Source organism: Cydia amplana, chromosome 12 (genome assembly GCF_948474715.1).
Source record: "Cydia amplana chromosome 12, ilCydAmpl1.1, whole genome shotgun sequence".
NCBI classification, from domain to species: domain Eukaryota; kingdom Metazoa; phylum Arthropoda; class Insecta; order Lepidoptera; family Tortricidae; genus Cydia; species Cydia amplana.
The window spans coordinates 15,952,766-16,155,109 of NC_086080.1; the positions used below are offsets into that span (position 1 = coordinate 15,952,766).

The 202,344-nt window shown below is 37.2% G+C and overlaps 3 protein-coding genes across 3 annotated transcripts; 2 read left to right on the plus strand and 1 right to left on the minus strand.

Moving 5' to 3' along the window:
* Positions 1 to 7,616: 7,616 nt before the first annotated feature.
* On the plus strand, positions 7,617 to 181,282 carry LOC134653164 (mucin-2). Its single transcript, XM_063508513.1, has 25 exons — positions 7,617 to 7,868; positions 100,647 to 100,701; positions 101,774 to 101,959; positions 102,848 to 102,999; positions 106,229 to 106,461; positions 117,413 to 117,542; positions 120,065 to 120,250; positions 122,220 to 122,445; positions 122,916 to 123,021; positions 123,375 to 123,491; positions 124,390 to 124,496; positions 124,961 to 125,083; positions 125,545 to 125,744; positions 127,056 to 127,149; positions 127,539 to 127,668; positions 127,850 to 127,966; positions 128,240 to 128,455; positions 128,731 to 128,880; positions 128,962 to 129,325; positions 158,855 to 159,140; positions 178,115 to 178,342; positions 178,665 to 178,919; positions 179,104 to 179,652; positions 180,089 to 180,382; positions 181,089 to 181,282. Exons 1-25 carry the CDS (start codon positions 7,824 to 7,826, stop codon positions 181,280 to 181,282), a joined length of 4,743 nt encoding a protein of 1,580 aa, XP_063364583.1. The 5' UTR covers positions 7,617 to 7,823.
* LOC134653129 (uncharacterized) lies at positions 91,136 to 94,989 on the plus strand. Its single transcript, XM_063508436.1, has 2 exons — positions 91,136 to 92,070; positions 94,881 to 94,989. Exons 1-2 carry the CDS (start codon positions 91,245 to 91,247, stop codon positions 94,892 to 94,894), a joined length of 840 nt encoding a protein of 279 aa, XP_063364506.1. The 5' UTR covers positions 91,136 to 91,244; the 3' UTR covers positions 94,895 to 94,989.
* Positions 181,283 to 183,458: 2,176 nt separating the features above from the next.
* LOC134653130 (probable RNA 3'-terminal phosphate cyclase-like protein) lies at positions 183,459 to 187,648 on the minus strand. The gene is made up of 6 exons (XM_063508437.1): positions 187,257 to 187,648; positions 186,738 to 186,923; positions 186,034 to 186,203; positions 185,563 to 185,697; positions 184,918 to 185,088; positions 183,459 to 183,656 (listed from the first exon to the last, which is right to left on the minus strand). The coding sequence occupies exons 1-6, from the start codon at positions 187,546 to 187,548 to the stop codon at positions 183,465 to 183,467; spliced, it is 1,146 nt and encodes a 381-aa protein (XP_063364507.1). The 5' UTR covers positions 187,549 to 187,648; the 3' UTR covers positions 183,459 to 183,464.
* Positions 187,649 to 202,344: the final 14,696 nt, after the last annotated feature.

Sequence of the window (202,344 nt, forward strand, 5' to 3'; positions counted from 1 at the left end):
CGGTGAGTGGCGACACCGCGGACCCCTATTCCAGAGGGCCCTGTCTAGGGTTGCCAGATCGAAAGGCGCTATTATCGGGAAACAATATGATTTTTTCGGGATTTTGGGACTTAAGTCGGGAAAAAAAATATTAGAGATGCCACGATTGCCACGATGCCATGATTCGGCAACTATTCGGTATTCGGCCTATTCGGACACTTTGCCCAATATTCGGTATTCGACCGAATGTTGCCTACTATTCGGCGGAATACCGAATATCTGTTGCATCTACCTAAAAAGAAAAATTACAAAAAAATAACCAAAAACTAGGTATACAGGGTGGATTTTCTTTTTGGGTCAGTGAGGGCAGCTACCAGATCCCGTGCTGCTACGAGAAAACGGTCTTAGAAGACCTTCCCTCGATTTCAAATTAATGAAGATTGGCTTTTATAGATTTTGAAAAAAACATACAGGGTGCGAGAAAAAGGTCATTTTTGACAAACTTTTTTTTTGATGCCAATCGATCCCAATCCTATTCAGGATCAAAAGCTTGTATGGAACCAAAAAAAAATTTCCGGCTAGAAAAGCCACAAATCGAGGAAAACTTTTCCCATACAATTTGTATGAAAACGAAAACTTTTATTTTTCACATGCTATTTTTGTATGCCAATCGATTCCATTCCTATCCAGTATCAATAGTTTCCTAGGAGTCAACTTTCGATAATGTACTAAAAAGCCACAAATTAATAAAAACTTTTGCATACATTTACTATGGAGAAAACGTGAAATTTTATTCACAATTTTCTATCTCGCCCATCAGTCTTACAGCAATGTCTTCATACAGTATTATGATCCTTAAATGTAACAGGACTGATTGGGCAGATAGAAAAATGTGAATTAAATTTCACGTTTTCTCCATAGTAAATGTATGCAAAAGTTTTTATTAATTTGTGGCTTTTTAGTACATTATCGAAAGTTGACCCCTAGGAAACTATTGATACTGGATACGAATGGAATCGATTGGCATACAAAAATAGCATATGAAAAATAAAAGTTTTCATTTTCATACAAATTGTATGGGAAAAGTTTTCCTCGATTTGTGGCTTTTCTAGCCGGAAATTTTTTTTTGCTTCCATACAAGCTTTTGATTCTGAATAGGAATGGGATCGATTGGCATAAAAAAAAAAGTTTGTCAAAAATGACCTTTTTCTCGCAACCTGTATGTTTTTTTCAAAATCTGTAAAAGCCAATCTTCATTAATTTGAAATCGAGGGAAGGTCTTCTAAGACCATTTTCTCGTAGCAGCACGGGATCTGGTAGCTGCCCTCACTGACCCAAAAAGAAAATCCACCCTGTATTTAATATTTAAAATGTGTTCTTGGAAAGTAGTTAAATACGAAGGCACGTTTTTGAGCATTTATTGATTACAAAATATTTTATTTTTATCATGGGTCTGATTTGATTGACTAATATACATTCATTAATTCTATTCAACATAAAAATATATCTTAGCAAACGTAGTGCTTTGATCGCGAACAGTTTGCATAATAATTGTGACTCAAAATGTTCGCATGTCATGCCGAATATTCGGTATTCGGCCGAGGGAGGGGCCGAATATTCGGTATTCGGCCAAATTCACTATTCGGGGCATCTCTAAAAAAAATACATTCAAATTAAAGTAATTGTATTAAAAACAACGATATTTTACATTATTGGCACTACGTCAGCTCGCTCGCTCGACGACAGTTCGGAACTTGAAATTATTGTTTTATAACGTGAAGCTGTTTTTCGGGACAGTTTACACTTTGTCGGGAATCGGGAACACCTGCTAAAAATCGGGAGAATCCCGCCAAATCCCGACCATCTGGCAACCCTAGCCCTGTCATCTGGCCCTCGCCTTTGTGCTTGCCTTAATTGGCCGGCCAGAGTGGAGTCGCAAGAGCGGGACCTATGCTCCAAGTTTGAAGTGTAAAATGTCATAACGCCGGCGGCCCGCTGAACGGATTACCGGGATCTGGCTACCGCAGACTCACCTCTCGACAACCTCTCAGCCGCTCCAAAGTGTTGCCCTGTTGTCGCACTGTTGTCGCAGGGCCCACTCAATGAGTTGGCGAGTCACCACCTGTCATTTACAATTTTGAGACTGATTGTCACGGCAGGTGTCCGCTAGTCTCTCCCATAGCCCATTATCCAGTCCATCCAACATTCACATCTATAGCCCATGACCTTAGTTCCCATCGCAGCACAAAAGTGCTGCACTGCAATAGTCTTTGCACCGGGCGGGGACCATCTTCGGATGTATCACATTGTGCGTTCGGGGATGGTATCCGCCACGTGTATCCCTTGCTTTTAGATTAAAGTGTCTTAAAGGGCCTCTGCGCTGTTGGCTTCGGCCCCACGTACGCCTCCCAAAGGTCCGGGAACCCATGGTTCCGAGAAATGGACAAGACATACAAATAATAATAATATTTTTCTTTATTCAGACAATATACAGTCCACATTTGTTACTCAGCTACTTATAACTAGGCTATAGCTGGTCAACCAAATCTTGTCAAAAGGCGCGAAATTCAAATTTTCTATGGGACGATATCCCTTAGCGCCTACATTTTTCAAATTTGCGGCCTTTTTCTACTGTCAAGATCTGGTTGACCAAGTATATTTACAAAGGTCAACCCGCAATAATTCAAAAATGCCGCCTTATTCTACTGAGAAAGTGGGTTTGTCAGAGTATTATTAAATAACTAATTTTGTTATTTGCCTCGCTTTTAAGCGAGTGTATAATCGTTGAAAATACGAGGAAAACAGTGTATTATTAGAATTATCTGACAAACACCATATTATATTTTGTGTTTCACTCTGCATTATGGTGCATGCAGGGTGCATGTGATTGACCATTCGTTAACGCCTTTTATTCATCAGACTGATGTAGAGAAAATACTTTCATTCACTCGGTATGCCACTCAGGAGCGTTATTGTTAGCACGGAGACTGCTGAGTCACCAGTGTAGGCGTAGCGTAACCTTAGGCTTTGCACACCAAGTGAATTATTAATAAAATAAGAATAAAATTGAACCTAAAATTAAAACTTTAGCTATTCACCTTATTTAGCCTTTTGTATGGGGAACAGAATTTTACAATTCCAACCATCCATAAACGAATAGTCAGAGACAACTTAGGTCGCAGGCGGCTAGTAAGAGCCAGGTGTAGATGGTGCAAGTGTCCATGGATACAGTGATTGCTTACCATCAGGCCGTAGGGTTGTTTGCGTACGTGGTATTAAAAAAAGGTCATACGTCTTAGAATGCCAAGTTTATGATCATCTGACCTGCTAGCATGAGTTGCGTTCTCGCGCGCGACTTCATACATCTAGCGCGACTTCAAATATGGACTCGCGCGCGAGAACGCCACTCATGCTAGACCGCCTGGTAGGTATGCGACACTGCGGCATCGGCACAAGGCACAAGCATTTTTGTACTGAATATGCTTGTGCCGCACACTGGTGGAATCCCGCCTTTAGACCACCTACACCTCCAGGCATTTGGCATTAAGGGTGACCAACTGAAGTAGAGATGACACAAATGAAGATATGTTACTTACTTATTATGTAGGTACCTATAGTTGTAGGTACTCAACCTAGGTACCTACTTATTTAATTTAACACATGGATTTTCCTTTAGGTGCACTCATTGAAGTATCGGCTCCAATCTAGCGAGAGCTTTACAGAACATATCAGCAGATCCGTGAGGAGGGTATGGACGAGGCTAATGCGAAATTCCCGCCGAGTCAACGACACAGCCATGAACGTACACGTTGTGCATGACTCAATGAGAATAGTGAGCATTGTGTAGCTAAATAACTTTTGGATGAAAATCCCTACCTACCTACAACTTAAAGCCTGACCAGTAATATATGATCATTGTCAAGAGGGCGCTGTTATTCTCATGTATAGGGTGACAGTTCAGTATAGTACGAAAAAAATAGTTCCAGTGAAATTCCGCAACATGGCGCGTGATCATATATTCTTGGTCAGGCTTTACCTACCAGTGGAACAGCGTCTCTTCTTACACAATATATTCAGGATATAAACAAATATTCATATTCGACCTTTTTGAATTTCCGCTACTGTATTATGACGTGAATTATTAATGTCACATTTTTCCATAGAAATAAAATGAAGCGTCAGCGATGACATTAATGTCTGTGCATTTTTCACATTTAAGCAGTGTCACTCGTAGTATTCTAATGCATTGTTCTAATAAGCGCGAGCGCGAAAATGACAAGTCTGTGGTTCTAATGATTAATGGCCAAGGTCCACTTCTGATCGTCGAGCCACAACCGTAAGTAGGTAAGTAGGTAGTATTTTGAAGACATATTCCCAGTCGTATATATGATTTAAAATCGTAATTATAACGACGAAAGATGGTGACTCACCTTCAATCACTAAAATCATAATATGATTTTAGTAGGTACCTAAACTTTGCAATAACCATCAGTTTCTTTAGGTATACCCTGAAGGCGACATACTTACAGGCGCACGGCCAACCTAATACTTAGTGGACATGGTCTAATAAAACATGGTCTTCTCTTCCGAATGTCACTTGCCGACGTCACAATAACATTGCCACTTTATTTCAACATAACATGTTACATGGGTACATTATATCTATGGTTAATAAGTTAAAATATTTCTTTATAATTTTATAATTTTCATTTATATGTATTTTATCTTAAATTTTACAATAACACGTCATTTTTAATTATTCGTTAGCAATATCTTCCGATTCACGAAAGAAATTTCAGACGTTCGGGTAATTCTGTTTACACTACTGGCAACACAGGATAGCGCTGTCACATTTGACAATCCGCCATGTTGTCCCTGACCGTCATCCTTATCGAACGCGTGTTAATTGTTATTTCCTTCTCGCTCAGTGTCAGCAGTCGCAGTGTTTTCCAAACTTTTCACGTCGTAAGCTTGGTAATTAATGTTTTGTTACGAAAATGGTTGGCTGTTCTATTCGGAACTGTAAGAGTAGGAGTGAAAAGGGCAATATAAAGTCCGTCAACCAAATCTTGTCAGTAGTAAAAGGCGGCAAATTTGAAAAATCGCGGGTTAGCAACACTGTGTTCGAATAATTCCAAAATGCGTGTCATCTGTGTTTTATCTGTGGAATGTGTATCGTGAACGACAGCCGTCACCTTATTTGTTTTCATTTGGTTTTCATTCTGAATCGTTTCTGTTTCAAGAGATATTTCTGCTGTCACCATTAAATACCAATACATTAAATAAGAATAAGCAAAGCTAAGGGGCCTACAATGTACAATCATGCTCGTTGATGGTAAACATTACTAAAAATTGAGGTTATGACAAGTACATACTGGAAGAACTCTTTCGAACTTTTAAGATTATGTTCAGTTTTATTGTTTTAGGGTTAAAAGGCATAAATAAAATTAAAACGTATGCCTAAATCTATCCAACAAGACCATAAATTGTGTCCTGGAAACCGTCCATAGGCCCACATGTCTAATATTTTCAGCAATCAGTTGTGACTATTTACAAAGATGCAATAGAATACTACAGAGTATTATGCTTGGTTGAAGTGACCCGGTAACATTGGTAACTTCATTATATTTTTTCAATTAATGACCTGAATTATAGTGTAAGCTAAAGTGACCCTTATCTTATTTACCTTTAAATTAAATAAACACCCAAATATCAGTTGTTTTATTTTTAATATGTAATCCTATTGTACAATATATACCAATCAAAAAAATTACACAGGTATGTCATATTCATCCAGAAGAGTACACTAATTTACATTAACAAGTGGCATATTATATTGTAAATAACAAATATATGCACTATCTAATTATCTGCATTTTGATATGATTTTATTTTAGTAAACATAGAAGACATAGATAGGGAACAAAGAGAATATAAGCACTACCATAGAGAGTTGTTTTTGATATCTTCAAATTTGTTCATCATTTTGATTAACATTGTTTTAACATCGCTTTTAAATTGTCCGTCCATGTTTCAAATTTTTTCAATAAACCGCGAGTGACAATTTGAATTGACGTACGCAGGGCGCGCTCAGCGGAAAAAAAAAATCTTTTGGTTCGATGTACATTGCTGCTATTCTTAGCGCAATACTGCTCTTTGAGTGTTGCCCTACTTTAGTTTGCTTTACATTGCTACTGACAAGATTTGGTTGACGGACTATAGATTTGTTTTATTTTACTATGTTTCTACATGAATAACTTAAAATTAATGCCGTTAAAATAATTTTCACCGTTGGTTAAAATTCTCCCACATTTTAAAGTTTGAGAACCTGTAAACAGCATGATGACGTAGGCAAGTGACAGTTAGGTCATTCGCGAATCTCGGAAGAGAGTACCAGGCGGAGTATATTATTATACCATGCTTAGTGGACATACTATAAGTAGCTCTAGGATGCTGGTAGCTTTATAGTTTACATTATAGTTTTTTTTTTACGTAAGACAAGAAACAAATGTTCAAATGTACCATTACTGTGATGATTGTGATGCTAAATAAAGTTTTTCTATGTCTATGTCTAAACAAGAAATCTTTATTTTTTGTCAAACCTACATTCCAACCGTTTCTTTTATTCATAGTCGTGGTCAGGTTGTCAACCCAATCTCACTTCAATATAAACCACATATGCGATTGTCTAGAAAGAGCTAGGCGCGGCTGCGAACTGCATTCCTGTGCTGTTCATGAAACGTTTTCCCCGACTGTTGGTTAGACCCTAGAATAACTTCAACCCGAGATTACTTACGCGCTGGCCACGACATTGCGCGACTGGCTTATTAGGCTAAGGCGATAACCATAGGTTGGAGCGAGACACAGCGATGGGACCTTTCGTTCCCATCTATGGTTTTCGCCTTAGCCGAAGCCGTGGCCAGGCCGTTAGACAATTCAACCTAGCCTAGCTAAGATGACACTAATTTGCGATTTTTGCGCTACAACAATGAAACGAGATCTGTCTCTCTATTCAGAGTGATAGAGAGACAGATAGCGTTTCGTTGTCGTAGAGCTGACTGTCATCTTGGCTATCCCCCAGAGGACAGACTTATATTGGTCGACTTGCGGCGAAGTGAACGAAATCCCCGCAGTTTTTGCCGGTCACGCGTCAATCTAGAACACATCGAAGGCTAACTGACATGGATTGGCCGAGAGAAGGGCCACGTGGTCTCGTATGCTTGTCTAATAATAAGTAGACTAATATAAACTTCAATTAAAAGTTCTGTTAAAAGTTTTATATTAGTTTTCTGAATTGGGATTAGGTAAGTTAAGTAAATAGGTAATACACATTATCATTTGCAATAAATCATGGGGAAAAACAATACATATATAGAAAAACAAAAAGGTGTGAAATTTAAAGCAGCGGGCGACCGCCTATTGTCGTTACGCCACCGCGAAGTGAAGACAGTGAAGACGCTCCCAAAAATTGCAACAAAAAATAATTTGGCGGAAATCGAATCTGACGAGGATTACATCGCCTCGTTACGTAAAACTTTATGCTTAATTACAAGTCGCATACAACGTAAGGTCGTAGAAAGTGAATCGGCTCGTGTGAACCGTCAAAAAAACTACCATCTTGCCAGTCTGTGGCGCGCCGTACGCGCGAGTCGACGCTCCCGCCAAATTTGAATATCGAACGAACGCGACTTGACTTTTTAATTTTTACTTTTTATTTGGATGCGCGTTTATCGGCCAGTGTCGTGTGTGTCGATTCGTATTTAGTGTTGTGAATGATGTGATAGAAACATTTGTGCCAGAAATATAAACGAGAAACTTTATACAGGATTTGTGAGTTTCACGTTATGGGAAATTTTGACAGGAGTAAAACCGGCACGATTTTCAAAATGGTAAGTGTTTATCCTACTTATATCATATCATAATTATAATTTGTATATAAAACTTTGTAAACAAGTTTTACAATTACCTACTACTAAATGACCTCTACGGATTCCTTTTACTTTGCATTGACGCCAAGTATTTACTGAAAAACGCGTAATAGTTATTTACGATAAAAGTGCGGAAAAGGGGAAATTCGAAACGAGTGGCGATATATTGAAAATTTGAAACACGACCGAACGGAGTGCTTTAAATCGACACGAGTTGCGAATTCCCTATTCGCACGTGTATCGTATAACGTTTTACAGTACATATGCCCCTTTAAATATTTGACATAGCAACGAAAAACGCTTATTTACGCACTAGTGCGGGAAAGTAGCACCATATGTAGGTGCTGTAAAATAACTTTAAGTGCATTCACACAGCGCACCCGGTAAACATTCCGAATGTGTTCCAATTACATTTTTGCACGAAAGAAACATTCATGTCAGTTACCTACAACAACAAATTAATTATTAACATGTATTAATTACATTTACTTAATTAAACTAAAAATAATGATAATTAGGTTTATCACTGATTACAACACCAATTACATTTACTTAGAAATAAAATCTCTAATTACCTATCTAGGTCTAACATTACTTCACGAAATGTCCTAAAACGTGTGTTATACCAATACTCAAATGGTTGTATGGCGTACCTAATGTTAATAGTTTCATACTATAAATTAGAATAACTTCCGTAGGTATAAATTAATGACATAATAGTCCCTATTGGCCACATTAATTAATTCTTAATTAATAGGTTCCGAGTTTTACGAAGAAAGCTGTTGAGTAACGAACTGGTTGTGACGAAGAACCTGCATTTTCACCAAATTCGATTTGCGAAGATTTCTCCGCTCATTTATGGAAAAAATATTATTTGCATATTTTTACTATCGTTATGTGTGTACATTACCTAAGGATACTTTTTAAATATTAGGAGTATTTACCTACCACTGTGTAGGAATCTTAATTGAAAGCCGAACAAGAATTGTTTAGCATAATTAAGTAATAATTAACTTCGTGAAGTAAGTAAGTAAACCAGTTACCTACTATAATTGTTGCGCAATGATGATGATGACTAAATGATGTACTAATCAAGTTTAATTTTTTAATTTAATTATATATGTAATTATGTATAGCTGATCAAGCAAATCTTGTCAGTAAAAAAAGGCGCGAAATTCAAATTTTCTATGAGACGATATCCCTTCGCGCCTACATTTTTAAAATTTGCCGCCTTTTTCTACTGACAAGATCTGCTTGACCAGCTTTATGTAATTTTAGGGTTCCGTACCTCAAAAGGAAAAAACCGAACCCTTATAGGATCACTCGTGTGTCTGTCCGTCCGACCATTCCCTCCCCTAGCTTTATCTCCGAAACTAATGGGTATAACATTTTGAAAAAAATACACAAAATAGTTCTTTACCTATAGATGACAGGAAAACCTATTAGAAATGTACAGTCAAGCGTGAGTTAATTACTTAGTTTTTGATCCGACCCCTACGGGTTTTTTAAAGACATTTCATTCACGTTCCATATAAAAAAATACATTATTAAAAATTAGGTAGGTACCTAATCTACGAAACCCTTGGAACGCGAGTCCGACTTGAACTTGACCGGTTTATTATATTTTTTTGATTAACAGTATTTTTTTTACAAAACTCACTGGCAGTTATTTGTTATAGGTCCTTTATTAACAAGCTTTTATTAGGTCGACCTGTATGTAACTATGTAATGGAATCTAAGGTAACTAATTTAACCATCTTCCAAGGATCGCAGCGTCATGAAAATTGGCAGCTGTATGTACTAGTTCTGATGGCAATACAATAATATGGTACTGTCGAACTGATCTGATGATGGAGACAGGAGGTGGCCATAGGAACTCTGTGATGAAACAACGCAACCTAATTGTGTTAGGGGTTTTTAGAATTGTCTCGATGAGTAATAGTTGTCTGTCGTAGTAAAAGTACAGTCAGCGATAAAAGCTTGTACCAAAAACTAAATTTATACCAAAAACTTATTTTCTGATAGCTGAGGTTGTCGTTATAAATCACCACTGACAAATAATGTAGCCGTGAAAGAGATTCAGAATAAACTAATAATCACTTAACTACGGGTAGGTCAACAAGTAATATTTATGTTCCTGTAACTCAGGAAGAGCCACGTTTCTATAATTTTAATAGTATTATTACAAAATTTCAACCCTGAAAACATGGCTTACAGGTACACGTACATGTAAAATTAATCACTGCTATTTTTTTCCATACTCATACACTGTAGGTACAGTCGCCATCAGATATATCGGAGCGACTAAGATGTTCACAATATCTGAACAAGCACTCTAACGCCTTACAATAGAGGCGTGCTCAGATATTTGTGAGCACCTTGGACGCTTCGATATATCTGATGGCGACTGTACAAGTAATTCAAGTAACTACATACCTATGTGAATAGTAGATAGATAGAATACTCTTTATTGGTACATACAAAAGAAAAAAACAATTGATTAAATGTAGAGGCAGACCACAGGCAGCCTTATCGCTAAAGAGCGATCTCTACTTGGAGCTATAGTACTTGGTGGTAGCGCAGTAAAGCGGGTTTTCCACCGCGAACGAGTAATGAGCGAGAGATGGCTAAGCGGAGCGGACTTCGTTGTTAAAAAATAGGTTTGCGTTTCCACCAACAAAGAGTTTAGTTGTTTGATTCCCACCGCAAAAGAGAAATGAAAAAGAGGAATGAGCGGAGAGGGCTGAACGGAAAATGAGAAATAGAAAATGAATAGTCGATTTCCACAGAGAGCGAGTTCAGTTGAAGTTTTGAACTGGTTGCGTGTGGTCGTGTTTGAACATGATGTCGAGCTATACGGAATCAAGTGATAGCGATTATTTTAATAATACTGGTAGAATAGCTTTCCAAGATTCTTGTGTTTGAAATTAATACATCTGATTGAAAAGACTACTCTTTTATTTCTTCCGAATTCAAAGCTTCAACTATAGATTTCCATGCAGCTTTCTTTATATCTATGTTTCGGTATTCTTTACTTGCTATGTCCCATAAACATGGGTATTGTCGAACAGCTTCAATAAATCGCTCCATTGCCAAAAAACACGACTCGTCAGTCAATCACAGCAATATGAAAGCGCGCTCGGTGCCGGCGGCGGCGGGCAGGGAGGGGCGGAGACAGCAACGAGTCCTTTTCAAACTAGTCGGCCGGACCTTGACGCAGCGGGCTCATTTTAACTAGTTGACTCGCTCCGCTCACCTCTTTCCCTGTGGAAACGCGCCTATGTAATTTACCATTGCGAGTTGACCGGACTCCGTAATGACACCGCTCCGCTCTCACGAGCTGAGCGAGCTCATTTCAACTCTTTTTGCTCATTTTGTCATTTCCGCTCGACTATTTGTTGGTGGAAACACAAGTACGTAGTTTAGTCTTGCGAGTTAAACTAAGTCCTTAATGAGACCGCTCCGCTCGTCCTTGGCCGCAGCCCGCCTCTTCGCATTCCGATGTGCATTTGTTTTGCTCCCGAGCCTACTGTCCATTGTTTTGGTCAACTTTACTGCGGTATGGGTATCGCCGCTATACTTACTCAACCTCGTATCTGCAACACTCATTTGATGACAAAAACACCCGTATTCCGAATGAAAGAAAAGCGACATTTCCATCAAATGATTGTTGCAGATATGAGGTTGAGTAAGTATAGCGACGTAATGCATCTTGGCACGTAAAAAAGTGATAACTTTATGTTCCAGAACCAAGTTAAGTGCATGGTATAATAATATACTCCGCCTGGTACTCTCTTCCGAGATTCGCGAATGACCTAACTGTCACTTGCCTACGTCATCATGCTGTTTACAGGTTCTCAAACTTTAAAATGTGGGAGAATTTTAACCAACGGTGAAAATTATTTTAACGGCATTAATTTTAAGTTATTCATGTAGAAACATAGTAAAATAAAACAAATCTATACTGCCCTTTTCACTCCTACTCTTACAGTTCCGAATAGAACAGCCAACCATTTTCGTAACAAAACATTAATTACCAAGCTTACGACGTGAAAAGTTTGGAAAACACTGCGACTGCTGACACTGAGCGAGAAGGAAATAACAATTAACACGCGTTCGACAAGGATGACGGTCAGGGACAACATGGCGGATTGTCAAATTTGACAGCGCTATCCTGTGTTGCCAGTAGTGTAAACAGAATTACCCGAACGTCTGAAATTTCTTTCGTGAATCGGAAGATATTGCTAACGAATAATTAAAAATGACGTGTTATTGTAAAATTTAAGATAAAATACATATAAATGAAAATTATAAAATTATAAAGAAATATTTTAACTTATTAACCATAGATATAATGTACCCATGTAACATGTTATGTTGAAATAAAGTGGCAATGTTATTGTGACGTAGGCAAGTGACACTCTGGGAAGAGAAGACCATGTTTTATTAGACCATGGTTAAGTGGCGGTTAACATAAAATTGTAGTAAGATTTTAAGTTAATAAGAAAAACAAGGTAGAAGCTCTTATATAACTCATATATCTGGTGAATTTATACATAATTAAAATCATAAAAGATTTATAAGCTTAAGAGCGACACAGAATCCAGCAACATAGAAACTAGTTTGATGTATCTTGAACTTAAAGCTTTGGTTGAACTCAAAACAAAAACGGCCGTTTTAACTTTGGATTTGGACGCATAGATTGACGAATCCAGCAACATAGAAACTAGTTTGATGTATTCAAAAGGTACTTTAATACAGATACAGTACGTAGCGGCCCCCTTTTTAGGGTTCCGTACCCAAAGGGTAAAAACGGGACCCTATTACTAAGACTCCGCTGTCCGTCCGTCCGTCCGTCTGTCACCAGGCTGTATCTCACGAATTGTGCTAGCTAGACAGTTGAAATTTTCACAGATGATGTATTTCTGTTGCCGCTATAACAACAAATACTAAAAACAGAATAAAATAAAGATTTAAGTGGGGCTCCCATACAACAAACGTGATTTTTGACCGAAGTTAAGCAACGTCGTCGGGCGGGGCCAGTACTTGGATGGGTGACCGTTTTTTAACTTGTTTTGCTCTATTTTTTGTTGATGGTGCGGAACCCTCCGTGCGCGAGTCCGACTCGCACTTGGCCGGTTTTTTTTTATATCTTCCGTCAAATAATCACGATTATTTAGCAGTGGCGCTAGTGTGCACGTTGATGGGCTCTTAATCTTAGTGAATAGTTATTTGTACAACAAGTGATCAAAGTTTGATATTTCTTCGAGTGCTTATTTTGAGTCCCGTGCAAGCGAAAGATTCTATAATAGATTCACGAGCGTAGCGAGTGAATCTAATTTAGAATCTTGAGCGTAGTAAGGGACTCAAAAGCGCACGAGATGTAAATAACTTTGATCTCGTGTAGTACACTACATTTTTCACCTCAGCGCAGTGAGAACATACCTATTAGACAACTTGAAAAATGTAATCCTTCTTCATCACTTAATACCTGCACTCATGTTTTCTTAAGATATACAAACAATTAAGTTTAATTACCGCAATGGAACACAAAAACAAAACGTAATAATAAATTCCATTAAAATAATATAGAAATAACAAACATTAACTGACACTTCAATCGACAACTTTTTTTTGTAAAAAAAAATCTTTGTAAGATACGGTCCGAATTGCGGATACAACTATGGTAGAAATTCTTAAAAGTAAAATAATTAATTTTGCGTGATGATCTGTGTATTTTTTGAGTTCGTTATTTTAATTATACAATAAAATAACTAAAATATAGTATTTTATCAGTTTTTATAAAATCTTAAACATTATTTTTATTTATTAATTATTAAGAATGTATACTCGTACGTAGTTTGGAACGATGCGGTCTGAAGTGTTTCGGGGGTCTATTATAAACCGTGAATATACTGTTGAATGTCGTTTTAACTTTTTTTTGTCTGTTTCTTTTTGCTAACAGTGTGAAAGGGACAGAGATAATAGAACCCAAGTATTTCGAACTTTTATTAGACCCCGCATGTTGAAATGACATTTGACTATAAAGGTCACTTGAATGTCATTTTGTCTCACTCAGTGAGCAAAATCGCATTTTGCTCACAGTTTTTAAGAATCAAAGTACCCTTGTTCGAGCTGCTGAGGTGAAAATAAAATTACATATATTTTTCAATAACTTTCATTGCTTACTTAGAATCAAGTTGTCGTACAATTTTGCTAGTGTTTCCATGTGAAACAATTGTATTCAAAGTTTACTAATAACTCGTTAATCATCACATAACATGCAATTGTTTTTTTTAATCTACGACTTTTACATGGCCGCTTAAGTTTCTAAGCCCAGAACAAAGGCATACCTATTTCATTTAAGAGCTAATGGGATTAGACTTGTTTAGTTAAAGTGAAAAAAGTGAGAGTTTCATTATACTTATTATCTGTTTTTGCCACGTGCTTAACCGTCCATATAACAAGATCCCTGGTTTTATATAAGCTAGTAAGCGTATATAGCTCACGGTATAATGGTCTTGTAATTTTTCATACAAAAGACTTCAACGCGTGGCTCAATCAAAAACTATTCAGAGTTGAATTGGCTATTGTATGAAACTATAACTGACTAATGATACTCGTACGAGTACAATACAACAGGTTGTTATAGCAAGTAATAGGTAATATTAAACGGTATATATTTTCATATATACATTTTGAGCAGTAAATAGAGTTGTTACCTAGCAAGTTAATGAAGAAGTTAGCGGATTAGGTGATTTAGGTGTAACCGGAAATTTGTGCAACGTTCTAATTCACTTATTATTCGTAATAGATTTAGATATTTATTCTCATAATATAAACACACATTAAATTACATTATAAACATACTTTACATTATTTACATTATAAATTATGCTAAACTAATCTACATGAATTTATATTATGATCGTCATTAACATTACCATGATATTATTTATTAGATACAAATTAAAAATGTCTTAAAAATAATCAATCTTTTGTCAACAATTTTATCCATTCATGTCAAAACAAAATGCGGGAATACCTAAGTACGAGTATCTCTTAATGGTCGTCATGTTCTAAATACAATAAATACTAGGTATACATTACGTTGAATATCAATAAATGAGAACATGTCAAATTTACACGATTCAATTTACAATTTCAAATGTCAAAGTCATATACTCATTTACTGAATAAAGTATAGAGATTATAAAATAAAGAGATTATTAATAAAAGTACCCTTAGTTGACGTTCAAATATTTCGTCAGATGTGAATATTTCTTTATTTTTGTTTTGATTGAACAATTTAATACGTGGTTTGTTTTTTTTTGTCGTGTGGTTCTATCACTTATGTCTGCCTGAATTAAAAAGAATAATTAATTTTGCTAAATATTGTGGAAAATGTTTTGTACAAGAAAAAAAATCAGTTGTGTTGCTCGAAATGTCGCATTTTCAAGTGAAATTACACCTATGTGTGGTGACCTAGCGCACTTCGTGAACGCTTCATAATGCGGTGTCGTGCAGACAAAAAACATCGCAAGCGCATAGTCGTAATAACGTTTCATAACTGCGCTCGATTCTGCTTTTAGCAATATCTGCTATACTCAACGTCGTATCTGCAACACTCATTTGATGACAAAAACACCCGTATTCCGAATGAAAGAAAAGCGACATTTCTATCAAATGATTGTTTCATATATGAGGAGTAAGTATAGCGACGAAATGCCGTATTGGCTTTTTGCTGTACCAATAATAGTAGCAGGTTGACTATAGAATTGTATAGGTATTTTATTTTTTGCGATAAGTTCTTATGATTAGATGTTTTTAGATTTAAGGAAAAGTAATCTCCAAAGAATTAATTTCCCCTGAGATTAACTCTTATGTATAGGTACAGAGTGTTATTAACTAAATAACAACATTTAAATAAATTTAAGGTGTATATCAATCCGTGTTTATTATTCTCATTGGTTTCTAATAAATAAAATAGCAGAAAAATACCCCAGTCTTAAAAAAAAAGGTGATTGGAAAGTAACATAACTACTATATTTTCGTTAAATTTCTATTGATCTAATACCTTTAACCGAGCAATTCTTATTTATTTATTTATTTATTTATATATATATTTCGGGGATCTCGGAAACGGCTCTAACGATTTCGATGAAATTTTCTATATGGGGGTTTTCGGGGGCGAAAAATCGAGCTAGCTAGGTCTTATCTCTGGGAAAACGCGCATTTTCGAGTCCTTATATGTTTTCCGAGCGAAGCTCGGTCACCCAGATATTATATTATTATTATACATATATCAACGCTATGTTAGGTACTCTTGATACAGCATAATTTTCAAATTGCAAATTTATTTGTATGATATTTATTTCCGATGTTTTGATGCAAATTCGTGATATACCTGTTGAAAATTCTGATTATATTACATATTGTCATAATACGATAGTTTTAAATTTTTAACCACTTCCGATCTTTTACGTTGAACTGCTTATAATGTGGTCACTATGGACAGCCGTAACAATAATGAGTAGGTACCTACTTAATGGTGCGAGGTCCGGAAATAATCCGGTTGGAAAATGTCAAGGCCGAGAGGACCTTTCGGTGCCTGTACTATAATCATCTCGTCAATCTTCGTGCCTAAAGGCTGTATGATGACGATGACTGGATAATTAGACCATGTGGTATATTTGGTTGACTATGATGAGTTATGTCATTTTTACTGAAAAGCATTTTTCTCTCATGTTAAATTCTTGTACAATCGCCATCAGATATATCGGAGCGGCCAAGGTTTTCACAATATCTGAACAAGCACTCTTAACGCCTTGACAATAGAGGCGTGCTCAGATATTTGTGAGCACCTTGGCCGCTCCGATATTTCTGATGGCGACTGTACCGTTGATAAATGCCAGAGTGTATTTGGATCTATTTTAATAAGTTGTTTAATGGTCAAACAGGGATTAACTGCTTATTGTAACTGTTACGTATTTAAACGACATTTTAAACTCGATTACTCTAGAATAATCGTGAATATTTCAGTAATTGCTGTTTTGTTCTGAAATCACTTCTTCGCCAGTTTCATCTCGCTTCCCTTTTGACAGCACAATTCAAGTATTTCCAAATATAAGTAATTTCCAGTAATATCAAAACAAATACAAAGTTAACTTAAGACTAAGAATCCTAAATATATCTAAAATTAAATAAGCAATATAAAAAAGCCGGCCAAGTGCGAGTCGGACTCGCGCACGGAGGGTTCCGCACCATCAACAAAAAATAGAGCAAAACAAGCAAAAAAACGGTCACCCATGCAAGTACTGACCCCGCCCGACGTTGCTTAACTTCGGTCAAAAATCACGTTTGTTGTATGGGAGCCCCACTTAAATCTTTATTTTATTCTGTTTTTATAGTATTTGTTGTTATAGCGGCAACAGAAATACATAATCTGTGAAAATTTCAACTGTCTAGCTATCACGGTTCGTGAGATATAGCCTGGTGACAGACGAACGGACGGACGGACGGACAGCGGAGTCTTAGTAATAGGGTCCCGTTTTTACCCTTTGGGTACGGAACCCTAAAAAGTACTCAAAGAGGCTCGGGACCGCGCAACGCCCGGTGCAAAGGTGCCCAATACAAAGAGGTTCTTTAGCCAATAATTATTCAATCTTGTAAGATCGGCCTCGAGGGCGCGGCAATGTCGACGGGTTACTCACGACGTGGAATGTCACCAGTTGAATTCAACACTGACTACATTATGACTTCGACACAGACAACCCAACCTCCAGACTGAGCATAGTAGCGCTACCCCCTCTGCCACAAATATACGGTAGTTTTATTCCATTTTCGAGTCAAAGTGTCTTTGTGTGACGTCCGTGTTTTTGAACGGACCAATCACGGCACGGGACTCGCTCACCTCGTCCCCCGCACCCCAGTATTTTTGGCAGCATCGGTTCCATGAAATAATTGCCCTCCGTCTAGAGGATTCCAAGTCTATGGACTTCGACGTTGTCGCTATATGGAGATAGTCATCTATTATCCTCAATGTCAGTAAAGTTGTCAAAATAAAAACCCAGGATAAAACAAGCAATAGTTTGAAGTCACTTATGAAGGTTAAAGGAGGAAATTCTAGAAAATAATAGATTTTTTTATACAGTGTTATCTGATTCGGTCAACTGAACGTTAACGTTAACGTTATTGCACAAAGACAAGAACGTATAAATAGTAGACTTAATGCCAAATAGCATCAGGCATTTTTATATTATAGTAACATGTTTTTATTTAGGTATGTTATCGTCTTGTGACAAAAGTTAGTTATTATTCGTTTTTATCGATATGAGATTCACCAAAATTAGTAGGTAAATTAAATGGACTTTTCATGAGCTGTCCCATATAAACGATATTTGAGCGATTTTTATTTCGTATATTCCTACATTATTTCAACCATTCAAATGATTATTTTAATGAGCATTTTACACATCCAATGAGACAGAAAAAAAATCCTATACCTGCAAATCTTCTGAAAATTACCGTTTTTACAACGGTAGAAAATTTCATGGAATGCTCCTAAATTGTTCGATTACTTACTAAACAATACCACATAGTTTCACGTTTCGATTAAATAGATATTAAGCTAACATAAAATAGATCAAGTATGAAGTAATTGCTCCTTGAACATAGTTTAAAGAGCACATAGATCACGAAGTGGCCGCATTACGGTTCCACGAACATTCCGGCTTGACCTGGCCCCTATTTCACCAAACTGACAGGTACGACAATTGTCAAAAATATTACAGACCTTTGTTTCACCACGCCGACATTTGTCAGTGACATATATCGAGTGACAATTGTCAAGTGACAGGTGACAGATGACAATTTCGTGAATTGTTTTGTATAGAACTTCATATAAACATGACAGGTAGTTTGGTACAATTGTCCATCTTAAATTTAATGACAATTATTTTGTGAAACAAGGGTAATGTTTACTAGTCGACATATTTGTCAATTCTTCACAAGAGATCGTTAATTGCTTTCGATGTGCCGTGTTGTCATCACTAACATGATATAGATTGAGATCCCATCTGTGTCCCGACCCCATCTAATGCAGCGTATACCTACATTATTTGTTGACAAGGCGTCAAAGCATTATTTGTGACGTTCCACGGGAAAAGGTACCTTATGGCATTTGGCGCTTACGTCGCATAGCACCGCAATTGTATTGGAGCGGCGTTAATAATAGCGTAGGCGCCAACCGCCACAAGGTACCTTTACCCGTGGGACGTCACATTTTTTTGTTTGTTTTAAGTAATTTTTTCTGCAAATGCAAAGTTAGTGACGTCAAAGTAGGAATCTATTCGTACTTTATATATTCCCTTGTATAAGAATATCACCACTATTGTTTTCGCGGAGATTCATTTTCTAACTAACCAAAACCCTAACTTTACTGTTAGTGCCCAACTTCGCCCAAGTAAATTATTAAAAAACAATACCTACCTAAACATACCTAATTCCGCTACTGGTCCCCAACTTCGCATTATAATTTTATTTAATTATGAAAACTATACTGAGACTTATTCCAAATCCTAAATGTTGAATTACTAAACGCTTTCATAGGCAACAATTACAATTTATAATGGAATTATGATTTAATGCTAGTTAAGAAGAATTTAAAAGCAATTTAAAGCGATTTTTATTTGTACCCTAAAGGCGAATTTAGGGTACACAGATTTGCTAACGTTTATTTTCAATTAACTGCAACAATGATAACGGGGTTTGCTAACAACGAAAACACTACAATTGTCACCCAAGCCTGACACAGCTCCGATCTCATGTCAAGAATTATCGACAAATTGACAAATATGTCGACTTATAAAAACTACTCTTGTTTCACCAAATCATTGTCATTAAATGAAAGATGGACAATTGTAACTAAATGCCTGTCATGTTTATAAGCACTTCTATACAAAAACAGTTTACGAAGTTGTCACTTGTCACCTGTCACTTGACAATTGTCACTCGACATATGTCACTGACAAATGTCGGCGTGGTGAAATAGGGCACTGATGATGTCATCGATATAGATCCGTTCAAAATTAAAAAGGTACGGTTGAAGCTGTGACGCACACGCTATGCTTTTATAAATTTCTCAAGGACAAAATATCAGCTGTCAGATAAAAAAAGAACAACTTTTCTTAATTATAAGTACAGAAAACAATCTAATACCTTTAAACGAGCAATTCTTGTTTATTTATTTATTTATTTATATATATATATTTCGGGGATCTCGGAAACGGCTCTAACGATTTCGATGAAATTTGCTATACGGGGGTTTTTGGGGGCGAAAAATCGATCTAGCTAGGTCTTATCTCTGGGAAAACGCGCATTTACGAGCTTTTATATGTTTTCCGAGCGAAGCTCGGTCAACCAGATATTAAAATAAAAACAGCAACTCCAGTAGAGGTCCACAACATCACTACGGTCCTGTGAGTTACCCTTACGTTTGATTGTAAACGTGCAAGCAACTTTTTTCAAAATTTACATAAAATAAATAACTAAACTGATGCTAACTAAATTAACAGCGACTAACACCGTTTGTTTCTAGTTAAAAAAATATCGTTATCTTAAGGCTTAGAGTGAGAAGCTGACAGTCACCTGTACCAATAATCTCGCTATGCGGATACAAACGCACCTGCTTACGCGCCGGCGCGCGACGCTTTTCTTATATCACCAGCAATCGCCAATTCAGATGTTTGAACATGTCCACTGGGTCTTAAAGCAAATAGCGATATCCGTCAATCAGCATATCTTTGATTTTTAGCCCTAGTGTTAATATTAGAGAAAGTATGTTCAAATTTAAGGCCGGAACTTGAGACTGCGACGCATCGCAAGACGTGTGTGTTTACATTTTGCTGTTTGTCAAATATTTTACGTATTTGGCTGAACACTATTCACAAAAAATACTACTTTAAACATCTAAATAGACTAAAATATCACAATCTTCATAGAATATATAGAATATATAGAATATATATATATATATATATATATATGTGTAAGTGTATAATTAGAATATTGTTTAGAATACTTAACTTGATTTGTGTTTCATATTTCTTCTCTTTGTCTACAATCCTGCACTAAGTATAGGTTTTCTGTTTGACCCATTTGTTGACTGGTAGAGAATGCCTTAAGGCATTAAGTCCGCCATTTGTACAAATTTTATCGTGCAATAAAGTTTAAATAAATAAATAAATAAATCTTCGAATTAAAACTTAATCTGCTTCTATTCATAAACATCTCTAAAGTCTCCTTAATACTTAGCCTTCCTTTGTAGACCAAATATTGCCTGAATAGTGAGTAAATCTAGATGTGTATCAAGGAATGCGGCGTCACCCGCTCTCTCCTTGTACGGCGCGCGCGCATACTCGTAGTCAGCGGGAGTGAGCGCCGTTTGAACTTTATAAATCTGTCTTTGATTTGACGTTACTTACATTACAGGGCTTCTCGGCCGGTAATTTATTGGTGCGACTAAAAACAAATAATCATTTAAGAAAAATTCAAAAGTTTTTATTAGGTAAATTGCCTATCTTGCTGCCTAAATTATATTAGAAAAAAAAAAATGCTGCCATATCGTGAAATTACGTTCATGTAATTTAACTTAAAAAATCATTTTATGCTCTCCGGGAATGTTATTTTGACTCATTTGTTCTGCTTTATAAACAGAGCTCTATTTTGTAGTAAAAGTACTGAAATAATAGATTTTTGTTTAAGATATTAAATTATGCCACATTAAATGCTTTTCACGCGGAATGTAAATGTATCCAACAAATTTTTCGATTAAGATTTTTTGACAAGATACCTAAATTTTCACTTCTAGTGACATAAATACCTACTGTTATTACCACACAATAGGCACTAAGTAAAGAAAATTCTGACTCAAGAGACGCCCCAGGCCGGGAAGTAAAGCTTCAGGCATTATATAAAAACATGCGCCGTCAAATACTTGGCTTTCTAACAAACTCGTTTAGTTATTCAAACAGGCTGTGGACATGGTTTTTACTTGCTAATATTTCATAATATGCATATGAAATACTTAACTTGCAATGTATATTTAAGGTTAAGTTTTTAAGCAAGTTATTATTTGATGAAGTATTTCAAAACCATTTAAATACCCACCTATGTAATTATGTTTACTTACGTCAGTATAATCGTTTCATTTTAGAACTTAGTAGCTATTTTAAAAAAGTGGGTGGGAATTTGTGACTAAAGTCACTAAAGTAATAAAGACATTTACTAGGAAAGAAAAATTTCACGTATACATAGAAATGTATTTAATATCTAAAGTTGTTTAGAAAACACCAAATGATGATCACGTTCTCAAAAACACTAATTATTACTAGTATTTGTTCTGTGGTATGGGTGTGTGTGGCTTTAAGATCCACTGATAAATGGAATCTCATGGTTTTAGCTATTTCCGCATATCAGAACCTTGGGACGACGAAATCTGATGACATTAATCCGAAGTCCATTGTCATACTTAATAACACATATATCTAAACCTAACTCAGGGACCCATTATATCAATCGTATAAACAGAGAACAGAAAAATCCGATGATTACGCCACAAGGTCCCCCATTCGTTCCCAGTGGGTAGGAAATCTATTGTTGCATTGGAAGGCTGGCCCATGGTCGCTATTCTAATTGTAGTTTACTAGTGATATATCTGAGAGTAATTCACACAATAGAGCATATGTATAGAAACTTCTAAAATACAACCTTAACTAGACAATTATTATGTCTTAAGATAACACTGCTGCTCTTTGCTTGTGAGTATTTTCAGCAACAACTATGTGGCTTAAAAATTACCAACATGAATGATGTATGAGTTTATCCAAATTAATTGGAGTTCTCTGGTGGAATTTTGAAAACTAGAATATTTAAGGCTCAACTAAACTTGACATTTACCGCCAATATTAGGTTTTTAATAAATCATTCTTTCTACTTATATATTCCTAAAGTGTTATTCAATAGAACTTGCTAACTATGTAAACAAACCGCCATACTAAAATTGACACTGAATGTCAAATTACTAGTAACTTTTATTTACATAGTTAGCAAGTTATATTGAATGACACTTTATTTGGAAAGTTATTCCGGGTTAGCAAATACTTTTAACGCGTTGTTGATAATATACTATTGATGCCGATGTACCTACCTATTTCGTATATTTTTGTTTGTTCTATTTACTCTTAATAATTCATATTTAAATATTTGGAATTGTTAGCCTTTATTTTATTTCAACTTGTCCAAACACAAACCTGTGTGAAAACATAAATATATATTGTGCGCGAGATCTTATCCGTAGTTAAACTTTAATAACTGCATACAATTCTATATCTTATCAAAAATCGTCACATCTACATAGATTCCCACAATCAAAACGGCTTAACTGTATAGCCTTCTCCACTAAGTTAGTCAGTTTTTAAAGTTCACTTTGACCATTCACAAGCTTCCTTTAGGCGCTAAGCTGTTTAAGATACCAAGTCCAACTTAATTACCCATTGTGGCTGTTCTCATCTCCTTCTCCGGATATCCTGCTCTAGCCGACATCAAGGCGGTAATTCGTCTATTGTTTTCGTGGAAGGAAGTAACTTCCTGAAAAAACATCGTAAAGTACATGTGTGTTTTTTAGGAAAAAATTGCAGGTTAGCAATTGTTCGCTTACTTGTTGCATCATGCGAAGGTTGAGATACTTATAACGAATATTAATAGTATGTAATTGCGAGAAATCTGTTTGCTTTGAAAAAAAAACAAATGTTTTAAATACTAGTTTTGTTTTGTTTGTTTTATTGTTTTATTAGGGGACATCTTACACAGATCAACCTAGCCCCAAACTAAGCAAAGCTTGTACTATGGGTACTAGGCGACGATATACATACTTATATAGATAAATACATACTTATATACATAGAAAACATCCATGACTCCGGAACAAATATTAGTGTTTATCACACAAATAAATGCCCTTACCGGGATTCGAACCCAGGACCATCGGCTTAGCAGGCAGGGTCACTACCCACTAGGCCAGACCGGTCAGTTGTTATTGAATTGAATCCACTTATGTACCTATTATTATTGTTATAAAATTGATATTGCGTGCGAAGCTAATTTATCATGAATGGTTTACCTTACATATAAATAGCGCTGAAGTTTAGTATGATAGTTTGACGTCACATTTTGTACCAAAAATTTTAACATGGACCTATAGCCACACGCCACACCCGGTAACAACCTTGTTTCTACATTGATTTTATGATCCCGATCACATTTGGCGTTGCTACGTATAGGTTTGTAAGTTTACACACATAGTTTGCAAAACCTTACACTGACTGTTAATGAGCTTACAATTTACATAGGTACTTACCGCATAGAATCACCATTCTTGACACTTGGCATGAAAACTTACCGTGTCCAGAGTGGTCAGACTAAAGTTTATATCACTCTTGATACTCATACCTTATGAGAATCATTCCGCGGTTCGTTCTCATTTCCATTTAAAGCCAAACAACCCAAACCACATTAACCAAAGCCAACTCAAAGCTATGCCAATCGGAAACCGCTGACTACGCTACTGTCACACGTAAACCTTATTTACAAATACATAAAGTTCACAATTGTTCAGCGTATTTGTACCATCGTCCACAGAATTACCTGATAATTTGTATACCTTATTGAAAAGCATTAAGGTCCATCTATGATCGGTAAAAAGTGTTGGTGTATAAGAGTATGTGGGGCGCTCAAACACGTTGCGAATGTAATGTTGACTTGTCTTAAGTAATGAGTGGCGCAATACGCAATACTGTACGCGTTTCTTTCGCTGGGATTGTTTGTTCTGTGAACTATGGCTACCGGAACTTTAGGTTTCATTTTAAACAAAATATCTGGGTGACATCTGGATGACTGGGTGAAAATGCGCGTTTTTACAGAGATAAGACCTATTTAGCAAATTTCATCGAAATCGTTAGAGCCGTTTCCGAGATCCCCAATAGATATAAACATATAAATAAATATACAAGAATTGCTCGTTTATAGGTATTAGATTAGATAAAAGGTAAAGAGACAATATAACAAATTTTAAGAAAGGTAATTTCTGTCTTTTAATGGCAAAAGTTTAATAAAGACTCAAATGTCCAAACCATGTAAATTAAATTAAAAGAAAATGAGATTAGCTGTGAAAAGGTAAATAGTGTTTTTTCTACTCCAGCACTTAAATGTGTCAATTAAATGACTGACAGTGATATCTAAAGCAATGTCATTTGAATGCTTTGTCTATAGGCTCATAAGATGACTGCTAGCAGTCATCTTATGAGTATAATACAACTGCTTTATTTTTTTTAAAGATACAAGTTCCGATCATCTTGATTGAAAGAGGTATGTTTTCATTTACAATAATAACTCTTTTTTTTTAAATAATAACTCTTTTTTTTTTTAATAATAACTAAATTTTTTTTAAATAATAACTCTTTTTTTTTAATAATAACTCTTTTTTTTAATAATAACTCTTTTTTTTAATAATAGCTTTTTTTTTTTTTTTTTTTTTTGTTTTTTTTTTTTTTTTTGTTTTTTTTTTGCTGCGGCTGTCATAGAAAAAGTAATGTATGCAACAGCTCATAATTGGTTCTTAAAATTCTCGGGTCTTTTTTTACAAAACTCGACTACGTCTCGTTTTGTAACTTCGACCCTTGAATTTTAAGAACCCTTATTATATCACTGTTGCATAAACTACTATTATAGGCTGTTTCATCATTTATTAACAAACGTAAAATTATATACACAGTGAGCTTTTGAAAAACCAGTAAATGTGATGACTTTTTCAAGTTAAAAGTGTATTCAAACTAGTAAGTTTTTTTGTGAAAACACTAAAAGCAAACTAAGAACTCACGAACTGTTACAAACTTACAAATGTTACAATCAGTGAAAAAAATAACAATACAATACAGGTTATACAGGTATATAGGTCAAAAATCATTGATGGCTTACCTGCATTGACTTTAGCAACTAGAGCACGATAGACAGTAGGGCAACCACAAGCCAGTTTCCAACCGCGGTCTTACTACAGAATTACCTACTCGCCCTTTACCACTACCACCAGTTTGACACTGACATAAACGCCATCGAGAACGTAATTTACTTTCTATGCATCTCGCTCGTACTCGCATATTAGGGCAAGCGAGATGTATAGAAAGTAAATTACGTTCTCGAAAGCGTTTATGTCAGTTTTGACACTGTCAATGACTCATGGTACGGGCTCTTATGACGAATGCTCACGAAACACTTCGTGATAGTGAAACCAGTAGAAGTCTGAGCTGTGACAAATAAACTAGTGGCTCTGTGAGCTGTAGACCTCACAAGCTTAAATTAAAACTGAAAATATGTATACGTTTTGAAATATTTCCAGAATGGAAATAATCACAACTCAGGAGTCCGCTTCATATTTAAAAAAATTGTTACGGTTTTGATCTTGTTTTGATACGACAATGACAATCGGCTTGATACGCATAGCATGCACGACCTTCATTTCATTTCGCATGCACCAATCAGCGTAGGTAGGTACTGTTACGATAACAACTTTTATCAAAAATGCTTTTTTTGACAAGAAATTTTATTTAGTTGTAACACGAAAATAGAGCTCAAGTTGTATTAGCGCAAAACAACTACTTGAGTACGAAGCCTCGTAAATATAGCAGGGTTCTTAAAGCGAACTTAATGTGAGAAGATTGCAAGCTATCCATTGCATTGAAGTTGCAAAACGTGACGGACAGTGCTACGAGTAGCTGCTGCCTGCTGCACTATAATCGAACATTGTTCTATTGTACTTACGTACGTACTTACTATTCGACGTGGCTACTTATTTAACTATCTGAAGTCATATTTAGTTACCTATTGTACAGACTAAAGTTATTGTACAGTTTAAAAGCCCTTCAAATAAGTAACATAACCAACTTTAACCGCCCAGGCGGCCTAGCCAAGGTGACAATGGCTATCGTTTCGCCATCGAATCGCTTTGTGTCTCTCTATCACTCTTCTATATTAGTGTGACAGTGACCGTTGCGTTTCGTTCGCTACGAAGCGTTAGCGATTGGCGTAGTATTAAGTAGTGCTCCGTCGTCCAATTCTAATTAAATATAGTAAATATCTCAGGCACTTCGCAGGCACTCGTGCGAAGCTGAAAGTAACCTGTTAAGGCATTTCAATCATCTGTTTACTTGTTATTAATTTCCGTGATAGTGAATTGGTTTACTCCTATCACCCTAATACCATAACGGCATATGTTACTCTGATTTTCATACGTATACATTACTTTTTGAGTTAGTACAATGGTCTTGTTACGTGCTACCGGGCCAACTGAGGCCCAACTCTAAAAAAGGCTTATGTTACTTTAACTTGTAAGAGTAGTTATGACTTCTCGAGTTTGAATGGTGGTAGTAGTACGTACTCATTTGCATCACTCCAAGGCTGGTAGAGAACGCCCGGCCAGAGTGTACACATGGTTTGACGCAGTAACTCAACTTTGGTTTTATTTCCCAGTTATAAATATAGTTCGATTACCCAATCTATCTGATTTTGTACTGGAGTCTGTGCGGAAAGAGAATAGTCATAGAATGTTTTTGATTGGCTCCCTTATTATATTCAACGTCTCTCTTCTTTTCCCCACAAACTTCAGAACTGGTGATTGATATTATTTTGAACATTTGGATTTCATTTCAATAAATCATATTTTGAACATTTGGATTTCAGTTCAATAAATAATTTACATATTATATTACTTTTGTCAAAATTAAATAATTCTACTGTCCTGAATATTGTTTAATTAATTAATTTAATTTTATTGTTGCAGGTTACGTTACTATTCTATTACGATCATATTTTAAAGTAGATATGAGGAAACCAGTTTTATCAAATTAATAACAGTATGATTGATAAATCACTTAAAAAGTAATTTTTGATCCTCTGCTCAGATCGTGAAAATTTAAATTAAATATTCAATAGAGTTAGACCAGGAAAAGTCTACAACGATTTTAATAGCACACGCTGTGCAAGTGTTATTTTAAACGTCACACTTCTATAAAATTATGACGTATAATAGTATTTTATGCAACCGTTGTTTAAAAGGGGTCAAAAAAGGCGAGTGGCGTGAGTAACAATTTGAGGCGAAGCCGAAAATTGTTAATAAAGACGCCACGAGTATTTTTTGACTCAGTTAAACAACGTTGCATACAATACTTTTTCTACGACCAAGCACATACTTTGAAAAAAAAAATTGTAAATTTAACAAATATTTTTCATTCAACAAAAATAATACTTTAAACAAGTGGAATCATATAGGACAGCTAAGATACGCGACCCGGCCACCGCGCCCCGCGCCCCACGGCCGGTTGGTCAGCGACACCTTCTTGTAACTCATGAGGCCCTGGTACTTGCTCTTAAGTAAATTACAATTTTGGACAGTTTTTTTCTCGATTTTGGCCACAGTAGCCTATGGAGACTAACAAGCAACGCTAAGCGGTGTTCGTAGTCTATGGATCTTGCTATATTACGGGTGTCACATGCGCGTTTCTGACTTCTGAAGCAAGTTTATTGTTTCTACTAGTTAGTATTCATCTGTCAGAGATGACAATTAAAATTAGATTGGCAACAATGTATTTCATACAATATTTTTTTAAGTGGTGATTACACGAAGTATCGTAAAAGTACCAAAAAGATACTGCGTGTATGCACAAATACTTTTTTGGGGAATAGACTAAAGACTTGTCTTGACAACTATAACATAGGGGTTTAAAGGTGTGTGTACGACCTTTTAAATGACAAATAAAAGTACGGGAGTAGAAAAATAACTTTTGCACTGCGTGTGCTATCAAAATCGTTGCAGACTTGTCTAACTCTACCTTCTCAATATTTTTCGACCGAACGAAGTGAGGCGTAAGGGGTGTTCTTTTCATGTTTGAAAGGTCCATAGTTGTTAAACGATATCTTGAAAAATTATAAATAAATATTAATGAAGTTTGGCAGTAACATGACTATGGGCCCGATTCGGATTTTGAAATAGACATCTATAAGATATCTTTTAGTCATCACCAAGATACGATAACGATATGTTTAAGATCTAACCTGTCAAATTTGACATTTGTGCGATTCTGGAGATACTCTTGAACGATTTACACAAGATATGGCTTAGAGATCTAATTCACATCTATTAGATATCTAACTCTATCTAACGTAAAAGTGACATTGGTTGCCCGAATTGCGCTGCAAAAGAGAACTAGTTGAAATCTAAACTATAACGTATCTAGAATAGATCTAGTACGTGTCGTCTCTTGTGAATATCTTGAAGTTCGAATAATATGTTTAGTAACTCCATAAATACAATTTTCAAGTTCGAACATGAGAAGTTTGCCCGAAAGTAAAGAAGTCATAATTCATGAGTGATAAAAATGTCTGTCGCAAGGTCTCAGCGTGGGCAAACTAGAAGTTATGTTACTGTTACTGCTATATTCTGTAAGCTACGCTCCCGGTCTCAGTTGCAACCGCAAGTGTAAGTACCAGACCAGATCATTGATTATTGACCATACTAGCATATTCTGTCCCACGGTCTCTGTGTCTAATTGAGATTTATGTTTCCTCTAGTTACCTTGTAAATACACTGGGATGCGAATCCTTTATCAATAAGTCAATTTTTTTGCCCAGTTTTATCAGTGCTTTTTTTTGTCAAACATTACGTTTTTCTGGCCGGACTTTTAAAAATGATTAAAAATATACAACATTTTAAAGAGTTTCAAGGTTCAATAGTTTCCTAAGGCCCGACTAGCACATTGATTAGTGTTAAATTGGTACTTACGTTTTGTAGCAAATGCACGAACCCGCACTAAACATTAATCAAAGCGTAAATCGAGCCTAACACTTTGTTTCGGGTTGGTTGATGAGTAGACACAATTCGTACTTTCGACGAAACCTCGTTAAAATGAGTCTTTGTTTTACCAAGTGAACAATTTCTATGAATTTAAACCCAAACATTACCGTACCTGCTGATTACCACCTTTATCTGTCTATTATACAAATTTTCTTCACTATTTATAAGTGAGTAATGACCATTTTAAGCCCAATGGTGAAAATTACTTTAGCTTTTAGTGTTATGGTGTTATAACCAGCCATTAAACTGGCTGTCACTTTGGGTTGTCACTTTCTTTAGGGAAAGTTGGTATCACATGAAATGCAATGTTTCTGTAGACGAGTTTGTGTAGCAATAGAAATGGACTATAAATCTGCAATAACTTTACTAAATGGTGACTAGATTAGTTTGTAATAACTTGACTGATTTAATAACTTTATTAAATGATGACTAAATTGAAGTTTTGACGAAGATTTCAATTTCATTTGATCTAAAGATTCTAAAGGTAGCCTCCAAAAATTGGCGATAGCAACAAACATTTAATAGGATATTATGGCTACAAATTTTAAGCTGGCAAATCAAATCGCTTGAAAAAGTAAAATAAGACATTCATTATAGTTTTCCGTTTGCCTTATTTAATCGTTACTTTAGATTTCGTACAAGAAATTATACTAATATATTTGAAAGCATCCATAACGCTAATAAATAAATTCATCGTCATATCAGCTTAATAGGTCTGTTCGACACAAGCCTGCGCATGAGGGGGATTGTAAGAGTTTGCTGCTTTCCTTCCACGATGGTTCAAAGCCGGTTGAGACATGACATGACTCACAAACTTATTATTAGTATTTAAAAATTACGCCTTGTTGCAATACCGCTAAAGGTATCTTCTGAGTTCATTGACTCCGTAAACCTCAACAGTTGTCTTTACAAATATGGTTATCTCCTCAAGGGCAAATTGAGATCTAATTTAGTTATATATAAGGTCAAATATAGAAATTTAGTTGTCAAGCAATGGTCCCTATCGAAAGTACGTTCGTTAGTCGCTTGTGAGTTGTGACGCTTGTCGCGTACGGTGCGTGTCGTGCTGCGTGGCCTGCGTGACAAAGCCGATGGCACAAATAATATAGTTCTACAGAAGTCTGCCACCTACGAGTATCGGTTATCTGAAAATAAACAAAGTCAATGTAGGTACATAATATGCCGGTTGTCAACCAAAATTCTTTGTTGGAGGGTTAATTTTCTAACAATGAAATAAATTACTTTGGAATGCAAAAGTTAATAATTAAATTTTTACAATGAGAGTGCAGTCTAGACATGTTACATAATGTACCTTTTTGCAAGTTAGGTTCACGAGTCAATTTATAATCCTGAAGACCATCAAAAACCCAACGTTAAGAACAGTTATTATTGTCTTGATAACGTCTTATAAATCGATGAACACCGGTAGCATGCACGGAAAAGTGTCACGTTGTTTTCATCAATGTTTTCTTATGACATTATCACGCAAAACTATCGTCCGTAAACCGACTTTACAGACGACTATATTTTTTTGATCACCTTCTGTTTCCGATCATCATAAAAAGTGGCAGTAGCGATACTAATATACCTTTAACTCCCAAAAAACCGGAACTACCAATAAAAAGCCCATAACCGCTTCAAAAATAAATTAATTAAAAACTATATAGGGCGTTTCTTATCCCTTTCTGGTTAAGTGCTCATCACGACTTAACCTGTAACACGTAGTTAGTGGCAAAAAACACGTACTTGGAGGTAACGAGCTGTAACAACGGTATTGGTAAGTTACGAAACAACTTTCCTTGCTGCGCTAGGTCGTCAGGTATTTCTACTATATTATTATGTATTGTTAGGTATCTGTGATAGGTGTTGTACCGGTATCAATACCTATTGTCAGATGTAAGTCAACTAAGATAATAGCTTTTGTATTTTACTAACCGACATAATGAAACAAAATTATGTAAGGTGAATATGCCTAATTCCGTCTTTGGGGTTATTCCGTTCACGAGCGTATATTTCTTTGACTTTCAATCGTACGAAAAAAAACCATTTCATTTTGATTACTGAAACTAAAAGCAATCGCTGCTTTGTCGATGAATTTATCAATTTTGTTCGTTGGTTGAGAAAAACGCTAATGGACGGAATAGGCCATATGACGGAATTAGCCACATAGTTGACCTTAGGTAAGTGTATCTACTGAAAAACAGACACGTTGATGTCTTTTGCCCAATCCTTTGGTATCAATCCTCTTGACTTTTGACGTGAGACGCGATTGGTCAAATTCGTTATAAGTAGTTCACGTTTTCAGTTCGTGCAGTGTTTCATAATGAAGTCATTAAAGTTGAGTTGGAAGAAAAGTATGTACGAAGTCTTAATTCAACCATTAAAGTCGACGAGTAGAAAAAAATGAACTTATCAGTTTAAAAACGTGTTAATTATAATCACATTAAGTTATCTATCATCTACCTCAAGGCAACGAAATGCGGTTATTATGTTATGATATTTGCCGGCGTAACATTTGACCTATGACCATTTAAAATAAATCATGTTGGAGAGGAGAGACCAGCTTTCTATGAATTGCGGAGCATTCCATATAACTTTTATTTCACATTCCTACAGACTATTAGATCCATCTCTTATATTTCGGTATAATTATATTTATATCACACCTAAGTCTGACCGACCATTGATATTACGAATAAGGTAATTGATTAAAAAATCTTAGGGGCGATCCAACTAATCCTCGTTTCACGTAAGCCTTTTTATATTATGTCGATTTTATTTATATCTTTTATAATTTGCTGATGGCCGGCACTTTACAACTTGATTGGATCACCATATCCTAATAATATAATTAGAAAAACGTAACTAATGCACATAATATATGTGGCGAAACGAATAGTCACCATGTAAACTGGCGCATATGTAATAGAGGAATGGCATCACAGTTTAATACTGGCTAGAATATAGATCAGCGATCGGTGTCGGTTCCCACAGACTACGAGCGGTCAGGGCAGGCGCGGCGCAGGCGAATGCATTCCCTTTGGGTGCGCGAGTTCAGGAGTGCCTTTCAAATTATACAAAATCGATCGCGATTTGACTTCATTGTGATATCCGCTGCAGTTAATGATGTGCCTTATGAAAGTTTTTATACTCACGGCTCTTTCCACATAACTTCTTGGACATTTCTAAAAAATATATTATTAAGAATTGTAATAATGTGTCTCCATGTTATTTCTGCGAAATTTTCCAGAAGATTCAAGGAACATTCTGAACCCGAACTTATTGGAAAATTTATCCAACTTACTTAGTGTCGGTTGCACCAAACTGTTCGTATCGTTAAAGAGTTCGCTAAATTTTTAAATATGAAAAGTTTCATAGTAATGCGCCGGGGCGCGCGCGCTGACGTTGATCAGTCTGTCAAATGTGGTTGGTGCAACTGGCCCTTAGTGATGTACCTGAGATGTGCTGTGAGTAGGTCATAACATAGACTAGGAATCCTCTAGACTGAGTTTAGAGCAACTATTTCATGAAACCGATGCTGCCAAAAATACGGGGGTGCGGGGGGACGAGGTGAGCGAATCCCGTGCCGTCATTGGTCCGTTCAAAGACACGGACCAATCACGGCACGGGATTGACTCGAAGATGGAGTAAAACTACCGTATGAGTGGCAGAGGGGATAGCGTTACTATGCTCAGTCTAGAGGATGTCTTGTCTGTGGGTCATAATGACCTCAAATTGATAGCAATCTGTAAAGTTGGAAGGCATATTATATAATCTGTAACTCTAGTAGAGTTAGTCTATCGATAACAAACCATAATATCGGATATCACTTTTAATATTGGTTTGCTTTAACTACCAATTCGCCAGAGAATCAGAATATGCCATCTGGTGCAGAAGTTATTGCTGCCATTTAAGATAGGCATGGGCAGCCTTTAAGAGAATTGTTAGTACTTATACCAATTAAGTAAGTTATCTAAAGGTTAACTGCAAATACCTTTTCTAATGGGGACATATTCTGAAATATTATACAATTTTGATTTCAATTTGAGCACGTCAAGCAAAATATTGACTTGCGCTGTGGACGTAATTAACAGGAATTCGCAATATTAAGTTTCTTTAAATAAATCAACCGCATTACATGAAAACTGAGAAATAAAAAATCGTCTTCGGGATTCAATATATGACTGACCATGGTGAGTTATGATCATAGTAGCTGCCGTGGTGCCGTGTGACCTTTAGAGACCCTTACCGGCAAGACTCGCTAAAGGAAAGTGGAAATTGACTTTGTATACGAAGATTACTAAAGACTAAGCAATAAACAATCGTTGGCTAGTGATTCTTTAAGTGTTCATGAAAATTATGCTTGTGAATCTCCTTATAAATACAATTAAGCTTGCTAAAAAGACTTTAGTATGTACAAGAGCTATTTATATAAATATATGTACCTATAACCTGCTTGATAGGTATTGCATCGCTTATCAACTAGGTACATATAGAATGTTCGCTTTTTTCTTTGATCGTCAGTTACAACATTACTTGAACGAGTTTCAAATGATTCATACTATAAAGAAATAGTACAGCCCTAGTTTTGCATTTACGAACTCATAAATTGGTTGTGCTTTACCATGCTTCGGAACTAAATTTCTGCGTTTCAAGTATTTCGTTGGCCAAACTTAAAATGCACTTCAAACAAACAATTATAACCTTTCTATCCACTTCATAAGGATCATACGGTTGCTCTTAACTTTTTGGTACTGAAATGCTACGTAGTTTCTACTGTGAGGTGACCACGGTCTATTGAAATGTCGCTACTAATTTATAGATCAAGTTAAGGATTAGGTACAGAAGGCGTGAACTAACCAAGCGTTAAAGGTTTCTATAGCCGTCACAAAAGCATCTATTTAATAATGTACGGTTTGTAAGTCTTACACGACTATAATGCTAACACAACGCGTTAGTTTTCTTATCTTTTCATCAAGTTTATACTTCCCTATTCTATATAATGATTTAAATCTTGCATTATTAATAAGGATAATTAATGTAGTTTTATTCCAGGTAATTTCCCCCGATTCCCTAGAAATTTTAATACTTTCATTCGTATTTTATTGAGACATTATTGATGATAATCATAAATACTTAAATTGGGTGCCAACTTCTATTATTTTGCAATGCCAAGAAATGGATGTTTACTCTACGAAACATAACTTTAAAATCTCTCGAAAAACTAAACTCGCAATACCTATGGCGAAATAACTTTCTGCATACATCTACACCCAAAAACACCCGTTTTGGGGATTACCCTCGAAAGTGGAATGTCGTAAGTCACCAAAACCATCGTTATCGCTTCATTCTCGGTTTTGTGAATTGCCGGCGCAAATCCGTGATCGCAAACGAGAAGTGAGAATGCGTAGGATTATCAAACGGAGCACGTTGCACTTTCGCGATGAGAGAGCGATATACTTTATAGGTATGGTACATCTATTATCAACTGTTTCCGTAATGGACTCGGGTAAAGCTATTTTGTAACCACCTCATCTAGCTGGTAGACAAGACAGGAATATGATTAGATATAATGTTTTATTGCTCATAGTCACAGTCTATGTACATGATAGATGATGTTTAGGTTGTAATAAAAATAGTATCATGTCCTTTGTGGACATCCAACAGTACTTACAGTGGATTATAGGAAGGCAGAATTAAGAGATAAAGTGAAATGTATAGCTTAAAAGAATAATAAACAATGAGTTTACTCGTATTTTCAAATAGAGTCAATTAAATGTAATCGTAGGAAAATTCCGTTTGGAGCACAATAACTTGACAGAAGCTATAATGAAAGTTTTTATCAAGTTAATCAATAAACAACAGAAACAATCTTCATTTTAAACTATTTCTATTAATTGAAATTTCATCTTGATTGGCGCTAATAGTTGCTCGGAGAAGCCTTCGTCAGATAAGGCAATCTGTAAGACAATTATTGTTTTCTTCTTTTTTAATTTTCTAATTTCCGGTTTCTTGATTGTCCGATAGGTTTTGATTGACCGATAGGTTGACTAAAATATTCGTAGAAATATCCGCCTCTATCTAAACTGATGTTTTTAAGGTATAAGTAAACGCAAGATCACGATATCGTATAAAAGCACGCGTCAAGGATATAAAAATGTAATGTATTTTTTTGTTAAAAATTATATCCGATACTAATTATATTGCAGCTGACTTACAAATGTTTTCCACTGTACTGTATGTAGACCAATTTGTATTAAAGTTAGGAGTTGTCTTGAGAAAAACCAATACTAAATTTTAATTTTGATCGAATATAACGTTATATTTATTTACCTATTCAGTTATGTGTAAGAGGGAAAACGCTATTGCAAGGAATATTGCAGCCATAATTAAAACGAAGCAAGCTTATTAGCTTAGCGCTTGTGTCGAGCCTAGATGCACTGTGTCCAATCGGCACCAATCATATCGTCATGTACACGATTATCGACACCATCGTCCACGCAGTGATAAATTGTGAACCTTATTGCAACGACATAAGGTCTATCGATTGTCAATTAAGAGTGTTAACTGAAGTTGGTAATAAATCTTCTCGCATAAGGTAATGTCCTCAACCTCATCTGCCGTTGTCGAAACTGTGTTGCCTTTGTATGAATTTAATTTTGAAGAAATCTGCAGTTGCTTGCGTGTTTAATGGCAATTTATAATTTTATAATAAGTTTCAGCTTTTTGCTATAACCCTTTATAAATTATTTAAACGTTTAAAGGATAACTATTTTATTAATTTAGAATTTTCTAAAATTGCGATATTTACAAATTGAAACATTTTGGACATACGTATCATATATGTATCGAAATTGTCCGTTTTCAAAAGGTGTTTTCTTATTTTCTATGAAATTTCCCAACAATTCCGAGATTTTTTCCAACTTTTATAAACCTTTCTGCAACTTATACACCTGTACGTAAATTGAATAGGCTTTTGATACTAATTTTGTATTTGTTTGTTTACAGGTAAGTTGATACAAGATGTTATTCTACCGGTATGGATATATGTATGTATGTATGTATATACTTTATTGCACATGGAAATAAAAACACGAGAAACATAGTTACAGAGTAAATTAAATACAACAAAGGCGAACTTATCCCTGTATGGGATCTCTTCCAGTCCCGCATACATCATTGCCATTGGCCTTAGCGTCTAATGCAGACGATTTATGTCGTAAAACCGGAGAAATATCCTATTACACCGCCTGGGACGAAATTAAGGTAACGCAGGGATGCCCAGCACCGGCATTACCCTCTCGGCTTCACTGTCTTATCCCGCAGGAAAGGCGAGCCAATACGTGTGGAGACAGGTCAGCTGCAGGAATCTGCCGCTTATTTCAGGTTGGACCCTACTCGCGCCTTACGGAAACTCCATTCCGGGTTTTATTTGGAGTATCCTTCTCCTAGATGGATCGCAAACCAATGCTAAGAGGACGACCATCTCCCCTGTAACGAAATACCTTCTTGCTTCGTTTGTACACATACATACACACGGGATATACATACGGGAACCAATAAAGAATCCGGTTATACTCTTTCCAAAGACGTTAAATGTCACAAACACAAGTAAGAGTGGTTTTCTTATCTCAATCAGTATCTCACACTTGTACGGCCGAGTTCACAAACATTTTTTGGAAGCCAAAGTTCCAAAAATATATCAGTGTCTTAAAGGCGTGTTAATGTATTATTTAAACTTTTCATTTACAATACGAGGAAAGTAAAATGCATGTATTTTTTTGAAAACATGACTAAGTATAAAATTTTATAGCAAATCTTGAGGGTATTTCCATTAACAATTTAGGCAAAAGTATCGTTGTTTATGGAATGAGGAGTTAAATATCAGAATGGAAATTGTATAAAAAATCCATTTAACCTAAATTTCAGTTGTTTATCGTAAAGAAATCATAAAATCGTACTTGAAACGTAAAATGCTCTAGTTTGGAAACGTATTATTTTCTGCACACCTTTGACCTGCACAACAATGACCCTCCTTCAGAGCATGAGAAATGAAAAGATGTTTGTGAACTCGACTGTATGTGTAAAAGAGACGTGCTTTGTCTTTGTACTCCTTCTCATACGTAAAATCCATGTAACTTTGTTAGTGAAATGCAACTTTGCAATACGGCTGTAGGAGTTCTGAATTACCTACTTGCTAATTTGATTTACTTCATTGACAAGTTTTTCCCAGTTAGATACGTTTAGTTGCATAACTTCAATTGCTGTTTTTGGTTGGCATCTGTGCGTAGTTGTGTGTTTATTATTTACATCAGCACTGACCCCAGGCATTTGCGCACCAGTACAAGCCTATCAATATCATGAATCTCGAAGACAAACTAGAGTCCGACCAACCGAAGTTTTCTTGCCAAGTGCTATATCACCGTCCCCATTCTACCATCGGACTTTTGGACGCACGGCCGATTTCCATCCTTACTTGGTAGATATTCCACCAATTCGCAGGAAGCGCTTTGCTTTGTCTTTTCTTATGCGCACTGCCAAGGAATGGAATTCCTTGCCGGCGTCTATATTTCCGAGCTCATATAACCCGGCAACCATCAAATCAAGGGTGAACAGGCACCTTCTGGGCAGGCTCGCTCCATCGTAGGCCACGTCTTCGCCTCGGCTAGTCTGTGGCCATGAGCAAGCCCATTTATAATTAATAAAAAAAAATATCAAGTATACCTAGCGCTCCTATGGGATATTACATATATTTATGTAGGTAGAGGTAATGTACTACCTATGCAATGGTGCAAAATGTGAACAAGTATATAGATAAATCAAAGCAACAGAACAGAACCTATCGTATTCAAACAATGATAGAAGCGTAATAAGAAACATGGCTCGCCGCTGCAGGTGTTCCAGTGCTCACTTTCCATTTGCTAACGAGTGAACACGATATTGCTGGCTCGTTACAATATCGATATTATGGCTGATCCCTTGTCAAACTTTCGTTCGGTACCGTTGTGCGTTTGTATGGACACCTCTCTCTGAACTATCTAGGCCCATATTAGGTATGTAGGTAGTGTAGGTAATAGCAATACTCTTAACTGACCATCTTTGAACCTTATGTCGTTGCAATAAGGTTTATGAATTGTATTTTGAGAATAATATTTTGGTGACAATATAAGCTTTTAATACTATGGGATTAGGGCGACGATATCAATTTTTATGAGTTTTAAATGTTGTCTATGTATCTAAGTATGTATTTATCTTAGATACATAGACAACATTTAAAACTCAGGACCAAATATTCGTGACAAACATACAAACAAATGCCCTGACCAGGATTCGAATCCGGGACCTACTGCTTCATAACATAGGCAGGATCACTGCCAACCTAGGCTATGAGGTCATCCATTAAACAATAACATCGCCAAATTAATCGAGAAATACTATAGGATGTACGCAAGTTGAGTTAACTGCAGTGTCTTAATATGACTTCGTTATAACTGTTATAAGAAACTTATCTAGATGTTAAATTTAAACGAGGGTGTTTAGATATTTACGATGAGCATAAGGAAACATTCATGTCCGTAATCATACAATTTTTATAGATTATTACCACTTTACATTTTATATTTGCTCGTTTGTGTGTAACTACGTCCGTTCATTACAACTATTACAAGAAAATATACATCCTGGGAGCTTAACCTGAACTTACAACTTAGCAACCTGTTACATAAAATCTGTGTTAAGGTGACAGTCCATTTCCAACCGCAGCTGCACTACTGTTCATTTTACTATGGAAATTGACAGTAACAGCGACGCGTTCAGTGCCAGTAGTGCAGCTGCGGTCAGATATGGAACGTTTTACCCTTAAATTATCCATTTATTTATTTATGTCTAACAAACAGGAATGTCAAAATGATGGATAAGGACAAACAATTATCAACGGTTTGCTAGAATTAAGGTAGTGATTATATTATCTTTCGATTTGACAGACTTTTTTAAATATTACAATATATCTCAATCTTATTTAAAAACTACCTAAATCTAAATCATTTTGCGAGTGCAGAGGGCCTACCGCAAAAACCGAAATTCGCAAATTGCGGGGAACTTTTTTACTCCAATGAAGGCATAATTAGAGTGACAGAGAAAGATGCCCGCAATTTGCAAACTTCGAATTCTTACGACTTTTGACGACTGGTCTGGCCTAGTGGGTAGTGACCCTGCCTGTTAAGCCGCGGTCCTGGGTTCGAATCCTGGTAAGGGCATTTATTTGTGTGATTAACACAGATATTTGTTCCCGAGTCTTGGGTGTTTTCTATGTATTTTTGTATTTGTATATTATATATATCGTTGTCTGAGTACCCACAACACAACACAAGCCTTCTTGAGCTTACTGTGGGACTTAGTCAATCTGTGTAAGAAAGTCCTAATATAATATTTATTTATTTATTCGAATTTCGCAGTTACTTAGTCCAGTAATACGCCTTTACCTTACGCCCTTTCAAATGGAATTTGCTCTAGATAGCGAAATACATAGATAGGCCTTCGTTGATCCCACGTGGAGTGTCGCGACATTCAGCCTCCGGTGACTAACAAATCTAACAATTGGTAAAATATCACGTACCTACAGTCAAGCTAAAAGTCAAAGTCGTGTGTCTTGTTCACCCCTGACATTTGTACACTGGTACTAAAACTTTCTATCATGGACTAATAGGGCTTATGATGGTCTGTCATCTTAGTGCTGTTAAGTCGTTTTGACTACGCGATGGTTATAGTCTTATAGTTATTTTATTGCCAGCTATGAGGTGGGGATAGGTAGTTTTAAAGTTCACCAAAGTTAAGTTCAGCTTAATATTGTTATGGGTGTGTCTAGGGGCCCGTTTCACAGCGTGTGCCTGGTAAGACGAAACAAGGTTATAAAATGTAGATAAATGCGAAAACTAACGGGATATTTTTTATTACAAAAAGATATTAATTCGCCTGGGTTCAAAATTACATAATTTCATAAATTAACCCTTAAAGTCCTAATGGCATTTAAGTTATGTCTTTGATGTTGAATCTAAATTGTATGAGAATACAATTTTTTTTAAACACGATACTTTTACACTTCTAATCATCGTAATTTTGTATTTAGCAGTGGCGCCGCATCTACAAAAGCCGATTCCCACCGGCTTATCTGTTTTTGGACGTTTGAGCAGAGTTGTATAGGAAATATGTAAGCCAGATTAGCCCTAGCTTGCCTATGGATATGTTTGACGCGCCGCCACTGGTATTTAGGTAAAATTTAGGTACTCTTATGTTATAACAAGGACGACATAAATTACCCAATAGTAATCTCCTGTCAAAAATATAAGACAGTGATAAATGTTCTGCATTTGGTTCAGAATAACGAAACCGCATTCTTATGCAAACAGTGTTGCGTTTCACATAATTTGGTGCTCTGTATTCAAAGTCAGTAGGTAGGTAATGTTATATTTGAAAACAGAAAGCACTTGGTAGGTATAGGTACTTGTTATATTTAGACAAAAAAATATGTTATTCCATTTGTAATCCATACGGCAAAATCCGTCTTTGGAAATTCGAGACTTAGAGTCTACCGCGAAAACCGAAATTCGCAAATTGCGGGGATCTTCCTCTTTTACTCAAATGAAGGCGTAATTAGAGTGACAGAGAAAGATGCCCGCAATTTGCGAACTTCGTTTTTCGCGGTTATAGCCCTGATTCTGAATTTGGATACAAATATTTTTAATATAAATCTCTTATGACACTATTCTTGTTTGGAAATAACTTTCATTATTCCAAAAGCAGCACTATTCACATGTAATCAAATATAATTATCGTGCACTTTCTCCTTAATTCGACCAATATTTAGCTACGAGGTCTCAAGTTTCCGGATAGACTCTTGCGTAAGTTCTTGAGCATACCAATCAGTTGTCGATATTTTTCGACAACACTTCATAGAAGTGTAATATAATTTTGTCCAGAAATTAAATGTGTTTTTGTAAGACTACAATTAAACACTTTGAATATTTACTGTGTTGGTTAAAATATACTGAAATAGATGTCAAATAGTACTAAAGAAGTTCAAGTGCTCACTAATGAAAATGTGACCCTGGTGACCGGGTGACTCAGTTGTCAAGGCGTCAGCAAGCTAAAGTGACTATGTACTTAAAAGTTAGAACATAAATCAAAATATATAATAAAAATAACTTGATGTTTACTCTATAATTGAGAAATAATATTTTTTGAAAAGAAAACGTGTATTTTATTATAACATGACTTTAATGACTGACATGACTTTAATGATTTGTTCCCTAGTTCAATGTTGCTTATGGTTATGACTTGTTACTCATGTTAGGCTATACGTTCTTCTTACCACATACAGTTGATTCGTAAATATATATCGAGCATACATCGGTATGAGTAGCATGCGTTAATGCCGGGTTTTAAAAAAACAGCCACTTTTTCTCTGTCTTCGTTCTCCATTTATTACTTCCATGCATCATCTTTTATGTGACCAAATAGCCAAATAGCTATCTTAGAATATTGTCCATTACTTTGTAATAAATGTATATTTTATTGATTTGTAATATACCTACGTAATTTATTAATTGAATATAAGCAATTAAAAAGCACTTTAGATTATTTACCTTCACCTACAACAGCTGAGTTGTGCAGTAAAAAATTTGTAGGTACTAAGTTAATTATTTGCAGGCCCCGAGCGATATTATTATTAACATAATAGGGCATACCTATGAATGTTTACATAAGAACCAAATAAATTGTAAATGTTCCAGTATTGAATTTGTAGATAAGTATAAGTACCTAGGTTTGACTATTGATACCAAGTTCAATTGGGGCATCCACATAGATATAGTATGCAATAAACTTCGAGCAATTATGACAAAATTATATAGTTTAAAAAATATTGTAAACAGGAAAATATTGCACACTTTATATCATTCGTTAGCCGAGTCAATAATTTGTTATGGTTTAAATGCATATGGGCGAACTTTTAAAACTTACCTAGATAAAATATGTAACATCCAAATTAGAATAATTAAAAATATATTAGTTGATAAAAACACTAAACTTAATTGCAAACAAAACTACACGTTATTGTATAAAAAGTTAAAAATTTTACCAGTTCATGAAAAAGTTAAATACTTATTATGTATAGAAAACTATGGCCTTGACAGCTTTAAAACATGTAGAAAACCATTACGTAATTTTAGGGTAAGCACAAAACGAAAATATGTACAATATAATACTAATAATTATTACGGCCAAAGAACTCGTAAATACTTAATACCTAAGATTCTTAACCAACTAAATAGTTCAATAGACCAATGTAAAAGTAAACAGATGTTTAAAAAAAGATTAAAATCACTATTTCTAGATAATATAAATCCATAGTATGAATGTATAGTTTTACTAGTGTTCGTTTGTATTATTGCAATATTGCATTAACCTTGGGTGAATATTTCACCTCACGAGAGAAGCCTAGTACAATAATAAAACATAAAATCATAATAATAAGGATCAGGGTGATGTTGTCGTGAGGTGAAGTAGGTACCTACGCATGCTGACCGTACAGTGTTACAAACCGGTCTTGTTCAATTATTATATATTATGCATGGTAACTTTAGATTTAACTTAACCTAAGAATATATATACAGTTTGCTCTGTACTCTGTAGGTATAACGCATAAAGTACATACTTATAAACATAATCGAGAGCGCACTATTCGCCAACAAACTGTCTACAGTTTGGCGAAACTTTTGTATACCTAGACATAAGTATTTTTTTGAAATAAATAAAAAAAAAAAAAAAAAAAATATCTAACAAATATACCTACTAAAAATTGATTGATTTTATCATGCTCATAATTTTATTAATAAAGTAACAGAAGCGTTTTATCAATAGCAGTGATACGAGTATATCACTGGAAGCAAATTTCTGTATTTCACCTTGACTGAATAATATTAAAGATTCTACTGTTCCGTTGTCCAAAATTGGTATCCCTGCCATACACCTGTGGGCTTAGCACGGTAGCAGTTATCACGCAATATGGTATAAAATATGTGAATAAAACGTTAGTTACCGACGATTTTATCATGCATACTATGGTAGCAGACGATATATGGAGTTATCCACATTTGACAGCGGTAGATGACAGAAGACAATTTGCATAACATGGGGGTTGGATAATTTGACATATTATCCCATTTTGACAGTTCAACTTAGTTAATTTTATCTAAGTGCTTCTTAGGTGACGATAAGCCTTGTCGTGAAAGCAAAACTAGTGAATAAACCTATTACAAATACAAATTACAGGTAAATATCCGTTTTTCTATGATTATATTGAGAGTTATTAGTTACAATGTTCCGCTTTATATAATATAGTCAATATTTTATTTGCAGGGAAGTCAAATTTTATTATTCCTACTCGCGGCTGCTGTTGAAGAAACAAAGCGTCGAAAAATCTCGTGCATAGCTTTAAGAAACGCTTGCAACCCGTTTGATATGCCAGACGAAGAGTTTCGGCATATTTACAGAGTGTAAGGAGTGTGCAGTGCATTTATGTGCCGAACTTAACGCAGAGTCTCAAAACGGTGATGGATTACCAAAACACCTTAAAGGTAAAGCTTAATAAAATTGTAGTGTTTCTTTAAAGTTAATATGTATTCCATGTAAGACAGGCGTCTCAATGACAATGCTACTAAACTCTTAAATACTATCTCATATTATAATTGTAAAAATTAGTATGTTAAGATATTCTGTTGCACAATCTTATACTTACTAACAGAGGTTACTTATTTAAGCCACTTTTTACCTCAACATTCATATCCTAACCTAAAGGGGAAAGTCTACTTACCTAGGTACAAATATTACATCTATGTTCTTATTTGTTTTAGGTTTTAACAGTATTAGCTGTAATACTGGTAGCTGATGGCAACTACCAACGCGGGACTAGTCAAGATGATGGCTTGTCCATTGGCCAGACTACTGTAAGTCAATACCTTTCTCGAGCAACTTGCACACAGAAGGTAAGTTCTCTTGAGCACTGAATTAAGTACTTACTAGACATAAAAAACTGTGACGTTCCACTAGGCGTGTCTTAGTAACTTTTTTGAATAAGTATGAGTGTGGCTGTATTGTGCAATGAGATAGGTAACTATTGTTTGATAGTTATGTTAAGTAGTTACTGGGTCTAGGATACATACTGTTATTCTTCATATTCAATTATTCATTATGTGAAAAAAACTGACAATCACAATATAAATTCCTGAAAATCTACCATGTGTAATTTTAAGTGAAATTGTATATTGTGAGATAAATAAATCATATCATATCATAATCTGGGAATGCATTTAAGGTTTAACTAAGGCATCCAGTTCTAGTTCTAATGTGCTGCATTGTTGACAAACATACTTAGTCATATTTTTATTCAAAAAAAATAATACAGGCCTATTGCTTGATGACTAGCGGAATGCGCAGCAAGCAGCAACTTTGAGTCTAGGACAAAACTTAACTTTCATATTTTTGGTGTGCATCAGTAAGCGTTCATATTGCTCTTCACGAGACTCCAATGGATAATACATATATATAAAAACTAGCGGATAATATATATAAAAACCAATGGATATTATTCCCCGAAATGGTCGTTCCCGTCGATTAGTTACTAGTAGCTATATTTTGGGTGCAAATAGCCTGCACTCATGTGAAAATATTTCATTCATAGCTGCCACATGAACCTGCTGTTACTTATTTCCTTATTTTTCTTCCAGAAAACTTCTCGTGGATACAGGGGGAAATTAAGGAAGGCGCTCCCCGAGGACTTCCTAAGCATCATGCACAAAACCGGCTGTTGTTAAGAGCCCATCAACCTGCACACTAGCGCCACTGCTAAGTAATCGTGATTATTTCAATTTAACGAAATATATTTAAAAAAGGGGGCCGCTACGCATTGTATCTTGTATTAAAGTACCTTTTGAATACTCGTACATCAAACTAGTTTCTATGTTGCTGGATTCGTCAATCTATGCGTCCAAGTTAAAACGGCCGTTTTTGTTTTGAGTTTATAGATTGACGAATTCAGCAACATAGAAACTAGTTTGATATATTCACAAGGTACTTTAAAACAAGATACAGTACGTAGCGGCCCCCCTTTTTTAAATATCTTTCGTTAAATTGAAATAATCATGATTATTTAGCAGTGGCGCTAGTGTGCACGTTGATGGGCTCTTGAGAATGTGCGCGTGCGAGCCAGCTTAATAAATACTTATTTCGCCTATAACCAACTATGTTTTACTATCACACAAATACCTACCTAATCTATTTACCTATTTTTCTATGGTCAATCTTCATACAAAACAGCATTCCCCGCATGTAGGTGTCGCTTATTCTTATTTTTCATTTTAGCGTACAAAATCTGTCACTGTTACTACTTATAGCTTCTAAACGTATTTAATCCGACTTTCATATATATACACTATAGTATAATTAAAGCATTTTAAGCACGTTCTTATTTAAAGACGCATTTAGTTAGTCTGTGGCGGTCAAAAGGTTAAATAAGAATATTCCTAAATGCTCTATTATGCTATAAGTCTACCTACTTTAGTAACTATAACTACGGTCAGACAGAGTTTAATACTCTAATAATTAATGTTAAATTTTAAAAAACTATGTTAAATCCATTAACAACAATGTCAATATTCTCGCGGCGTTGGCACTGTTGTCAGTCTTCTATGTTTACTAGGTAAGTTAAGAGCCCGTCAACGTGCACACTAGCGCCACTGCTAAATAATCGTGATAATTTAAATTTAACGAAAGATTTTTTTAAAGGGGGCCGCTACGTATTGTATCTACCTAGTATTAAAGTAACTTTTGAATACATCAAACTAGTTTTATGTTGCTGGATTCGCCGATCTATGAACTTAAAACAAAAACGGCCGTTTTAACTTTGGACGCATAGATTGAAGAATCCAGCAACATAAAAACTAGTTTGATGTATTCAAGAGGTACTTAAATGTGACGGAATCTATGAAAAGGGACCTTATTGTCGATGGCGCTTACGTCATTATTAAAGATGCTCCGATATAAATATAATGCCGCGCGATGTAAGCGCCATCGACAATAAGGTCCCTTTTCATAGATAATGCCCCAAATACAAAATACAGTACGTAGCGGCCCCCTTTTTTAAATACCTGACGTTAATTTGAAATAATAACGATTATTTAGCAGTGGCGCTAGTGTGCACGTTGATGGGCTCTTAACAATATCGGCTCTGTGCTGCTGGAGAGAATATTATAAATGGGTAAATAACACAACTATTGCCAAAAAGATAAACCAAGTTTATTTTCACATTAAATTATGGTATACAAACAAATCATTAATTGTCGTCCCCGGTGCGAAAGTGCCCATGATGCTAGCAACTTTTCAACGCTGGATTACTATGGGCAGCTTTTGCACCAGGAACGGCTCGGAGCGAGGGCCGTAATGTATAGGTATACATAGTAATGACCTGAAAAGGGAAAAGGTGTTTTGGTCTCAGACACACTCAGAGTACTCAGACAACGATATAACCGGAGAGTTAGCCACGGAAATAGGTACTTATGCAATTTATAGAGCAACGTAATCCCTCTAGTTAGTGTGCCATACTATCATTATTAATTAATCCGGTCGCCTGGCAGCAGTTCAGCGGTGGGTGTGAGAGTGGTTGGGCAACAACGGAGTTGTAAAATCAATTGAAGGTGTGCAATTTATAGAGCTCTGTGTTTGGTGTGATATTATAGCTAATTATGTATTTAATTCAAATATAACAATGCCAGGCGTTTTTGCTTTACGTATATAATCCACTCGTACTTTTCGCAATCGTACTTTTTGTACTCTGTCACAGAATAAATAATAGTACTACTCTGTTCGATTACGCCTAGGTATGTGTTAAGAAAAAGTAGAAGACATATACAACTATGCGTGAAGCAATTGTGAGTCAGGTGGAATTTGCTCATGGTCTTCCTGCAGGCGCTCAAGTGGTTTGTGTACTTTCATCACCTGACACTACTATTCCCCCAAATAAAATGCCTGGCATTGTTATATTTGAATTAAATATATAATTAGCTATGATATCATTTTACAACCCCTTTGTTGCCCATCCACTCACACACCCACCGCTGAACTGCTGCCATGCTGGATTAATTAATAATGATAGTATGGCCCACTAACTAGAGGGATTTCGTTGCTCTATAAATTGCATAAGTACCTATTTCCGTGGCTAGCTCTTAGACTAATATATATAATATACAAATACTTAAATACATAGAAAACATCCATGACTCGGGAACAAATATCTGTGCTCATCACACAAATTAATGCCCTTACCGGGATTCGAACCAGGACCGCGGCTTCACAGGCAGGGTGACTACCCATTAGACCAGACCGGTCGTCAAAACATATATATGTACTTACATAAGAGAATTTGGGACGTTAGCCGCGTACTCTGCCTCGTTTCCAGCCTTGGCCACCGGTGGACTTGATCACTTTATCTTTAGTGTATGACATATATTTCAATTTATAAGAACTGAAACAAACTACTAATGATGTCGCGGGGTAAACTATAAAAATACTAACGCGTTGGCCACATTGCGCGACTGGCTCCGGCTAAGGCAGGGAAGGCTAGATGGGAACGAAAGGTCCGATCGCTGTGTCTCGCTACAACCTATGGTTGTCGCCTTAGCCGAAGCCAGTCGAGCAATGTCATGGCCAAGCCGTAAGGCTAAAGGCTTCGTCACACAGGCGCGTTTTCCGGGCGGGGCGTTAGCGGGGCGCGCCGCTTTTACATATAAAACGCTCACGCCCCGCCCGGGAAACGCGCCTGTGTGACGGAAACTTAAGCGTATGCTGAGACGCAGGCGACGTAGGTCACGCAGCGCAGCACAGAGCGATTTTTGTAAAGTATAGAACGTCCTTTAGGTACGCACACTCCAGAGTAAGGACGTTCCATACTTTACAAAATCTGCTCTGTGCTGCGCTGCATGAACTGCGTCGCCTGCGTCTCATAATACGCTTAGCCTAGTGGCATTATTCATAAAAGTGTTACTGCCCTGAATTAGCTATGAATCGTTTGTCTTTATCTGTCATTTTGACTTAGATAAAGATAAGATAAAATATAGTTTATTCAAGTAGGCATAATTACAATGCGCTTATGAACGTCAAATAAAGCTAGGTAGACCGGCTCCCTTATGTATTTGAAAGAAAGGGATAAAAAATTATTTAACTAAATCAGGTCCGTAAAGTTTTATGAATAAGGTGGTAAGTACATATCTTGTCAAATAAAAATTATATTTTTGATAAAAGTTTTTATTGCCGACTATAAAGGCCCCTGTACACAATGGGCCATCGCCGGCCAAACCAAGGGACGCAGCCATGCGGTAGAATGAGATAGCAATATCACTTGCTCCCTCTAACGCATAAATGCGTCCCCCAGAATGGCGCATTGTGTACTGGGGCCTTAACAGGCAATTAATACCTACTCATAAAAACAATTTCTAAGAAACCCAAACACAAATTAGGTTGCTTTATATATATCAAAGAGTTTCTTTGCCCACATCCTGCGTCCATCATCAGATATTCGGTGGTACCATAATATTGCGTTATCAGTTATCACCCAACTTAAATAATGTATATTAAGTTTTAGCTCAATCGAATAAAGAGACGTGGGGTCTAATTTATCTTGTAATATGTACTTGATACATACATTGCAACTTAAAGGTTTGTTAGAAAAAACCTTTTAAATACCACTGTAATAGTTTCACCTACATATGCTTAACAAATAAACACTTTTACTATTGACTTCGAAATGCATGGACGTGCCTGCTGAGAAGTGTGTTCCAGGCAGAAAGTCAGAACTTTTTTTTGGCGCACTCTCTCGTTCTATAGCTAAATATTATGACTATCCCTTTTCTAAATAAGTCATTAAATAATTGAGGCTGCAGATTTTAGTTAATTTCTATCGTGTCCTCGATAACTTGAGTGTCCTCCAATATGTTATGACTGAAACAGAAACAAATAGATTAGATGAGGTCATGATTCTATAGTGGCGCAGGCTAGTACAGAGGTTCATTTGCAAATTATAAGAAATTAATGTCATTTTTAGAAAGCTGTCGTTTTTAAGTCAGGGGGATTTTATAGTTTCATTGGTCCGATTTCGTTTCGACTGAAAATAAATTAAATTTTGTTCCAGTAACTATTAATCCGTTATTTAAAGCATTTTTGTTATTATTATTTTATTAAACAGTACCTATTATGTATTAAAGTGTAGTCTATGCCACCTGCGGCATAAAAACATACCAATGAACATCTTATTCAACAATATTTGTCTCAGTAGTTAAGCTTTTATGCTAGGGTAATACACGACACAAACATACCCACACACATACATACATACCTACATACATAATACATACCTACATGCTAAAATCATAATTCTTCCCATTGTCACGTATACAATCAAACCACTTAGGGTATTGCAAATGAAAACATTTAAAATAAGAGTACCTACTTAAATCTTTCAATTAAACTGCTGGCAATACACACTAGGCTATGCCTGCGCAGTTTAGCATGTACACTGTACAGTTTAACTGCACAGGTAAAGCCGGTTTGGAAACTGCAGTCGAATGCCTTTTTACCTGTGCAGTTAGACTGTACATAAAAATTAAATATTAATAATATTTTATCCTTATGTCTTAGATTCATGGCACAAAGTGTGGTGGTGTTTTTCTTTTGTCAATACACTTGAATTCTTACATACAAAACCAGCTTCTACAATATTCAGACAGGGTAAAAAAACAATTTTGAAAGTGAGGTCTACGGGTTCCAAAGTTTTTAATTGTTGTTACAATCATTATGACCGTTTTCTGCAGTGTGAAAAAAATGTCAATTGGTAGTTTAGTAGTGTATCTTTCAATGTTGTTAACTCTAGTTTACCAAAAACAAGTATAACAAACTAGAACTTTCTAGTTAGGTAATTAATCTACAGTTGGATCAACTTTTACAACATCCATTGTTGCCATGACAACTTCATGCAATTATAGTAGTCATAGAACAGTTTTTAACAAACTTTTGTCACTTAGTAGAACATAGTCATAGTAGAAGATCAGTGTCAATAGTTTTAAATGGCACAATAAACTCTTCATGATTTTAGTTTAAGAAAGGTGTACTTACATCTCCAATCCTTGATTCTTCTGGATCCATTTTAGACAAGCCAGTTCTCCCGGTAATTGGTTGAGTTACCGCTCACTGCTAGCGGAGCCTGGGTTGCTGCCACATTGATTTTTCTAACTTTGCAGCTCAATTAACGACAAGTCTGACAATAAAAATAGAATTTATAGATAATTGACACATTTAACAGCTAAATTGTATTCAGTGATGACTTGATGACCCTACCTGCAACGGTAGTTAGAAACTGGATTTGGGCTAATATCAACAAGATAAACAACAAACATTAACACATTAACTGCCAGCGACTCACTAGGGGAGTTCACTGTTCGTAGGCGCTTTTTGCTACATACGGTTTTTCCCGTGTTATCGGCTACACTCGTAGCGCGTAGCTCGCGCTGGCACTGAATGTTTTAAGTAATGCTAAGTTATGGATGTTTCTTGTGTCCATACTACAAACTTTGCTTAGTTTGAGATGAGGTTGATCTGTATTAATTATTAGCATAGTACTTACCGACTTCCATGCCTGCTGCCACTGATGCCACTGATCTGTACGGATCGTGCTCTCATAGAACTTGTATGCAGCACTGCACTTATCTCTGGCTTCCGAGAGGCTCATGGTCCTCCCTGTACTCCCTGTAGGCGAACAGGGGATGCTGAGTTATATATTTTGCTAGCATTTTCTTCTGCGTCAAAGAATCGACTGAAAAACATATTCATGACAAAATCAGTTATGATCAAACGAATTATAACTTTTTCTGTAAATAAATTATTGGTTTTTAGAGAAACTTACATTATGCGTGGCATTTTCTTTAGATTTCACAGCAAATCAGTATTTTTCTTCAACTTGGTTTGTATTCTGATATTTTCACTGATCACGCGCGTACGCGATGCTTGTCAATGTCAAATTATTGTCAATTGACTCAATTGTCAAACACGATTATCCGTGCATGTTATAATGTAGGTCAATTTGTATAAAGCTGTCACTCATTTAAACACTTTTCAATTTGGAAGTGTAGTAATAAAATTGACTATTCATGTTCAAACTATGTCCGACACACGTCCGACATATGAATAAGGGCAGCCATTGAATAGATTTTTCATAAGCTCTACGCATAGACAGTCGTGGTCACTATCGTATGATAGTCGATAACTTTATTCAATATCGACGTGGTAGGCTTATCGTAGCTCGGGGCCATGCTCAGCGATATGACAAATTTACCAATAACGTTAGAAGACAACGTATCATACCACGTGCAATATGATACGCCCGTGCTAAGCCCGCTGTTTCGAGCTTGTTATCATATTTCGCAACCTGTCGACCGCTTGCTAAATGTCAAAGTTTGAGCATCTTCCGACCTTGCCGTGGGATTTCGAAGGTCAATTTTCTACTAGCATGTCGTTTAATAGCTTGTTAAGGAATGATAGGTTTCTCGTTGACCAAGCTACTGGGATGTTATGATCTAAAGTACCTTCTAAAATTATTAAGGAAAAGTGTAATTGCTTAAATTAGTTGTATGTGTTTACACTGTTATATGTTACTGTTATGGGGTGGGGCCTACTGATTACCAGTCCGCCGGACGATATCGGCCTGTCAGTTGTTCGGAACTGTCACCTTTTGCGTTTAACTGACAGGCCGATATCGTCCGGCGGACTAGTAATGAGTGGGCCCCTTTTGATTTATGTGTAGTTAAACGCACAAATATTACTGAAAGGCAGCATGCCAAAATTATGTATGCAAACAAAAAATAATGCTTAGGTATAAACTACATAATAGTCAAGTGTTTTCACCGCAACTGTGGTTATATTTGGGATCTTGATGATGATGACAAAAGTTTCTAGACCGAAATAAAATAATTTAATTTGTTTCTTAACATAGGTAAGTTCTCTCTTCTCTTTTGTTATTTTGGCGGTGAGCAATATTTTGCAAGGACAAACATTTCAATTAGGTATAAAACTTCCGTGAAATACAGACATATTATTATATGAAATTAAATAGGTCACTCACGTATTTTATGTCGAAAACTGCTCGACAAAATTTCGTACAATTTATAACTTGGCACTCTCATGTTTTCATTTTATTTTATTTTCATTTTATTTTCTAAGGAGAAATTGACATGTAATCCAATTAACATTAATTTGAAAACATCTTCAGACATTCAGTTTTCGCATGACTCAAATTATAGAATCACAATAACCAATATGAAATAACAATGTTCAAATCTTATGCACTCAACATAATACTTAACATAACGCTTAACGTATTGAATAGTTAATCTAAGCAACGCGGATCACACGTTGACCTCACCAGTGAAAGTTTAGTTGCGAAGTCTGAACGGACAGACAAGCAGACAACATTGCGGATTACAGAGTTCTTGTCTAGTCATCTAGTCAAAATAATCTAATACTGTTAAGTTAATCTTCTTAAACCAGTGAACAATTATGCCATACGAATAAATAAATAAATTTCATATAACAATGATTATTCATTAGAAAATACTTGGAAAGGTCTGTTAGGGTTATTGTGTCCCTAAAAGCGGCAATATGTATTTTCTTCGCAGGGCTCCGTCAACTGGTAACAGTAGGTATAAGTAAATACAAAAATAGTGCAACAGGGCCATTTATTTGCTTTTGCTCTTCCCTGTAGTAATAAATATGAAATCTATATATCTAATATTGAATACTTAACTGTGGTCCAGTTTTTAGTTTTTTTTTAATTATTTGAATTTAAAAGGCTTTATTCTTCAAGTCTGTCGGCCCATGTTTTAGTTAGGGAGGCGAATAGGGGAATTTTCGGCAATACTCGAGCGTGGCAGTTTAAGATATGAGAGATACCTTAGACCTAATAGAACAACCTTGTAAAGTATTTAGCTCTATATGTAGTGACGCGCGCCTAGGATAGACGATCAGATTAGTAAAAAAAAATGGATAGTCTGAAATACTCGAGCGCGTCAGATTAAGATATTGGGGGTTGATTTTAGTGTTTAAAGACTAAATTTAACTAATCTGACGATAAGTCCTTGACGCCGCCGAGTTATAGGGTCGCGAACTTGTAAAAAAAAAACTTTAATCCGGCATTCTCGAGCGCGATTTTTTTATTTTTTATTTTGAAGAATATAATCTAAAACTTACTAAAAATACAAAATCTGCCGGTTTCCGCATGACCGGAAGTGTGGAGGAGCCATTTCGTCTTCCTAAGAACGCGTTGCGGCATATAAGTCGCGAACGATACATTTTACAAAAAAAAGTTTAAATAAACAAAAAAGGTAATTTTATTTTACACAAAAAAAGGTCTCTTTACATTTTTGTCCAAATAAAAAGCGCGGCCACGGATTTTTTTGAACCAAAAAATCTTTTTCGGTCAGATTAAGAGAACCCACCAACATTTTTGTCAGATTAAAAAAAATATGCTTTCAGGATACCGAGATAAACCTCCCCTATGAAAATCTGACGCGCTCGAGTATTTCAAAAAAACTTTTTTTTTGCATTTTCAAAAATTCATCGTAACTTATCGTCACGCCGAAATCGTCAGTTTTTTTTAGGAAGCTTCCTTGGGGCCTACTTAACACCCCTTCCGAAAATCTGACGCGCTCGAGTAAATTTTTTTTTTTTGCATTTTTGACTACTTTATATGCCTACCCCCACCACGCAAACCGGCAGATTAGTATACCGTTGTTATCAGAGGCACTCGGGGCATACGTAGTATGAATATCTGACGCGCTCGAGAATGCCCAAGTAACTGTTTTTTTTTAACATTTTTGAAAAACCGTACACGCCAAACCCACCGCTAAAATGGTTTTTGCCATACGAGCTTTTCTTTTCGAAATTATTTTATCTTTCGATTTTGATAGGTCTCGACGGCGCCGTTGAATTACGCCATTTAGCTACCTCGCCTCCCTAACTATTTTGTTAGTTTACAGTATTTTAAAGTACTCGGATGTCAGCAAATTTAATCTTCGACAGTTAACAGTCTTAAAATAGTTCGATTGGTAACTTGTAATTTATTCTTGCTCAATACCTAGACTAATTTGAACGGGATCTGTCTCAACACGCTTGTAGTTACCAGCGGCCGCATTTAAAATACTTTTTGCAACAAATTGTCAACCAATGAACTAAAATAAGTGTTTCGTAAATAGATTTGAAACTGGGAACAGTGAGTGGTCTGTTTGTACAAAAATATAAGTACTTAGAGTAAACAAACACCCACAGGGGGTCGCAATACGAACTTTTCGCAATCGTTTGCTTCACCACAAAACTTACTGTGAGCTGTAAAACTCGCAATAGGATTAAAAAATTTAAAAATAAAAAATACTTAATTCGTTGAGTCATTCAAGAGTCAGCGAACTGACAATAAGCGCCGTAGAACCTTGTGCGCATAAGTCTTTTGTACCAAATGTACCAAAGAAACGAGCAAAAAAATGCTCACAAAATTTCAAGAGAATGAAGTTGAGAAATGTGACCTGTCGAGAAGAACATCTGAACATACGAAAAAGACCCTCTATCAATTAAACTACAACGTGGTTCCTAAGATTCACGGTAATCCCCTGTGTACAGTCCTGTGTAGTGTTCAGCTTCCAGACCACAGAAATAACCTATAATATTTACATATTATTTCCAAGTGCGATAGCCCAAATTTGCCGGTCGAAAAGCGGGATGAGATTGGTAGTGAATAATTTGGCCGATCTAATTGTTATTTAACAGCACTGGATATTATAGTACACTAGCGACCCGCCCCGGCTTCGCATGGATACTTCAACCAATTTACACAAAACCTTTACAAATTATACACCTAAACCTTTTTCAAGAATCACTCTATTGAAAGGTGAAAACCGCATGGAAATCCTTTCAGTCGTTGTTAAGTTTATCGCGAATATACAGACGGACGGTGGGGGACTTTGTTTTATAATATGTATTGATATATATGTATGTACAAAACCGGCGTAACTTGAGTAGAACGCTCGTCTGCGCTGCGAACCAGTAAACCCCGTAACAACATGCCAATCGCTGACGCTCCGTAGCGAACGAAACTCAACTGTTACTGTCACACTAATATGGAAGAGTGATAGAGAGACACAAAGCGATTGTCACCTTGGCTAGGCCGCCCATTTTTGATGCCACGCTTCGACGCGCACAAAGATTAGATTAAGCCGCAATTTGTTCTGATTTACTGACACTTGAGGAGATTATGGTGATTCGCTTCGGTGGTATGGTTGTTTATTTAATCGTGGGTGCCTTTAGGTAGGAAGCTGCAATTTATTCACTTAATTAATTGCACAGTTAATTAAATATGAACGATTTTCTTTTTCTTATATAAACTTTATAATAATATGTTTCTTTAAATACAGCTGTGTCGTCCAAATTTTATACAATATACACCATAATATAGGAACAATAAACTTAAATCATGCCTTTAAGGTACTGGTATTGGTAAATAATCATGGTGTAAGGTAGCGGCTTCTGAACACTTTCGTCATTAGTTTCTAATAGTGATAAGGTTGCCAGCCACATTGTAAAATTATTAAGCTCGCGTTCAAAGATCAACTCTTTATTCCTAAAAAAATCGATGATCAATACACCGCGAATCAAAGTAGACCAAGTTTTACGGCAGCCTCTTATTTTTCTATGGCATCTAGTAAAGATTCAACTATAAATCTATCTAGAAAAGAATTAAAACCTGTATAAGTACTTACACGATTGCAAAGTCCAAAATTAACAGCTTACGGTAGGTGTAACATCACACGGCTAGGCTAAGGGCTGGTAACATTTACGAAACGACGCGTAACGTCGTTAACGTGAGCCTGATAATAGGGTGAAACTTGCCTAGCCTGACGTGTTTCGGAAAAAATTTTTTTTGTCTTTTTTCTGTTGTTCACTTTTTAGCAACAATCAAATTTGGTCCTTTTTTATTAGTGTACCGCAAAAACTTTGTTCGCGGTACACTTATGGGATCACATCGGTCTTGTTTTAAATACATTCATTAACATAATATGAAATGAACTCTGGAAAAAGGTGGGATATTTATTCTATTTGTCGAAATTTAACATCTTTATAGATATATCAAATTTATACTGTACTGTAAATCTGAAATATTTTATAAATTCCTATTAGGTATAAAATGAATTTTAAAAGTTCAGGAAACGGTATTACCTATATAAAATTACTAATGGTCTGATAATTTTGAAATAATCATGTAACTACACTTCAATGGGTTTATTCTGACTTGGGTAGAATTTGAATTTTATGTAACCTTATCAATTATCACGTATTGTCAGGAGTAAAATAGTAAACATTCATATCAAAGGATCCTATTCGCTCTCAACAAAAGCCAAGCTGTCATCACTTTTCAAGTTTTCACTGGCGGACATATCAAGATTCACAACTTTAAAATCAGAATAAGGTTTGCAGGTCAATATAACATCTATTACGATGGTTATGTCACGACTTAATTATGAAATGTGATGCCATTTTCACGCCTTCCACCGCAGTAATACGAGTTATAATTGCATGAAAATAGTTTTCAAGATGGTTATTTAACGGAATTCATTGTTGTTCATTTGATTTATTAAAGAGTATTCGTTGACCTGTTTCCGTTGTCCTAGGGCAGGGTTGGGCAAAATACTGGCTTCCACGTATTTGAAATACAAATTACAAAATACATTTTTAAAAGTATTTGAAATACAAAATACAAACTACTTTGGTGACGGGTATTTGAAATACAAAATACAAATTACAGTGTTTAAAATAATGTATTTCAATTACAAAATATACCTTTATTTTTTTTTTGTTTAGCATTTAGTTTTAACGTTAACGAATATCCTTTCATATAAACTTATAGTAGTCATTGCGCTAGTTTTCGTCCAGCTCTAGTTTACGTCCACTTGACGAAATTTGAATATATATACCTACATTCCTGCACAAATTTGGACTGATTTCAATCCTTATGTCTAAGGCGTCTAAGCAATATATCTGTCTACATATAACAATGATATTTCGCAAAAAGGAAGCGCTGGTGGCCTAGCGGTAAGAGCGTGCGACTTGCAATCCGGAGGTCGCGAGTTCGAACCCGGGGCCGCCGGGGTCGAAGCCGGGGGGCTCGAACCAATGAGTTTTTCGGAACTATGTACGAAATATCATTTGATATTTACCAGTCGCTTTTCGGTGAAGGAAAACATCGTGAGGAAACCGGACTAATTCCAATTACGGCCCTAGTTTACCCTCTGGGTTGGAAGGTCAGATGGCAGTCGCTATCGTAAAAACTAGTGCCAACGCCAATTACTGGGATTAGTTTCCAAGCGGACCCCAGGCTCCCATGAGCCGTCGCGTTGTCAAAATGCCGGGACAACGCGAGGAAGATGAAGATTTCGCAAAAAGTAGTAAATTAAAAATGAAATATATATTTGATAATCCGTCAAGTCGTCGAAAACTAGTGCATGGACGGAAACTACTGCAATGACCCTATCCCCTAGATTTAAACGAAAAGTTCCACGCAGAAGTTGACCTAATAAAGATCCAGTATCCAGCCAATGAAAATTGTATCTCGGCTGGATCGGAGATCGGAGGTTCGCGGTCGGCTCACAGCTTGTGCGAGAGATTAGACATTTTAGGATTATAGAATTTAATAAAATGTATTTATAGAAATGTATTTTGAAGCTTGAAGTATTTGAAATACAAAATACTAAATACATGTGAGTGCAGTATTTGAAATACCAAATACAAAATACTTTTGAGGTAGTATTTGAAATACAAATACAAAATACTAATTTGTATTTCAAATACGTATTTCAAATACATGTAATTGAAATACTGCCCAACCCTGTCCTAGGGTTGTACAAAATGCAATAAATAAATAAATTATTGTAATCTGAACCTATTGATAATTAGAACAATCGAAAACGATATCATTAAGACCGAATGTGTAATTGGAACATACACAGGGACTCCATTATTAACTTTATTTTATTCTTTTATAACACTAAAGGAAAAAAATTACCTAGTTAAATATTGAACTCCCTTAAAAATATTTTTTGTCCTTTAGTAGATAGTGAGTAAAGTTATTACCAAAATGTGACCTCATTATTGAACGTATACCTGAAATGAAAATTATCATTCATAATTTTATGAATCTCCTATACCTACTTAATAATATAACATGTATTTATAACTGTTTGTATTCTGTTTATCATACCATACCATACAATTAAATAAATAAATATAACAAAAAAATTCGAATGCCCTAGAGCAGCGGTCGGCAACCCGCGGCCCGCGGGCCGCATGCGGCCCGTGAACCTGTCACTTGCGGCCCGCGAGCCTCCCTGGCTATTTTGTATGTAATATTGACAAACGACAATGTCTGATAAACTCATAAATATTAACAAAGTGCGGCCCGCGTCAACTTCGTAAACTACTATGTGGCCCTTGGCTGCTAAAAGGTTGCCGACAGCTGCCCTAGAGCAATGTCGGTCAGCGTGCAATCATTCAGTAGTCGCGGTGCCGCCTTTGATAGAGAAAGTCATTTATAATGCCTATTAAAAACCGACTTCCGACTGTCTCTTTATTTTTGAGTGCGCCACATAACACAGCGTAATGTTACCTAAGGAGATTTGCAATGACTTACAGTCGACGTCAAAAATATGTATACTATTTTGCACCTTACTCCTTGGTAATAAGGCGAAAAATGTAAACATATCTTTGACGCTAACTGTACTATAGTTTTTTTTAATCTTATACCTTTAAACGAGCAATTCTTGTTTATTTATTTATATATATATATATATATATATTTCGGCTATATTGGAAAAGGCTCTAACGATTTCGATGAAATTTGGTATATGGGGGTTTTCGGGGGCGAAAAATCGATCTAGCTAGGTCTTATCTCTGGGAAAACGCGCATTTTCGAGTTTTTATATGTTTTCCGAGCGAAGCTCGGTTACCCAGATATTAAATGATTATTAGAGGACCAAGGGGCCTAGCCAAGATGACAAACGTTGATGGAATGATGGAAAACGCCAATCAAATTTTAAATAATGTATGGAAATTTTACGTCAATTTTCGCAGCATCTGTCATCCTAATACATATTTATATTCGTTTAGCAGTTGGCTACCCCGTACTAAATTAAGCCTAGCCTGTTTCATAGAAATGTATAGTTTCAACGTTTCAACATTTGACAAAAAAAAAACTAGTTGGCTTGCTCCAAAGAAATAGATAAATTAGCATCAATGTACGTCATATAGTCAGATATTCCAAGTACTTAATTAGGATTAGAAGAAGGATATAGTCTAATGGATATAAATGGCGTACGCAGTAACGCGTAGCTCTAGATCTTACGTGCAATCTCTTGCATCAGAGCTGCATAGCGATGTCCCTTAATAACCCTTCTGGCATAGATATTAAGGATCACATTATTTGATAGTACGGTGTGGCAATTCCTAAACGGTGTCGCCGAATCCTTATATGAAGAGCGTTAAAGGCAACGCTGCTAACTGTAACTAGCATTGATGAATGCAGTTACAACATTCGGTAGGTAATTATACTGTTCGGTTGTTGGTGGTTTTGATACAAAAAGCGCTGGTGGCCTAGCGGTAAGAGCGTGCGACTTGCAATCTGGAGGTCGCGGGTTCGAAGTTTTTCGGAACTTATGTACGAAATATCATTTGATATTAACCAGTCGCTTTTCGGTGAAGGAAAACATCGTGAGGAAACCGGACTAATCCCAATACGGGCCTAGTTTACCCTCTGGGTTGGAAGGTCAGATGGCAGTCGCTTTCGTAAAAACTAGTGCCCACGCCAATTACTGGGATTAGTTGCTAAGCGGACCCCAGGCTCCTTGAGCCGTGGTAAAATGCGGGGACAACGCGAGGAAGATGATGGTTGGTGGTTTTGATACGCAGGCGATTCCCACGCTGCAGGGGTTGTATGAGGTTTATTATGCAGCATGTAACATGTATACCGTTTAATTGTGGCAGGTAGTTAGATGGTAAATTAACAAGTTCGACTTACATTTAGATATGGCGGATAAATCGAAGTGAACATGGAATGTGATTGAGGATATGATGCTTATAAAGTCAATGTTGATGTTGGCACTCAATATAAGTGTTACGCATACGTTAATTAATAAAATAGGTGCATACAACGGAGGGAAGAGTGACCATATATTTATAGAAAATGAAAAAGTTCTCAATGCGGCTATAATGTTTGCTTTACATTAGAATTATGTATCTATTAGAAGCTAATGGAACACCTTAAATATTAGGGCCTATGCACACCGCGTATTATTATCGCGCCGTCAACGCACGTTTTATGCACGTGCTTTTTGCATTGATACACTCAAAACGTCTCCTACACGTCCTTTTCCACCGCGCACATAGACCCTTACTGTGACACAATTCAATCATTATGTCCGGGTTGAATTAGATCAAACAAGATGGCCATACATTTTTACTAGGTGTCTAATGTACCTAATCATAAACTTGCCTTCAGGGTGTCACCTCACCTGCCTTCTGGTTGAACAAATTATAGAAAGCGAACGTCCGCCGTGACGTAACGACGCATACGCGGATGCCACGCCCGAAGATTTCATTTACTTGCTGAATCTGCTGAATAATCGTGAAGTGAGGAATAGTAAGGTTTAGGGTTCTTAATAAAACCGGATAAATGCGAGTTGGACTCGCCCACCGAGGGTTCCGTACTTTTTGTAGTATTTGTTGTTATAGCGGCAACATAAATACATCATCTGTGAAAATTTCAACTGTTCATAAGATACAGTCTGGTGACAGACGGACAGTGGAGTCTTAGCAATAGGGTCCCGTTTTTACCCTTTGGGTACGGAACCCTAAAAAGGATATTTGCGCTTAGAAGAATAATACAACATACTTAGCATTTTATAGCCTACCGAATCGCCTTGGCGGAACCCACACCGTGCCAATAAATGAGGTGGGTACAGACATAATAGTCTGTATGTAAATGTATGAGATAATTCAATAGAGGCAGTACTCATTGCTTGTTAAATCATTTTACGAGTACGAGTATGTTATACAAAAGGCGTCGATCACAATCAGTTAAATTATACATGGTGTAAATTACTTCTTACTTAAGAAAGTTGTTAATGAGTGATTGTTACCTGTGACTGTGGGTAAAAAGTTTGATTTGTAAATTTTTGGGATTACGAATAAGTGACTTTATTATAGAATAGAATATAATTTATTCTTAAGCACAAACCAACGAGATATATACATAATATGAATGAAAGAACAATATACACCATACATACAAACATGCCTCATATATAACATAATAAGTAAAAAAAAACCGATTTTGAATCTCGGCGGCGCTTGGAGCTTGATGCCAAGCGTGATAAAATAAAAGCCAGACCACCTGCGGCAATACCCTATAATTATGTCAACGGTGTGCTCACATGCCCGCAATGTTCGCGAACATTTACTAAAAAGATCGGCTACATCAGCCACTTGCGAGCGCACCAGCGACAGCAACGGAGTTGACAGCAGTCGCCGTGGCCGAAGCCGGCCGTGGAGTTATTATTATTATTAATAAGTAAAACTGAACTAGATAAATTTAAAATCTAATGTAATGATTTAATTTAACACTATTAATACCTTAGTATATTTTTTGGCTAGAATTCGAGTTTAAAGTCACATTTTTCATATGCAATGTATTACATTTTCCAATCATTTCACTAGTACTTTTTATTACAATAAATATCTAATAAATTATATGTTTGTCATTCATAACTAGGCGGAATGTGTGATGACTACTTAACGATCCAAATTACAGTTTAACAGTGTTATTAATTAAATAATACTTTCACTATCTCCGATAGAGATAAAGAAAATATCTGAGATGCCGAACATCGTTTTGTGGTCACTTTAACGATGTGTACTCCCATTTATCGGTCAATTTGATGGCTGATTACTTTGACCACAATGTAACGGAACTTAGTTATTTTAAGTGATTTAAAATGTAACAAAACAGAAATGTGATTAAATATGCGGTTGTATAATAACTGGTTATGAGATAATGGTAACATTGCAGCTGAAAATCTACTCAGTTTCGCACGTTTGCAAATTATTTTCGGGTTTCGAAAATTAATACCTAGATCTCGTGATTTTATTACAATTTTAAAAGTCTATTAAATTGTGGCTAAATAATTAAGTTTAGCACTACTAGTTATTATGAATGTTAACAATAGTTATTAGGGATGATTGAACTTTGCAACTTGTTTGTTGTTTGTTTGTTCATATAGGCAATTTATGGAACTTTAAAATGAATTTAGGTAGGTATATAAATGTAAAAAAAATGTACATTGTTGCTCATTTAAGTTTAGGCAGGCGTGTCTCACTCCGCGATTTCGTCACTTTGCTACAGGTAGCTAAAAGTACATCCGTTCGGCCCCAATCTTGGGGAAAGCCATAAGCCGCGCGTGGCGCTGTCGCCACCTAGCGGCCATATCTGTGCTGATCGTAACAGACGCGTTTTGTTAGAGAGTGAGTCTTCTGTACTTAGTACTATTATTTATTCTGTGGTTTAGGAATGTAAGTAAGCCCGTTGATGTCTTTAGTAGGCAAATTGTTCTAAACGATATCGTTTAGTGAAAATTCTACTTTTGTACTACAGTATATTTAGTGTGCATAACTGTTATTATGTATATTTTCTTTTGTATTAATTGCTATTATTTATTTGTTTCAGGTATATATCATTCACCTGTCCTCAAATTATAGAAAACTAGCGATGAGGTATGGTATCATTAGAGTAGCTATGGACTGCATTTATGAATCGCAGAAAAAACTTACTTTCTATCCTCTTCGAGGCGGCGTTTATAATTAAAGCAACTTCGCTTCCCGCGTCGTCCATTGATTGAAGAGGCATTTCCAACTACATAATTAATTTATATAATTTATTTATTGTTTATTTGTGTCACAGCATATTTTTTTATACGAAGCGGACATGAAGACGTAAAACGTTTTCTATACCATGAGTCTTTTGGAAAAAACAAAGATTTTAAAACATTCATGTATAAATTTAGATTTTAGATCATGTTTTACTTTCGTGTTTTTATCTTTTTCGTTTATGAACAAATCAGATTAAAGTAAAATTATCTACGTATGTTTTTGAATTCACATTTGCAACAAATTACTCACTTGTCTTGACACCATTTCGTTGTAGTTTTAATTTAACAGGAAATTACTAAAAATTTATATATTTTTACTTTTAGTTGATTTTATCATTTTAGTTGATTTTATCAGTCGTGTTGACAGGTAACAATTTTGACATGCATTAATGTCAGCTCTTTTTGACATGCTACCTACTTTAAAATGGTAGTTCATAGATGTGACAACACTTTCTAATGCAAATATGTATATAATAACTACACAAACAAGTAATAAAACATCAAAAGATAGGTGCCAAGATAAAATCTTTACCTTTCTCTATAACCTTATTATTTTAATAACAAAACTTCCGTGAGACACAGACATATTAAATATATTAGAAACGGGTCACTCACGTATTTTAAGTCGAAAAACGCTCGACATGTTTCACTCCGTCACCGTGAACGCAAGCTCCTGATGGTACGGAGTGAAACATGTCGAGCGTTTTTCGACTTAAAATACGTGAGTGACCCGTTTCTAATATATTTAACCTTATTATTAATTCTTGTTTATGATGACAATGCATGACAGGTGTCAACATTTACTTATTGTCTTTAGGGTCATAATGTAAGCTCTATGCTGGTTAATAATTATGTAACACACTCCTATAATTATCTCGCATAATCACCATATATCATTATTATTAATAATATCAATTCTTCAGTTACCTAACCTGGGGCCCTATTGTTTTAGACTTACCTTACATAATATATGTCTGTAGTGTAATTGCAACGAATTAAGCTTAAAACCGCAGACATATTTGTATCATCTCGAGGTACATTAATATCTGTGTATACTACCCAGGCAGCACATTTATTGAACGATGCCCAAGGCAGCCCGGAGGACCTCTATACCAATCTGACACCTGACGCGATCGGTTGGCTGCGTAGCCTCGAGTTATACTATTAGCATAGATTGCCTACAATGTTAAGCCATACGCTTAAATACCTCTATAAAAAGATATCGGATACTTTGTATCCCTAAATCATCACTTCAGATCGATAAAAAACACGATACCTATATAAAAATACATAGTATAAAAAGTAACTATTTTTAAACATTTCATGTTTAACGATAACTAGATATAAGTTTTGCTAACTTTCCTATCTTTCCTATTAAATATAGTCTATTACACAACAGTAAATCACGCAAATCGGCTAATTATTGTCGAACGAATTTGTGGACGCATTTGTTTCGATTCCGTAACGATGGTAATTACTCACCGATTACCCGACTCGTCCTCATTGCCGGCACGGAATTATAATCGGTAGCTATTGCGATACAGACGCAGTTCTAAGATATTTGGAATAACTATAACTGCTGTAGATTTGATACAACAGTAATATTATAAGAACTGTACTTATGTACTATTCATACCTATGTTGGACAAATAAACGATTTTGTATTTGTATTTTGTATTTGATTGACAATACATATTGAACAATGATTCAGGCAGGCTTAAAAACAACTTAAAACTGCTCCATATAAGTTGATACAAACCCGTATCTGGATACTATTTATACTTAAATAAATATGTAATTTTCGTCTAGTGCCTACTAAATTTATCCAATCATGCCAAATTCATAACCAATGCGGCTAAAAGTGCGCATCGCATTTAAAACATAGCACACGAGAACATACGAATCAATTGTTTTTTATCAGATTTCATAATGTCCATAGCACGTGCGAGAATACTTATCTAATATTTGAAGGCAAATTATGTTATATAGTCATATTTATATTTTGTACGGTACGGTTGACAGACACTATTCTATTCTTCAAATCATCAAAATCTACCATAAACAAAGGTCACCGTTTCAGAATCCCTGTGAATCCGACGTGCGAACCATTGTGCAACCTGTTGTATAGTCTCTATTGTCTATGCTCGTTTTGAAATGCGCTCTCAAATCGCTGTAATAATAATCGTGGAGGCTGTTGACATCTGCGAAGTGTCACGTTTCGGGGTATTGCTCTAGATTTGTCTATGAGTCAGTCTTATCATAATAATGGTAATACCGTAATACGACAGTCAGTCTTTAGCCGCGGTTTCACTTAGTGTCCTGTACCCCTAGTGTTAATATTCAATAGTGTGACGTGACGTACGCGTTTGCGTTAAGTCTCATTTTGTATGGGATTTTGAGTTTCCAAAACGTCCCGCTTGGCGCGCTGTTCAAAATCCCTTTCTTTTCAAGGTCAGGGTTCTGAGCAAGCAATCGTTCGTTCGTTCGGTTAATGGGAACACGCTCCTATAGTAAATGGACAGAGCAAACAATTGCTCAAAACAAAATGTTTGCTTAAAACACTAAGTGGAAACGCGGCTTTGGGTAACTTTGCACCAGCTTAAACATCAAAATAGAACAAAGTGAGGGAGTGTCCTCATGAAAGTAACATTTTCATAGAAATTTGACATTAATAACGACATTTTCACACTTTTACCAGACCATTTAAACAGTAAAGTATTCTGGTAGGTATTCAATTTTTTTTTATTGACGTCTGTTCTTTCTGTAATTATTTTAGTTATAAAAAGGGCAGGTTTTACGTCTTTTGACCTCAATTCGCAAGAAGTACCTAGAACTATTAACCTGATTACGTGGGATAAATTCATGTTATCAAATGTTATCATAATTCATTTACGACGTAGCTAGTTATCATTAGTTACCTATATGGAAACGTCATTATTTCATAAGATTTTATGGGTGACGATTAAATGCCTACTAGAAATATATTTCTTACATATAAGCACAAAATAAATAATAATAATAAACAGTAAACAATACATCAATCACACATCGACTAAGTCCCACAGTAAGCTTCATAAGGTTTGTGTTGCGGGAGCTAACCTAACCGACGATATAATTTATAATATATATAGGTAATAAATATATGTATAAGTGAGAAACAAATATTTGTAAAAATATGTGGCAATAACACAAATAAATTCCCTTACCGGGATTCGAACCCGGGATCTCAAGCTTCGTAGACGTTTTCCGCTTTGTAACGAAAAACGCTTACGAACAGAGAACACGCCTAGTGGGTCACTGGCAGTGAATGTGTAACTCTCAATTGTCTATGCTTTTTGGCACTATACCTATGTGCGTGAGTCCTATGACAAGACCAAGGAAATACTACGCTTAGCGTACCAGTGTACCCTATACAATTCATTGAATTGGAATGGTTTGTATCTAAGTACGTGTTGTCTTCGATGCATTCGAAGTCACATGGCCACCATTGTCACGTGGTACGGGAAAGACGCATTTTTTACAATATCTCATCACACTGATTTAAACTTTCACGATTTTCCTGTGGTCCACGTCTTCTCCGAGCCCACGGGGACAACGCCGTCCTCGAAACGTAGGAGGTAAATCTTAAAACTTACATACGCGATTAAGTCCCGTTGTACAATTTAATAATAATATCTCATCAGTTCACAGGAAAATACCTATTGTAATTTGAGCTGTAATATTGTAGTGTCAATAAAACACCTGGTAACACAATCACAGTTAATTGCCGACATTAATCCGCTGCGTAACCAAGCGTTCTCACTCGCGATACGTCTTTTGTCAGTGATCAGCCATGCGAACACTCTGACCTAATAACGGCCGCGCATGACTCTGAAACTGGATCCTTATGTAATATCATCGTAATATGTAATAAATCTGTAGATGAACCTTATATATTGGAACTAACCTAGTTATACTGCCGCATTCGAACTTCGAGATATTCACAAGAGACGACACGTACTAGATCCATTCTAGATACGTTATAGTTTAGATATCAACTAGCTATCTTTTGCAGCGCAATTCGGCCAACCAATGTCACTTTTACGTTAGATAGAGTTAGATATCTATTCGATGTGAATTGGATCTCTAAGTCATGTCTTAGTGGAAATCGTTCAAGAGTATCACAGGTTAGATCTTAAACATATCGTTATCGTATCTTGGTGATGTCTAAAAGATATCTAATAGATGTCTATTTCAAAATCCGAATCGGGCCCATAGTTGTAATAAATACATACCTAACTATATTAACGTAGGTACCTATGTACTAGGTAATACGAAATTATGTAATTAAAATTATTTATTTAGCACAAATTTACACGAAAATAGTACAAATAGCGGACTTAACGCCTTGAGGCATTCTCTACCAGTCAACCATTGGGCTAAACAGAGACAGTTTGGTGCAGGATTGTAAATAGTGTACCTATGAAAATAGACACTACTATGATACTATATTTACTACTATGATACTTAAATTTCACGGCACATTACAGTTTTACACGTGTAAAGTCTAAAGTCTATTTATTCTTTCCGTAGACTAAAATGACATTTTATGTGTTGCTAGTTTTTTACGTCTTATAAATAGTGATGTGCTGCAACCGGTACTAACCGAAAATAAACTATTGGGATTTGGGAGGTACTTATATTTGTTGATGAAGTGTCTGTAACACAATGAATGGATAACCCGTGACGTGCTAAAAGGGGACACTAGGAGAGGTATTAAAATATGAAATAGCGTAGGTAAAAATGTCATCATTTTGAGGTATTTAGAAATTTTGTATCCAGGTTTATACACAATATTTCTAATATTTTAAAGCGATTTTATTGTAAGATTAACGATCGAAGCTACATATCATATAGCTCATAATACACTAAGTTACTCATCCTATTTCTCTACGTACCTATACTAAGTTTTATTTAAATGAGAACCTTACTTTGTACTTTTCGTGACCTGTTTTGTAAAGGAACCATTTAGATTTATTTTTTTGTTTATTTTGAATCTAAAATTAATTTAATATTTATTGGTTATTCACAAACCGAAATCAAAGATCATCACTGTTTGTTTTAAGCTGGCCACATTATTTCTACGTTTGACATTTGTGGTTGTCATTTTAGTCTACGGAAATAATAAATAGACTTTAGAAAAATCGATTAAAATTCCTTTCATCATCTATTCTTACACTTGACCCGTACGTGACTTGCTTACGGATGCGCGTGAATCCGTTTCGACAATCGCGAATTTGCGAGTCGATCGCGAGTCCTGTCGAAATGTGACCTTTCGTGGTAACCTTTGGAATCTTTGATTGCGCAGTCTTATTTGATAATTCACACACTCGTTGTTCTATGCTGCTGCAATGTACGAGTAAAAATATATATGTAAATAGAAAGTAGTGGAGCGGTGTCAAGCTACAGACAGTTACCTATATTTACATATACATATTCCAGCGCATATTAGGTATACCTATTTATTATCATTATCAATATTGGTGATAGGTGATAGAAGGATGTTATCTGTTGGGCATTAGCATATTGAGCACTGGACGTTTAACTTATGCTGTGCTAATAAGAAAATGGTACTAAGATCTGGACTATTCTGGACAAACACTCGAGATCTTGAAATGTATAATGCGTTCAGATACGTAGTAGTGATTGAAATTTGGTTACTTGTAAATACTTTACACACCGACACAAATTACATATAACATAGATAGATAAATAGATAGATAGATGTATTTATTTCATAATACAGATTACATTATAAATTGCAGGCATGTCAATCTACAAGAATTCATAAATATGATCGTCAAAACAAGGATGTCACCAGAATATAATCAATAAAATATTTAATTAAAAATGCAATAATTACAGAATGATAAGATTTTAAAATAAAATCATGTCGAGATTGTATCTCCTGTGGCGGATCGTCAAAATAAATCATTCATAAATTCACTGACAGAGTACAACGGTTTATCCAATAAAAAAATCTCTTAATCGGCGTTTAAATGGCTGATCACACATCAGTTCACTCCTTATAACGGCGGCATATTAAGTATCAATGTTAATTAGGTTATACAATATATCAGGCATATTTCTGTGCAACTACCTACAGTAATTATTAAGAGCACCCACTGACACAATGATCTACTGCCGTATTCGAACTTCAAGATATTCACAAGAGACGACACGTTAGTACGTGTCGTCTCTTATGGATCTAGTGATCCATTCTAGATACGTTATAGTTTAGATTTCAACTAGTTCTCTTTTGCAGCGCAATTCGGGCAACCAATGTCACTTTTACGTTAGATAGTGTTAGATATCTGTTAGATGTGGAAATCGTTCAAGAGTATCTCCAGAATCGCGGAAATGTCTAGATATTACTTAGAGATCTAATTCACATCTAATAGATATCTAACACGATCTATCGTAAAAGTGACATTGGTTGCCCGAATTGCGCTGCAAAAGCGAACTAGTTGAAATCTAAACTATAACGTATCTAGAATGGATCTAGTACGTGTCGTCTCTTGTGAATATCTTGAAGTTCGAATACGGCAGCTGGTGTCCGTTAGCTCGTTGGATGGATGACATTCGGAAGATTGCGGGGCACTTCTGGATGAGACTAGCACAGGACCGAGATAAGTGGCCTATGTCCAAATGTTTCAAGAGGCTAAAGTGATGATGATGATTTCTAAAACAGACAATAACATTCCAATCAAGCTTGTTATGACGGTATTTCAATTATAGTACAAACAAGTCTTTAAGTTAAACTGAATTACCATTTAATTGCATTTAAATCAATTGAAAACATTGAACCTTGTAAGATTTTAACCTACTCATACTGTTTACAAATCCATTAAGCGCCAATTAATTAATAGTTTATATTCGTAGCTCTGACAGTCGTCATTCCTACTTCCTAGTATGTACCTTTTTTAGTGCTCATTACAGTCATTACCTTACCTAAATATGCAAGGATTTCACACTAGATAGCACGTTTCTTTTACACCAACGCGTGACCCAATTATGTAGTCCATTATGTGCAGTATTATGTGAGAATGAAGATTATCTGCCAGTTGCGCTCGCTCCAGTAACTAGCACTCTCGAGCACGCAACATTCCGTCGTGATGCTGGCCGGGTTTAGATGCAATTTTATGTGTTCTATAGTTTATCACTTCCGAATATCGAGCATTGCAACATAGAATAGATATTTTTAACGACTCTGTCGTAAATCGTTTGAAAATATAAACAGATGACGATCGTTAACCTATACAAGCACTAACATTTCGTAAAATATACATGCATAATTTTACTTATCAATAAGGGATTATGATTAACCCTTTAACCGCCGTAGACTGATATATAAGACACAAAGTCGGGCTCATTTCGCCGCTGTCTGATACATAAGACAAAACTTCGTGTAACTTCGTACCCCCGACGACACGAGCACGCTCGATGACGTATTCTATGGCGGTTAAAAGGTTAAGTACAGATATTTAAAGATACTGGTTCCACAAGAAATCAATGAGAGATGCATGCACAGGCGACGCACCTCCCTCTTCCAACGATATTCTGTTAATCATGTACCATCGCCCACACTGTTAACTGTACATCAGTGGACCTGCCTTTTGTAATAAAGTCCACCAATGTACAGTTAAGAGTGTTGCTGTTTGTACGTACGACAATAATTAAAAATACATTTCTACAAGGTTGCCGGTTCTCATGCTATGAAGTTACGCAACTTCTCAAACTATCAATATTTGCTCTAAAACACCTCTCAGACATGTAATATTTGACTGCAAGCGGACGAAATAATTACCCATTTTAGCAGAAATCGGCATTCGACTCTACACTTATTAAACTGGTAATAAAACGAAATGCCGTCTCATTTAAAACCAATTTGACTTGGTCGAGATGTCGCAACGCAGATCCGCGAGGTGTGGTCGTCAAATCGGGCAGGTAGAACAGCACCCTTAACTGACCATAGATAGTCCTTCGGTCCTTGAAACAAGGTTTAAAAATAGTTAGTTAACAGTAGGCACTAGGCACCTGTCGGTATCGGGTGGGCCGGTTGTATAAAATTTCCTTGTACGATTTACCTCTGACTCAGTATTTGGAGTATGTTATCAACACCGTTTGGAGTGATTGCCTTAATGAGAATGGTATTTATGAATTTATAATTTTATTGAAAGTTGTTTTACATAGAAAATATTATTTATATAAGAAGTCTAACTTAATATTATGCGTGTATTTGGATTATTTAGATTGATAAACTTCTAAGTGTAATTAAGTGTAATTTTAATTTGATTTTTTCCTTAAATCCATGTGAACACTTATAAAACTTAAGCTTTAGCTTTAAATTTGTGAGCATTGATTTAAAGTTAAAAATACCGAGCACTAAATTGAACCGAGTCCGACTTTAGTACATAAAATCGATCTCGACCGTGAGTCATTTGCTTCGAATGTAGCGAATTAGGCGTGAGCCTAATTGGCACAATCTTCAAATGTGGCGAATTGGGCTTGAGACTAATTGGCACAATAAGTATGTCTTAACGAGCATCATTCCGAGATACGGTGCGGTAAGTAATGCGGCTTAGAATCTAAGTTACGATCGAAATTTCCTAAAACAGACTGAGGAAGTATAACAAATACATTAATTTTATAACGAGCGAGCTAATTTTTATCCATGTTACTATGGGGCTTGTTAGCTATAAATTACGCCATTTCAAATTAGAGGGGAGGGGGGGATCTGGACATCGGATGATGGTAGCATGACGTAGGAGGAAACGGGGTCATTCGAAGCATGATTTATGGATGATTTTACGGGGGGGATTAATCGTCAAAAATAGATGACGTAAGAAATACAATGATAATATTATGAAAATGCAAAAAAAAAACATATAGAATATAATTATTTATGTAGGTATAAGGCAGACAAACATCTAGATTACCATTACGTATTTACTTACACGAACATATATAGACACGTTAAAATATGTGTAAAAACATACCGTTTTACGTTGTATTACCTAATCCTTCTTCCATAGGTGTAACTGAACATACTGAGCCCTATTGACACCTTGTTACATAACACGGAAGCTCACAAGGAAGGTTTTTATTCAAATACTTTATTGCTAAAAGTTACGAGGAAGCAAACAAGTTGATCTAGGCTAGGAGCCATCCACGTAAGACCGTCTTATAGGGCGCAAAGTATTCCTTCATTACTCGTCTTACCTAAATGAATAAAATTTATCTGCAAATTAGTTTTAGTTACAGACATCGCATACTCTTTAATGGTGCATATCGTCGGTTTTGACTTATTTGTCTGAGAAATAAAAAACAATCCCATATTATCTTATATCTTATCTTATACCTTTAATCGAGCAATTCTTGTTTATTTATTTATTTATATGTGTATATATTTCGGGGATCTCGGAAACGGCTCTAATGATTTCGATTAAATTTGCTACATGGGGTTTTGGTGGGCGAAAAATCGATCTAGCTAGGTCTTATCTGTGAGAAAATGCGAGTTTTTAAGTTTTTTATATGTTTTCCGAGCAAAGCTCGGTCGCCCAGATATTAAACATAATATATTATACAACAACATGTAAAAAAAACATTTAAATTCATTTGTAATTAATAACCTCCTCCTTCTGAAATGGTTATAGCCAGTTAAATATGTTCACGGATCCATATTAAAACGCACAATACATAGAATTAAGACAAATGTACTCAATATATTGATAAATGACTAGACAGCAGTCATATACAAATAAGGAACTCCAAATACGGATGAAGTCGAAAACGCAAGGTCTCTGCCGCATCTTAATACCGAGGTCGGCCCCAGGCTTATTCGCGGTATCTAATACGATCATTGTATTGTCTATAAAGAGTTTGAAGATGTCATACATACTTCCCGGTTATTTACATTGCGTTTCCTATCCCTTACTTTAGTAGAAGATGCCACCAACATCAGTACTTGTATTCTTGCTTATTAATACCGAGGTCGCTAAGAAGCCGCCCAACTAACAGCTTCTTCTGATGATTGCATTTTCTGGGAAGATGCAGAAGATTACACTTCCTGCTTAGTTAATTATTTCCCTGCCCTTACCTTAAAGTTTAGATAATGTTATTAAGTTTGCTACTTACTACTCGTACTTCTCACTTTTAAAGTTTTTAAACCATAGTCGTGCCTGAAGGGATATAACATATACCATTTCGAAATACAGATAAAGAAATATGTCATTTTCCTATCCCTCTCAGTAGAAAGATGGCTGAAAGTGTCCGACGTAAAGGGGTCAAACAGAATACTGTGTTCACGTCTTTCCTGTAGACATACACAACGGTTAAGGGCTATAAAGGTTAATTTTCTTATTTAACCCCTATCCACGTGAAAAGGTCCTCCTTTTATTTAGAGAACTATGATAAAATTACTTACATGCCCACAAGCTGTTAACTATTGCCCACAGGATGGAAAAATGTACAGTTAGCGATAACACACTAGTTTTCTCTCCTGTGGGCAATAGTTAACAGCTTGTGGGCATGTAAGTAATGATTTTATCATAGTTCTCTAAATAAAAGGAGGACCTTTTCACGAATTCACGTGGATAAGGGTTAAATAAGAAAATTAACCTTTATAGCCCTTAACTCTTGTGTATGTCTACAGGAAAGACGTGAACACAGTTTTCTGTTTGACCCAAATCCCTTAAGCCGTCTATCTGCTTCATCTGATATGTTTGCATTCTCTGTGAAGATTATCACGCATACTTTTCACGTGTAGAAAATGCCTGTACCAAGTTTGCTACTTGTACTTACTCACCTTAAGGTCGTGGTCGCAGGTTTACTTACCACTTAACTAAAACATTTCAGACATAGTAATGAAGATGATCACTTAATAGTAAATTATCTTCATTCCGAATTATAATAATCCTGCTCCTAGTGCTTGTGGTTTGTTTAAAAGCATAAGCTTTATAGCCAACCTTAAGTAAGTAGAGTTATCGATTAAAATTATTGAGATTCTTTTAGTTAAGTCAGTGCTTGTAACTTGTAAGTTTTGTGACTCCACTGGAATTACAAGCATCCATAGACTGTTGTGGCCGCTTATCATTAGGTGGGATGCACGCTTGTTTGGCACCCTCGTATTTAATAAGTAATACAGTTTGTATCTTACTCATTATTTAAGTTCAGGTTCAACGGTTCAACTACCTATTAATCAAATTCCTCTGTATTAATCATGATATCGACTAACAATTTTGTTGCTGTACTAATATAAAAATATCTCTAACGAAAATGCAACAAAAAGGTTGTATTAAAAACGTAATAGGTTCAAATATATTAAACCTTCGTCACGGAGCATTTACATAATCAGCAAAAAATCATAACCTAACCTATTATGATTTATTTATTTTCATTTAGCCGGGTCCGTCCGAGCGTAAGGAAAGTGAAACGTACTTTCTTGGTAAGAATGCCGCAGGAGTTGCGTCGGCGCTTACGCAACGGACAGGTTGACGATGGGATGCTTCGAATGCTTGCTGTATGCTTAATCCTGTCCTTAAACAGATTGGTTAAGTTTGGCCGTGTGACCGGGAACGGGCAACAGCCAAATGGAGTAACTGAGGACAGAGGGATAACATTAGACAATATGAAATACTATACTTAGTTGAAGGATCAATCATTCAACTGAGTACCTACCTACTTTAGTTCATATCTATTGTAATTGTATTGTATTATAATTTATAGCACTAAACTAAACTAAACTAAACTTTTGTGGGTTTTATTAAAAAAAACGTAACTAACTTAATCTTAACAAAACACGTTTATAACGATCTACTAATAGTTCAAACGATTGTACGATTCAGCTCATTTTAGACCCACTTTTCAGGCGGCTAAATAAGTACGCTACATCTTATGATTTTACTATGTGTGTGTATACCTATATGTGTGTTCATTGTATGTTTCACGACAAAACGATTTTGGTAACGGTGCTGGTAGGTGTAGATTTGTTTTTTTATGACGTGACATGGGTCTATGAGGTTTAATTTTTAACAGAATTTGAAGACTTATTTTACAAAAAAGCTGTATTTGGGTTAGTTATTTTTACGTTTGCTTCTTTTTTATTATAACCTGTCTATGATGTAAGGTAATTAACTGCTAACACGTTAATAACCACTTCAACGTTGCAAAATGGTCAATCCGGTTACAAAATATGATAGGAAATAGAAGTTTAGACAAATTGGTTTTGTTCACTTCGTACAATGTAGGAAGTACAGCATTTCCGACATAATTTGGGCGTTGGTCTGTTAATAATTTGATAATTGAATTCTGATGTAACTTTTTGATGAAGTTATTTGTTTTTTATCCTAGAAAATCTTGTCAACATAGCACTTTATTGTGCTTAGGGCCAGTTGCATCAACCACACTTAGCGGACTGATCAACGTCACTCAGCAGTGAACTATGAAACTTCCCTTACAATAAAATTTTGCGAAGGCTTTAACGGTGACATACGGTTTGGTACAACCGGCCCTTAGTATTTGTTTCGCTATGTGAATAGGTGGCAATTATGAAAAGTGGTATTCAAAATCTGGATGAGAGTACTCTCAAACAGATATCTGGTTTGTCTGTTCCTTATTGAGAAATCTAAATATGAAACATTGTTCACACTAATCACGTCCTAAAGTTGCATGCGCTCATAGGTTATGTTGCCAGCTTACCTTAAGGGCTGATAATTATGTTTGTTTATAAATTAAAAAGAACCTAAAATTAAGTAATAAACCGGATATAAGCAAGGACCGGAAAACCCCTCTTTACGCTTAATCCTATCCATTCGGTAACCCAATCAATTCGGTTACCGTATCATTCGGTAACCCTATCATACTGTTACCTGATTGTAACGGTAAGCTTATTGAAACGGTAACCTTAACCTTTAACCGAGTTAATCTCAAAACCCCATCGCGTTAGGGTTTTTGTTAGGGGTTTTTAACCGGTTTTTATTCAGTTATGGTAACCTTTATTATCGGTTGCTTATTGGTTTGCTACATTCGTATTTAGTGATGTGCCGTCAGTCAAATACCTACTAAAAGAAAAAGTTAATTTATTAATAGAACTAATAGTTTATTTTGTTATTTTTGTATTTTTTTTAATTTTGCTTATTTTAATGTTTTTGTTTATTTTAATGTTTTTGTTTATTTTACTTATTTTGTCTATTTTTTTATTTTGTTTATTTTACTTATTTCATTTATTTTATATGTCATTAATTTTGTTAATTTTATTTATATAATTTATTTTGATTATTTTGATTATTTTTTTATTTTGTTTATTTATTTTTTATTTTTTATTTTATGTATTTGATTTACTTTATTTACTTTATTTACTTTATTTACTTTATTTACTTTATTTACTTTATTTACTTTATTTACTTTATTTACTTTATTTACTTTATTTACTTTATTTACTTTATTTACTTTAATTACTTTATTTACTTTATTTACTTTATTTACTTTATTTACTTTATTTACTTTATTTACTTTATTTACTTTATTTACTTTATTTACTTTATTTACTTTATTTACTTTATTTACTTTATTTACTTTATTTACTTTATTTACTTTATTTACTTTAGTTACTTTAGTTACTTTATTTACTTTATTTACTTTAGTTACTTTAGTTACTTTATTTACTTTATTTACTTTATTTACTTTATTTACTTTATTTACTTTATTTACTTTATTAATTTATTTACTTTATTTACTTTATTTACTTTATTTACTTTATTTACTTTATTTACTTTATTTACTTTATTTACTTTATTTACTTTATTTACTTTATTTACTTTATTTACTTTATTTACTTTATTTACTTTATTTACCATATTTACTTTATTTACTTTATTTACTTTATTTACCATATTTACTTTATTTACTTTATTTACTTTATTTACTTTATTTACTTTATTTACTTTATTTACTTTATTTACTTTATTTACTTTATTTACTTTATTTACTTTATTTACTTTATTTACTTTATTTACTTTATTTACTTTATTTACTTTATTTACTTTATTTACTTTATTTACTTTATTTACTTTATTTACTTTATTTACTTTATTTACTTTATTTACTTTATTTACTTTATTTACTTTATTTACTTTATTTACTTTATTTACTTTATTTACTTTATTTACTTTATTTACTTTATTTACTTTATTTACTTTATTTACTTTATTTACTTTATTTACTTTATTTACTTTATTTACTTTATTTACTTTATTTACTTTATTTACTTTATTTACTTTATTTATTTTATTGATTTTGTTTATTTTATATATTTTATTTATTTCGTTTATTTTATTTATCTTATTTATTTTATTAGGATAAAGTTCATTTATTTAACTTAAAAGGTAATAATAAAAAAACATTACAACTAACTATGAATAGTATGAATTAAAAATTTAAAACCTAAACTAAAATTAAAATAAACCTACTTAAAAATTAAACTAATACTTATAATATTATATAAAAACTAAAATGCAATACTAATAAAATAGATGTAAATAATATAATTTATTTGTTTTTATTTATTTATTTCATTTATTTTATTTGTTTTATCTATTTTATTTGTTTTATTTAGTTTAGAAACTTACAAAATTAAAAGTAGTAGTATGTAACTACAAAAGTTAAATTAATTCAGAATAACATTCTAATTGAATAAAACGTTATTTAGTATAATCCTACATCTGGAATAAATATTCCGTTTTGTCTTTTTCATTTAAAATAAAAGTGTCATGATTTATTCACTTTCTATTTATTCTAAAATAACGAGTGCAAGAATTATTCTTATTCAAATCGATTGGAATAAGAATGAAATTTCTGTTTTTATTCTTATTCTTATTCAAGTTATTTTTTGCCCAACTCTGCTCTAGATTACTCTCGTGTTGTTGAAGGTGACTATTGAACAAAATCTGGAAAATATCTTTCATGTATGAAGTCAATTATTTGCACTTCCTAGTACCTAATAACATGAAGATAATAAATATACCTACACAGGCGAAGCAACATGCGTATTTAAATCGAAACGCTGCGCTCCGCTGGCACGCGCTACAACGCAAGTGCACCGAATGTTTAAAGGTCGTGGTATTTTCTATTGTATTAGGATATTTAGGATTAAGCAGAATGCGGTGAGAGTCATAGTGACAACAATAAAGCCTTATTATTGTACTACACTACAGTATTGTTATCAGTACTCTGCCGTGTCATGACTAATTGATGTAATTGTAGATACATGAGTTAGTGGTAACAAGGTTAAATGGCATTTATTTGGTCATATTATACGTCATATTATATGTAGTACAATGTATATAGATAGTAAAATGAATTTCACCCCTCTTTTCAATGGTCGGATTGATTTGAATTTTTTGAAGCCTTCGAAACGGTGATGATAATTTTATAATGAAGCTACATAGAAAGTAAACTGCGAAATTATAATTATGATGGTTCAATGTATATTTCTTTGCGTATTAAGTATGTATTTTGTTTATTATTCCTACCAGCCTTGAGGTCTTACGTATGCTATCTCTTTCACACCTACGGAAAGTGAATGAGATAGTAAATTACTGCAGGTAAGAAAAGAGTCCTACGCTTATCACTATAATTAAATAGATTTGCAGAAAGTTGCAGGCGTGTTTGCACTTGAGACCGTCATTTATTACTCATTGGCAATAAGAATAGGATTAAGTCGTGGCGTGGTGAATTCTTTGTCAGCATTTGCTAAACACGTGCGGCAAGCGTTGTGTCAAACGATATACCTGTTAATTTCCGTCTAAATAATAAATGCAAATTTTAAATATCAGAAGAGCTTTTAAAAACACCATAAGTCTTGGTAGTAACTCGGATACTGAAACCACATACTATAGTTCGTTTTTTTTAGCATTAGAAATAAGGTAAACAATCTTGATGTCTCTTTTAATTGAAAAGCACATTTTAAAAATAAGTTACGGTAAATATGTAACAATTATGAATCTAATACGATCTTTTATAGTCTTCTGCTTTCATAAGTAATAGTTATGGTTTTTAAAAAGTCGCTTACCTTCTTTCAAGTTCTTTCTAATGCTAAAAAAAAACGAATTATAAACATAATTCGAAAACAGAAAAAAATCATGAGTATTTTCCCCATTTGTTCCTGCCCAACGTGATCGCCGCGATACATGAGGCGGGGACATATGGGAATGATTTAAATGAAGCGCCTATTCCCATCTGTGCCCGGCGGGGAGAAATAGGAATACACCATATCAAGCCATTCCTTATCCTACCTTTAAAAACATCTTTTTTCAGGGTTCCGTACCCAAAGGGTATAAACGGGACCCTATTACTAAGACTCCTCTATCCGTCTGTCTGCCACCAGGCTGTATCTCATGAACCGTGATAGCTAGGCAGTTGAAATTTTCACAAATAATTAATTTATGTTGCTGCTATTACAACAAATACTAAAAACAGCATATAATAAATATCTAAATGGGGCTCCCATACAACAAACGTGATTTATTTGCTGGTTTTTGCGTAATGGTGCGGAACCCTTCCTGCGCGAGTCAGACTCGCACTTGGCCGGTTTTTTATTTTTTACATTAATTTAGGCACAGCCATTGAAGAGTTTCGCTATCCACCATCCGTTCAGAGCAGCTGAATTGTACCTGATGATTTAGTTATCACATTAAAATAAATACGGGTATCGTCCAATACCAAGACTATGCGGCAGTAAATTAAATTTGTAAGATTTTATTGCATAAAATCAGGTATAAATTAGTCAAGAAACATAATAGTTTCTTGTCTAATTTACTTCCATCTATACGTAACGCCTATACGGCACCCATACTACATGTTTAATCCAGGAATATTATTTAGAATATAAAATCATGATTATATTTATTTGATTAAGAATGAGATTATTCTTATTCAATTTTTTCACATACGAATTATTTCCGATCAAAATTATTTGAATAATTTTGACGGGAATAAAATCAACATGATTTTATTCTTAGGAATTCTTATTTAAATAATGATTTTATTCTTGAATGCCCAACACTGCTTACTAAGTATGTATGTAATTATGTATCTATTTAATTTAATCAAAACTATTTCACCTACCAATGTTATAGATACCCAATGAATATGTATAATGAATTCTGCCCTAGTAGCACGGTCGCATTTTTATCGTTTATCACCATGCCTGTCACGTTCTAACAAGTATGTAAGTGCGAAAGTGACGGGCATAGTGATAGTCGATAAAAATGGAACCGTGCTGAGCCCCCTGGTATTAATGAAAGATTTGTAGTATTAAAATAAGTTTATAACTGCTATAGATATTTTCTGATCGCTGCATTAAGCGGTACAAGGTAAATTACGACTTAGCTCATACAACTCACCGCATCTGAAAACATTTTAAACTAAAGTCTATTTTTTATTCGGTAGACTAAAATGACATTTCGTAGTATGAACATCATGTGTCATTTCATTTCATACTATGAAATGTCATTTTAGTCTACCGAATAAAAAAATAGACTTTAATTGCTTATTATAAAATAAGCTCATAATAACTAGTACATATGTCATTTGTTAACAATGGTAAAATATCTACCACAATCCGCTAGCGCATGTATCTTTATCACAAAGTGTTTTTTTTTTAAATCACTTAAGATAAATTATACCTAACTAGGTACCAGTAAAATTACTAGTTAGGTGAATTTTTTTCTTTAAATCAGTCTTTAATCTGTAGGTACATATCAAGTGTGAACCCGAAAATAAAAATAATAATCTAAGTAGCATAAAATATATCTAAATAATAGCAGATATTACTAGGATAGGATGTTGTTTACTTGCAACCCCTTTTCTAAAAATTTCTAAACTAGAATTGACAAAAACAATAGGAACACACAGGTATAAAGATAAACAAAGGAATGGCCGCGCTGCGCCGCGGCTGTCGCTCTAAAAATAATACTGTAATTGCTCACTTGTTTTCAATTTTAGCTTAAGGACTCAAAGTGCAATATTGTTTGAATTGTCAATAAGCGAAGTTACCGGCAAAAAAACTTGTTTGTGCTGGAGGCTTCATAGACCGCCCATGCCAACCACGGTTATTCAATAATAAGTTGAATTTAAGTCTGCGTAAAGTTTACAATCGTTTGAACTGGTTCAAAACCTTATTATGAGGTAACAGCATAGACGGGGTTTTTATTTCGGTTACCGGTAACAGGGGTTAACTCGATCTGATACGGTTACCGAATCAAAGTGTTACCTTATCAGACGGTTACCGTTATGGTAGGGGTTTTTATAACCACTTCTAAAATAACCCTATGAAAAACCCCGGTTAAGGTAACCGGTTCCGGTCCTTGGATATAAGTAATAACAAAGTTATTTGTTAGAATCTGATTCTTTGCTGTCTACAATATTGACCATTAACAAAATGTCTAGCTCTAACGGTATTTACCTACTTATATATAAAACGGGTAGTCGATATTTACCAGTCACTTTTCGGTGAAGGAAAACATCGTGAGGAAACCGGACTAATCCCAATAAGGGCCTAGTTTACCCTCTGGGTTGGAAGTTCAGATGGCAATCGCTTTCATAAAAACTAGTGCCCACGCCAATTCCTGGGATTATTTATTTATTTATTTATTTATTTAAACTTTATTGCACAATACACAAAAATAATGTACAAATGGCGGACTTAATGCCTAATGGCATTCTCTACCAGTCAACCATCGGGCCAAACAGAGACATGTAAAATTGGTGCAAGGAGAAAAAGGAATTTAATTATTAGAACTTAGTAAACAACTAAACAATTAATAATTCTGATAAACTACATGTAGAATACACAAATAAAAACACTAGAATATATATAAATAATATACTACTACATATTTCATACATACTCATAATATATAATATAATGATGAACGCTACTCGAACTCTTGTTTCAGCAGATACTTATGTAGCAACCGCTTGAAAGCTAACTTGCTCGGGGCTTGTCTTATATTGAGAGGGAGTGAATTCCAGAGACGACTCGCCTGGACAGCAAAGGAGTTAGTCATAAACCCAGTGCGGTGAGCGGGAATTGATAGTTTGAGAACACGAGATGTACGCAACTCAACTCCAGGGCGAGGGGTATCAAACGGGAACTTATTTCTTAGATATATATATATATATACTCTCCCGCCCGATTTCGACCACGGCGACTGTTTCAACTCCGCTGCTGAAGACGTTCGTGTGCCCGCGTGTGGCTTGCGTAGCCGATCTTATTAACAAAGACCCGTGCACACAACGGGCACTCTTATCGGGCATTTCTTAGATATCCAGGAGCAGAAGGCTCAAACAAGATTGAAAATAGGGTACAAAGTATTCGAAGTGATCTACGGCGACGGATGGAGAGCCAATTGAGCTGGCGACGGTAATAGGAAACATGATCGTATTTACGCAAACCAAAGATAAATCTTATGCCGTTGTTGAGGAGACGTTCAAGTTTGTTGAGGGACTCTTGAGTGGCATTCGTTGTACACACGTCACCATAATCAATAATTGGCAAAATCAACGCCTGTACCAACATCTTTTTTGTACTTACTGGGAGAAAATTCTTGAATTTATACAGAGTTCTTAGTGTGCCTGAAACCTTACGACTTACATCACCTAGCTGGCCGCTCCAGGAAAGCAATGAAAAAAGAATCATATGGAAGCGACATACCTACAAAAAAAGTGTGGCCGACGCCATATTGCCGAGAACTGAACATGGCGGTCTGTAGTGCTGGGAAAACAAGTTGATATTTGACAAGGATATCGATAAACTAAGTTGTCATCATTTTAAACACATAAACCTATTAGATCCACTTAAAGAGAAGAAAAACATAGTGTACAAAAGGCGGACTTTATACGTCTTATGACATTCTCTACCAGTCCACCTTAAGCCCTAAGCCTGCCTTAAGGCAAAGCAGAAAAAAATGTTGATGTTGGCGTGTAACTTAAGATAACATATAATTGAGAGAACGCTATTTGTTGGCTTATGAGTCTTTATGACGGCCGTTTGCATTATCGATACCTACTCTAGTTCATAATTGTACTAATTACGATTAATTAAGACGATAGTGCAGATATCACAAAGTTGCAATTTAATTAATAATATAAATGCATAGATGGTCAGGCAAGTCTTGTCGGTAGAAAAAGGCGCAAAATTCCAATTTTCTATGGGACGATATCCCTTCGTACCTACATTTTTGAAATTTGCCGCCTTTTTTTACTGACAAGACCTGCTTGACCATTTATTAGCGCTATTGTGAACTAGGGTACCGTTATTAGTTAAATATAACATAAGAAGATTATTCTTCCTATGTAGAATAAAACAACATTCATACACAAAAATATTCTTTATTCATTTCTGATTCGGAATAATACAACTTTGTTCAGGTAGTTCCAGAAAGATTCTTTTTCAGTTTGTTTTTTCTATAATATTGGAAAAGTACATCAAGGTAAGTTTGAATTACACTTTTCATCAGCAAGAGTTTGTGTTTTGCCTTATATTTTCTGTTCCAATAGTTTCTAACCATTTTTTTCTCGTACATTCAGTTCAGATTTCGGTAACCTGAAAAAACAAAAATATTATATAATATATGATTACTTACTTTCCTTCAGTACAACCGCTTTCAGGATACAGGTTTTAATTATATACATATATACTTGGTCAACCAGATCTTTTCAGTAGAAAAAGGCGGCAAATTTGAAAAAAGTAGGCGCGAAGCGATACCGTCCGTCGTAAAATGAGATTGGTCCAATTTTTGCTAATTAATTGAAAATATAAATTTACATACAAAATCTTTCAAATACATGTTAAGATTCTTCCCCAAACTTTTCTTAAATTCGATATAAAAGCACATCACTAACTGTCAAATGTACTAATTTCTATAGTACGAAAATATCGAAAATAAATCCTTAATTTATTCCAATATATCGCAAATAATATTTATTGGCTAGTTATTAACTAAATACACACCATAACAAGGCAGTCATCTATGAAATAACAAATATTTCAGTTAAAATGTAAACATACCGGTGCAACGACAAACTTTTCCGGTTTTCCTTTTTTCTTGAGCCACATCCAACAAAACTGCACTTAGGGATTATGTCCTTTCTTGTCCTTCGCCACTACACCACATTATTAAACAGAAATATTCGCAAAATTTCCGAATATCCAATATTTTATTTTAATAACAGAACACTTTGACGCTTCATGTACCTTGGAAAACGTGAACTGAATATGGCGGACCGGCCACAGTAGGTATGTCACGTGACCATCAAATGAAAAATGTTGCCATACCAGAACGCACTGAAGTATTGTTATCCTTTTCCACATAAGGGAAAATTTATTGGTTAGAAAGTGACAACATAATTTTTACTTATTCTGCATCGAAATGCTTGGTATTTGTATAACTGATTGCATGTATAGAACAATATGCCGAGTCCACTCTTTTATACATCATTGCAGGAAAGGGTAGAATCAAAAATGAATCCTAAGTTCTTAGCCTTAGTGCACACGGGAATGACAGGTGTGATAGCGACTGAACTGAGCTTTGAGATTTGGCGCTGGCTGCCCAGAATTACGGCTTGACACTTGGCTGGATTAACACTAATACCAAAACTGCTAGACCATTCAGCGATGTGTTCTAGATCAGCGTTTAGCAATGAAATGGCAGAGTTAACATCGTTCACATCAGCTTGAGCATACAGCTGCAGGTCATCCGCATACAAATGGTAAGAGCTACGAATATTGGTGGTAATCAAATTAATAAATACGGAGAACAAAAAGGGCGATAGAATACCACCTTGAGGAACTCCAGTGTTCAGTGCACACCAATCAGATAGCGAACGGTTAGCTCGGACTGCCTGAACACGATCCGATAAATAAGAGGAGAACCACTTTGTCGCCTCAACAGACACCCGCAAGTGAGTCAGAGCAGCGAGAAGTAGGTCATGGTCAACCACATTGAAGGCGTTCGAGAAGTCTATAAGCACCAGCACCGTGACCTTGGATGCTTCCATCCCTTGGATTAGTTGCCAAGCGGCCCCTAGGCTCCCATGAGCCGTGGAAAAATGCCGGGACAACGCGAGGAAGATGATGATATAAACGGGTAGTCGAGTTATACTACAGTCATTACCTACTAATATTACTGTTATTTACATAATCCATAGTCATAATGCACTAGATTTCCCACCAAACACCAGTTTATGGGAAAGTAAGAGTACAGTGGACGTGGGAACACCAACGCATTATGTCATTCGACGTAACCATCACTGTGCAAATTGTTGCTGATTATACTTTTTGACCAACTTGTTCAGAAGGCGAATTTGACTTAATTTAAAAGCAGCTTGTGACATGGCTATCATTCCATCACATTTTTCGTCGTCGGTTGCTTTTGTGAAAATGAGCAACGACACTCGCTAACTGTAGGTACATTTTGTTGCTCACAATGGTAATCTGTTAAAATAATTTAGACAAGCACATTCACCTGCAGATTTCTGGAGGGACAGTAGTTATAAACTTCCTGTCTGCTTTGTACATAAATAATTATAAAGTATTATATTATTAGGATTATATTTTATTTTTTATTTTTTTAGGAATTGAATTGTGGCATTGTGTTGTATGGCGGCCGTGTTCGTGACACTCGAGTAGCGGTGTCATGAGCTGTCAAAAATAATGTGAAATAGAACCCTTTATACTTACAGTGTTTGTGGAACACAAACAAAAGAATGCGTGTTATGAACTTTTGGACGCACAATTCGCTATTATTACAGTACAGTTGACAAGTTGATTATAGAAATTAGAGTGCCATGCTATAAATTATGATTGCCCACTGTCTAAACAAGTAATATGAAGTAAGTGCCTGGGAACTTTTGCTTATATTATGTCTAGAAATTTAGTTAATTTACTTTAGTTTGAGAGCGCCCGAACATATAATATAAATAACTGACCTTGGTAAGCAAGTCCTAATAATACAAACTTTTACTTAAAACATTTCCAATCATCCTCACACCTTTTTTTTTTTTTTTTTTTTTTTGACGGAGTGGGAATGCATTTACGCACGGTGTGTGGGACTCGCCGCTCCTTGTCCCTCTCTTGGTTTTTTTTGTGTCGAGAAACAAATGAACCTTATGAATCATAATATATCTAATTCATAAGCTCTGTTATGATCTGAGACCTCGCGTACATCGTCAATCAAACAGCATCATATCAGTGAGGCAACTTATGTCGTAAGCCAAGCCGTCACAACCATAGTCATTTGACCACATTACATACGACTTCAGGCTTAAGTCAAAAACTTGTATTTACGAGCAAGTTTCAAAGAGTTATGCTCTTTTGTTTTAGCATGGTAAGTAGTACTTGGTTATTCGTCACGCAAGCTTAGTGGCGGACGAGACGCATTAAAAATCAGTTGGAAACGCATTTGTCTTAAAGTGCGGGCCTACCACGAACCACGTTCGACATGTTTCCTCTCTGTCGCACTTGTAAATTCGTACGTAAGTGTGTCAGGGAGGTAACACGTCGAACGTGGTTCGCGGTAGGCCCTCTGTGGTCCTACATTCGTTCTAGATGAAGCATCGATATGCGGCGAACTTCAAAAGTGCATAGCTGCTTTATGATCGACTTCCATTGATAAACTGGCCTTGCACTTCTAGATTAAGTATCGGATGGTAGCGGTAAGTGTAATCCTACCAAAAACAATTCATGTAAAATGTTGCCAAGACGAAACCATAAGGCTCGCACTGACAAAAAGTTATCAGATCTCTTGTAGAGCCAAGCTTCTAACTCTACAAGCCCTAACTTCACAAACTCTACACCTTAGTCAAAATATGTGGCTTGACCGTTTCGCTATTGTCACATGGACGTAAGGTGAAAAATGTATTCACTATTCATTATTTTTTATAATACAATAGTTCTTGGAGTAACGAAACGGCCAAGCCACATATTTTGACTAAGGTGTAGAATTTGTGAAGTTAGGGCTTGTAGAGTTAGAAGCTTGGCTCTACAAGAGATCTGATAACTTTTTGTCAGTGCGAGCCTTATGGTTTCGTCTTGGCAACATTTTACATGAAAATGTTTTTGGTGGGATTTCACTTCTTTTTGTAAGTTGCTTCCATCCCCTAATTTAAAGGGTTGCGCGTGTGATTTAAGGTACTATTAAAAATCCTGAAATACGTACCTCGGGGCATCTTTTATACAATCTGCTTTTTACTGATTCCCCATACAAACTTCAACCCTCCTTTTCCCCTAACGCCTTTTCCACCCCCTTTTCACCCTTACGGGGTGATTTTGGGGTTGAAAACTGTTCAATGCCATTCCCCATTACAAAAACTATCTACATACCAAATTTCAACTAAATCGGTTCAGCGGTTATTGATTTCCCATACAAATTTCCACCCCCCTTTTCCCCCCCTTAGGGGCAAAAAATTTCAAGTTTTTGAATTATTTTGTTGTTTGTGTACTAATACTATCTCACATGCCAAATTTCAGCTTCCTAGGACTTTAGGAAGTACCCTAGAGGTTTTGATGATCAACAGTGAGTGAGTGAGTCAGTGACGAAATTGGGGTATTTTAGATATGAATAAAATCTTAAGTATAAGAGCTATGCAATTGAAATTTTTTACGTTTAATAAGTCCACTATTGACATCATATCCCGAGAATTTTGTTTATCTGGCATAATCCAAACCCAAGTTATGAGGGTTCAAAAAAACGACGAAGCGCTTCGAGAAAAGGTAGGTAGTGCCCTTGCGCTTCGCTTTGCTCGTCTTGGCGGGGGCACTACCGTGCCCCCAGATATCTTGTAATAAAACTCAGGTTACGCAATTAATTAATGCTGTATTCCTTGTGTTTTTATCTTACTAACTAGACGCCATCTTGGTTGGGGGGCAAGGACGAGACACCAAAAAAGTTTATATTTCGCGGACTAGCATAGTAATATTTTATTATTAAATTAATATGGGTTTCCCTGATTCTATTAATTACCTACGTACCTATCTAAACGTATATATTTACTTCCTTACAAAACATCTTAGTTACAGAGCAATCTTGCAAGATATTTTATCAATTCATGAACGACTTCTTTTTACACCAATTTAACCTGATCTTATCAATTCTTGAGCAAGTTTACGGAGAAATACGTCTTTATTAATTGATGTGCCGGTTTTACATTGCGTCAATTACATTGAGACATGGCCGGTTCATGTTTCGATAATTGCTACGTAAGTATGTATTAGATCCATATAATTATGTCAAATTATATTTTATATTATATTTATGTTTGCAACATACTCTAAACTTTTTACAATTACGTCTAGATGTTGTGTAAAAGTTTTTGTAAATCTATAATCTATCTTATTATGACAGTGCTTGCGTTCAGTTTTCAAACAAGTATTTTAAGATAAAAAGCTAGAGTGAAATAGGCTAGACATTTATAATGGGGCTATTTATTTCTGTTAGGAAACCGCAATAGTTATTTTAGTATTTTCCGAGCTCTTGCCTCCATTGTGTCAAGTTTTATTTTAGTAACGATGTTGGTAAACTATCTTTTGTTATACACAAAAGAGCCGAGAACGCTTTAGTTCAGCTTGGTTCAGCTAATCTGTCGTTGACTCGGTTGAATCGTACTATTTCACAAACAGAGTACTCTATTGTTCATACAATAAATTGTAATTAATTATTTAAAAATTACAACACGCACGTTGAAACTTTGATAAATGAGCTGTTAACCAGAAAGCCTGAAAACTGGGCTAAAATGTATATAAATATAAGTTTTATTCGATAGACTAAAATGACATTTCATAGTATGAACGACATGTGTCATTCATTCTATGAAATGTCATTTTAGTCTACCGAATAAAAAAATAGACTTTACAGCGATTAATTTTGTGTTTTATCTTTACGTAGTGTGGTGGCATCACTTTGAAATGCCATAAGAAAGTAGCAAATCCCGATATGTGTATAAACCATGAAGTGAATTGGCATTAAATATAACATGTTTCCATAAATACTATACGAGACATAGCACGCGATGTGACATGACGAGTCAATAGAGTGCCCCACGATCCCAAAACAGGGGAAATATCCTCGAATGGAGATCTTGAGAGCTAAGATTGAGGGCCCGATTCGGATTTTGTAATAGACATCTATTAGATATCTTTTAGACATCGCCAAGATACGATAACGATATGTTTAAGATCCTGTCAAATTTGTCATTTCCGCGATTCTGGAGATACTCTTGAACGATTTCCACAAGATATTACTTAGAGATCTAATTCACATCTAATAGATATCTAACACGATCTATCGTAAAAGTGACATTGGTTGCCCGAATTGCACTGCAAAAGAGAACTAGTTGAAATCTAAACTATAACGTATCTAGAATGGATCTAGTACGTGTCGTCTCTTGTGAATATCTTGAAGTTCGAATACGGCAGTGAGCCTGAAAGACAATGCATAAAGAATGACTCACGCTGGACCGGGCCGGGGCCGGGCCGGAGCTTTCGGCGCTTCGTTTTCTATGGAAAGCACCACGTGATCACCGATCAGCCGTCATAGAAAATCGTCCGTCGTGTCGTACGCCTCGGCCCGGGCACGGGCCGGTCTAGCGTGAGTCATCCTTTATCGACACCATATATAAGGGAGGGACAACATCATATGTTACCTTTTGCTGTCAAACATCAGTTATATACAATTTTATTAGACAGTGAAACTTCTATTATTTACAAGCTAGAATACAAAAACAAAAATAAACTACGGTGCTACGATGGTGAATTGAAAAGTTTTGAGCCTAACTTTTAAAATAAAGACTTGAGTTTTTATAACAATTTTATTTCTCTACTTAATCTCCAAAACTATCTATACACTTTTGCCACCTTGCTTCTAACTTCATTATTCCTTGTAAAAAAAAGAATCTTGAAGGAGATCGAAATATTCAGTCACAGCTTCTTGTACCTTAATATCCGTCGAAAATATATGGCCTTAATGTCGGCGGCCGATCGTAAGATCAGGCAGATCGTAATTGATATATATACGTCTAGCGTATGCTTGCTTGTGTGCGTGGCTGCGCCCACCACGATACCCATACGTGAATAAAGCAGTGCATAACTAGCTACCGGTTGTTTCACTTGTGTCCATATCTACGTATCTAACAGTGGCGACGAATACCCACATTTAAGCAAAAAGTAACATGTCGACTGGATTATTTGGTATTTTGACCAGTTTTGACCACAATGGACAGGAGTGGAAGACATACAAAAGCCGCCTGACACAGTGGTTTGTGGCAAACGACATCACCGATGCCACAGACGCGACTGGATCTAAGCGGAGAGCTATATTGCTAAGTGCACTCACGGAGGGTACGTACAGACTCGCTGCAGATTTGGTTTTGCCAAAGGATGTACAAACGGTGCCCTACGATGATATCATAAAGAGTTTGGATACCCATTTCAACCCTAAACGAGTTGGGTTCAGCGAGAGGCATAAGTTCTACGCAGCGGTACAACGAGAAGGCGAATCTCACTCACAGTGGGCCGCGAGACTTCGTGGTCTGACGTCGCTTTGTGCCTTCAATAATGTGGAAGAAACGCTACTCGATCGCTTTATTATGGGAATGAGGGCTTGTTATGAAAAAGAAAAGCTTTACGCGCAAGAATTGGCTGGCCTTACGCTTGGCAAAGCTGTGGAATATGCCGAGAATGTTAGCACCGCGCGCGCAGCTGCCGCCGCCAGCGCGAGCGGAGCGGGCGCGTCTACCGCGGCCGCCGCGGCGCTGGACCCGCTATTAAAGGTTTCACGCAGTCCTAGTGCCAAGGGACCGGCCGCTACAAAAAATAGCCGTATAGGGAAGCCTAAGTGTACCATATGCGGGTATACCAACCACAAAACCGCGGAGTGTCAGTATAGTGATTATGTGTGTAAGAAGTGTAACGTTAAAGGCCATCTACGTAGGGTGTGTCCATCAAAAGTGAATTACGTAGACAATGGAGCCGGAGACGAGGACTTCGGAGACGATGGTGAGGTATTTACTATACGTTCGTTGCGGGGAGAGCCAATGGTAGGCACTGTAACTGTTCGCGGATCTAAATTAAATTTCGAGATAGATACCGGTGCTGCCGTAACTGTTATTTCAAATGATATTTATAAATTATACTTTAAAGATGTGCCATTGGGTCCGTTGCGAAGAAGGCTGGTTACTTATAATGGCGATAATATCGCATGTGTAGGCGTTGTGCGGTTGCCTGTGTGCTACGACAACTACACACATTCGTTAGACATACATGTCGTACGAGACGGCGGAGTGTCTCTTCTAGGTAGGGACTTTATATCAGCCTTTCAATTGGAACTTGTACGAGTTAATCACTGTCACCAATTGTCTTCAGTTGAACAGCTACATAAAAAATTTCCTAGATTGTTTTCAAATTCATTAGGCTGTTTTAATAAACACAAAGTCAGACTGAGGCTCAAAGATAACGCGAAACCGGTTTTTATTAAAGCGCGGCCGATCGCATTTGCACTGCGCGATAAGGTAAACAAAGAAATCGACCGGCTAGTACAATTAGGTATTTTAAAACCTGTAGACCACGCCGAGTATGCTTCGCCAATAGTCCCAGTGTTAAAACGGAATGGCAGTGTCCGACTGTGTGCAGATTATTCTGTTAGTTTAAATAAGCAATTGATAATCGACCAGTATCCCTTGCCAACAGCAAAAGAATTATTTGCAAAATTGTATGGTGGCATTAAATTCACTAAACTCGACTTATCAATGGCTTACAACCAATTTGTTTTAGATGATGAGTCACAGCCGTACACTTGCATAAATACATCTCGGGGACTGTATATGTATACTCGTTTGGTGTTCGGTCTCGCCAGCGCGCCGGCCGTGTTTCAGCGCGCCATGGAGGGCGTGCTGGCCGGCATGGAGGGCGTGCTGTGCCTGCTCGATGACGTGCTCGTCACGGGCCGCGACGACGCGGAGCACGCGCGCAGGTTAAACGCCGTGCTCGAAAGGTTACAAGACGCAGGATTGACGTTGCAACAAGAAAAGTGTGATTTTTATAAAAATGAAGTTAGTTATTTGGGCTATGTTATAGATAAAAACGGCTTACATAAATCACCCGATAAGGTCGAGGCAATAGTAAAGGCTCCCGTTCCGAATAATGTTAGCGAGCTCCAATCATTTTTGGGGCTAGTAAATTATTACAGGAACTTTGTACCAAATGCGTCGTCAATCTTGTGTCCTCTATATGACCTTTTAAAAAAGGGGTCTAAATGGCAATGGAAGGATGCACACCATACCGCTTACATGCAGATAAAAAAATGTATAGCATCAGATCAGGTTTTGGCTCACTTCAATCCAGGGGCTAAGCTATTTTTGACAGTCGATGCCGGGCCCCGAGGCCTTGGTGCGATTTTATCGCAACTGGACCCCGGAGGCCTAGAGAGGCCGATTTCTTTTGCCTCGAGGACATTGTCGGTAGCCGAAACGCGATACTCTCAGCTACAAAAGGAAGCTACCGCTATTATTTTTGGTGTGCGTCGCTTCCACCAATATTTGTATGGAAGATCAGAGCCGTTCGTCCTTCGCACAGACCACAAACCCCTTGTATCGATTTTTGGTCCATATAAGGGTATCCCAGAAGTGACAGCCAATCGCCTCCAGAGATACGCAATATTTTTAAGCGCGTATAATTATTGCATTGAGTATGTGCGAAGTGCTGACAACAGCGCTGATTTTTTGTCGCGCGCCAGTCTCCCGGCGCCGGCACCTGCACCGACAGACGAGCGCGCGGCCTGCGCGGGCGCGCGGGGCGCGGCGCAGGAATGTGCTGACGGCGCGGAACCGTGCGATCGCGCTGCATACGTACATTTCGTTCTAAGTGGAAGTCTGCCTGTCACTTTTACGGACGTATGCAAAGAAACCCGTAATGACGTTATTTTAGTTAAAGTACGTAAACATATAATGGAGGGTTGGCCAAACAAAGTTAACGATTTACAAATTAAACCTTACCACTTATGTCGAACACAACTGTCATACGAAAATGGGTGCATTATGAGGGGTCATAAGGTTGTAATTCCAGACACGTTACGTGAAAAAGTGTTGTCAGAGCTCCATAAATCGCATCTTGGTATAGTGAAGACTAAGGCGGAGGTTAGGTCTAGATTTTGGTTCCCGGGTGTGGACGAAGCTGTAGAACGAATGATAGGATCTTGCGATATTTGCATACAGATGCGACCAGCACCAGCCCGAGTCAAGCCCGTTCCGTGGACACCGCCTAAGGAGGCTTGTAGTCGTGTCCATGCCGACTTCCTTGGCCCAATAAATGGTCGAATGTACCTAGTGCTGGTGGATGCGTTTTCCAAGTGGCCAGAAGTGTATGACATGGCCAACACAACTACATCCACTGCCACTATCGATAAATTGTATGAATTTATGTCCAGATTCGGTATACCGCTAACCTTGGTAACGGACAATGGCACAGCTTTTTGTTCCCAAGAATTTCAATCTTTTTGTAATCTTAATGGAATACAGCATGTTACGTCACCGCCGTACCACCCCGCAAGCAACGGTCAGGCCGAGTCGTATGTGAAAGTAGTTAAAAAGGGAATACGGTCTAGTCTTATGTCGAGCAGTAATGTTAAACAAGCGAAAATGGAACTTTTAAAATATTTGTTTGATTACCGTAATTCGAAACATACTACCACTGGATTTTCTCCCGCGCAATTAGTCTACGGCCGTAAAATGAGGTCACGTATAGATCTCTTATCCCCACCCTCGTCGTCGCCCTCGTCTGTGGCTCCAAAGTCTGATAAGTCCGAGGTTCAGTGCTCACAGGATAATAATAATGTAACTAACCGGAAACAATTCGCAATTGGCACCTTTGTACTCTATACAAAAAATGTAAACAATAATAAAATTATATGGGGTAAAGGAACGGTACAAAAGCGAATAGGAAAAGTTATGTATTTAATTAAAGACTGGGATTCTCAAATAAGTTATCGTAAACATATAAACCAATTAGCATTGTATAAAGGTCACCTGGGAGATGCTAATGTATGGGACTATGACGATCACGATATACTTACGCACTCACCGCCTACGCCGACTTCTACGTCGCCGCCGCCGCCAACGCCGCCGCCGCCGCCGCCGCCGCCACCGCCGCCGCCGCCGCCGCCACCGCCGCCACCGCCGCCGCCACCACCGTCCGCGCCAGCGCCGCCGCCGCCTCAACCGATAATGTTGCCATCGCCTCACCAGAATGCGTCAGGCCATCTTACTCACCCCGTGGAGGAGGAAGAGAACAACGAAGATGAGGAGGAGTTTCATGAGGCAGAATCCGACAATAGGCCGCCTCCATGCGAGACACGGAGAGTGATGCGTCCCCGTCCCAAAATAGATTTTAAGAAATACTACTAATGTCTAGTTTGAAAATTAGGTTATAGGATTAATAGTTTAATAGGTGGAGGGATGATATATATACGTCTAGCGTATGCTTGCTTGTGTGCGTGGCTGCGCCCACCACGATACCCATACGTGAATAAAGCAGTGCATAACTAGCTACCGGTTGTTTCACTTGTGTCCATATCTACGTATCTAACAGTAATGTTCCTGTGTAATGTTTTGACGATAGTGACATTAAACCAATATAGGTAGGATAGATTCGTTAGGTTGCTTTAGATGCCCGAAGGGCAAACTGCCCAGAAATAGGAGCCCCGCGTAGCGGGGCTCCGTCGACTCAGGGAACGGGTCAAAGATTTTCACGTTTCACGATATGCCTAGGAATTTCACGATATGCCCGATCTTACGATCGGCCGCCGACATATATATCCAATCAACTATGCAGCCGTTTAACCTAGTAGCCAATACCCATTTTCGGAGTGCAACGATCGATCAACCGCCAGGCGTAGCACGTAAACGACGTATTATACCATTACGTACCTACTAGCCACGTTAACTGACAATTAATATACCGTATTGTAAAGCCATAAGGTTCAATGATGGTCAGGAGAATGTTACTGTAAGTTTGCGCAAGTAACGGTTATGTTACAGTTATGATTTAGTTTAATTGTTATATTTCTGTGCTTCCTGCTGATTGGGTCAGACGCGCGTGGACTTGTGAAGTATACTTATGACTATATGGGCTCGACTCGAACTTTAAGATACGTCAATTAATAGATCTAGAAACGATATGTATTAGATATGTCAGTGGCAAATGTGACGTTTCTTTAAACAAAAACGTCACTTCTGACACTGACACATCTAATCCATATCGTTCCTAGATCGATTATTTGACGTATCAGTTCGAATCGGGCCCTATAACAATACAGAAATGGGTATCTATTTCGAGACGTTGAGACACTTTGCTTAGTATGGAAGCTTTTTGCTATGGTGACCTCAAGCAGGTAAATTGTAAGGTAATAGTTTCGTAAGGGTTTGGTGAATACCCTTTATCGATTTAGATAAAGTATGTACTCTTTTGAATAATTTTACGGTTTAGACTCACTTGTTTTAATTCGATTATGTACTCCTTACTCTCGCTGTGATGTACTTATTTTTAGATTTTTTAGGGTTCCTTAGTCCACTGTTTCTCATTAGGCATTTAATAAAAAAGCAAGCGTTTAGAAGTCTTCTACTCAGCAGTAAAAGACATAAACGCGCTCCTCGCTTACTTAAAACTAAAGCTAAAGCTAATATATGAACATTGTGTTCCATATTTTATGTTATTAAAATATATATTGTTAAGATGTACTCTTAAAAGTAATAGATTATACATCAACTATGCAAAGGCGGATTTACTGTCACAGAATTAGTTTTTTTATTCTTTTTATACATCACGAATTATACATATATTATATATCTCATACCGGCCAACCACAAAACTTATGACAATTCTAAACTACGCGGGCAACCTTGACATTCACTTTATGGTGACGTGTGGTTAGTTTTTGCCCTCACATTTGTTAAGATTATATGTTACTAATATATCATATATGTATATACCGTATTTTTTGTTCATGTAAAGTTGACAAAATTCAGGGCCACCCTACGAGTACACTAGCGTCTTTTGAGCGTCGGCGGCTAGTCAGCGCTATGGAAAATGACGTAAAAATAGAGTTGACTAGACGCCGACGCTCAAAAGACGCTAGTGTGGGGTTGCTCTTAGTATCATTAATTTTAAGTACTAACGGCCATACTTTAAGATACGTCAAATACTAGAGATTAAAACGATATGGAATGGATATGGACAAACGCGTCACTTTTGACACTTGTTTGACACTGACATATCCAATCCATATCGTTTCAATCTAGTATTTGACGTATCTTAAAGTTCGTATATGGCCGCTATATATTTAAATATCTCAACAATGTTGACCATTTAAGAAATATGAATAATTGCATCCGTACCTTTCTATTATTATTTCCGTTCACGCTCTCAGATTCTTAGAAAATGATAAATTCTGCTTGCCATTCATATGATATTCACAGAAGCGAACTCTATAGCGGCTCTACATTCAAATATAGAGCCAGCCATCTTTCGCAATGCATTCCTCGCGCCATAGGGAGGAAGGAACGTACATATATCGTAATAACCAGTATTTTAACCCAGTGTATTTGAATGGACTTTGGAATACATAGTACATACTTAATTTGGTAAACCAATTTGTTGGTATTTTTAATCCATATAGATAATTAGCGAACCGGTCAACAATGTTAGGGCAAAACCAGCGTTTTTTTTGTCGACATTACAAAGGTTAGCAATTTGGATACGTTTTTCTAAGATTTTCACCATACAAATTTGAAGAACTAAGAGGTTTTATGCCTATAGGGTAGGGATTAAAGTAATAATATTAGGCTTTGAAGTCCGTTTCGGAAAATTGCATAATCTTAACTCCAAAGAGTTGAATTCGTGAATACCGAGCTTTAGCGAACTCCTGGGGCCCGTTTCTCAAAAGCTTGTAACTTGTAATACAAGCGGATGTTACTTTTTGACAGCTTTTGTTAGAAAGGGCCTTCCACTTGTATTACAAGTTACAAGCTTTTGAGAAACAGACCCGTGGTCTCCGTTTCAGCTTGGGCAAAAAAACTTTCAATGTCCGGATGTTCTCCTCTACAGGTCGCAACTCTCGACCGATTGTCATGAAATTTAATGAGCAGTTACGAAGAAAAAGTGTTTTTTTTTTTAAATTGCGGACACATTTATTAAGTTTCAAATTATGCTCGCGAGTTCTATTGCTCACAGAGCCACTATTTAGTACAAATAATGTTAATTGACCAAACCCCTTCATGGTTGTTATCTGGTTTCATGTAGATGTCTGAACATTAGGTACTTTGGAACTCAATTAGTATCACTTTGATATTTATTACATATACTTATACGGACAATATTTTATACTCAAGTGTGTGTAAGTATGCGTGTGTAACTGCCATTTCAGTATTGTTTAACGCGCTTTAACTAAATGGATATGTTATTTGTACAATTTTGTAAAGTTAAATTGATATTGTAATTGATAACGTATATATACTGTGGTACAGTAGCATGTTCCATATTTCTTATTTCATATAATCGTTATGCATATTGAAGCGGTTTCCTAACCGTACAGTTATTGTGCCGCTAACTGTCCGGTACGTTGCCTTAATCGACGCAGACGCGGTATGGAATAGTAAATGGGGTATTGTTTTATGAACAATAAGGATATGTGGTGCTTGGAGGTTTCGGCGCTATTGCATTTCCTTCCCTTGCATATCGTTCTACTTGTACGTTACAAGACAAAATTGCGTATTATGTATTTTATGTTACAAATAAAATTATGTAGAAATGTGGTGCTAAAAAATATAGGTACCTGGGTAATTCTTATGCTTCTTATTTAACTTCGTAACACGTTATAACTTATAAGTCCTATACATATAACGGGTTACCATGGTTGACGAAGTTAAATGAGTTGATCCTACGTAGGGCCAAATTGTATTATATTTTGTATTGCAAGTAAAAATAAATTACTCATATTCTAGATTTAATCTTTAAACTACACTACTTTCTACTAAAAATTTACACTGTAGTAAACGATTATTTAAGTACAAATCCTAAGATTAAAAAAAATATATATGCATGTACCTATCCATTCTCACACAATTACTTACTTGTTGATGCATCCGTGTAACTCTTGACATTATTAGATACATACGATATGTCTGTAGCACTTTCTCAAAAGGTTATTGAAGTCACACATAATTTCTATTTCCACTTTTTTCTTATCTAACAAGTCATCAACCTCCTTAACACACATAAACACAAACGGGCATTATATGCAAAGCGGCGTATTTTTCTGCGCAAACGCAAGAAATGTCATTGTGCATTGTCGCAGCGGAAACTTGCATGACGCGGTCATTCGTTTTTGTGCTAGTTGACATGCGCGAGAGCATGCGGAAAGAAGGGTCATTCACTTTGACAGGAGTCTCACAGATATTTTTTAAATAGGGTCACACATATTAGGTATACGAAGGTATTAGGTATCTACTGATTTATCTAACCTGCACCCAAAGTTTAAGAATATCACTACACCTTATAAAACAAAGTCCCCTGCCGCGTCTTTCTGTTCGTGTCTTTGTATGTTCGCGATAAACTCAAAAAATACAGAACGGATTTTCATGCGGTTTTCACCTATCGATAGAGTGATTCTTGAGGAAGGTTTGTGTATAATTTATTAACCCGTGCGGAGCCGGGGCAGGCCGCTAGTTACGAATAATTTCTAATTATATCTTAGAACATTACGTCTTATCATCTTGCCTGACTTTGACAGCCTAACCTTATAACCTCTGGTTACATTAACCTCTACATAACCTAAGCACTTGACGTTTTATACTGACCACAACTTAACATAATATATGCAATATTTTCATATGATCCGGCTTCTATAAGGTTGCTTTACATAATCGGTTGACCAGTCACCTGTGCTAAAATAAAAGGTCATTCTTCGATAATATGTATAAGGTACACTTTTGAGTAGTCTAAGCGGTTATTTATTAAGAGTTTTTTTATTACTGAAGATTCTAGATAAAGCAAATGTATTTTTTTTATAGACAGCTTAATCACAACATGGGTACTTTAATTTAAAATAGTTGCATAACTTAAGCAGAGTATTAGCTGCATTCTTGCATGGAACCAGTCCTTGTTTTTCGTGCAAAATCTTGCAAATTTGTCAAAAAAGAATAGATATTTATAACAATTATAACGTAAAGACTTGAAGATAAATAACATGATTAATCATGCTATTTTCAGGCAGAGGCACCATTTTATCGATTGTCAATTAAAGCATAAAATATGCGTGAAATTAACAACTTTCTAGAACAATGTTGTGCTGATAGTTACCTAAAAATTACGCGTTTTATTCTGACGTAGGTACATTGTATAATTATTGTATATTATATAATGTATAATTCCATGAGATTTATAATATTGTGAAGATATTTATATCTTCCTCCTCAATAACTATAGAGAAATAATATAAATTGACATGATATTTTTAGTTCATATATCTAACCTACCAAAGTAACTTTGTATCATATATTAATTTTATTTTCTTTTGTCCACAGGAAGTGACAACATGGCTATCCTTAGCGATAGCCGTTCTCACATTCGCAACACCAGGTAATTGTTATTTTATTATGTACACTTACATTTTAGATAAAAGACTAAGTAAATAGACTGGCAGTTTAATGAATAGATCTTGTGAATCTCTACCTTCTATCCTATGATCAACACTACATATAATATAGCTACTTATGTAAATTGATCCATAAAAAAGTTTAGTAATGTCACTTTAACGTAATTACGTAAGACATGACAAAACTAAGATACTGATTTAAACTTTCACGATTTTTACACATTATTAAATTGTACAACGGGACTTAATCGCTTAGAAGATGCTGATGTCAACTTAAGCCAGTCTTCTCCGAGACCACGGGGACAACGCCGTCCTCGAAACGTCGGAGGTAAATCTTAAAACTTAGATACGCGATTAAGTCCCGTTGTACAATTTAATAAAACTAAGATAGTCAATATAATACTGTGATCTATAACTTGTATCAGGTTTATGTAAATTTTAAACATAAAATATTCGCAAGCTAATGTTATAAATAAATATTACTCAATTGTAATCCTTGCAAATTCCGTGTAGTAACAAAATTTACGCGAATGATTATTTATTTTACACATCATGCGGCTTAAAAACTATGTTTCTATAGCTATTTGTGTATACTGTTCTTATTCTAACTAGGCGAGACTAAAAACAAGTCCGTGATATGTGACTTTACTTCAAAATTTTGCCTTTGTTTGATCCATACTGAACGCGACATCCTGTATGTATGTGTGCAGCTATTCGCGATACTTGAGTACATAAATAGCTCTAAAATTACATACTCAAATACCTACTTCAAAGATTATTCTAGTTCTGAGATGGTGTTTAACCAACATTTTACCTTACAATTTACTTTTGCTGATAATGTCAGAAATATTTCACCCTAAACAGAATATACAAATACATAAGGTACCTAACATAAGTTAAAAAGTTTACATTTAATTCATCATTATTTGAGGGTGCATCACCTATCCAATTTCTTTGTCCAATGTGCATTGCGTCTCTATCTCTCACTAAGCAAAATGTGAGATGCAATACACATTGGACAAAACCAATACCCTAAACTCTGCTTGTCACCCACAGCCGCGGCACACGAGCCTCGCGTGGTCTGCTACTACACAAACTGGTCGGTGTACCGGCCCGGCACGGCGCGCTTCAACCCCCAGAACATCAACCCCTACCTCTGCACGCATCTCATATACGCCTTCGGAGGGTTCACCAAGGACAACACGCTCAAACCCTTCGACAAGTACCAAGATATTGAGAAAGGTGAGGCTGTTTAACTGTTATATAACTAAAATACTAGTGATTGGTCTACCGGCTTGAAACGGCGCGCTTCGACTCATAGAACCCCTACCTCTGCACGTATCTCATATACGCCTTCGGAGGGTTCACCAAGGACAACACGCTCAAATCCTTCGACAAGTTCCAAGATATTGAGAAAGGTGAGGCTGTTTAACAGTTATATAACTAAAATACTACTAGTCAGTTTACCAGCCCCGCACGGCGGGTTTCAACCCCCAGAATACCAACCCCCTACCTCTACACGCATCTCATCTACACCTTGGGAGGGTCCACCCTTCTACAAGTATCAGGATATTGAGAAAGGTTAGTGTTTGCTGTACTAGTTATTTGATAAATTATTCGTTTATTCTACATTTTTGTGGCTTTATTGATCTTATCATTATTGATCTTATCAATTAATTTATCTTATAATATAAAACTAATTAAGAAACCTGTTTTAAAAAATGAATAGTACATAATTATTGATCAAGTCCTAATAAAAATTCACACGTACGTTATTTGCAATTTATATTCAAACCTTTTCTTATTTTGAATATAATCTGCTTTAGGCAATAAAAATATTTAAGCAAATTATTCCATTATGCATATTATGTTATTTTGACCTGCCTCACTATGGTTTCACCTTCCAAACATCCTTAGTGTAAGGCCTGAGTGGACGCTCATGTTGGGCGTGCAGCGGGGCGGGGCGTGCGGCGTGCATGTTAAAAAACAAATGCAAACGTATAGGAGCGGCCTTAATGCGCGCTGCTCAAATCACTTGTGAGCCCGACGCCACGCTGCACGCCCCGCCGAACGCTCCGCTTCGAGCGTCCACTCAGGCCTGACACTTATTAACCTCCGTGTGTCCTCCAGGCGGCTACGCCAAGTTCACGGGTCTGAAGACGTACAACAAGAAGCTTAAGACCATGCTGGCCATCGGCGGGTGGAACGAGGGGTCCACGCGCTTCTCGCCCATGGTCGCCTCCAAGGCCGCCAGGAAGGAGTTCGTACGGAACGCTATCAAGGTAACAATATTGTACTAAAAGACGATTGAGACAGAGAATGAGTTCTAAATAATAGGGAGTATTACTGCAATGTTTTCCCGTCAGAGTGCGGCACTAGTGACTTAAGTATACCATAGAGTAACTTATACATACTGTACCTTAAACAGTTTTTTGTCAAGTTTTCACAGACAATCAAATATGACATTGATACATCAAGGCGGTTTGTTTACAAAGGGCCTACCGGGAAACGCGAAATTGAAACTCGGCTATCTGCCTCTTTATCGCTCGAATATGCAAGAGTGGTAGAGAGGTTAGATAACAAAATTTCGACTCCCTCGTTTGCGGTAGACCCTTATATTGTGACTTATTGTAGGAGTGGCGCTCCTTACGCAGAGTTACGCGTAATATTCCCTGTTGTCGACCGCTTGAAAAGCAGAGATTCAAATTTATAAAACGAACGTGAAAAATCTTGCCCTCCATTATCGTTTTAGACATTTTACTTAAGTACATGTGTTCTTACATGAACTCGCCCGACTGCTCATTTCGGCAAGCACCTATAGGTGAAACTACTACTAGACTTCTAAACAGTCCTTTAATAACTGAAAATACATTTCCAAAAAATGTATGAAACTAAAAATCTTTTAAATCTCATATTTGTAGCATCCGGTTCAATCATGTTATAAATCTGTCACCCATCAGAAACCCTGGTCAAATTAATTAAGATGAAAAATATGATAGACATCAAGATTACGTGATTACGCGGCGTATAAAATATAATGAGAGTCAGTGTACAGGGTAAACGACGCTTTCGCCTCGCTACTTCTATCGGTATTAACAAGTTACTAACCAATAATATATATACAGAATGAATTACAATGCATTGAACTTAAATTACTTATATTTTTGTAACACTCTTCCTAAAACGAATACTAAGTACCTGTTAAAATTAATAAAATATGTACTTTCATTGATATAAATTACAAAAAAGAAACAGCATGATGGAATTATTTAAGTAGGTATTAAAAAAAATTACCAACAAAATGATAACTATCGCGCGTTAAAAAGTTTTACTTTTATCTTTCGCGATAGAACTCACAAAAATAAATATTAGACGCAATCTTATTTAGTAAGTACAATTGTAAAGCGTACGTAAGGGATTTAAAAATGTGTAAATTGAATGTAAATGTAATAATATATAATTTATAATCTTTGAATCCAGACTATCTAGAGTAGGTAGATATCTATCTATCTGGCTAGATAGCCATCAAAACATTTTCGTTGCAATTTACCGTAGTTACATTATCGTTCTGCTACAAACTTTGAATAGGATGTGTTGTCTACAGAATTTTAACAAGATCACCGTCCAGAAATAGCTCTTACGGCATTACATTACATTAAAGTTGTCACCAATTACGTAGATATACGGAGATACTATTCGTTACGGACATTCCTATCACTAATAAGCCTTATTAAGGCTGGATTGAGTCGGTATATTGTTCGGAAGTCCGCCGATTTCTATCTTCCGTCGAGGAAATTGCATTTCGATTCGCTTATTTCCTATATGGAGACGTGTTGGTCAATGCACTAGTCTAGTGCATGTATTCGTTGAAATATAATCGGTAGGATGGATAGTAGTATTGTGAGCGGTATTTCAGTATTATAATCATAATCGTAAGGTATGCACTGCTTGAAGGCTACGTCTGATGTAGAAACTTCTTTGGAGATATTTTTCACACATTTCAGCTCCGATCTCAAGTAAGGTTTTTGCTATAAACTATTAATAACTAATTGAAAATGATTCTAGATATTTAAAAATAAATGTATACAAACGTACATTTGGTCACGACCCGATATTTTGACAAGTCGAATATGCTCTTGGAACATTTTTTTTTGTGTTAGCAAAGTTTTGAATTTTAATATATTAAATATTTGCTACCGGCACCATACCATAATCCAGTGTAAAAATTAACAGTCAACTATTTCCGAATTTAAAATTATTCAAAGTCAACTATTTAGTAAGGTCTTTACAGTATTTAACATTTGAATGTGTCGATGTTAAGTTATGGACGTGAACAGTGTAGTCCTATTTCGTCACGGACGAGATGCCAGTCCAGCTGGACATAGACAAAGTAGCATTCTATTACCGATGACGGTGTTACGAAAGCTGCGCATAGCCACGTCGGGTTAGGTACATTCCCCTTACGTACCGATTACCTAAACAAAATGAGGTATTTAATGAAAATGAAAAGCTTGACGTTTACATTTTGTTAAAATATAGTGTTTCTGTGAATTACAGTTTATTTATAGGTATTTACTTATTTTATTAACCTTATGTATGTGTTATGATAACCGACTGTACAACTTTCACCGGCATCAGGACTGCCCCTTTCTACGAGCCACTATATATAACTAGCCGACGTGGACCTAAAATGACCAGCATTAGCCTGGCTAAGTGTACCTCGATGCCCATTAACATGATTAATAGTAATGCTACTAGTTAGATATCAATCTGTATAAGTTGGGGTAGTATTATCTATTGGATAGATATTAGCTATTCTATCGTATGCAATATGATTACTTAGTTTGCGAGTGTCTAGCGAGAAGGTTCAATTCGAGTTATTTGCTTGTCGGCCCGATTCGAACACTGCTTATAAGATCAATCAGTGTCAAAAGTGACGTTAGATCAGTATCGTATGTGGTATGTCCCCTGGGTGGTGCTAAATCAAAATGAGTAACGCCTTCCAAAGGCAACCTAGCAATAATCATGCATGCCATACGATTAAATAAATAAGTATCGTATCGGTTTGACACCTTATAAGCATTATTCGAATTGGGCCGCCTATCAAGTCCAATTTCACGCTGGAGGATTATTTTAGCCTTCCCCGCAATAAGTACTATCCCCTGGCAGACAAATAAGATAGTTTAGGTTATTCATTCGTGGTAAAACATTTGTTTGTACTTAATAATTGGATGAAATGTCTTTTGAGAAAGTTAACGTCTTGCCAACACTATAACAATCTATCAGGTTCTGTGTATCGAGTGCAAGCTCATACAATCTTATAATTAATGCATCTTAGCTCATAAACGCCTAATAGTCTGCGCCTAGTAGTTGACAAAACGAGAATCAAAAACATAAATGTAACACCTACTATATATGTACGCTTGTTTAATGCAAATAAACATTCATTCATTCATTTATTCGTTCATTAATTCATTCATTAGTTCACTAATTTCAAAACCTCCTCCACAGTTCCTCAGACAGAACCACTTCGACGGTCTGGACCTGGACTGGGAGTACCCCGCGTTCCGCGACGGAGGCAAGCCGAAGGACAGAGAGAACTACGCCAAGCTCGTCAAGGAACTGAGAGACGAGTTCGAAAGAGAGAGCGAGAAGACAGGAAAAGCTCGCCTCCTGCTCACGATGGCTGTGCCTGCTGGCATCGAGTACATTCAGAAGGGATTCGACGTCAAGACTTTGAACCAGTAAGTAATTACTTCTTCTATGATAAAGATAAGATAAAAGATACTTTGTTTATTCAAGTAGGCATATTACAATACGCTTATGAACGTCGAACAAAGCTACACCGGCTCCAACCCTACACCTCTGCCTCGAGATTTAAATCCCCCCTCAATCGGAGGAGGTTATCCCAATATGGGACCCGCAACGAACTCGGAAAAAATGAAATCTTAGACCTATCTATATGATGGCAAGGACTGAGAATACTCGCCCAGCTGGTCAAGTTTATCCCTTTATGCATTTTAGATGTGTGGTTGAATTAAGCAATATAATTATGATTACATTGATATTTTTTCATTCGCATAGGCGCAATTAACGTAAATTCCCACCTTATCATTCACACTCACACTCTCTTACCCAATCTGACATTGGACTAAACAACGTGTGACTCTTTCCCAACTCTATTTGCATATCGCTGTTAAGCCAAAGCATCAAATCACATCATTTACAATTTTGAGCTTTAATGCTCTGACACTAAGTATAAATTTGAATAGATGCTTTCGTAGAATCAAGTTAAAGAAATGAACCGTGTCACCACAATAATTGCGGCTACACGATACATGATGCGTAGCACTATCTGACACGTAGTAGCGCTGACGGGTGTTTTGGTAGCGCTATTGGTGTCAATTAGCTGGCATTGTGGTTACGTAAAGGTCGCGTTGCATGTGCGCATATACTCGTATGCTAATTGTTAAAGGAAACGTTTTCTCCTACGGTGTGGGAGTGTGATTGCTTTTCGGGAAAGTTAGTCAATCATAAAAGTTCTTGCTTAATCGGTCGGCTGTTCTTAACCCATAAATGGGAATTAATTACCAGGTTATTTGTTTTTTTGGCATTAACGCTAAACGGTTTAACAAACCTGTTGTTAAACAAATTTTAGTTGATTTTGCAATCCGTCAGTTCAGTCTATATTATTTCCATAAATTTGGCATTCGACGTAAAACGTGTTATAAATTTAAAATAACAAATTAGAAATTTTAGCGTGTTGCTATTATCCTTTAAATATGTCAGTATAAGAAAAATAATTTGATTATAAAACATTTGGCACTATTATAATACTACAGGAATTCCAGTGTCGACGCGTACAAAGAACTACATTTCAATCATATAACTTGCCTCACTTTAGCCTGCCTGATTTCTTTGATGCACCGCTGCAACTATTTATTCATCATTGTAATTAACCCCCCCATTTGCCAAGCACATTTCTAGCCCACATTACATCCCACACGTCATTATCACGTGTCGCAACTGATTTGAATGTACAATGGAGAACACAATGGGGACGGGCCCGGGCGCTAGGCTCCTCAGTGGCCCTGAATCGTTGCTAAATCTACTTAGGTATAGAATGGGGACTAAGGCCTTATTGTGTCCTTATTTTACGTGACGATTGCTTTTTCGTATTGTGTCCATATTTTTGAAACGATTGAATGCATGGAATAGCTTACTATACCTTGCAACAGTGGATTTAAAATAATTAAAAATCACTTACCTACTGAAATTGTGACGTAAAAACATTAAAAATATCGCCATACAAAGTCCGTGAAAAAGAACGATTGACGAACGAAAAATGAATACGGAATATAAATTATTTGCTCGTAAAACATAGGAAAACTCAAAAATGCGCGTCTTCCCAGATGCGCGTCTTCACCTAGCTAGATCGATTTTTCGTCCCGAATACCCCTATACATAGCAAATTTCATCGAAATCGTTGGAGCAGTTTCCGAGATCCCCGAAATATAATATACATATAATACAAGAACTGCTCGTTTAAATTAAACTTACATGCTTACATTTTCGGTCGATCTCTAATCTCTCTAAACAATGCAAATATGTACCTATATGTTTTCTCGAGCAAGCGTCGCATGCTCTGTTTCTCCGCCCCACATCTGCTGACCGTGACACTTGCATCATGTGATAAGTATAAACAACATAATTGCGTCCAAATGTAATGAGACAATGTATAAGACATGTTAATGTGCTCCCGGTAGACATGGGCAACAATGGAAGAATATGTTACTAAGGTTTTCTGTTTGTCTAACTAGAGTAGATACCTACAACTTCGGGGTTGATTAAAGGAAATATAAAATGCAATCAATCAATCAAATAATCAATCAATCATTTATTTATTTCTTGAATGTGGTACAATAAAGATGTAGGTACCTCAATTTCTGAACAGCACTTCCTGCCTGAATAGGCATATAAAAATTGAGTATTATCTATTTATAATTATGACTAGATTCTTATGACCTATCATGCAGCATGCAAAATGTATCCAATCAGAAACTGAGGTAGCTATAATGGAAGTGCTTTTAACTAATGTAATGTACTTGTTCGCGATGCAAAATAATATCTCATTAACAGCGTCAATGAATGTGTAAGAGCTGAGAGAGGTGCGGGGAGCCGGGGTGCATCTATGCATTTCCGAACAAACCCGAATTTGGTTCCGATCTAGACTCCGCGCCAGCCGCACGTCTCTTGCGCTCATTTTTTTATATGTGTACCTACTTTCCGTTTTTAAATTCGATTAATATAATTTTTTGTGCATTTTCGGATTTTTCACTGGTGTTTTAACTCCCAGCCGTTACAAAAGCTGGTCTTCGAACCGGATCGTACATGTTCCATACGCCTAAGATGCCTAAGATGTCAAATGTTAAAACACGGAGTGTTGCTAAGCGGGAACAGTTGCAATTAGAGGGTACCGAAAACAAAGAAGCGACCGGTACCGATATGCCGCAGGATACCGAAGCTAAAGAAGAACAAGTTCAACCTTCAACATCACAAAAACGGATTTTGGATGTGACATCAGTGATCGCGAGTACAGTCAAGACAGAAAAGACTCGTAAATCTGAGCGCGCCGTTAGTAGTGTGTCGAAAACAAAGAAATCTTCTGTATCTTCTGTAGAAGCGCGCAAAAAGAAGCTGGAGCTAGAAGCGGCGGAAGAGAAAGCACGAATTAGGATGGAGTTAATTGACAAGCGATTGGAAGCCGAGATAGCGGAATTAAATAACGATTACAGTCCACATTCATCGGAGGCCGACAGTTTAGTTTCCAAACGCAGTGAGGTTGCTAAATGGGTGGAGCGAAGTCAGCAAGAATTGGAGTCACGGCCAGTCACTGAACGGAACGAGGGTCTCGAGGGGCCAGGCTTGCCGTGCCCGCCAGCGTTACAGAACGGCGCTAGCACCGACGGTCCAATTCACCAGCTCGCTAACGTACTTAAAGATTTCCTCACAACTAGCATCACTGAAAAACAAAACTCCAAACTCCTAAGCCGTATCAGTACACCCAAGGATCTACCACTGTTCACTGGTGACGCAATGGAATGGCTGCAGTTCAAGATGGCATACGAAGAATCAACTCGATTGTGTCAATTTAGTGATTCCGAGAACTTGTGGCGGCTACGAAAATGTCTCCGTGGCGCAGCAAAAGACGCGGTCCAGGCGTTACTCATCACGGCTACTTCTCCCGAAGTACTTATGTCTACGCTCGAGCTGCAGTTCGGCAACCCAGATAATATCTTGTCGCGTATAAAACAAGAAATAAAAAAATTGAGTTCAGTGGCTCCAGAATACCATAAAGACATTCTTATGTTTTCAAATAAAATTAAAAACTATGTTGCCGCTGTACTCGCACTTAACCGTGAAAATCACCTCGAAGACTCGAGTCTAATCACAGTTGTGTTATCTAAACTGCCTACCATTCTTTTGTCTAAATGGGCGGACTACCGGTACCTACACAACACGGCAAGTACCACGACTAGACTCGATCAACTATCGGATTTTCTCAACGAAGAAGCTATTAAAATATCAAAGTGTAGTGTTACGTTAATTAATGCTCCAAAGGACAATTTTAAGCGTAAATACACGGACAATAATATCAACGCTAAGACTATACTACTACAAAGTGAACAAAGTTATACTAAGTGTCGTTATTGTCACGGAACTAATCACAATCTCACAGACTGTAAGAAATTTAAAAAATCATTACGAAAAGATCGTTGGAGCTATGTGAAGCGGTCCGGACTTTGTTACAAGTGCCTGTTACGTCATCACGATAAACAGCTGTGCCCGGCGCCGGTGTGTGATATTGATAACTGCGGTGAGGCGCATCACCGCTTATTGCATTTCGTACCGACTAACCGTGGTACATCAAGCAGCAACCCCGTCGTAGAAGAATCGCCCGAGACTGAAAACACGGAAACTCAAGTCGTTACTCATATTGACTGTACCTCCGAAAGTGTTGTGTTAATAAAAGTCGTGCCAATAAGTGTACACGGACCTAATGGAACTATTATAAACACGACCGCGGTCCTTGACGACGGTACTAGTGTGTCGATGATAACAGCTGGTCTGGCCGCCCGGGACGGCCTGCAGGGACGGCCCAAGTACTTACGTGCGCGTGGTGCATGGCACAATGCTCAGTTAGCGTGCGAAACGGAGCAGATAGATAACATTACGGTGTCTAATAGTGACAAAAAACTGTTTACGTTGAGCGCGCGCAGTGTGAATGAACTGGATTTACCTAAACAATATATCAACTTAGTTAATTGTGAAAAGTTCGCGCATGTTCAAAAGTATAAAAAACATTTTAGTAACGGACAGTATAAAAAACCTGAAATACTAATCGGCCAAGATAATTATCATTTGATATTACCATTAGAAATCATAGGTGGAAGTACACACGACGAGCCGTATGTAACTCGTACTCCGCTGGGCTACTGTGTACACGGCAGGGTTCCCTCAGGTGTGACGTCATCACACCGCGCACTGTTTACAACCCTGCATTTAACTACTTATGATGTCGACGACGCTGACGTCACCGAGAACAACCGGTTGCTTAATGATCTACACGAGAAGGTTCGCCGTAACTTTGCAGTGGATTCGATGGGAATTTCTACTAAACCGCGGCTGAATAGCGAAGATGAACGCGCTCGTGAACTGCTGGAGCAAACTTCTACTCTCGTTGACGGCAAATGGCACGTCGGTTTGCCCTGGAAAGACGTGAACTGTGTTATGCCCGACTCATTTCCCCTTGCGATGTCACGCTTAAGAAATGTCGAGCAAAAGATGTCAAAGAATAGCGCATACAAAAAGAGGTATATGGAACGTTTTGAACACTTATTCGAAAATGATTATGCGCACGAACTACTCGACACTCAAGTTACGCCAAAAACTTGGTACTTAGGACATTTTGGAGTAGACAATCCAAATAAGTCAAAACTTCGGCTTGTTTTTGACGGCGCAGCTACCACGAACGGATTTTCTCTAAACGACTACTTATTAAAAGGGCCCGACCTACTCATGTCTCTCTTCGGTATAATGCTCAGATTCCGCGAGCACCCTATCGCCATATCTGGTGACATAAAGGACATGTTTCTGCGCATAAAAATAAGACCCGAAGATCAGAATGCATTCCGATTCTTATACAGAAAAGAACCCGAAGAACCCGTGAGAACGTATGCGATGTCGTCCTTAGTATTTGGGGCTTGCTGTTCGCCATTTATTGCCCAATTTATCAAAAACAAGAACGCTCAACGCTTTGAGTCATCACATCCGTCAGCCACGGAAGCTATACATAAGCAACATTATATGGATGACTGGATTGACAGCGTGCCAGATGAAGAAACAGCAATCAAGTTGATACGTGAAGTTAAAATGATTCATAAACAGGGAAACTTTGAAATACGCAACTTTATGTGCAACAGCCCAGCAGTACTCGATAGCCTACCGAAAGAAGCCCTAGGTGAGACGGCCGTAAAGTTCAAAACCGGCGAGCAGTACGAAGGCGAGCGAACTCTCGGCCTATTGTGGCGTCCAGTTGATGATACCTTGGGGTTTGACGTATCGTTTAAAAAAATACCGGAAAGTATTATAAATGGACAACAAAGGCCAACAAAGCGTGCCATGCTGCGCGTTGTGATGTCGATTTTCGATGTTTACGGATTTTTATCGCCAATTACTATTATAGGAAAACTGATTATTCGTGATACTTGGCGATTAAATATATCTTGGGATGAAGGTGTACCTGACGATATATACGATGAATGGTGCAAGTGGACGAATCTACTTAAATCATTAGATAATGTGAGACTGCCCAGGTACTATAACGACGCCGCGGCAACGAGCCCCGCCAGCGCAACGCACACCGAGCCGACGCAGAGTCAGCTGTCGCTAGGCGGCGACGCGCCCGTCCCGGCCTTATCGTTATCTATGCCTGCGCCGCCGCATAATAATAAATATACAAACCTGCAGTTGCACCTATTTTGCGACAGTTCATCTATAGCTATGTGCGCGGTGGCTTACTGGAGATGGGAATGTAATGGATTAATACAAGTTGCATTTATAGCTAGCAGAAGTCGTGTAATGCCTAATAAAACCTTATCAATTCCTAGGGCGGAATTACAAGCTGCTGTTTTATCTGCTCGCTTAGCAGATGCGATAACAAAGGAACATAAGATAAAGGCCGAGCGACGAACCTTTTGGAGTGATTCGAGTTGTACTTTGCATTGGATAAGGAATGCCGCGCGTACCTACAAACCGTACATATCACATCGCTTAGGCGAGATTGACGAGATGACGCTCATTAGTGAATGGAGGTACGTGCCTACAAAATTAAACATAGCGGACTTGGGCACGCGAAAAAACTATGACTGCCGCATTTTGGAAAACGAATGGCTTCATGGACCGACCTTCCTCCGACGTGATGAGTGTGACTGGCCAACCGATGTACTGAACCCTGAAATAAAAAACACAGATGATTTAGAATGTGTAAATATTATACAAAATAATGAAATTGACTTACCTGTGCCGGACCCAACAAGATTTTCTTCCTGGTTGCGCCTACTTAGGTCTACTAATATGGTACTTACCTTTATAAACAATTGTAGAAAACATACCATTGAGAAAGATGTCACCATGGAGAAAGCTGAAAGTTTAATTTTGAGATATTCTCAAGCTGAAAGTTTCGGACAAGAAATAAGTGACCTTGAACAAGGAAAACACATTAATAAAAATAGTAAAATACTTACTTTGTCACCGTTCCTCGACGAATATGGAGTCTTGCGCGCGGCGGGCCGCATCGATGAGGCTGCAGATGTTTCGCCGGCAATGAGAAGACCTGCAATCCTAGATGGTCAGAATTATACGGCGCGCCTGATTGTAAAATATTATCATACCAGCTCTGCGCATGGATATCAGGAATTGGTTGTAAATAATATAAAACAAAAATACTGGATTACAAAATTAAGACCTACCGTTAAAAACGTTGTATCTAAGTGCATGACCTGCCGACTTAAAAAATGTAAACCAGAGATTCCCAGAATGGGAGACCTACCTGGTGCTAGATTGGCTCACCATCAACGTCCTTTTACCTTTTGTGGCGTAGATCTGTTCGGTCCTATGGAGGTAACTATTGGGAGAAGACGCGAAAAAAGATATGGCGTCCTGTTTACCTGCTTAACGGTGAGAGCTATACACCTGGAGACCGTCGCATCACTTACCTCCGATTCCTTCATCATGGCTCTGCGCCGCATGGCAGCAAGACGAGGCTGGCCTCAGCAATTGTTTTCGGACAATGGGACGAATCTCCGAGGTGCCGATACTGAACTTAGAAGGTCGATTCAGGAACTGGACGAGGAGAAACTCAAAGATGGAGCGATGAACCACGGGGCAAAATGGACTTTTATTCCCCCTGCTAGCCCACACTGGGGAGGTGCATGGGAGCGCCTAATACGAAGTGTAAAGGTATCCCTGAAAACCATACTAAAAGAACGAGCTCCTAGAGAGGAGACTTTAAACACGCTACTCGCTGAAGTTGAAAATATAGTAAACAGCCGACCGCTAACCCACGTTTCTGTCGAGCCAAATAGCCAGGAAACTTTGACACCTAACCACTTTCTTGTGGGTACCTCATCCAATCTACCACACATTGGAGTCTTTGACGGATCAGAGTTTTTTCTACGAAAACAATGGCGCATAGCTCAACTCCTTGCTGACCAATACTGGAAGCGTTGGGTGAGGGAGGTTCTGCCTGACCTGGTGCCGCGAAAGAAATGGCAAGCAGAGGCGAGGCCATTGCAAGTTGGAGACCTCGTACTTATTGTAGAGCCAGACGGGCCTCGCAATGTGTGGCCCAGGGGCATTATACAAGAAGTTATACCTGGAAAAGACGGGCGGATCCGAATGGTGAGGATTAAGACCAGAACGGGAATACTTACCAGATCTGCCACACGCGTCGCTCACCTTCCGATAGGGGATGAGTGCTGCTAGTGCAGCACTAGGGGGGGGGTATGTTCGCGATGCAAAATAATATCTCATTAACAGCGTCAATGAATGTGTAAGAGCTGAGAGAGGTGCGGGGAGCCGGGGTGCATCTATGCATTTCCGAACAAACCCGAATTTGGTTCCGATCTAGACTCCGCGCCAGCCGCACGTCTCTTGCGCTCATTTTTTTATATGTGTACCTACTTTCCGTTTTTAAATTCGATTAATATAATTTTTTGTGCATTTTCGGATTTTTCACTGGTGTTTTAACTCCCAGCCGTTACAGTACTGTACCTAGTAATATAATTACAAGAGAATATCGTCAGGTGACAAGCAAAAGTCACTAAGTACATACATATTAGTACGAAAAGAAGGTTGATTTTTGTTTTAATATTTTATAGTAATTAGTGACTTTTGCTTGTCACCTGACGATATTACATTTGGCAGATAATTGAATATTTTCCCTGTTCCATAAATGGCAAAATTTATTCCTCAAATCAATTGCTAAAATGCAACATTTCGTTTTGAAACTAAAAGCATAATGGCTTTACGACTTCTGTGACTTAGTTACGAGTAAATTAGCCCGATTTACTTACTGTAGCCAAGTATTACGTAGGCACCGACCGAGAGACTTGCGGTACAGTACAACGCCACTAATTAACTTAATATCTCCGGGCACTAAACCTCATTTCTACTGAGGGCTATATACCTAGATATTTAGTAGGTAACGCAACTGCTAAATAATGTCTAATTGACGTGATATAATCACATTGTCGATTTAAGTAGGTAGGTACATTTATTCCAAAATACATCTAAGGAGTTAAGGATGACTCGCGCTAGACCGGGCCAGGACCGGGGCCGGAGCTTCCGGCGCTTCGTTTTCTATGGAAAGCACCACCTGCCGGCCTAACCAAGGTGACAATCGCTTGCGCTACGCCAACGAATCGCTTTATGTCTCTCTATCACTCTTCCATAGTTCCATATTCGTGTGACAGTGACAGTTGCGTTTCGTTCGCTACGAAGCGTAAGCGATTGGCATCTTGGCTACGCGACCTGGCGGCCTAGCCAAGGTTACAATCGCTATCGCTTCGCCATCGAATCGATTTGTGTCTCTCTATAATTCTTCTATATTAGTGTGACAGTGACAGTTGCGCTTCGTTCGCTACGAAGCGTAAGCGATTGGCATCTTGGCTACGCGACCTGATCACCGGTCAGCCGTCATAGAAAATGACATGTCGGACGCTTCGGCCCGGACGCGGCCCGGTCTAGCGCGAGTCATCCTTTACAGACCGCAATCCGTAAACCAATACAGGCTCACTAAATCAACTACCTACTACATCGTTTGAAAAATTACTTTTAATTTCTAAAAATCTATATACTCTATAAGGTAGAGTCTGTGCGTAAAGAGAGGAGTCGTGAAATTTACGGGGCCCAATACATTCCACGACTCTTGTCTTTCCGAACAGACTCTAAACGTACTAGTGCTCGACATGCTAATGCCCAATAGATGACACCCTGCTGTCACCTCTATTGACAATGACTTAAGTTTCAAGATGACATGTACTGGGACCACGTCGAGCACCAGTACGTTTTTTACCTTAAATTGATTTAATCATTTCGTTCATATCAGTTTTTCTATAATTTAATGTCATTCCAATCACTACACTACAAATATTTCAAACCTATTACTGATCGTGTGTGGTTCTTATTAGTCCGGCTAACCCGACCGAAGTGACCTCAGCTAGACAAATTGGTTTAGAAGTTGAATTCTTAAAGCTCATTTATAAAACTAATGACAGGTAGGTATGTTAACTAAGTTTTTGTGCGTGTCTAATAGATTTCTCGTCTACCTTGGACATATTCATACTACATATTTAAATTTAGTTTTCAATATCGTGTCTATAAAGCTTTGAACAAAGACGTGCCGACTTAACATTGCAATTAATGAGTCATGTCGACAAGTCTTGAACTTACAGCCTACTCTTTGTACACTTAGACACTAAGCACAAATCTTGTTTGTCTCAAAATGACGTAATTGAGATAGGTAGTCACTTATGTTTTAGAAGAACAATCAACTAAGTAAACAAAAACTTAAAAGATTAGTTGGCATGTTATCTTAATTCAAAGAGTTGATATCAGTGCCTCTGATTACGCTGGACGAAACCTAGATACTCGTATCGTCTATTCAGAAACGATTTGACGTCACGCATTGAATAGAACGCAGTCGCTAGATTGACGAATATTTACAGAAATAGTTCATGTCTATTCACCTGCATTCGCTGTCAGAAACATGTGACATTGGCCAGATGATAACATAAGAAGTTACAGCCAACTAAGCTACAGTACACAGTTACAGCTAATAAGTACACACTTTTACTCAGCACACACACATGGAGACCCTCATGTTGAGTCTAAGCCTAAACTCCTTTTCTTATCACAAAAACTTAGATATAAATTAAAAGGCTCGAAACCGCGACTCTGGGTCACTAGCCCATCGCTCTGCCAACTGAGCTACCGAGACTCCACTCGATGACAGCTAATATTTCCACTATATCGCCTCAGGGAGACGCCTAGCGGCATCTACCGTCAGAGCTTTAGACTTCTTAAACCTTTCTTAATCGTCGATTATTAAGCTACGTTATCTGTCGTTTTAAGATACCTGGACTGGATGAACCTGCTGACCTACGACTATCACTCCGCCTTCGAGCCCGCCGTCAACCACCACGCCCCTTTGTTCCCGCTGGAGGAGCCCAACGAGTACAGCGTCGACAACGAACTCAACATCGTAAGTGACTACTACTTGTGACAACTTTAGTAACCTGCTGACCTACGTCTACCACTCCGCCTTCGAGTCCGCCGTCAACCACCACGCCCCTCTGTTCCCGCTGGAGGAGCCCAACGAGTACAGCGTTGACAACGAACTCAACATCGTAAGTGACTACTACTTGTGACAACTTTAGTAACCTGCTGACCTACGACTACCACCTGCCTTCGACCCCGCCGTCAACCACCACGCCCCTCTGTTCCCGCTGGAGGAGCCCAACGAGTACAGCGTTGACAACGAACTCAACATCGTAAGTGACTACTACTTGTGACAACTTTAGTAACCTGCTGACCTACGACTACCACTCCGCCTTCGAGCCCGCCGTCAACCACCACGCCCCTCTGTTCCCGCTGGAGGAGCCGAAGGAGTACAGCGTCGACAACGAACTCAACATCGTAAGTGACTACTACTTGTGACTACTTTAGTAACCTGCTGACCTACGACTGCCACTCCGCCTTCGAGCCCGCCGTCAACTACCACGCCCCTTTGTTCCCGCTGGAGGAGCCCAACGAGTACAGCGTCGACAACGAACTCAACATCGTAAGTGACTACTACTTGTGACAACTTTAGTAACCTGCTGACCTACGTCTACCACTCCGCCTTCGACCCCGCCGTCAACCACCACGCCCCTTTGTTCCCGCTGGAGGAGCCGAACGAGTACAGCGTCGACAACGAACTCAACATCGTAAGTGACTACTACTTGTGACTACTTTAGTAACCTGCTGACCTACGACTACCCCTCCGTCTTCGAGCCCGCCGTCAACCACCACGCCCCTTTGTTCCCGCTGGAGGAGCCGAATGAGTACAGCGTCGACAATGAACTCAACATCGTAAGTGACTACTACTTGTGACAACTTTAGTAACCTGCTGACCTACGACTACCACTCCGCCTTCGAGCCCGCCGTCAACCACCACGCCCCTTTGTTCCCGCTGGAGGAGCCCAACGAGTACAGCGTTGACAACGAACTCAACATCGTAAGTGACTACTACTTGTGACAACTTTAGTAACCTGCTGACCTACGACTACCACTCCGCCTTCGAGCCCGCCGTCAACCACCACACCCCTTTGTTCCCGCTGGAGGAGCCGAACGAGTACAGCGTCGACAACGAACTCAACATCGTAAGTGACTACTACTTGTGACAACTTTAGTAACCTGCTGACCTACGACTACCACTCCGCCTTCGAGCCCGCCGTCAACCACCACGCCCCTTTGTTCTCGCTGGAGGAGCCGAACGAGTACAGTGTCGACAACGAACTCAACATCGTAAGTGACTACTACTTGTGACTACTTTAGTAACCTGCTGACCTACGTCTGCCACTCCGCCTTCGAGCCCGCCGTCAACCACCACGCCCCTTTGTTCCCGCTAGAGGAGCCGAACGAGTACAGCGTCGACAACGAACTCAACATCGTAAGTGACTACTACTTGTGACAACTTTAGTAACCTGCTGACCTACGACTACAACCCGCCTTCGAGCCCGCCGTCAACCACCACGCCCCTCTGTTCCCGCTAGAGGAGCCGAACGAGTACAGCGTCGACAACCAACTCAACATCGTAAGTTACTGATACATGTGAAAACGAAGTGGTGATTTACAATAATAAGATTAATACCCAGCACTACCAGGGGCCCGTTCCTCAAAAGCTTGTAACTTGTAATACAAGCGGATGTCACTTTTTGACAGCTTTTGTTACAAAGGGACTTACACTTGTATTAGGTACAAGTTACAAGCTTTTGAGAAACGGGCCCCAGTTCGGAATTTTCGGTGTTTCTTTCGAAAGAATACGTCTGTATTATATTGTAAATTCTGCTTTACAAACTTTTTAAATAAGTACTAATCATAAACTGAAATAAATTACATACTTAATTATGGAAAAGAAAAGACTAAGGCCTCCAATACTCAGAGGGCCTACCGCGAACCACGTTCGACGTGTTGCCTCCCTGTCACACTTACGCACGAATTTACACGTGCGACAGAGAGGCAACACGTCGAACGTGGTTCGCGGTAGGCCCTCAGGGCTGTATCTACTTGAAATAACACAAATTAAGATATTTTCTTGAAATACAATTTATTTCGTTTCCTAATATACCTAGTAAATAATAATCACTGCCATCTTCAGGATAATTGCTTGCAACACCCTGTAATTTTAATGAAAACTAGCATATAGATTCATTTTGGTTTAGGTATATTGGTTTCACCAGTTTGTGTTTAATATTTTAATAGATTTTATTGAAAGATTTAATTAAACAAAAGATTTTCGTTATATAAAAAAATATACATGACCGTAGTTATGCGGAAAACGACCAACTCAATTTTTTTATCAATGCAGAAAGCGACCAAAGCCATTGAGTTAGAGTGTAAGTCACTTTGACAAAAATAAAAAGTTGGTCGTTTACTGCATAACTACGGTCACATAAACCACTACTAATTTATCGTAGCATACTACAACATAATAGGTACTAATTTTCCTTCTTTCTTTTTCAGGACTACACGATCAAATTCTACCTGGAAAATGGCGCCGACCGCGACAAGCTGGTGCTCGGCATCCCGACGTACGGCCGCTCCTACACGCTGTTCAACCCCGACGCGACGGAGATCGGCGCGCCGGCCGACGGCCCCGGCGAACAGGGCGATGCCACTAGGGAGAAGGGATATCTGGCTTATTACGAGGTAAACATAGATGGTAGGATCCTATCACAGACAATCCAACCTCTAGACATAGCATAGTCGCGCTACCCCCTCTGCCACACATACGGTAGCGTTACTCCATCTTCGAGTCAATCCCGTGCGGTGATTGGTCCGTGTCTTTGAACGGACCAATCACGGCACGGGATTCGCTCACCTCGTCCCCCCGCACCCCCGTATTTTTGGCAGCATCGGTTTCATGAAAGAATTGGCCTAAGCTCAGTCTAGAGGTTAGATTGTCAGTGGATCCTATAGATGTGGTATATGCGTCCGTGAGGGACAAAACATAGGCAATGCGACACTATGATTGGTCGAATTTATTTGTTGCCCACCATAATCCATACTAATTCATGGTGGGAATTAAAAAAATGTTAGACTGTGATAAGGACAAGCAATAATAGCGCTTTCGCTGCTACTCCTACTGAAAGATACATAAGACTCCCGTTCGATCATTTCCCCTCACCCCTCATGCCTGATCCAGTTAAAATATATTCATTGAGGTAAGGAAGAAAACAGAAAATAGGGTAGATGGCGGCTCTGGCCACTGGGCCGGTTTTGTCCATTTATTGTCTAAAATTCGTATATAAACTAACACAAAACATATTAATTCGTTACCAAGGCATTATAGTTTAAAAACCTAAAAAAACAACGCCAAAAAGGGTGTTAATCTGGCCAGAACCGACCATCTGCTCTATAAGGCAGTATGCAAAGTATCTGCTGGTATAGTACGACTCTTCTGAGGTGAACTTTTCGCTTCAAACCGTAATCTTTCAAACAAAGGCCATTGTCTCTATTATCGCAAAAGCGCTTGCTCCCGACTTGGCACGTGCCAGTACAACATTCATATTGAAAAACAACCGGTATCGTCATAGTATTAAGGTTCAAATTTAATGTCACTGATATTCTATATATTACGTTTTGGTAGTGTAGGACGATAGACCGCCCCGAAGCGATACGGCACTCATATTATTTTGATACTTAGTGTGGTGTTAAAAATGAAACACGGTTATTTATGATAAAGCGTTGTATATTTGTTATATAACAAAATCTAAGGTAACAATGTAAATTTAGGATTAATAAGTTTAACATAGGTATAATCAAAATTTTTCCGTGTAGGTATATAAACAGTTATACGTACTACTAGATAAAATCGTGTCATAAAAAATCAGATATAATCAATTTCTTTCTTATATTATAACCGACCTTTCTTCTGACCGTTGACACGTGACGTTTTGTTAGAAAAGCTGTACGCTTCAAAGCTCCACGTTTGCCTTATCAGTGTTTTTATTGTTACTATGCGTCGGCATCACATCAGAGGTGCTAATTTCACAGTATCGTTATTTTAAAGATAAGAAAAAATAACAATGCTTGCAGCTGCACCTTTGTAAATTATTACATTTACCACCGCAAGCTAATAATTTAAATAAAACAATATAATAAATAACCGCGTTTCATTTTTAACACCACACTATCAAAATAATATGAGCGCCGTATCGCTTCGGGGCGGTTTATCGTCCTACACTACCAAAACGTAATATCTAGAATATCAGTGACATTAAATTTGAACCTTAATACTATGACGATACCGGTTGTTTTTCAATATGAATGTTGTACTGGCACGTGCCAAGTCGGGAGCAAGCGCTTTTGCGATAATAGAGACAATGGCCTTTGTTTGAAAGATTACGGTTTGAAGCGAAAAGTTCACCTCAGAAGTGCCGTACTATAGATCTAAATCTAAATCAATGAGTAGAAGTAATGTGAATTGAGGCCTATCATAATTGTATTGAAATTCCGAGTTTCCGAGGATATTCGACCTGAAATTTCACTTTTAATTTGTCGTGTGTCATATACTTATTTTTGCTGTCATCAATGAGCAAGATATTGCAAGTGTGCATACCAACATACCAAATATCAACAAATCTGCATAACTAAATCAACAACTCCTACATTCCAGATCTGCGAGGCCCTAAAGCCCAAAAAGACGAAGCGCGCTATCAGCTCAGACGAAGAAGACTCCGATGACGAATCCTCCGCCGAAGAGGACGAGCCGTGGACCGTGATGTACCCCAACAAGGATGCTATGGGCCCCGTGGCGTACAAGGGCAACCAGTGGGTCGGATACGATGACTTAGAAATTGTTCAGAAGAAGGCCGAATACGTGGCTGAAAATGGACTGGGAGGTAAGCTTTAAATTTCTTCCACCGAGGAGACGTGGACTGTTATTTAGCCCAACAATGGGACCCGTGGCGTACAAGGGCAACCAGTGGGTCGGATACGATGACATAGAAATTGTTCAGAAGAAGGCGGAATATGTGGCTGAAAATGGACTAGGAGGTAAGAATCTCAGTCACCACATCCGTGGTGGATTATCTTCTGATTCGGTCAAGTTATGTTCTAGTGTATAAGACAAAAAAATTGGAGTGAGCATGAAATGAATGTCGTATGATACCTTTGGGTACGGTGCTTTACGCACACTAGCGTCCCCTCCCCTCCCCCTGACGCAACCCCCTTTTAGCATGAAATATGTAACGTGTAGGTTGACGGTTTTTTTTATGTCCATAAAACCAATGTCCAATCCCCATTTGAACTCGGCATTCGTAAAATGAAAGTATTATTTTGCTCAATAATTAAAATAATGTTTGTTCCTCAGGCATTATGTTCTGGTCGATTGACAACGATGACTTCCGCGGCACGTGTCACGCGAAACCCTACCCACTCATCGAGGCTGCCAAGGAAGCCTACATATCCAAGCTAGGGTAAGTAGAATTCATATACATAGATTCACGTGTTAAAACTGGTAAGAAGAACACAGAAACCCACAAGGTTCAAATCAGAAAAATACTAGAAGAAATAAATAACCTACGTAGATGGTGCTGGTCGGGGTCCACCCCAAAAAAGACAAGATTTTTTGCATTGCATTCAGGGGCCCGTTTCTCAAAAGCTTGTAACTGGTAATACAATCGGATGTCACTTTTTGACAGCTTTTGTTAGAAAGGGACTTCAACTTTTATTACAAAGTTACAAGCTTTGAGAAACGGGCCCCTGATGTCTAACACGTGTAAAGCTCATCGTTCAGAGATTTGTGTAATTTCCTTTCATTTCTGGACAGGTCGACAGACAACTCGGTAGTATCGGAGCGACCTAAACTGTCGAGCTCCAGTAACAGAAGGCGACCAAGGCCTAAAGCCTCTACCACCACAACCACCGCCAAACCCGCCTCGGCCAAGTAAGTAGAGGTTATTTAAACTGATATTGATGATGATGATGATGATGATGCTCTCCTGACAGATTTCGGCCACAGCGACTGTAAGTACTGCAACTGCGACTGGAGTAGGCAATTTATATTTTTTAATTCACTTTAGGTATTAGAGTGTAGCTGATCCACTGACAAACTGATATTATCCTCATAAGGCCCAAGGTTCTACCTATAGTACTTCTTCAGTTCGATAAAATTTAAACCATGTTTAATTGGAACAGAGTCGCATTTCCTTCGTTTGTTTAATTTTCAACTCTATTCCCTGCACTATAGGTTCAAATTTCAGTGGCAAATTTTGGATTTTTGCATTTGCATGGCTTAGGAGGACATAGACCATGTCAAATTCCTGTAAAATTTAAATCTCGAGAGAGCGTGGTGCTTACTGAAAAGTAGGTACCTAATATGTATGTCCCAGCCAACTAATAAATGACTACACGACGTTCAGCCTTCTGGTTAAACGTTGTGATCAATGACTTGGCTGGTTGTTCTTCAGCCATTTAATGTAGGTATCAGTGGCGGCGCGTCCATAAAAGCCGATTCCCACTGGCTTGCTTGTTTTTGGACGTTGAGCAGAGGACGTTGGAAATATGTAAGCCAAATGCCCCGGCTTGCCTATGGATATGTTTGACGCGCCGCCACTGGTAGGTATGCCGTGTGGTAGTTAAAGCGACATGGTTCTATAGTGGTCTAGAACTCAAATTGCTTAACTGTACCTGCGTATTATTCTAACAAACGTATTTGTTAAAAATATTGAGTCGCATACAGATTACCTTATTCTTTAGATTATTAAAGGCCTTAATAAGACACCACTAAAGCTTACGACTTTTTTTTTTTACCTTTTCCAAATTTTGTTGTTGTTAACTTCCAGGGCGAAGACCAACAACAGGAAGAGCGCCACACCCTCGGTCAAGAGCACCACGCCCACATGGAACATCGTTACCCCGGAGCCACCAACTACCCCCGACCCAGGATCAGGTAAACCAAAGAGTGCTTAGAAAGTTATTGTCATAAGTCACCGATTTAAACTTTCAGGATTTATACACATTATTAACCTTTTAACCGCCAGCAATTTTTGATCGAGCGTGCTCGTGTCGCCACCGACAGTAATTGTACCACGCAGAGTGTTGGCATAGTTACGGGAGTTATAAATGTGCTGTAAAAACCATATCAGATCTTTGTCTTGTTTATCAGACTGTGGCGAAATGAGCTGGATATGTAATGTCTTATATATCAGACTCTGGCGGTTAAAGGGTTAAATTGTACAACGAAACTTAATCGCGTATCCAAGTTTTAAGATTTAAGATTCACATCGTTTGAATGATCCTGATTATTAGAATCCTGCGATTGAATCACTTTTAGTTACGGTATGCAAAGTTGCTTCAAGAAAACCACATGCGCCTGCTATAAACAACTCACTTAAATTCCTTTTTATTTAACAGACTTCAAGTGCACGGACGAGGGCTTCTTCCAGCATCCGCGCGACTGCAAGAAGTACTTCTGGTGCCTCGACTCCGGCCCGTCTAACCTCGGCATCGTGGCCCATCAGTTCACCTGCCCTTCTGGTAAGATTTCGGTCATTATTCTACTTCCAAACCATTGTTCGAGCCTCGACTCGTACTTATAAATGAAATGAATATGTTTATTTATTTACCAGTTGCTCTTGACTGAATAAAAACATTTCGAGGAGATGTGCATACATCTGCAAAGAAATTTAAAGGCGAATGTGAGTCTTTAATCCGCATTAGGCTAGTGTTACTTGATTAAAACATGATAAATCCTCTTGTGAGAGGATAACTTTGTATATTTTCATCAAAATTCCCAAAATGCGAGCTATGAGGATTCAGACGCTGAGGGCATCCCGTCCCCCCTTCCCCCCCCCCCCTCAGCTCACGTGCTCTTCGAAGCTCACGTGCGTAATAAAAACTACACTAGCTATTTTTTTGTCTAACTTGAGTAGTGGCTATTATAACTTGAACAAAATGGCTATTAAAACAACTCTTAAAACAAACAACACCATCTCCAGGTCTCTTCTTCAACAAGGCCGCGGACTCATGCGACTTCGCTCGCAACGTGCTCTGCAAGAAACCCACGACAACCACCAAGGCCCCCACCACCAAAGCGGCAACCACCGAAGCCACCACCACAAGGAAGCCTATCAAGCTGAGCACTAAGAGCTCCGCGCTGTTCAGGACCACGACAACAACTACCACGCCTGAGCCCGAGGTATTTTTAAAGAATTTCATAATTTTTTCTACTGCCGTACTTTTAAACTGTTTATACGACAACGGTTTCACTCACTTGAATTTTTAGTCGCTATTGGCGACATGTTTCGGGCCCTTCGGGGGTCCATCTTCAGGCTCGAATGCTCGCAGCGACTGCAACTCGTGTACATGTCGCCAATAGCGACTAAAAATTCAAGTGAGTGAAACCGTTGTCGTATAAGTAAACAGTTTAAAATATGTCTCACGAAAGTTTAATATCCCGTACTTTTATTTGTCATTTAAAGGGTCGTGCACTCACCTTTAAAACCCTACCTTATAGTTGTCAAGACAAGTCTTTAGTCTATTCCCCAAAAAAGAATTTGTGCATACACGCAGTATCTTTTTGGCGATTTTACGATACTTCGTGTAATGACCACTTAAAAAATATTGAATGAAATACAGTGTTGCCAACCTTATTTTAAATGTCATCTCTGACAAATAAGTGAACCATAGACATGTTTTCTTTTAATTTCATTCATTCATTCATTCTTTTCCCGCCCGTACCCTTAATTTTTGCTACTTCTTGAATTAAAAATATTTGTTAAATTTACAATTTTATTTCAAAGTAAGTGCTTGGTCGTAGAAAAACTATTGTATGCAACGTTGTTTAACTGAGTCAAAAAATACTCGTGGCGCCTTTATTAACAATTTTTGGCTTCGCCTGAAATTGTTACTCACGCCACTCGCCTTTTTTGACCTCTCTTAAACAACGGTTGCATAAAATACTATTTTAGAACTAAGTTTTCGTATACAAGAAGAATGACGGCAAAACGAAGGCGCTGTGTTTATGTTTATGGAGCAATGAAAACCGAAGACGTTCAGAATTTTACTGAATTTTCTCTTGGTCATCCCAAATGACCGATAATTAGGGTTAATTTCATAGGTAAAATGAATAAACTATGTAATAGGTATCCCATCAAAAACATAAATGTGAAATGAGAGCCAAGTTCAATATGAAGCACATATACTCGTGCTTCACATTGAACTTGGCGTTGCGTTGTTGTTGACTTCACCGACAAAAGAGTTGAGATCATGGGTGCCAAGTTCAGCGTAGAAAATAATTTTTACAAGGAATCCATTTATTTACTTGGCATATAATTCAAGTTCAAGATAAAATTTTGGAAGATCACGCTTAAGAATCGGGCCGTATTTGGTGCAGTTTCCTTAAATAAATGAGTAAATAAATTCCCTAGATTTCTCTAGCCCTAAAACGTGAATGGGTAGAAAAAGTTTCTTGGTGTTTCATAGTTAAATATGTGTCTTGGTATTTCAGGAGGAATACGAGGATGAGGTAGAAGATTCCGTTGACGTGGACGCCGAAGACCCTAAGGTTATCAAGGAACTTATCGATCTAATCAAGAAAGTTGGTAAGTTTAACTATTATCAATCACATTCATGTTACTGCCACTCCACAATCACTTGTACGCTTCGTGATTGTTGAGTTATTTAGGGTCCTATATAAATTATTGGCTATTCCATGGCGTAAGCAACAACTAATTTAGCTAGGACTGGGTTTTTTCCTACGATTGAAAATCAAAGAAATATACGCTTGTGGACGAAATAGTATGACGGAATTAGCCACATTGACCTTTCCTGGAAGTCGTTCAAACTGTAGGGATGTGAAAACTTTTTATTTGTCACGATCTCTGTGTCCGCAGCTGACACCGATATCTTACCTTTATAAATAAATGGCACACATTAAATGTGTTCTATATTATTCCAAATTTAGTTACCTTTATTGATCGCTTTATTCCAGGTGGTGTCGAACAGTTAGAAAAACAACTGCACCTGTCAGAATCAGGCGGCAGCTCCATCACCACCACGCCCTCATCCTTCAACAAGAACCTGTACAAGAAGGTGCTGGAGAGGACCATCGCCAGGACCAAGTACGTGGAAGGATACCTGTGTTTCTTGATAAGATGTGATAAGTTGATAACACTAAACTAAATTTGACAATTTGCGACACATTATATGAAGCGTTTACAAATTGGTCACCATTAGGTGCGCCTACATTTTATTTTATCTGGATATTTTTATAGCAATTAATTGAAGTGTTTTGCTTATCAGGCAAGGAGGCAACAGCATTTTCGAAAAAGCAGCCCAAAACAGACAGAGAGGACCACAAAACGCAGGTTTAGAGGCGTCTGCTGAAAAGGACAAATTGCTACGGAAGGATAGGCCACAGTATGTACATAAATATAATGATTATACATGACTTTCATGAGGTATTTTTAGTGTTTACTTGATTTTTAACATTATGATTGTCAATGTTAATTTGAAACCAAATGTCAATTTGTATTTTAGCTATGCGTTAAGTGTATTAGGTTTTCTATCCTAAACTGACAAATAACATACATAACTACATACAACTATACTGACATAATTGAAGAAAAGTTCAAGCGACATAGCGATTGGCGCTTTTGAAGATTAGCACTGATATCGCCATTTTTCCCCCAGATACACAACAATCAACCGCGCCCGCGCCGCCACCACCCCCGAACCCGTCGAAGAGTCCGAGTCCGACGAAGAGATCGAAGTGAGGCCGAGCCGCGCGCGCACCCCGGAGGCCGAGGCCGGCGCCGCGCGCCCGCTGCAGTACGTCAACATCAGGAGGGCGCGCCCCAGCGTGTCCACTTCGGATACCGCTGATGCGGTATCATCAGCGGTATCAAGGTATGTTTACATAAATAATAATAAATAATAATGATGTTTACATACCTATTCAGAATCTTTCAAGAGTCCAAGGATCCAGGTGCGGTAGTTAATCATGCTGTAAACATTTGTAATTACGGCCTTTTAAGAGAGAGCTACGGATGTATTGACCGTATTAATGCATCAATTTAGGATACTGAGGTGTCACTAGTACCGTTACGATGAAAATTCTTCCTTCCTTATACATATAAGTCAACCGTATAGTACTTGTTACTTAACATGTCTTTTAATTTCAGGAACGCACTTTTCGAACGCCCGGCTTCTTTCGTGACGGTCTCAGAAACGCCTGAATCCCTGGATATTCAAAGTGCAAGGCGAGAGAATATTCCCGAATATGTCACTATCAGGAGACAACGCCCCACTACTGAAGAAGCCACAACTGTCCAGTAAGTATATTATTAATATCTACATGCTTCGTATTACAAAAAACTGGACACACAGTAATAAGTGCCGTTGTTTATTTACAGGTATACAAGTACATTGCGAGAGGAAGATTCACAAGAGACAATTTTAGAAAAAGAAATCTCGTCTCCACCATCTCAAGCACAGCCGCAGTACACGTCCATAGTGAGAGCTCGTTCCACCACCTCCCCTCCCCTGGAAGAGTCCGAGAGCCCCGAACCTACTACTGTCCTTTCGCTCCAATTATCTTCCTTACTAAACACCCCCGAAGAGACTCCTGAGCCTGAAGCCCCGACGACAGTTGTCACGGATCCCCCGACGACAACTACTACGACAGCGGCGCCGAGCGCGCCCACACGCCGCACCATCCTCCGCCGCCGCGGTTCCACCACCACCACTACCTCTACCGCAGCCCCCTCCACCACCCAGGTGAGTTCCAGGAATTATTCTTTCGTCCGCCGCCGCCGGCCTTTAGCGAGACCCAACGAAATCACTTCGGACTCGGATGAAACCGCTGAGCTGTCTAGAAAAATCAGGTCGACCACGCCTGACAGCCGGGAGATCGGAGGTACTAGGGTCAATGGAGAGACTGGGCGTAGGTTTAGAAGTAGGCTTCAACCTTCAACCGATGACTCAGTCCCGGCTGAAGCGTCTGCTGTACCGCGAGGGCAATTCAGGCCTCGTTTAAATCGGGAGGAGTTGATTTCGTTAACTCCTATAGATATTTACAGTGACATAGAAGCTCCAGTGTCTGCACCCAAGCCGAGTTTTGCTCCCAGGCGCTTCCGGGGAAGAACATCTACCACCGTGGCCGATAAAGCTGAGGACAGTGAAGTATCCGCCGCTACACTCGATATTAGGCCGAGCATATTACCTAGGGGTCGAGGCAGGTTTTCTGGAAGCACTACCACTGAAAGCATAGAACCCAGCACAAGTGAAGCCTCATTAGTGGCACGACGCCCAGCGTTTACAAAATTCACGCCTCGCCCGTTTACTAGATCGACTACCGCGTCTAGACCAGATGATGAGCAAGTTGAAGAAGAGGTTGGTGAAGAAGTAACTAGAAAAATCCAACCCAGGTTGCCATTTGGCAGAGTGAGACCATCGACGTCCACTCCTCTACCAACATTCCAGGCTAGGAAAGTATCGTTCCCGTCTCGTCAATCTACTACTCCGCGAATACTGACTAGTGACATTGACGAGGAGGAGCAAGATAAACATGAAGATATCACGCTCTCTGAAAGTGCTCTGAGTGAAACAGAGCATGAAGAAAATCTTAACGAGGAAATTGATGAAACTCCTCCTAAGCGTATTGTCATTAAGCGTCTCAGAACACCCAGCAGTTCTACAACTGAGAGTCCAATTTCTACAGAAACTATTCCAATTAATGATTCGGGCAAAAGGAAATTTAGAGTAATTCGACGAAGACCAACTTCTACAGCTGCTCCCGAAGAACCTAGTGAGGCTCCCACTGAACCAACAAGAAATAAAATTCGTAAGGTAATTCGAAAAAAGATAAGACCAATTGAGGATGAGCCCGAAATTTTAGCTAAATCTATAGGTTCTCTAAACGCAGTTAATAAAGAAAGTTCAACAGAAATTGTAACTAACTACGGAGAAAAAACAAAAACTTCAATAATTTCTATAACAACCGAGGCGCCTTCTTCCACCACTCCAGAGCTAGAAAAGGAGATAGATGAACTAATTATTGAAAATGAAAATAACAGCAATAATGAAACGAACAAAGAAAACGATACAAATGCCGAAGAAAATAGCACTGAGAACCCACAAACAAACCAAAGCAATATCAAGGAAGAAACGACTGAAAAACCCGCCGATGAACCTAATATTGAAGCAAAGCCTGAAGTTTCACTAGAAACAAGCCAAAGAGAAATTAATTTATCAGAAGCAGAAAAAGAGAATCAAGCGTCACTTGAGCCCTCTAGTGAACAACCACCAGTAACCGAGGTAGAGGAATCCTCACCTGAAACAACACCAAGTACGACCACAACACAGACAACTTCGCCTTCATCACGTTCAAGGGCACCTTACCGACCACTTAAACGAGTGTTCACTTCCACAACTGAATCAACTTCTGCGCCAAGCAGTAGAACTTTTAGCCGTAAATTCAACCCTGGAGTCTATACTAGCCCGGCTACTGTCGATAAAGATGCCTTTAAACCTGGCACTAGAAGACCGTTTTCGTCGAGGACCTTCACTAGGCGTCCCTTCACTACATCCAGTACAACTCCAGAACCAGAAGAAGAATACTCTGAAGAAATCTTGGAAGAAGAACCTGAGAACGAACTGGTGTTTGTTCCACCGAGCAAATTGTTTACCAGAAAACCTGAATTTAACGATGAAGACTTAGAAGATTCAGGCGACGTCTCTGAAGATGAAACTTCTGAAGAACAAAAACCTAATTTGACTTCTAGGAAACCATTCGGGCCACGAGTAGTTAACTCAAATACCTTTAGGACTTCTACGTCCACTACAGAACTACCTAAACGATTAAGCGGTTCTCAAAATAGGACTTCAATATACAATAGAGCAAGCCCAAACAAACCTGTTGATCCAAAAGCAAAACGAGTACAGAATGTACCAGTTGCATATAATAGACCAACCGCAGCTCCAGTGACTGAAACAAGCATCGCTAATGAAGCATCAGAAACCACAAGTGAAAATACTGAAGAAACCACTACAAATATATTCAGTGATGACTTTGATATGAGCACTGGCGATGATTATCTATCGATGACTGAAGGTCCTGGCACAACATTAAGTGATGAGACTCTATCTACCAACACCCTTAAGACTGAAACGGCTACAACAGAAATGGAAATAAATGATAGTACTGATGATTATTTAGAGAATACAGAACAAACAACTAACTACCCTAGCACTCGTGATACCACGTTTAACGCACAAACTGAAACAGAAGATGATGACCGCACTACAGAGGTGACTACAGAATCTATTGCCGAAACTACGCCTGTACCTACAGTTCCACCAGTTATAAAAACTCAATTCAACAAACTGTTCTCAGTAAGCCGCGTTGTAGAAGTATCATCAAAATTAGATAAACATCGTTTGAATAAAAACAACGAAACACGGCTTATTGAAGAAGGCAAAATTATGGTCGAGAAAAAGCCAGTGGTAGACAAAATTGGTGAGGTAAGTAGGTACAGCCTCATCAAAATTTTTGAAGACGAAATCCCAATTTATCTAACTAAATATGGACACACATATCCCGTCGAAAATCCACCGGACAATCCGATTCGGATCGATGAAGGCCGTAATGCCAGAGCTCTGAGCAATTTTGCTGATGGACCTAAAGAGAACCTCGTTGCTTCTGAAAGCATCAACGAAGCATACAGACATGTCACTAAAGAAGCTAATAAGCCAAGTAGTGAAGTCCCGAAACACACTGTAGAGCATATACAAAGCGATGATTTTTTGAGTTACATTAATAATGATAATAAAACAGACAAAAGCAGCGAGAACACTTATCCTCAGTGGCAATTTGTGCCAGCTGCTTATGAAAACGAGCAAAATAAACTAAACAAAGCAGCCAAGAGCTTTGAAATAGTTACACCTCGAAGCATGCTGACTGATCCATCTACTTTACCTTTAGAGGCGCTATTTAAGACCGAAGTTCCAGTCATGGCTAGAAGGATGAACAATGACCAGGCCTCTCAACCTTTTGTTGTATACTCAGCATCGGTGCCCTCACAAAAAGATGCGAATAACGATAAAGTGGATGTGCTAAAGCCAGAAGTTGGTCGCAGTATAATAACTTTTGCTAAAGGGCAAGAATTCCAAGGTACGTCTGTTGATCAATCGACAGTTCAATACCCGGTTAATATTACAATTTTATCACAAACGTCTGACAGCCCATCATCCACCACAATAACGTCGACTACGTCCACAACAGAGACCGTGAATACAAGCCCTATTATTGACTTACTCACGACACCTGCGCCAACAACTTTGACAACTGAAGCACAGACAGTTACGACAACGGAAATACCATCAACAACCGAGACTATACCTGATGAAATCACGACTGTCAAAATATCTCCCTTAGACGCGAAACGGAAATTTGCTTTCCCTCGTAGACCTATCGTTAAACCTTCAAATTTCACTAGACCTAGTCCAACCCCGCGTGTTTCTAAAAAGATAAATGCTACCGTAGTCTCTAATAGCCTAAAGTCTAATAAAACGTCTGGATTCAACCCGACCAAATCCCGATTTACTGCTAACAGAGCTCAAAATGTTCCCGTTGACTTTAGAAAGAAATCGAACACCACTAAAATAGCACCTAAAGCTGCAACCAAAACGTTTACCACAGAAGCACCTAGAACGACAACTGAGAGAAAACTATATTTCAAGCCGATAAGGCCTATTAGTGTGCGGCCAGCATTCGTGCCACGAAAAAGTACAACGCCAAAGGTCAGTGAAAACACCTAAATGGGGTACCCTTACCGTAGTTTTAGACTAGTGCATGTTCCCGTTGAGTCTGGTTCTCTGGCCATAGTAACCCGATGACTGATATTATCAATAACATTCAACTCCGATTCTCAGAGCATGGTTCCCCGAGTCCGAAGTTGAAAGGGTTAATAAAATTCAAATTAACTTTTCAAGGTTTGTTAACCTTGTATTTATCTGCTACTCATTGGCTTTATGTTTTGTATATAGAACTTTAGAAACTTGACAGTTTCGTTGTAGTCATATTTTTTAGAGATTCATAGCTTTAAATTAGGATTATGGAAGTTTTTCTATACCAAAAAATGTATATTATAATTTGTTAGTTTGTTTTGGTATATCGAAGACTTTCAAATACAAATTGTCGTAGGTTATATTGTAATGTAGTTATTTAATGTTTTGTAACGATAATAATGTTGCCGTAACGTTACCAATTATTTAAAATTTAAATGTACATAGGTACTGTACTCGAGTTAGGACCGAGCATTGTATTCACGATGTGTATTTTTGTATTGTAACATTCAAAAAGCGATAAAGGTTTGTAATAAAGTATAAGTAAACACAAATTTATATTATTTTCGTGTTTGAAAGTATGTTATCACGTTATGTATTACCCAGTTGCACCTTTCCAAATTATTTACACCTCATGCGCTAAGCATGACGCTTTAAAAGCTTTTAGTCTTAAAGTTTCGTTTATATTTATCTATATCTATGTCTATATTTGTGTTGGTGCGTGTTGAAGACTGGCGGGTCATGCCAATAAGGTAAGTGGACTTTTATATATTTACTCGACTACTTCACAATCTCACTAAAGAGCAATTTAATTCTTTGTTGCATTCTTCAATATCCTAATTGTTTGAAGCATCTAACGGTTCTTCTTAATATAATGTCGTATTATGCTATTTCTTATAGGCTCCAAACAATGGCTGGAGATTTTGTGAAGACAATTCAAACATGTCAAAGGTTTTTTCCCATTAATGGGTAAATTGAAGCCATTGTTGCTTGTTAGTTTTCAGTTTCTTGCAATATTTTGTTAGGTAGGTACTCTAGGTACTTATTCTATGCATTAACTTATGATTTTATTTAAATATCATAGAGACGTATACGGCTATGATTATCAGTATCACACATAAATAAACACTGTTATACATACTAATAATAATCTATGAAACAATCCTACAGAACGTCGTAATTTGGTTTTTATCCGAACATTATTAAGAATCCCGCGAAGACTTCATCACGAGATGAAAGTTGACTTAATGATTATCAGATAATCTCTATATCGGCTTTCCAATCAGTCATCCGAATACGGATATTACGGAGGGCACGACAGTGTTACATAACGCCAGCCATATGTGGTGTGCGGACATGGGCCAGTGCAAGTTATGTCACTAGGTTTCAAATCGATTAATAATGTATGCTTGGGAAAAATCGTTCAAATATTGAACATCATAGGTAATGACACTAACGGGTGGCAAAATGTATTTAGAAACTTAAACGTGTGCCTCTAAATACAGTGCTAATGTCTCACTCCCTGTGTTCATACCCATTGATGAGACAACACGGTCGAACAATATTTTCTTTTTGTTTTTCTTTGAATAACTTCCTGTCACGGGCATAATAAGTTAGCCTCTCGAAGAAGAATAATGAAATAGTTCGCTCCTAAGTTAAAATCAACGATAAGTCTCTCTAGAGATGTATGTGAATTATGTGCTATTTATTACACGCTAAATGAATTCGAACATGTCAAGAAATATGAGTACCGTACGAACAGGTTACGCTTTTCTCTTGTTTTCTCTACACAAAGTTCATGACACTACCGTTAACATCTAAGTACTTAATGTCACTAGCTTTCGCTGCTTGCCAACATGGGTAACATTAGACAATAAACTTTATGTACAGTCGACGTCAAATATATGTTTACACTTTTGCACCTTACTCCTCATTAAGACGAAAAATGTAAACATATCGGTGACGTCGACTGTACTTACCATAGCGTTTATAGGATAGATTCGAGTTAACGAGTTTTGAGGTACCTAATCACATTTAAAAAAAACAAGAATTCGTGAAATGTACCTATAATTGTGTATTTTTATTTGGAACAACATGTTTAATAGGTATTTAAATCAGTAAAATATTATGAATATAGATATAGAGGTATAAACATCTCTTATTTATTATCAGTGGTTGTTAGACATTTCTTATGGTTGCCACAAAAAGAAAAAACAAAAATGATAATAAATAAGTTCAAATATAAATAGATCTCATACTATAATACTACATTTATTTTATTTTATGTTTTTACTTCGACGTCACCGGCCAGGTTCTATATACATGTGTGTATAGGTATTATTACATAGGTACTTTACAAAATCTCATTGAAATTAAAACTACAGTCATTTAACTAAAACAAAACGTATCAGTAATAGGGAATATTACGCGAAAGTCTGCGTAGGGGGCGCCACATCAACAACAAGTAAACAATCTAAGGGTCCACCGCAAACAAGAGAGTCGACATTTTGTTATCTAACCTCTCTATCACTCTTGCATATTCGAGCGACAAAGAGGCAGATAGCCGAGTTTCGATTTCGCCTTTCCCGGTAGGCCCTTTGTAAGCAAACCGCCTTGATGTATCAATGTCATATTTGATTGTCTGTGAAAACTTGTCAAAAAACAGTTTAAGGTACAGTATGTATAAGTTACTCTATGGTATACTTAAGTCACTAGTGCTGCACTCTGGCGGAAAAACATTGCAGTAATACTCCCTATTCTACTTTACCTTAGATATACACAAACGCGAACGTTTGTTAAAATTATAATTCTGTATAGACTAGTACAACCTAACACACATACCTACTTAATTATACTTAAATTACATAACCTTATTTTTAAAAAAACTTTTTGAAAGTAAATTAAGACATACATGTTATATGTAGTACGAACATGGCAAATAACTAGGTATATTTATTTAATTACGCAAAAACATGGGAAGAGTCGAGGTCAAAAGAGCGAAAATTATAGTTCATTGCATAAGATATTTGATATACGATGAATTCACGCCAGTAGGGGCAGTAGGTTATTAAATCATTAAAAGGGGCGATTTTGTAATAATATTTAATGATTCTATACCGCAGCTTAAAACTGATATTAATTTCATTATAGGCAAAGGTCAAACTTCTAATTTTGTTAAATTGTTACCTATATATTCCGCTGGTATTTTTAATTTTGATTTACCTAAAATTATGACATTAAACAGAAAAATATTGGATGATTAACTTGTAAATAATGATTTAAGGCATTTACCTCGCCATGTACATTCGTGTATTGTGGAATAAAGGTAAAAAAAATTGTATATATTTTAATTTAAATTCGCATTACGAGTATAGAACGCATTAGTTAAATTCATATAAGTTAGCAATGACCCACATACTAGCTAAGCCATATATGAGCCCTGACGCTCGCCCTTCACTTCAGATGACAATTCAGACCAAACTGACTTAAGACCGGGCCAAATTGTGAGAAAATTCCGAGCCATTTATGAAGACATTATGTAGCCATGCTCGCGATTATAAATACCAGAGCATAAACTGGAGCGGTGAAATCAATTTCTTACATTACGATTAAGTCCCGGGTTTTATAGGCATTTGTTGCACACCTTTTGAAGTAATTTTACTTGAATAGTGCGGTAAAATCAGTTCTCTAGAGGTCTAGGCAAAATGACAATCGTACATCAACAAACATACATACATACATTTTTTGTACAAAGTGTTCGGTTGTCTATCATTTTTATTTGTCTACTCTCAATTGCTCAAAGGTTGACTGGATTATTTTATAGGGATAATTTCGCCTTTGGACATTGTAAACTTTCTTTTTAATTGTATCTTAATCTGTCTTATGTACAATAAAGTGTACATAACATACATACATAACAAACGCCAAACGAAAAGAAAAAACATGACATGTGTATGGGATGACAGGTGCTACAAAAAGTCACGTGACTATTTCAATACACTAGATAAGTTTCTATCAACGGTTCTTATCTTATCTTATCTTGGCTACGGCCCCAGATCTTATAGACATAGAGGATATGTAAAGCGAAAATAGGCGAGATCAAAAAGTCGATTTCAAGAGGTTTTAGATCAAGACTAGTGTTGATGTTTAGGGAACTCACTGTACTTTTTTCGGTCGATATTCTTACTCGTAAGTATTACTTTATTGCGATTCAAACCTCCCATGAATGGAATTGTTTCCTAGAGCAGATAGAAAGCTAAAGGTCTATCTCTCCAGGCGTAGAAAGTTGTTACTGGCAATATACATTAGGTACGTCGATACTTACTTCATTGACTATAATTTTCTTTAATATAGACGGTGACATATCACGAGTCCCGCGCATCCGAGGATCACGACCCGCACGACGGATCCCGTCTCATTGCATATAATACAACAGCACCATATCTATTTGACCGCTGATAGACCGTATTTCGTTGCATTAAAGCTTACATATCGTCAGCTAATTTTGTAGTGTGTGATGATTCTCTATTGCTAACTGCAAGCTCAGACTAGCCAGTTACTTATGGCCTCAAGGTACGTAAAATGTACACGAATTTAGAGATCACAGATATACTGGTTTTCTCAGGTAACTTGATGGGATGTATCATGCCCTGACAAATGTACCAGCAAGCTCATTAGTATTATCTGAAGGCCTACCGCGAACCACGTTCGACGTGTTGCCTCCCTGTCACACTTACGTACGAAATTACAAGTGCGACAGAGATGCAACACGTCGAACGTGGTTCGCGGTAGGCCCTCTGAGCTTTGATCCTAGAGCGCTTGCGCAAATATGGTGATGAAGCTGTTGTGTGCGTATAATGTGTTGTGTGTGTATTTGACACTGCACAGATTCGTTAAGGTGACAGTCCATTTCCAACCGCAGCTGCACTACTGTTCATTTTACTATGGAAATTGACAGTAATAGCGACGCGTTCAGTACCAGTAGTGCAGCTGCGATCAGAAATGGAATGTTACCCTTACATTCAGCCTTTACTACATATTATTCCACTAGTTGAGATGCTGTGTCAGAATTTAATGCAAATTCAATATTAATGCATTACACTCATCAATAGAATTCCATGACCCCGATTCTGGGCCCGATTCGGATTTTGTAATAGACATCTATTAGATATCTTTTAGAGACATCGCCAAGATACGATAACGATATGTTTAAGATCTAACCTGTCAAATTTGACATTTCCGCGATTCTGGAGATACTCTTGAACGATTTCCACAAGATATTACTTAGAGATCTAATTCACATCTAATAGATATCTAACACGATCTATAGTAAAAGTGACATTGGTTGCCCGAATTGCGCTGCAAAAGAGAACTAGTTGAAATCTAAACTATAACGTATCTCGTACGTCTCGTTAATTTCTTGTTCTGAAACTTATGGATTGAACATTTCAGCTGTCAATAAGTGGTGTCAATACTGTAGTGGATGGCAGAATAAGAGAATAGATCTCTCTATACTCGTAGTTAAAATTTTACCTTCCTGAGTATTTCGTGCGTTTCAATATTCGCAATTCATGATTAAGATTTCAACAGTTTTCTTATGGACGTTAGTTGACCTTATACAGTAGCTATTTGTGAGTACCCTTGGACTTGCGTCGATATTTTGTAATAAGTATTTTACCAAATACCACTAAATTACAATTCGACCTTTGACAACATTTCATGGCACATAATATCATGACACTTGCGCAACAACACATAAAAATGCTAATATTCACGGCTAGATGGCCCTTTATTTTAAACCTTTATTTAATATTCTGTCTTATGACCTTTGTCATAGAGCTCTTAATATATCGTCAGATGACAAGCAAAACTAAGTACCACCACAAGTTCATAGCCATAGTGAACCATATTAGTAAGTACGAAAAGAAGGTTGATTTTTGTTTAAAATTTTTTTTAGTAATTAGTGACTTTTGCTTGTCACCTGACGATATATTTCTATGCAGTCACGATATAAATATAATATGTGAATTGATGGCCCTACGAAAATGTTGCCTCGAAAACGCGCGTAAGTTAAGAAATGAAAACGGATAACTTTTAGTTTTCATGAAATGGAAAACTAAAAGTTATCCGTTTTCATTTCTTTCCTTTCATTTGTTTCCACATCATTTTCCATTTCATTTGAGTATTTTTTAGAAACCGGTATACTTAACAAGAGCTACTTACTTAACAGACATGCTCCGGCAATAATACCAAGTGGTAACCATACTTGATGCACTGTTTATTCGACTAATGTTTCTTATTGATCCGGAATAATTCCGTTCGTTAAAATGCAATTAAAATGCAATTAAACGTGTCTACTGTCTAGCTTACTTGTAGTTCAAGCACAAAAGAAGTACATGATTCATGCCAATTATTAATAATATCCTAAACGTTTAAGATACCAACTCCATCGAATTTACACAATTAATACAGTTTAACGATAAGGAAATTGTCTATATAATTTAACTCAATTTATTTAAATATTTTGAGAAGAGTAAAACACGAGTATAGACCTCAAAAGTGCGAGAAAACTTAATTAGCACTGTCAGACTAAACTATATTAAACATGCAAATATTTTCCCTAATCACCGTATCGGTTTAACTTTACTGTCTAATAACAATGTAGTGCAACCTACTTCAATACTTTCGAGTACTTATATACATACCTATGAAAAGAGTAACAGGTGTCTTCAAACAATGAGCTAAACCTCCTCTGCCTCTCTGTAATCCACCACCATATTTTTAGGTAGGCTCCATTACTCATCCAGTACCTACGAACCTTAAAGGTTAGTCGTTAAACCTGTTTCGCGGAGATGGTACAGACAGCAGACAATTGTAAAACTATGCGAGTTATTGATAATATATCTTAATGCTAATTGAGTAGAAATATTTTCATTTTACATTTACGTGTTTTTGAGTGAAGAGCGTTGGAGGTATAATATTTGATGAATTAAAACATGGCTGCTTTCTGTCACCGCACCGCTCAGCACAAGGTTCATCTCCAGAACCTAGACCCCGTGCAGTTTAAGATTTTTTTTGCCACGATGACTTCCCCTGTGGATTAAACTTCCTAATGAGGTGTTATCTATGGACTATGAAGTCCATTATCTACGTACATGAGTACGTAGATAATGTATGCAACAGGTTTTTAAAGGTGTCATACTATACATACTAAAGAATAAGTGACCAATTCCACCGGTAACCGAAGTCGGTAGTCGAAGCTTAACGCGGCTAACGTCCTAACCACTAGACTACCCAGCCGGCAGTGGCCTGACATCTATTTCAATTTATATTTTTAGTACGACTACTTAAAAATATTTAATTAAATTATTTGATTTGTTCCCCAGTTGTAGACTTTTAAAGGGTTAGTAACGTAGGCCAGACCTGTTGCATCTGCCTGCTGTACGCTTACCACCGAAGTAATTTAAAAGAATTGTATATTTTATTCGCTGACCCTACTTGTGCAGTATCATCGCTGTTACGTGCCACTCGCAGGGCTGAGCCTCTATTATTCACCTCTGACATAACCCACCGGGACGTTTGTCTTGCAAACAATACCACATTGCGACATTCCTAAAGGTTTAAGGGCCAGCCCAGTATTGACAGCTGAGATTTTAAAACTTTGCGGCAATAACTATGATAAGGTGACTTACCTTTATAGTACTATTCTGTTAACTTACTTATTTTGTCTCCAGAACTTCCGTGCATCCCCATCAGATTTATATATACTTATTTTTAGATAAAGAGAATAGAAAATAAGCAATAAGTCAGCCTTTTATTTGTACATTTTCTTATTTTTCGCAATAAAGTTTAGGTAGGTAAATAAATAAAATACATGGCACCATATAAAACTGAAATTTTGCAGAAATCTGTGCTTGACTTGAATAGCGAAAACGCTTAGTTTTCGAGGCTCATATAGGTAGTTCATTACTGGATATCGTTGAATAGTGTTCAGTAAATTCTCAGGTGTTATAAGCTTCGTGAGATGAGCCAATAACCTGTTTAAAGATTTCTACAAGGAGCCATTATTACAAATACGGCTACGAATGTCCATTTATTTCTTCAGTTGATACCGTGTAGTAATGTTATGAACTATAGGATACTTCAGGATATTACTTAACTTAAAATGAAAAGAGTTAAGTAAGAAAATGATTTAAGAATGCATTTCAATCAAGCTACACGATTACTTACCTAAGATAAACTAGTGACTAGTTATTTAAATTTTGGGTAGTCTGGGGGTAATTTAAGTAAAGACACAAACACACTGATTTTATTTTACAATTCTAAATACTACTTCGGACGGTTCATGCCATTATTTTGATTGATTTCCATATTTTCACTTTATTTCTTCAACCTTTCATCATACTGGGACTAAAACTTGAGTATCCGCATCAGCAATGTTGAATCCAGAGACTGTCATGTCTTCATCCAAAGTTGTCACCTCATCTTCAAGCCCCGTTGTCTTCACAAAACACGATTTCCGTCTTAACCGCTATATGCATCTGAAACAATCAAAAAACCAATTTCAAGATTCATTCTATTGTAAAGGAACACCTAATAACCATATCAAATAAACAAGACAAAGTTTGGAATGGTAACAATCATTTGATCAAAACCGGTTACACGACTCATTCAAATTTGTCTTCCTACTTATTGTAGTAGTTTTGAATAAAACACTTGCTGAGAGTCTTCAATGATGGTATATTTATGAAACAACGTACTTATCAAATAGATACATATTTAAATAAAGGATCTAGATGCAGTTCAGTAGCCGTCAATAGTGGAAGTGAGCCGGGGCCAGATGTCATAGCTGTCATAGATTATTTTCTTAAGGCAACGTCACACTGTGTCTATTAAGGTGGCTTTACACTCTACTACATCTTCCCCTTTTAAAAAATCAATTTTTTATTAATACAAAATTGCACAGAAGTACTTATTACTAACATATAATTCTACCTTATTCAGTCTATTATTTACTGCTAATAGTGCTAATACTTAAACTTCAGGTTATCACAAAATTGCAATAAATTTGTTATTTCTAATAATACAAATTTTACATAATGTATCTTTTCTCCCCCTTTAACACAATAAAAGGAAGCCATGGGAGTTGAGCCTTCAACCAGTAGTGGAGTCTCTGGTGGAGCACAAAGCCTCAAGCCGGTCGAATATGGAATGATGTCCTTGTATATTCTACATTATTATTATCTAATAAGTTATAAGACCTACAGCCGTTATATTTACAAATCTTTCCTTGCAACCATATATTTTTATTTGGTTCTTTTTTGAACCACACCTGCTGCCCAACATAAAAATTATTTTTACATTTAGTTGTACTATTATAACACTTAATATTTCTATTTAATGATCTTTGAAACTGTTTTTGTACATTATTATTAAGCTTTGGCTCTAAGTATTCATAATTAACAATGGCTTTTGTTTTCATATTTCTGTTCATCATTAATTGACTAGGAGAGAAATTAGTACCTGAGACGGGAGAAGCCCTATACTGTAGCAGTGCTAATCTAAAGTCAGTCTTATCTTCATAACATTTAAGTAAAATTTTCTTCGCTATCTGTACACCTTTTTCTGCCATTCCGTTCGACTGAGCATATCTAGGGCTGGTATATGTGAATGTGAAACCCCATTCACGAGCAAATTGAAGGCACTCTCTGGAGTCGAATGGCACATGATCTGAAACTACTTCCTGAGGGATGCCCCAGTTACAAAAAACATCTGTTAGGCTGTTGATAATGGACTTGGCACTTTTGTTTGTTAATAATTTAATATCTAACCACTTAGAATAGTAATCATATACTACTAGATAACTTTTTGTTTTAAATTCCATTATATCTGTAGCTACTTTATTAAAAGGCAGTTTAGGTACTTCATGTGGCAATAAGGGCTCTTTAATATTATTATTTTGGTAGGTTTGACATGCAAAACATCTTCTTACATATGTGTCTAAGTGTTCATCAATTTTTGGCCAATAGTACATATTCCTGGCAGTTTGTTTCATTTTAGTTGTGCCAAGGTGTCCTTCATGTAGCATTTTCATAAATTTTAAGCGCAATGTGGTCGGTATTATGATTCTATGATTTAAAAACACTAGGCCTTCATCAACGGTTATTTCAGATCTAAGTTTAAAATAATACTGTAAGTTGTCTAACACATGTTCTTTGTCGGGCCATCCATTCTTAGTATATTCGATTAATTTAGAAAGTTCCGTATCATTCTTAGACTCTGAAATTAACTCTTGTTTTTGCTCAGGAGTGCACTGCAAGTGGCTTGCAAGTCCCACGCAATGGACCATTTCATTAATGTATGGATCATCTGTGTTATCACACTTAATATATGCACGAGATAGTAAATCTGCTATGAACATGTATTTACCTTTTAAATATTTATATTCTATGTCATATTTCAAGAGTCTTAACTTCATTCTTTGAAGCCTAGGGGACGGGACTTCATGAATATGTTTTTTTAGCAAGGACTCCAGTGGCTTATGATCATTTAAAATTATACATTTTTGTCCATATATGTAGTAATGGTATTTTTGAGTGGACCAACACACACTAAGTAATTCTTTTTCGATTTGAGAAAAATTTTGTTCAGACGGAGTTAAGCTCCTTGATGCAAAAGCCACTGGCTTTCCTTCTTGCATAAGACAACAACCTAAGCCATCCTTAGATGCATCACATTGTATCACTATCGGTAGTTTATGGTTAAAATTTTGCAAGGTTGGAGCTTCTGTTAATTTCTTTTTAATATTTTTAAAAACATCTTCATGAATGTCCGTCCATAACCAAGTCACATCTTTTTTCAACAATAATTGAAGCGGTGATGCAATATTAGCCAGATTAGGAATAAACTTTCTTAAATAGTTTACCATACCAAGGAATATTTGCAACTCTTTTTTATTAGTAGGGCTTTTCATATTAGTAATGGCATTTATCCTTTCCGGATCAATCTTCATGCCTTCTTCGGAAAAAATGTGGCCAAAATATTTTACTTCTTTTAATTTGTACTGAAATTTATTTTTATTAAAACGCACATTGTGTTCTTTGGCTCGTTCAAAAACTTTATTTAATATTGCATCATGCTCTTCTTCAGTGTCACCACATATTAATAAATCGTCACAGTACACAATGACACCGGGGATGTCACCAAAGGCAGTTTCACTGTACCTTTGGAAGACCTCCGGGGCTACAGAGATGCCAAAAGGGCACCTTAAAAATTTATAGCATCCAAATGGGCTGTTAAAAGTGCACAAATCACTAGAATTCTCAGATAATTTAATATTATAGAACCCATCTGATAAGTCTAAGACTGAAAAGTATTTTTTGTTACACAATTTCGAAACTATTTCGTCTAAAGTAGGTATTAGGCGATGTTCTCTAATTAACACTTTGTTTAGGTCTTTTGGGTCAAGGCAAATCCTAAGCGAGCCATCTTTCTTTTCAATAATTACAAGGTTGCTTACGAAACTCCTAGGGTGCGCGACTTCGGCTATTACTTGGTGCTCCACCAGGGTCCCCAGTTTCTCAGCAAGGCGACCCATCAGTGCGTGGGGCACGCGTCGCGGGGGCCGGACTACTGGTTGAGCTCCTGGTTCAACACGCAACTCCAATGGCTCTTTGAACTCCCCGACACCCTGAAATAATTTGTAATTAACATTAACAATGTTATCTTTATTTGAGCTTACAGCTCCGTTAGTCAGTGTATTCATTTCATCTACTTTTAGTAACCCTACTGTTATTAGGGACCTGAAACCTAAAATAGGACGGAGATTTTCTTTAATAATTACAAATTCAATATCAAAACTTTTTTCATCATTTTTTGAATAAGTCTTTAAAGTGATTGTTCCTAATGGGAAAATTTTGCCACCATTGTAGACCTCAATAACTGACCTTGTCTCAGACAATCTGCTTTTAATATCATCATTGACAATTAATTTGAGATCTCTTAATGAAAGGACATTAATACCTGCACCTGTATCACACTTTAAAGACACCCTTTTATTTTCCACTCTCAGCTTTTCCGTCCACTCATTTTTAGAAAAATCTATGGAATACACTAGTCATAATTCATGCACATTATTGTTAGTACCATTATTATTCATTTCATGAATGTCATGAACCTGTTTATTCAACATAGTGCACCCTACGCTGAAATGATTGTATTTTTGGCATTTTGTGCAAATTTTCCCAAAGGCCGGGCAGTTTCTAGGTCCATGTTCGGTTTTACATTTTCTACATAGGTAATAATTTTTGTTGTAGTGACTGTTATTATTGAAACTCCTATTTTTAACATCTAAGTACTTATCTTTCCTATCTGATGACCGATGAGCTGACGGCTTCGCCTGCACTGCATGCACCTCCGGAGTCTTCAACACCTTCATGTGCTCTTTGGAGAGTTCAGCAGAGCGACAGATATCCACCGCCTTGTCCAGAGTTAGCTCTTTCACTTCAAGTAGCTTCTGCTGGGTCCGCTGGTCCTTGATTCCGATGACTATTCTATCTCGCAGCATCCTATCCTTTTCTTTGTAATTACAGTTTTCAGCAATTTTTCTGATGGCAGTGTAGAATGCATCAAAGGTTTCTCCGTCTTCTTGGTCGCGTTTATTAAAGTTGTAGCTGTTAATTACCTCATTTTGCTTAGGCTTAAAATGTTCGTCGAATAACTCAATTATTTCATTTAATTTCGTCTTGTCTTCTTTTTGCAATACATTAAAATACAGCTCCTGAGCTTGCTGACCGATGCAATTTAGAAGAATAGCAGCTTTTCTCGTTTCAGTTAGCCTTTCGAATCCCGCGGCGAGTAAAAATATGCGGAATGACTGCTTGAACCTTTGCCATTGCGGCCAACAATTTCCAATGTCGTCTAGGTTCAGGCCCTGCGGCATTTTGTATTCCACCGCACATGTCATGCAATCTACTTCAGATGTGTCCATTTTCACCGTCTTCTTCACCTTATCTTCCTTTTCGTCGTCTGACATCTTCTTTTATTTTAGTATTTATTAATTATATTAGTACAATTAACGTATTTACTTCATTACGGGCTTGTGCCGGCCGGTGCCTCCCATGTGACTTTCAATCTTCTTATTTTAATCGTCTTGAATTTTCTTAATCGTTCTTCTCCGACTGCGCCATGTAGTAGTTTTGAATAAAACACTTGCTGAGAGTCTTCAATGATGGTATATTTATGAAACAACGTACTTATCAAATAGATACATATTTAAATAAAGGATCTAGATGCAGTTCAGTAGCCGTCAATAGTGGAAGTGAGCCGGGGCCAGATGTCATAGCTGTCATAGATTATTTTCTTAAGGCAACGTCACACTGTGTCTATTAAGGTGGCTTTACACTCTACTACACTTATTACCTAATGTTACCAGTGAAACAGAGGCAGTATTTTAAACGATGGTGTCTAATCTGTTGTTTAATCTCAAATTTTAAGTATTAATCTCTTACTTATAGGCTTAGTAAGATAAAAGTGGCTTCGACGGAAAACCAGCGTCAAGGTATCGAAAGGGTGCCTTGACAAGCTGAGTGGAAACCTTTTCAGTGGCGTTACAAAGTGTTATTATGACAATAGTCAAGACGTTAGTCAAGTTAACGTCGTTTATACATCCCTAAATGTTTTTTATGCTATATCCATACGTAACCGCCGTAAAAGGCCCTGTGTAATAACGCCATGACGAGCTTTTGCACGCACGAGTGAGTCAGCGGTGGGCGCACCCACGGTATGCCTATAGTAAGATAATACTGTCATTTTGCTTTGTTTGAAAGTTGTAGTCAGTTAGGAAGATAATGTACTACTTTTGCCATAAAAAAAAATTGAAGCTCGTTACGCAACGTACTGAATCCTCATTAAAATTTTTGGATAAAAAAATCTTTTGTATCCTTGTATTGTTTACATTTGTTGTTCAGCGCTAACTATTTATGTATCAATTGAGCAAAATCATTGTATATCAAGTTCGATATTAGTGTTAAATATTCATGCGAAATATCTCTGGCTCTTTATTTACTTACATAAACAAGTGTAAAATTAAATATGCATTGGGCTGTTTACTAGTACGTCGCAATAATACGCGAGAGCATTAACACGCTTTTCAACCGCCAAATATCGCGTAAAAACATCATTAATGCACAAAATGCCTCTACATATGAAAAATAAGTAGGTATAATTATGTAAAGAACAAGACAAAACATTAACATGCTTTTCAACTGCCAAATATCGCGTAAAAGAATCATTAGTGCACAAAATGGCTTCAAATATGAAAAAAAGTGTAATTACATAAATAAATACGAACAAGAGAAAAACGCCAAAAACTTGAGTTTACGTGATAGTGATCAATTATCCATTTAACAGTTTTAACCTACTTGTCGAAAGCGACTAGTCAATCTAGATCCAGTGGATTCCGTAAGATTAAGTAATAGAATCTAGTTCAAAATATTTATCACGCACGTAGCGGTTAATCAATATTAGGTATATGGGCATTGATTAATTCTTGAGACAGAGTCTGATGTGGACCGACATACACTGCAAATGTTACACTAAACAAGTTATTATTTAAATTGTATGGCCATAAAATAAATTTTACACGTGTTATGCAGTCTACCACGATTTTTATTTTCGTAAAAGCATACCTATTTTCCTTAATATGTTCATAGTCGTCTATTTATCTTATCGTTTTAATGTATAGTCAATCTTTTATCCCATTATGATGAGAATAAGTAGCTACATATACCTAAGCATTCAGTGCAGATACTCGAACTTGATATTCATTGAGAATTGTAATTATTTACTCTGCTCGTGGCGTAAATAATAAAATAAGACTCGTTACTCGACCTATATACTTTTATGGTGTTGCGACTAATTACAAAGAAAAGAAATCACAAATATTGGCAATATGTATTCTTAAAATCATTATGAATCAGAAGGAAATTACATTGTAAAATATTTGCCTAACCTACAGTTTTAAAATAAAAAGAGCTGTTGTATTGGCTAAAGTTAGTTATGCACAGCGGGTGAAAGCGGTTTTCTCCGCTCGGATGCTGCGATCAGTGGCAGTGTGACACCTAAAGTTGGCTTTTCCTTGCGCAACCGCGACAATACGATTAGGCAAGTGATGCGCGACGGATGAATACTACTTACTGCCAAGCAGATTTATGTAGTTTTTTCATTTAGGTAGGTCATTTTAGGTGATTAGAGATTTTTTCATTTTTGCCGCGCATTCGACAGTGCTTCATTAATTCGAAATTTAAGAAACCCATTTACAGAAAACGTGTTAAACATCTAAGTTGGTAGTTACAGGGATTTTCGTACTGACGAAAATACATTTTCGTTCAATTTATTTCGTCTTCCTCCGGTTATCAAAATGATTCAACATGATTCAAAATGATGTAACATGAACTCGTGAGGTGACGGCGGAAACTGTAAATATATTTATTAAGGTCTGGTAAAAAACTAACTAGGTACCTACCTACATATAAATAGCTACTTAATTATAATTTCACAACCTATTTAAAAAGTGGAAGCTTAATTATACACGCGATTTCCATTAGACCAAACATCGATTTAAAAACACGATTGTTTTGTTTATTTTGCAACATCGGTGAGAAGCCAAATGAGGAAAATAAAAATTAATGTCATTATGTAGAAAGCTTATTAGGAAATGAGTTGGGCGTCAACTCTTGCGCTACATGCAAATTCCATTCAAGATCAAACCAAACAAGTAGTTCACGTAACTACGACAGGCCGCGCCCGCGCACCGACTTGGACATTATGCTTGTAACGACCGTTTGGCGGTGGCGATTAACCTAGTGATTTCGTTTCCTAAATTGAGACTGAATGTTAGCATGTTTTTAGTTAATTTACCTTGTGTTACACAATACAGTACCAAAATATCTAGGTATCGTTATACCTATAGATAATAATTCATAAATGCATAGTATATGAAACTCAATATATTATCGGACTATGAAAAAGAGTAGATGGTACTCTGGATGGGTAACATTTTTCCCGGTTTTTGTTGAGTCTTTTGTAGAGAGTAAAATAATTCCAATTCCAAGAATAAATACCTTGCCCACACAACAATGAGCAATCTAGACGTGGTTAGTAAACTGATTGATAGACAATAGACTAACAATAAGTTGGCAGTAGTCAGATAATTATTGACGGTCTGCCAGTCTGTCTCCGGTCCATCATTGCTAGCTCTCTACTGCTGTCAGCGATCATAAAACACGTCGTAATCATGTAACCTGTGCTTTTTCACTAATCAAACATGTAATGAACAGTTAAACTTAAAATCTACTAACTTTATTAATAAAATTTACCTATTAACCCTTAGCGAATATACAGGGGGGGGTACCTATTACTATTATATTTTTGAAACAAAGCGGCGAAGCTGTCGGCAACATTTAATATGTATGTCATTTTTTATCGACCATTCGATTTACAATAGAAATTAGGTTGATATATATAGGTACAATAGAAAGCATGGTAGGTATGCTTACACGTGTTTAATTGAAAATATCTTAACTACAATGAAACCTTTCAAAATGTTATAAGAAGGAAGTTTTTAAACTACTGCTTCCATTTTACAACATCATCAAGTTTACATTGAATATCCAACATTATTCCAATTCACATAGTTTATCTCAGCCATTCTCATTTCAATCTGATTACTCCTTAGACCCTGCTCGGTTTACCGACTTTACCTCATAGACTGTCAGCATCTAAGATTCTCTATACACCTTGGCAGTAAATTATAGAATAATCAATCCTATTAATATACAGATACTTGCTAATTTCCTACAATCGGAGCCAAGGCTGGATTCCAGCATGTCGACACCAAAAGTGCCAACACGTTAAGACCACGCGACAAACGCTATGCTTTTATTTGAATACGTAATGCAATAATGACCAAACTAAGACTGGATACGCGACATTGAAACCTGTTATGGTCTAGTATTAGAAAATAGGCATTAACTGCACAAACGTTGTTTTGAGATGAGATTAGAACTATATTTACCTACTAATAAATACGAATAAGAAAACTCACTCAAACCGAATTATAGTACTTACATCCACGCATCTATGATTCACTACGACTATTTGAGATTTGAGACGCTCCTAAAAGCATAATATCCATGTACCATTAATGTAACCTGCATTAGTTGCATTTAAATTACTAGTAACTTAAATTCGGCACATCAATTAAACTACCTAACCATGTAAAATTACAAAACTAGTAGTTTATAATTTATATTACAAATTACAAAAACCAAGTATTTACTTAGTACCTATCTGCCATATACATAATGCATATGTATGAAAGAGCCTTTATGAATGAGGATTAGGCCTAAAGCTGCGGCTATTATACGGACCGTGACATCGACACATCACTACCTATGCTTGTAGGTATCATACAAATTACAAGCACCTAACTCGCTTACCTCACGCCAACCTTCTTATTTAGGTACAAGATTCTAAGCACGATTGAGGATTGTATGTCATGATACGAGACGAACTGTTTGCTATGTTTAACCTAATTTTACAACTCCCGTCGCATGGTGATTTTGACTGGCCACCAAAATTTCTGTTTACATGGCGATCGTGCTGCCAAACCTCTTATACTCTTCCGAGACGTGGTGCGTGTACCGTCATCACATTCGTACTTTAGACCGGTTCCACCTCAAATGCTTGCGTAAGATCATGAACATCAGATGGTCTGACCGAGTGCGAAATACCGAAGTTCTGCGACGAGCCCAGGTCGGTGGAATAGAGGCTTACCTAATGCGTCGGCAGCTTCGGTGGTGCGGTCACGTATCACGTATGGCGGAAGAGAGAGTGGCGAAGCGCATCTTTTATTCTGAACTAGAGGAGGGTAAGCGGAAACTTGGCGGACAACTCCTCCGATACAAAGATGTTCAGAAGCGACACATGAAAAGGTGCAACATCGAGCCCTCTCAGTGGGAAGGTTTGGCAGCACAGCGTCCTGAGTGGCGCAGGCTGGTGCAGGACAAAGTGCGCGATTTCGAGGAGCAACGTAAAGTTGACCTCGACGCTAAGCGCGACGAGCTGAAAACGCGCCAGCCTGCTCCCATTAACTACCACTACGTGGCTGGTGTCCTCACGTGCCCTCAATGTGCGCGGGGGTTCACCTCGAAGATCGGCTACGTCAGCCATCTTCGGGCGCACGAGCGCCGAGCAAACTAGGAGTCGTAGTGGTCGCCATGGCCGAAATCGGCCGGAAGGATCATCATCAGTTTGTTGTTGAAATTTTATCTTTATTTTTATTTATTTGGGGCATCAACAGCAATACAAGGCGCATGATGAAAACAATGAACAGAAAACAAAGCCAATAACAGATGTCCACAAAAACACAGCTAACATGCAATAACAAGTGGCAAACTTGGTGCTAATTTAAAAATATATATGTAATGAAATTGTTAGCCGTCGTAAAATAATTAATATACCTACATTGGATTCCTATTATTATTTAATAATGCGTCTTTTTTTTATAATAAGGTATCGAAAAAATTGCATAATTAGAATACCCAGCGAAGGAAATAGAATACTCGACAAAAATATCAAGCATCTTTACACATTTCAAAAATGTATTTTGCAAGTAGGTAAGCCGTAAGGGATCTTTAAATTCAAGCGTCATAAGCAAGTCAAGAATGCTTAAGCAAGTTAAACATTACCTGAGCCACTCCTCAATAATCGCTCAACAACGCAAACGAGCGAATAACTCCGGTGTTCTTCGAGTTATTTCAACACAAGGACGTAGGCTCGCATACTTCGCCCACGGTCAAGGCAGTTCGGTTATAACCTGTCAGTTGACGTAATTATAGGCAGATGGACATATGTCATGTATGTTGAGCCTCACGACTGGGACTTAATTATTTTGGCTGCCCATTTCAACTGGCTGAATTGTAAAGACAATGAAGTATACATCTGCATTAAACAAAGCATGAAAAAAATATTTTGTATAGTCATAATAGTACACGAATTTATTATACTCAGATAGCATAAAATGGAAAGAGTAGAATACAGTAGCATTATGCTCTACTGGCTCTGGCAGATAATCATCTTGTCTAAGACAAGATATACAATTTTGCACAGATCACTGTGTCCTCCGGTCGACTTTGACCACTTCTGTCTGGTCCTCGGATTTCAAGTTAAACTATATACATGCATTAGCTTATTCATTTTAATTGGACACAACCTTTAGTTATTTCTATTAAAATCTGCATATTTTCATTTTCGTGGAAGCATATATCACTGATACAAGAAGCATATAACACCTGCGCATATAACGCATATAATATATTGTCTGTTCCGTGAAAGGAAGGATTTTCTGAAAAAAATAATTGAAATTATATAAACTGATGCCCAAGTCCGGTTCGAACAGTAATTTATTCGATACAACCTTACGATCGCGGTTTACTATTATTATTCCGATAGTACCACGACCTTTGCTCAATTCTATATTAATTGGATATTTATATTCTCATCACGAGCATGAGGCCCTCAACATCGAATACCTATCAAATAACATCTTGTATTAACGTAAACATATCTTCTTTAACTATTTTGTATTTGTATGGTGCCTCTCCATTTACCTACTAAACAACTATTATATTATATTAGTTTTAATTTTAAAAAATACTGCAAAATATACAGGGTGCCCGGTAATTAATGGATAACCTTCTAACCACCGACAGGGCACCTTAGGCTGGTCCAGAAAATGCACTTATAGGTCTAGTAAAACTTTCGTGGTTTTCGAGATAATCGCACTTTTCTAAATTTGAAGTATGGTGCTAGCTATTAAAAAAGACAGAAAAGTTCGATTATCTCGAAAACCACGAAACTTTTACTAGACCTATAAGTGCATTTTCTGGACCAGCCTAAGGTGCCCCGTCGGTGGTTAGAAGGTTATCCATTAATTACCGGGCACCCTGTATATTTCAAATAAATTGTGTTCACTATTCGTAGAACATTTCATTCCGAGGAGTTTTATTCTCGCAAATTGCTCTATTACTTAAATGCTAACTTTTTCAGATTTAAAACTGCATATAACTGCACAACCACTAGTAATCTCGATAAATTTCAAAAATATAATTCCGACCTTTACCCGATTTTTTGTGCAATGGAGAATAAATAAATATAAAATAATAGTTTCAGAGATTTTTGTAATCTGGTTTTACGAAATAAAGATACCGTCTGTCAACTCTGCGAAATCAATAAACGTTTAGTGAAGCGAAATCATATCTAAATTATATTAGTTTTACCTCATCGTCCAGTGAAATTAGGTAATTTCACTCATCATTCATCAGGGTTCAGAGTTCAGGGTTTTCATTTTTCAGGTGGGTCATCATCTTCCTCGCGTTGTCCCGGCATTTTGCCACGGCTCATGGGAGCCTGGGGTCCGCTTGGCAACTAATCCCAGTAATTGGCGTGGGCACTAGTTTTTACGAAAGCGACTGCCATCTGACCTTCCAACCCAGAGGGTAAACTAGGCCCGTTTAGGGATTAGTCCGGTTTCCTCACGATGTTTTCCTTCACCGAAAAGCCACTGGTAAATATCAAATGATATTTCGTACATAAGTTCCGAAAAACTCATTGGTACGAGCCGGGGTTCGAACCCGCGACCTCCGGATTGCAAGTCGCACGCTCTTACCGCTAGACCACCAGCGCTTCATCTCTGCTTCAATCTGGCAACCATTCACAAAGTCTAATGAATGGAAGCCACGATTGGCGTAGCATAGGATGTAGGTGTTTTGTTCAGTAATGAACTCCTTTTTAGGAACATAATGTATGCTCTAGCCTCGCATCCCGCATTAAGTATGCTGGTAATGGAGCTGATGCAACCTTGTTGGAGTATTTTAAGTACTTATTCGTATCCCACAGCGCAGTTAATTCTAGATACAAGCCTGTAGGTAAAAACTATGACAATTCTAGACAAAAATCTTCTTCTAATATCACTACACGTTATTAAAAAAAAGTCGCCCACCGCGTCTGTGTGTCTGTGTATGTTCGCGATAAACTCAAAAACTACTTAACAAATTTTCATGCGGTATTCGCCTATCAATAAAATTGAGGAAGATTTCGGGGTATAATTTGTTAAGGTTTGCCCGTGCGAAGCAGGGGCGGATCGCTAGTATCAGAATAAAACTCTGAGATTTATTTGATAAATGTAAAGCAAATCTTAAGGTTCTTTTTTCTTACAATTCGCGTCAGTAATTAAAGTCATGTTGACATTATTCTCACAAGTGTAATTACAAGCTGTGTAAGGACATGGCATTTCTTACGCATGTTTTTAGGTATGCGTGAACACATATCCTACGATTTTATACAAAAAAGTTTCCTGTCAGCTAAGAAGTTAACTAAGTTACCCACTGATGTAAAAAAGTGTCTAAGTAGGGTAGAGTTAAAGTAAAGTTTAGCTAGTGACAATAAATAAGGTGTTTACAAATTGACTAAACTAAATATAGTAAATCAATAATAATATTTTTTATTTCGTTATCATAGGTGTAAATACATTAGTACAGGTGTTAGGGTGTTTTTTTAATGCAGCAGCTATGATGTACCTTTCCGGCTTACTGCCGGGTAAATGCAGAGAAACGTTATTTTCCCTGTATTTAACTGATACCTTTGCATAGACCCGTGTCTTAAAATTTTAGACTTGGGAAAATTACCGCACTCGTTGCAAATTTCCTACTTTTCCCACTTGTATTTGTAATGTAGGTACTATTATAAGCTTAACCGCCCAAAGGCTGAGCTTAACTATACAGCGGGGAAATGCGGCCAATGTCCTGGGGACTATGCCCCAGGTGACATTAGCTTTCGTCGAAAATTGATGAAGTATATGTAAATATTGTAAATAAATAAATGTCAGTCATTGATCGTCTAGCTTAACCGCCTATCATAATATTCATAATACACAAAACTGAGCCTCCGCCCCATAGACATTAACATGACTACTTGTAAATATTAATTTAATTTTATCTTTTGCCACACCCCAAGGGGTTTCATCACGGAAGAAAGAATGGTGGGTTTCATGTACTTTATATAATGTATAGTATATTGAATGCAAATAAAGAAATGAATGAATGAATGACACCCAGCCGTCACGCGTACTTACGCGCCAACCGGCCATAACCGCGAGATGCAATCTCGTTCACAACACCAAACAACACACTTATCTTAAATTACATCGTTCATTTGTAAGTTTGGAGAACGTAATAAACATATTTGCTAACAGGTTAATACCATAGTGATCTAGAGATGATGTAATAATGCTACAAAGCCAAAACATAATTATTTTGGTATTTATGTTCCGATTTCACAGTTTCTAACTTTCTACTTGATCTCTGAAGTTTAAAGTGTACTGTGATTTCGTGAACATAGTACGAAGCGCTAGAAGGAATTTTGTTAAAAATAAAAGACAGATTGTCTTCGTACATGTAACAAGCTAAGACACAACGTTTAAAGTGTACATTATATGGTACCTTTAACATAGTTTAGATAAACAAAAAAACAGGAAGTGTGTTATGACGATATCGATATATATTAGGTTTAATTAATTAACGGATGCAACTTTCTCCACTTTACTCACATCCGTGGCAGATTATATAAACCATGGCCGTTACGCAATTTCGGTAACTACCTATTAAATAATTAACAACATATTTGGTCGATGATTCAAGGGCAAACTTCAAAGTTAATTGAGGTAGATAACAACTGGAACAGGTATTAATCGATACGATTTGTCTTATTTTAATCGGTTTAGGCACCTAATCGTATTTAAAGCATACTTGTAATTGTACCTACTGTACTAATAATCTTGTACTTTAGGATTGAAGTGGAATAATTTCAGAATTTAAAAGTAACAAAAGAATTATCCGCTATTAAATAACTTTTTACATCAACTTCTTACAATTGCAGAAATTTTATATGAAACTTAAACATTAATGGCTATTATTTTATACATTATAACTTATAAGTAGCTTTATGTTAATATAAGTTGATGACGCAACTCAACGGATCACTTCCTTATCTATTAACAACTGATTTGTAAAGGCAAGGCCGAGCAAATAATATTGCTTGTCCTTCGTTTAATAAAATCTACTTAACTATAGGATAGTTGAAAAAATTGCGTAGGCAATGGCCATTGGAGTAACTCAATTTTTTTATCGTAACTTGAATTAGGTAGGTAGTAGGTACCTCTACATACCTAGATACATATAGAATAATAAATTCAGCCAAACAGAAACTTTGCGGGTACTATCGCCCACACTGTTAACTGTACATCGGTGGACCCTATGCCTTTTGTAATAAGATCCACCGATGTACAGTTAGGAGTGTTACTGTTTGTACCTAGTTAATACGCGTTACATAAATCGTTATACATGTATGGTTTAATTAATTTTGTCCGTAAATCAAATTAGGTATATGTAGAATAGACTAGACTTTGTATAGCTGCATAGAGAGGTAAGATGTAGGTAAAGACAATCGTGTGTATACTTTCACGACTATACATGTTCCCACAGAAATTATATACTTACATGAATATTTGCATATTCATAAGCATGCATAAACATAGGCACAGATATATTGGTCTAAAATTAAACAACTTTAAGTATTTAAATGTGTTTAATAGTTAAATAGGTCGAAAGTACATTTAAATTGATCATTCAGCAAATAACTGTAGTAGTAAACACTTTATTGCACAAAACAAGTACATAACACAGAGATAATCTAGTAAATGTGTACAAAGGCGAACTTATCCCGTTAAGGGATCTCTTCCAGCTAACCTTTAAGTAACTGAGAGATACATTATGAAATGGTAGTCAAACTAAGATAAATTGTACATGACGGCGAGACTTAAAAGAAGTAGCTAACCCTAGAAACATAACTAAATACGATGCGATGCATTAGGTGCATAATATACGAAACAATTATATATCCATAAAAATATTAATACATACATTTAAATATATATATATATATATATATATTTAAATGTATGTATTAATATTTATATATTTAAATACCTACAAATATATTAATATATAATATATAACTGTATTTATATACTGTAAACAGTAACATTATACCGTAATTTTAACCACAGGCTTCACCGCAAATCGTAGTTTCTACCCGACTACTGTCACTATCATTAAATCTATCTCGTCAACTATGACATGAAGCAATGTTCTACCGATAACATGGATTTTAACTATGCATTTACCTTTGTTTAGAACTATCGGTAGGACACACTACAGTGTAGAGTACCTATATTAACTAGAAAAATATTGATTAAAATACATTTGCCGATACACTGAACGTTTACTCGCAGCCACTAATAAAATATGTGTACCTAAGGTAAAACCTAGTGTTAGACAGCATACCTAGTTCCATTAGTTGATAGTCTGTTGGTCATCTCTATTGCTTGGAATTAGGATTAAATTAACTATTGGCACAATGTCCAGCACTGGAACATTTAGCGTTATATGAAATAATCTTTAATCCATGTTATCGAATTTACATAAAAGGATATTGAATTAAGACAAATTGTTAAGATAACACACCCATTTGTAACGGTTACAGATGATATAATATAGAAATTAACTTTATAGGTACATTACATTCCTAACGGTCATTGGGTGACTGCATTTATTCATTATATTAATCTATTTGCTCTTATTCTAACCACAGTAGATTTAGATAAGTTTAAATAGAGATAAGAAATCAAAAATGTGTAATAATACAGTGAAAACTTTTTAAAAATCCGGGAGTTTAAGTTCGAGCGTATAATACTTCTATTGAAAATCGGGACGATTTAATTGTAAATGCTACAAACTTTCATTCTTACAGTGTCGTTCAGACTCATTCTTAAACATAAAATTAAGTTAATTGAATTTCCTAAAAAAGGTGTATATTACAATGAAACTGTCATGCAAACTAATCTAAAATTAAATCTTTAACAAAAAACAACACAAAAAGCACCAGGGTTACTCTCAACACGCGATCGATTCCACTTATTTACATTTTTAACTTCCTTATTAAATAATAACAGCCCACTGTGATAATACTTTAGTTTATTGTAACCCTGAAGATTTTTTGTTTTGAATCCAAAAAGTTTGACTTGTTAACTCATGTTATAACTGTTCTATGAAAGTGTTCCGGTCCCACAATTGATTTTACTCCCTGCCTTAACCGCCTGTTGCCTGCCTCTATCTTTAATCAATTGTTTTTTCCTTAAGTTGTATCTTTTTTTAAGGTGTGTTAATGTAGAGTTGTAGAGTCTCTATCTAATATATTTTTTTGCAAATTGTCGTCAAACTTTTTGAAGTCTACCAATTTCTTATCCAAAAATTTAGGAAACTCACCATGATTTATCCTCCGCAGACCGCAAAATCCCGGCAGCCGTTCCTCCGGCGCACGAAAGCCACAGCTCCTCCAGACACCACGGACACCGACTCCGTCACCGAATCCATCGACAACGAGACCACCACAAGCAAGTTCACTCGACGGGGCAACTCCAAATTCAAGACCCGAAAGGAACTCGCCCGCAAAGAAGTCGCGAAGAAAAACGAAATTGAAAATGGAACGCGACGGCCATCTTTGAGCGCTGGCGCGGTGCGTAGTGAGCGCCCGCGCAGCTTCGTGCGCCGGCGGCTTGGAGGGGCGAACGGTGAGTCCGGTTTGATAGCTATGCGAGAGGCTGTGTTTGCGGTTGAGGTTTCTCTGCGCTTTTCGCATTTGAAGGGTTCCGTTATGGATCGTCTCCAGTCGACTAGTTAGCATTTTCACTTGTAATAGCTAATAGAACTACGAATAAGTACCTACTGATGCCTACTTGCCTAGGTACCGTTTTATACTCGTTCTGTCTATTTTACCAAGTAGAGCTTCAGCAGGAAAATCTGCCTCTAAATCGTGACATGGAATGTATGGATAGGTATTTTAAGTCTTAAATTTCCATATGCTTGCGTAACTTTAACCCTATGATTTTTTTTTTGTTTTGCCTTGAGGTTAACTCAAACGGAAAACTTTTAACAAAGCAGGCCTAACAGGGTTTACACGATGATTGTTGAAGTTATCCTTTTCATTATAAAAAATGCAATTGTATTAAGTAGAATAAAAGAATGGCACATGTACAACTCTGGACCAGTTATCGGATATCAGATAGATCAATCAAATCATAATTTAACTTATTTTGACATGTGCAGTAAGATTGTATTAGATATCATACTTATTCGTGTGTAATTAAGTGGCCAACAGTTTCCCAATCACGTCTTAGTCACGCCTGTTAGTAGGACACTATTAGTCAGTAATTGAAAGTCAAGAGCAGTAAGCGTTGAACCCAGCACCATACTTAGTCAACCGATCGCCGATAAAATTTCCCGTGGAAATCGTGACGTTATGAGGGCTGCGGTCAACTGATTGACTGTGGTTACTGTTTATATTGAATGGGTTACGGTGTAATCATGACAAGTGATGTAGAGTTCATTTCCTTATTAATCTTTCCATATGAAGATGTATTGGAGTGGTAAATCAATAACTAAGTACTTCATATTTAAATACGAATAGAAATTTAGAAAACTGGTTTAGCGCAAAAAATCGCCATTTTCTTTAGTTATCGTCATTAATATGCAAATACAATACAATATGTATATTTGGATGGGGACAATATGCAAATTGTTCAACAATGTACGCATCACACACAATAAAAAAAAACATCGATCGTCATCAACACATTCAAACAAATTCAAAACTAAATCGAATAGTATTGGAATATCCCCTACAATTTCTATCTATATTAGGATAACAACATGCTTAGAAAGGCACCGGTAAGTCGCTAATGGTACAGGTGTAACAGGTACCTATGTTAGAGTTCATCTTCGTTTTCACCTTTCTGCCATTCATTTTGACCGGCGTTTAGTCCCCAGGCGGCATGGTGACGTAAAGCACAGCACGACTGAGATGAAAGCCCGCACGGTTTCTCTGCGTAACGATTATGTGACAGATTACTGGATGCTTCAGTTTTAGGCCGGTTCCACTATCTCTTAGTATACGTAATTTGCTAAAGCTTTCGTTTTGCAATCGCAAAAATATCATTGATTGAACAAACATAATTACTTAAAGGTTAAATATAAAAATATTAAATACCTAACAATTTTGTAACCAATAAGAGTGGTTGACCGCCACGGTTTCAGCAACCTAGACATTTGGCATCTCTCCTTATACGGCGGGAGGTCGACGACATTAGTCCCGGCCGTACAAGTACCGGCGATCATTGAGGCACTTGTCTTCAATAAGCGTTGATTATCATAAATATTAATGTTTCTAGATTAGCCAGCCTTGAAGTGTCGTTAGTTATACATAGATTTTTAGCAGCATTGAGATAGCATCTTCAATATTTTATTATTTTTGGCATTAAGTTCTTCTTTTGTACATTAAGTTTTTCTTTTTGTTCAATAAAGTTGAAATAAATATATAAATGGGTGATTAATTAGGCATTTTTTTTATTTTTATTATCTCATTTTTTATGTGTTGGATTTGTCTAATAACTAGTCATTTAATTTTGCACAAAATATCAATTCATCAATTCGCATGTCGGTATTTTGATTAATTCAATATAAAATTAGCGTGGCTTTAAGTCATCCACTTTCGTGAATTCTTACGATATTAATTATTATAATACCCTATTATCACGTATTGTTGTTTTTATAATATGTACTTAATGAACTAATGAACCTTGTTCCGTTCAAGGTCCCTTCCTGGAGCATTGTTTGTTTGTGATGCTTTTCCAGTAAATGTAAATATTTTCCTCTTTAAATCTTAATTAGTTCTTTCAAAACAAGAACAAGTATGTACTAAAAACTAACATACTTGAGTAGGATTCAGGTATTTTTATAGTTTTGCCCGGTCGCTTCTACGTCAGTAGGTACCTAATTAATTATCAATTCAATTAATATATTTAGCTTTCGAAATAATTTGGTTACAATAAATAGCAATTTACTTACTTGCATAATAACTATACCTATAGCTTAATTCAATCAAGTAAAAACTGCATTACCAAATAATCTGGCCAATTAATATCCTGGTGAAAGTTGAAATTAATTAATGAATCTTTCTCTTTTACTCAAATGACGGCGTAATTAGAGTGACAGAAAGAAATGCCCGCAATTTGCGAACTTCGATTTTCGCGGTTATAGCCCAGTAGTATTTTTGATAAATATAAAATTACATATATATTATTGTACAAATATGTGTGCTGTTTCTTTCTGTGTTGTCTATTTTACTCAAGAGTAAGCTATTAAATCATCAATTTTCTCGTATATCAAATTCCCTAGTTCAGTAACAGCCATTTCTTTTAGCCACGCATGGTACAGTTGGTAGAAACTAATGGAACGGCTTCGGGTTTCTAATAATATTTGCAATGTTCTCACGCGAGGCTCGGTATGTGATATCAACCAGTTATTGGTTTTTGCGCCTACAAATGTTTATAACTTATTTGTGATTTATGAAGGGGTATAAATCGGTATACTTAATGTTTGAAACAGTATTCACTCTTGCCTTTCACTCTTGACTACTAGGATACTTGGAGGCTTGAAATGGGCAGACCGGTAGTTGTGTTTGTACTTTTGATAGTATTTGGTACGTCTTCAGACTCTGTTTTTAAGGTAGTATTTTAGTGAATCAGTCCTGACCTAGCCTAAAGGGGCCCACTGACTACTAGTTCGCCGGACGATATCGGCCTGTCAGTTGTTCGGAACTGTAAAATTTTTGTTCTAACTGACAGGCCGATATCGTCCGGCGGGCTGTTAATCAGTGGGCCCCTTAAGAAGCTAAACCAAACCTGACCCGGCAAATTCGGCTTAAGTTATATTTAAACTAGATTTCATTTCAACCCATTGTTTTTTTTTATAGTGTCCAGTCCAGTTAAAACTGCATATATCTGTTTAGTATGTATTAGGTACTATCAATGTTATTAATGTTATTATTTATCCCAATTAGGTACAAACATCACGAACAAAAATAAATTTCCATGTAAAGAGATATAAACCGTTCTTGTTATTAACACTACTAAATTTAATTGTTATGTTATTAACTTTATCTGATCAGTTAAACCGTATCACGCGAATCGTGTGGAAATAAAAACATTAACGCACTTTTCACGGTCGGGTCAATTTGCACGGGCTGCCAAGTGCCAATGCAAGCACTATAAAGTTACAACAACTCGCATGATTCGCGATATATTTTGAAATGGCGAAGTATAATATTAGTTTATGCAAAAAAGATACATGTAGAAAGGCCGAAGCAAACGTATATCTTAAAAGAAACTATCCTCGTAAGACTTTATGTGTATTACAACAATTTCATAATAATCGAATTTGATCCTTTCGTAAATCAAATAAAATTGCATAGGTATAATATTTTGCTTTCCCTATTCTAAAAAAACATTGAATATGATTTTTAGGAAATGCGTTATAATTTCCTAATGAAATTGTAAGGTACACAAGGCTATGATAAAGTGGTCTTAAATTTGAACGATAAACATCATGAAAGTGACACATCTAACCTAAACATTATAAAGCTGCTTGCGTTAGATAGTAGGTGATAGAGAAATACTTCTACATTAGTACAATATGACTAATCGTACTAGACCGAATTCATTCTAAAATGCAAAGTTTTATTAGACTATTAAATTAATTAACAGGAAACTAGTACTCATTAGGAACACGTTTCGAATAGTTTCGATTAGTAGTAGTTAATTTAGATTTAGTTTAGTGGCTACTTTTCATTCATGTAGGTTCGATAAGGAAGTCCATTTGTTTCATTCATCCATCATTTGTTGAATGCTATAATAAAAAGTACAAATAAAAGCAACATCATTCAGACTATCATATAATCAACAGATTGAAGTTTACATATTATTTACTTCCTAAAAATCAAACTATGTATTTCCTATCACGCTCGCTTATAAAAGTTATAAATTATTATATTCCCCTCAGGGACACAGGTCACACAGGGAGTAATAATGCTTATAATATTATTTCCTAGGGAGTATCGGCATCGGGTAGGTACGAGTACTAGACCCCGTTATCTTGTCGCACTGACATTGCTTTTCCGTAGAGCGTGAATTATTTTTTTATCGACCATCTCGATATCGATGTTTACATAATGCAATAGAATTTTCGCCTTTTAAGTCTATGCTCAGTCTCAATGAAAACTTCTTGATTAAAAATAAGTTTATAACCTCATTGGTCTTACGTGAAGCGATAACCTTAGATAAATGATTTACCTACTTGCAACTGCATGTCACATTGACAGACGCAATCCCTTGCAAACCGAATGTAAACCGGCGGTTTGAAATTATCAGTGACATATAGGTAACTTCAAGTGCTACAGTTCTACACTATCGACAATTAGATAGTCGATAAAAAAACATTCACGCTCTACGGAAAAGCAATGTCAGTGCGACAAGATAACTGGGTCTACCAATGACATCACATATTTTTTTTATTTTACCATTTGAATCTGTGTTCCTCCACAATTCTTTACAACTGTTTACGATTACAACTATTATAATAGATGGGCACATACATATCATTCAAATGACTTGTCGTGCTACAGCATAAAGAAATTTCATGCATAATGGAATATAATAGTCTAATTTAAAAGTTTATGACAACAGCGCTTCGCTCTATAATATACCTAGAGTCTATATAAACTAATCACGCTACATTATTCTCGTTTCGCGTGTTCGATCCACTCGCATTAGACGTAACCACAGCCCTTATTCTCAATGTGCAACTTTAATGCTAAAATTATATTGGAAATTAATTTTACGGTTTTCGTGACTTATGTATATTCAAATCCAAACACAAAGATATAAAGATTAAAATAAATATTGTGAATGTGCAAAACTCTGTTCTTAATTTACAAGAGAAAAAAGGTTGCGGTGCCAATTAGTATTAACTATAGGTATGCACCGAAATCTAAGATTCCAATCCGAAACAAAATACTTATAATTTTTTTAAATTATTTTTGAAGTTTTTTTATAGAAGATGGTTTCACACAAGAAATGAAAGTGTATTTTCCAAAATCAAGAAGTTAAAAAAATATCTCACTTAAGTACCTAATAAAACTTGTATAAAATGGCACTCTGGTACTGATATTGAATTTCCGTTTCCGAATACAGTCCCATAATAGAGGAGCCGGTGAATTACGTTCCTCTCCGGAGAAAGTTCTGGGTCAACACTCACTGCCACCGCGTTGCGTCATTGCGTCACGTGAGAACATAACAACAACCAACGGTCTATCTATTGTGTTGCGAGTCTACGTTAACGGTAATTCAATTAAAAGGCCGTAGATTGTTGCTGTTTTGTGTGAATCGATGAGTTAATTGCGGGAAAGTGTACTATGATGACGGTAAAAATATGCGAGATTATGAGCAACTAGGTACTCTAGGTCTGTAAAGGTTTGAAATACTTTTAGTTATTATTATGTTACAAACCAAAAGTAAAAATGTATCGGGGTGACAAATGCTGCGAAAAGTCACGTCAGTCGTTTTCTGCCTACGGTAGTTTTTTTTTTCTTTTTCAGAGGTCCAGTTACACTCGGTTACAATCTCTATATTTGTAGATTATCTTAACTAAGCTAAGCCTTATATGTATTGTATTTGTTTTAGGTAGGTAGTTAGTGCTTAGGTACATATTGTTATCTTGGCTAGGCCCTCAGTTTTTATCTGTACCAAACTATATCGTAGGTATTTAATAATTCCCTGCTAACTCTGGTTTAACCGGTTTGTTTGCAGGTTTAGTCCTAACCAGTCATCTTCCTCCGATGAGCGGTGAAAGCGCGCGGTCAAGTGTATCGGGGATCTGCACTTTCATAGTCGCGAAACGAGATGCAATCCATTCAATGGTCTGTCGATTCGTAAAACCTGGTTTCTTTTTAACTGAGCGCTTGGCTAATAGGACCCATAATTATGTAACCACTATAATTAAAGATCGGAGCTATATCGTTCACTAAATCACTGAATCAGATTGGTATCGTCTCAATTTTTATTGTAGGTAAGGCACGGTCTCAAAATGTAGCACCGTGAAAGTAAAGACTTTTATGGCAAAAATTGCAATTTGCATAAAAAATGCAATTACTATTGATAAATGTTGAAGTGAAGTTGAACCTTTAAAGCGGTGCCACTATTTAAGAAGCAGACGGAAATATAATTATTATGAAAAGAGATAATCCTTTACTTGAAAACCTTTACACCTAATTGTATTTTAAAAACATACACCTTACTTGTATAGTATACATTAATATATGGGCACTATAGCCTCTAGTAGGTAACACCACCAACGTTTAGCCAGTCATAAATAACCAATAATATTGGAAAAAATATGTATGTACTGACATATACGTGGTGAGGCTAACACCGTTTGTGAGAGCATAACATCATGAAATAAGGCTTATTTATTCAATGGAAGTCATTTTTATCAAATCATCCTCCTCACTCACTATCACTTCCTCTGTTCATAAAGACAGTTTCGAAAGGTTTCCAACACAATAAAATCAAGCACTCATTAAACATAATATATTCCCACGACGATGTCGCCAACGCGCCATGGTCATCATAACCCACCATTGGGCAATACGCGAAATTTCGCCACCCGCCCTACGCGTGAGAAATTCGCCCATTTTCCTATTGAAATAAGCCCTATTACCGCGTCTCACGCGTTGTCGTAACGCCGTTTTTGATCTGGATCTGGGAAACGGAGTTCTAATCGACGCTTTGTTGTTTTATCTAAGGCATCCCTGACTGTTCACGTGTAAAATGATAGCTCGTATTTAGAACAAGTGCAAGTATTACGTTATTGTGCTTGATGAGGTGTTCATTTTTCATAAATTAATAACATTAGTAATAAATAAAACGTAGAAATGCAACGTAATGTTTACAACTACTATAAAAAAAAGCCTTTTATTTCTTGCATCCATTTTTACAAATGAAGGTTAAATTATTTATTTTTTATTATGCAAGAACCCCTCTGTGGGTAAAGGCCTCTTCCAAAGTTATCCAATCTTCCCTGGTTTGTGCTGTTTGTATCCAGTTTTGGCCTGCTGTTTTTCTGATCTCGTCTTCCCATCTAGCATATGGTCGCGCCTGTTTCCTTTTCCCTAGTGGACCTTTCCATGTTGTCAGAATTTTTGTCCATCTCAGGTCTCGGATACGTGATACGTGGCCTGCCCATTTCCATTTTAATGCTAATGCTTGCTGTAGTGCGTCTTTTGCTTTGGTAATATCTCTAATCTTTGTATGTCGAATTTTCTGCATTTTGTTTATACTTAGCATGCTTCGCTCTATTGCTCGCTGACATGTGACTAATTTATTTTTAACTTTATTATCAAATTTCCATGTTTGACAGGCATATGTTAGGCATGGTATAATACATGAGTTGAAGACTTTAGTTTTTATAGCGATTGGCATGTTACTTTTGAATACTTCTCTCAAGCTCCAGTATTTGTTCCATGTAATTTGTGTTCTTCGCTCTACCTCCCAAATATTACTCGCTCTATCAAAACTTATTTGTTTCCCAAGGTATATATATTTATCTGTGTACTCGAGAGGCTTGTTATTGACTGATATTGGTCGCTTCGTACTGTTGGTCATTAGCATCGTCTTAGCTAGATTCATTTCTAGGCCTATTCTCGTGCTAGCCTGGTTTAATTCGTTTATCATAGATTGAAGTTCTGAGCCAGATTCTGATAGTAGTACAACTACTATATGTATTTAAGCTTTTATGCATAGGCAGATAAGTCTCATCACTACATAGTACATATAAAACAAAGTCGCTTCCCGCTTTCTGTCTGTCCCTGTGTATGCTTAGATCTCTAAAACTACGCTACAGAATTTGATGTGGTTTATTTTTAATAGATATAGAGTGATTCAAGAGGAAGCTTTATATATAATTTGTTAACCCGTGCGAAGCCGGGGCGGGTCGCTAGTTAGGTAATATATAGATAGAGTCACCATTAAGAATTCCCATCTTTTCACATATCGGGTGCAAGCGATTTCTAGTTATTCTACTCTAATAATCGGTATACCGCAGCTCGAAAGCCACATGCTATTCCTCCATATCATTGAGACATGCTAACAATGATTGGTTATGAAATAAAACTATTAAAACGGATTATATCGCGTATTTTCTTCAGTCACCCGTTGACCACGAACGCTAGTGTAAAGGCCGGGTTTGAAACGTCGGGATGTAGTATAAATTCAATATCATCATCTTCCTCGCGTTGTCCCGGCATTTTGCCACGGCTCATGGGAGCCAGGGGTCCGCTTGGCAACTAATCCCAGTAATTGGCGTGGGCACTAGTTTTTACGAAAGCGCCATCCATGCCATCTGACCTTCCAAACCAGAGGGTAAACTAGGCCCGTATTGCGATTAGTCCGGTTTCCTCACGATGTTTTCCTTCACCAAAAAGCGACTGGTAAATATCAAATGATATTCATATTTTGTACCTACATAAGTTCCGAAAAACTCATCGGGGTTCGAACTCGCGACCTCCGGATTGCAAGTCGCACGCTCTTACCGCTAGGCCACCAGCGCTTCTCCAGTATACATTCAATACACGCGATACAATCCGTTTTAATAGTTTTATTTCATGAGTAACTATCGCGGTAACCGAAGACAATATAACGATTGAATACTTTTCTTTAGTCCCATTATTGTTAATCTGGGGGCTAATTTACACACCTCTCCATAACTAAATTATACAACAACGTACAACAACAATAAACAGTGTGAATAACATCGTGTTAGCAATGGAACACGAGATTGTTATCGCTTTCGCTAGACAGCGACACTTGCATTGTCACTTCGTCTCAGCGCCTTTAAAAAGATACTTTATCTAAACATGAATCTACGCATAACAAGAACCTGTCAGGTAGAGCGGAAATCCGGCTCGGAGGACCATGTAGATCGTTGCATAATTTTCCTGTTATATGTAAAGGAAATTTGAATGACAATTTAGCAGCTGCCGGTCGGATTGGCGGTAAAGCCATCCGCTTGAACTAGTCGTAACTACTCAATTTCGCACAGGTAATAATATAAAAATATCTGGGAGACCGAGCTTTGCTCGGGAAACACATAAAAACTCAAAAAAGCGCGTTTTCCCAGAGATAAAACCTAGCTAGATTGATTTTTCGCCCCTAACTTTCAATTAATAATTTTAGATAGGTAAAATAATGTTTCACTAAGTAACCGTCATTTGAACGTTCCAGCTCTAGCTAATGTGCTATTACTATTCGATTCAGTTTGTCTAAGCTTGATCTCGCTTTCATAACATATATGTCGGTCATTAGATATGTCAATGTTAGTTATTAAACCTCCCATTGAATTACAAATGCTAATTACGAGCCAGCGCGCTCCCACGTCAAAACAAATCGATGATTGTGAAACGATGGAGAAATGATCCGATTAATCGCTGAGAACACTATTGATCTCGTTTTACACACGTTGTGCTCGTTATAATTGTGGGGCAATGCTTATGTAAGGTTTTTATCGGTTCGGAAATGAACATTGATTGATTAGATCTCGACGTTTAAGCGGATAGTGGACGACCGTATCTCCATTACATATAAACGCTGTCCCCATTTTCCTCTCTGGATGTTAACCAGAGCTATGCCCCTTCGTTAGATTTTTTCAATTATTTTTTTAGTTAAAAAAAATATTTAGTTTTGTTATCAGAGTTATGAATACAAAAATAAATCATTTGTTTTTTGATGATTTTGAGTTATGCGATCAAATTTTTGGAAGCTCCTTACCGTGTGATTGTGTTACAGAATTATCCCATAATATTTATTTATGTTCTTCGATTTGAAAATAAATACCGATTGAGAAACACATATCCTTATTTCATAAGTTCTTTTGAGGATAAACTAGTTGTAATTAATAATTGGTTACAAAGTGGATCAGTGAACATTCAGTAAACAATCATATCCGATGTTACGTAAACCAGAAATACTTGAATAAACTTACAATGGATTAGGTTATTCGGTCACAGACAGCGCTCTTTTCTGAACTCAAGCACAAGTCTAATCTACCTAAGAATAAGCAACAAACCCATTATCTAACGTTGCAAGGAACATTTGTAAAATGAATCGAACTGGTGACATTTATCGTGAAAACGTAGAGCAAAATCTTATTTTCTGTTAGGTAATACTTTTGAGGTATTTTTATTTGAATTTATTTATTTGAATAAAACAATGGACCATCTCAAATAAAACAAACTTACAATTAGATACGACGTACCTGTCGTTCCGAAGCGGTGACGGTAGAGGTGGGTAAATTTTCAGATTCTGTCAATTTACCCCATTTCACACACAAGCGCACTTCACGCACACTACCTCACTTTACTGGGACAGGTCATTGACCCATCAAGTTTTTTTAAGATTGCGTTTTGAGTTTAGTGTTAACCACTGACCTCTTTTGAGGAACAGAAACTGTAAAAACGTTCCATTGAAAGAAGAAAGAGAAACAATACATTAAATCTTGCTCTCCTTGTCTGTTCATGTCACACGTGACGTATTTAAATTCTAATTTAATTCATTTGATTGTTAACTATTTTCTGCATATTATGGCTTTGTCGAGATACGCGTTTTGTAAAGTTAAACCGAATAAACCCAGATGTCATTAAGTCAGATGTAAAATGTTATTTACTACTCTATACGGTTATTCATAAGGCGAAAAATCAATTCAATTAAAAATTTAAATAAATAAAGTTTCGGCAGGGTGGAAATTTAATTAAGGCCGACAAAATAAAATTTAATAATATATGTCGGCTGATGTACCCCTAAGATCTTTACAGATTTACTTGTACGAGTATCCTATATTCGCTATTTATTTTGCTATTAAATTTATAAAATTAAAATAAATAATTAAATATTATACTGGCATTCCACCGCTATTATTTCAGTGCTGAACTGATTATCTTCGATCGTAGCCTTGATGATGTAGTTGTACTTACACTTACGGCGGTAGAAGCGGCAATGAACCCCGCGCAGCGTAGAACGAGAGGTGCGTTGGGATAAGTGCATATACATATAATTCTTCGTGCGTCTGTCTGTCTGTCCGTCCGTCTGTCACAGTCTATTTTCTCCGAAACTACTGGACCAATTCAGTTGAAATTTGGCACACATATGTAAATTTGGCACACAAATGTAAATTTGTGACCCAAAGATGGACGTGTAACGTAAATAAAATGTATTTTAGAGAATTTGAAATACGGTAGCCATTTTTGGGGGGGGTAAATGAAAAAATTAAAAAATATGTTTTTTAAACTATATAGTGTTACATATCAAATAAAAGAGCTCATTGTAAGAATCTCAAACATAACTTTTTTTATAATTTTAGGATTAATAGTTCAGCAGTTATTCATGAAAATAGGCAAAAAATGATCATTCTCCGCCCACTTTCTCCGAAACAACTGGATCTAAAATTTTGAAAAAAATACACAAAGTAGTTCTTTACCTATATATGTCAGGAAAATCTATAAGAAATGTGCAGTCAAGCGTGAGACGGACTTAATATACGGAACCCTTAGAATGCGAGTCCGACTCGCACTTGTTTTTGTTTAGCTCTTATTAGGTTTAAGGAGTTTTATGAGTGAAAAAAGAAGTTTTTTGTTTTATGTGCCCGCGTTATTGCCGATCGATTGTGTTTTAAACGATAATTAGACAAAAAAACTTGTTTTTCACCCAACGAATATAGATCCCCATGACACATCTTCCAAGTCGCCTTTGGATAGGCTTAATTTTAAAAATAATTGAAATAATGTTCTATATCATTCATACTTGCAAAAAAAGACTAAAAATAATTTACGTGACCAATGCTTATTATTAGTAAATATCTTACAATTTAATATCTGATATATCACACGATACAAAAAAATGGCCGCAAAGTTAAAAGTTTATTTATTTACGTTACTAGTCCATCTTTGGATCACCGACTCTTTGTCATATGTGAAAAATGTGTACCAAATTTCAATTGAATTAGTCTATTAGGGGCAGACACACGAGTGATCTTAAAAGGGATTTTTTTCTTGAATGATTTGTATGTACTTACCCCAACGCACCTCACGTTCCACGCGGCGCAGCGTAATCAGTAAGTACCTAATAATTAGTGTCCGACCGAAACACAAATTTCTGTATATATAAATATTGTTGTCCTACTTGCTCGCCAACTTTTGGTCTTTGTCACATAGTTAGTTTCATAATACGAAGTACTATTTCGTATGTTTCGGCCAGGCCGAAAGATTCGGCCGTTTTTTGGCCGAAACCGAAACTACGGCCGAAACATGATTTTATGGCCGAAACCGAAACCGAAACCGAATCTTCGGTCGGACACTACGAATAATCACAATGGTCTTAAGTACCACAGACCCTACTGTCGCTTAAGTCCTTTATGACAATCTCTGCCTATTAGAACTTATAAAAAAAAAAGAAACCGAGTAATTATATCCAACTACCGAACCTGCTTACAAATTTTCTCGAGATATTTGAGAAATGTGATATGCAAAGGAGAACATTCGAACAAACGAAAGTATTTTTGCCCAAGCTGAAACGGAGACCTTCGCCTACGCTCGGTCAGTGATGGTTTAGGTACAGTCAGCTGCAGGTCACCCCTGCATAGAAGATTGTATGCAGGGGTGGTACCTTTTCTCTGCAGCTGACTGTACACCTATAAAAAATTGTTGTACCTGCTGCAATTTTATACCGGTACCGTACTTTATATTTCAACAGGTATAGTACCTTCAAAACGAAGCGGTATTGATAAATAATAACGGTACCGTACCGCCTATAAATAATAATAATAATTCAGCCTATATACAGGGTGGTCCAAACCTTGACGTCCAAAAATTTTTTTTTAGATTCCTCACGTCGTGGGCTATCAGAATATACCCCATGTATGTTAGCCGATTTTTCGTAGTTATCGAGTTATGATTTTTTTTTACTTTTAACTTTTCATTTGAAATTCCGGGGTTCCCATACAGAGTGGCTAAAAAATAACTGCATTTCCGTTGCCAGGGAGGTTTTGGGATTATACTGAGCAACTTTTACAATGGGGCCAACCCCGAAACCGCGAAAAAAAATTACCCTTCCATAGAAAATGGACTAGCCAAAATGTATAAAAAGCCAATTTTTTTTCGCGATTTCGGGGTTGGTCCCATAATAAAAGTTGCTCAGTATAATCCCAACACCTCCCTGGCAACGGAATGCAGTTATTTTTCAGCCACTCTGTATGGGAACCCCGGAATTTCATAGGAATAAGAATAAGAATAGAATAAGAATAAGAATTGTTTATTGCCACATACATGAACATAAAATAGAGTTAGAATTACTTACATAATAAAATAAAACAGTTGTTATCATATACAAAACAAAAGTGAGAAGATCTTTGTATTAGGCAAAGGGTTCCAGTCTCAGCGTGTGCCGGGCCTAGGTGCCCGGCGCTGGTTTTCAGACCGGTCCCAGACTAAGGACGGTCGGAGAATATTACCTACATAGGAAAAGTTAAAAGCTTAAAAAATCATAACTTGAAAACTACGAAAAATCGGCTAACATACATATGGGGTACATTATGATAGCCCACGATTTTTGGACGTCACGGTTTGGACCACCCTGTATAGACAATAATCTCAACGCTAGCCCAATGCGGATTGGGGACCACACACAGCTTTGGATTTCTTCGCAAATGTATGCACTACGAGTATGCAGGTTTCCTCACGATGTTTCCTCCTTCACCGAAAAGCTAGTGGTAAATATCAAATGATATTTCGTACATAAGTTCCGAAAAACTCATTGGTACGAGCCAGGATACCAATGAGTTTTTCCTTACCGCTTATACCGTAAAGAAATAATGCAGTCTCTGCTTTGCACGATTATTGTGTGGACATAATTCTTATAATCACCGAAACATACATACCTCTACGCACAGAATGTCATTGAAATAAAACATTGTTTTTTATAGTAAATTAATATAACATTCGATTTATACACATAACAATAAGCAGGCCAGGCCGCAGCGATATTGGCCTGTAAGCTTCATCTCGGTCTCCAAATCCGCAAAACTCGCTGGTACTAAATGCTGGTCTTGCCGTTATTAATTATCTTGATTCTTGAAGATTATCAGAACAGCACGTTACGTAATCGCATACATAGACGGAACGAACGTCAACAAAGTAGGTGTAGACACTGCAAGTCTTTAGGTATTAAACGAATTACGCTTCGTATTAATAGATGAGTAATATTTAAATGAACATATAATATTCTCTAACATAAATACAAGATTACAATTAATTGACATCAAAAGTCATTGACGTACAGAAGTCATATACATTTTTATAATGACGCAAAATTGATACCAGCATAATGAAAATCAATCCCAATCAGTAAAACGAGTCTTTAAACTTTTTTCATTTTAAGCGGGTTTTGAAGGAACAAGTTACTTAAATTCGATTGTAATCGTATTGTTTTAGGATAATTTACTGCTGTTTTCGACCGTTACGACCCGTAAATAACAACAACTCACATTTAAAATTTGACTGGAGCTCGACGTGATTATATTTATTTACCCTATTTTATGAAATACAATTTATCTACTGGTATACATTTTCGTATGCGTATATGATGAAATGTCTTTATTAATGTCAAAAACGAGCTATGACGATGTACACGTCTGCTTCGATGCAAGGCCAACGGCCATCTGACTCGAAGAAGAGTTTTGAGTGATGTCGTCAATGTATGGAAATTATACGAAAGTTTACATTTGGGATTGAATTTCTGTGTTGTATTTGTGAGTAAAAATATTAGTAGATAATAATCTGGTAGTTTAGTTATCTAGCCTTCAAAATCCCACAACAACTCAATTACTGTCAAAGACAAAACTGTAATGCGTCTTGCTCAAACGGAACTCCATATTTTGATTTTTGGACACTTTTAGTGTCGATTTGTAGAGAATTACAGGAAATAAAAAAAAATATGGCGTGAAGAGCCGGTACACGGCTTCTTCGTGAACAGATTTGCGTATAATTTAATGCAGTTATTAATCATTCATTGAACAAATTGATTGCACAAAGTGAGGTCTAAATCGAAAACGTCATATACCGTCCCCTTAAGTCTCAATCCGTCTTGCTTATTGTTCTAGACGTTTCAACCATTAAAACCTGACATAGTGAGTTAATACTAACAATTGTATCGCTCAAAATATGATCCTATAAGGCGTTCTTCACATTGGGTGCGGATCCAAGCCGCTCTGGGTGCCTAGCAAGATGCCAATCGTTAGCGCCGTAGCGGTCGAATGCCTCTCTGTCGCTTTAAGTACACGGAAGAGTGATAGAGAGACATTACCGTTTCGTTCGCTACGGCGCAAACGATTGGCATCATGGCTAAAGCCCTTGCTACACGGTCGCCGACAAGCCCCTCAAACCGCGTGGCCTTGGTCTGGACGGACCGTGTAGACAGTTGTTTCCAACAAAATTTGACCAAGGTCAGACCAAGGACAGACGGTTAGAAGGCTTGTCGGCGACCGTGTAGCAAGGGCTTTAGCCCTCTGGTGTGCGAACGAGACATCAATATAAACATACATAGCGCTGTCTCGATAATAGTGTAAGTGGTCAGATAACCTCGTGACCCTTTGTTTGTCCATAATTACCGGCCAGTTAACGACGCCTTGATGGAACTTCCGCTCGTTTCACGGGTGCCCGAGAATGGACAATGGTGTATGGATGTGTGCATTGCAGTGTATCGATACTATCGATGTTAATTAGCAAACTCGATTATGATTCCTTTGCTAATAACAAGACAAACAAAACAGCACTTTCATTGCAATTATTAGTGTTTTAAAGGTTGAACACGCCAAAACTGGGGCACACAAAATGTAGTACAAAATTATAATAAAAGTGAAAAGTATATTATGTTTTACACATTTAATAGCATATTTAACGCTGTTTAAAATAACATTCCATATTTTAGATTTGGTCTACACAGTAAGCCATTTTTCTAACTTTCCTACGTACACGGCTCATAAGACTTTGCACCATGTTAATAGAACACTGTCTTGACGCCCATGTCCACATCTTTTGTAGTTCAGGGACCGATTTTACTCCGCCGCCTTTCTTTTTTAAAATTCCCTTCATAATACTCCAGTACTCTTCAACGGGCCGCAGTTCCGGACTATTTGGGGGGTTGCACACTTTTGGTACCACCACGATCCCATTTGCAGCATACCATTCCATCACTGGTTTTGAGTAGTGGCAACTGGCTAAATCTGGCCAAAACAAAGGTGGTGAGTCATGCTTTCTTATGAAAGGTAGCAAACGTTTCTGCAAACACTCTTTTCTATAAATATCGCCGTTTATTGTCCCGGTAGTAATAAACGGCCGACTTCTTTTCCCACAGCTACATATTGCTTGCCAAAGCAGGTACTTTTTTGGAAATTTCGAACGTTTTTTTAATTTACACTCTTCAGGGGCGTCTACTCTACTTAGGCTGGTATAGAACTCTTGCCCAGGAATTTGTTTAAAGTCACCTTTTATGTATGTTTCGTCGTCCATGACGACGCATGCAAATTTGGTTATGAAATTCTCATAAAGTTTTCGAGACCGTTTCTTCGCGGATGAGTTCTGTTTCGAGTCTCGATCTGGTGCTGCCTGGGCCTTATAACTCCTTAGGCCAGCCCTACGTTTCACTTTTTGAACATAGGACTGAGACATTTTAACTTTTTTAGCAACATCGCGAGACGAAATCTTAGGATTTGAGGCAAACATGTTCACCACCTTCTCGTCCTTTTTTTATTCTTGACACCCTGCACGCCTCCACTTCCTGGCTTCCGATCTATTGTTAGGTGCGCACGGAACTTTTTTAATACGCGACAAACCGTAGATTGAGGACATTTCAGTCGTTTCGCGATATCTCTGTAGCTCAGTAATGAATTTTCTACGTATTTACGCGGTTACGTACGCGTGCGTAAAATTCGCTCGCGTTGTTGATGTTGTTTGCTCGACATTTTGACAACGAATAAACATAATTTAAAAAAACTTGATAACATTATAGGCCAGTGTCTTGTGACCAAGTAGGTGCCATAAAAGTTTGTATATCTCTATTATTTGCATAGCAATAGTCGATTGTACATGCCCCAGTTTTGGCGTGTTCAACCTTTAGGTACCTTTCAAGCTGGAAAGCTAAGCCGTGTGAATATGCGCTAATATGGTTCTGTAGGTATTTATTTTATGTTTTCAATACTATGGATTCCTCACTTCCACAGTGTGGAAGAAAATGCCACGCGAATCGTAACAATTACATACTTACAGTAGAACTAACTTTAAAAAAAACTTAGACTTGTCTTCTTAAGTTCTTTAATAGTTTCAAACCTTTTAGATTTCGAGCATGCCAAAGAAATAGGCATGCCTGACAACAAGTAGACCCTCAATTGATCAGTCACTTTGCATGCTATGAAATTATGAAACTTAAAAGCGGTTTGAATACCGGCTGCTGTTCGACGACTGCATGTCATATTGTCAACCCATTCGTTTAAACATTGTCTCCGTTATATCATTAATCAAACGAAAGCTATTTGTCACGTCGCCGCGCGAGTTGCTCAATGCTGTTTAAATGTTGGCAATGCTAAGTAAGCTCTCTAATGACCTGTGTGTATGCAATCTTCCTCGTTTCAGTCCGAGCCTATGAACTGGCTCCATTAAGGTTCATCCGAATGTGTGGTTTTGTAACTGTATACCTACAACAATGAGAGTTTTTATGACCTACCTACTTAGCACCAATCCTAAAGTCAGGTTTTCAAGTCCTAACGAAAGGGTCTAAAATAATTATGCAAATATATATTTTTATACTACATCTTGATAGAACATTTTTAAAATTAGTTGAATACTCCTTGCACAATAACTTGTCACGCACAAGGACCTATTCCAGTTTTTGTCTATTTAGTAAAAAGTAAATTTACTTTGGGCGTATAATTTAATACAGTTTAGGATAATCGACCCACACCTTCGTAGTACGATCTTCCAAGGTATAAAGACTCGAAAGCAAATAGCCATGAAGATCTACCTCATATACATAAAGCTTAATTCTATTCAGTATTATGATCCGATGTGACATTTGTTCATCTAACAACATGTAGGTTAAAGCCGACTAACAAACAAGTATTCTGAGCTTTCAATGTCAAGGTGTATTAACGCAATAAAAATGCGGATTGTGACGCATAATACACCTACGTTATTAGTCATGTGGACGTGCTTACAGGCTTAAATGATTCATTACATTTATGATACGAGTATGTCACAAAAACAAGCTTAAAGCCGCAGGTTAAAATGGGCAGAGGTCTATTTATGTGCCTAAAGAAGATCAATAAATAATTAAATGTTAGCATAGATCTTAACAAAGTCGGCCGGATAAATTCAGATTCATTAATTACCCTAAGACGTTTGTAGATTTATTCAGTCTTTTCCCGAATGTGTAAACTGCTGTTGCACAACGTCGGGATGATTTTATGAATACCCGATTTTTTTACAAATCCAAATGTCAGAACATTAGTGCTAAGCCAGAATTGTTGCAATCTAAAATTACTCTTTCTCTACCCTTAGCTACTTCAACGACGCCATCCCCGTCATCTCAAGCATCACCATCATCATCTGCGTCGTCGTCGTCAACGGCAACCACCACCGCCCCAACGTCACGCCGGCCGTTCCGCATCGCCAGCCGCCGGCGCCCGGCCATCGCGACCAAGTCGTCGCTCTCGACTACGTCGACCACGCAAGCCTCAACAGCGGGCCTGGCTAGTGAGGAATCGCTGCAGGACATCGGGGATACTGGTACGTCTTTTAGGGGCATAAGTGACACTGACAGTTTTTTTGCACTGCTCGATACGAAACCAGTAGGACATCAATTAAAAGTACCTACGGCGCGCATTGCTATTAAGGAGACTTAAAGCTAAAGAGTCCACTGAAAATGCATGCCAAAATTTACTAATTAGAAATCCTGTATCATGTCACAAGTCTTTCCTTGTAACATGTTAACTGAGGCTGAGCTGCACTGAGGTCATATTTTGTATTCCAAAATACCTACTTGACTTCATATGAGTGCTCAACAGCTACATCCCATTAGACCTGTTTTCAATAGCCTTTCATTTCACAGATTCAATCGAAGATCCAGCGCTCGCCCCAAGATACGTTCCAAAAACAACAGTGAAAATCCAAAGACGACCGCTCGTCAATCTCAAAGACGAAAGGAGGGACCAGAACCCATCCGCGACCAACGAACAAGAGCCAAAGAGACAGAGCAAGAAGTACAGCGCCAGCATCAAGCAGAATCAGCTAGATGAGCTGAAGAAATCCAAGAGCCAAGAGGATACGAGTGATACGACGACTTTGGGCTCCACTACGGTTGAAGGTAATCTATTAAGTACGGATTCTTAACTTCAAATACGGTGATTGGGCTGTAAACAGCTATCTTGCCATGCATTAATCTTGGTCAGTTCTTTAAAGGTTTTTCGATAATTATATCCACTCTACCGCATAATAAATTATGACAGTGATATATGTATATACTAAAAAATAAAGTAATTGTATTACAGATGACAGCGCAGAAACAGCAGTAGCCATAGCAGCCCACCAACTCCTAGCCGCGCCCATCCCCAAACTGCCAACTTACGACGACGACTCGCAACCCACCAAGAAATCCACGCGAACCCAGACCAACGACTACTCCTACACCCCGCAATACACTGACTTTACCGAGCCCAAGACCATATACTCCGAGGAATTCAGCACACCCAATTATGAATCCACTTCTCTGCGAAACAAGGATTATATTTCAACAACTGGAGCGTATGACGCCACGACTGGCTACGCTAAAACTACTTATAACCCTCCTAGTACTAGCCCAGTGTTCCTATCCACTGTATCAAGATCTCCGCTGTCCACGCCTTCAGTACTAAACCAAGGTGTGTCCGGAGGTCAGAACCTCGGTCCGTCTACGGCGAGGTATTTGGGTGGGAATGACAAGTATGTGGGCGTGCCGGTGGAGGAGTTTGGGTACTCGACCTCAGGATATCCTGGGCAGGAGCCATCGTATTTCACTAGGGAGTACTTGCTGGAGTCTCCGGTTACCAAGACTTATGATGGTAAGTACGAGTAATTACGTCTCTTTTATTCATGTCATTCATGTCAATGCCTAAAAATTTAGTTACGTCTGTGTGTTCAACATTATGATCATTATATTTTACGTCAAGATTTAATGATTTTGATTGATGGAATTGCATAATTTTTGTTTTATCAATGTTTATTTTTAGTTATGAATTTAAAAAAGCACACTTAGTACTTTACTGCGAAAGAAAAAGAACAACTATCCACCAGGTGAGAAGTCTGTCCTAATTTTTGTCGAAACTTTAGCTCTAGATTCTAAATCATAGGAACCATAGGTTCTCATAGGAACTGAACATTTGTATAAAACCTAAATGAAGTCTTGTTTAGATAATAGGTAATTCCTAACAAACCTCTGATCTACACCTGATGCCGATAGAACAAATTGAAACTGACTGTACATTTTATTTTCCCCAGACGAATACCAATACCTCTCACCCGTCACCACGCCGCAGACGACCAGGCAACCAGCAACCCGCAAGACGATCCTCCGCAAGATCTCCACCACTCTACCACCTACCCTGGCCCCCGCCACCACGCCCAAACCCCGCCGCGTCCCCTCCAAGAAGTTCGAGAAACCCTTCGAAAAGATTCCGAAAGACCTGCCGAATAGGACATACAGGCCCATTGATAATTATGATTATTATGATGATGGATCAGAAAGAATAGCGGAGAAGTATGAAGAGACGAAGGTCGTGCTACATGGGAAAGGTAAGAACAGTACTATAGAATAAGACCATTAATAAAAGCTGTCATAAAGCACCTAGATATATTTTGGACTCATATATTTCCTTTCATTTCATTTACTTTATTGCATTCCATGGTATTTACAGGTACAGATGGTATTTAAATTAAATTGAACAACATGGACCCTGAATAGGGTATGGCAAGTTAACCAGTACCTATATGTAGTTCTCCACGCTACAATTACTTAGAATAAGAATAATTTTTATTTATAATAAAATACGCATGCACAAAGGTGTGTAAGCCCCAAACTTAAAACACCCTTTAAAACAGTAGTCTATTTTTCTATTTATTTCCCTGTAGAATATTATAATATTACCGCAATAAAGATCGCATTTTTAAAGCATAATATTTAAAACAAGACATCCATGAATTACCAATTTACGCTTCGTCCTACCGACTGCGCCAATTCGTTTTTAATCTGAAAGTTTTACTCCCAATCAAGAAACTTTATGTACCTTTTGATAATTTCTTAACATTTTACTCTCAATTTAATCCAGGTACTTACTTGACAATTCTCAACTATTTCAATAACAAGTTCGAGAACTTGCATGCGACTTTCTTTACATACTTATATGGTATTTGATCGATCGGTTGAATTTAACTAAACCTAAGCAGTCGCTAGATCTCACACCATCTAAGCCTTTACACGAATCTCGCTTTTTTTCCCCAGGAACCATAGAATGCTTGGACATCGGCAACTTCCCCCACCCATCGTCGTGCAAGAAGTTCATTTCGTGCGCGCGCATCGATAACGGCTCGCTACTGGGCTGGGAGTACATCTGTCCTAAAGGCCTGAGCTTTGACCCTGTGGGGGGCATCTGTAACTGGTCCGCGGGGCTGGGGTGCGATGAGAAGGATATTTAAGAGGGGTATACATTCGGGATATCTACGTACAGGATACGTTCGGGGGATTAGGGATTGGCTAAGGGTCGGTTGCACCAAACTGTTCGTAACGTTAAAGAGTTCGCTAAATTTTTATGTATGGAAAGTTTCATAGTAAAGCGCCGGGGCGCGCCGGCTGACGTTGATCAGTTTATCAAATGTGGTTGGTGCAACTGGCCCTTACTCTTTGTCACTTATTGTCGAAGAGAGGAGTCTCTTCGTTTTTATTACCCACGACACTTTAAATGACTCTTGGATGATTTATACCCATGATAGTGATACTGATACATAATACCTACAGTTCATTCCCATAACATTGTTTTGTTTTAAGATTACTTAAGTGTCAATCGCTAGTTCTCCGAACGTCACATAAAACAAAGACCTACTAAAGGAACGCTTCATTGGCAAAATTTGAGTTTTCGTTCTATTCTACTCGTAAGCTAGGAGTTCAACATATTTTGTTTGGCAAAGTTACTGCAATGACATTTTAAAGAGGCCCACCTGATTTCTAAATGACACTTAATACGAAGGTATTATAGCTCAATTTAGGTCAACATGCTCAGTGAATCGTAGGCAAGTCGATGTTCGATAAAAAGTAAAAAAGCAACCATAAAACAGAAACGATCGACTAACATGCCTCTGACTACTCCCCCTGGGACTAGAGTCGTGAGCATAGGAATATAAATATATTTACAATATTTTTAACCGACTTCAAAAAATAAACATACGGTCGAATTGATAACCTCCTCCTTTTTGAAGTCCGTTAAAAAGAAAAATACCTCTTTGAAACGTCACTGCTTGATTGTGCTGACAACTGCTTTCAACAGAAAACGACTTTTATTTCTTTGATATTAAGGTCTAGACAATCTTTCAATATAAGTAGCGACATCTGTTGGAATTTTTCATAAGAGAACGAGGAAACAATAAGCGTCGATAGATTATTATCGAGATATTTTCAACTTATGATTGTTTTAGCGCTAATATATGGTTAGCATATATTTGACATTACATCTAAAGGGTTTTTTTATTACAAAATTATTTTTTCACGCTTGCAACATCTGGGTTGGGTTATACGAAGTTACTGGTTAGCACCTTAAGGGCCTAATATGTATCTCGAAAATGTATGTGATAAGTTTGTATATGCGTCGACTGAAATCATATTTAACTTATCTAGAAGTAATCTAAGTCAAACATGTAATTTTTAATTCACATGCGAAAATTATCACTGCCAAAATTTTACTCGCATATTTTTGGAGGCTTAGTAACGTTTTTTTTTCTAAAACATATACACTTTGTTATTAAAAAGCGGTACATATTTTTATTAGAATATTCTTAGTTGTAAAATTATTCACATATCATTAAAATTGTACAGTCAGCAGCAGAAGTTGCTAAGCGGGCCAGATGTTCAAAATGATCTTGACGCGACTTTATTGTGAAGAGAATAAGAGCGTGTCCAGGTAATTTTGAACACCTCGCCCGCTTAGCAACTTCTGCTGCTGACTGTACCCGCAATAATTACTACAGACGATATATAAATGAAGTTTTCAAAATGTGCCTTAATTATTTTTACAATCGTAGCCGTAAGATATTTTTGTAAAGTTACTGTTTAAGATAATAAAATATAAAAAGAAATGTAATGTTTCATTTCTTCCTAATTACAATTACCTGTGTAATTTTTTTACAATTTTATAAATAAATATATCTTATCTTATCTTCCTCAATAACCTTTTGAACGCCATAAGCTGATGTGAAAACAGAAACTGACAAATATATACTTATTGTTATGTAACGCAATACTGAATGTGCACGACAATTAGACAATTTACTTATCGTCTTCATAAGTTTTATACCCTTTAATGATTAGCAACCCAGTTATTACCATAATACGTATGGTGCCTTACAGCACTATCTACTTCAGCTGTCAAAGCATAGCTACAATCAACGTGTTTAACCACCCTGTTTAGCAATACTAATATTGCTAGTATTACTTTCTGTATAGTCTTAACTAACTTCCTGTCCTGAGTATTAGAATCAACTGTTTTGCGTTAGAATAAAAATGAACTTCTGTAATTACCAAAGCACACGGGGAATTAAAATGTAATAAAGGTATTTTTGAAAAAAAAAAACTATGATATAATAATGTAATAATGACTATTTATTAACACTACAACGTCCTCTTACTAATATTAACATAACCGATGCCGACACACGTCATCTTAACGCGCTGCGCCGTCGACGTGTCGTCATCGCTGTCATCATCATCATCGGCTCGTAACACTTCTAGTTTGAACATGACGCCGAAGAACTCTTTCAGGTGTTGGAGGAAGGTGATGGTGTACTCGGAGAGGGGGCCCACCTGGGAAAGAGTGTTAATTATTTTTTCTACTCCCGTACTTTTATTTGTCATTTAAAGGGTCGTGCACACACCTTTAAAACCCTACCTTATAGTTGTCAAGACAAGTCTTTAGTCTATTCCCCAAAAAAGAATTTGTGCTTACACGCAGTATCTTTTTGGCGATTTTACGATACTTCGTGTAATGACCACTTAAAAAATATTGAATGAAATACAGTGTTGCCAACCTTATTTTAAATGTCATTTCTGACAAATAAGTGAACCATAGACATGCTTTTTTTTTAATTTCATTCATTCATTCATTCTTTTCCCACCCGTACCCTCCATTTTTGCTACTTCTTAAATTAAAAATATTTGTTAAATTTACAATTTTATTTCAAAGTAAGTGCTTGGTCGTAGAAAAAGTATTGTATGCAACGTTGTTTAACCGAGTCAAAAAATACTCGTGGCGTCTTTATTAACAATTTTCGGCTTCGCCTCAAATTGTTACTCACGCCACTCGCCTTTTTTGACCGCTCTTAAACAATGGTTGCATAAAATACTATTAAATTCAGAAACAGTGAAACATGTTATAAAATACATCATCAGTCCACATAGTAAATAATTTTATTCTTTTTTTTTTACAAAACTGCTTGTCGGTGGACTTATTTACGCTTGCATCAACATTTTTAATGATATACATAAGTATAGGATGTTAAGTGAACGAAACAAAAACGGGCTATAGTTTTTTAATAGGCCACAAGATAGCAGGAGCCCATTTCTCGAACGTTATTACACTAATAATTTAGGTCACAATGTAACGTTGTGGCAGCAGTGTTCGAAAGGATAATTATCAATTATAGTTATCTTGATAATTATCGTTATTTTTATGCCTAATAATTATCGACTTGATAATAACCTAAAATATAAAAAACTCCCCAATCATTATTTATTACTATCAAAGAATTCAAAGAAAATAAATATAGCACCATCCATATTTATCGGATAATTATCAGACTATAATTATCTGGATAATTTAGAACCCCGTGTGGCAGACGCTAAGAGTCCTCATATGGTTCACCTGTAATACTGTTGGAACTTATAAACCAAACAGGTTGTAAACCTTATGTCATGAGCTGGCGACTATTTGGTTTTGTCTGTGGTTTTCTATTTTGTCAGTGTACTTGAACAAATGAATATATATCGTTTATTTCTGTCTGCACAAATAATGTTTTACTCGATTCAATCCTGGTAGAATTCCACTCCAAACCCATCAAATACGTACCACACACACACTGACGTCCTTCTGTCCGAGCGCCATCCACAGCGCCACGAGCCACTGTAAGGCCGAGTCCACACAGCCGCCGCGGTAGACCTCGTCCAACAGTGTCTGGGCGCACTCGCGGCCTAAGTCCTCGGGTAGCGTTGTCTCGCCGCTGCCAGCTTCTAACGATTTCTGAAATAAAATATTCCCATTATATAATGCCATAAAAGATATTTACAAAAGAATAAATTTATGCAGTTTAAACTAGCTTTTTACGACGCTTGTATATGCACAGAATGAATCACATAAATTGTGTGTTGCGAATCGTGTGCTAATAGATTAGGCTGACTAGTTAGTTAAGAAACGGATATTTTTTATGCTAAGTAACTAATTAAGGTGCAGGGGGCAATTTCGACTGCGGGGAAATTTCAATCGAAATAGCTTCCATGTTTTACATTATTAACTAGAGTGCGAGAATCAGATAGCGAAAAATATGTTTTTCGCTACCTATCTGGCTATACGGCACTCTATTTAATAATGTTAAACATGGAAGATTAGTTGAAATTTCCCCACAGGTGAAAATGCCCCTTGCACCTTATTAAATACTTAAACAATTTTTCGTGAAAACTTATTGACGTGAGCTTTAAATTATTTCTAAACACTCACTGCTTCAGTACAGTAGAAAGTTTTTTCATTAGTCTCGGCCACCAAGCTGACGCCGAAGCCGGGGCTCTTGCCCGCGTTGGGGCCGCGGCACTGGTCTGTGTTGATGTACACATCGGGCAGGAATTTGAGCATGACCTGAAAAATTATCACACAATTACTCAAAATATTTTATTATTCATAAAAATCGCTATTTCGCAAGCAATCAGTTAATTTACTGTTTTCAGCAGGAATGTGACTCTTATGTCTGACACATGAGCTGACTTATGAGCTGACACAAAACATGTCAATGTAAAGTTAGGGCGCAGAATAATCCACTATCAAAATGTCCCCCTGAATCTATGTATAATCACTAATCAGACAATAAGAATCAATCATATTTTTTAGGCGTCTACATAATTGGCATGCCAAAGACAATTTAATATTTTGGCTACCACTTTTATAGTTATTTACATGCTGATAAAGTATACTCACCCCTTTAGCTGCCTCAACCACTCGGTTGGCCATGGTAGGTGAAACGCGCAGCGCGTATACGACACCGCGGATCCGCTTGACAAGACCCCAACTGGTCCACTGTAGTGGGCGCACGCCGCGCCGCACGGGACAGCGGAATACCACCTCGCCGCCGCCGAGAGGTGGCGCTCCTGAAAATTCAAATCCAACATGATCATTGAGACCTTTTATAAATTAAGAAAACACAGTTGGTTTTGATTCCAAAGGCAGCTGGCATTAAGAAAAATAACCAAAAACACTGTTCCTAGTGTTCCTCATCGAAGTATTTTCAAAATTCAGGGTATTGACATAAGTTAGGGTACAAATTCATAACCTCTAGTAGTCTAGTTCCATAAACAAAACCTTTATTTAGCTCTTAGTCTTAGAAGATAATATTTGTCAACCTTATTTAGCTCTTAGAAGATATTTGTTATTTTTATAAGAAATTGGGATGATTTTGTTTTGTACATCAAATGTATGATCCAAAATCATTGATAACTATTTTCTTTTTTTTTTCAAGGAGTGTACCAAATGCCACCATTTAAAAAAAAATGTCTTATAGTCCTAAAAATTCTAGAAGAAAGATAACAAAAATATTAAAAATTATGTTACAATTTATGCCTTACAGTATAGATTTCCCAAAGGGGTTAAAGTGCACATTGGCCCTTATAAAAGTATCAACTAACCTCTCCGAACCACCTTCAGTTCCAGTCCATCATCCACCAATATAAACTTCAGCAATATAGGCAGCGCTGCTGCCTTCACCTTGTCTACCGATACATCCAGGTTGTGGTGGGTCACTCCTTGCAGCACAGCATTCAGTGGCTCCTTGCAGAATGGGCCCAGTGCTAGCAGGATTTCTAAATAGTAACCTGCAAGTAAATTAATAATATCAAACAAATTGTCACTGCACACCTTTGGACAATCCCTGTAAGGTCATGTAGGGTAAAGCCCCGTTTCCATATCGCAAGGCAAACCATCGAACATTGGCTCGTGCGGCAGCCGCGCGTATGGATACCGGGTTGCCGCGCGAGCCAACTCGATGCGCCCGGTATCCATTGCGCGCGGCTGCCGCGCGAGCCAATGTTCGATGGTTTACCGCGCGATATGGAGACGGGGCTTTAGAGAAACAGTATGAGAATTCATCATACAGTGACAGACTTAGTATAACCATAACCATACTATGAAATACACAGCAAACTTACCTATGCCTCTTTGTGTGCTACAATTATGTGTGACCTGTCCTCCGATCAGAATTCCCGGCTGGTAAAACACGGACGTGCCCGTTTCACTCAACTCCACCCTGGTGCCGTTCGTCACTTTGTCCAGCAGCCGTATCAAGCTCACTTCGTACTCCCGCAACCCAGGATCGTCGTGTGAACTCCGGATGTCTTCTATCCTCACGGAACGACCACTTAGAGTGGATAACAGCAACCGCTGCCGGAAGAAATTACTTCCTTTGTATACAAGAGTGTCGTTTTGTACTGTGGCTGGCATTTTAAGAATTTTTATTGCGTTATTCCATTTAAAAACCAAGATATTTGGTACATAAACACCATGCCGAAATGCACGTGCGTCAAACTGTCAAATTTACGTCATTGTGACAGTCGGAGCGTTTAGTTTACACATAGAGGGGAGCCACTAATACACAACCAAATAATGCTCAACCCAAGAATGTACAGCCCAATAATTGGCGTCCATGATGGACGCGGATTATTGGGCTGTACATTCCTGGGTTGAGCATTCTCGGTCCGCGCAAGTTTGGTCCGGGGCGATAATACGAAGCCACTATTTTCACAGGGCAATAATGTACGACCCCATAATTCGCGTCCACTAATTTGAGTCCCTTGGCTTTCAATTATTGGGCTGAACATTATTGGTACAGGTCGAGAAAGCCCGACCCAATAATGTACGACCCAATAATTGGAAGCCAAAAACCAGAGATATTCTTTTTTTTAAGGGAGCTGTCAAAATTAGTAGTGACGTTCTGACATGAGATCTTGACAGCTCAAAAATAATCGGTTTTTCCAGTGACATCTATCAGTGACATTGACAGTATTGACACTTGTTGCTTAGGTTGCTTTACAATTTCTGTATCAATTTTTATTTTTCATGTATTTTTGCGAGGAATACAGAAGTACGGACGTGACTCGAACGAAGACGGCTAAGTGTAGACGTGGCCCATTTACTTGCTGAGCGAAACCAGAATAACCAATGGCGTCTGGAAGAATCACATAACCCACGGCGAGCTTCAATCATATCAGTACAGATGCAAGAACCCTGTTCTGAGTCTCTGATCCATAAGTGTGGCCTGCTTAGGCCTTAGGCCACGTGTCGGCATCCTCGATAACATCAATCAATCCCACAGTGACTTGTTACCTGATACGACTGTTACCTGATACGACTTGCAGGTAGTTTTTGGCATTTGAAAAGATGGTAACTTTGGGAATTTTGTGGGACTGATATGTTCAGCCTATACTTGGGACAAACCATGTAAAAAATATGTGTCAATGAAATTCAAATATTGTGAAGAACATTACAAGTTGCTCAAGTTGTCGTGTCGGCAGTACCACTTCTACGACCGAGCAGTCTTGATACGCCGTGTCTACGAAGAAAGACTCAGAAAACTTCAAGACGCATCAATCACATGCAAGTTAGAAGAGCCACAATTAGAGCCCAAGTACATCGCAGACCTGCAGGATTTGAAGGCACAAATAGAAGAACGCTTACACTACATGCAGATCACCCAACCAGCACCAGCAGATGACGTCGCAGAATTGGCCAGGGTGGAGTTAGCAATGAGAAAACATTACACACAGAGATTCTGCATTACTAAAGACAACAATCATGACATGTGGGAAGACCACTTGAAAAACATTATAACAAAAAGTGAAGTGAAAAACAAAGACAATAATGATCGCGAGTTATTAGAACAGTATGCTAAAGAACAGTGGTTATTAGAATTAAGAGCCATAGTCTATGATTATTCACCAGACTTGACATCACCGACTACTCACTTAACAACTAATCAATTAGGATTAGAAGTAAATTTAGAAAAAATTAAGGATACACCGATAGTTAATAAGCTAAACTTAATGTCGTGTTTGCCAATTGGCGATAGGTATAATACATTTTTAGAAACATATGTAGATTTTAGTAAGACTAGCATTAATGAAATGTATTATAATTATCACTATGGCTACCCCATATTCAACTATGTGCCGTCCCAGGAAACATGGGCATAGATCGAATATTATAGCCAATAGAATTTATTCGTATGATGTTGTAGAATATAGCCAATAGAATTGTATCTCGATATTGTAGAATATACTTGTTATTAGGATTTACTTGTTATTAGCCTATGTACTTATTAATTTACTTGTTTTTAGGCTATGTACTTATCAATTTATTTGTTTTTAGGCTATGCACTTATTAATTTACTTGTTCCATATTAGGTTATGCACTTATTAATTTACTTGTTATTCACTTATAAACGGTGGTGGCCGAGTGGATATGACGCCCGACTTTCAATCCGGAGGTCGCGGGTTCAAATCCTGGCTCGTACCAATGAGTTTTTCGGAACTTATGTATGAAATATCAATTTACCACTAGCTTTTCGGTGAAGGAAAACATCGTGAGGAAACCTGCAATACATCTGCGAAGAAATTCAAAGGTGTATGTGAAGTCCCCAATCCGCTTTGGGCTAGCGTGGGGACTATAGCCCGAGCCCTCTCGCGCATGAGAGGAGGCCTGTGCCCAACAGTGGGACGTATAAAGGCTGATTTATTATTTATTATTATTATTAACACTTATAAATAAAAATTATGCTATGAATACATGTTTTTTTTTTCATGATGTTATTACCCGACTACGGCAAAGCAAAAGGAGGGTTATGATTTTGACCTTTATGTATGTGGGTATGTATGTATGTATGTTCATCTGTTCCCTCATAACTTCAAAAGTACGCATTATAACTTGACAAATCATGTGTCATTCGAATTGTCTTGATTGTCCGCTGGTTATAGGCTTATAACGTCACATTAAATTGATCATGGCGCCCTCTAGAGGTCATAAAGTCAGGAACAAAAAAATTAAATGAAGTACAATACAATACTCTTTATTGCACACCTCACATGCACGTAGTTTACAATAAATGTATAATAACATAAACAAAGACAATAGAGGTAACAACAGGCGGTCTTATCGCTTAAGAGCGATCTCTTCCAGACAACCTTTGGATATCGGAGACAAAATAATTAGAATATACGGTAGGTGGCGCAAATAAAAAATATGAAAAGTCGAATTGAATATAACCAAACAACACAAAACATTAATAAAGATAAACATACTTAAATACATACAACCATAAACATACATCTAGACATACATACATACATAAAAACTACAATATATACCTATTAAATAAAGAAACAACAGTGTCAATTATTATAAAAATAAAAACTAAGGTAGGGAAAGATAGTATTCCTTAAGGTTATGATGCCGTGTCATATATCATTTGAAAGAGCGTAATTAGCACATTTCAAATATGTACATACATACAATATCTACAGCTTTTGCCCCCGGTTTTGCTTGCATGTACCCAGTGCCGGCCCGAGCCCTTGATCAGGGTAGAGCGAAATCGGGTTTTGGCGCCCTTCGTTGAAGTTTTCAAGCTTATTTTCCACCCCCCTCGCCACGCTCGCGTCTTTTAAAACTTTTTTCTCATTTGCCATTTTTGCGCCCCCCTTGCCATCCGGCGCCTAGAATTTCGGATCCGCTAGCGCTCAGGATTCTATAAATGCTGCGGGCGTAGCTCGACGTACGTGGCGCACTACAATGCCTACCATCTAAATATGTCGGGCGTAGCCCGATGTACGTGGCGCACTACAATACCGGGCACCGAAGGTGACCTCATACTAAATGTGTCGGGCGTCGCCCCACGTTCGTGGCGCACTACAATGCCGGGCACCGAAGGTGCTCTCATACTAAATGCGTCGGGCGCAGCCCGACGTCCGTGGCGCACTACAATGCCGGGCACCGAAGGTGCCCTTCATACTAATGCGTCGGGCGTAGTTCGACGTGGTGGCGAACGACAATACCAGGCACCTCATACTAAATGCGTCGGGCATAGCCCGACGTACGTGTCGCACTGCAATGCCGGGCACCGAAGGTGCCCTCATACTAAAATAAATAAGTTTTTGGCAAAAATTTCATTTTTGGTACAAGCTTTTATCGCTGACTGTACTTTTCTTACGACAGACAACTAATACTCATCGAGACAATTCTAAAAACCCCTAACACAATTAGGTTGCGTTGTTTCATCACAGAGTTCCTATGGCCACCTCCTGTCTCCATCATCAGATCAGCTCGATGGTACCATAATATTGCATTGTCACCCGACTTACAATGTCAAATAACATTGAGTTTTTCTTTATTGATTTAAAAGGCATTTAAATTATGAGTGGCCACCATAAATTACGGGGCTTACGGTCACGTGATCGCCTTACGCCCCTTACGGTCACGTAATCGCCTTACGCTGTCTCGAGTTTATCATTTTTTCCCCACCTCAAAAAGTGCCCAGCGCCGCTAAAGAAGTTTTCACTTCAAAAATAAGTTCAAAAACTAAAACCCGACTACCGTAAAACACCCTAATCTCGCCTGTCAAGCCAAACATCGCCTAAATTAAAAATATTACATTTTCTACTAAATTTGGTATCAAACGTGGCATATTTAACTACCATATCTATTGGGAAATTTATTTGTGGCAACACTGCTGTTACTTTTTTGTGTCTACCTTTAGCTTGTTCACTTTTAGAGTGTCTTAAAGAGTGTTAGGTGTGACAAAGATTTTTTTGCTCGTGAATACTTCTGTCTCCAGCGGCACATGTTTAACAGGTGAGTCAACAAAATACTTCAATCTATAATCGAAATTTAATGATCTTTCGCATGAAATAATTGGTTTTCACGTATCCCTCGTAATTAAAAAGTTATCTTGTAATATGTCACCTGAGAGGTCAAAACGCCATGTTCCTTCCAAATTTCGCCTACCCCTAGGGTTGTCACTTTAATGAAAAAAAAATAGGAACTCGTTGCGTTTTTTTTTTGTATTTCAAAATGTGTTACGTACTGTACAAAAACATGACAAAAAAAACAATAAATAAAAACAACTTAAAATTACAACTAAACTAAATACAAACTAAAAACTATTCTAAAATAAAGCTAAACTAAAATTAACCTAAATCTAAAAAAAAACGGCCAAATGGGACTCGCCCATGAAGGGTTCCGTATTTAGGGGATTTATGACGTATTAAAAAAAACTACTTACTAGATCTCGTTCAAACCAATTTTCGGTGGAAGTTTGCATGGTAATGTACATCATATATTTTTTTAAGTTTTATCATTCTCTTATTTTAGAGGTTACAGGGGGGGGGGACACATTTTACCACTTTGGAAGTGTCTCTCGCGCAAACTATTCAGTTTAGAAAAAAATGATATTAGAAACCTCAATATCATTTTTGAAGACCTATCCATAGATACCCCACACGTATGGGTTTGATGAAAAAAAAATTTTTTGAGTTTCAGTTTTAAGTATGGGGAACCCCCAAAATTTATTGTTTTTTTTTTCTATTTTTGTGTGAAAATCTTAATGCGGTTCACAGAATACGTCTACTGACCAAGTTTCAACTTGCACTCAGCTGCAAAATTGCATGGACACTTGATTAGTACATGCAATTATGCAGCTTGATTTATCTATGTTTCACCTAACGTAAGCGGGATTTTTGTTAAGTAAGTACTTAATTAATATTACTCTTTAAATACATTTTGTGGTTGATTTTGAAATGATTTTTTTTTCTCATACCTATATGATTTATGACATGAAAACCAAAAACCCTCTTTAATTGCGACAGTTGGTTAAAAACATGATTTTTGACAACCCTGAACGATCGTAGTAATATGTATGAAAACACGCTGGATGTCTTCCTATTTTCGCCTATGATGAAAATATGTGCGTAATAGGACCTTAATAACACCGGCGTACGATTCAATATAAATTACGTCAATCATACAGAGGGTAGAACTTAATTTTAATGGAATGTGCCTATGTTCAGTCACGTTTCATAGGGTAGGCGAAAATAGGCAAAAAGATGAAACTTCGCCTATTGTCTTTGAGCTCCTTTTTTAGGTATAATTATACATACAATTGGGTTATTTTTTAATTAAATTTAGGTGTTATCATTATATATACCATTTAGATACTAGTGATGACACAATAAACATGTACCCTAAGAGGAAACTTCAAAAATATGTCAAAAAGTAGGCGAAAATAGGGTGTTTTACGGTACTGAAAAATTGCGCTCTTAAAAGTATGAAACAAGAAAAAAAATCATCTCGAAATCGCATTTAGAAAATATTTTATATTTATTATCTTTAAATTATAGATATTCAGAGGATAGCCGTGGTCGTATGCCACTATTCTTTAAACTTTAAAGCTTATGTTAGCTTAGTTATTTAATGTATTGTGTTGTTAAATGGGTAAGTGGCAAGTTTGATGCCACGAATATTCGGCAACTATTCGGCATTCGGCCTATTCGGCCACTTTGCCGAATATTCGGTATTCGACCGAATGTTGCCTACTATTCGGCCGAATACCGAATATCTGTTGCACCTACTTAAAAAGAAAAATTGCACAATAAAAATAATCAAAAACTATGTAGGTAAGGTATATTTAGAATGTGTTCTTGGAAAGTTGTTAAATACGAAGACCCTTTTTTGAGCATTTGTTGATTAAAAAATATTTGTGTCATGCCGAATATTCGGTATTCGGCCAAAACCACTATTCGGGGCATCTCTAGTATTCATATTAATATGTCTTTCCTATCACGAAACAATGATGTTCCGGACCTGTGGGAGGCGTTTGCCGAGCCGAAGACAATATATTGCCTTTTGACATTTTAATGCCTGTAGGGGCTACACCGAGTGGATGCTGCCCTTGCCCATCATGGGACGCACGTGGAAGCAGCACCCGCCAAGGTGTATAAAGACTGAGACGCCACGAATATTCGGCAACTATTCGGTATTCGGCCTTTTTGCCGAATATTCGGTATTCGGCCAAATGTTGTCTACTATTCGGCCGAATACCGAATATCTCTTGCCTCTAACTAAAAAGAAAAATTACACAAAAAAATACCAAATTTATGTATAAGTATTTAATATTTAAAAAGTATTATTGGAAAGTTGTTAAATAGGAAGACCCTTTATTTAAGCATTTGTTGATTATGAAATATTTTATTTTTATCATGGGTCTGATTTCATTGATTCTAACCCTACATTCATTAGTCCTGTTTTACAAAAAATATATCTTAGAACGAAACGTTGTGCTTTGTTGGCGAACAGTTTTCATAATATTGTGACTCACAATGTTCGCATCTCATGCCGAATATTCGGTCGCCGAATATTCGGTATTCGGCCGAGAGAGTGGCCGAATATTCGGTATTCGGCCAAAACCATTATTCGGGGCATCTCTAATAAAGACTAATTGAGAGTTGATGGAATCTAAAATGGACTAGGCTAGGCTATTGAGTCAAAGCCATGGACTTACTGGGCCTACTGGGCTACCGCTATGCTATGGCATTGTAAACCAGACGCCTGCCTAATAAAATGGTATAGGTAATACAATTTTATTTCGGGCAGATGGTGACTCGCCCCCACGTACAAGGTGAGCCCCCACATTAAGCTACATCTAAGTTGACTCAAGCGCAACATCGGTGCGAGGGCTGAGGGTAGAGAACTAGAGAGGTGTCACTGGACTTTAAACATACCTGTAGCTAACTTGCCACTTATGTTTTCACATCTACCCTCGAGAACGTAGATTTCACGACTCCACTCTGGACAGCCGGCTAAGGCAAGCCGGAGGCAGACAATCCTAATCTGTTATGTTGTGCTATTATAATTTAAACCTTTTTTTAAATACTGTAAAGATTGGGGGTGTCATTCTGAATCCCTAACAACGTTTGTCCTAAAGTCACTTGCCCTAACTGGTTTGTCCTAATGGGCACATGCCATAACGATCAATTGTCATAACGATTATTTTCTATAATGTAAGGTTCTGAAAAATGGTTAGGTTTTAGAACTTGCTGCCACAAAAGTGGGTTAGGTTAGGGTTCAACTGCGACCCTCGCAATAAAGAAAATATGCATAATAACGTTCAGATAAGTAATCAATATTAGGATAACCAAAATTAGGGTTTTTAGTGTAAGGACAACTGATCATTATGACAAACAATATTAGGGAATGCATCGATAGGAGAAAAGACTTTAGGGATTTATTAGATATAGATCCAAGATTGGTTTCCAGCGATAAAAAGTTTCTACTATAACTATTGCATACTGTTTAACAGTTGGAAAAGGTGAAAAAATATTTTATATTAACAAAAAATAATTTTCTCTAAATTAAATGTTATCTGGGGGCACGGCAGTGCCCCCGCCAAGTCGAGCAAAACAAAGAGGCACGGCCGTACCATCCTTTTCTCGAAGCGATTCAGGATTTCAGGCCATTTTCGACGTCCTGTAATTTTGTGCTGGCTGAATGGCTGAAGCTAGAACCCTGAATTTTCAGTAATCTATAGGGCTTAACATGCTTAAGATATATTCTCAAAAACATTCAATTTGAATTTGTAGTTTAAGAATTATTGTATGTGTTCCTTAATTTCGACACTGATTCACTCACTCACGATCATCATAATTCTAAGGTACTTCTAGCATACCCACAAGCTTCACATTTTAAACATAAGTAGTTTTCAGCTTATCAAGCCATAGAAAACCTAAAAATATGGCCATATCAGTCACGTTCTAAAGATCTAAGAACTGCATAAGTAAGTTTGTAATCCCATATAAATATATGCTATTACAAAATTACTGTTGCAGTTCCTACAAATAGTAGGTAAAGTAAAGGTACACTACGATGTACGATGTGAGTATGAATGAAGATGTGTTTAGTTATGATATGTGTATACATAGTATGGGTATGAGTACCCGAAAAGAAGGACTGCCTACAAAAAGAGATGAGATCTCATAAAAACATTACATGTAAAAAGGTGCAAGTCTCGCAACGCTTCTATACTACAAAAAAGTTTAAGATGTAAAATGTGAAACCAAGTCGGTTATTTTAATCAGTGCCAGGGGGTGTTAAAACCGTATCAATAAGATATCTTTAATTTGTAATACATAGAATGACTTGGCAATCGCACATAATGCTTTACTCGTACCGTATACTCACCGTACCGTACACTAAATATGTGTAATGCTCAAACTGCAATTAGAATGATTTTTAATAGGTGACGATGATCCTTATGTCATTATGCAGCCGTGCGATGGCCAAGTCATTATACGTATTACAAATTAAAGATATCTTATTGATACGGTTTTTACACCCCCTGGCACTGATTAAAATAACCGACTTGGTTTCACATTACATCTTAAACTTTTTTGTAGTAGAAGCGTTGCGAGACTTGCACCTTTTTACATGTAATGTTTTTGATGATTTGTTTGTTTGTAGGTAATTGTATTGTATTCGTTCACAAAATAATATATCATCAAAATGGAGGCCTGAAAGTTAAATTGATTACCTCAATATTGACTTAGTCCATAGTTTCCCAAAGTGGTCAATACCGCCCCCCAGTGGACGCTGAAGAGTTTCAGGGGGGCGGTAAGGGCCGCGGAAGCGATTGGGGGGCGTTCATGCTGCCCAGGGGGGCGCTTCCGCAAGTGAAAAAAAAACTAAAATATTAGGTACTTAATACAAATAGATTTATACCTGAGTAGGTATACGGTTTATTTGTGTTCCTACCTAAAACAGCATTTTGAGGAATTAATTCTCAACAAGCTGGAAATCGTTTTAATACCTTCATTTGGTCCTAAAATAAATGCGTGTAATCAGAGTTTGCTCAATTCCAGGAGGTGTGCATAAATTTTGTGAACCTTGGAAGTTCAATTTTTCCTTGGATTTCCAAACCACTCGATGTAGAAGGAATCATCAATTGGGATCAGATACTTACTGGCGAAAAATAATTTCGGATTTTAATCCTCCCGTTTGTCAGGATTCGCATTCTACTTTTTTCGTATTTAACTATTCTCGTCCATGCTAACCTGTCTCGTGATTGTGAGAAGCAAAACTCGATTGTCTGGTAGCGCCGGCCGTGAGCGGTTGGCTGCCCGCTTTGTTATAGGTCTTAATGCTTTGATACAGAGGGCCTACCGCGAACCACGTGCGACGTGTTGCCTCCCTGTCACACTTGTAAATTCGTACGTAAGTGTGACAGGGAGGCAACACGTCGAACGTGATTCGCGGTAGGCCCTCTGTTTATTTCTATTCACGGTTTAGCACAGTGATCTGAAATCTGAAATTTTGCATGTCAGTATCAATCATGCCGACAAACTGATATAAAAAAAGCGGCCAAGTGCGAGTCGGACTCGCCCATGAAGGGTTCCGTATTTAGGCGATTTATGACGTATTAAAAAAAACAACTTGCTAGATCTCGTTCAAACCAATTTTCGGTGGAAGTTTACATGGTAATGTACATTATATATTTTTTTTTTAGTTTTATCATTCTCTTATTTTAGAAGTTAGGGGGGGGGGGACACATTTTACCACTTTGGAAGTGTCTCTCGCGCAAACTATTCAGTTTAGAAAAAAATGATATTAGGAACCTCAATATCATTTTTGAAGACCTATCCATAGATACCCCACACGTATGGGTTTGATGAAAAAAAAAATTGAGTTTCAGTTCGAAGTATGGGGAACCCCAAAAATTAATTGTTTTTTTTCTATTTTTGTGTGAAAATCTTAATGCGGTTCACAGAATACATCTACTTACCAAGTTTCAACAGTATACGTTCTTATAGTTTCGGAGAAAAGTGGCTGTGACATACGGACGGACAGACAGACGGACAGACAGACGGACAGACAGACAGACATGACGAATCTATAAGGGTTCCGTTTTTTGCCATTTGGCTACGGAACCCTAAAAATCGCGGTGTCCATTGTAAAAATACATAAAAAACCGGCCAAGTGCGAGTCGGACTCGCGCACGGAGGGTTCCGCACCATCAACAAAAAATAGAGCAAAACAAGCAAAAAAACGGTCACCCATCCAAGTACTGACCCCGCCCGACGTTGCTTAACTTCGGTCAAAAACACGTTTATTGTATGGGAGCCCCACTTAAATCTTTATTTTATTCTGTTTTTAGTATTTGTTGTTATAGCGGCAACAGAAATACATCATCTGTGAAAATTTCAACTGTCTAGCTATCACGGTTCGTGAGATACAGCCTGGTGACAGACGGACGGACGGAGGGATGGACGGACGGACGGAGGGACGGACGGACGGACGGACAGCGGAGTCTTAGTAATAGGGTCCCGTTTTTACCCTTTGGATACGGAACCCTAAAAACACACTTTCAGAAATAATCGCTCCGAAAGACCGAAATTATGCCCCCATCCCCCTCCCCATAATACGAAAAAAACTAGGTATTTTGAACATACATAGTTGACCCATTTTTGAGTTATTGAAAAAAGTTATCCCCTCTCAGGTAAAATGACGGACGCGGGCAACTATGGAAATCTACGAGTATAGTTTGTAGCTTTCTAATAGACCCCGACGGCTAATCCTATTGTCTATTGTTAGTAAAACCGCTCGTGCCACGTGCCACAACCACCTGCATAAAAAATCGCTCGTTCACTTTACCCAGGTAATTGAATTACAACTCCTATGGAAATTGCAATAAGATTCAAAATGAACTAATGGATAAATATTTTGTACCGATGTGTGTGGTCAGTACTTCGGTTACTGAGTGCCGGCGAGTCGAACGTTACAGAACCAGTCTAAAATGTGTCATTGAGATGCGTAACAAAGGCGCGTTATCGGAGAGCGCACCTACACTGGTTTTTTGAGCGTTGGACTAGCCTGCGCTCAGGTGCAAATTAGAATAAAAAAGACCCTTTTTTGCAGGTAAGTAGCAAGTGCGGTTTTACTGAACAATAGACAATAGGATAAGCCTTCGGGCTCTACTAGAAAGCTACAAACTATACCTACACTGAGCATACAAGAAAGTAAAACGATTCAAACTTCCGGCACAAGTATGATAAGTAGTTAATCAATTTTGGAACGTTTAAAATAATTAGTTTACCTATAAATGATGAAGAAATTCGGCAGAGATCTCAATTTAAATGTCAACGTTACCTACCGTAAAACGGGGTCACCAGAAATCGCGGGGTGAATAGAGAAAAACTCGGTACTTTCCTTTACATTGTTATATTTTAAAAAGTAGACTACCATCCCCAATTCTTTTGAGATACAATTATAGTAGAATATTCAATATTTAATCTGGTAACACGAATCAAGCATGAAGATGATCACAAGTAATAAATATTTTAGTTTGAAGTGAGGCCTTGTGAAAGTAAGATATATTGCCTATCTGATCTTTGACGTAGCAGTGAAATACAGGTTAGTTATTGTGTTATTTATAATGTATTAAGTAAACCAGTTCTTCTAGTGTTTAAATAATAAAAGATAATGCCGATTTTCCTTATTAATTAAAGATAAATGTCCAAAAAACAAATCATAACCGTTTTTACATCCCAACGGGGTGAATAGACACGACAACAGGGTGAGGAGACACGCCATATGGGGTCAACAGACACGTCATATGGGGTGAAAAGACACGACTGAGGGGTGAAGAATAACGAATAGGGGTGAATGGAAATATTTATGCTAGGGTTGTCAAAACGTATTTTCTCAAATTTTTAAATTATACAATACTATAAAGTATAAAATTTAGCAATGTTTCATATATTTTGGTATTAAATATGAGTTTTGAGTTTGAACACGTTTTTATCATAGTTATTCATTGTGATTTTATGTATTGTGATATGAATATTTATGACTGCTCCTTAAATAATAGGTAGGTTCTTAAAGAATATGCTTCTAGTGTAAGCTAAGTTGATTTTTTATATACAATTCTCATACGTTTTATGAGTATGTGACTAGTTTAATTATAGTTGATTTATAAAAAAGTGATTTAGTGAAAGTCAGTTTATTTATTTACTTTTATCCTAATAAAAACCTATTTGAAGTTTGTGACAGCCGTGACTGTTTTTTCTAATCACCCCATATGACGTGTCTATCGACCCCGTTTTACGATACGTCGAAATCGGGTAGTTTTTCTTCATTTTCTCTAAAATCAGGGGGTTGAAATTAAAAATAAGTATACAGAATTGAAGAACTAAGCAAGACTCAAATCATGATGTCAAAATTATTACTTTTATCATTTGGATTCTTGGTGAAAATCGTCCTTGAAGTTGAAAATTGTGTCTATTCACCCCGTTTTACGGTACCTATAATTAACTCTTTAAAATTGGGCACAAATTACATTATACCATGATGTTCCATATAACTTGATATGCATGGACACATTTACCCGCTTGTAAACAGTAATTTTATATAGCTATAACATCGCCTTTTTCAGATTAAATTGTTTACAAACGAACCATGCGGGTTATAAGAGCGCTTTAGTTTAAAGTTCACATCACGTTTGTCGTTAATGGTTAGACAGAGAAGAAAGACCGAGTACCTACGTGTCCAGTGATTCTTATGGCTAAGTATATAAACACATTAAAATGGATACCTACAGCATTAGAGGGAGAAACAAACAAAGCGCATTCCACGCTACATTAACTTAACATTTGCTTAAACAATTGTGAATAGCTTTGTAACTAAAAAGGGTTGTGATTTTCAATAACAGAAGGCGTCACTCAGTGCACTTTTAACACAATTAATGCCAAAAAAAAAACCAACAACGGGTTGCACTCCGGGAGTGCCGACAGAAGTGAAAACTCAATGACTAGTCCAAAATGTCTGCAGCACTATGTATAATTGACCCATCCTGCATCCTCCTTTCTATTGAAAAACTTTAGTTCCGAAATTGCTGGTCAGTGAGCTTGTTTAAAATTCGAAATACAAATTTGTAGCGTTAATTGTTTAAAATTCGAATAGAAATTGTAAAGTTACCTTGCAGACCTCGCATCTAAATATATTTGGTCATGATATTTTGAGTTTTATTCACCAGTACTAGAGTTCATTTTATTAGCGATTTCATCGAGATGTACCTAGCTTTATTGATGTCGGGAACCCAGTGCACAAACCACGGGTCAAGCCTGATAACGTCACCTAATCTCAAGTGCTGCGCCGGACAGTTCCTATCGACCCTTGACACGTGTAGACGCATTGATCTCCGATTATTAATTGTGATTACCTAATTAGTGATTCTGATTAGAGATTTGGCAATACAAGGATGTTGTATGTTGTTTATTGACTTTCGTGCAATTATAGTCTGTCTCAGTTGAATCTAGACTGTTTTACTATCTCGAGGAACCCTAGGACTAATTAGTCATTAGGATGCCCACAAATAGACAATAATCTGATGATCCAGGCCATTCTGCGACATATTTGAGTGATATAAAGTTAGAATGTAACTGTCAGATACTCGTATTTCAGCCCGTACAAGATTAGAACCTTTTCCATGTAATGTCATTGAGTTTTTCTTTATTGATTTAAATGCCATCTAAATGTGGCCATCTAAATCTTACGGTCACGTGATCGCCTTACGCTGTCTCGAGTTTATCATTTTTTCCCCAGCTCAAAAAGTGTCCAGCGCCGCTAAAGAAGTTTTCACTTCAAAAATCGTGACACACTTTTATTTCTGACTGTACTTATTCTTATTTGCATGTCTATCTAGCGAGTACTTCTTGCTTGAGACCTTTCTAATGAGCCTAACTCGTTGTGTTTGTGTTTTTCCATCGAGGAGTTCCTTTGGCTGCCTACGGACCAGGCATGTTGCGGATGTAGATATTTTGACATCCGCGGATGCGGATGCGGATACGGGAAGAAAAGGCCGGCCCAGGAAGCGATGGCTTGATGTCGTTAAGGAGGACATGCGTGCCAACGGACTCACCACCAGGGACGCCGAAGATCGGGTAAAGTGGACACGAAGGAGTCGGAAGGCGGACCCCGGGTCCTCGCGCCCCGCGCGGGGGCACAGCTGGGATTGACGCCAGGATGATGATGATGATTATGATGGATGCGGATGCGGATATTTAAAGGCTCACATCCGCGGATGCGGATGCGGATGCGGATGTCAAGATTAGGTACTTAGAAAACGTCAAATATTAAATTTTTAGTATTTTTTTATTTAAAGAAAAACGAAACGTTTACTATTTGAGCAAGAATATAGGTGCGTTA

Bases quoted from the DNA above. Each gene is read 5' to 3' on its own strand.
- LOC134653164 (XM_063508513.1), top strand. From the start codon at position 7,824: ATGGGAAATTTTGACAGGAGTAAAACCGGCACGATTTTCAAAATG. The intron at 123,492-124,389 runs GTAAGTAGAGGT...GTTAACTTCCAG, and splicing joins GCCAAACCCGCCTCGGCCAA to GGCGAAGACCAACAACAGGA. The intron at 180,383-181,088 runs GTAAGAACAGTA...TTTTTTCCCCAG, and splicing joins GGTCGTGCTACATGGGAAAG to GAACCATAGAATGCTTGGAC.
- LOC134653129 (XM_063508436.1), top strand. From the start codon at position 91,245: ATGTCGACTGGATTATTTGGTATTTTGACCAGTTTTGACCACAATGGA.
- LOC134653130 (XM_063508437.1), bottom strand. From the start codon at position 187,548: ATGCCAGCCACAGTACAAAACGACACTCTTGTATACAAAGGAAGTAAT. The intron at 186,924-187,256 runs GTAAGTTTGCTG...ATTTACTTGCAG, and splicing joins TAGCACACAAAGAGGCATAG to GTTACTATTTAGAAATCCTG. The intron at 183,657-184,917 runs GTACGTATTTGA...ACTCTTTCCCAG, and splicing joins AGGACGTCAGTGTGTGTGTG to GTGGGCCCCCTCTCCGAGTA.